Source organism: Stenella coeruleoalba, assembly GCF_951394435.1.
Source record: "Stenella coeruleoalba genome assembly, chromosome: 1".
Taxonomy (NCBI): domain Eukaryota; kingdom Metazoa; phylum Chordata; class Mammalia; order Artiodactyla; family Delphinidae; genus Stenella; species Stenella coeruleoalba.
The window spans coordinates 37,290,588-37,516,488 of NC_137169.1; the positions used below are offsets into that span (position 1 = coordinate 37,290,588).

Genomic DNA, 225,901 nt, shown 5'->3' on the forward strand with positions numbered 1-225,901 from the left:
CCGGAGGACGAAGGGAACCAATAGGAAGGAAGTAGAAGTAAAAACAGAAGAGGCAGTGTGCGGGAAAGGCGGAACCAAGGGCGGAACCAAGGAGGAGAGAATACACCTGGGGAAAACCCGAGCCCAGGAGCCTCTCAGAGGGCGGGAGAGTAAACACAAAATGGGCCAATCAAAATGCCAAACATATAAGCGCTTGGTAATTGATAGAGGCAACAGAAAATGGATTCTACTGGCGCGGCTTTTGGCTTCGTGAAGATATAGCTGAATAAGGACTTGAGTAGGCAAAAGCCGTATGAACGCAGAGTCGGACAGGATCTCACTATAGTGTGGAGGGAAAACTGAAATAAACAATTATTAGCGACTTGAGATAGTAAGAGCAATGGGTATAAATGCTGAGCGAGCAATACCTCTAAACTAAGAGATTCGATTTGGTGAAGCCTTCTTCCAGGAGGCTAACACTTGAGCTGGCTTGAAAACAGGTTAGAGAATAAGAATGCTATTCAGCTGTTCAACAGGCACATATTTCCTCATGCTTTCCATACGCCTGGACCTCATGCCATCAAGGTATGAGCCTGAGCAGATTGAAGCTTCCAGGGCAAGAGCAGGCAAACAGTGGAGTATGGCCTTCCTGCACCCACGTTCCCTGGGGTTAGAGACCTCCTTTGTGCCATCTTTAGACTTGCCTCCTGTTGCAAGGGTCTTGACAGATGAGTGGAATTTGAACAGTTGGAGTATAGGTGGTGTGCATTTTTGGTGGCAATAAAGTTTAAGAAAGATGTGTGGTAAGAGATAGAAGGCAGAGATAAGAGGTTAAATGTGGGTTCAGCTTAAATGCCAAACTTGTCCTTTCTTTTTTATGCTGGGAGAATTATCAGAGGTTCTTTAGCAGGAGAGTAGCCTTTACAGGACACTGTTTTAGGAAGATTGATAGCTCACAGGATCTCTAAAGGGAGAAAAGAGGTCACCATCACCCAGTCCCCTTGGCAAGCCTTTTCTGTATCATTCGCCTGGCAACAAATCATGTGCTGCCACCTGGTGACTGTTCAAATACCATTGTTCCACATTGCTATTTAATGTTTCTGTTGGAGCCCTGGCACCCTTGCAAACCTGTCTTCCACAGACCTTGATGCAAAGTAGTTGATAAATAAGTAGAGCACTGGTAGCAAGTAGATTAAATAGTGCCATTATGCCAGATATATCACCTGCCCAGTAAAAGATGTCAAAGACAGGGGTTCCTTGTATCTGCTTCAGCAGGAAGATGAGCCTTCATGGGAACTTTTGGGTTTTGTTTTTTTGAACAGGTTCTGTTGGACCCAGGTCTCATCTCTACCATTCCATTCTCATCAATCTCCCTAATGCTGAGGGGGAAGAAAACATGAGGATTGCCTTATAGCTATTCAGGTGTCAAAGGCCCACCCTTCATGACCTGTCTGCTGATTAGGCCAGGGCCTTGAATGTACCCCAAAACAGGAAGTAGTTCCTGCTCTACTCACCCCAGCCTTTTATTATGCTTTTATTTCAGATAACTGTCTCCTCTTCCCAGCTAGACTGAGCTAAGAGATGGGAGTCCACTGCACATCTTAGCTTAGGACAAATATATACCAGGACTGTTATGTATTATGCTCAATAAACATCCACTTGGTGGATAAATGACATTATTTTTTGGGCTGTATTTAGCACTGGAAGAGACCTAATGAGACCTCAGTGAGATGCTGCTACTTCTAGGGAAACCCTGGACTGCACTGTCTAGAACACAAAGCCCAGGTAAGGAAAAAGTAAAGCTTCCCTAATCTACCCAGGAAGGTATACTTCCAGAGAGCAACCAAGTGGTAGAAGGATCAGAACCAATAGCCACAAAGCATTTTAAAAAATATAATAGGAAATATCAGAGTGCATAACTCTTAGTAAGAATAGTATTGAATAAGGGCTTCCCTGGTGGCGCAGTGGTTGAGAGTCCACCTGCTGATGCAGGGGACACGGGTTCGCGCCCCGGTCTGGGAAGATCCCACATGCCGCGGAGCGGCTGGGCCCGTGAGCCACGGCCGCTGAGCCTGCACGTCCAGAGCCTGTGCTCCGCAACGGGAGAGGCCACAACAGTGAAAGGCCCGCGTACCGCAAAAATAAATAAATTAATTAATTAAATTAAATACAGCATTGTTTCTCATCATCAAAAAAAAAAATTTAAAGAATAGTATTGAATCATAAAATTTGTTTCAATTAATAAATACATACATTTATATTTACTATGCTACAATGTAAACTGTATTTCTTACTGGAGGTCACAGTCAAAAAGCCCTGAACGCCATTGGACTAGAGGTAGAGACTGAAAGAAGAGACACTAAGGAGGAGACTGCTGCAGAAATGCAGCCTGGACTGCTGAGGATGAAGAAATATGGAGGGGCTAGAGTGAGCCTCAAGAGGCAGAAGCTGAAAAAAAAGGAGAGGAAGCCTTCTATTTGCCAGGTCAAAGGCCCACCAGAGTGTCTTGCCCTCCTCTGCATCCCCATAGCAGTACTGCCCCAGAGCATTGTCCTACCTCATTCTACCCACCAGAATGGGAGCTCTTCCTTCCAACGTCCACTGAGCACAGGGCTTGCACTCAGAAGATACAGTTATAAATGTCTATGAACTTGGATTTCAGAGAGAGAGGTGACAGGAAGCAGTCAAGTCACAGGTACAGCTGAGTCTATCCCATGTGGGTGCTGATTCACAGAAAACACATCAGGCAGGATTAAACCATTTTATTGCTTGTGGGTAAGGCTGGACAGGCAGTGACAAACCTCAGTAGGGAGGGCAAACACCAGCTAGATCAAGAGGGGAGGGGAAGGGGACCCAGAAACAGGACCTTGGAAGGGAAGGTGAGCAAAGAAGACATCATCCTACTGCTCTTACAAGTCCTTACAGTCACTCAGGAGCATCTTGGGGCCCTTAAAGTATAGGGCTCTGGGCCTGGAGCTGAAAGCTGCTGGGCTGCAGGTTAGAAAGGGTATGTCTCTGGAGATCTAAGAGGAAAGAAAGGGAAGAGAGAACAAATCATCAGCAAGCACTGTGATACATACAGACCTAGGCTGTGGGCCCTGATGGGGAAGGACATAAAGGCCTGACTCGGGATAAGGAGCAACGGAGGTTGATGGATTCACAAAGAAAGAGGCAGAGACTCCATTCTACCCAATGTCAAACAATTAGGCAGCTGACATCCAGGCACCATTCAGATTCAGCTTCCCTAAGATCCATGCCTTACCCCCACCTAGCTACCTTAAAAGTTCCCAACTACTGTTACTGTCTGGAAGACTGACTTCAGAGCTAGATGAAGAAAGAGACATGGCGAAGGTGGCAGCCAGGGGCAGCTTAGACTGGAGGACATGAACGGAGGTCCTGCAAAGGGGAAAAGAATCAGAGGCAGAGATGGTGATGGTGGGTCAAGGGGGCCCTCCCAGCACAGAACTGTCCTCCTTCCTGAGGCTAGGACTCCAGTCCCCTCCCCCTTTATCCTCCAAATATATAGAAATACCTCGGTGACTCTGTGTCAAGTAAAGAATGCCCAGTACTGCCCGTATGGGCTGCAACCCCTACCATACCACCCCTACCAGCCCATTTCAAATTTAAGATAGCTAGCTGAACTTTGGTCCCTAGTGCCTGGTCTCTGTGAGACGAATCCCTTCCACTACCGCAAGCACCCACACTCCCTGACCTGAGGGGGTCGTGCTCCCACCGGGCATCCTGGACCTCTGTCCTGGCAGTCTCCAGGGTGTGACTTTTGCCCTCCTGGCCACTTTCCAGCTGATCCAACATCTGCCAGACCATGGGCCCAGGTAGGACCAAACCTCTCCCTCTCCAGAAGCAACTCCCCCTCCCCACAATTAGCCTCTTCAGCACACTTGGAACCCTCATGTGGACAAAGATAGTTTCTCATGGCCTGGAGCAGAGGGCTTGGGAAGAAGAGATTTGGAGGCAGGTGGAGTCAGCACAGGGAAGAGAAGGAAAGAGATAGAGATAGGAGAGGGTATCCTGGCCCGCCAGCAAAACAGGATAGACAGAGAAAGGACGGGGCCTCCAAAGGGAAATGTGAACAGATAGGTCCGATCCTGGTCCTACCTTCCAGCTGTGGGCCTGAGCTTGCCGCCCCTCAGTCATCTGTTTCAGCAGCAGCTCCTGGTGCTGGCCTGTGGATGAGAGAAAATGTAAGGGGGATGTTCTCCAACTTCCTTCCTTCCCCTTCTCTGGCACTGAAAACTAGGACAGAAGCATTCTGGTCCAGCTGCTGAGAAGTTTCCAAGCTGACTGGGGAGACTAGACTCACACCATGAGAGGTAAGACAAAATATTTGGCCAGATTTCTAGGAAGCTCAAGCAGTCAGAGCTATGGTCATTTATTAGGAAAGCAAGAAGGCTTTCCAGAAAAGGGAACAGGTGACTTCATACCCACCCCCAATCTTTTACTCACTCAGCTGGTCCTGCAGCAACTTCAATTCCTCCCAAAGAATCTCTGACTCCTCCCACAGCAGTTGCAGCCTGCAGGAATGACAGCAGTGTCATTCTAAAGCCAATTAACAAGCCCAGAGGAGGCTACCAGAGTACCAGGAGTTCAGAGGCCTGAAGAAGGCGAGGTTTTGCCCATCACTTACTCATTCTGCAGCTCTTGGTGAAGGCCACTGGTAGCACTGCACTTTTGTGGTCCTGTTTGTATTTGGGCTCACGCCTGTTCCTGTACCTAGCTTCGAAGGCCCTGCAGTTCCCTTCTCAGCCCCTCCAGGCGTTGCTCCAGGAGAAGGACCCTTTGCTCTGGGCCCCCCTGCAGCAACCTTAGTGATGCTGTAGTGGGACAAGTTGGGGATCAGCCCCTCTAAGAACTTCACACATGAGCCTAGAGACTCCACTTGCAAATCAAGACACAAGCACACACACAACAGGAGTGCAACAAAATGTGTTCACACATATGAGACTGTGTATATGAAGAAAAGAACTGATCAGATACCTTCTAGGGCAGAGATCTGGTACTTCTGCTGCTCTCGCTCTTCCAGCAGGCCCTGCACAGCCTGCCTTAGCGCCTCAGTCACCTACCCAGGCAGAAAAACCACACGATCTATTATGCAAGGGGTTCCCCCAACCCCTGGTATCCTCCTCTCACGCAAACCCCAAACATACTCACCTAGGATTCCATGCCTCACCTGAGCCTGGGATCGAAGCTGGGATCCAAGAATAGTAAATTCATCCCAGAGAGAAGATGCACTACGGGCCTCAGCCCAACTTAGTCTCTCTGGGACAATGGGAGTCTCTAGAGCCCAAGGCTGTTGAGCTTGGACTCCTGACTGGGGAGGCAAGTAATGAGGGGAAATCCAGGTCCCAGTCAGGTCTCCTGCTGAGGGAATAAGGAAGGGACGAGTGCAAAGCCTATTGGGGGGGTGGGGGGGCGAAATGTTTGTTCAGGAAAATAAAAAGCTGGAATTTGCAAGGACTAGTGGACGGCATAGGCACTGGAAAAAGGCAGATTCTGGAAAGAGAAAAGGCTGAGGGATAGGTAGAAAAAAGGAACAATACCCGTGGTGGAGACTCCAAGGGGATACAGCCTTTGCTACAAAAAAACAAATGCACAGGCCAATGAGTTCTGTCTTGCAGTCCTTTAACCCACAGCCCCTAAACCAGAGGGCGGGGGACTCAGGCGCCCCCTCACCTTAATCCTGGCCACATTTCCGTCAGTAGCATTGAGAAGCGCATCGAGGTGCTCAGACCATCTCAGGCTCCTACTCATAGCCTGCGGCAGAGCTCTGGCTCCCTGGCATCTTGTGCCCTTGCTCTCCCAACTGTGGGCACCCAAGGCACAGCCCAGGAAAGACCACAACGTCAGATCTAAAGAGGTGAGTGGGGGATGCAATAATAAAGGTAAGGATGCAGTATCAGACCAAAACTACGCCTCTGGGACTAGTCACGGGAGCAACGTCCTTGGGGAACTGGTGGAAAAGCGGGATGCCCTGATACGCAGATATCAGGTGGGAGTTAAAAGGTACCGAATCTTGGTCGAGACCTCTCCAGACGCACGACACTTGCGCCATCACACCGAACTACTGCCGCCGCCCGGTTCAAACCTTACGGTAGGCCGGGAAAGCCCGCCTTCGCACTGGTCTCCGCGGTGCCACTTGGGAAACTGAGTTCACCTCTACTGGAGACAGCTGGTGATGCAGGCTACCGAACTACGTTTCCCTAGAAGCAACACGCGCAGTCACAGCCCCACCGTGAAGCTTGCCGGGAAACTGAGTCTTTCGGCTTCTGTAGTGGCTGTCTCTAAGGACCGAATGAACTACGTGTGCCAGGATGCATCGCGCAGAGCCAACGAAGTCCCGCTGCCGATCCCAGTAGTTCTGGGGAAATGGAGTCCAAGCTGCCTCAAAGCTTAACGTCCCGAGTTACCTTGAGACTCCATTCCCCAGCAGGCTCAGCGTGTAGCGTGCGCTATGGAGCCGCAAGTAGCAGAGCTGAAGCAGAAGATTGAGGACACGTTGTGCCCTTTCGGCTTCGAGGTTTACCCCTTCCAGGTTGGTTTATCCCTACTGTGGTGCTAGGGCGAAGTGTATGGTTGGCTTCGGTGCCACCGGCGTGAGGCCCTGGAGTCCTCTGAACTTTCCCGAGCTCTTCTGGCCCCGTGTTCGTTTGACGTATCGGGACAGGGCTTGGGCTAAACGGGTAGAGAACTGTTGCAGGTTTGTCCTTTTACCCTCATACAATGCCGGATTGATGAATAGGAGACACCATATGATCCAGTAACTCTGTGGCTTTGTCACCTATGTAGTTTACAGGAAGAAAGGTACTGTGGGGCCAGAGTCATTTTGGAAGCTTCCCGAAGGAGTTGGGAGGAGGGCAAGGCCTGGAATGTTTGCATGGCTAGAATTTTGGTCATCTGATTAGCGAAGGGCATTCATGGTGTTGAGCAAGCAGACAGTTGGCTGGGTTGTTCCATCTACCAATAAAAGGTTACATTCATGATGTTGCCAGTCACCAGTGCTGGGCTGGGTATATAAACTATACACTTGCCTGACACAGAAGTCTGGCATCACCACCTACCCTTGTTCCCATAGGTCCATTTCTCTATATCCAGTGTCCCCTGCACTGAACCCTGTGCTTGGAAACAAAGCTAAGTCAACTCAGCTTGAGCCTTTTGCCTGATGCTTACGAGGCAGCCCACTTCCACCCCTTCCACTGAGTGGCACACAGCAGTGCTGGGAGAGGATTATAGAGGAAGAAGTAGGTTGGATCTAGCCTCAGAGAGGCTTCCCTGGAAAAAATGGAGTTGAACTATATATGAAAAGATAGATTGGAAGGTTATGTACATCCCAAATATCAGGAAGAGCTTGAATAAAGGTGTTGAGGTAGTAGTGGTGGATGGCAGGTATGAGGGAGAGTGGGGATGCCTAGCTGGTGCAATCAGGTAGGCCTGGATAGGGGGAGCTATGGTATTGAACAGTGCCATATACAGCCCTGCCAATCATCCTAAGCTCCTCCTTCTCTCACCTCCCTAGCTCCACATACAATCAGCCACTGAGACCTTTAGCAATCTGTCTCCTATCCCAGATCCATTTCCTTCCATTCAACCCATCTATGCTCTTGGTCCAGGCCACTATTTATCATTTGAATTTCTGCAGTAACCTACTTGCTGTCACTTTACCTCCATTCCATCCTCCACACTGCAGCCAGACTGATCTAAAACTGATCATGTCAGTTTACTCCTTAAATCTTCAATGGCTAGCCCCTCATTGTCACCAAATTAGACCCATATTCCTCAAATTGGTAGTATTCAAGGCCAGTCAGTCTTACTCCTACTGATCTCTCCAGGCTTCTCTCCTTCTCTCCCTCTGCTCCCCTCTACAGATGCTTCACTTCTGTCAAACTAGACAATTTGCTATTCTCCAACTATGCCTTGCACTTTTTACCTCTTTGTTTATGCTGGGACCTATCTAAAACACATACCAGATTCTCCCTCTCCACGTCAGCCTGTAAGTTTCCTTCCTAGCCTTCAAGACTCAGCTTCCAAGCCTTTTCAAATTTCAGAGGGCCTTCACTGGCTCTGTTATTGCACTAATCACAATATAATCAAGTTTTTTTGTCCTTAGTTTTTTATGAATTCTTTGCCTCTCTATTGTAACTCCATGTCAGATTCAGATGCGTCCCCATAAACACACATCATACATCAGTAGAATTTCATTGATTGAATAAGAGGGAGGCTGGGCAAGATGCATGAAGCCTTGAATGCAAAGCTAAGGTATGGGCCTGGCTAAGGCCTAAGTTGGCCCTCTTGTGTGGCCTGAATTTTCTCTGTTCCAGGTGGCATGGTACAATGCACTCCTGCCTCCAGCCTTCCACCTGCCCCTGCCAGGACCTACCCTGGCCTTCCTGGTACTCAGCACACCTGCCATGTTTGACCGGGCCCTCAAGCCCTTCCTGCAGAGCTGCCACCTCCAACCACTGACTGACCCTGTGGACCAGTGTGTGGCATACCACCTGGGCCGTGTTAGAGAGGTGAGCAACGCTGGCTGTAGCCTTCCCCAGCTTCAAAACCTGCATCTGCTTCCAGCTCCTTGAAGCTTAGTGCAGGATCTAGACCTGCCTAGGGCTAGGAGCCACTTCCCGGGCAGAAGGGTATCCTAAAGCCAGCCTTGACAATGTGATCTCTCCCCATTCTGCCTTCTCACCCCGGGTTTGGCCACCTCCTCTAGCAGCCCCCCAGGTCTGAAACCAGTCTCACTCACCCTTCACTGATGGACAACTATATGATCAGATTTCCCTTGGCCTCCAAGTGAAATGGGAATAAGCCCAACATTCCCCACGCATCTCTCACCTTTCTTTGCCCTAGACCTGGAAGCTTTATGCTGTCTTTGGGGTCTTTTGAGGACAGAATACTCCCACTACACACTTTACATGTATATACACACGTACACATACACTGGGTCTCCCCAAAGCTGGGCCATGTCTTCCTCCACATTGGGCCTCCAGAGGGCAGAGCCAAGTCACCCCTCATAAAGGTTTCTGAACAAGACTGTATTTCCCTTCAAACATGGGCCCTCTTAGACACAATATTGCTTTCTTCACGCTGGAGCCCCCAGCCCCACTCCAAGTTTAAGATCATGTTTCCCCTTTAAACATGACTTCTGAGGACAGGGCCGTGTTAACACAACTTAAGGCTCTGTTGGACATGGTCATGATTCTTCTTGTGCTAAAAGCTTCCATCTTGTTCTCTATCACAGAGCCTCCCAGAGATGCAAGTAGAAATCATCGCTGACTACGAGGTACACCCAAACCGGCGCCCCAAGATTCTGGCCCAGACAGCAGCCCATGTGGCAGGGGCAGCTTATTACTACCAACGACAGGATGTGGAGTCTGACCCCTGGGGAACCCAGGTCAGAGGGTAAATATTAATGAATAGGGGCTGAGAAAGAAAAGGAAAGGAAAATCCCTCAAGATTTCAAGTCCCAGGCGTTCCCTGGAGGCCTAGTGTTTAGGATTCCAGGGTTTCACTGCCATGGCCCGGGTTCATTACCTGGTTGGGGAACTGAGAATCCCGCAAACCGCGAAGCACAGCCAAAAGAAAAAAAAGATTTCAGGTGTCATTCTTCCACCTCCCCTGGGTAAAGGAATTGATGGGTACAATCCAGGACAAAGATGCACCATGGTCAGGGGTCTGGTTCCTAGGGACACAGAGAACTAGTCTGTTCTTAGTCTTTGTGATAGAATGGAGGGGGCAGAGCTGTGATTAGAGTGGTGAGACTGGGAAGCTGAAGTTCAGCTCAAGGAACGTTTCCTTGTGGTCAGTGACTTCATGAAAAAAGTTGTCCAGGAGAGGGAATAGAGGAGTCCAGTCAAGGACTGACAGAGGCTCACATGTAGACTCAGAATGAGAAATGAGAATGAGTAAGTGAACAAACCTAGCTTGCATTGCTGGTAGCTGGATTTGGTGCCAAGACGACCTCCATGACTGTCTTCTTTTTTACCCACTCCCCAGCACATATCAGGTGTGTGCATACATCCCAGATTTGGGGGCTGGTTTGCCATCCGAGGGGTCGTGCTGCTGCGAGGAATAGAGGTGCCAGATCTGCCACCCACAAAGCCCCTCGACTGTGTACCTGCAAGAGCTGACCGGATCACCCTGCTTGAACGCTTCAACTTCCACTGGCGTGACTGGACTTACCGGGATGCTGTACCACCTCAGGAGCGCTACTCAGAAGAGCAGAAGGCCTACTTTTCCACTCCGCCTGCCCAACGCTTGGCCTTACTGGGCTTGGCCCAGACCTCAGAGGAGCCTAGCTCTACATCCCAAGAGCTTCATTTCACCACATTCATCCCCAGGAAGCCTCAGAATCCCAGCAGAGGCTGGCTCAGCCCCAGGGTCTCACCACCTGCATCCTCTGGCCCTTGATACCCTCCCCTCCCCTGTGGGATCCTCATTTATGACAGTTGCACCTGCTGGGACTTATTTGGCTAGACAAGATTTTATTGGGTACAAGATGATCATTTTTGATAAAGAATTATAATAGAGATATTAAATGAAGATAACAAGGCTTAAAGAAGTTTGGTCAAAAGACCAAAGCAGATCCAGACTTGCCACCTGCCTTGGAATGTGGGATTATTACCTGTTACCATTTCTCTGCAGTGCTTCAAGATGCTACTTGTTACAGGGCTTAAGAAGCAACTATCCCCTAAATAACGGTACCTGCCTCAGGGGGTTCTTATGGAGACTGAATAAATACGAAATAGTACCTGGCATATAATAAGCTATTATTAAAGGCCCCAGGAATCCTATACTGCCGCTCATAGTTCTTACTTGTCTGAATACTGGAGGGGTAGGTAGGCTGGGGTAGCCGTGTCTGGAAGGTGTCTAGAAGGGCACCACATGATATACAGAAGGATTCTCAGTCCTGAATCTGCCCTAGCCTCAAGAGCCCAGGAGGAATCCACCTTTGCCCCACTGACAACCCTCCCTCAGGACAATGATATGAGAATAAGAACTACCCTTAAATCAAGGATAGAAACCCAGGGAAGCCAAGAGGTGCTCAGCACTGTGCTTTTGACACAGAAACCTACCCTATGAACACCAGCGCTGTGTTTGTCTCCCCCTCCCCCTTTTAGTTCCAAAGGTACTGAAGCCTCTAACTCTGATCTTTTTACAGAACCAGTACCAGGCATTTATCAGAAGAGGCCAAGCTTCAGGTTTTCATACAGCCCTCCCAGTAGTGTAAAAGTAAATGTCAGTAATCTCATTGGGCTCTTAACCTGCAACCCAGCCTATAGCAAAAATTGCAGTGCCTTGGCCAGTACTGTAGTAGGAGGCCTTGCTCTTCTCCAGATATGGTGAAATGAAACACCTTGCTTCGAGGTCCATCCTCTGTATGTACTTGCATTTCCCCTCAATATAATTTCCTGATTCTGAGACACTCTCACACCTCATTTTCCCCTAAAGAGGGAAAAGCAAAAAGTAAATTCCTCTTACACTCAAAGGCTAATGTCCCCCTAAAATGAAGAATCAACAAGGTCTCAGCTCAAGTTTAATAAAACTACAAAAGACCAAAAGCGATAACCTACTACTATACACATCAGTTTGCCTGCCCCATAATACAGCTCAGGCCATTCCCCCCAGAGGAAGAAAGCCTGGCCTCCCCAGCCCCTGCAGGAAAGGCCTGTCCTGTCCCACACCACATCTGGGCTGAGTGCAAGGTCTTGTGTTTTAAGTATGATAATAGTACAAAAGAGGTTTTGTTCTCATGGCCACCTACTGCAGCCTGGCCCTAAAATGGCCCAGTGCTCACTTCTGCTTAGAGAAATATTCTTTGCTCTTCTGGACATCAGGCTTGATGGTATCACTGCCAGGCTTCCAGCCAGCTGGGCACACTGCAAAAGAAAGGATACTAATTAATAACCTGATCAGTGGTGAGCTCCACCCTCCCAAGGACAAGTGGATGCCTCAAAACCAAATGTGAGCCCTAAAGAGCAACATTCCGGCACCAGGAAACCTACCCTGCAGTCTGAGATCATTCAGCCTTTTAGTTCAAAGCTATAAATATGTAATTTAATCCTCACCAGAGCCCTAATTACTATGATACCTAATTTGTTCACAGAGTAACTGAAATTTAAAGAAATTAAGTAACAGCTTCAACTTTATACTTTGTTCTAAAAATAATCTGTCTAAAGCACGTACAGCAAAATATTACGATTTTGTTAACAGTAGGTAGTAGGTAAGTGGGTATTCATATGTTCTCAGTAATTTTATGTATGCTTCAAAAATGCACCTTTGAAAAATAAGCTTAAATGCTCTTCAACAGATGGTGCTGGAACAGCTGGATTTCCACATGTAGAACAATGAAATTGGACATCTATTCATACCATACACAAAAAGTTTACTCGCAAATGGATCAACAGCCTATATACCATAAACTCTTTGAAGAAAACACAGGGTGGTCAAACTTCATGACCTTAGATTTGGAAATGTATTCTTAGACATGATACTGAAAACACAAACAACAGTAAAAAACATAAGGTAAATTGGACTTGATTGACATTAAGGACTTTTGTAGATTAAAGGACATTATGGAGTGAAGACAACCCACAGAATGGGAAAAAATATTTATAAATCATATCTGATAAGGGATTAATAGCCAAAATTGAAATCCAGAACTCCCACAGCTCAACAGACAACCCAATTCAAAAATGGGCAAAGGACTTGAAAAAAGACATATCTCCGAAGATATACAAATGGTCAAATAAACATGAAAATATGCCGTCACTAGTCAAAACTACAATGAGATACCACTTCACATCCCCTAGGATGGCTATAGTTTAAAAAAAAAAAGGAAAGTAAATGTTGGGAAGGATGTAAAGAGCCCTTGGTATTGCTGGTGGGAATGTAAAATGGTGCATGTGCTGTGGAAAACAGTTCGGCAGTTCCTCAAGAATCTAAACATAGAATTACCATGTGACCCAGCAATTCTACTCCTATATATAGCCCCAAAGTAACTGGAAACAAGGATTCAGACACCAGTTCACCAATATTTTAGCAATATTATTCACAATAGCCAAAAGGTGGAAACAACCTGCTAACGGATGGATACACATAACTCTCTGTGTGTGTGTGTGTGTGTGTGTGTGTCGGAATATTATTCAGCCTTTAAAAATAATAATGTTCTGATACATACTACAGCCTGGATAAACCTTGAAAACATTATGCTAGGTGAAAGAATCCAAACACCAATGGATAATACTATATGATTTCACTCACATGAAACACCTAGAATAGGCAAATTCATAGACACAGAAAGTAGAAGTTTACCAAAGGCTGGAGGGAAAGGGGAATGGTAAGTTATTGCTTCATGGTTACTACTGCCTGTTTGGGATGATGAAAAAGAGAAACAGTGGTGATAGATGTACAACACTGTGAATGTAATTAATGCCACTGAATTATGCACTCAAAAAGGTAAATTAGGGGCTTCCCTGGTGGCGCAGTGGTTGAGAGTCCGCCTGCCAATGCAGGGGACACGGGTTCGTGCCCCCGTCCAGGAAGATCCCACATGCCGCAGAGTGGCTGGGCCCATGAGCCATGGCCGCTGAGCCTGCGCGTCCGGAGCCTGTGCTCCGCAACGGGAGAGGCCACAACAGTGAGAGGCCCGCGTAATGCAAAAAAAAAAAAAAAAAAAAAAGGTAAATTATATATAACCACAATAAAAATTGATTAAGGTAGTGACTTGCCCCCATACCCAAGAAAAATGTAAGCTAAAAAATGACAAAGCTAGGACTGTGTAAACCCTAACACTAAGCTGCTTCTTCCCTCTAGCAGCCCTTCAGAGATCTGAAAGCAGCAAACAGTTTTCCTTCTCAGTGTTCCTTAACTCTGCCAAACAAGAATGCCTGAAATAAGGGGCACAACCTCCACAGAAGGTCCTGCTTGTTTCACTAAGTAACTGCCTGCTATACCTTGGTAAGCAAAAGGTCCAAGTTTGAATCTTTCGCACACTTTATGCAGAAAACCACCTTTCAACCTTTCCAACGATCCTAAGTTACCAATGCTCCTTGGGCAAACCTGAGGAAAGTGAGGCAAGGGAACCAATCTCTGATTTTCTACTCTATTTGCTGTTTAGTCTTCTAGGAAGCATGTAGTCAGCAAAGTTCAGTAATGGAGCAGCAAAAATCTCACTTGCTCAGGTGAGAGAGGGGAAGCCCCTTTCAGTCCAAGGATGTCAAAGCCTCAGATGTCAGACACTGCAAACAGCAGTCTGGGAACAAGGTATGGAGGGAACAAGCACTAAATGGCAAACCCAGCTGCTTTACAAAATCTCCATTTGATTGTGACACAGTCATTAGCTTTAGTGGCACCAAAGGATTAGAACACAGGTCCTAAGCATAAACAAGCTTCCAAGAATAAAAAGCAACATAAAAACAGAGACCAGACCCAGAGCCACCCTGTAGTTTGCCAGCAGGGAAACCAAAGATTCTTCTGTCCAGGAATACAAATGATACAAAGATAGGAGGAATAATGAACCAGAAAGAAGGACCTTGACAATTTAGTCTCCTTGGCACTAAAGCCTCTTGGCACTTAAGACTGTACCATAACTAATGACAGGACAGAAAGATCCACACTTGGATGTTTCACTCATACCCAACAGTGCTGGTTTTTCAGAATCAATATGGAGCCCAGAAGAACTGGCTGAGTCCCACATTTACCAGCTTTCAAGTGCAGCTGAAGTACCACAACTCTCGCCAACACAGAAGGCCCTAAACAATGACTTTTTCAGCATTTGAAATTACCTAAGAAAAAGAGGGCTTTGAATTTGGATCCCAGTTCCACCATTAACTATGAATATATACTGTGTTTAAATATTGGTTTATTTGTCCTTAAAAATAGGAATATAGGATTTTTTCAGTAAAAAATTTCTCTATGGAAATTGTCAGTTCCACCCTTCTCTCTGCTAAAATGTAATGTAGTTCACTTAAAGACCCCTTCCCCGCAAAAAAGTGTAAAATTCAAGATCAAAAAAAATTTTTAGGTAAAAATAGGAACATAGGATATACAAACATAAGGTCATTATGTTGTACACCTGAAAATAATATAATGTTATATGTCAATTATATCTCAATTTAAAAAATAGGAATGCGGGGTTATTTGTCAAATAAACAACACATGACAGCACGTCATATAGACTGCCTGGTTGGTATTTACATGCTCTCAAGTGGGAACTATCATACTATAAGCCATAAAAGGCTGCGCACAGAAAGCTGTGCCTGTTCTAATGGGATGGGAAGCAGCAGAGAACAATAGAGTGTGAAGAAGCAAGCTTCACAGAGTCATGAAAGCTTGGGTTCAAGAGTCTATGCAAGGTCCTAGCAAAGTCCAGTAAAGGGCCGACTTGGCCACTCCACAGTGCCTTCCGTCTTTGTACTGAACTTCATTCTCCACCAGGGGGCAGTCTCAGCAGCTGTCTGCTCCTTTAATCCAGAGTAAAGCCCACACATGCTTCTGCAAATGGTGCCTTCTGATTCCCATTACCTATTAGCCTTCCACTCTAGTCAAGCTAGCACTTTTGGGTCCCCCAAACAAACACCACTAATCCAGACTCTTAACTTCCACCTCCTCTAACTCACAAGATCAGAGCTGAAATGAGCCTTAGAGAGCTAGTCAGAACTACTTATTTTCTAGAGAAAGAAAATGAGATGTAATAAGACAAGAAATTTGTCCAAGTCCACCTGCGCACTTGATATCAGTAGCACTTGATCACAACCATCTTACCCTCAATCATATTAAGCTGGGGTGGGGGTGGGGTTCAAGATCCCCTCCCCCTACATACCCAGCACCTGCAGCAGATGGAGGAGCCGAGTTCTTAAAACTCAACCCAGTTGGGATAAGGCTATCTCATTCCAAGCAACAACTACACTGGGCAGAAGTGGGGAGCTGTCAAAAGCTACAGCCTTATAAACTCAAAGGCTGGGAGCAAGTAGTTCAGGACTTTATCAAAACACTGCAATGAGAGAATATATAAGGAGAGAAGGGCTAGAGCAGTAAGAAAGACCTGCACTCTAGCAAATGCTAGATAAAAACCGTAAATTGAATCTACTCGGTCATGTTCAGACTCACAAGAACATCGTCTTTCATCCTGAAACTTCTAACGAAGAACCTTGGTATTTCATCTCAAACCCTTCAGCCCTAACCCCTCCTTCCTTAGAAAAATTTTTATATTGAGCATATATATAGTTTGGTATTTGTTGATTATAAGTCTTACAAATACAACCACATTGCACCAACAGAATGGATTTTTAAAAGATAGAAATGTATTAACTGTTTCTACCTACTGTCTTTGGATAAGTTATCTTAGTCCTATTTTCGTTTCATTTTCCAAAACTGGTTGGACATTACCCCAATGAAACAAATATGGTCTACAGGGATTAAGCTCTCCCCCCAGTAAACACTTGTCAAGAGCGGCATGGTTCATGTCTAGGTGTGATTCCCAGCCTTTTGTTTCGCCCTTAACACACCCTATGGGATCCTCCTACACTCTTTTAATAAGTTGAATCTGCAGCAGTGAGCGATACTAAGTGATCAGGGCAGAAGCTGGGAATACGCGGTTGGAACAAGAAGCCTTTATATTCTCCTCCCCAGGCTTTTCCATTGCCCCACCCCCACAACCCACTATAATTCAGAGATGGCAACTTCTTGAAGAGACATAATCACCCTTTTATCTGGTAGACTTTGTTCCTCCCATCTTTCCCACTCCACTGTCCTGTCACCAGGCAGACTGACTTACCTTCCCCATGTTTGTCAGTGAACTGGAAGGCCTGAACCAGTCTCAGTGTCTCATCCACAGAACGGCCAACAGGAAGGTCATTTATGGTGATCTGTCGAAGGATACCTTTATCATCAATAATAAAAAGGCCCCTGGAAAAAAGTATTAAAGGTTTGAGAAAGACAGTACAGTTTTAGAAATTGCTTTCTTAGAATAGAGAAGAAATGGAAATAGGCTGGTCTCCCACACTTGCACTGGCCTTCCCCTTAGGCCCAGCATAAAAGAATGAAATGAAATCATGCCATACACCTTAAACTTACAGTGATGTCTATCAATTATTTCTCAATACAACAGGAAAAAAAATGAAATAAGAAAAAAGACTCCACAGATCAGGGCTCTACCTTTCAAATAAAAGGTCCTCAGCCAATCAGATAATTCTCCTGATGACTGTCAGCCCCCCAGCAGGTATATACCTGAATGAGATGCCTTCATCAGCCTTTAAGACCCCATAGTCCTGAGCAATGGTGTGCTTGGGGTCTGATATCAAGGGAATGTTCATGGGTCCCAGTCCTCCTTGCTTCTTGGGTGTGTTGATCCTACAGCAAAAAGCACACATACATTCATTCAAACTCTTGTGTAGCAAAAGCATTAACTATAACTATTCCTTCTCCTGTCCAACATTCCTAATCTTACTCCCCAGAAAACTTCAAACTTTTTCCAGCAGTAAAATAACCGGCTGAGGACAGTTAAGGTCACCAGGGTACACTCAGCTGTAATCCAAGCTGCTTTTTCTCTGCTGCCAGGTAGTAACAACAAGTCAGAGCATTTGTTCTCCTTCTATGAGCCAGAAATCAATACTTGAGAAAGTCTATTGCCAAAGCCTCCCAGTCCCAGTTGCTGCTTAATTTAAAAGTCCATATGCCTGGACTTCCCTGGTGGTACAGTGGTTAAGACTCTGCGCTTCCACTGCAGGGGGCACAGGTTCCATCCCTGGTCGGGGAATTAAGATCCCACATGCCACACAGCGCAGCCAAAAAAAAAAAGTAGTAATTTTAAAAAAAGAAAAACAAAAAATCTCCATGCCAAATGGACCAAGAGGTTTACCATGCCAGGTGACAAAAGTGAGAATCCACAGAAGCACCAATCACTTGGCAGTTGAGTTTCTTAAATTCTTCTGCCTTATCACTGAAAGCAATGATCTCCGTGGGGCACACAAAGGTGAAGTCAAGAGGGTAAAAGAAGAACACAACATATTTTCCTGGGGGGAAATAAAAAAGCCCAAGTTAGCCTTTGAAATAGACTTCCTGGGAATTCCCTGGTGGCGCAGTAGTTAAAAATCCACCTGCCAATGCAGGGGACACGGGTTTGAGCCCTGGTCTGGGAAGATCCCACAGGCCGCAGAGCAACTAAGCCCACGTGCCACAACTACTCAAGCCCGCACGCCTAGAGCCCGTGCTCGGCAACAAGAGAAGCCCCCACTCTCTGCAACTAGAGAAAGCCCGCGTGCAGCAACGAAAACCCAACGCAGCCATAAATAAGTAAATAAATGTATTTAAAAAAAAAAAAGGAAAGAAACAGACTTCCTTGCCTTATAGAGAATGTAAACCTGAAGACATTCTCCTATGGAAAAAAGCAGCCTTTCCAAGATGATGGCAGACACATTTGTTAAAATGCCAAGATGCTCAACAGAGAAGATTCCTTGCACCTACTGTCAGAACCTCTTCCACAAGAAAAAGTTCTTCATTTCCATGCTTTATTTTCCTGCCTCCATGTTAGCTGCCAACTACAGATAAACACTGTTCCATCTATTTTTGATCTCTGGATAGTTAAAATTAGCACAAACACCAAGTTCTCCAGTGAAGAAAAAAAGCAAAGACGCAATTATCTACTGGACAATCTAACGCCAATGCTTATATAATCAGTGCCCAGAAAGAGCCGAATTGCTGCATTCTCTGCTGCAAGGCAGTAAGACCAACAAGAGAAAGTCAGAACCTCTGCAATTCTTCCACAAGGAACCACAGTAATGTGATGGGTAAGATTTGTTTATTTATTTAGGCTGCAGCGGGTCTTCCTTGCGGCACTAGGGATCTTCCCTGCAGTGTGCACGAGCTTCACTCTAGTTGTAGTGTGCAGGCTCTGTAGTTGTGGCGCACGGGCTTAAGTTGCCCCACAGCATGCCCGCAGCATGTGGGATCTTAGTTCCCCGACTGGGGATTGAACCCACGTCCCCTGCACTGGAAGGGGGACTCTTAACCACTGGACCACCAGGGAAGTCTCTGATGGCTAAGGTTTAAGTGATCACCTGAATAACCACAGATATGTTTCAAACAAGCCTGACAGGACAAGCAAAAAAAAAATTTATAAGGCAAAAGTTCCAAAACTTCTCCTGGTAGGTAACAGAATTTCTAGTTGCAATTTTATGAAACTCATTCTGATTACCAATTGAAGTATTCTAGATCTTCAACCTGAGGGCAGCTTCTCACCATACCTAATGGGCTGAGCTATTTGGAACAATTCCAAATATTCACTTATTTCCAGATAGCAACAATGTTTGAAAGTCAAAAACAAGCAGATCCTTTGGACATTCACTTTGAAAGCCAAAATCACTATAAACACACTCACCGAAAACAACCTTCCTCAGAGGCTTTGCCTAACAAGCTACACAGCAGGTCAAGCCCTGGAGGGAACACAATAGCTCTTCCTAAACCTCATGCCTTTGCCCTTGAGCCAGAGTCACCTCCCTATGGTGCTACTTACCTTGTTCGCCAGGAGGAGCTTCTCTCCATAGGGCCCCACTTATCTGCTCTCATTCCAACCAATATGTGTAATTTGTTAAGAAACCTAGTCACAGGTTCTACCCAAAAGCTGACTCTTGGAACCAACTGCTACACCATCAAGAAAGGTATACTTGACACCTGAGTTTCAGGTTTGCATTCTAAGGAATTTCTATTTTCAATTGTCCCAGAAGACCCTGCTGCTCCATGACTGCAAAATAAAAAGAACCTCATTAGAACTTGCTAGCTGTCTACTTGAAACTATTTAACAGAAAGGAGAGTTATTCTAATTGTGACACCAATTTTTCTCTGGGGGCAAAACAGTCAAGGGAATGTGCCTAAGCCCTCTGCCTAATACAGCAATCATGACACACATATTTCTTAAACTGAACTGAATATACAGTCTCACAGCTCCAAAGACTTTAGCTCTGAGACTTTAAATTGTTGAAGGCCTTTTATAACACGATAATGAGAATATCTCCAATAATATAATGAGGAGCAATACTGGGAAAATAATAAAGATATATGTCCAGACATAATGAAGCTTGTGCTTTCTCCAGAAGCAGTTTGGACTTAGGATAGCTACCCTGTGTTCACTGATGATAATCACCACTTCAATTCAATAGAAAGACAAAGCCTCTTACCCTGAAGACACAGGAGATATAAAAATCATTTTACAATCAAAAATATGACAAGAGATACAGAAAATGAACAAGCCATCCCTAGATTGTAACATAATTCCACATTAATGAACCTAACTACTCTTACCTTTGTAGTCAGATAGGCTGATATCTTTGAACTGACCATCTGGCATTACAGCAGTTGCTTTGAACTGGGGGGCATGGTGCCCAATTTTGGCATTTCCTGAAGACATATTGCGATCAGCTGGAAAAGATAAGAGGAAGTCAATTAGAAACAAGCTTTTTTTTTTTTTTTTTTTTGTGGTACGCCAGGCCTCTCACTGTTGTGGCCTCTCCCATTGCAGAGCACAGGCTCCGGACGTGCAGGCTCAGCGGCCATGGCTCTCGGGCCCAGCCGCTCCGCGGCATGTGGGATCCTCCCGGACCGGGTCACAAACCCGCGTCCCCCACATCAGCAGGCGGACTCTCAACCACTGCACCACCAGGGAAGCCCCTGAAGTTTATTTTTGTTTTTATTTTTTTACCTTTTATTGGAGTACAGTTGATTTACAATGTTATGTTTTCATTTTAAAATGGAAATTTCTTTATCAATTGGAGTAAACTCTTACTGTTCCTGAACCATCATTCGTACAATTACATTTTCTTCTGTACTTTCATTACACACATGCAGAGACAGAAAGAGGTGGAAACTCTCAAACCTGGACCCAAATGCACAATGCCATAAACACTGAGCACCTGCTTCCCAGAAGCTGCCATGCTGCCCCTTCCCTGGACTGCACCTCCATCTGCCTTCAGAATGTGGTAAGCACACTTTGACCTTTCTCCAGGTAGATTTGCCCAAGACAGCACACACCCTAAAGCCAATCCAACTTTTTCAAGACGCAAAACCAAGATTTATGGCATCGGCTCTATTTCAAAATTCTAGGTGTTGTGTTTAAGGCCCAGAAGTCCTTTCAAAAATGGGTTTCTTACCTCGGGGCCAAGATTCTGGGGCAATAATAAGTAGAACAAGAGTCAATTTATTGCCAAAGAGTAATGTTACACTGAATTCACCCAGGTCAAGACCAAAATAAGAAGTTAAGATTTAACCCAGTAAGCCATCAGTTTGAAAGCGCCAAGAAACTAACTTTTCAAGTCCCCAAGTTCTTGCTTCATAATACCACAACCAAAAGAAACGTTGTAAGCATCGATTGCCACAAACTTTACCGCTTAACACCTTTAATAGCAAACCAAAAAACCAACCAGCAAGGCACAAAGCAACTTGGCAACCAAACACAGGATGTGACCCTAACATAAATGGCTTTCTTGTCCAAACCTGATTTTCCAGGGGGCCCCCAAGACCACTAAAGCACAACCAGTGGTGGGGGATGGGAAGCTGCCGGACTTCTAGTCTGTGTGTTCCCTTCAGGAAATCTCCCCTTGAACTTCTGTGGAGGAAGCCACTCCCCAAAAACTCACTGCTGGACTTCTAGTCGGTGTGTTCCCTTCAGGAAATCTCCCCTTGAACTTCTGTGGAGGAAACCACTCCCCAAAAACTCACTTCAGGTACCCTCTCTGCCACTCCCATCATCACCCCCACCCTAGCACTTAAGAAAACACCAGCAGAAGAGTGCGCAGTCTTCACAGAGGGCATTTAGCATCACCACAAACCCATTCTGCAGATAGAGAACTAAAGACGGAGAACGGAATCTTAATATCTGAAGCTCCACTGCTAGTCACAGCTCAGGACCAAGAACAGCCTTTCCCCCTAATACACGACGGACGGACGAGTATCCTCAGTTTCTAATCAGTTTGCAGATCCACTCTAGAAGCTTCCCACACACACAAACCCGCAGGAGGCCCCATCACCACCAAGCCACGCCAAGCCAATCAGCGCCCTCTGCCTTGGTTGCCGGGGGAAGAGGATACTCAAGCCGCCTTTAGCCTCCGGTTTCAACCACGTCCCCGCACCCACAAGGGGGTCCAACGTGAGGGCCACCTCGCCCGGCCACCTTCTCCGTCAAAGAACCCCAGTTGAGCTGGGCAGGCCCCGGGGAGGGGGAGGGGAGGAGGAGGAGGAGTAAAAGGCGACGAACGGGGGACATGGGGCGTAGCGGTACGCAGAGGCCGCGCTGCCCATGTACTCACCACTCCTCACAAGCCACAAGGAACAGTCAGGAAGCACACACGCAAAGCATGCGCCGGGCGCTGGCCTTTATAGCCTGTAAGGCTCTCGCGAGAGTCAGGGCGGGCCAGGGGTGCGGACGGGGGAGAGGTAAGGGGGGGGGATCTGGCCCGAGCACCGCCCCGACCCAACGCGGCCAGCCAGTATGACTCAGCGATTTCTCTCGCTGGGGGCGGCCTAGCGGACTACCAACCCCCCACCCCGCGCCGCCGAGGTTTGAGGCGTTCTTTTGATCACTTCCAAACCCGAACGCCTCCGCCTTGCCCTTAAAGCCTGAACCAGAGTAAGGGTTCTAGCTGCTGCCCACGGAAGACCACGTCTAACCAAGCCCTGAGAACTGTCTCTTCAAATATTTATCAAATATTACCCCCCTACACCGATTCCCGCAGCCTCTGCTCTAGTGCTGATCCTCAGTAACCCTCATTGCTTAGAGAGCCTCCCTTTTATTGTTCTGATTAACGGGGTTGCTGCTTTCTGTCTGCTATCCATGAGTTCCCATCCCATCCATTCCACGGTGGCTGGAGGAAATCTTTCTGAAATCTGATCTTGTCACTCACTCACCCCTCTGATTTGTGGCTCATAAAAACTGGGGCTCTGTATTCCTGAGTTAAAACTCTTCATGGTTATTTCATGTGTGGCCTTCATAAAAGAATCTTAATCCATTAACCTTACTTTTCTCGTCTGTAAAATGGGAATACTATTCTTTGTTGAAATCATCTCTGTAGTTTATTTAGCACAGTACCTAGTTCTTATTATACACTAGAAGTGTTAGCCATTGTTACTACTGTAACTCTTCCTTGCTTCTATATTATAACACCCAGAGCAGAGTGTAGCTGTTTTAAGCCTTCAGCCTTTTGTTCAAGCATGAGGAACCCGTTCTCTATTTGACCTACAGAAAACGTGTTTGAAGACTCAGCTGAAGCACTACTTCCTCTGAAATTCTTTCACTCATCCTCAGAATTGACCATTCCCTCCTTTCTGACCAAACAGTAGCCTGTATAGCAAAAAGAAAACTTTAAAGCTATTTTACTTGTTTATATGTCTATCTCTCCGTGTTAGACTGACTTTCTGAAGGGTAGGGTTTGGGTCACAACCATCTCTGTGTCCCCACGTCACAATGTAGCACCTGATATAAAATAGGAGTGTTTAATAAATAGTATTGTGTCCGCCTTTCTGCCCCCAACCCCCACTATCCTCCTAACTCCCTTGGACATTATAGCAGGATAAGAGATAGGGAAGTGCTGTGTCATGCTGCCTGAGCATCTCAAAATTTTTTGGCATTTATCATCCTACCATGCAACAGTAGTGATTTTTTTTTTTCGTTCTCTGCCTGAGACTGAACAATTATTTGGCCATTACTCATCTTCTTCTTGAGGACTCAGGGGAGACAGACATTCAGAGCTTAATAGTGGATGGTTATTGCTGTGAGCAGGTTAAACCAACAACACACAGTCCTACATCAGCCAGAAGAAAATTACCATTTATTGTATTTACCATGTGCCAGGCCCTGGGCTGGGCACTTGAGCTTATTTGTCTCATTTAAGAACCAAAAGAGTTATCCTGGCCCAGGGAAATATTAACATCCAATCCTCGTGGGAATATAAAAAAATAAAATAGCAGAACAATTATTATGAGAAGAAATCTGTTGAACACTTGTCTGATTAAGTGATCATAGAATCTGTTTCCTCACAGAACAGTAAAGATTTTGGAAATGGGGGCAGGGGAACTTTATCCTTCTACAGGACCTTTATCCTCCCTTGTTCACCAGTAGTCTGGGAAGGATTTTATCTGTTTTATTTATATTTGTAGTACCAGAACCTGGCACACTAACTGGCCTAGGAGACGTGCTTCATTAATTTTGGAGTGTATTGCAGATTTTTGAGATGTGGAGTTAAGCTACTTGAACCACATTTTAGGAAGATGATTCTAGCAGCTGTGTGATCGATGTAATGACTAGGAGACAATAGGCAAAGAGACCAACTGGGAGGCTACTGCAATGGTCCAGATTAGAGAAGTCTCAGAACTGTAAAATGACATTGGCAGCAGAAAGGGAAGAAGGAGAGAAAGAATATTTCCACAGGCTTTTGGATTGATTGCATTTAGGGTGAGATGAAAGAGGAAGTTCAATCTGATTTCTTGGTTTCATATCTTGGTGCCATGTGAGTAATGTCACTAACCAGTGATGTAGGAAACACTGGAGAAGGAGAAGTTTTGAGGTTAAAAATAGTGATGAGGGCTTCCCTGGTGTCGCAGTGAAGAGAATTCACCTGCCAATGCAGGGGAGATGGGTTTGAGCCCTGGTCCGGGAAGATCCCACATGCCACGGAGTAACTAAGTCCGTGAGCCACAACTACTGAGCCTGTGCTCTAGAGCCCGCTTGCCTAGAGCCTGGGCTCTGCAACTAGAGAAGCCACCGCAATGAGAAACCCGCCCACCACAACGAAGAGTAGCCCCTGCTCACTGCAACTATAGAAAGCCCCATGCGCAGCAATGAAGGCCCAACGCAGCCAAAAATAAATAAATAAATAATTTTTTTAAAAAAATGATGAACGTTTATCGAGTACTACCTATTTTATAGATGAGATGCCTGATGCCCAAAGAATTTAATTATCTAAAGTAACAACTAATAGTAATACCAAGCAGGGCCCTGTGGGGCTTCTGAACACAAAGCCTCTCTGTGTCCCCCATTCCTTTGATTACAGGAAATAGCCTTCTTTCAGCCTCAAAGACCTTCCCTGCGTTCCAATGGGCAGATTCAAGCAGTTTTTAATTAGGGAAGGGAGGGGATTGGAGACAAGGGAGAAACAAACAATCAAGAGAAACAATAATGCAGCCTTGGGGCAATGTCCTGGTTACCCCTCAAAGGATACACATAACAATGTCTTTGAGTTTTGCAGATGCTGAAACCCCCTCCAGGTGGGAGAAGTTTAACAATGGTATGCTGCCCACAGGCACATAGACCCCAGACCAGGTGGAACTTGAAGGTTGATGATGCTGACTCCTACTTACCTCACCACCAACCAATCAGAAGAATGTCCACAAGCTGATCATGCCCTCAGAGCCATTACTATAAAACTTCTCACTACCCTCTCCAAGTTGGGACACAGGTTTTGAGGGCATTAGCCCACTGTGGCCTTCTTTGCCTGGCAAAGCAATAAAGCTCTTCTTTTCTACTTCAACCAAAATTCTGTCTCCAAGCTTTAATTCGGTGTCGGGGTACAGAGGCCGGATTTGGCTTCAATAGGTTTTGGAGCCAGATGCCATCCCAGGCAGCAGAGCCATCATGTTGCACACTATGCAGGTGTCACATTTACATAGACTGGGACTTCCCTGGTGGTCCATTGGGTAAGACTCTGAGCTCCCAGTGCAGGAGGCCCAGTGTCAATCCCTGGTCCGGGAACTAGGTCCTGCATGCACTATGCAACTAAGAAGTCCGCATGCCACAACTAAAGATCCCGCATGCCACAGCGAAGATCCCACATGCCGCAACTAAGACCTGGCGCAGCCAAAATAAATAAATAAAATAAATAATAAATATTTTTTAAATTTTTTACATAGCCTGTAATGGAGTTGTGCCTTATCCTGGTTTGGCTAGGCTAACTCTGGAGTCTAACTTATTACTGACTCCTCTCTTAAAGGAGAAGATAATCAGTTTGGTTTGAGGAAAACATCATTGAGATGCTCACAAGACATCCAGGTAGATGTATCCAGAGGTCACTGTTGGAGATATAGATTTGAAAATCAGCAGCACAGAGGTTTAGTTATATATTTATTGTTCTTCTATTTACAGGAGGCCTATTCTCTGCTAGGTACCAGACATGCAAAGATGAATAAAACACCATCTATTGAGGTGTTTTGAAGGATCACTAAAAAGTTAGTTAAGGAGAAGAAAAGTGTGGAAAGAGCTCCAGGCAGAGAAAACAGCAAAAGAAGTGGAAAACAATATAATATGTTTGGGGAAGTACAAAAAGTCGAATATTAGTAGAATGTAAATGCCAAAGACTAGAATGCAGAGACACAGAACACAGATTGGTTATGATGTACCCCATAAGCTTGACTGAGGAGTTTGAATTTTATCCCAGGGGGCAAAATTGAATATGGAAGTATAGAAAGAAAGTAAGAGTTTTGAATAGGAAAATGACATCAGGTTGTATTATTTATCATTCTGGCAGCTGCAGTGAAAATAGATTTAGGGGAGCAAGAAGATATAGGATAAGGAGACCAAGAAGGAAGCTATTGCCATGATTGGGGGAAAGAGGTCAAGAGCCTGAGTGAAGGCAGTAGTGCCAAGTGTGGAGAGATGGGATCAGATGGCAGAGTTTGTAAGATCTGGGCATCAGTTATGAGAATTGAAAGAGAGGAAGAAGTCGAGGATGAGTCCCAGGGGAATTGGATGAAGATGGTGCGATTCACAGAAATGTAATGAAACAGATTTTGGAGGAGATCACAAGTCCAGTTTGGGACATGCTGAATTTGAGATTCCAGCAGGAGATAGGAAGAAAGTTGGAAATGTGGAAACTTGAGTGTAAGCTTGTGGGAAGGCAGGGACCCTGCCTATCCTGTTCATCAAGTTATTACCCTAATACTTATCAGCATGGTTCCTGGCACATGACAGGTACAGTAGATACTTGTTTTTTGGTTTTTCTTTTAGTTGCGGTATGAGGGATCTTTAGTTGCAGCATGCAGGATCTTTTAGTTGTGGCATGCAGGCTTCTTAGTTGAAGCATGCAGGCTTCTTAGTTGTGGCATGCATGCGGGATCTAGTTCCCCTACCAGGGTTCAAACCTGGACCCCCTGCTGGAGTGAAGAGTCTCACCAGCTGGACCACCAGGGAAGTCCCTAGGGTTTGTTTTGTTTTGTTTTGTTTTGTAATTTATTTTTGGCTACATTGGGTCTTCGTTGCTGCGCACAGGCTTTCTCTAGTTGCGGCGAGCGGGGGCTACTCTCCATTGCGGTGCACGGGCTTCTCATTGCGGTGGCTTCTCTTTTTGCGGAGCACGGGCTCTAGGCGTACGGGCTTTAGTAGTTGTGGCATGTGGGCTCAGTAGTTGTGGCTCGTTGGGCTCTAGAGTGCAGGCTCAGTAGTTGTGGTGCACGGGCTTAGTTGCTCCATGGCATGTGGGATCTTCCCCGACCAGGGCTCGAACCCGTGTCTCCTGCATTGGCAGGCGGATTCTTAACCACTGTGCCACCAGGGAAGTCCAGTCCCTAGGTGTTTGTCAAATAAATTAATGAATTATATTTTTTGACATCAGTTGTAATATCAAGGATACTTGAAACTGTAGGAATAAATGAAATCCCTGAGAAAGTGGAAAGAGGTGAGCCAAGACCAGAACCTCAAAGATTTTCTATGAGGGTAAGAGGAAGGACAAAAACAATTAAAGGCAACTCAAAAAAACCCCAAAAAACAAAACTAACAAAAACAAACAAAAAAACAAAAACAAAACAGCATTTTGAGGGCAAAGGGTCACTCATGAAGATGGACTGTTTCTACCCAGAATAATTTCCTTTGATCTCCACCATCAGCATTGAAGTTTATTGCACTTGGGAAAGGGTAACAAAAAAGCAAACAAAAAAGGAATGAGTTAAGAAGTGAGTCAACTTGTAGGTATATGTGCTGCCACCTGTGAGATTTACTACCGAGTTTTCTCTAAAATCCTTTAAATTAAAAAAAAAAAAAATCCATTACTAAGTTGCTGGTTGCTGAGGGCTTTAAGTGGGTACTTAATATTTTGATAGGTTACCCCAGGATGCAACATTGAATGTAATTTAAAATACTGTTTCAAAAGAGGAAATAAAATACTGCTTCCTGAAAATGTTTTTCTTGTTAATCACTACTACACTTGTTGCTGATGAATTATTGCCAGTTGTAATATGCAAGATGAGTTTCATTCAAGCAATACCCTTCATGAATATGGTCCTAATACTGTTATAGTTCATCACCCCCTGGGTTCTGCATACTTATTCTTGCCAACACCTTGAGTTGTTGACTCAGTTCTCCCACAACCTTTCTCTATTCAATCTAGCCATGAAACCTTGGTTCATACAGTGTTTTTTGACATCATCTGGCCCTCACTTAGCTTTAAGCGGTAGTTATATCACTCCACTGATTTGCTGCGGTAGACACAGTTAACTGACACACCTTCTTCATAACTAACTAGATGCAACAGGTAAGGCAATTCAACGTGAGTATAAAGCAGATGTCCTAGAGCAATGATCATCTTAACATTAGAACTTGCTAACCTAATAGCAGCCTGTCATAAAATTATAAACCATTAAAGTTAAACCTATAAACCATTAAAGTTAAACCTATAAACTATTAAAGCTAAATGCTTTAATGTAATTGTAACAATAAATGCAATCATGGAAATAAAAATCCCAGGGCAGCATTCAGTTATGAGCGCATTCAGATGATTCAAAATAGGATTATGTTAATTTTTTAAATTATCGCTGAAAGGAAAACATTACATTTAACAGCTCAAAGAACACTTGAATCCTTTAATTTACAAAGAATTCAATTTATAAAATTATATTTGGGGCACACAAAGGCCTACAGATACCAACCGAAACACTGTTATCAAGAATGATGTTTGTTAGAATTGAATACAGCTGTAACTAACAGATTAAACTCAAATAACAAGCTCAACCAAATAGGGGATTAATTTTTCCCATTTAACAAGTAGGAAGTCTAAGGCTGCGATCACGAACCCTGAGTTTTTTTTGTTTTGTTTTTTTCTGTTTATTTTTTTTGTGTGGTACGCGGGCCTCTCACTGTTGTGGCCTCTCCCGTTGCGGAGCCTGTGCTCCGGACGCGCAGGCTCAGCGGCCATGGCTCACGGGCCCAGCCGCTCCGCGGCATGTGGGATCTTCCCGGACTGGGGCACGAACCCGCATCCCCTGCATCGGCAGGCGGACTCTCAACCACTGCGCCACCAGGGAAGCCCAGGAACCCAGAGTTTTAACTTTCTCGTCCCAAATCCCTAGCATGCAGCTTTTATTCTTACAACTACCTTATAGTCACAAAATGTCTGCTCTACTTCCAACTTCATACCTATATTCCAGGCAGGAAGAAGGAAAAAGGCAGCCAGAAGTATGTGGGAACTATAATGGGGAGGCAAAGCATTCCCAGAAACCCTCAGTTTACATAGAATTTGCCTAAGTATGTGACATGGCTGCTCCTAGCTGTAAGGGAGGCTGGAAACTGTGTCTATTAATTGGGCATACTACCAGTCCTAACAAAATTGAGAATCGGAAGGAAGGAAGGAAGGAAGGAAGGATGGATGGATGGAAGGAAGGGGAAGGAAGGATGGATGGAAGGAAGGGGAAGGAAGGAAGGAAGAAAGGAAGGGTATTAGATAGGTAACTGACCTTGATGAATCTGAAAGGAAAAACTTAGGATTCTGACTGTGGCTGTGTAAGGATGTTGAAATGCTAGAAAAAGAGACTAAGTTACGTTGTTTTCCTTCTCTGGCTAGAGGTGGCAATTCGTTTTATTAAACTGCCCAATCCTACATTTTCAATCAGATTCCAAACCTTAAATTCAACTATGATTTGGTATTTGTTATTCTTCCATCACTGTCCTGATTTTTTTTCTTTTAAGCTGCATTTGGTCTTCGTTGCTATGCACGGGCTTTCTCTAGTTGCAGCGAGCGGGGACTGCTCTTCCTTGCAGCGCACGGGCTTCTCATTGCAGTGGCTTCTCTTGTTGCGGAGCACCGGCTCTAGGCGTGCAGGTTTCAGCAGTTGTGGCTCGCAGGCTCTAGAGCGCAGGCTCAGTAGCTGTGGCGCATAGGCTTAGTTGCTCCACGGCATGTGGGATCTTCCCAGACGAGGGCACGAACCTGTGTCCCCTGCATTGGCAGGTGGATCTTAACCACTGCACCATCAGGGAAGCCCCATTGTCCTGTTTTATACTAAGCTGCTGTTCATAATTAAATAAGGCATGTGCTTAGAATATCAAACTCTTGATTTTTGGCTCAAGTTTTCACCCTTCCACACCTAACTAAAGTGTTGATTTTCCTTCTCTTCTTCCATCTTCCTTCCCCTCCAATTTTAGGAGAACTGGAATGAATGCACAGATACATCCAGACCAGAACAGTAAAGGGGAAGGAAGTGCCCAAGCTGGATCAACAATGGTACAGCTGTAAGCTAGACTAGCACTTGCACTTTATGTTTACAGAATTAAACTTGGTTTTTACCTCTAGCCACCTCATGCCTTAGGTACTAATGCTCAAACCCTCATCCTCCCCACAACCAAATCTTTCTAAACATAAGCATTTATCAGTTATTTCTCAACCTCAGTGCCATCAACATTTTGAGTCTGATAATTAGTTGTTGGAGGGAGTGGCTGTCCTGTGCATAATTGGATGTTTAGCAATATCCTACCCTCGAGATGCCAGTGGCACCCCCTCCAACAACACATTGCCAAATGTCCCCTGGGGGATGAAATTGCCTCAGGTTGAGAACCTCTCAGTTAGAGAAAGTCAGATAAATGACTTGAGGTCTCTCCCAGCCTATCTAACCTTCTGAGCCATTTGTCCTGGCTGGTAGGGTATTCTCTGCTTGGAAGCAGGGAAAACAGTCTTTTACTTCTTTCATGCATTCATATTTTACTTCTAGACATCTTGGCCAAATCTCCCAGAAAAGAGTGCCTCACTCATTAGAAGCACTGCAATTAGGAGAGCGATGATGTTGGGACCAGAAAGACTCACACCCATTGTAATGACTCTTTGGCTTGTTCTTCTGAAGCCTACTTTGCCACTGACAGATGGGAGAGAAACGGAGGCAAAGGATAAAAGTCTCTGAGAAAGCACACAAATGGAAAAGGAGAGCTTTACCTCTGGGCAAGTCTTCACTGATACATTCCTAGCCTTAACCACACCTTTAACCACAAGCTGGGATCTCGCCTTTCCTGGAGCCATTAGTCACGTTCCCTTGACCCTCTACAGGCCATAATTCTGCAACTAGAGGCATCTCCACATTCTTTCCTACCACCTTCCCCAGAGGAACAGCAGATCTGACAAGCGCACTGGAATCTGAGAACTCTAATCTAAGACCAGAGCTGGATAGGAGGCAGGGCCATCCCAAATGGTTGAACAGTTTGGGCCACCGACCTAATTGTCTAGCTAAACTGCTCATCATGTATGGCTTACCAAGCCAGGATAAAAGTCGGCCCTTTCTAATTCTGAAGTAACACATTAAAAAACTCTTCAAAACTCTTCTCTCCTGTCTTCTCAGTTCTTCAATTTAAGTAGCCCCACTTCCCTAACTGCTCCTTATGTGATATGATTTCCAACCCCCTTGCTGATATCTCCCCACAGTATTTAGCTTAGCAAGCGTTCAGCGTAACGTTCCATATCTTGACACCCAGGCTCTCCACCTTGTCTCTCCTCCCTCACATACACTGCAAGGTGCTCGAACCATAAAGGACTGTGTGCAATCCTTAAATATATCATGATATTACAGATCTCCCACATCCTGTTTGCTGACTCTTCTTTGCCTGACTCCTGCTTGTCTCTCAAAATTAGGCTAAAGTGTCACCATTCTGGGATACCTTTCCTAACAACCTCTCCATTCTCAAACTGATTTTCAGTATTCCTCCCTGTGAATTTCCACCATACTTTGTGCTTATTTCTATCACAGCTAGCACTTATCGCATCGTTCTGTAATTCTTAATTTTTTTCCCTTCCCCCAATGGACCATGATCTTAGTGAGTCAAGGTTATGGTGGTAGTAAGTACTTCATAGCATTGAAGAGATAACAGATTAAGAAGCACTGCATTGGACTGCCATTCCTTGAGGGCAGGGCCACATCTTCACCTCTGCATCTCCAGCATCCAGCACATGGTCTGTAAGCAGCTGGTGCTCAGTGAATGTGGAGTATGCATGAATGCCTCAGGCAGAGGGGAATTGCTCTCAGGTGGCTAGCCACACATTTGGTGATCTTATCTTTGAGTGTCATGAGGACACTCATGACAAGTTCCTTATTCATGTCGGGAGCAGAGAAACTGCTGAATGGGTACTTGCTGAATTAGTCAATGTCTCAATTTCCCCATTTTTTTTTTTTTTGCTGTACGCGGGCCTCTCACTGTTGTGGCCTCTCCCGTTGCGGAGCACAGGCTCCGGACACGCAGGCTCAGCGGCCATGGCTCACGGGCCCAGCCGCTCCGCGGCATGTGGGATCTTCCCAGACCGGGGCACGAACCCGTATCCCCTGCATCGGCAGGCGGACTCTCAACCACTGCGCCACCAGGGAAGCCCTCAATTTCCCCATTTTTAAGAACTGAGGTTCCTGCTCCCCTCCACCATAGGCTAGCAAGATCAAATATAAAATAAAGAACAGCCTTCCTAAGTATTTAGTATTACTTTCTGAGTTCCCTGGAGGCAGAGAGGATTATGAATCAGCTCCATTAAAACTGAGCCAACCATAGCCACTCAGGTCTGGAGGATGGCCTGGAAAACTGACAGGATAGAGCTTTACTTTTATTTATTTATTTATTTATTTTAATGGAGGGACTTCCCTGGTGGTCCAGTGGCTAAGACTCCATGCTCCCAATGCAGGGTCCCAGGTTCGATCCCTGGTCAGGGTACTAGATCCTGCATGCCGCAACTAACAGCCCACATGCTGTAACTAAAGATCCTGCATGCCGCAATGAAGATCCTGCATGCAGCAACAAAGATACTGCGTGCCGCAACTAAGATCTGGTGCAGCCAAATAAATATTTTTTCAAAAAATTGAAATATCGTTGATATACAGTATTATGTTAGGGGACTTCCCTAGTGGTGCAGTGGTTAAGAATCCGCCTGCCAATGCAGGGGACACGGGTTTGAGCCCTGGTCTGGGAAGATCCCGCATGCTGCAGAGCAACTAAGTTCGTGTACCACAACTACTGAAGCCCGCGTGCCTAGAGCCCGTGCTCTGCAACAAAAGAAGCCACCGCAATGAGAACACTGTGCACGGCAATGAAGAGTAGCCCCCGCTCGCCACAACTAGAGAAAGTCTGCATGCAGCAATGAAGACCCCAATGCAGCCAAAATAATTAAGTAATTAATTAAAAATATTATGTTCGTTTCAGATGCACTACATAGTGATTTGACATTTGCATACATTATGAAATGGTTACCACGATGTCTAGTAACCATCTGTCCCCAAAATTATTACAATATTACTGTAATAATTAAGGAATAAGCATATTCCTTATGCTTCATATTACATCCCTGTGACTTTTTTTTTTTTTTTTTTGCGGTACGCTGGCCTCTCACTGTTGTGGCCTCTCCCGTTGCGGAGCACAGGCTCCGGACACGCAGAGTCAGCAGCCATGGCTCACGTGCGCAGCCGCTCCGCGGCATGTGGGATTTTTCCGCACCGGGGCACGAACCTGCGTCCCTTGCATCAGCAGGCGGACTCTCAACCACTGCGCCACCAGGGAAGCCCAGATTATTCATTTTCTAACTGGAGCTTTGTACCTCTTATTCCTCCTCACCTATTTCATCCCCCACTTCCCTTCTGGAAACCAGTTGTTCTCTGTATCTATGAGTCTGTTTTCATTTTGTTTTGTTTATCTGTTTATTTTATTTTATTTCACTTTATTTTATTTTACTTTTATTTTATTATTTTACTTTATTTTTTGGCCGTGTTGCACAGGCATGTGGGATCTTATTTTCCCGACCAGGGATCGAACCTGCAGTGGAAGTGCAGAGTCCCAACCAGTGGACTGCCAGAGAAGTCCCTGTTTTATTTTTTAGATTTCACATATAAGTAAGATCATACAGTATTTGTCTTTCTCTTTCTGACTTATTTCACTTAGCATAATACCCTCTAGATCCATCCATGTTCCTGCAAATTGCAAGATTTCATTTTTATGGTTCACATGTATCATGATATATTGAATACATACCACATATATCACGATATATATACCACATCTTCTTTATCCATTCAGCTATCAAGAGACACTCAGGTTGCTTCCATATCTTGACTATTGTAAATAACGCTGCGATGAATATCGGTGTGCATATTTCTTTTCGAATTCCTGTTTTGTTTTCTTCAGGCAGGAGGGAGATTTACTTATATGGAATTAACCTGGGCCTGAGAATTGCACTGTGAATTCTGTCCTCCTCCTTTGCAGAAAAAAAACTGCAGGTTTTTTTGTAAGTGTATAAGAATTGGGCCCCTAGTACCTTTGATGGGAAAGGCCAATGTGGGGATTTTCACTGGAGAATGTTTTGATCAGTAAGTGTTATAAGCTGGATTTACTATATCGATTTCAAGAGGGTCTCGGATGGGGCCTGGCCAGGGAGTTCCAGAGTTCTAATTAGCTACTAATTGGCCATTTACATAATAATAGCTTGGTTTGTCCAACGTTCAGATCCTGAAATATTTCATCTAATGAAACTATTTTGCTCCCTAGTATCTTACTGGAAATCCAGGCTTATGTGAAGCTTAATTAGTATTTATTGAGTGCCTACTCTTCTATTTCTGGGGACCCTGAAATCTTATGATCCTCTAATCCTCAGAAATGGACTCGAATACATCTCCTCTAATAGAACACAACCAAGCACCTTGGCTATAGTTGTTCTATGACTAAAAGGACAGCCTTATAGCAAAGGCTTATCTGCTAGATTCCCGAGAAAAAGGAAATCAGATTCCCAAAGTCCAGCACTAGCAGAGTTCAGAGAAGTCACCTTCTTGCCTAATGAAGGGCACCAGAATGTACCCAGAGTTTTAACCCTCATCCACATTCTGTCTGGAGAAGGAAATGCAGGCTCCAATGCAGGTATCTGGCTCCTAGGCTTTGTCATGGCTGTGGCAGAGCTGGAGAAGAAATGCCCATCCCCACCTGGGGCTCATGGCCAGCCTCCTCCCTTACCTTGCACAACCTTGATCCAGAAGCAGGTGGTGGCACCCTGGCCTTTTGAGGCCCTAGGACTTTGATCTTTGAATCTGAATGAACTGAGCACAGCTAGTGCCCAACCTGCCTTCGATGACCTTTTTGTTTGCTGTTTTTTCCTCCATTTAACAACATATCCTGGACACTTTTCTACTACAACAGTTACAGATCTACTTTTTCCTGTGGCTGTATCACTCTTTTTTTTTTTTTTTGGTTGTGTTGGGTCTTTGTTGCTGCGCCCAGGCTTTTCTCTAGTTGTGGCGAGTGGGGGCCACTCTTCGTTGCGGTGCGTGGGCTTCTCATTGAGGTGGCTTCTCTTGTTGCGGAGCACGGGCTCTAGGAGCGCGGGCTTCAGTAGTTGTGGCTTGAGGGCTCTAGAGCGCAGGCTCAGTAGTTGTGGCGCATGGGCTTAGTTGCTCCGTGGTATGTGGGGTCTTCCCAGACCAAGTCTCGAACTCGTGTCCCCTGCATTGGCAGGCGGATTCTTAACTACACCATCAGGGAAGCCCTGTATCACTTTTATTGTGTGAATGCACAATAATTTGTTTTGCCAATTCCCTTCTTATGAATATTCGGGTGAATTTGCTTTCCTCTAAACAACACAATAAACAACGGTGTCATGTTTTTATTATTTCCTTTGACTAAATTCCTTAAAATTCCTGGTTCAGAAGGAAATTCGGAAGGGATGCACATTAAAAATTTTAATACATATTACCAAATTACCCTATAGAAAGATTATACTATTTTGCACTTCCATCAACAGTGTATGGGTAGGTCTCTTTTTTTATACTGTCGCCAACACTGAGGTTTTTTTTTTTCTTTTGCGGTACACGAGCCTCTCACTGTTGTGGCCTCTCCCGTTGCGGAGCATAGAGCTCCGGACGCGCAGGCTCAGCGGCCATGGCTCACGGGCCCAGCCGCTACCGCGGCATGTGGGATCTTCCCGGACCGGGGCATGAACCCGTGTCCCTTGCATCGTCAGGCGGACTCTCAACCACTGCGCCACCAGGGAAGCCCAGGGACTTGATCTTTTTAATTTTATCAATCTGACAGGGAAAGTGATTTGTGTTTCTTTCATTGTTAGTGTGTTTGAATGACCTTTTTTAAAAAAATTTATTTATTTATTATTTATTCTTGGTTGTATTGGGTCTTTGTTGCTGTGCACGAGCTTTCTCTTGTTGCGGCGAGCGGAGGCTACTCTTCCTTGCGGTGCACGGGCTCTAGGTGTGCGGGCTTCAGTAGTTGTGGCTCGCAGGCTCTAGAGTGCAGGCTCAGTAATTGTGGTGCATGGGCTTAGTTGCTCCACGGCATTTGGGATCTTCCCAGACCAGGGATAGAACCCGTGTCCTCTGCATTGGCAGGCGGATTCTTAACCACTGCGCCACCAGGGCAAGCCCCCATAGATTAGTTTCTACTGGTTTCATACTTTATAAAAATGGAATTATACAGTATATGTACTCTTTCATGTCTGTTTTATTTCACTCAACATTAAGTTTGGGAAATTTATTCACGTTGTTGAGTGTAGGAGTAGTTAATTCCTTTCGCCACAATGGAAGCCCTGAATAACCTTTTTATAGCCATTTTTCTTTCTTTTTTTATGAATTTATTTATTTTATTTATTTTTATTTTTGGCTGCACTGGGTCTTCGTTGCTGCGGGTGGGCTTTCTCTAGTTGCGGCGAGTAGGGGCTACTCTTTGTTGCGGTGCGAGGGCTTCTCATTGCAGTGGCCTCTCCCGTTGCGGAGCACGGGCTCCGGACGCGCAGGCTCAGCAGCCATGGCTCACGGGCCCAGCCGCTCCGCAGCATGTGGGACCCTCCTGGACCGGGGCACGAACCCGCGTCCCCTGCATCGGTAGGCAGACTCTCAACCACTGCACCAACAGGGAAGCCCTCTAGCAGTTCTTTACAAAGTAATATTTGAACCCTTCAACCATTAAATATTGCAGACTCTTTTCCTACTATGTCATTTGTCTTTTAATCTTGTTTATGTTGTCTTTTGCTGCACAATTTTCACTTTTGTCTGTAAAAACTGTCAATATTTTCCTTTATACTTTCTAACTTTTGCTTTAAACTTAAGGAAGGCCTTCTTCACCCCAAGATTGTACAAATATTCTCCTATTTCTTCTTTTAGCATTTAAAAAAATTATTTATTTGATATTCAAACCTTTATTTATTTGTTTATTTATTTATTTGGCTGCACTGCACGGCTTGCAGGATCTTAGTTCCCTGACCAGGGATTGAACAAGGGTCCCTGCAGTGAAAGCATGAAAGCGCTGAGTCCTAACCACTGGAACGCCAGGGAATTCCAAATTCAAACCTTTAAACCTCCTGAAATTTACTTTTGTGTCTAGTACAAGGTAGGAGTCTAACCTTTATTTTTTTCCAAATGGTTAGTCAGTTAACCCAGACATTTTAATGTGGTAACTAAGGCTCTTTATGAACTGGACTTATCCTGCCTCTCCAGTTTCATCTACCACTTTTCTCCCTGGAACTCTATGCTCTCTTTTTATCAAACTACATGTAGTTCCTGGAATGTAACATTCTACTTCATTCCTCCACAACTTAACACATGTTCGTTCCTCTGCCCAGACTGTTCTTCCCTAGCTCCGTTTAGCTCCCTGACCAACAACTATTAATCCTTCCAGAAAATTCCTGGCATGTGGTAGGTATCATTAAGCATTTGTCAGTTGAATAAATAAATCAATCACTTCTACCCACTTTTAGCACGGGGCGGGCTCTGCGGGACACATATGCAGTGAAAGGATGTAAAATTGGGAAGTGAAGTTGACAAGGGAAATCCGCACTGCCATATGACAGGCCCTCTGCTTCCTGCCGTGGTTCTGCCCTCGCCTTGCCAGGCCTGCTCACAGCACTCCCTCCTCTTCCCCTCCCTTTTCCAGCCCCAGACCAATGGTTTCAGTTGGCTGCAGCCTCCTTCCCACCACTTTACTGCAGCATTGATCTTTGTGACTGTGAATCCTGCCCTGATACAAATACAGCTAGCACTCTACATAAATGTGTGTGCACACAGGTGTGTGCCAGAGAGACAGAGAGAGAGAAGAGAGTGCAACCCTTCTGCAGGATCCTCTTCCATTCAGGAGTCCTGCTATCTCTCTCAGGTCTGGGGAGCAGTTTCAGCAGCTTCACTGGGTGGGGAGGAGACTGTTGTCACCCCTGCCTAGCTTGCAAACATGTCTACTCTGAATATAAACAATAACCAATCACAACTATTCACTAAATCCCTACTATGTATACTGGGAGGCAATTTACATCCATTGTTTCATTTAATTCCAAAACATATCAGCAAGGTAGATATTCAAATCTCTATTTCACACATGAGGAAATGTGCCCAAGGTCACACAGCTATTAAGGGGTACAGCAAGGATTTAAACACAATTGCATCTAAACAACACCTGTCCTGGTTGATTCACAATCCATCTAGTTGGGCAGCCTCAAGGTTGGAGGTTCAGGTCTGTGAGATTTCCAGTTCCCCAGCCTGACATTCCAGACACAGCTGTACACAGTTGTGTACACAGCTACTATCCAGCTTCTTGAGTGGTACACTTGTGTGCACATTCTCATTCACTGATTCAACAGCTGTTGTTGATCTTGGTGAAACGGACACTCTCTTTGAAATTAGCCACATTTTTTTTTTTTTGGTCACACCAGGCAGCTTGCGGGATGTTAGTTCCCCAACCAGGGATCGAACCCGGGGCCCCAGCACTGAAAGCACGGATTCCTACCAGTGGACTGCCAGGGAATTCCCTAGCCAAAATTCTTAATCCCGTCTTCACTACTCTATCATTTTAAGCAAGTTGCTAAGCCTGACACTCAATTTACCCCACTTTAAAATAAGAATGATAGGACTTGCCTGGTGGTGCAGTGGTTAAGAATACACCTGCAAGTGCAGGGGATACTGGTTCGATCCCGGGTTCGGGAAGGTCCCACATGCCCTCGAGCATAACTAAGCCACTGCACCACAACTACTGAGCCCGCATGCTGCAACTACTGGACCCCGGGCACCTAGAGCCTGGGCTCCACAACAAGAGAAGCCCGAGCATCACAACGAAGAGTAGCCCCTTCTCACCGCAACTACAGAAAGCCCGCTCGCAGCGAAGACCCAATGCAGACAAAATTAATTAATTAATTAATTAAAATTAATTTAATAAGGATGATAATACCAACATGCTGGATTACCGCGAGGATTAAATGAGATACTGGAGATCAGGAGGCATCAATCACTTTAAAAAGTATTTGACAGGGGAATTCCCTGGCTGTCCAGTAGTTAGGACTCCGTGCTTTCACTGCTGAAGGCCCAGGTTAAATCCCTGGTTGGGGAACTAAGATCCCACAAGCCGTGCAGAGTGGCCAAAAAAAAAAGTATCTATCAGTCTGCCCTCCAGTCTGAGGCAGACAGTCTATGCTCTCTCGCCTACTCAAGGATGTTGCCCCTGCAATTATCTTCTCTTTCTCCTAAATTGTCAATTTTCCTCACTCTGCTGGATCAGCACATAATCTACTATACTAATGTATCTGCCAATTCAGGCGGGAAAAAAATCCCACTTTTGACTTCATTACACATCCAACTACCATCCCATTTCACTATAGCAAAATTCCTAAACAGGTTGCTTATATGCCCTTTGTCCACTTCTTCACCTCCAATTCTTTTTACCTTTTATCTTTTTATTTTTTTTGCGGTATGCGGGCCTCTCACTGTTGTGGCCTCTCCCGTTGCAGAGCACAGGCTCCGGACGCGCAGGCTCAGCGGCCATGGCTCACGGGCCCAGCCGCTCCGCAGCATGTGGGATCCTCCCGGACCGCGGCACGAACCCGCGTCCCCTGCATCGTCAGGCGGACTCTCAACCGCTGTGCCACCAGGAAAGCCCTTAAATATTTTTTAAATTAATTTTTAAATTTATTTTTGGCTGTGTTGGGTCTTGTTGCTGCACACGGGCTTTCTCTAGTTGTGGCGAGCAGGGGCTACTCTTCGTTGCGGTGCACAGGCCGCTCATTGCGGTGGCTTCTCTTGTTGCGGAGCACGGGCTCTAGGCGCACAGGCTTCAATAGTTGTAGCGCACGGGCTTAGTTGCTCCGCGACATGTGGGATCTTCCCGGACCAGGGCTCAGAACACGTCGTTGCCTGCATTGGCAGGCGGATTCTTAACCACTGCGCCACCAGGGAAGTCCCCACCTCCAATTACTTTAATTTACTCTAAACAAGCTTTGTCTATACTGCTTAAATGAAGACTCTATTGTCGAGATCTCTAATGGCTGCCATTATGCCAAATCCAATAGGCAAGCCTTGTTTCTCATCTTACATGAGCTCTCGGCAGCATTTGTCCTGATTGATCATTCTCTCCCTGAAAAGCTGTCTCTACTTGGCTTCTGGGATTTTTCCCTCTCCTGATTTTTCTTTTGTTTTATGGTTTTTTTCCTGGGTTCTTTTTCTGACTTCGGAATTTTGCAGGGCCGTCCAGAACAAAGTCTTTGGTCTTCATTTCTCTTATGTCTCATTCATTCCCTAGGTGAGCTCCTCCAGGTTCAGGACCTCAGACATCATTTATACAGTCCATGTAAATGGGACTGCTGAGCTCTGCACTCATATACCTAAAAGCCTACTTGGCTCCCCTCTTTTATGCCTTATAGACATTTTAAATTCAACTTTTCCAAAAAGAACTCTTTTCTCCCTACCACTCACATACCGCTTTCTCAGTTTTCCCCATTTAGGAAAGGACCCAACATTTGCCCAGTTGCTCAGGTCAAAATACCAGGAGTCATCCTTTATTCCTCTCTCCCTCATACTCCTTATCTTATCCATCCTGTCAGCTCTCGCTTCAAAATGGATCCTGAATCTGACTGCTTTTCACCACCTTATTATCTTCACCCTTTTTTAAGTCACTGTCACCTCAAGTGTGGTTTACTCTTAGAGCTTCCTAACTATTCCTCACACAGCAGCCAAGGATGCAGGCCTGATGCCTGCGCAAGACCTTACTTGATCACTGCAGCCCAGGGCCTAAGCCTCAGCTCAACTTTTGTTAGGGAATCCTAACTCAGGGGAGCTTACTATCATTTACAAGCTCAAAAAGGACTGATATAGGGAATTCCTTGGCAGTCCAGTGGTTAAGACTCCGCACTTCCACCACAGCGGGTGTGGGTTTGATCCCTGGTCGGGGGGATGAAGATCCCTCATGCCATGGCCCATGGCATGGCCAAAAAAAAAACCTGATATATAAATTAGAAAATCAATATATTAATTCACCATGGAAAGACTGCTTTTCAAGAATGTGTATGTTCCTGCCTGCCCTCCAGAACACTCTCTTCTTGGCATTAAGAAATATAGAAAGCAAAACATTACTAAGAACTTTGCTTTGATGTATGTGGAATTAGGGAAAAGGCAATAAAATGGTTCTAAGGACTAATTCACTCTGAGTTAAGGAAAGCCTAATGGGCTCTCAAGCCCATCATTCCTCCATCAGAGGTGCCTTACCCAATGACTCCCTCCCTTCCATAGTAATTTATAGCATTTCAATTCCTTTCGTCATTGTCATTAGAATGATGTTAATTAAGTTGACTCCCTAGGTATACTATGACAGATCATAGTTTGTTAGAGTTTTAGCAGGAGTTTGTTATCCTGGTGGACTCAGGAGTTCTTCTTCCCTTTGACTTTGGAGGCAGGCAGGCATCATTCATCCTGTGTTTTTTTTTAACATTTTTTTAAAAAACTAATTTATTTATTTATTTTTGGCTGCGTTGGGTCTTCGTTGCTGCGTACTGGCTTTCTCTAGTTGTGGTGAGCAGGGGCTACTCTTTTTTTTTTTTTTTTTTTTTTGCGGTACGCAGGCCTCTCACTGCTGTGGCCTCTCCCGTCGCGGAGCAACAGGCTCCGGACGCGCAGGCTCAGCGGCCATGGCTCACGGACACAGCCGCTCCGCGGCACGTGGGATCCTCCCGGACCGGGGCACAAACCCGAGTCCCCTGCATCAGCAGGCGGACTCCCAACCACTGCGCCACCAGGGAAGCCCAGGGGCTACTCTTCGTGGCAGTGTGTGGGCTTCTCATTGCGGTGGCTTCTCTTGTTGCGGAGCATGGGCTCTAGGCACGTGGGCTTCAGTAGTTGTGGCTCGTGGGCTCAGTAGTTGTGGCTCACGGGCTCTAGAGCGCAGGTTCAGTAGTTGTGGCGCACGGGCTTAGTTGCTCCGTGGCATGTGGGATCTTCCCGGACCAGGGCTCGAACCCGTGTCCCCTGCATTGGCAGGCGGATTCTTAACCACTGTGCCACCAGGGAAGCCCTACTTGTTTTTATATTTTCAAAAGTTGCAATGAAAATATGTACTAGCTTTATAAAGGAAATACACCAATTTTTTTTTAAAGAAACGCAATACCTAAATGGCAAGTATCTTAGTTGGGGTCCCTCTAAAGTCAGACCCTGAGACTAGGGCTTAGGTACTGGTCATTTATTTGGGAGATGACCCGAGGAATTAGAAGGAAGGGAGAGGGGACATGAGACAGAAAAGGGGAAAAAGCCAATACATTAACTGCTTAATACTATGGGCAACTGGAATAAATCCACCTAGGGAATCTTATGAAAAACTATAAAAACCACACATCAGAATTGTCCCAGTGGAGGCTGGGGAGGCTGGAGGGACAGGGACAGGGACAGGATCCCTTTCCTTTCATTTTTTGAGGGTTTCCCCTGGAAACCTTAACTCCCTCACACTTCCAGATTGCAGGTGCACACAGCCAAGCAGCCTTTCATAGTGTGGAGAAAGCCCTGGGGCAGCAAAGCAAAGAGACATCATAGTACATGATTGATACTGTGAGTTACTGACCTCCACAGCAGTGTTAGAACACACAGGTTGATGCATCACACAAATCTCCTACAACAAGAAAGACAGAATAATTGTTGGGAAATTCTGTGCCCACTTCTATTTCCAGCTGATGGTACCTGTAGAAGCGCCTAGGGGTGTGAACCTACCATAGGTGGTACTCTTGAGAACCACTGACCTACAAAGGCCCGACTCTAGTCACTACTAATCCCTACTAGTTTGTTACTCCTTTGAGCGCATGGACCATATGTGAAAACAATTCTCAGACGTTTATTCATTGAGCCCTTAGTATGAGCCAAATGTCATTCTTGGCTTCAGGGTCACAGAGATCAATAACCCACTAGGAAAGGCAAAGGGGTGTCCTGGAAAAAGCAAGGACTTTGGAGTCACAGATGTAGGTTGTAGTAGTTCCATTACTGTCTGACCCTGCATAAGTCATTTAGGCTCTTCTCAACTGCAAAAGGGGGATAATGGTCTCTACTTATAGGGTTGTTGTGGAGATTAAGTAAGGTAATTTCTATGAAATATTCAATACAGTGCCTGATGCATACAGAAAGAAACCAATAAATACTAGCTATTGTTTTGCTATTAAAAATGGTAGCTAGGAATACCCTGGTGGTCCAGTGGTTAGGACTAGGCTCTTTCACTGCCAGGGTCCGGGTTCCCTGGTCAGGGAACTAAGATCCCGCATGCCGTGCAGTGCGGCCAAATTAAAAAAAAATTTTTTAATTAAAAAAAAAAAAAGAGAGACTTCCCTGGTGGTCCAGTGGGTAAGATTCCAGGCTCCCATTGCAGGGGGAACTAAAGACCCAGCGCAGCCTTAATAAATAAATATTAAAAAAAAAAAAAAGTAGCTAAGGCATGTTTCCTAAACCAGTCTCTGGCCTCGAAGAGATGGTCCCAGTTCTATGGGTAACACAGGATAGAGCACACAATCTTAGTTCACAGTGAAATATGGTACAGCGGAATCATGCACAGATGCAATGACATGCTGGGGAAATGAGGGCATTGGAGCTTGGATCTGGAATGATGAAGAAGCAGACTGCATGGCATAGTTCTCAGGGCCTGGTGCCAGCCTTGCTGGCCCTCAGCAGGCTCTTGATTTGGACCACAGGATCCAAGGGGCTGAGAAAGAGAGCGATGCCTCCATGCACAAACCCATGGACACTCCCAATAGCTCCCCAGGCAGGGATTCTCACTCTTGGGGAAAATTAGTCAGGTCTTGTCAAGTTGGTATCATCCATTTGTTAGAAGATCCCACATTGAAGGCTGGTTCTGAGCTGTCCAGGGTTTAGAAATAATTCTGCCCTTTAGGGACATTCATGGATTGGAAAGAATTCAGATTTTCCTTAAATGTGCTCCTGCCCTCTACTATTATGTCACTAGAGGGTCAGCTCATGAAGGCAAGATCTTGTTTAAGGTATCTCCAGCGCCCTAGCAGAATACCTAGCACACAATAAGAGTTCAGTACGTATTAGTTGAATGAATGACTACTGAATGAAAAGACACTCGGCCGTGAGCACCTGGAGGTGAGTCTAGATTTAAGGTCTCCCTCTCTTTCCGGGAATTTTGACTGACACTGACAAGGGGTTTGGATCCAAGGGTTTGAGAGGCCCTGCTGAGGGGCAGGCTGGAGGGTATGGACCTCTCCTCACTTTCTTGTCTCAGATTCCTTTCATCTAGGTAAAGTACATAGGCCCCTGCTTCTGCTGGCTGTAAGCTTCCAGAGTGGCCCTTTTATTGCCTTGATTTGCACATGGGTCCTCTGAGAACCTGGACTCTGTTCTTGAATTCTCAGAAAGCCCAACCCAAAGTAAGCAGGAAGTGCCAGCAAATAAAACACCAGTACAGACTCAGAAACTTGGGAAGAGGACATTTCCTCATCCCTCTGACCTGACCACATTCCTCTCAGATTCTAGAAACTTCTCTCAAATGCTGAAATGCTCAGTGAAGCAAGGCTGAGAACTTGTCCCTCCCACCTAATAGTCCAGAGGGGGACATTTTCTCCTGCTTCCTAGGAGACACCTATTACTTTCCAGCTTTTCATCTGTTTGAGCCTCTTCCCCTGGCATCCCGTGAAGCTGCCTCTGTGCACCCATCTCTGGGCCTGCATTCCACCTCTTCTACTTTAGCCCCTCTGGACTGTGAATATTATAGCCAGAGGACAAGGCTGATCCATTTTTGTGTCCTTTTTTGCACCTAGAAAAAGGACTAGGTGCTATGGTCTGAATGTCTGCCTCTCTGCACACCGCCCCCCCCACCATTAATATGTTGAAATCCTACTACCCAAGTTGATGGTATTAGTACATGTGCATTTGGAAGGTGTATAAGTCATGAGGGTGGAACCGTCATGAATGGGATTAGTGCCTTATAAAAGAGGCTCTTCCGGAGAGATCCCTTGACCCTTCTGCCCTGTGAGGATACAATAAGTCTGTGACCTAGAAGAGGGCCCTTCGCTGATCATGCTGGCACCCTGACCTCAGACTTCCAGCCTCCAGAATGGTTAGCAATAAATTTCTGTTTATAAACCACCCAGTCTGTGGTATCCAAAGCAGCCCAAACAGACGAAGATACTAGTGCTTAGTAAATGCCCAGTAAATGTTAGCTGAAAGCATGATTCCCTCCATCATTCTCTCCCTTTTCTTAGCTCCAGTTTCTTCCACTGGACCCTTCCCCTTAGCACATGTTCACGTTCAAATTCCCCACATAGTGAAAAACTCTTCCTCCATCTGCTTTTCTCTCAAGCCACTAACCCATCACTTTCCTTCCCTTTACTATATGCTTGAGAAGTCTGCCCTCTGATTCTCCACATGTCTGTCTCCTCTTCACTCCTACATCCAATCAGGCTCAGGATTAACCACTCCACTGAGCCAGCTCTCCACAAAGTCACCAATGACCTTCATGTCAACCGAATCCAAAAGTTTCTGCTGTGGAGATTAGAAAGCATGAATATAAAGAGTATGGCAGATAGCATATGCTCAATAAAATGGTAGTTGTTCTTATTTGTTTTAGTTTCCCTAACATTACTCACTTACTTTTTATAATTTGTTAATTTATTTATTTATTGGCTGCATTGGGTCTTCATTGCTGTGCCCGGGCTTTCTCTAGTTGTGGTGAGTGGGGGCCACTCTTTGCTGTGGTGTATGGGCTTCTCATTGCGGTGGCCTCTCTTGTTATGGAGCACGGACCCTAGGCACGCAGGCTTCAGTAGTTGTGGTACGCGGGCTCTAGAACGCAGGCTCAGTAGCTGTGGAGCACGGGCCTAGTTGCTCCACAGCTTGTGGGATCTTCCTGGACCAGGGATTGAACCCATGTCCCCTGCATTGGCAGGTGGATTCTTAACCACTGTGACACCAGGGAAGTCCCTGGTACCTCTTTTTAATTTTTTTTCTCTCCCTCCCTCCACTCATTATAAAGGTAATATAGTTGTATCCTAGCCTCTTTACCTAGAAAACCAGAGCTCAGAGCAAAATTTACATGCTAAGGCTTCATTGTGAGGTTCTACAAACAATATTCAGGACAAGAATAAGGGAAAAACAGAAAGGAAGGGAAAGAAAACAAAAGGTGAAGTGCTGGGCTTCCCTGGTGGCGCAGTGGTTGAGAGTCCGCCTGCCGATGCAGGGGTCGCAGGTTCGTGCCCCGGTCCGGGAGGATCCCATATGCCGCGGAGCGGCTGGGCCCGGGAGCCATGGCCGCTGAGCCTGCGCGTCCGGAGCCTGTGCTCCGCAACGGGAGAGGCCACAACAGTGAGAGGCCCACGTACCGCAAAAAAAAAAAAAAGGTGAAGTGCCTCAGAGCTAGCCACAGCTTTATAAGAAGATAAAGCTAATTACTCAGTTATATAGGACTGACAAACCATATAAAATGACGTTACGGTGTCTAGGAACTGTTTACTGGAGAGAGGAAGAGAAAACTATCTGTTGGCTCTTTGCTTCTATCTCTCATTTGTCAATTTCCTTATACCGTATGAGATATTAACTCCACTGTACTTCCAGGTTGTTTCCTCGCTCTTCAGTGCAGTCTTGGGAGATTGATCCCAATTACAGCAAGGGCTTCAGCTTACTCTGGAAGTGGTGTTAAGTGGCCAGATTCTCTGTGGGCCTCGTTAAGTTGGACCTGAGTGTCATAGCAGCTGCAGCTCCTGCTATAGCAGGTGCAATAGAGAAAATACAGAAGTCTGGTCCACACACTTGGGGAAGCTGAGGCAGACTACTGCATCAGGAAGTGGGTCGGTCCACAGTAGTGACTAGCTCTCTACAGAGTGGAGAGGCTGGAAGCAGGTAGGTCCAAGTGAATCTGGAGAGGTACTCAACTGGATTCAATAAAAGACCTATGTTTCAAAAACTTTATAAATACAGAAGAAAAACAAAATAACCTATATATCCACTAATCAAATGCAACTATTGCAATTATTTTGGTGTGTTTCCATCCAATCTCTTTCCTTATACATATAGGTTTTTCATTTTTTTTTTTAATTTGAAAATATTTTCTAACTTTTTAATTGGAGTATAACATAATGGAAAAGTGTACATATTAAGTGCATAACTTGATAAATTTTCACAAATTTATCATATCCTTATAAATGAAATCAAGAAATAGATCATTAATATCACCCTACAAGCTTCGCCTCTTGCTCATTTCCAGTCTCTACATCTCCAAGGGTAATCACTATCCTGACTTCTGACAACATAGTTTTTTTAAAAATTTTTAAAAAATTAATTAGTTAACTTATTTTTGGCTGTGTTGGGCCTTCATTGCTGCACACAGGCTTTCTCTAGTTGCGGGGAGTGGGGGCTACTCTTCATTGTGGTGCGCAGGCTTCTCAGTGCAGCGGCTTCTCTTGTTGTGGAACATGGGCCCTAGAACACCCAGGCTTCAGTAGTTGCGGTGCGTGGGCTCAGTAGTTGTGGCTTGCAGGCTCTAGAATGGAGGTTCAGTAATTGTGGTGCACGGGCTTAGTTGCTTCATGGCATGTGGGATCTTCCCAGACCAGGGCTTGAACCTGTGTCCCCTGCATTGGCAGGCAGATTCTTAACCACTGCACCACCAGGGAAGTCCCCATAGATTCGTTTTTACTGGTTTTATACTTCATAAAAATGGAATTATACACTATATGTACTCTTTCTTGTCTGCTTTATTTCACTCAACAGTAAATTTGGGAAATTTATTCATGCTGTTCCTTTTCACTGCTGTATAACATCTCCAGATGTTCCAGAATTTCTATTTAGCACTTTTTTGAAACTGACTCTTTCTTTCATGCCATTGCATTCTTATCTTCTGACTCAGTTTGGGTTTTGGAAGGCTAAAGAGAGTTTCTGATGGTCTTAGGGAAGGAGTGCCCCTCACTCATTTGAGAGAGCTCCCAGAAGTTAGTGCTCTGGAGAATGTGGTAGCTGATATGAAGGCTACAAGTGTCATAATCATTTTGCCACCATAAGGAGGTCAACTTCAGGATGAATATGAGATTGGAAAGCAGAGAGAAGAAACAGAAACAAACTGGGATCCTGATGACATTGTTGAGCTGCTGAATCAAACCAACCTTGAAGCCTGTCTATGTGAGTCCATAAATTTCCTTTACTGTCAAAGCCAGCTTAAATTAGGTTTTCTGTTAAGAGCAACAGAGTCTTTTTTTAAAAAATTTATTTATTTACTTATTTTAATTTTGGCTGCATTGGGTCTTGGTTGCAGCAAGCGGGGGCTACTCTTCATTGCGGTGTGCGGGCTTCTCATTGCAGTGGCTTCTTTCATTGCAGAGCACGGGCTCTAGGCACGTGCGCTTCAGTAGTTGCAGCACTCAGGCTCAGTAGTTGTGACTCACGGGCTCTACAGCACAGGCTCAGTAGTTGTGGCGCACGGGCTTAGTTGCTCTGTGGCATGTGGGATCTTCCTGGAGCAGGGCTCGAACCCGTGTCCCCTGCATTGGCAGGAGGATTTTCAACCACTGCGCCACCAGGGAAGCCCTGTTTTTTTTTTTTTTTTTTTTTTTTTTAATCTCCTACAGCTAGTGGATCACTGAGTGCTGCCAATTCTACTCCTAAATATTTCTAAAATTTGTGTCTGCTCCATGATGAGTGTGAGCTGCTGTCCTAGGACAGACCCTGGGAGAAACACACTCAACAGACAGAATGTGCGGCTTCCCTGGTGGCACAGTGGTTAAGAATCTGCCTGCCAATGCAGGGGACACGGGTTCGAGCCCTGGTCCGGGAAGATCCCACATGCCATGGAGCAACTAAGCCCGTGCACCACAGCTACTGAGCCTGTGCTCTGCAGCCCACGAGCCACAACTAGCCGGCGTTCCACAACTACTGAAGCCCACGTACTTAAAGTCCGTGTTCTACAGCAAGAGAAGCCACCGCAATGAGAAGCCCACACACTGCAACAAAGAGTCGCCCCCACTTGCCACAACTAGAGAAAGCTGCGCACAGCAACGAAGACCCAACACAACCAAAAAATAAATAATAAAATAAAATAAATTTTTTTAATAAACAAAATAAATATTTTAAGGGACCTCTGTGGTGGTCCAGTGGTTAAGACTTCACCTTCCAATGTAGGGGGTATGGGTTCGATCCCTGGTCAGGGAGCTAAGATTCCCATGCCTCATGGCCAAAAAACCAAAACGTAAAACAGAAGCAATATTGTAATAAATCCAATAAAGACTTTAAAAATGGTCCACATCAAAAAAATCTTTAAAAAAATAAATATTTTAAGACAAACTTTTTTTACAATGAAATTTTCAATTGACTGAATGTACTATTTACTTATACTAAATTAAACACCTAATACATAAATGTAAGCAGTTTATACATTGCTGTCAATTCGTTTGCAGAGATATCTGCATCTTCATGTTCATTGCAGCACCATTCACAATAGCCAAGACATGGAAAAACACGTGTCATCAGCAAATAAATGGATAAAGATACACACACACACACACACACACACACACACACACACACACTTATTATCCAGCCATGAAGAAAGAAGAAAATCCTGCAATTTGCAACATGGATGGACCTTGAGGGCATTATGTTAAGTGAAATAACACGGTCTGCCGAGAAAGACAAATACAGTATAGTATGGTATCACTTACATGTGAATTCTTAAAAAGCCAAGTTCAGAGAAAGAGACGGTAAAGGAGTGGTTACCAGGGGCCTGTGGTGTGGGGGGAATGAGAAGACATTGGTCAAAGGGTACAAATATCTAGTTGTAACAGTAACAAGTTCTAGGGATCTAATGTACATCATGGTGGTTACAGCAAATAATACTGTATTATATACTTGAAGGCGGCTAAAAGAATAGATCTGAAATGTTCTCACCACAAAGAAAGAAATGGTAATTATATAACAGGACAGAGGTGTTAGCTAATGCTGTGATGGTAATCATTTTAAAATACAGTTGATCCTCGAACAATACAGGGGTTAGGGCACTGACCCTCGTGCAGTCAAAAATATGCTTATAACTTCACAACTGGCCCTCCCTGTCTGTGATTCCGCATCTACGGATTCAATCAATCTTGGATTGTGACGTACTGCAGTATGCATTTACTGAAGAAAATCCACGTATAAACCTTGTTGTTCAAGGGTCCACTGTATATAAGTGTAACAAACAAACATATTATTCACAATGTTGTATGCCAATTATATTTCAATAAAGCTGAAAAAAAAAATTCTACACACTAAGTTTCTGCATTAAGCTTCTAGAGGAGTTTATCCTTGTTACTTCAACTGAGTCACAAATTATCCCATAACTAAGCCATGTGAAATGACCATTTATCATGCTCAAAAGTTCTGTGCGTCATGAATTTAGATAAGGCACAGCAGTGATAGTTTGTCTTTCATCCATGATATCTGGAGCTTCAACTAGATGACATGAAAGGCAGGTGCTAGACTCATATATGAGTTCTTGTTCCCTCACAGGTCTACTGGTTGATAATGGCTATAAACTAGAATATTAGGTACTCTGCACACAGACTTTGCCATATGGGGTCTCCATGTTGGCTAGTTTGGGATACTTCTTCCCAGCATGATGACTGGATTTCAAAGGTAGATTTCCCAAGAGAGGAATGGATGGCCAAGTGGAAGTTGCATTGCCTTTGTTAGACTAGCCTGAAATCACACAGTTTAACCATATTATCTTCAATGAACAGTCACAAATCCTTCCCAGTTTCAAGGAGAGGGGAAATAGACCCTATCTCTTAAAGGGGATTATCAATTTTCTGTCAGATGAGCCAGAAATACTGCTGTGACCTTTTCCAGAAAATCCAATCTTCCACATTCTACCCTCTAGCCACAACAATGAATTTTTTCCTGTATGCACAGTCCACTCACCTCTCCTTGGAGAACCTCCAAAGTCACATCACATTAGGATATTTCAGGTGTAGACTGGAGGTCAAGAATCCTGTCATCTAGGGACTTCCCTGGTGGCACAGTAGTTAAGAATCCACCTGCCGGAACTTCCCTGGTGGTGCAGTGGTTAAGAATCTGCCTGCCAATGCAGGGGACATGGGTTCGATCCCTGGTCCGGGAAATCCCACACGCTGCAGAGTAACTAAGCCCGTGGGCCACAACTACTGAGCTCTCGCACCTAGAACCCGTGCTCCACAACAAGAGAAGCCACCACAATGAGAAAGCCCACGCACTGCAACGAAGAGTAGCCCCTGCTTGCAGCAACTAGAGAAAGCCCACATGCCGTAACGAAGACCCAATGCAGCCAAAAAATAAATAAATTAATTTAAAAATTTTCTATCATCTAGATCAGGCTAGCCTCATCTAGATAAGGCTCATTAAGTACAGTTTCCCTCTATGTGAAGACCTATGAACTTCTGCAGACTTTTCCTCCATAAACCCTACTGGGTGTTCACAAAAAATTGAGGAATATGCAGAAGCAGCTTTTCTTGTTTTGGTGGAAGCGAACACCAGCTGCTGGGGAAATTTTCAGAGAAGCGTCTTCCCCATCTTCCCTTCAGATAACAGATTTCATTTACTCCAGTACTCCATCTTCCCTTCAGATAACAGATTTCATTTACTCAGTACTCCAGCTCCAAGAGGGCGAGTAGGACATGTGAAATGTCCACTATGGAGATGCAGGGACAGAGCTGAGGCCAAGACTGAGGTTAAATCAGAACATCAAAGAATGCTCCCACCTCACCTCGAGAATATTGTCTTAATATAGCATATTCTTATGCTTGAAAATTTTAAGTTATCATCCTTCTCTGCAGTCAAAATATATAAATTAATTTATATAATTTTAAGTTCTGTGATCATGTTTTTAAAAATTACAACTATTATTATTACACAGTTGCTCAAAGTAACATACAGCACAAGTTTTGATACTTATTAAACATAAAAATGAGATGGACTGGGGCTTTGTTCTTTTTTTCTTTTCTCCATTTAATTCTTGTACCTGTGGATGAATATTACTTATTTTCAGAATGAAAAGAGTTCAACAGCAATTCCATTCTTTTTTTTTTATATAGATTTATTTATTTTTGGCTGCGTTGGGTCTTCATTGCTGTGTGTGGCTTTCTCTAGTTGTGATGAATGGGGGCTACTCTTCGTTGCGGTGCACAGGCTTCTCATTGAGGTGGCTTCTCTTGTTGTGGAGCACAGGCTCTAGGCACGCAGGCTTCAGTAGCTGTGGCACGCGGGCTCAGTAGCTGTGGTGCAAGGGCTTAGTTGCTCCGCAGCATGTGGGATCTTCCAGGACCAAGGCTTGAACCTGTGTCCCCTGCATTGGCTAACTGATTCTTAACCACGGCACCACCAGGGAAGTCCCTCAATTCCATTCTTACTTTTCATTTTTATAGATACAAGCATTGAGATAACTTGTTCACATAAATAAGTGGATGAAAATAGAAATCTTTCTAAAGCAATGTCACTTAGCTGTTTTAACTCTTTCCAAGTTACACTCCAAAAATCACAAAATCTATCACGCAAAATTTTATATATATATATATATATATATATATATATATATATATATATATATATATATATATATATATATGTTTGCGGTACGCAGGCCTCTCACTGTTGTGGCCTCTCCCGTTGCGGAGCACAGGCTCCAGAGGCGCAGGCTCAGTGGCCATGGCTCACGGGTCCAGCCGCTCCGCGGCATGTGGGATCCTCCCGGACTGGGGCACGAACCCATGTCCCCTGCATCAGCAGGCGGACCCTCAACCACTGCGCCACCAGGGAAGCCCACGCAAAATTATTTTTAATGGTCTATCAGCTTTTACCAATAGTTTTCAAAACAAAGAATTGGAAATGACTTGCATAAGGGTTTATGATCCAGTCATTAGAGTCATCAGTATTTCCAAAAGTTCCTTTGTTTAGTAGCCTCAATGCACACGGGGGCAATGCATCCTATGAGCTGGCTGAGAGGTTTGTCTCTTTTAAAACGGAGGAGGAAGATTGTAAAAGGGATGGTGCGTTCTCATGCTGATCTCTTTTAGAAGACAATATACCACCAATTTGATGACTATTGCTCTGAAAACTCTTGGAAGGCTAGTGTTGTGCCTTGCATGGAACAATCCCAGTGGCCAGAACTAAGAGCAAAAGTCTCAGATCTGGGGAAGGAGTGGGCAGGAGGGAGTCCATTAGATGGGGCAGAAGATTGTGGATTGTGGGAGAGTCCTTTATGGCCTAAGCCATTTTGTGATCTAAGCCTGGCCACAGTGCTTGTCCTTGAACAGGTCTCAGTAATTAGTGATCTTAAGGGAACAAAATTATGCAAGAACAAACTGTTATCAGGCCAGAGGAGTAACAACAGCAAAGAGAAGACTTCCAGTTCTGTTTTACAAAAAAAAGATTAGCCTGAAGCACTCAACCACCAGATCAGTTAGAACGTAAGGGATACTGATGTCGAGATTTTCTGACTTTTGTGACTTTAATCAACTAAAGTTTGGACTCTGTTGACCCCCCAAGCCCTTTCATGAATATGCATGTGCCCTTAGCTTAAACGTTCCCATTTTTGCTGTCAGGGAGCAGCAAAACCTTTGCCTTTCTGCTTTGGGAAAGATCCCTGTTGTTCTCTTTACTTGTTGCAATAATGACTGAACAAAAGTTCGTGTGCCCCGTGTACAGTGAGGCCAAATAAACCTAAACATCAAACATTGAAGCACAGAAAGGTCTATTGCAAGACCAAGCAAGGAGAATGGGTGGCTCATGCTCAAAAACCCTGAACTCCCCAATGGTTTTTGGGGAAAGCTTTTTATAGGCAAAATTTGGGATGAGGGCTGCAGGGTGTATGGCTTTCTTCTGATTGGTTGGTGGTGAGATACAAGGCAGTGCTCCAGGAATCTTGTGCTCAGCCTGAGGTTGCTATCCTCTCCCTGGGTGGGGGTCTTAGTTCCTGCAGAAGATCTCAAAAATATTGTTATGTATATTCCTTGAGGAGGAACCAGGACCCTGCCCCAAGGCTGCATTAGTATTTCTTGATTGTTCCTCTGTTGTTTCTGCATTTCCTCCCTTCTCTGATTAGAAACTGTTTTAACCTGCCCTTTGGAACTTAGGGAAGGTCAAGGAGGCTGAATGAAGCCTATTTCCTACAAACAAGAAATGGGGGACAACAGAAAGGCTTTGTACCCAGGAGTCCTACAGGGTCCTGCTAGGTTTCAATAATAAATTCTCCCTTCTCCCGATCTTTGGCTTGGTTGTGTCTTTTGGCTTGACACCCACCAAGGGATGAACCCAGTTTTTCTGGTAACAGTTCTCTTTCTCTGGGGACCCCCTGCCCTACCTGCTTATAATGGTCTTTGCTGGGCTAAGATGAACTTGAGAGATTCTAAATTCTGATCAGGTAACAGGGAAGAGCTAAATCAGACTCCATGTCTGATCTGTTTCATTGCCTTTAACCTTTGCTTTTCGTTGCTTTTGTTATTATAATCATATATAAATGGCCTGCCTCAGGTAACCATGCCCACCTGTGAGTGGCTGCAAGAAAAAAGAAACTAACACATCCCCTCACGGAGGTTGGTCATTCCAGGAGATGTTTTGCAAGACTGATGGCCCTTTTGCTTTACTTCCTCACTGCCCCTCTCTCTCTGATTCTACAAAAGAAATTGGCATCCAGGCCCAGATAGGACAGTTTTTCAGAGACACTAGTCTGACACCTTCTCCGTCTGCTGGCTTTCCAAATAAAGTGGTATTCCTTGCCTCAACACCTCGCCTCTGATTCATTGGCCTGTCGTGCGGTGAGCAGAGCAAGCTTGGACTCGGTAACAATCACATAAGCTGGAATCTGAGTGTCTTTATGAGGACAGATGGTGTGAAATGTCGGACATTTAGTCCATCAGGACACCACTCCTACTTGGGAGACAGTGGGGAGTAATCTGGGTGTAAAAAAAGATGGGGAAGGGCTTCCCTGGTGGCGCAGTGGTTGAGAGTCCGCCTGCCGATGCAGGGGACACGGGTTCGTGCCCCGGTCTGGGAAGATCCCACATGCCACAGAGCGGCTAGGCCCGTGAGCCATGGCCACTGAGCCTGTGCGTCCGGAGCCTGTGCTCCATAACGGGAGAGGCCACAACAGTGAGAGGCCCGCGTACCGCAAGAAAAAAAAAAAAAAAAAGATGGGGAAGAGTGGTACTGGGGGAGTACAGATGGGTGGGGGAGGAGTTGAGGGGAGAAAAAGGCAGAGCTACACCAGGACAAATCTGCTTCTTGCCCACTTCCACCAAGGAAAACATCAATTCAAGACACCTCTCAGCCTAAATGGCAAACGGGATTTCAAATCTCAGAACTGTAACTTGGGACTTCCCTGGTGGCGTGGTGGTTAAGAATCCGCCTGCCAATGCAGGGGACACGGGTTCAATCCATGGTCTATGAAGATCCCACATGCCGCAGAGCAACTAAGCCCGTGCACCACAACTACTGAGCCCACACTCTAGAGCCCACGAGCCACAACTACTGAGCCCGTGTGTCACAACTACTGAAGCCCGTGCGCCTAGAGCCCGTGCTCCACAACGAGAAAAGTCACCGCAATGAGAAGTCAGTGCACCTCAAAGAAGAGTAGCCCCCGCTTGCCGCAACTAGAGAAAGCCCGCACGCAGCAACGAAGACCCAACGCAGCCAAAAACAAAAAACCCACCAAAAAACAAAACTGTAACTTAATAACTGTGTGACTCTGAGCAAGGGAAACCTTGCTGAGTCTGCACAGTCTGTAAAATGGAACTGAATACCTTCCTCACAGGAGGCTTCAAGTGTGCTGGTAATACTGTATATTCATCTGGATGGTGGTTATGTTGAAAAAAAAATCACAGAGTTGTACGTTTAAGATTTGTGCATTGTTCTGTCTGTATTGTCGATTAAAAAAATATTCACAAACTAAAAGTTAGAGTTGTTTTATTTGGTGGCAGTTTTTAGGACTTCAAGCCCAGAAGGCAGCATCTCAAGTAACACTGAGAGAACTGCTCCAAGGAGGCAAGGGGGGAGCTAGGATATATAGGAGCTTTGTAACAAAGGGCAGGTAGTCAGAACGTCATAAGATTACCGTTAATTAAAGAAAACCAGAAATCCCAAGTTAAGGAATTTAGCGCTTTTCCCTGCATGGGAAGATGCAAGAAAGGGTCTGGGCTCACTGAAATCATGCCTTTGCTATGCACCTCAGCTATCTGGGGCCAGTATCCTGTGTTTTCGTATCTTGAAATCAGGGATCACCTTAGGGAGTGGCTGCAGTCTGATGGCTGCTAGATGGCAGGTATTCTTTGTTTCCTTCCTAAATTCCCTTAGGGCTCACTAGCTCACCTTCGGTGGCGGCTGCACAGCTGCAATCGCTGATGATTGCGACATCCTTTGTTTCCTGATATGGCAGGCAATATTCCATTTACCAGTATGCTATACTTCAATAAAAAGGCTTGCAGTAAATAAAATAAAAAAGAACATTCCCCTTCCAGGATTGTTGTGAAGACTCAATAAATTAATGTTTATAAAGCCTAAATATACATAAAACATAAATGCGCTGCCAGGGTCCACAGTCCGGATACTGAGAGCACTAACGTTTACCTCTTGAAGCCTGTAGTCCCAAGGTCTTCCCTGTTACTGTCAACCTCTGTGCTGCGGCTGTTCTCTGGACCTCAGTTTGCCTGACCAAATAATGGGACCAGTTTAGGTGTTTTCAGGGAACTTGGCCAACCCGGCTCTAAGGAAGAGAACAGATCAGAGGGGGGCCTGTAGTCCTTAGGGGGAGTCGACTGCATAAGTCACCACGTGGCAGCCGGGGTCTCCTCCCTCTGGCCGCAGAACGAGCAGAAGTTGCCCAGAGCGGCCTCGAGGGGGCGCGCGCTGCAATATGGGCCAGGCAGAGGCGCCCCCTGGCCCCGCCTCCGAGGCCGCTTACTTGGCCGTCGGCGCAGGCTTCACTCACCCGGGAGTTCTCCAAACTCGCGCTGTGGAGTATGCCCAGACTCCGCCAATCCACCCACCAGCGTCCTGAGGAAGAGATGGTGCAGCCCCCCAGCTGAGGCGTCCACTCCCCAGCTTGTTTCTGGGGACAGGGGCGGGGTTCACCACTGCGCGTGATGTTGAATGCCCGGCCCCAGCCCCTCCTCTGGGAGGAGCTTCTTCCTCACCGCCAGACTTAAGTCCCGGTGTCCAATCTCAGGCCAGTTTTTTGCTGCTCACCAATACCGGAAGCTGAGGCCCATTGGGTCGCTAGCAGGGCACAGGACTGAGCTGAAAAGCCATACTTCCCTGCTAACGTCCTGTGCTCGTGCCGAGGTGAGTTTCTCTTCTGCTGCCCCATCTTTGTCGTAGTGGAGATGGCCTCGAACCTTCACTACAGATGTGTCCGCCCCCGGGTTAGAGCGAAGAGCAAATGCTGAGGAGGCGGCCCGACTTGGTTTCTGATTTGAGCTTCCTCTTATTCGCTGAATGATCTTGGATAAGTTCTCAGTTTCTCTGGACCTCAGTTTTCTCAGCGGTAAAATCTGTTCCTACATCAGAACTGTATGTAACAAGAGTTAAAGTGAGATAAAGCTCTTAAAGCTCCCAGCACATACTGTCAGTAAGTTTTGGTTGCCATCTTCCTTTTGTCTACCCACCAACACGATTTTTTCAGGAACTCCGGCTTTAATGTGGAATTGCAGAGACGCTTCTCATAAGTGGCAGGAGGGGTGTGGGTTCGCTTGCTTAGGCACCTGCCTTGGGTTTGGGAAAGCCAGGGCATGTTTTTCTGTTGACCCAGTGCTCTGTTAAAGTGAGACTGGAATCTGAACCTTCACCGGATGGGGTTAGTATAAATTAACTCTCCCTTCAGCCTGTCCATACTCTGGGCTGCAGGACCTCCCTTAGAAGAGTCTTGATGATTCTAATCAGTCCTGTTACTTTTCCCAAGGTCTCAGTTTTCTTATCTGTAATACAAGAACAATCCGAGTATCATCCTTTCTGGAGTCACTGGGATTTTTTTTTTTTTTCTTTTTACCGAAGATGATGGTAAATGCTTTGTTATTTTCCAGAGATGATTTTTTCCAGGTTATCCAAGAAGTAAAGGAAGAAGGTGATGGAGGCAGTGACTTTATCAAATGCCCCTCCTGCTGACAAGATCTCCCCCATTTGCCGCTGTGTGTGGGGTGGAGGAGGGAGCAGGCACTCTAGCAGCTACAGGTTTAGGTAGATGATAGGCCCTGACCTCAAGGAGTACCGAGATTTGTGAGGGAAAATGAACAAACAAATGCAGTGATGTGCACAACTGTCAGGACATGGGAGGAACCAGAAATTTAAACTGCTAGCTGAAGGGTGACTTGCAGTTAGCCAGGCAAGGGTGGGACTTGGGGAAGGAAAGTGTGCAGAGGCCTGGAGTCAAATATGGTGGCTGGTTCTGCAAAGCCTGGAATATGGAGTCTGAAATGAAGAGGTGGAGAGATGGGGGAGGTGGGAGCCAGGTTATAAAGGGTATTACCAGGAAGTCTGGACCTTATCCTGAGGGTAGGAGAGATCTACTGGAAGAGATCCTGGGAATCACGTGGTCAGATTTGGGGACTGCTTTGTGGGGAGAGGGGACACACCGGAAGCAGAGAGATCCCTGGTTCTGGGAGGGGTGGTCACAGCTAGAGCAGTGGCCCTGGAGTTGGACAGAGGTAGGCTGGATAAAGATTTAGGAAGTATATATTCTTTTCACATACATCAAGAAGTCCAGGAAGTGTTATTGCAATCTTAGGTTTTACATTACAGTTTAGAGCAAACAGTGTCTTTTGTAATATTTACAAGTATTTACAGGATTTTTAATGCAGCCAGATAGACCAAATCTTGGCCACTGCTACATATTTAAGGTGGCTTTCTGTCCTGGCTTCTTCGAAACCAGAAGAAGAAGATAAACTCCCCCCCATCACCTGTCGAAACCCTAATCTGATAATACTCAGAAATGCCTCAAACAAACTGAAATACATTAGAGGGCTTTTTTAAGGCCCCCATGGATTATACTGTAGACCGGTTGTCTGGTTTGCTTTAACACTTGTCACCCAGGGCCTTGAGTCCCTGGTGAGATAGAGTATACAGAAAGAAGAACATGGTCAGGCACTGTGCAGAGTGCTTAAAAATCTCTTTAGAATGGGGGAGCTGAGATTCAAGCCCAGGTCTGTGCCACCCCAGAGCTTGAAATCTGTGCTGTGTTGCTGGACTTGATAAGTATACTTCTGGGCATGTTGAGTCTCACTTATCTGTAGGATATACAGGTGGAGATGTCCAGAGGGAGGTGAATATATAGAACTGGGGTGGGAAGAATTAGTGATTAAGGTGATCACTGAAGACTTGAGCTTGACTAGGGAGTGAGAAGGGATTGAGGACAGAACCCTGAGGGACATCAATATTTATGGGGAGCAGAGAAGAAAGGCCCATCCAGCCAGGGAACACTCACATGAATACTGCTTCCTCTTCTTCCTGTGTTTTCAAGTTTCCTGTATCAAGGCAGCTCTAGAGCCCTCCTCTGAGAAAGGAAGACTGAGCCTCAGAGAGAAGGAACCTAGGCACTGACCTGGGAATAATAAAACCTGAATCCTGGTACTAACCTCACCCGCCTCTCCCCACACACCCAGCTTTTCTCTCTTTTCCATCTAGAACCTCTCCCAAGATAACATGAGGGTTCTGAATTCTGCCAGAGGTCCAGCTAGGCAGATGCTGACAAGCTCAGAGCCTATTAATGCAGGGCTGGCTGAAAGGCTGTGGCACCAGGCAGAAGATGAGGAAGTCAGGAGCTGGTAGAGGATGACTTCCTGTCCTAGAGGAAAACATCTGTCTTCTGCCTTCTGTTCTGTCCTTTGGAGCTCTTGTTCTTTGCAGATCTGTGTTTGCCGTTTCTACCTCTATGATTCCTGCCCCTCCAAGCCTTAGCCTTTTTTTTTTTTTTTCAGAAACTGTTTATTTTCCGTCAACCTATTTCCATTTTAAGAGTTTGTGGAAGAACAGCTTAAGACCACTCAGTGGTTGTTCCTACCCACTCAGTGGCCTGAGCAGTGGGAGCTGCAGACCAGTCTTCAGTGGCAGGCTGAGCACTCCAGTCTTCAGGAGGGAACTGCTGAATAGTCACAGGGCACCTGCACGCCTTGGGACCAGTCCGCCACCTCAAGGCTTAGCCTTTTTGGTTTTCAGTTTCACAAGCAAAAGGGAGAGGCAAGCATGAGGTTTCTTCCTTTTCCCCTGAGGCCAGGTTTTTGTTCATACTCTTCAGCCTGGGTGTAATTTCAGAGCCATCCCTTGTGTTCTGGTAAATCTGGGAGAGGTCAACAGGTCATGGGTTGATCAAGCCCAGGAAACCAGCCACAGACCCTGGTAGCAGCTAGCAGGCTAGTTCCTCCTGTGAAGTCCAGACATGTTTGCCTGATCCCTGGGCAGGTTGGTGTCCCTGGGAAGTTTGGTAATGAAGAGTATTGCCTTCAGTGGTCTGTGGTTTGCTGCCCAGGTTGAACGTTTTTCTTTCTGTTTTTGTTTTAGCAGAAAGGGTAGTCTCCATAAGGTTATGCTAGACTATAAAATTCTTCCTGAGTCAGAAGTATTAGGAAAGACAATTTTGGTGTGTTGGTTATAGTTACAACTTGTCCAGTTACCTGCTCTACCATAATACTCTTTTTTTTTTAATAAGTTTATTTACTTATTTATTTATTTTTGTCTGAGTTGGGTTTTTGTTGCTGCGCACGGGCTTTTCTGTACTGTTGCGGCGAACGGGGGTGGGGGGGGGCTACTCTTCCTTGTGGTGTGCGGGCTTCTCACTGCGGTGGCTTCTCTTGTTGCGGAGTACGGGCTCTAGGCATGCGGGCTTCAGTAGCTGTGGCTCGCGGGCTCTAGAGTGCAGGCTTAGTAGTTGTGGTGCATGGGCTTAGTTGCTCTGTGGCATGTGGGATCTTCCTGGGCCAGGGATTGAAACCTTGTGCCCTGCATTGGCAGGAGGATTCTTAACCACTGCGCCACCAGGGAAGTTCCCCATTTGGAGACTTCTGATTTTCATAGCTCTCCAAACAGGGTTGCTTCAATCACCCACCTGCTTCGTTCAGTTAGAAATTTTCATGTATCTGTAATTTCCTGCTTTCTGCTGCATTGAAGTCCTGTGTCTAGTTCCTCTTCCTGGAAAGACTCTTACCCTTGACTCTTGGGACTGTCCCAACTAATTCTTAAAAGCCAGTGTCATTATTCCCTGGTTCTTGCCCTACAGAAGTCATTTGCTTTTCTGTAGCACAGTGTACATGCACATGTATTTTATAGGTCTGTGTTTACTTGCCTTTTCCCGCCTTTACCATCAGCTTCTCCTTGAATAGTTGGCTCTGCCACTTAGCTGTTGATTTGGGGCAAATAATTTTACCTCTCTGAGCCTGTTTTTTTCATCTAAAAAATAGTATACTTCTCTTGTAAGACCGTACTCAGGCCTAGCAGCATGGCCAATCAGACCTCTGAAAGAGGGACTCAAAGTCTCTGTAGTTCTGACAACCTCCTGGGAACATTCATTTCATCCTTTGAAAAGGGACCCTTTCCTGAGCCAGTTCTGTCACCTGGTCTCACTTTGTCTCATAAAGGCCTTTGTCTGTCTTACAGTGGTTTGAGACCTCATGTAGTTAAGGCTGGGTACTTCTGGGAAGCCACCTCGCCTTTGTTTTTAGGTTTTAGAGCTCTTTAAGCAGAACTTTAGCCTGATGGAAGAAGGGCATCCAGGCTGGTGGTCCCGTTAGTGTTTGTCCAGGAGTTACTGGCTTTGCGTGGTTCCAGGCACCTCGTCTCAGCTCATAGGCATATACACATGACTCTGTGTTTTTTCTCCTATCACCCCTGTGCCCCCTTCCTGTTTTACAGGAGTCTTGATCAGTGGGCCCAAGCAACGGCACTGACCCCATACCATTCTCTTCCCATCTGTGTTTCAGGGGGCAATGGCGGCTTCCTGTATCCTGCACACTGGACAGAAGATGCCCCTGATTGGACTGGGCACCTGGAAGAGTGAGCCTGGCCAGGTGAGGGATGGGAGGTTAGGAGGGGGGCTTCTTGCTCCTCTGCTCGGGAAAAGGCACTATTCAGGAGAGGGTGTCTGTGTTTTTTCTAGCAGCACCCCCACCCGCCGACTATACTTCACCTCAGGTGGGCTGAGCCTGGAGGGCAGTGGGAAGAAACAAGGGAAGAAGGGACCAGCAGTGAGCACTTGGCTTCCACAGCTGATTCAGAGGAGTGGTTGAGGGGCCCAGCACTGCCTAGAGTGTAGGAAGGAGCCCTTTCGCTGACTGGACCTGCACTGCTGTGAAGGCATGGGACCCCTCTGTGCCTGGCCTTATGCTGACCCCTAATATGCCACTTATCACCCTGTGCTGTGATCATGTCTCCTGTTCCACGCTGGGTTCCTTGAGGCCAGAGGTAGGCACACAGCAGGTATTAGGGTTTAAAGAATAACTAGGTCAACTGTTTAGACTGAAGGTCAGCAAACTTTTTCTTAAAGAACGAGGTGGTTAATAATTTAGATTTTGTTAGACAGTTTGCAAAATGGAGGTGATTATGTACTTATGTAACTATTTAAAAATATAAAAATCATTCTTAGCTCAAGGGCCAAAAAAAACCAAAAGAAAACTGCTAGAGTTTAGCAACCCCTGGTGTAGACCCTTCCAGCCCAGGGAGCCTAGGAGGAGAGACCTGTTTTTCTAGATTGACACAGGTAGAGATTCAGCTTGCACCTGGGGTGGAGCATCTCCTCAGGACTTGTTCCTTGTGCTTGGAATCTGAGTCAGAGTTTAGAGAAGTTTGGGAGGGACTCTGGCAAGGAGAATGGCCTCTTCTCTCTGGAATTTAGGCTGGTGTGGCTGGATGAACTCTGCCTTTTTTACCTTTGCTTTCCTTCCTACAGCTGCCTAGGAGGCTGGTTCTGTAGGCAGGCACTGACATGGCCTGGGGCAAGTCCAGGAGCTAGATGAAGGCAGTTGGTGACAACTAGAGCCAGGGCCAAGATTGGGGGCAGGGATGGAGGGGATGGGGAAGGGTATGGAGCGGCAGGAGTAGGGTCAGGTGTGAGGGGCATATGTCTGGATAGTAAGAGCTACACCTAAATGGGGATCTTGAGTGGCAGGGGCCTGGCACCCTTGGTTCTGCTCCTAATGCTGTGTGAGTCTGGTTTTTAACAAATTGACTGACCTGTCCTCCTCCTTGGTATCTGCTTGCTTCTCTTCTGGCGGGGGACTCTGGGCCCAGCTTCCATCTCACTTCTCTGCCTTCCTTCATTTTCTCCCCCCTCACCTCTTCTGCTCGCCTGAGCTCTCTTGGTCTACATGGCTTCCTAAGGGTCTCTCTCCATGTGGCTTTGCCCTGGGAACTATTTACCTGTGTATCATGTTTCCCTAAACAGCTCCCCAGGGCTGGGGACCTGTCTCCATGACTACACTTCTGCCTTCTGTCCCGTGTCAATGTGTCCATCCACCTTCTGAACATCTAGGTGAGAACACATTGTTTGTTTTAGCTGGGCCCTGCTGAGATTGCTTGGAAGGAACCTTGGAGGTTAGTGGGGTGGGGACAAAGGGTTTGGGGTCTCTGAAGAGACTTCTGGTCCCCGAGACTAGAGCCATCTTCTCACTTCCACTGCATGGATGACTGCAGTGGTAAATTCCTGCCCCCTCCCCGCATCAGTGACCCTCGGGAGGGCAGTTTCTGGTCCAGACCAACAGAGCTAAAACTTCTGCTTTTCTCACCTGGCAGGTAAAAGCAGTTATTAAGTATGCCTTGAGTATAGGCTACCGCCACATTGACTGTGCTGCTATCTACGGCAACGAGACTGAGATTGGGGAGGCCCTGAAGGAGAATGTGGGACCTGGCAAGGTGAGGACTGGGGCTACAGAGGGGTGGGGTGAGAAAACTCAGAGGCTGGGGCTGAGGCCTGGCGAGAGGGATCTGGCATCAGCTTCCTTCTAATTCCTCTCCCAGAGATGAGGGTGGGTGAGATTGGGTGCCCGTGGCTCTTCTAACTATGGACCCTGCCCCCTGTACTAGTTGGTGCCTCGGGAGGAGCTGTTTGTGACTTCCAAGCTGTGGAACACGAAGCACCACCCTGAGGATGTGGAGCCTGCCCTCCGGAAGACACTCGCTGACCTCCAGCTGGAGTATTTGGACCTGTACCTGGTGCACTGGCCTTATGCCTTTGAGTGAGCCTTGCCAGAGTCTTCATCCAGGGAATCAGGGGTTGGCAGAGTCATGTTAGTAACCTTTTGTAAGTCACAGTAGCAGAACAGGAGAGGAACACTCAGCCTTTTCTGCTACAGTTTAGCTACAAAAAAGGAGTGCAGCCTCACATGGTGTGTATCCTAGGGGGTACATGGGTGGTCCCTCCTGCTGCCTTTGTACATTTGGGAAACGTACTAGCTTCTGCTGACCTAGGCCCTGGGGTTGCAGTAGAGTAAGCTCCCACAGAGGGTGTGAGAGGAGCCGACCATCAGCTCTGTGCTCTGTGCTTGGAGAAGGCTGCAGGGGCATGCAACTCCCCGAGGTGAAAGGAGTTAAGGAAGACTTTCCAGAGGAGAGGAGGTATAATGTGTCTAGGAAGAAGAAGAGGGGGGATGGGCATTCCATATAGAGTTAACACTTGGGTTATGACCTGGAAAGGTGAAAAACCATGCTTGTTTCTCATTCTTGGCCCTTTACCCTTTCTGGGCTTGGATCATGGGATGTAGCATGGCTAGACGGGCAGGTAGGCAGGAGCCTGGCATTTGTGCCCACAGCGGGGGGGCCGTCTTTCACTCAGGCGGGGTGACAACCCCTTTCCTAAGAATGCTGATGGGACTATACGCTATGACTCCACCCACTACAAGGAGACCTGGAAGGCTCTGGAGGCACTGGTGGCTAAAGGGCTGGTGCGGGCACTGGGCCTGTCCAACTTCAGCAGTCGGCAGATCGATGATGTGCTCAGTGTGGCCTCTGTGCGCCCAGCTGTCCTGCAGGTGAACACAGCAAAGATCAGTTGGTTTGGGGGCTGTGTGTGTGTGTGTGTGTGTGTGTGTGTAAATGAGCATGAGTGAGCAGATGATGGGTCTACTTCAGAGAGATGGCCAGAAAGTTGTCAGAAGTGTGGTGCAGAAATCCTCTGCTTAAGGAAGGGCATTGAAGTGTGGGAAGAGAATGAAATAGTGGAAAACTGTCTAGAGAGTGAGAAAAGCAGGTTGAGGGGAAGCAGGGGGTCAGCGATGCAGGGTTGGTCAGGATGTGCATGTCTGGGTGGGGCCAGCAAGCTGGCTGTGGCCACCTCATGATGATAGGTTGTTTCTTGGCTCAGGTGGAATGCCACCCATACATGGCTCAGAATGAGCTGATTGCCCACTGCCGAGCACGTGGCCTGGAGGTGACTGCTTATAGCCCCCTGGGCTCCTCTGATCGTGCTTGGCGTGATCCTGATGAGCCTGTCCTGCTTGAGGAGCCAGTGGTCCTGGCACTGGCTGAAAAGTATGGCCGGTCTCCAGCTCAGATCTTGCTCAGGTATGAGCAATCTTGGGGAAAGATAGTCAGGTTAGGGAGAAGGCTTCTGGGTTGGGAGGCAAGGGTTGAGGGGTTCCTTATCCAAATGCCTGGATGAGGCTGAGAATCCTGCCGTGTCATCTGGGGAGAGGCCACTCTGAGGCATGTTCCCTATTCCAGTGAGGCTCAGGGGTTCCAGGAGCTCAGAGAAGACTGCATGGAGGACCAAAAAAAAAAAAAGTGCTTATGTGTACTGACTCCACTTCCTCATCTATACCTCAATTCCCCACTCAGGTGGCAGGTCCAGCGGAAAGTGAGCTGCATCCCCAAGAGTGTCACACCTTCCCATATCCTTCAGAACATCCAGGTACTTGGTGATGTGTCTGTCCTGTCTTCTTTAGTCCATTGGGACACAGTCTGGCCCTGACTGTTTGGCTAAGAAGGCATTGTTCTGGAATCCCAACTTCCACTCGCAAAACTGGCTTTCCTGACCACCCGCCCCCGCCTCCCATCCCCAGGTGTTTGACTTCACTTTTAGCCTGGAGGAGATGAAGCAGCTGGATGCCCTGAATAAAAATTTGCGATTCATCGTGCCCATGCTTACGGTGAGTGTGTATCACCCCCCCAGAGGCAGGGAATATGAGATTTGGGGCAGGATTCTGCCCTAAGTCTGGCCTCAACCTTCCTGGTCACAGGATGTTGTTGGTAGGATTGCTGTCCTGGACACAGTGGGCTCTTTTTTCTTTACTGAGCTCCGGGAAGTAGTCTGGGTGAGGGATAAGGCATGTAGCCTGTGAGTTCCAGTCCTGCATCTCGATACCTTGTAACCTAGAACAAGTTATTTAACTTCTCCAACCTTCAGCTTCCTATGTGTAAAAAGATCCCAGTTCCTGACACATAACAATTACCCAGTAAATGATATGAATGGGACATTCTCAACCTTGTTAGAGGTTTCCCTGTTGCACATAGGGAAATAAAGAGTTCATTATCCCAGCTGAGACTGCAAACTCTTAGGGGCAGGGTCAGCCACGTACCAGGCTGTGGGTTTGGTGCTGGAATGCTCTTGGTACTGTGGCATTCTCTGAGGCCCTAGCCTCAGTCTGTGCCATCTGTCATAGTGCTGTACACAGGTGAGGCTGTTGAGTAAGATTCTTGGGAAAAGATGTTCTGGGTCTTTGGAATGTCAGCTCCTACTAATGGAGTCATCTGTTTCTCTTTCCAGGTGGATGGGAAGAGGGTCCCGAGAGATGCAGGTCACCCTCTCTACCCCTTCAGTGACCCATATTGAGACCACAGCTTCCTGGCTTCCTTTTCATCTCTCCAGCTATAACGTCCTGCCATCCCCAGAAAGAAGGAGTTAATAAAGCCATTGGAGTATCCATCCATGATACTTGCTTGTCTTATTTGTCTGGTCAGACCTGATATGGAAACAGTTTCTTTTACGGATGCTGGGTGTGACCTGCGATGAGTCCAAACTCCCTTATCTTTCTTGATTCTGGAGAAACCAGTGTGTAGCTGAATTCCATGTCCGCCTTCATAAATTATAAGGTGTATTAGTGGAGTAGCGCCACCTAGAGGCATCTCTTAGCACTACATGCCATCCCAGTGTAGTCTTAGTGGGAATGCCAAAAATTGGTCACTTACGGACTGAGATCAGGGCAGCGAGAATCCTGTGGTTTCTTCACACTTCTGGGCATGGGTCTTGAGTTCCTGCATCCCGCCACCCATCTAGTCAGTGCCTAGATTTAAGAATATGAAGAGCCAACAAAACTTACATTCTGAAGTTTGGGAGTCCCAGCTTGGAAAATCAGCAAAACTGGGGACAGGGTCTTTTTCTCTCAGACACTATAGTCAGTGTGCATAGGCTACCTGAAGGAGGCAGAGTCAGCACCAAAGTTTGTCACTGTACCTAAGGTCCTATCTTATATATTTTGTGGTCCCACTAGAGACTGAAGTTTTGGGTTTTTAGCAGGGTTTTTGGAAAATCCCTCTAAACTCCGGTCACAAAACTCATTTTAGTTTTCTAGTTGAACCATTGCTCTTCATTCAGAAAATATTTATGGAGTACTTGGTCACGATGCGAGACTCTGGGGATATAGCTATAATCAAGACACATAGGTCCCTATAGTTTACTTGAGACAGACTAAGTAATGGTGTAATTAGTTTAATTACAGTTGGAAGAAGTGCTATGAAAAAGCGCAGAGTGAGAAGCTTACTGATTTAATCGGCTGAGATCTGAAGGATGAGTAGAGAATAATTAGTTAAAAGAGGTGAGAGTGGTAATAGTGTTCCATGCAAATTGGATAGCCTTGAAACTGAAAGAAGTTGTTGGAAAAACCTAAAGAAAAGTCTTTGTGACAAACTGAAAGTGAGCAGGGGTGGAATGGCATGAAACAATGCTGGAATAAGGTAGGGACCTGGTGATGTAAGGCCTAGGAGACTTTAGGTTTTTAATTTTATTTAATACATTTATACATTTATTTATTTATTTATTTTTGGCTGCGTTGGGTCTTTGTTGCTGCGCGGGTTTTCTCTAGTGTCAGCGAGCGGGGTCTATTCTTCGTTGCGGTGCGCGGGCTTCTCATTGTGATGGCTTATCATTGTGGAGCACAGGCTCTAGGCGCGCGGGCTTCAGTAGCTGTGGCTTGTGGGCTCTAGAGCGCACGGGGTTAGTTGCTCCGTGACATGTGGGAACTTCCCGGACCAGGGCTCAAACCCGTATCCCCTGTATTGGCAGGTGGATTCTTAACCACTGTGCTACCAGGGAAGTCCAAGACTTTAGGCTTTTTAATCCTGAATGAAGCAGGAAGCCATGTAAGAGTTTTGAGCAGGAATAACATGGCATGATTTGTGTTTTAGAAGTACAGTGCTACTGCAGTGGGGAAAATGGATTAGTACGATAAAAAGTGGTTGCAGGGGGGCTTCCCTGGTGGCGCAGTTGGTTGAGAGTCTGCCTGCTGATGCAGGGGACACGGCTTCGTGCCCCGGTCCGGGACGATCCCACATGCTGCGGAGCGGCTGGGCCCGTGAGCCATGGCCGCTGAGCCTGTGCGTCCGGAGCCTGTGCTCCGCAACGGGAGAGGCCAAGTGGTTGTAGGGAGGCATGTTGGAAGTTAGTCTTTTTATTTTATTTTATTGAAATATAGTTGATTTACAATGTGCCAGTCTCTGCTGTACAGCAAAGTGACTCAGTTATACACATACACTATTATTTTAAATATTCTTTTCCATTATGGTTTATCACAGGATATTGAATATTGTTCCCTGTGCTATACATTAGGACCTTGTTTATCGATTCTAAATGTAATAGTTTGCATCTACCAACCTGAGAAGTTAATCTTTTGTCTGTGGTCCTTTCTACCTGGAACAATCCACCTGTTAGCCTACTGTTGGATGAACATCTATTACTTAAATATTCAGTTTAGCTGTCACTTCCTCTGGAACATCTTTCCTGATCTCACCCTCCCCAGGTGGCTTGCTATATGATTCCATAGCTCCCTTATACCCTTTCACGATCCAACCCACAGTTATGAGGTAACATGAGTTTGAAATGTATTAGTTTGTTGGGGCTGCCATAGCAGTACCACAGAGTGGGTGATTTAAACAACAGAAATTTGTTTTCTTACAGTTCTGGAAATTAGAAATCTGAGATTAAAGCATCAGCAGGATTGGTTCCTTCTGAGTGGCATAAGGGAAGGGTTTGTTCCAGGCCTCTCTCCTTGGTTTGTAGATGGACATCTTCTCCCTGTGACTTTACATTGTCTTCCCTCTGTGCACATCTGTGTCCAAATTTCTTTTTTTGTTTCTTTGTTTTGTTTTGTTTTTTGGCTGCACCACATGACTTGCAGGATCTTAGTTCCCTGACCAGGGATCGAACCTGGGCCCCAGCAGTGAAAGCGTGGGCCCCAGCAGTGAAAGCGTGGAGTCCTAACCACTGGACTGCTAGGGAATTCCCTGTGCCCAAATTTCTTATAAGGCTGTCATATTGGAGTAGGGCCCATCCTAATGATCTTATTTTAACTGAAGACCCTGTCTCCGTATACAGTTACATTCTGAGGTACTAGGGGTGAGTACTTAAGTATATGATTTTGAGGAGGGAGGACACAATTCAGCTCATATCAGGAAGTGAAAGTTGTCATAACATCAAATTATTCACTAATAAGTTGACTACTTAGAAATTATTCTTAACTCAAACATCTCACCGTGCTTAACATTAGCATTTCTCTGTTGACATCTTTGTCTAAATCACTGGGCAGTACAGTGCACATCCAGTGAAAAGTGAAATTGCAAATCTTGCAAAAGTTAACAGTACTTTATGAAGCAATGGAAGTGATGTTAGAAACTTATCATACCCAAAGCTATCGAAAAGTGAGGATCTGACAGTTAATTGGGAAAGAAAATCAAAGATGAAGACACTAGACTTCAAAAGAGGATATTTGGCTTATCAAAGTATTAAGGAAGGCCTTTGGGAAAACTATGAAGTCCTTAAGTATTTTTGCAAAAAGGATTCTTTATATGATTGTTTTGAGTAAAAGACCACAAACTCAGATTTTAAAATGAGATTTGCCTTTATTAGACTACATTCTAGAGGAAGGGAGTGCTTACCAGCCAGAGGCTAGCACCACCACACTCCCGTTCCTTACATCAAAATTTTTTGTACACAAGTACAATCTAAGACCCCTTTCAGAAACTGCCCTGCAGTCTGCAGGGAGGAGGGGATATCTCACAGTCAAGTAGGAAAACTGAGACCTTGTGACATTATGTAGGAGAGAGAATATGAACCTTGTAGTCAAAGTCTGGCAAACAGATAAACAAGGTCCTACTGTATAGCACAGGGAACTATATTCAATATCCTGTGATAAACCATAATGGAAAAGAATGTAAAAAAAAAGAATGTATATGTGTGTATAACTGAGTCATTTGCTGTACAGCAGAGATTGGCACACCATTGTAAATCAACTATACTAAAAAAATAAAAAAGTCTGGCAAACCAAAAAAGAATACTTGATGAAAGGGGACTGATAACATACATATGAAAGAGGTCACAGTATTTGTCCAGGAAAATGTGATCTATGAAGGAGTCCTGATATTTGTCCAAAGAATTAAAACATTGAAAATCACTTTATTGGTTTGAGATGTTAACTTCTAGAATGTTCATGACAAGTTCCGTTGATTTTCCTCTTTGAGGATCATCTGCACTTTGACATCTGTATATTCATAAGGCTATAAATATGCCTGTCCAGATGTGTCTTTGTTTTGTTTCACTACCTCTTGGGCCTTTGGCCTTTTGAGGTTTTAATAGGTTGTTTTATACAACATGACAAGCAAGCCTCAGCTAGTATAATGAATACATGGAGAGCATATATTTTTGCCAGGATAATTAACACACATTTAATTACATTTAAATCTCATTCTGTTTCATTTCCCTACATCCAGGATCTACCTGAATTAATTAAACAGTTGTTTCTCTCTCAATGGAGTGGAGAACCAAGACTGTTTCTTTAATTTTAGGGATGTTTCTTTCTAATTCACTTTATAGTTTAATGACTTGTGTTGACAACAGTGTAAACATCACCTTGAGCTATCATCATGAGGTCAAGAGCCATTCAATTCTGCCACAACAGAGGTAGATGATACTTCTATTTGTGGAGATCCAGGGTGTCATTTTTTGCATTAAAGCTTTACTCTAGTATTCCAGAGATATTAACATGACTTGTGCTGGCCAATGGAAAAAAAAGTGATTATGTGTTGGTTCCGGGTGAAAGCTTTAAGAACAAGTGTGAGTTCCAACATATTCTCTCTTACCCTCTGAAACAGTGACAAGCAATACTCTATATTATTTATGGTTGCTGTTCCATCAGCTTGAGACCCAGAATGAGGATGACACAGAGCAAAGCCTCCAGCTGACCTGAGATGAAAATATAGTAAGAGTGGAAACTGAATCTTATTGAATGAAGCCGCTGAAGTTTTGGGTTTACTTGCTACCACAGCAAAAATTACCCTGTCTTTTTTTTCTCTTAATTAAAAAAAATTTTATTTATTTATTTTGGCTGCGCCGGGTCTTAGTTGCAGCATTTGGGATTCTTAGCTGCGACGTGCAAACTTCTTAGTTGCGGTGTGCATGTAGGATCTAGTCCCCTGACCAGGGATGAAAACTGGGCTCCCTGCCTTGGAAGTGTGATGTCTTACCCACTGGGCCACCAGGGAAGTCCCTACCCTGTCTTAATTAGTACAGTTAGCTAATATTTTATTTATGATGTATGCAGTGACATTCATAAGTGAAAGGGGCTTACAGTTTTATTTTTTATATTTTCCTATTTCTGGAATCAAGACTACATTACCTTTGGGAATTCCCTGGAGTTCCAGGGGTTAACACTCTGTGCTTCCACTGCAGGGGCATGGGTTCAATCCCTGGTCAGGAAACTAAGATCCCACATGCTGTACTGCACGGCTTAAAAAAATAAAAAAGACTACATTGGGACTTCCCTGGTGGTGCAGTGGTTAAGAATCCGCCTGCCAATGTAGGGGACACGGGTTCGAGCCCTGGTCCAGGAAGATACCACATGCCGTGGAGCAACTAAGCCCGTGCGCCACAACTACTGAGCCTGCGCTCTAGAGCCCGTGTGCCGCAACTACTGAAGCCCGCGTGCCTAGAGCCCGTGCTCCGCAACAAAAGAAGCCACTGCAATGAGAAGCCCGCACACTGCAAGGAAGAGTAGCCCCCGCTCGCCGAAGCTAGAGAAAGCCTGCGTGCAGCAACAAAGACCCAAAGCAGCCAAAAATAAAATAAATAAAATAAATTAAAAAAAAGACTACATTAATTCTTTCTTTTTTTAATTTTTTGCTATACATAAATGTATGTGTTCAACCCACCATCTTTAACTGAAAGTCTTCCCTAAATCTTATTAATAAAAATCAGAGTTCTATTATTATCCTAGAAAAGTTTTTGCTTTTTTTCTACGTATGGAAATGTTTCTTGAAAATGTGTTAACCTCACCTATAAAACCATCTGGGCATTTGGGGGGAATGGTGGGACGTCTGACTACCATTTTCAAATGTTTATTATTTATTGATCTACTTAAGGTCTGTTTTTTCTTGTGCCAATTTTGACACTTTGTTTATTTCTAGGATCACTCCATTAGGTTTTCAAATTTATTAGCACATAATTATTCTTTTTTTTCAATATTTATTTATTTATTTGTTTGCACTGGGTCTTAGTTGCGGCATGCATGTGGAATCTAGTTCACTGACCAGGGATCGAACCCCAGGCCCCCTGCATTGGGAGCACAGAGTCTTATCCACTGCACCACCAGGGAAGTCCCAGCATATAATTATTCTTAATACAATTATCTTTCCATTGTGTCTATGATTTCTGTAGTTATTTCTTCTGCATTTTCTATTTTGCATTTGCTATCTATATTTTTCTGTCTATATATTTTTATTTTTTCAAAGAACCAGTTTCTAGTTAATCTTTTATTTCTCTCTTGATTTCTGCCCTATCTTCCTTATGTACTTCCCCTCTTGTTTGAGATCTCTCTCTTGCTCTTTTTCTAACTTCATGAGTTGAATTCTTTGAGCAATTTTTCTATTTGTTTCCTGATAAAATTTTTTGAAAGCTATAATTCATCAAAATACAGCTTTATCTGTGTCCTATGAATTTTTTTTGTCCTATGAATTTTAACATGTAGTGTATTTATTGTCATTCAGCTCTAAGTATTTAACTTCCTTCATGATTTTTTAACCCAAGGGCTATTTATTTATACAATATATAAATGTTAATTTGCAGTGCAATAAAGCTTTGTGGTTAGAGAAGATGGTCTATATGAAAATGATAATGATTCTTTAGAATGTATTGAGGCTTTCTTTGTGGCCTAATAATGGTCCATTTCTGTAAGTGATCTATGATGTTTGAATGTAATGTGTATTTGCTGATTTTTGAGCATAGATTTCTATATATTTAGTCACTAGAGCATATTAATAATATTAGTCATGTCTTCTCTATCTCTGCTTACTTTTTCGTCTGCTTGTTTCTGAGTGACATGAGTCACAATTTCAGCTACAATTGTTGACTTATCTCTATTTCTTCTGAAATTCTTATAGTTGTTGCTTAATATATGATGGATATATTTAAGAAGTTTATTTCACTCTTATATAACATTTTTGGAGTAAGCAGACCAGAGCTTGTATGGTGGCTCTGTGATGCTAGGAACCTAGGCATCTTACTAATTTGTCATTCCTGGTGCATTGCCCTGATTGACTTGGTCCAAGTTAGTTCACCACCTCACCTTCTGAAAAGAGAAGCCCCTTCCCTTTGATATCACTATATGGAAGATGCACAAATTGCTTTTGTTCACTTTCCATTGACCAGAGTGTCATCATGCGAGCACTTCTAGTTCCAGGGGACATTGACAATTTTGGTTTTTATTCTGGGGGTTATGCACTAAAATAAATGCATAAATAAATAAGAATCAGGGTTCTATTACTACTATAGGAGAGAAAAATCGATATTGGAAGACAACTAGGAGTCTATCACAAGATCTCAGTGTTTTGTATGTAATCATTCATTTAATCCCTGTCTTTTCCATATACTTCTTCTACCCTCAACTTTCTCTCAGTTTAACCTCCTTTTTGTTTTACCCTCTCCAAAAAATAAACTTCCAGTTTTCCATTGCCCTGGGGAAGATGATTTAGAAGGTCTAACTGCTTCTTTTTATTTTTTTTAAATTAACTTATTTATGTATTTATTTATTTTTGGCTGTGTTGCTGCACACGGGCTTTCTCTAGTTGCCGCGAGCGGGTGCTACTCTTCATTGCATTGCACGGGCTTCTCATTGTGGTGGCTTCTCTTGTTGTGGAGCTCGGGCTCTAGGCACGCAGGCTTCAGTAGTTGCGGCACGCGGGCTCTAGAGCGCAGGCTCAGTAGCTGTGGCGTGCAGGGGCTTAACTGCTCCACAGCATGTGGGATCTTCCCGGACCAGGGATTGAACCTGTGTCCCCTGCATTGGCAGGCGGATTCTTAACTGTGCCACCAGGGAAGCCCGCAGGTCCAGGTCTTTATCCCTAAATATTTCAAACTGCCTGAGTCTTGACAGACTGGAATAAGAATCCTCCCCAAGAATCTTTCTCAGTATGTCTGAACCTGGACGGAAATAAAATTCTTGTTCTGACCTTTGTAGGCAAGGCCATGGTGGAAGGCAATGGATTATGCTCCAGATGTGAGGAAGTGCAATTATCTTCCACTCAGCGAGTTGCAGAAAATGAGGCACACTGCTTCCCATAAATGACTTGTCTTGCAACCTTCTGAGCTAGTCATACCTTCTTTGAACCTTGGTTTCTATTTCTACCAAATGGGACGGATAACACCGTTGTCACTAGTAGCGTTGCTGTTAAGATTAAGTAAGACAGCTAGTAGCTTTAGAATGTCTAAGCACAGTGCCCCCGGACATAGTGGACAAACTATAAACCGTAGCTTGGAGTGGACGAAAAGAGCTGGGAGCTTTAAGCTAGTCAGATTTGGGAGTCTGGGTAGGGCCTAAGAGGATGGCTTCACCGGATTGGGCCAGCCGAAGGGGGCGGGCCCAGAGGGAGGAGCCAGCCGCGTCCCGCCGCAGCCCCCAGCTTTGAATCAAGCGCGGTAGTTTCAGGCGGTGGCCAATCCTAGGACAGCATTTCCTTGCGTCAGTTGTTGTTGAGGTTCAGAGCCACGCGTCTCTCACCGATATCTGTTCTAGCCGTTGCTGGTATACACGTGCTCGGCTGTTTCGTGTCCATCCGTTACGACTGAGCGGACCGACAGAAAGTCTTAGTTAACTTCCTGAGTATACGGCCTGGAAAGAGACTGTCGGCTACTCGCTCCGAACATGTAGTGCAGCCCCAGCTTCCCCTTCTCTGGAAGTCGCTGGCCGCCGTTCAGTCAGGAGTAGTAGTACCAAGATTCTAGTTCTTCTTACGCGACTTGCTAGAGAAGCAAAAAGTTGCTTTTTTCGAGGAAGCCAGGGAGGAAAGGTATCACGCAGAACCAGGTGGTGCGGGTGGGGGATGTCCTTGGGCAGGATTGGGGCTGGGTCCTGGCCCTTTAAACTCGAGGGGGAGGATCCGGAAGTGGATGGGCGGGGCGAAGGGCCCTGGTATATAAGAGGGCCCAGCCGCGCGGGGTCTCCAATCTGCCATTTTCTGTCCACGAATAAGTCTCTGGCTTTCCAAATTCTCTGTTTTTCCCTCAGGTAGTATCCCGTCCGCTGGCCCACCACCTCAGGCGAAGGATGGCCGCAGAGTCCACAGCCACTGCCGCCATCACCGCGGAGCTGGTTTCCGCCGATAAGTAAGCTGGACCGTGGAGAGCTTGAGGCACTGGCCAGTCCGCAGGGAGGGGGTAGTGGACGGAGGCTAACCGGGAGGGACAGACCGGAGGGTGGGAGGGCTTTCCTTCCAGTGAACAACCGTCGCTGTTCGGGGAGGGCCGGACACTGGAGAAGCCCACTTGTAGCAGAGAGCCTCGCTCATTGGCAGTAACGCCGGCCGGCTGGGGCCCCCTGCCCCGCTTTTCGCGGTCGCCATCTTGCCGGGGGCAGCGGCGGCTGTCTCCATCGCCTGCCCCTCTCCTTCCTCCCCAGGCCCGGGGCTATCGGCGGGGAGGCGGGGCCCCGGCGCGGCAGTGTACCTTCACGTCCCTGCTGTCCCCGCACTCCTGGCGTGCGCCTCCGGTAGGATCCCCAAACACATCGGGAAAATAACCAACAGAGATTTGGCGCCAAAAAAAAAAAAAACTGCACGAGGGAGGAGGCCGGACCGGTGGGTCGGGATGGGCGGGGTCTCTCGGGGGCGGGGTCGTGCGCTTGTGCGTTCGCTTCCCTCCGCCGGCTTTGGAGCAGGGGGCGGGGCCCTGAGGAGGCGGGAAAACTCCATTGTTTGGGGCTGCGGCTCCCGAGCGCCTCGGACTTCCGCCGTGGGACGCGGTGAAGCTTGTGCCCCGCGGTCTCCTCGCTCACCTGGTACTCTCCTGCCCTCAGCAAGGCCCGTTTCTTTTGTCTGTGGTGGAGAGCATCGTGGTTCTTTTAGACTTTGGGGACGTTGGCGGGGGACTTGGCTGCTTCTGGGGGATTTTATCGTGAGGCGACGCATCTTCTAGCACTGCGTCGAGGTCTTTTCACTTCTAGCAGTGTTTGGTTGCTAGGAGAATGGGCAGTATTAAGCGCGAAGTGTAACAGAAGGACTGGAAGGAATGATAGAAGACATGATTGCTATGAAAACGGCACAGTGTCACTCAGACATAAAGGTATTTTTTGAACAGTGAAGGGAAACAGGCAGTTATTCGAAGAAACAAGAAATAACCCAAATTATTAAGTGGCAGACTCTAGGTTAAACCCTAGTATTTCAAGTTTTTAATTCCCTCATTACTCATCCTTTCCCCCATCCCCAAAGCTTGAGAGGAAATTGCATGAAAATCTAATTAGCTAGTTAGAACAATAAAGGCATCATTCCTTAGTAAGTTCCTGGGGCAATTCAGGGGTAAAGCGTTTCAGTCGTTTAAGGGGGTGGGTAAGGAAAATTTGTGAGTTTAATAAACTACTAAGAATGCACATTATAATTCCAGTATAGCCATTGAAAGAATAAAAAAACATGTTTAACTTCCAAACCAGTAGAGAGAGAAAATTGAATGAGAAATAAACCACAATTCAGAGTTGATTTTGATACCGCTTTCATTGCATAAGTGGTGAATGTTGGGCTACAGTTTTGTCATCTGTTAAAAGCTACAATTTGGCTTCTGTCCCCTCATGCCATTAAACAACGTTGCTAAAGGTTATCAATGGTTGTCTAAATGTTAAATCAGTCTTTGTCCTTATTAGCTTTCTAAATAGTTCTAAGTAGTTGTTAACGTTTTTGTTTATGTTACAAAAGAATATAGCAGTTTGTACTGTAGTGGTAAGGAGGAATGAGAAAGCTTAGAGGAAGTCTTATGTGATGCATTGAATTTTACTTTAACTGTCTTATAATTTCTGAGCTACTTATTCGTACCTTTAGATGAGAGATGTCAAAGTAAAAATAAGTGGTTTAGCTCAGTAATCCTTAAAGTTCTGGGGTTTGTCGTTCCTATTTCCATAAGTGGAAGGTTCATCTGTGTTGGTGTGAGGCTTATTTTGGTGCTTAGTATTTGGCTGTTTAAAATGAGATGGATAACCTCTTGTAAGTTAGCTTTATGATGAATTAATGTCACTGTAATTAGAATATATTTGTGTGAAAGATTTAGCTAACGTACCTGTGTACCTATATTTTGGTTGGGTGGAGGAGTTAGGTTCAGTATATTAGCTCACATGTGTAAATGAGAAGAGTCTCTCTTGGTGGACCTGCAAAAAAAAAAAAATCTATTTTCAGAAGATTTAAAAAAAAAATTTTTTTTTTTCCCGGTTGTGCCACACGGCATTATACAATCTTAGTTCCCCCGCCAGGGATCAAACCCACACCTTCTGCATTGGAAGCATGGAGTCTTAACCACTGGACCACCAGGGAAGTCCCTGACCTTGTACTCTTAAGACAATTTACTCATCACATCCATTAACTTTGGTAATCTTTATATGCGTATCCGAAAGTATTCTCCACTTACCACTTCAAACAACTGAGGTTCAGGGAGGGACTTCCCTGGTGGTCCAGCAGTTAAGACTTTGCTCCTAATGTAGAGGACCCGGGTTCAATTCCTGGTCAGGGAACTAAGATCCCGAAAGCCACACAGCCTGGCCAAAAAAAAAAAATCGGTTAAAAAAAAAAAAACTGAGGGGTGGTGGTGGTGGTGGGATGAATTGGGAGATTGGGATTGACATATATACACTAATATGTATAAAATAGATAACTAATAAGAACCTGCTGCTGTATAAAAAAATAAAACTGAAAAAATATGTAGAGCAATGCAGAAATAAAAAGACAAATTCACAATTGTAAAAAAAATAAAAATGCCCAAAAATAGTAAGATTAATTGCAATTTTACAATTTGGGCTTTAAACATACACTGTTTCTTGGGCTATGACAGTAGGGTAAAATGACCTAGTTTGTATAAATTTTATGAGGCTTGATAAATGCACTTAATAATTGTCAGCTCATGACAAAATTAAATGACTCAATGAATGTTAATGTCTCCTTTCATATATCTAAATGCCTTGGTACAGTTTCAATATGTGGCATATGTATTGTAGTATGATCTATTAATAACGTGGATCAGAGAGAAGCAAAAGTCAAGGACAAATGTAATTTTTTGTGAGATGTACATTATTTTTTAACATCTAGCTGATTATCTTTGGATGCCAATTAAACATTACACCCTCTTGGAAAAAAAAACACTGAGGTTCACCCTAAAGGTTCCACAAAAAAAAGATCATCGATTGGAATGCTTAATATTGTTAAGATGTTCATACTACCCAAAGAGATCTATGGATACAACACAGTCTCTGTTAAAATGCCAATGGCATTTTTTGCAGAAGTAGAAAAATGCATCCTAAAATTCATAAGAAATCTCAAGGGGTCCCAAATAGCCAAAACAGTTTCTTTTGTTTGTTTGTTTTTGACCACGCCTCGAGGCTTGTGGATTTTAGTTCCTTGACCAGGGATTGAACTGGGATCCTAACCACTGGACTGCCAGTAAATTCCCTGCCAAAACAGTTTTGAAAAGAACAAAGTGTAGGTCTCACTTGCTGATATCAAAACATTGTGCTACTGGCATAAAGATAGACAAATAGAACAATGGAATGTAAAAGAAAGTCCAAAAATCCTTGCATATGGTCAAATGATCTTTGATAAGGATGCCAAGACCACTCAATGAAGAAAGGACATTCTTTTTTTTCTTCTTAAATTTATTTTTTTATTTTTGACTGCATTGGGTCTTTGTTGCTGCATGCGGGCTAAGCGGTGAGCGGGGGCTACTCTTCGTCTAGGCGTGCGGGCTTAGTTTTTCCATGGCATGTGGGATCTTGCTGGACCAGGGCTCGAAGCCATGTCCCCTGCATTGGCAGGCGTATTCTTAACCACTGGGCCACCAGGGAAGTCCCCGGATATTCTTTTCAACAAATGGTGTTGGGAGAACAGGATATGCACATGCAGGAGAATGAAGTTAGATCCTTATTTTACACCGTATACAAAAATGAGCTGAAAATGGATTAAAGACCTAAATGTAAGACCTGAAACTATAAATCTCCCAAAAGAAATCATAAGTTAAAAGCTCCATGGGAATTCCCTGACGGTCCAGTGGTTAGCACTTGGCACTTTCATTGCCATGGTCCAGGTTCAGTCCCTGGTTGGGGAACTAAGATCCTGCAAGCCTCTCAGCGTGGCTAAAAAAAAAAAAAAATTTCCCTGCCAGTTTTTCAGTACATTTTATTGAAGTACAGCATACTACAAAATGCACAAATGGTAAATGTACAGTTGAGTGAATTTTCACAAAGGGAAATTAGAAACAAAACATTATATGGAAGCTTCCCCCCCCAACCTTTTTAGTCATACTCCTCCCATCAAGCCTAGCTCTTCTGACTTCTAACATTACAGTGTCATAGGTGGATGTTGAACTTGTATTTATTTGTAAGGGTACCATAAAACTTTATAGGGAGGGTCTTGCCTGGTGGTTCAGTGGTTAAGACTCCACGCTTCCACTTAAGGGGGTGCAGGTTCGATCCTTGGTCGGGGAACTAAGATCCTGCATGCTGTGTGGCACAGCCAAAAAAACCCCAAAAAACTTTATAGGGAGGATGACAGATGATGCTAAATTTCTATGACGACTGGGAGCCAGGAAAACTGAGTTCTGTTTCTAGCTGCTGCGGTGGACCTCAGTTTTCCCATTTGTTAAATGGTGGCAGTAGTGGGGAGATTCTACAAGGAAATTTTTTTCAGGAAAGTTTTGTGAAGCAGTTTTCTTTCCTCCTATTTATTGGCATATTTTCCCTATATTTATTGAGCATTTGTCTTATTTAGTAGAGGCGCTGTGGTTAAGGAGACAGAAAAGATCTCTGCTTTCAAATGGAGCTTCGACTACTGGGATAGAGACCATGAATATATAGATTAGAGAATATCAGTGATAAAGTGCTATGCAAAGAATTACCCTAGTTTTAAGGTGATGTGAGGTAACTGGGTGGTTATTTATTTTTAATTAATTAATTTACTTATTTATTTTTGGCTGCACTGGGTCTTCGTTGCTACCCACGGGTTTTCTCTATTTGCAGCGAGTGGGGGCTACTTTTCGTTGCGGGGCGTGGCTTCTTACTGTGGTGGCTTCTCTTTGCGGAGCATGGGCTCTAGGCACGCGGGCTTCAGTAGTTGTGGCACGTGGGCTTCAGTAGTCGTGGCACACAGGCTTCAGTAGTTGTGGCTTGTGGGCTCTAGAGCGCAGGCTCAGTAGTTGTGGCACATGGGCTTAGTTGCTCCGCGGCATGTGGGATCTTCCCCGACCAAGGCTTGGACCTGTGTCCCCTGCATTTGCAGGCGGATTCTTAACCACTGCACCATCAGTGCAGGGGGAAGCCCTGGGTGGTTATTTTAGATTGGGCGATCAGGGATGGCCACAATGAGATGAATGACAAGGGGCCAGCTATATGAAGTTTCTAACTGGGAAACTTCGTTCATAGAAATAGGGATAGCAGAGAATGTGGATACAGAGGCAAGCAGGTTGGTAGTTTTGGTGGTTGAGGAAGGGAGACTTCCTGTCTAATGGTTTCTATTTGCTCAATGGGGTATGAAGCAAGGTCTGCTTAGAAGTAAGGGGGAATGGAGTAGGGTGTAGGAGATATGAGAAGAGATAGTAATGTTGGAGACTTGGAAGACATATTCTAGGGAATGTGGTAGGATTGCCAATGTTGTCCTTGTTTCAGATATGGGGCCAAGAATTTAAAGAGAGTGCAGTCAGTGCTGTTGTTCCTTAAATGTTCAGCTTCTCTGCTCTAGCAGACACAGAATAGATGGCTAGAGGATTAAGACCTCTTGTGGAACATAAAAGTTTGCCAGAAGAAAAGCCTTCTTCACAGGCTGAGGGTTTATGTTAGAGAAAAAAAATCTTTAAGATAAAACAACTGGAGATTTGTGGGGGGTTTTTTCATGTCTGGTTGTCTGCCAGCAACTACCTATTTGGTCTCTTGGTGCTTCCTTTCCTTCCCCTTAGATAGCACCATCTCTGCATTCAAACGTCCCAAGATGGATGCTTTTAAAAACATTTTCTCTGTGATATATGCGTTCAGTTGCTTTCTTTGCTTCTTCCCTTCGTAGCCAGGCTTCTTTAGATAAGAGTCTGCAGAATTTCTGGTGTCCATTTTCCCCCCCTTCTGTTTGCTTATATATTTAACAAATGTATTCAATATATACTTTAATGTGTCAGGTTTTAGAGATACAAAGATGAATAAGGTATCAGTTGCTGGTCATCAGATCACAATCTAATTGGACAGGTGTGTTCTGAGAATATACACATTTGTTCAACCTGTCTCGATCTGGCTTCTTCATGTCATTTAAACAACATTGCTAAAGATGATCATGGATTGTCTAAATGCTAAAATAGTCCTTATTCTTAGCTTTCTAATGAGTTCTTTTTGCTGCCTTTTTGGCACCTCTTTGCTGCCTCTGATACCAGACACTCCCTCCTTAATTATGTCTTCTTTTGATGCTGCCTCCATTTCTTCCTATCTTTCTGTTCTTTCAGTGTTAATGATTGCTAGAATCTATTGATTCCTTATGTGCCAAGCATTGAACTAAGCACTTTGTGAACTTTCTCATTTAATTTTCAAAACAGATCCTGTGAGGTAGGTACTGTTAATAGTTGAGGAAACTGAGGTACTTCATATGGTAAGTGGCAAAGTCACTTGTCGTTAATCCTACCCTAGTGATTCAGAATTGGTCACTTTAACAAATATTGATTAGATACCAGGCTTTGCTAGGATACAGTTTAGGATAAGATAGACATGGTTTCTTAGATCTTAATCCTGATGGGGAATACAGAAAGTCAGTAGGCAATTGGAGTACAGAATGAGTTATGATGGGGTCGTGTAACTGGGTAAGTTACTTCTCTGGAAAATAGCCACAAGGTTTTTTGTGAGAGGATTAAATGAGAATGTAGTAGGCACTGCTATGTCTGACAGATGTTTGCTCTGAATTGCCTATTGAATGTTATCCATTTATTTATTTATTATTTTAAAAATATTTATTTGGCTGCACTGGGTCTTAGTTGCAGCAGGCGGGATCTTTAGTTGCGGCATGTGGGATCTAGTTCCCTGACCAGGGATCAAACCCGGGACCCCTGCATTGGGAGCCCAGAGTCTTAGCCACTGGACCACCAGGGAAGTCCCTGAAGCTCTCCATTTAGATGTTCCATAAGCACCTCAAAACCAGCTCAGTATGTACACCCCAATTTTCACTAATAATCTTGCTCTTGTACCTTATTTTGGTTGGATAGCACTCAGTTTCCCAATCCCAGAAATAAAAATTCTAGATTCCCCCCCCTCCTTTTTCAATTTCTAAACAGTTACTAATGTTTAGCAGTTTGGTAGTCTGTAACAGGGCTTAGAAATGTAAAGCCTAGAGGGCCAGATAGGAAAAAGTGAAGTGGTGGTGGGGATTGAAGTGAATTGTCCCTTAAAGGGCTAGGTCACTGTTCAACTTCAGCTGATTGGGGAGAATGTATGCCATAGTGGCAGGTATTTCTAATATTTAAAGAATATTGTAATTATTTCTTTGACTAGGAAATACATTCCTGGTTCAAAATCCAGAAGGGGAAGTACACAGTGAAATGTCCCTCCAACCCTTATTCCCTAATCACATAGGTTTTCTCCTCTGAGTCCACCAGTGTTAGTAATTTATTATGTGTCCCTCAATGCTACCTTATGCATATACGAGCAGATTGTAAGTAGTTATTAATTCTATATTATTGTGTAAACGGTAGCACACTTGACACATTTCTGAGCACTTAGCATTATATCTTGGAGATGATTCCTCATTAGGGCATAGTTACTTTCTTTTCTTTTTTTTAATGGCTGCATTGTATTCTATTCTGTGACTGTCTCATAATGAGTTTCCTATTGATGGACATTTGAATTCTTTCCAGAATTTAATTGTTACAAATTGTGCTCTAGGGAATAACCGTGTAACCCTGGACTCATATCTATAGGATAAATTTCTACAAGTGGAACTGCTGGATCAAAGAGTGTTCATTTGTTGTTTTTGATAGATATTGCCAAATAGACCTTCATAGAAGTTTTGTGAATTTAAACTTATATTAGCAATATATGTGAACACCTGTTACTCTTACATTCTTGTCTTTGACTATTTGATGGGTAAAAAATGCTTTCTCACTGTAATTTTGTGTTTCTCTGAAGAATGAGTGTGAGCATGTATTCAAATGTTTGAGGTATTTGTGTTTCATTTTCTGTGAATGTGTTTATATCCTTTAATCTTTTCCTGTTGGACCTTTTTCCCTGTTGATTTAATATTCTGTATATATTCACTAAGTTAACCTTTTGTGAAATGAATGAGATGGAGTAGAATTTATCAGTCTTACATGATTTCTGAATATGAAAGGCCTTCTCCCGATGAGTTACAATGTAACTCGCCTGTGGTTTTCTTTAGTACTTTTCTGGTTTCAGAGTTTACATAATGATTTTTCAGGAGAAGCAGAAATCCAGATTTTTATGTGATATCTTCATAGTTTTAAATGTAGTAACTACCATAATTAACATTAAAAAATAATTGTGGGTAAACATGTCTATGGCTCAGATAGGACATGAACATGAGTTAGTAATTTTTTTTCTAATATGGTGCTTGTTACAGTGTGGTCCCCAAACCAGCAGTAGCAGCATCACCTAGAAAGTTGTTAGAAATGCAAATTCCTGGACCTCATAATAGACCTGCTGAACCAGAACTCTAGGGTTGGGGCTCAACAGCGTGTTCTTTTTTTTTTTAATAAATTAATTTTATTTATTTTTATTTTTGGCTGCGTTGGGTCTTCGTTGTGGTTGCGGTGCATGGGCTTCTCTTATTGTGGAGCACGGTGTGCGGGCTTCAGTAGCTGTGGCTCATGGGCTCTAAAGCGCAGGCTCAGTAGTTGTGGCTCACGGGCTTAGCTGCTCCGCGGCATGTGGGATCTGCCCGGGCCAGGGCTCGAACCCGTGTCACCTGCATTGGCAGGCGGATTCTTAACCACTGCGCCACCAGGGAAGCCCTCAACAACGTGTTCTAACATGAGCTCCAAGTGATTCGTGTAGGTTGAAGTTTGAGAACCACTGCTTTAATCCATCTTTTCTTCTGACTATGCTAGTACATGCCCTTTTTGTCTAGGCTACTAAATAAGAATGGAAGTAAGTTTATCACTGCTGAGTGCTTTACAGTGCTATTTAATAGTGTCTTCAACTGATATGCTTTTTTCCTCATTTTGTCCACTTCAAACTTTTATACCACTGAGTATATAAAAGGTAAATTTGATCATATTACACCTTCAGTGCCTCAACTTAAGGATAAAAATTTAAAACTTTAGGTTGGCATCAATACTGAACGATCTGGGACTTCTCTGGTAGTCCAGTGGTTAAAACTTTGCCTTCCAGTGCAGGGGGCATGGGTTCAGTCCCTCACCGGGGAACTAAGATCCCACATGCTGCACAGTGCGGCCAAAAATTCAAAACAAAACAACAACAAAACCTTAAGAAAAAACCTAAACGACCTGGTTCCAGCCTTGCTTCTAGAAAGTGGGGACATGGAAAGTGGGGTGAAGGAAAGTTACAATGGTAAAGTCCAGGGAATTCCCTGGCATCCCAGTGGTTAAAACTCCGCACTTCCACTACAGCGGGCCATGGGTTCCTTCGTAGGGGAAGATCCCGCATGCTGTGGGGTGCGGCCAAAAAAAAAAAAAAAAAAAAAGAAGTAAATTCCAGTCTTGGAATTTACATTATAGTTTAAAGAGGTATTCTCCAAAGTAGAGAGGAATTAAGGTTTAATAACGATACAGAGATTGACAGTTGCCTTATTTATGACATTATCAGGGAGCTTTTCCAAAACAAACATGAATTCTATCTCAGGTTTAACAAATAAAATCTCTAGGGGTGCAACCCAGGCATCTATCTTTTGGATAAGCTTTCTAGTGAATTAATTATTATGCTCACCTCCGGTTAAGAATCATGGTCACATCAAGATGGGGAAGTTACATGGAAGTACGTGTGAGCTCAATATAAAATTTAAAACTTTCAACTAGAATAACAACAAAATTGAAAATGGCGACCTTACAAAACAGAGATCTAAATCAGTAGAGGTATTCAAAGAAAGACTAGGTTAGCATTTGCCAGGCATGTTGTATACTGAGTAAGGAGCAGAATTAAGTAACTTTCAATTCTAATATTTTAATCAAATACAATGTAATCAAATACATTATCAGGACTCCATGTTTTAAATTACAGACTGGCTGATGGGAGTTATTTATTCTAGACCCTGTGTGATTTCCAAGGATAGTTTTGCCTATTCCTTTCTGGGTCATTCTTTCCTGGGTCTCAGTAGTTTTCTCATGCATAAGTTGATCAGCACTTAAACAGAGACTGGGGGTAAGCGTCTACAGATCTCTGAAGCTTGCTTTCTCTATAGCTCTCTTTCTAGTCTGTCCTGTAAATTCTAGCTACCTAGGCCACCCCAAACCTCAAATTCTGTCTTCTCAATTCTGTGAGATGGACTTTGTTAATGGTCCTTCTCTGTCCTGTGGACAAGTCTCTCCAGATAGTAACCTGGGGATACTCATAGGACTCACCTCATTTGTTTCCCTTCTCTCAGATTACTGTCTTGTGCTACTGGCGTAAAACTGGTGTTTCGTGTATTTTGGCTGTTTTTTTTTAGTAGTTTGAGTTATTTGAATCTGATGCCTGATAACTTCCATTATGGCTAACCGTGAAAGTTTAATAGTGTTGCACTTCATCTGTCACCTATGTGGGGTGCAAAACATTTTGTGTATTATTGTTGCTACTGGTGCTTGAATGTAGCATGTATGTACAGTGTTAACGTGTTTGTTTTTAGTACTCATACTTTGGACGTTTGTGTTATACCACTTTGTGTGTGCCACAGACTGGTATTGGTTTGTGAACTGTTCGTTACTGGTCTACAAAGATACAAGTATAGCGAATTCCCTGGTGGTCCAGTGGTTAGGACTCCACGCTTTCACTGCTGTGGCTCCCGGTTCAGTCCCTGGTTGGGGAACTAAGATCCCACAAACCATGCTGTGTGTATGTATAAAAATTGGGAGTAAGCATTTGGGAACAAAGAAATTTGACATTACTCTGACATTTCTGTTAATACTTTATAAAAACCCATGTCTTACACATTGAAATTAAAAGTCTGGTCCTTCAATCGCAGGTAATTTGAGAAGCTCTGTGCTAGAATTTGGCCAGAATAATCCTTTAGTTAAACTATTTGAACATAATTAGCTATGACAGGAGGTGTTTAGGAGATAAGGATCCAAGGCCATTCCAGCATTCTGGTCAGATCATCTGCTTGCTTATGTTGCAGCTGAAAGCATTTAAATTGTACTTCATTCCTGTCACCCTAACGGTGAAGTCTCTGATTATTTTCAACCCCATTTCCCTGCCTCCCCTCCCCCCAGGGCTTTTCATCAAATTTGTAGACCAATATAACATTCTCAAAAGGATTAGGAGTTAGGAGCAAAGATTTTGGATCCTGCTGAAAGAAACTGACACCTTTTCATCTCTAAAGCATTTTCTAGAACTCAGACTCCAATATAGTTAGTCCCTGCCTGGCATTTAATCTCTTCTGCCTTTCTCAAGTTGTCCCCTCTGCTTTTTTTTTTTGGCGGCGCCCTGCGCCTTGTGGGATTTTAGTTCCCCAACTCAGGCCTTTGGCAGTGAGAGCGAGGAGTCCTAACCACTGGACCGCCAGGGAATTCCCTGTCTCCTCTGCTTTAACTTTTGTTGGAGACTGTGTCTGATGCTTAGCATATAGTGGGTACTAAAATGTCTATTGAATTTAATTTTTTGAATTAGTATATTTATTTATTGAATTGAGCAAGCAATTTTTTTTTTTTTTTTTTTGCGATACACAGGCCTCTCACCGTTGTGGCCTCTCCCGTTGCGGAGCACAGGCTCCGGGTGCGCAGGCTCAGCGGCCATGGCTCACGGGCCCAGCCGCTCTGCGGCATGTGGGATCCTCCCGGACCGGGGCGCGAACCCGTGTCCCCTGCATCGGCAGGTGGACTCTCAACCACTGCGCCACCAGGGAAGCCCAGCAAGCTATTTTTTAACTGTTCATTTGTTTCGTCCACACTGTGTATATTACACTGCTATTTTAATAAATTTGTTATCACTAAACAAGAAAGTCCAGGTGTGAAAAATTAGTTGACTCAGTTCTATTTATATGTATGTTTTAACCTTTGGAGGAGTTTTCAGTAATGTCTATATAGGAAAGCCTTTTTCTCTCCTACAGCTTCTTGTGTTCTCCCATACTTCTACTGTTTCTTGCTGTACATACTTCAATTCTAATTTATTGCTCCTGAGGTGTTAGTACTCACTAGTAAAGTTTCCTGTTTTCCCACTGTTCTTTTTTCCATTTCACCACAGCTAACAGCATTCTCAGCTCTCATGGTGTGCTTTGGGGGCACATTTATAAATGATAATATGTCTTTACTTAGCTGAATGTTGCCTTTGGCATATAGGTGAAAACTGATGATGGGGCAGGTAAAAAGAGACAAGAATTTAAATTAATACCAAGTGAATGGTGTCAATCTATAGGGTTCCTAAGTAATAACTTAAGTCGACCCTGTCTTGAAACCTACCTAAGGTATAACTTTATTGTAAAGAAAGGGTAAATTCTTTCCCATTTATCAATTTTCAAAATAATGCAGTGGTCTCCTATCAGTCTCTAAAAATGACTAACGAGGTCTTTTTGGTTTTTTTGTGTCATTGTGAACTCATGGATTTAAACATATTTGGAGTTTTCCAATCAATTGTAATTATCTTAAAAAATTTTTTAATTTTATATTGGGGTATAGTTGATTAACAATGTTGTGTTGGTTTCAGGTGTACAGCAAAGTGATTCAGTTATACGTATACATGTGTCTATTGTTTTTCAAGTTCTTTTCCCATTTAGGTTATTATAGTATATTGAGCAGAGTTCCCTGTGCTATACAGTAGGTCCTTGTTGGTTATGCAATTATTATCTTTGTTGATGCTCATTGTCCCTTTTGACCAGTGAGATTTTACTGAGGTTGGCTCCTAAGTGTGCTTTTGTAATACTTTTGTAAATATGAAACATCAAATTTATAGAAAAGTGAAAAAATAGTAAAAAGAACTCTTCCCATGCTTTACCCTGGATTTCCACTTTTCCTTTATAATTCCTTTTAGCATGACGATAAGTAGATATGACCCTAAATAATATTAGATATAGTATTGTTGCTTTCTGGCATGAAATTGTCCCAGATTCACCTATGTACTTCCCCTGCCCTGGCTTAGAATCAATTCTTTCTCAGTAGAGTCTTGGTTATTTTTAGTGGGAAATGGATTTTCAGGAGCACAGTCTAGGTGCTAGGGGGGTTACTCGTGCTGCTGAGTTGGTCATTATTTCTAGACTTTTTTAGTAAACACAACTATGAAATATTTTAAAGATATTTATTAGTACTTTTCAAAAAAAATGAATGTTCTGGGAAACTGCTTCTTCCTTTTTTTAAAAAAAACTTATTTTTAGTGAGCAGTTGCAGAATGTGAGATTTTCAGGATTGCACATACTGGGTTATAACAAATACTGCATTCTCTTCTGTCCGATCGTAAACTCAGATCTAGGATGTAACTGTCTTGTTCACTGTAGTATACTGCATGTGTAGCAAATAAGCATACAACGGTTATTTGAATGAGTAAGGATTAAATTTGATAATGTAAATATTATGTAAAACCTTAATATTTTGGGCATTTAATAAATCGCTCTTCTTTTTTTTTTTTTTTTTTTGCGGTACGCGGGCCTCTTACTGTTGTGGCCTTCTCCCGTTGCGGAGCGCAGGCTCAGCGGCCATGGCTCACGGGCCTAGCTGCTCCGCGGCATGTGGGATCTTCCCAGATCAGGGCTCGAACCCGTGTCCCCTGCATTGGCAGGCGGACTCTCAACCACTGCGCCACCAGGGAAGCCCAATAAATCGCTCTTTTTATGGCTTTATATTTTCTTTTTTATAAAGTTTATTTATTTATTTATTTTTGGCTGCATTGGGTCTTGTTGCTGCGTGTGGGGTTTCTCTACGTGCCTCAAGCGGGGGCTACTCTTCATTGTGGTGTGTGGGCTTCTTGTTGTGGAACACGGACTCTAGGCACGCGGACTTCAGTAGTTGTGGCACGAGGGCTCAGTAGTTGTGGCTCACGGGCTCTAGAGCTCAGGCTCAGTAGCTGTGGCGCATGGGCTTAGCTGCTCCGTGGCATGTGGCATCTTCCCAGATCAGGGCTCGAACCCGTGTCCCCTGCGTTGGCAGGCGGATCCTTAACCACTGCACCACCAGGGAAGTCCCCATATTTTCTTAATTTGTTTAATTTCTAGTCTTAAAATAGCCTTCATTTTTACTTTTTTCCTCTTAATTTTTCATTACAGAATTGAAGAAGATGCCCCTGCTCCTTCTACCTCTACAGATAAAGTGGAGAGGTAAGATTATTTACATGGTGCAATTAGATTTATATCTGGAACATAGACTAAGAGGTATATAACTTGAGGGCAGTTTGTTTCATTATTTTCAATAGGTAACGAATAAGACTGAATGTTAAAGTACTTGTCTAAAGTATGGAGTCCTGACAATGATGTCGTCAGTTTTTTTTGTATTTGATTAAAATATTAGAATTGAAAAACTTGTTTAATTCTTCTTACTTAGTACCCAACATGCCTGGCAAATGCTAACTTATTTTTCTGTTGTTGTTGTGGCATGCAGGCTCAGTAGTTGTGGCTTGCGGGCTCTAGAGCACAGGCTCAGTAGCTGTGGCGCACAGGCTCAGTAGCTGTGGCGCACGGGCTCAGTTTCTCTGCAACATGTAGGATCTTCCCAGACCAGGGCTCGAACCTGTGTCCCCTGCGTTGGCAGGCGGATTCTTAACCACTGTGCCACCAAGGAAGTCCCTAACTTATTCTTTTCTTTAAAAATATTTTATTTATTTATTTATTGGCTGTGTCGGATCTTAGTTGCAGTGCAGACCTCTCTCTAGTTGTGGTGCACAGGCTACTCTGTAGTTGTGGTGTGCGGGCTCTCTAGTTGTGGCACATGGGCTTATTTGCCTCACAGCATGTGGGATCTTAGTTTTCCGCCTGTGTCCCCTGCATTGGAAGGCAGATTCTTAACCACTGGACCAGCAGGGAAGTCCCTAACTTACTCTTTCTTTGAATACTTCTACTGATTCAGATCTCTGTTTTGTAAGGTTGCCATTTTCAATTTTGTTGTTATTCTGGTTGAAAGTTTTAAATTTTATATTGAGCTCACATGTACTTCCATGTAACTTCCCCATCTGGATGTGACCGTGGTTTTTAACCAGAGGTAAGCATAATAATTAATTAACTAGAAAGCTTATCCAAAAGGTAAATGCCTGGGTTGCATTCCTAGAAATTTCATTTCTTAAGCTTTTAGTGTATGAGTGTTTTGGAAAAGCTTCCTGTTAAATCTTAAGCTCACTTAGGTTGAAAATTACTGTTCTAAATTCTGTTTAATCCTTTTTGCAAAATATCTGCACTTTTTAAGAGTCTTTAAGTTTTCATTTGTTTTATCATTTCACATTGTGGTCTTAAATTCCATTGTTATCTTGGTTATTTAAACCATGTCTTTTACAAATACTACCTACTGATTTGTGAGTCAGTCTCGTTTTGGGGTGGAAGGAGTACTGCTCAGGATTGGTCCTAAAAACATTCGTGTAACCTTTTTAGAGTCTTGGTATATACCATAGTATTAAATTTCTGGACTGAGAATAAGGTATAAATGTAGCTAGGCTACTTCACTCCTGGAACACTGCTGATATGTGATTATTAATATTCTAAGCATTGATGATCTTTTGAGGAGTATGGTAATCTGATTCTGAGAGAAACTTGGAAGGATGGTTGGAAAAAACATGACTAGTCTCATAAATTTGTAACAGCTGATCTGAAATGGTTATTTAGTACTGCCTGGCAACTATAGCATGTTTCCCTGGCCAAGTTGTTCTCCCATTCTGCTGAGTAACTTCTTAATATTCAGTACCGTCACCTGTCTTCTTGCTCTTACTTGATGATTTTACTTTTTAAGAAAATTTGATTGGGGACTACCTGGTGGTGCAGTGGTTAAGAATCCACCTGCCAACGCAGGGGACACGGGTTCGAGCCCTGGTCCGGGAAAATCCCACATGCTGCGGAGCAACTAAGCCCGTGTGCCACAACTACTGAGCCGGTGCTCTAGAGCCTATGAGCCACAACTGCTGAGCCTATGTGCCACAACTGTGGAAGCCCACGTGGCTGAGCCCACGCTCCGCAGCAAGAGGCCACTGCAATGAGAAGCCCATGCACCGCAACGAAGAAGTTGCCTGCGTGCAACTTCTGAGAAAGCCTGCATGCAGCAATGAAGACCCAATGTAGCCAAAAATAAATATATATAAAACATTTGATTGTTCAGTAATAAGCAGTTAGGAAGAGGAGTTTCTTAATCTATCTTAAATCTGTACCCACACATTCTTTTCTTTCTTTATTTTTTCTTTTCTTTTTTATTTGTTTGCTCTCAGTCTTTGTTGCAGCCAGCGGGCTCCTTAGTTGCGGTACCCGAACTCTTAGTTGTGGTGGGATCTAGTTCCCTGACCAGGGATTGAACCCGGGCCCCCTGCATTGGCTGCACGGAGTCTTATCCACTGTGCCACCAGGGAAGTCCCACATTCTTCTGGATGTGGGTCCATGCTCTTATTCAGAGGTTCTGAAGGTGCAGTCTGTATGCCCCTGGGACCCCCAAGACCCTTTCAGAGATTCCGTAAGGTCAAAATTTTTCGTATTGGTAGACCGTTTGCCGTTTTTGCTGGTTGACATTGGCACTAATGGTGCAAAATCAATGGTGGGTAAACTTGCTGGACCTTTATTTAACAAAGGTCAAGGCAGTACAAGTAGTTCACTCCCAGTTTCACTTCTTTGCTTCCACGATGAAGCAATAGAAACTAATAAATTTATTCTCAGTCCTTCACTACATGGTTTTAGAATAATCTGTGTGACAAAATGGGAAATAGGAATGCTAATTCTGCACCCTGAAGTAGGTAGGTAAGATGGTTGTCTTTAAGAAAAGCATTTGTGTGACTGTTTGAATAAAGAGTTAAATTTTGGGGGCTTCCCAGGTGGCACAGTGGTTGAGAGTCCGCCTGCCGATGCAGGGGACACGGGTTCATGCCCTGGTCTGAGAAGATCCCACATGCCGCGGAGCGGCTAGTCCCGTGAGCCATGGCCGCTGAGCCTGCGCGTCCGGAGCCTGTGCTCTGCAACGGGAGAGGCCACAACAGTGAGAGGCCCGCATACCGCAAAAAAAAAAAAAAAAAAAATTAAATTTTTCATGGAATTCTGGATTTCAAAGGATGAACAACAGACTGATCACTCAGACTTGGGTATTTGGCAGACAGTTTATCAAAAATTAATAAAGTGAGGCTGTCACTTTAAGGGAAGCAACTGAGAATATCTGTTGTCAGTGATAGAATTTGAGCTTTCAAATGAAAATAAATTAAAATCTTCGAAGTTGTATTGACTACCGTGAGCCTGTCTCATGTAGTCCCAATATTTCAAGACTCTTCTGATGAAATTGGTGGTGGTGGTTGTTTTTTATTGTGGTGTAAATGCATATAACATAAAATTTACCATCATAGGGACTTCCCTTATGGTCCAGTGGTTAAGAATCCGCTTTCCTGATGCAGGGGACTCAGGTTCGATCCCTGGTCGGGGAACTAAGATCCCACATGCCACGGGGCAACGAAGTCCACGCGCTCTAGAGCCCACGCTCTGCAGCGAAGATCCTGCCTGCCACAACTAAGATCTGATGCAGCCTAATAAATAAATATTAAAAAAAATTACCATCATAACTGTTTTTAAGTGTACCGATCAGTAATGTTAAGTACATGTACGTTACTGTGGAGCCAGTCCCTTCTTGCAGAAGTGAAACTCTCCATCATCCATCTCCAGAACATTTTCATCTTCCCCAACTGAAACTCTACCCATTAAACAACGTCCCATCTCTTCCCCCAGCCCCTGGCAGCCACCATCCTACTTTCTGTCTCTCTGAATTTGACTACTCTAGGTACCTTTTATAAATGAAATCCTACATCGTTTGTCTTTTTATGACTGGCTTATTTAACTTAGCATAGTGTCTTCAGGGTTAATCCATGTTATAGCATCTGTCAGAGTTCTCTTTTTAAGGCCGAATAATATGCCATTGTATGTATAGACCACATTTCGTTTATCCATTCATCTGTCAGTGGATACTTGAGTTGATTCCTTTTGGCTATTGTGAATAATGCTGCTATGTATATGAGTGTACAAAATCATTCATGAATAGGAGATCTATTCAGAGTACAAGATAGAACAATGATTTTTATTTTATTTAAATAAATAAATTTATTTATTTTTTGTTGCATTGGGTCTTCATTGCTGCAGGGGCTTTCTCTAGTTGCAGTGAGTGGGGGCTTCTCTTCATTGCGGTGTGCAGGCTTCTCATTGCGGTGACTTCTCTTGGTGCAGAGCACAGGCTCTATGCGTGCGGGCTTCAGTAGTTGTGGCTCGCAGGCTCTAGAGTGCAGGCTCAGTAGTTGTGGCGCATGGACTTAGTTGCTCCGCGGCATGTGGGATCTTCCTGGACCAGGGCTCGTACCCGTGTCCCCTGCACTGGCAGGCGGATTCTTAACCACTGCACTATCAGGGAAGTCCCAGAACAATGATTTTTAATGTAGCAGTATGAAAAGTTCGTCAATACATTTTCAGATTCTGCATTGCAAATAACCTTTAAGGAACTACCACTCATTGAGTTTTGGTGTAGTATCAGAGAAGAAAATCCACAGCCATTTACAAGATTATTCAAGGGAATTCCCTGGTGGTGTAGTGGTTAGGACTCCGCGCTTCTGCTGCCAGGGGTCTGGATTCGATCCCTGGTCAGGGAACTAAGATCCCACAAAAAAATTTAAAAAGGTTATTAAAGTACTCCCTTTTCCAAACAGGTATCAGTGTGAGGTCAGATATTTTATACTTCAATGAAAACAACAAATCCCAATGCGTTAAATGCAGAAAAATGAATATGAAAATCCAGCTTTTCTATTAAGCCAGACATTGAAGAGATTTGTAAAAATGTTCAGTAGTGCTTCTCACTAAATTTTTTATGTTTGGGAAATATAGTCATTTTTTCATAGAAGTCATGTTAACATGTAACATTTTAAAATATTTAAAATTTTTTTTAGTTTTAATTTCAATATGGTAAATACAAATAGATATTACTCACATCCAGAAAGGCTCTTCGAGGGCCTTCTGTAATTTGGTAGCGTAAAGAGTCTGGAGACCAAAAAGTTTGCGAGCCGTTGCTCTCCTTTAAAAATAATTAATTAATTAATTAATTTTTGTCTGCGTTGGGTCTTTGTTGCCGTGTGCGGGCTCCTCATTGCGGTGGCTTCTCTTGTTGCAGAGCACAGGATCTGGGTGCGCAGGTTTTAGTAGTTGTGGCTCGTGGGCTCTAGAGCGCAGGCTCAGTAGCTGTGGCACATGGGCTTAGTTGCTCTGCAGCATGTGGGATCTTCCCGGACCAGGGCTCGAACCCGTGTCCCCTGCATTGGCAGGTGGATTCTTAATCACTGCACCACCAGGGAAGTCCCCATTGCTTTTCTATATAAAGACCAACATTTCCACTTGTTCAGTGGATCCCATCCTCAGTCATCTACTCAAAAACAGAGCTCTTGTAGTTCTCTATCCAGCAGTACTACTCCATTCCTCTCCTATGAGCTTATTTGTACTGCATAGTCTTATTATTTGTATCGCATAGTCTTCCCTTGGTATTCATGGGGGATTGGTTCCAGGATGCCCCCCGCCCCCAGTACCAAAATCTGTGTATTCTCAAGTCCCTTATATAAAATGTCATAGTATTTGCATGTAACCGAACACATACTCCTATATACTTTAAATTGTCTCTAGATTACTTATACTACCTAGTACAACATAAATAGTTGTAAATATTATGAAAATGCTATGTAAATAGTTGGCCAATATGCAGCAAATTCAAGTTTTGCTTTTTGGAGCTTTCTGGAATTACCACACACTGTACACCCCCCCCCCCCCGAGTATTTTTAATCTTTGGTTGATGAGAAGGGCAAACTGTATTCCTTTTTTTTTTAAAGAAGATGTTGGGAGTGGGAGTTTATTAATTAATTTATTTTTGGCTGCATTGGGCCTTCATTTCTGTGTGTGGGCTTTCTCTAGTTGTGGCAAGTGGGGGCCTCTCACTATCGCGGCCTCTCTTGTTGCAGAGCACAGGCTCCAGAGGCGCAGGCTCAGTAGTTGTGGTGCGCAGGCTCAGTAGTTGTGGTACACAGGCCTAGTTGCTCCGCGGCATGTGGGATCCTCCTAGACCAGGGCTCGAACCCGTGTCCCCTGCATTAGCAGGCAGATTCTCAACCATTGTGCCACCAGGGAAGCCCTGTATTCCTATTTTTAACCCTTCATTGATCCCCCACATCCCCTTCTACCTATTACTTCATTTCTGTTTCTTGGACAAGAAAACATGAAAGAGTTGTTGTTACTTTCTTTACTTCCCCTTTTTTATTTCCTGAACATTCTTCAAGTTTTTCTTTCACCATTCTAAAATGGTCTTGGGCTTCCCTGGTGGTGCAGTGGTTGAGAGTCCGCCTGCCGATGCAGGGGACACGGGTTCGTGCCCTGGTCTGGGAAGATCCCACATGCGGCGGAGCGGCTGGGCCTGTGAACCATGGCTGCTGAGCCTGCGCGTCCGCAGCCTGTGCTCTGCAGCGGGAGAGGCCACAACAGTGCGAGGCCTGCGTACCGCAAAAAAAACAAAAAAAAAGTGGTTTTGCTTAATGGTCATTAATGCCATCTATATTATTCCTTAATCTAGTGATTAGTTAATCTTGTCAGTAACGTTTGATCCAGTGGATCACTTTCTTTACATGTCTTCATTTGGCTTCAGGGATACTATATTTTTTTCCCTTACTAGCTATTCTTTTTTCAGTAGGGGGAGTGACAAGGGCTTGTTCTTCCCCATTTCCCCTGCCTCTGATGTAGAAATGCTCTCAGGGCTCAGTCCTATGACTTCTTTATTAATAGTCACTCCCTAGGTAAATCTCCCCCAGTTTAGCTCAGGCCTGTGGCTTTAAGCGCATAACACCCCATTTGTATCTTTAGTCCTTACATGTTTCTTGAATCTCTTCCTTTGAATATCTTGGAGGTTCAGTAGGCATCTTACAATTAACATGTCCAAAACTAGATTACCCTGCCCCTCACCTGCTTTTTCCTCAGTTGACTATCTCAGTAAATGGCAGTGTTGTATAAATCTTGATCTAGATGGTCTAGATGATCTAGAGATCTAGATGGTCCCTGCCACTAACTCTGTTTTCACATCTGTAAAATGGAGATAAGTTACAGCCTTATGAAGTGGATACCAAGATTAAATGTAAATATAGGTATAATTATCACATGACACATAGTAAGTGTCCACTGTTATCACGGTTGCCCAGGCCAGAAAGCATTGGTTTTATCACTTTCATTCAAGAAATTATGTATCCAGTACGTTAGCAAATTCCAAAATAAGTATATTGAAAATCTAACCATTTCTACTATTTCCTCGGTCTTAGCCTAGATTCTTTCTAAGTAGTCTTCTCCTTCTATTATTATTATTATTGTTTTGAAGTTTTTTTTTTTTTTTTTTTTTTTTTTTTTGGGTTGTGCTGGGTCTCTGTGCGTAGGTTTTTTTCTAGTTGTGGCGAATGGGGGCTGCTCTTCGTTGTGGTGCGTGGGCTTCTCATTGCAGTGGCTTTTCTTGTTGTGGGACACAGGCTGTAGGTGCACAGGCTTCAGTAGTTGTGGCTCATGGGCTCTAGAGCACAGGCTCGGTATTTGTGACACACGAGCTTAGTTGCTCTGCGGCAAGTGGAATCTTCCCGGACCAGGGCTTGAACCCGTGTCCGCTACATTGGCAGGTGGATTCTTAACTGCTGTGCCATCAGGGAAGTCCCCTAAACTGCACATTTTTGAAGTGAGCAATTTGATGAGCTTTTACATGTGTATATACCTGTAGACCAATATCATAAGATAAGGATATATTTATCATCTCAAAATTTCTTTATGCTCCTTTGTACTTCATTCCCTCTCCAGGCAACCACTAATCCACCTTCTGTTGCTGTAGATGAGTTTGCATTTTGTAGAATATTATCTAAATCGAATCATACTGTATGTACTTTTTTTTTGGCATCTTTGATTCAGCATAATTAAGATTCATCCATGTTATGTGTTTCAACAGTTCATTCCGTTTTATTGATATTCCATATTGTGGATATATCACAGTTTATCCATTTGGGTTTCTAGTTTTTGGCTACTGTAGATAAAGCTGCTATGCATATTTGTGTACGTGTCTTTATGGGCATATACTTTCATTTCTCTTGGGTTAATACCTAGGAATGGAATGGCTAGATATCATATGGTGGGTATATATCTAACTTTAAGAAACTCTCCAGCTGTTTTCTAAAGTGACTCTCCCATTTTACATTCCCGTCAGCAGAATATGAGAGTTCTAGTTGTTCTACATCTTTGCCAACACTTGATGAATGGTCAGTCTTTACATTTTCACCATTCTAGTGGGAGTATAATAGTATCTCATTATGAGTTTAATTTTGCATTTCTCAAATGACTGATGTTGTTGAGCGTCTTTTCATGTGCTTATTTACCATTCATATATCTTAGTAGTGAGTTTTTTTAGTGATAGGTAAGTGTGGGTTAGCTAAGCCTTGCCAGAGTAGTTCAGAGGTTTAAAGAAATTAAAGTATTATGGTTTAAATGTAGCAGGTATTCCAAAAATGTTGGTTCTAAAAGTATTTGACATTTGAAAAAAATCTTTCTCTTGCAGTCTGGATGTGGATAGTGAAGCTAAGAAACTATTGGGTTTAGGACAGAAACATCTGGTGATGGGGGATATTCCAGCAGCTGTCAATGCCTTCCAGGAAGCAGCTAGTCTTTTGTAAGTACTGTGTTTTGCTATGATGGGATATTGTGTTCCTAATAAAGTTGAATCATAAAAAGTTGTTTAATGGGATAAAAAGAATAAAGAGCAAGAGTTTAAGAAGATTTGATTATTTTTCATGTGTAAATTTATAACTATAAAACTTATGTATCACTGACCAGTTTCAGCCTTTGATTTTCCTGAGTTAAGGTAATTTGTTTTCTGTTCATCACTAACTAACTTGTCCTGGTTTTGGTTCAGGGTCATATTTGTCCATTTTTCCCCACAACCCTTACTCCTTCTAGAACAGAGTCTTACTCCTGGATGTCTGCAATAATCTTTTCAGATTATTGGCCTCTGGCCTCTGGTCTCTTCATCATCACCTGAGTCTGAAGAGCTGAGGTTCTGGTATTCGGTGCTGTGCTAAGGGTAGGGCCCAGATTTCATCTGATGCTGAGTATTTAGGTATTTTTATATAAAAGTATGTGGTTATCTTAAAATGAAAATGTTAAAATCTAAGTTTTTAAGATTAAGCACATAGAAACACGCTTCTTAGCTTATTCCTTATTCCTGGAAAGTTCAGTATTCTCACTGTCCTGCCATTAAGGGTATTTAGGAGGAAAATTTGAGATGCATTATCCTAATCTAGTAGACTACCCTTAAACATGACCTTCATCACAATAGTTTCTTTGTTTAGTTGTACTGTTTACTCTCACTAATCTCTCAGACTATTAGTTGGCCTGACTTAGCATGATTTCTGCCAATCCTTTACCCCATGATAGCTGGTCTCCTTACTCCACATAAAGTACCTCCTCACCATTTATCACACTTGTGATTTTTTTCCTCTTCTTCTTCCCTGTCTAGATATTAATAGCTTAAATTTGTGTATATAGTGCTATCTGTATTTCTGAGCATTATTTTAAATGATTTTATATACATTAACTTAATTAGTGCTTGCAATATCTCTGACTGGTTCTTAACATTTCCATTTTACAGATGAGAAAACTGAGGTACTGTGAGATTAAGTAACTTGACTAAGGTTAAAAGTTAGAGGCAGGATTTGAACCTAGGCAGTCAGGCTCCAGAGAACATTCTCTTAACTCTTTATCATCATGCCTTTCCATGGACCTTATTCATGCTTTGGGTCCCAGCCAAAGGCCCTCTAACTCTAACAATATTCTGGCCCGTATTGACCCCTATCTTATACCAGGAGAAACGCCTATTAATGTAATTTGGCTCTTAGATTATATAGTATAACTGTAGCAAATGGATGTCTTTTAGAGTATATATTATATTCTAATTATATAATGTATATTATATATCTAAATTTGTAATTATATACTATATAGATGAAGAACAGGCAACATTAATTCATTCATTCTTAAAGTCCCTTGGACCTTGACTTCAAAGCAAGAGGAGTGGAGCATTGGTTTCCTAGAAGGATGTGTTACAGAAGAAATGTCATTTTATAGCTAAAGAACTAGGGGAAGAAATTTTTAGACTAGATGTTAATTCAGATCTTAGCTGTTACTCTCTTTGTAGAGGTAAGAAGTATGGAGAGACAGCTAATGAATGTGGAGAAGCCTTCTTTTTCTATGGGAAATCGCTTTTGGAGTTGGCAAGGTATGTCTTTCAAGCCAAGTCTTTAAGGAATATGTTTTGTATCATAGTAGTCTTATTTAAAAACTTGCTTCTTTGTTTGCTAAGATTGTTTGCTAGCTTTGTTTGCTAGCTTTGAGATTTCACATGAGCTAAGTGGGACTGGTTTTACTGGGGGGGTTTAGAAGGAGCATGAAATATTGATGGAAGTTTTTTTTTGGCAGGGGGGGCATGCTGTGGGCTTGTGAGATATTAGTTCCCCAACCAGGGATTGAACTTGTGCCCCCAGCAGTGAAAGCACGGAGTCCTAATCACTGGACCACCAGAGAATTCCCTTGATGGGAGTTTTGAAAGTCACCTGATACAAAGAGTAAAGTTATACTTAAATTTTGACTTTTGCAGTAATTAGAAGCAGAGGTCTTTCCATTAGTGAATAGTCAGTCAGTAATTTATCAAAGTCCAATTTAGAGAGAGAACCTTTGAAATCACTCTCAGCTAGCCCAAAACAGTCATCCATAAGAAGGACTGAATGAAGGACAATTTGAAAACACTGGCATGTGAAAATGTCTTAAGAGAAGACTCACAAGTAGTCTTAACTGTTGGAAAGTTGTGTATTTTCCACCAGAATTTATTAATCAGAATAAAATATATTGAGGGTACACAGAGGAGCAAATATTCTGTAATCTATTTAATCTCAGTTCTGCTAAGTTTTCTAATTTTGTAGAGCATTCTAAGGATTTGTCTCGAAAACCTTGCCAGAATGTTTTTGGCCATCTAGAGAAATGTAGGTGGATGAGAAGTTTGGGAAATATGGCCCTTTTGATAAGAGTCATCAGTGTTTTTTCAGGTGGCTGGATAAAAAGGGTATGTTTATTTCTTTCAGTGCTCTTACAGCCTTAATTTATATTAAAAGTTTTGATCATTGCATTTCTTTCATGAGTGCTTATAGTTTATATTCTCTGTACTTGCTTACTCTTCTGTTGCTTTTATAATACAGGACTACAGTTTCTGTCTTACAAAGACTGTTAGGTTCTAGCCATCATACCTTTAGTGCTTTCTCCTTTTGTTCTGCTAGAATGGAGAATGGTGTGTTGGGAAATGCCCTGGAAGGTGTGCATGTGGAAGAGGAGGAAGGAGAAAAAACAGAAGAAGAAACTCTGGTAGAAAATAATGATAACATAGATGGTATGTGGAGTTACATGTGACATTCAAGAGATGCGACGTTGATTTCTTGTGTACAAGTGATGGAAATAGGGCTCTCCTTATCCTGAATGGTCTCTCCTGGGGTGACACCTGCATCTGGTGGAGACTGCAGGGGAGGTGGCTGATTACTGAAACAGATAGCAGGCTTTTGTAAGGGGATAACTTAATTTCCCAAATAAGTCTGGTTATTTAAATGGATGTTTTAAGTATTAAAACAACCTTAAATATTTTTCTGATGTGAATTTTAAAAAGTCTTTACAGCTCAGTTATTTTAATGGCTGTGCTTTTGGAGCCCTTTTACATTTTTTTGTGTCTAATAAAATTAAATGTTAATTTCTAATTTGAGTTTGGCTGCTAGAATTTTACATATCAGATGGAGGTCTATATAGTGTATAGAAGAGAATGTAAAGCTTGGCATCTCTTACCTAACTGATATCAGAATGCTCAAGTAAAATAATATCTAATTTAAGGAGCTCGGGTTTCTTTTGCAGTAAGTTGCTCTGCTAGCTGGGAGTTTCCCTTTGCTTTTCTCAAGGGGGCAGATAATTTGCAGGCCATCTGCTAAAACATAAGCCAGGCTGTTTGAGGGTTTAAAGGGAATGTATTTTTAGTTTCCATTTATGCCTTTATCATTAAACTCGAAGACATGTTTATGCTTCATGTTCTTTAACCATGTAGAGGAAGCAAGGGAAGAGTTGAGAGAACAGGTTTATGACGCCATGGGAGAAAAAGAAGCCAAAAAAACAGAAGACAAGTCTCTGGTAAAGCCTGAAACGGATAAAGAACAGGAAACTGATATGGAGAAGGGTGGAAGAGAAGATATGGATATAAGTGAGCCTGCAGGGGAACTACAGGAAAAAGTTGAATCAACTCCAGATCAGTTAACTGAAACCACTAAAGAGGGAAAAGGAACAGCAGCACCAGAAGGACTGAATGAAGCTGAAGTCACTTCTAAGAAGGCAGAATGGGAAACACCAGATGCTGAGGAAGGAAAATCAGTTTCTGGAACTGACGTCCAAGAAGAGTTCAGAGAAAAAGGAGGTCAGGGAGAAGTGATTGCGAGCATAGAGGAGAAACCAAAAGAAGCTTCAGAAGAGCAACCTGTTGTGACTCTAGAAGAGCAGGGCACTGCAGTGGAGATAGAAGCAGTCAAGCCAGTGGATGTGGGTGGGGATGAGCCAAAGGAGCAGGTAGCTGTCCCTGCAAGTGAGCCAGGAAAGGCTGTTCTTGAGCAGTTGGTAGGGCAAGAATTGCCTCCTGCTGAAGAGTCACCAGAGGTGACAGCACAGGCTGCAGAGGCCTCGGCTGCAGAAGCTGGATCAGAAGTCTCCGAGAAGCCTGGGCAGGAGGAGCCAGTTCTCCCTAAGGATGGTGCAGTCAATGGACTATCAGCTGCAGGGGATCACACTCCCAATGAACCGAAGACTAATGCAGAAGGACGGACAGAAACAAAAGATGGCTCAGGACTAGAGGAGAAGGTCAGGGCAGAATTGGTTCCTAGCCAGGAGGAGACTAAGCTGTCTATAGAAGAGTCTGAGGCAGCTGGAGATGGGGTTGAGACTAAGGTAGCCCAGGGGGCTACTGAGAAATCCCCTGAAGACAAAGTTAAGATAGCTGCTAATGAAGAAACACAAGACAAAGAAGAACAGATGAAAGAGGGTGAAGGTAACCGGGACATGCAAGAGCTGCAGTGGGTGGAGTACATTCTGGATTTGACTCACTAATCATGGGTAAAAGTCAGCCTTCCATTCAGGATTTTCCGTCTGCCTTTAATCCGGATTAGGAAAGGGCTGAGTGAAAATGGGGTTAGTTTAAGAAGGTGGTGATAAGTTGAGCAAGTTAAAGCAAGTCTTCTTTAGCTGGCTTATAAACTAACGCTTTACTAACTGCAAAATAGGCCTTTCTGTAATATCTGAGACTTGGCTAGCTATCAGTAACTTGTACCATACTAGCCAATAAAGGTGGGTGGGAAGTGGGGTAGATAGGGAAATAGTGGGCTAGGCTGGCAGAGAATGCTGAATGGATGTTCACTTGCATGCCTCTTGATTTTTAAATTTACTGTTCACTTGGTTCCTTTTTCTCTGCTTTAGGAATCAGGATTAGAGCAGTAGAATCCACTGAATTGATACACTTAAGCAGGCATGCCATTTATATGAAGGCAGTTAACCCTTGAATGTTCTATCGCCAGAGTGGAAGAACTCTGGTAATCTTTACTTTTAGTCTTCAGTAAGTGTTTAGAGGCTTATTCACATTAGTTAAATTAGCCCCCTCCAAAGATAACAGAAAACCTAACCATTAAGCCCTCTTGCTGCTTTCCCCCCTCATTTCATGCTTGCTTTGGCTGCTAAACTGAATTTTTTGTTACTTAAAACATTATAAAGTGTGAATGCTTTATATAGTATTATTGGTCTAATTGTGATTCAGTTTCATTAAGATGTATAAGCCTCTAATTACCAACTCCATAACTGGCACGTCTGACTTGAGTTATACTATCATTTGAGGATTCTACTGTCCATAAGATTTATCTAATGTTGTTATTAATAACCATAGGTATATTCTAATTAATCATTATTACACATATATATTACTTATATAATTGACAGACTACTTCGAGTTCTCTTAAGTTTTAGATGTTCAAAGACCCATTATCAATATGTGTAGCTGACTCTGGTAAACTTCCTTCTACCTATGTGCAGGTCCCTGTACTCCAGCCAGCACAGGCATGGTAACCAGTAGTGAATTGGCTAAATGGTAGAACCATTGGGCTACTTATTGGGCTTTAGGAGATATCTATGGGAAAAGCACAGAACTGAATTCCTCAATTTAAAAAAACCTCCCATGTCTTAATTTTTAATGATAATTAGCTAGAGTAGTAAAAAGCTCTGCTGGCTCTCTGAAGTTGGACTTTGAATAATAAGCTACAGTAGAGATGTCATTTCTCCACAGTTGAAAAACTATTCATTTGAGTCTCACAAGTAACATTGTTAGAGCTCTCACATACATTACTTTTGATTTCCAAAATACAGTACTGTGTAAGTAGGTAGTATTACTCCAGTTATAGTGATGAGGAAGCTGAGGCTTAGGGGTTACGTGACTTGTTTAGGGTCAAACAGTACATCACAGTACTGGAATCTGACCCTAGATCTGATTTGAATGTATTGTTCTTCCAAAGATACCTCACACTGAGGAAGGCAACTTTCATCCCTTCTGTTAACCCACCTCTTGTCAGAAATTTACATGGTAACACTAGCCTGCAGAAATCTTACAAGAGGTTTTCTCTTAAAACCTCCATTTCCTGCCATCTCTTGGGCTCTTTATATCCCTTAAAAAAAAAAAGATAATAAGCCTATTCTTTTCTCATTGTCACACTAGATATGATTGGTAAGTGAACAAAATTTTAATGTTGTAGGCATAAAGCTTGGCCATGCTCAGACAGACTGTACAGGTCAATTTGTAGTGTTTCCTGACTATCCTTTGGGAATGCTAGAATAACCAGAGAGTCAGCAGATTGCCTTTACTTGGCCTTTGAGAGTCATTCTTCTGGTTTGCACAACTCTCTGCCCGTACTGTTTTGAAGATGCTACAAGATCAGAGAAATGGTATGTTATAAAACATTGTTTCCCTTTCTCTGAAGGATGGCATACCACAAAAAAGACTCCATTTTCAAAGAAGCTTAGAAAATATTTTAACAGATCTCTTTACTGAGGCCTTCACTGCATTCCTAGTAATATGTGGGTACAGGTTACCAGGTTGGAAAGTGTTATTTTAAAGTAATGGCTTTCTCTTTAACCTAGCTCCCTCTCCACCATTCCATGAAGGTAGTACAGATTCCTCAAGAGAAACCAATATTTTTCTCAGACCATTATAAGAATTTTAATTTAAAAATTTGATGTAAAACTCCAAATAACTATTTTATGCAAATTAGATGTCAACTTTTAGCATTTTGGTATGAGTGGAACAGATACCAGGTAAATAAGAAGAACATAGAATAACAACATTTTGTCAAATTTTCCTACAAATTGGGAAGGTAAGGTGTTTGGTTTTTTTAGTATTGTGAGAAATACAAAGATCTGCTTCACCTGTCATATATTCTGGTGGAGGATGGGCTTCATTGTCAGAGTCAATAAAACCACCCATCTAGTCTAACATCAGGGAACTAAGTACACAAACCACTTCGAAATTTGGGCATGGAAATATAATGGTGTATGGTGGTGTGGGTACTTATATTTCAGAAGCACCAAATTACATAGTCAACAGGAGAAAAGGGAGGCACTTGATAAAATGCGGTTTGTTTGCTGTAGAGGTTAACTATAATTAGCTTGTAACTTTAACTGGTTCTTAGAGGGCTTTAGTATGTCCTAATTTATAGGACTTTTCTGTGCCTATTCCCATCCCGAAGCAGTATTGTTAGATAAAAGTCCTTTAACCTGACTTCATGGCTCTAAGGCCTAGTTTTTAGTTAGGAGACAATATTTGAGCTTTTCTGCTGGTGTTAAATGCTTAATGAAAGATGGCAGAGATAGGCACATTATACCCATTTCATGAATTGTGGACCCCCAAAGGTTCATTTATTAATCACTTGACATTTTGAACTTTAAGTGATGTGTAGAGCTATTTATCAGCAGCCTGTCCTTACAGGCAGTTAACTTGTGAGTGTTGTTAATATGGTGAAATATGGTGTTGATATGGCTGGAAATTTTAACATGGTACTGCTCACTCAAATTCTGTACGTGCTAGAGCTGGCTGGAGTGTGTGGCATGCTCATTGGTGAGAGTTGGTAAGGGCTATGCTTTTCCGTTCACAGTTCTGTTGTGGGAAAGCTAGTCTCTTGAGTATTCTTGCTTTGAATGGACTGGAGTAATTTAACTTTTGGTATTTTCTTAGCCTTATTAGTATTAACTGACAATTGGCTTAAAGACCCCAGGAATACTGGCTGAGGCCTCCAACTGATTCTGGTTGAGTAGATGGGAGCTTCTAAAGCCCATGAATAAAAGTCAGCTAATCTGTTTTGATCTGAACGGTCCAGGTTGACTTTTAGAAGAGAAACACAGCCTGTTGATCATTGAAGCTCTGAACCATAGACACTATAAGATTATACAGTCTAAGTCTGGATTAGACTTGAATTAGACTGTTAACCACTGGCTTTATTATTTACATCCAGTTCAGATGTTAACTGATTTGGCTTAGTATCTGGCCTGTCCTACCTCAGAATATAGGTTATTTGACAAATGTTTATTGGAATTTTTGACTTGTCAGATCCTTAATATTCTCAATACTGAAGAATTTTTACTTGCAGAAACCGAGGGCTCAGAAGAGGAGGATAAAGAAAATGACAAGGCTGAAGAAACACCAAATGATTCACTTCTTGAAAACAAGGTGAATTATTTGTTCAGTATCATTGTCTACTTTCTTATTGTGGGACTTTGGTTTACTAGTGTAGGCATGATTATTATAGGTAGCTGTTTCTTGGTTAGGGCTTGGGGACCCTTTATTCATGCTGGGAATAGACAGATCCATTGAACCCAGGGGGTCCTGTCAGTTAGGACATGACCCAACATATCACTGCTAACTATCACTGACATAAGGTGATATGGGGTAGACTTTGTAGGGGTCCATTCTGTAGGTTTAGGGAGAAAAATATGAACTTTGAATCCTGTATCAGTCTCTCCCCGTCCCACGCCCCCAAGCTATACTAAATTATACATTTAGATTTATAATCAAATGATGCCTGTCTTGTACTTCTGCCTAATACTAATGATTTGGATATATTTCAGTCTCTTCAAGAAAATGAAGAAGAGGAGATTGGGAACCTAGAGCTTGCCTGGGATATGCTGGATTTAGCAAAGATCATTTTTAAAAGGTAAAACTCTTGGTGCTTCTAGGTTGGGAGCTTGGTGGTTGAAGACAAAGCAGTTAGGGTTCGACAGATGCTTATTAATAAGGTTTCTGACCATCTTTCCTTCTTTTAGGCAAGACACGAAAGAAGCTCAGCTTTATGCTGCACAGGCACATCTTAAACTTGGAGAAGTTAGTGTTGAATCTGGTAATACATTTTCCATTTTACTCTCTTTTCTAACACATCCCTTGCCCCTGCCTTAATCTTCCTCTAATTCCTTAAAATTTAGCTCAATTGATCATAAATTGTGGGCAATTAGCTTTAAAAGGATAGTAGGCTTTTTTCTTTTTGGCCGTATTGTGCAGCATGTGGGATCTTAGTTCCCCAGCCAGGGATTGAACCCCTGCCCCCTGCATTGGGAGTGCGGAGTCCTAACCACTGGACCGCCAAGGAAGTCCTTCTTAGTAGGGTTTTTTTTTTTTTTTTTTAATTTATGGCTGCGTTGGGTCTTCCTTGCTCTGCGTGGTCTTCTCTAGTTGGGGTGAGCGGGGGCCACTCTTCGTTGCAGTGCACGGGCTGCTCATTGCGGTGGCTTCTCTTGTTGCGGAGATGGGCTGTAGGCACGCAGACTTCAGTAGTTGTGGCTCACAAGCTCTAGAGTGCGGGCTCAGTAGTTGTGGTGCACGGGCTTAGTTGCTCCGTGGCATGTGGGATCTTCCTGGACCGGGGCTCAAACCTGTGTCCCCTGCATTGGCAGGCGGATTCTTAACCACTGCACCACCAGGGAAGCACCTCAGTAGGTTTTTTAAAGTCATTTTGATGGTTTTTAGTCAAGGGTCCTGGAGATGCTACAAAGAAAAATGAAATATAAGATGGGAGCATATTCCTGCAGCATGGTCTGAAATTTTAGAAGTATTGCTTGCTATTTTTCTCTTCGTTAGAGAATTACATCCAAGCTGTGGAGGAGTTCCAGGCTTGCCTAAACCTGCAGGAGCAGTACCTGGAAGCCCATGATCGGCTCCTTGCAGAGACCCACTACCAGCTGGGCTTGGCCTATGGGTACAACTCTCAGTATGATGAAGCAGTGGCACAGTTCAGCAAATCTATTGAAGTCATTGAGAAGAGAATGGGTGAGTAAGCATCAGCTGTTTCCACAATGATTTTGATGGATCCAGTATTGACAGTTAAAAAAAAAAAGGCTTCTTTTGTGTTATCTGTTACTGATCACTTCAGCCTGTTCTTCCTAGCTGTACTTAATGAGCATATGAAGGAGGCCGAAGGGTCACCTACTGAATATGAGAAAGAAATTGAGGAGCTGAAGGAGCTGCTACCTGAAATTAGAGAGAAGATAGAAGATGCAAAGGAGTCCCAGCGTAGTGGGAATGTAGCTGAATTGGCTCTGAAAGCAACTCTGGTTCGTTTGGTTTCCTTTTAAAGTTTTGATAATAGTATATTCGATATTGTTGAAGGCCCTTTATCATGGTATTAGCGTGACATTTGCTTAAGAATCTTAACTTATGACTTGGTTTCCAGGGAGTTGGAGGTCAGAGGGAATGTGAGAACTCATATACTGTTCCTCTCACATAGTAAATATTAATGCTTAAGATAATATGCTCTGGAGCCAGACTGTGTGGGTTTGAATTCTATCTCAGCTACTTACTATGTGTGACCACGGGTATGAGTAGAGGAGGTGAGTGATGTTGCTACTATATGGTGGCCACTAGTATTTGAGGTCTTAAACAGTTGCTTGTAGGTGGGTGACCTGGTCGGCTCTGTCCCGGGACCCACCTGGGTTTGTCATCTCTCACACAGGTGGAGAGCTCTACTTCAGGTTTCACTCCTAGTGGAGGAGGCTCTTCAGTCTCCATGGTGGGTATTCAGGTGGTTTTTGTCACTTAATATTAGACCTCAGTGTTTGTCTAGGAGTACATTGCTAACAAAGGTTTCTTATTGCCAGATCGCCTGTAGAAAGCCAACAGATGGTGCTTCCTCATCAAATTGTGTGACCGATATTTCTCACCTTGTCAGAAAGAAGGTAAATCTATATGTGGTCATTTCTTTTCTGTCTTCTTCTCACTCTGCATTTTTTTTTCCTCCAAATGATACATGAGGAGTATCTTTCCTATGAACACCCCTCATACTAGGTGCAATAAGACATTCGTTTTGCAAAAATAGGCGAGGATTTGAATGAAGATCGGTCTTGACTGAGTATGTCTTCTAGCAAAACTTTCCTGGTTTTTAGCCCAAGGGCTCTCAGGAAAGGTGATGAGGAGGACTGGTCAGATCAGCCCATCTTAGGAAGCTGGCAGGTTTACAGTAGTCATTCAGCAGCAGATCTCTTGATACTTAAACTTGTGTGAGTCTGCCTTCTGCCTGTTGCAGTAATTTTTTTCTCTTGTGGAAGAGCCTGAACTCTTGCTTTGTTTCCTGACTCAAATGTAGGAATTCAAATTTGTGGGTTGGTTACTGTTCAGATCTATTCCTCATCCCCACCCCACTCTTCCATTAGAGAGGCTGAATTGGTATGTTTGGGCAGACCAATCTGTTTCTGCAGAGGACAGGTTGTGGCCAGGGAGACCCTTAGAGCTGTGAATCCTGGTGTTGGGATCTTTGCACCATAGGGAAGAGGGGGGCGTTAAGGAATTGTTTTACAGTTGTCCTTTTGAAAACATTAAGCACACTTGTGAAGCCTTCACCATTAATTATATCTTTAGAGAAAACCGGAGGAAGAGAGCCCCCGGAAAGATGATGCAAAGAAAGCCAAACAAGAGCCGGAGGTGAATGGAGGCAGTGGGGATGCTGTCTCCAGTGGAACTGAAGTTTCGGAAAACATGGAGGAGGAGGTGGGCAGTTAAGCAGGGTTTGGACACTTGCCTCATTTCCCCTTGTTCTCAGGGCCTGGGGAAACCAGTCCTTCTAAGTGCATGTTCCCCAACTTGAGCCTGTTTGGATTACTTGAGTGCAACCCTCAAAAACAATGAGGTCATACAGGAAACAGTTTGGTTACAAAATATAGGACGTCTCATTGACAAATGGAACCTATATACATATCACCGGTCCCACTCTAATGAATGTATGAGAAGACACTTAATTGGCAAGACCATTCAGTCTTTTTTTGCTCCTCTTTCTAATATGAACACTGGCCCTATTACAGAGAATTTAGGAAATGGCCTTATAACTTGTGGTCATTGCTCTTTTAGTGTAGAGAGCAAAGCAGATAAGGGACCTGTGTTTATTTCCTCTGACTGAGGCCTGCTCAGTTGTGTAAGAAAGAATGGCTTAAAGTAGGGTCACTTATGCCCAGGCTCCCTGTTTATCTTCCAGGCTGAGAATCAGGCTGAATGCCGGGCAGCAGTGGAGGGGACAGTGGAGGCTGGAGCTACAGTTGAAAGCACTGCATGTTAAGAGAGGGAGCAGAGCCTTCCTCCCAATGGAAAGTGTTTTTGTATATAATGTATTTTTTCACTTTTGGGGGATTCTTTTTGTATAACTTCAATAAAGATTGTAAGCAAAGGTTGAGGCTTTGATGATTTTTTTTTTTTCCTTAAATATTGGCTAAATGTGTGCCTTGGAGCACTCCGGGTTTTATATGGTGGCCAAAGGTTTTTGTGGGTTTTTTTTCCCTCCTCTACTGATCTCTGTGTTGGAAGTTCTAATCCAGATTCCTGTCTCATGTGGAGGTGATGAAATCAAGTGTGGCTGTAGGCCCTTATCTTCCAATGGTGCTATATTTTTTCCATCTTAAATACTCTGAACCCAGCTGTCTTGTGAACTTTGAATGGTGCTCTCCCTGGACAGGAGCTATAAAAAACAAGACTTGGTGAAGATCTTGCTCTTCGGTGCTGATACTGTTTGATGGACTTTGACTGTGAACTGATAACAGCTTCTAAGCCAGGCCTTAGGTGGCACCTGTCTTATCCACCTCGTCTCCAACTGGGGCCATAATCCTGTCCTGGAAAAAAGAACTGAAGAAAACTTGGGGCTGGGGAGGGGGGAGTGATCCTTGAGGAAACTGGTGTGCTAATTGTAGAAAATTGAGCTTTCTGGTTTGAAAGTGACTAAGGGACTGACTGATGGACACTCTGGATGTGGTTGGAAGAAGGAATCTGGGGGGAGAACTGGCTGGTTGAGTTATATTTGTTATAACAGAAAATATCAACAGTTGGAATTGTTACCTGTCCACAGTTTTGACTTCTTAAATAAAGATGCTAAAAAGCTCTTGGTCTCTGGACTTGTGTTTAAAGATCTTAGAGTGGGATCATGGGCTGCCTGGAGCATTTCAGTGGGATGTGGGGTTGAAAGGTGGATAATGGGTCAGCAGTTCTGGCTGCCCAGTGTAAGGGTGCTGGTGGTTAGGGCACTGTTACTAAAGCCATCCCATTGGGCCCTCGCTGATGTCCAGGGTACAGGGCTAGTGTGAGACCCATGACTCGGCTGCCTCTGACCTGACCTTTAAGAAATTGGTATTCACCAGGCAGTATTTGGATCTGAATTCCAAACAGTGCCTGCCCTCTACTACCTAAGGGGTTTAGTATTTCCAGCATTCATAGGGCTACTTTGCTGCACTGTAGAGACAGCAGGTTAGAACCTGCAGTTTGAATATCTAATGTTGGAGGCGGAGGGAGCTTTTTTTTTTTTTTTTTTTTTTTTTTTGCGCAGTACGCAGGGCTCTCACTTTTGTGATCTCTCCCGTTGCAGAGCACAGGCTCCGGACGCGCAGGCTCAGTGGCCATGGCTCACAGGCCTAGCCGCTCCGCGGCATGTGGGATCTTCCCGGACTGGGGCACGAACCTGGACTCTTTACCACTGCGCCACCAGGGAAGCCCGGAGGGAGTTCTTGACTACCAGGCCTTTGACCTTTGGCTGACACTGGGGTCTGGGGCCACGCCCAATATAACAATTCAGGTTTCACTTGTGACCATCCCCCCTGCCGCCAACTTGGGAGGAACATGACTGGGTTGTCTTTCTGTAAGTATATATGGCTACAGGAGCTCCCTGTTTCATGGTGACCTTGAGAACCTGGAAGGCTTCCTGGGTGATGTCCTGAAGAAGCTTGGATTTGGATGAAGAAGTGGGCGGTAAGACTGGCTTTAGCAAAAAAAAACAGGAATGAGTTCATCAAGTTCCTTTAGCTGAATGAAAGACTGTCTCCAAGTCACCTTTCAGAGAATTTTCTTATATGCCAGGCAATACTGTAAATACCTGACATCTGTTTAATCCTCACATCAATCTTTTTTACAAAAGTATAAGAAAGGCCAAGTACTTGTGGAAGGTGGTAGAGCTGTGATGGGAGCTCATGTTGTGTGTTCACATCTGTATTTGCTTCCAGACCCTCTGTCAGAACATGGAGTAGTAAAGCTGCAGATGGGAGAACAGGCCTCAGTCTAGGCCCCAGTCCTGTGCCTGTGAAGCTACTCATACGCCCATTCTTCTGGACTCAGAAAGCCAGGGGGGGTGGGTCAAAGCTGTGCTGAGGGCGCAAACCCTCCTCTCTGTGCTTGACTCTGCCGCTGGTGGGGGTCTTCAGGAGGAGGGGGGTCAACAAAGCCAGCTGTTGGGGCCAGGGAGCTGGCCTCCAGTGAAGATGAGTTGGGCACCTGTGGAACAAGGAGGAGGTCGATCTTTAGCAAAAGGTTTATGTAGAGGTTAACAGCACAGTTTCTGGCGTCAGACCACCTTAGAGTCAACTGCTTACTGTGAACCAAGTTAACCTTGTGCTCTGATTTTCTTACTTGGTTACACAGTAGTACATACCTAATAGGATATGTGAGGGTCACATGAGTTAATTCACAGAAAACATTTAGTAGTGGGTTGGCACATACATAGTGGTCAACAAATGCTGGTTATTAACCACATCAGCCACACCTGTGGGGGCCCCAGTTATAGTTGGGCCCTCACCAGAGGTGGGTACTGGTACTCGTGGGCACTTGCTGGATTGATCTCTGCCAGTGTCTGTACATCTGCATCTCTTGCATTCACCAGCCGCAGAAAGAGCTCGGCCTGACCTACCTGGGAAGAGGTGAAATGGTACTGCATCTGTACCGTGGAGGACCCAGTCCCCATCCTCCACACTCACCTGGGGAATCCCATTCAGCTGCCCAAAGCTAAGGCTGGGGTCCAGAGGAAGGGTCTGAAGTGGGAGACGCCAGCGACCACTTAGTACCCTCTGATCCCGGTCAAATAGCACCAGCGAGGCCCAGGCTTTTGGCAGTGGTGCTTTAGCCCATGCCAGCCCCTGCCAGGCTTGCAGCTCACAGACCAAGGATACTGATGGTGAAGGTGGTAGTCTAGAGCAACCAAAAACAGGTGTCAGGAGCCAGAAGTGGCTCTGCTCCCTTCCTAGGACTTGGCCCTCAGGGCCAGTGGCCCTGTATACAGATGAGAAAATGTAGCAGAATGAGGGACAAGCCTCAATTGCGGCAAAAAGCACCAACATCATAAATCTCCACCTACTGACCTGGGTATAGGCTGCCTGCTGGCAAGGATGGCACAGTTGCCCATGGGCCCAGGAGCTGGAGGTGGGGGCAAGCAAAGGGCTGGGGGCAACGCTGTGGTCCCTCCTGTATCCTGTCCATCTCGGGCCAAGCCAGTCAATAGTTGCACCCAAATCCAAGAAGCCTCAAGGCCCCGCAGGAAGTCATAGAAAATGACAAGGCCAGCCCTAGGAAACACAGGCCTCAAGCGCACACACACCCAAGTCCTCCTCTCACCCTCCCAACCCCCAGCCAGTCCCCCCACCCTAGCTGGCCCTAGTGGGTCTCCTTAACCAGCAGTGGTGACCAAGTCACAAAGGATGTCAAAGGAGGGAGCAGGCCTCACCCAGGGTCGTAGGGTGCAGGGCCCAGAACGTCAGTTGTGGGCAGGAGGAAGTGTGGATCCAGGCCCATGTTCCTGGTCATGGTTCCAGGAAGCTGCGACTGCAGGGGAAGAGTCAATTCCTCCAGAAAGCCTCCTAGGTGTTCTATGCTCCCCCAACTGCACAGAGCAGAACTGCCCCTGTCCCAACCCCTGGGTCCTCACAGCCTTTTCGGCGCCACCCAAGAATAGGACGCCTGTGGAGTGTGGAAGCAGCGGCAGCGGGGGAGCCACTGGAGGCGGGAGGCTTGGGGGATCTTCCCTTCTTCTCAGGCGTGGGCTGGGATTGGCCACAAGTCTCGGCTCCCTGTGCCCTAGGTGCAGGGGAAGAGTAGGGCGCCCTTGAGCAGGACGCAGCAAGTAACTGGGCTGAGGTACTCCTCCCCCAAGAGCCAAACCCCTACGGACACCTGGAGATTGGCATGGACACAGACTGATTGGGCTCAGACACAGGTCTTATTCCCCGTGCATGGTGCCTCTAACCCCTTCCTCTGAGCCTGGCCTGCTGGGGAGGGCTAGGCGGGGGGGAATTGGGTGCTCACTGACCCCAGGGCACCCGGCCTGCACCCCTCTGCATCTGCAAAGCCAGGATTTCTGCCTCCAGGCGCCGATTTTCAGCCTCCACTGCTAGAAGCTCCTTGAATGCGGCACCTGCCTGTCTTCCTGCGATTGAACAAGTCTGACCTGTCATCTCTGACAGCTGGTGACCAGCTGCTCTGAGCAGCTCTCCAGCCTTAGGATTCTCTGGACAAGGCTGGACTTGTCAGCTAACATTGCAGGCACCCCCGCAAAGACAGGTGTTCTACCTTGGGTTTTTGCTCAAGTGGTTCCCAAGCCAAAGATGTCCTCCCTCATCGCCCTTTTCTCTCCCCAGGGCTAAGGCCCTCCTGGCTGGCCCCCTCATGTTCACCCCTGCGGGTCCGCGACCGCCGAAGCTCCAGAGCTGACGCCTCCACTTGTAACTGCCATATCCAGCCCAGAACGCCGGTGTCCCGGCCCCCGCCTCGAATGTAGGCCTCACGCAGGGCCCTAGGGAGTAGGGGACAAGAAGGCAGAAGCGTTTTTCCAGGACCGATCAGCGCTTTGCCCCGTGCCCGCCTCGGGGCCCGGATCTTACCCGATCTCCGCAGCCAGAGTCCCTGGGTTTGCCTGTAGCACCGGACCACAGAGTTCTGCCTCTCGTAAGGCGTTCAGCCGGGTCCTGGGGTGGAGGACGGCCGGCGCGGGGGCGGAATCAAGGACCCAGACCCCGGGCCTCCGGCAGCGCCGCCCCTTCCCGACCTCACTCGCGCGGCCTTCCAGCCGAGTCCGGGTGCATACCTCGCACGTCCAGCCGGGCCAGGCCCCGCCCCCCGCTCCGGCCCCGCCCCCCCGCCAGCCGGTGACTCGGAGCTCCCGGGATCCGGCTCGTCGGCCTCACCCGGGGTTGGCCTGTAGCTGCTGAACGTGCGCCCCTAACTCCTCTAGAGCACCCCGCGTTCGCCCGGCCTCTGCCCGGAGTTCTCGAAGCTCCCGCTCCAGGCTGAATATGCGTGATTTCCCGTCCCGGGTCCAAGCCAAACCTTGGAGGTGCCGGCTCAGTTCTGAGGGGGTAAGAGATCAAATCAGAACGGGTCGGGCGACCTCAAGCCAAGGGGGAGGGTGGGCCCTAGTCCCCCTCTTTTCCCTTACCCTCGCCGCGTCGCTCCAGGGCACAGCTCTGTGCCTTGGTCTCTGCCAAGAGCCTTGCGTGAGTCCGGTGCAGCGCCCGCAGCCGCTCGCCGGGGCTCCCAGCAGTCTCGTAGTTGGGACCCTGAGTCGGTGCCTCTGACCGCCTCCAGGGCCCCTGTGGCCCTCTGGGGACCTCTGTTATGCTGGGTCGCATTTCCTGCAGATACAGCCGCAGCCGCTGCACCTGGAGGTAACAGTAACCCGCAATCTCCATGTTGGGGTAATCTCACCCACGCGTGATCTATAGGTTTGGTGGGGAGGCTCAGTGGGGAAATCCAGGTATACCTCATCTGTTAGCCTCTTCAGAGCCGATTTGCTGGCCTCCTGGTCTGGGAGGCCCTGGTGTTCTTCTGGCACAACCTGGGTACAGGGTGTGGGGTGAGGAATCCTCTGAGAGTTACAGTCACTTCAGTACCATCTCATGGCCATGGAGGAGGCCCTTACCCTGGGTACCCGTGGTTCAGTGGCTATTGGGGGCTGTTCTCCAATTGTCAGCTCCCGGGGCTGACGGCCAATGCAGAAGCGCTGAGTGTGGGTGGCCAGCAGGGCCCAGGAACGGAAAACCATGTCACAGGACCCACAGGGCAGGAGCCCTAGCTCCCCGGAGTGGGAGTCCATGGGATGGGACTCCTTTCCTGATAGCAGCCAAGACCTGCAGAAGACAGAACAGAGGGGCAGGGGAAAGGGAAAGGAGGATGAAATAGCCAAAGGCAGAGAGGAAAGGCCAGGTTTACCGGTTCAAGTTTATGTTTGGAGAGGAGCTAAAGCTCCCTGGGCAACAACCTCAGGTCTGGGCAGGTCTGGAGAGTGAGCGGGCAGGCTTGGTCACCTTAGGGAGGAGCCCCTGGCTTGAAAAAGATGTCATAAAATCTGTTCCACCTCATTGCATGAGTATGGGCAAGTCTCTAACACCACACCTTGGTTTTCTTGCCTATATTAATAAAAGGGAGCAAAGAGCTGCCTCCTAAACTAGCTGAGCCCATATCACATACTCCGTCTTGGTTATTTAATAGCCTCTGGCAGGGAAGTGTCACCTTGTTCGTTCTAGTTTTGCCCAAGTGGATGTAACCCAAGTTAGTGTCATTCTCCATTCCAAGGAATACCTGAGTAAGAGGAGGCATTCTGCCTGGAAACCATGTCTTTCCCGTAGACTAAAAGCTTTTCCTTGGGCTTCCCTGGTGGCGCAGTGGTTGGAGTCCGCCTGCCGATGCAGGGGACATGGGTTCGTGCCCCGGTCCGGGAAGATCCCACATGCCGTGGAGCAGCTGGGTCCGTAAGCCATGGCCGCTGAGCCTGCGCGTCGGAGCCTGTGCTCCGCAACGGGAGAGGCCACAACAGTGAGAGGCCTGCGTACTGCAAAAAAAAGCTTTTCCTTGCACGGTGCCTCTCTGGAAGTAACATCTTTTGCATAACCAAGTCATACCAAGGCCCCCTAACTCCTAGTTCCTGCCCCTAGGCGCCGCCCTGCCGCCCCCACAAGATAATCAACACAGCTGAAGAATTGAAAGTTCTGGGAGAACACAATGAATCAGAAGAGGGAATCAAATACAGAAAGGTAAACTCTTCACTCAGGACTAGCCAGGGGCCACACAGGCCCCGTTCCTGCTGACCAGATTTCCCTGCCACCCCCACCCAAATATATGAATCCAACAGAGGCGGGAGCTCTGACCTAGCCCCATGTTTCTAAACAAGGCAGGTAGTGGTGCCCCCGCTCCCAGGTATGTAAGGCCAAGCTATGACTAGCAGCAGGTTACAAAGTGTTTCAAAGTATGTAATCTCAATTGTCCAGCTCAATTCCAAGTGGAAAAGAGGTACATTTTTAGAAATTTGTTCTGAGAAAGCTACTAAGTGGCAAAGCCGAAGACCAAACATATAGGATATCTCTATGTCAACCTACTTCTCATTTCCAATTTATAGCTCATTTTATAGTATTTCATTGATCCTACGATGCACACTTTTTCATATTTTAACACTGAAATCAGGATTCACAATTAACGGAGTGTCATAACTGGCAAGTTTTCTTATTAGTACATAAAATGTCTTAAAATAGATATACTCAATGAAATATGATATAGTTCTTTCTGTTCTATCTCAATCACCATTTCCACAGTTCATATGTGCACTGCTTATACTACTAGCAGGAGAAGCCCCTACTAGCAGGAGAGACTACCGTACGTTATGGCACATAAGGTCTCTGCCTTCCTAGCCTTTAGAATCTAGCAATTATGCTGGTTACTCTACCTCTAGTCTCTACCCCTTCTGGAGCCTACACTACAAGTTAGTTTTACCCTTCTAACAAGTGGTCAGGCCTGTTATTCCTTTGCTTGTCTCCCATTAGAGCATGATCTCGGGCCTGTATATCCACTAGGGACCATGTGCTGTAGGGCTGGCTGAAGAGTGCCAGTTTCGGTATCTGTTGTTTAGTTTAACTTCTAATTGTCCATCAGATCTTGGCCTAAGGTTCCATTTTTTATGTAACCCTACTGAGCTGGGTGCTCCTTGCATTCCCAGGGCCTTGCACAATGCCCGGGACACCCTATGTTCTTATTTAGCAGAAAAATTGAGGCACAGACTTCCTTAAAAAATAGGCACACTGGTAAATACATGGGCAGTGAAAAACAGTTTCAGAAAGGAAACTTGGGTTTCTGATTTTATTACTGGTAGTTTATTGCACAGGTTTTTCTGCATCAAAAACATATCTGCTAAAAGGAGAAACAGGTGTGTCTGAATTCAGATTTCCCTCAGACCTCTAAAAGTAGTATTTCCCCTAAAAAAGAATCCACTCATCTAATTTTAAAGAAAATATACTTCTTACACAAGACAATCCAAACTGATGCAAAATATTTATTCCAAGTTAGTTATTTTATGCAGTAGTTTTCCCCCTCAACAGACTTGTGATAACCACATCTTTTAAATCTGTAAATAATGTTATCAAAATAATCTTAATCTTTGAAATCTCACAAAAATGTATATTTTACAATCCACCCTGAATATCAAGGCTGCAAGAATAACACATTTCCTATATCCAAATATTTTACAGCTGTACCCAGAAAGAAAAAAAAAAAGTGAAAAAACCATATATGCTGGGTTAAGGGCTAATGTTACCCGAGCAGCCAGAAATAAAATAAAATATCCAAATTATTAGCATTAATTTAATACAATTATAACTTCAATAGTCACTTTGTCATTGACAATGATTGCTTGAGCACAGGGGTGAGTGCCCCAAGGGCTGGTAGTAGAAGCTGCTGCTGCAGACCAGTGTCTCCTCCTCTCTGCCCTGCCAGCTCCCACCTGTGCATCGCCCCATATATACTGTGTGTATGTGTGTGTGTTTTAAAAATCTTTCCCACCACATGAAGTTCTATTAAGCAGATAACAGGGAAGAACAACAAAAGCTAAACAAGCCAATCGCTCGCTCTCTCTTTGGGATATGATTATTTCCCTTGTGCATGAAGTATTCAACAACAACATAAGAAAAGGAAAAGGAAAAGAATGATTTCTTCTGTATAACCCCTAAATGCACAAGCTGAGTTTACTGGGTCAGATTTAACAGTAAGCATTTATAAGCCTACTTCCAGGCATCGTCATCAGATGTTTCACTGCTACTTGTTTCCGTGTCTGAGTCCTCAAACTCTGCTTTACAAGTGTTTCTCCAAGGGGAGAATAGGCTAGAACTTCGGCTCTGCAAGAAGCCATTCTTCCCAAAGCCATTTCTTCTCAGCTGTGGTTGGCAAGGGAAAGAAAGAAAAAGACAACCGTCAGTAACTACACTGGCCCATGGGACCTGGGAAAGCCCAGGTCTCAATTCAATTCTAGGCAGAATGTAGAGGGGGACCGTTCTAAGAGACTGAAGATTTCTTATAGCAGTGCTTTTCAAACTGTAATGTGCCAATTAATCACCTAAGGATCTCTTTAAAATGCAGACTGATTCAGTATGTCTGGGGTACAGTTTGAGATTTCCTATTTCGACAAGTTCTCAGGTGATGACAATGACAGGGGAACAGAGTTCTGAGTAGCAAAGTCTTTATGTCAACCTATACTTTTCTTTATAGGATTTTAACACTATTGTTATTTATGCTTTAAATATATACCACCTGAACGTAAGTTTCATGAAGTTTGTAGAGACCTGGCAGTGTTTTACTCAGAGAAAGAATGCAGGCATTTGTTGAAGAAATTCAGATAGGCTATTTGGCTTCTTGGCTCTGGCTGGACTACCAGAGGTAAACCACAGAGCTGGAAGCAGAGGGTTAGCCTGCTTAGCCAGACACCAAGGGCTCAGCCCATAACCTCGGGAATACAGCCTTGTGGTTCTGATAAGGAGTTAGAGCTTCCAGGATGAAATAACATACTGCTTTCTGAAATCTGCTAACTACTGACCTGGTTTTTGTGTCCACCACTGGCCTGGGCAGAATGAGATGCTCCTCCATATTTCTACAATGGCAACTTATTAAGTAACTTTTCTTTTTCAAGGTCTTTCTCACACCCTAAACTGGGGCTTCCTAAGGGCAATGATTGTCCTATCTCCTTTCTCTCCTAGTCATTAACTGGTCTCCAGCAAAAGTTTATGACATACCTCCTCTGTCTTCATGTGGAACTCTTTGAGCTCATCCTCTGTGAGGGGAAGGCAATTCTCATCATTTTCAGGATACTCCTGCCATCCCATTGCTTTCAATAACCTGGTAGAGGCAGGTCAGGCAAAAAAAATATACCTTTAAGCATAAGTGAGAAATCCACAACTTTCCAGCCCAGGGGCAATGGTACCCACCTAGATGTTAGAGAAGAAACTTGGGTTTTTCTTTTCTTCCCAGTGGGATAAGCTTTAATTATGACTACTTAGGTGCTTGGAATTAGATGGAGGATCTCCGTAGTTGCTCTTTGGAGAGCATAAGAGCTATAGAGAAGGGACGGTAGAAGTAGCAGTATAGAGTCAAACTATCCCACAGACGAAACAGAAGAAATCTCACTTTGTCTCCTGTGAGCAAATTAGTACATAGCCACATGTACCTAAGTTCTCTTTTAATTTCATGGCACTGTGGACTCCATAACCTTGTGATCTTGTTGACCCCTTTTAAAGTTCCTCTGGACAGGAGCCCCTTTTCAGGAAGGTACTTGGCAGGCCCCATCTGCCATCCAGTTGCCCACACAGCTTGGCTGGCTCTGTGTTCAAGGCCCTCATTTAAAGAACAAGCTCCATTACCTTCGGGCCTCATGAATCCCAAGGCCCCTTAAAGGGGTCTTGTGGTAACTTCTCACTTGGGCCAGGAGGGGCCAAGGGGCCACCACAACAGCACCAGGAAACAGGTCTCATCCCACCCCACCCCTTCCAACTGGAGCCGTAAACTGAGTCTGAAACTAAACTACAAGAATGCCTTGGAGAGGAGGGTGTGAAAACGCTAGCTGAGTCTGTAAAGGAATACCCAGTGGGCAACAGGCCAACCTGCGGCACACAGAGAGAACAAGGTGTGGTGCTGGGGGCACTTCTCTCTGTACGGGACTCTGAAATGTCTTAAGTATGTTGAAACTCCTTGCAGGCCATACACAGCATGCCTTGTGATCTGACCCTCACTTACCTGTGCTCTGCTTCCAAAGAGTGAGAGAGGACCTCCCCTTCGTCTTCTACGGGGAGATCAAGACCATTCTGATGACAGCCTTCCTCTCCATTTTCTTTTGGTTCAGGTGTGCTGTTGTCCTCTGACTGAAATAAGGAAAGGAAGGACATTATTTGGTTTAATACCCCTTTGGGGCAAGATAAGCAATCTAAGAGATTAAGAAGTAAGAACCCAGGAAAATGCTTTCTAGAAGAGGATCTCAGCCAATAGGTTTTTCCCACTTAAAAACGAGAACTTGCTCATCTTGCTAATAAGATTTCCAAAGGATACTAACTGGCTACCATCTTAACTTCAGGTTATGGCAACTGTGGCAGAAGCTACTAGATGCCTATGCAATATCAATTTTCTATTCTTCCTTACTGATTTGGACTAAGGAACCAATGCGCTCAGCTTTTAAAAAGTTCACTTTCCTAGGCTCCCTTGCAGCTAGGAGTGGCTATTTGACAGTTGGCCAATAAAATGTAAGTGGAAATTGCAGGGGTAGCTTTTAAGAAAGCATTTAAAAAAGGGACAGACATCCGTTTTCAGGTTTTTGGCTCTGTCCTTTCCCTAACTAGAATGTGGATGGGAGCACAACTACCCTAGTTCCAAGGCGACCAAAACTTACAAGTTTCCTGATAATACGAATGAGCTGCCATTACCCTCTTGGACAGGGAACTCTAACCTTCCTGTTGCAGGATACCAAAAAGAAACCCTCTTGTTTTACGGTTCTGTTCGTCAGATTTTCTTATATTAGAATTAAATATAATCCTTAAAGGGACTTCCCTGGTGGTCCAGTGGGTAAGACTCTGTGCTCCCAATGCAGGGAGCCCGGGTTCAATCCCTGGTCAGGGAACTAGATCCTGCATGCATGCCACAGCTAAGAAGTCTGCATGCTGCAACTAAGAGTTTGCATGCCATAACTAAGACCTGGAGCAGCAAAAAAAAAAAAAAAAAAAAAAAAAAAAAAAAAAATATATATATATATATATATATATATATATGCTTCTATAATTTACCAACTTCAATTCAAGGCTTAAGCAGTGCTGCCCTGTTTAAGAGCACTAAGTCCCAAGGCAGCTATCACTGAAATGAGCCCTAATTTGAAATATGCTGAACAAAGAACTGAACTCGCTTTATCACAGACTGTTACTCCTCCAGACAAATCTCTGTCATTTTAAAAATGTACCACATCTTTCTCGCTTAAGAACAAAAAGCACATGTATAACATAGAAAAACACTTATGTTGCCCCAGAAAAACCCTTTGCTCTTACATCCTCCAGCTTCTCACAGTCTCTGCTCTCTGAGAAGTCTCCATTCCGGTCATCCTTCAGAGTCTTCAGGAACTCGCTCTTCCTGTCAGTAGTTCGGCGGGTCAACTTGGTCAGACGAGAGGAGCTGATCTCAATTGGAGGAGTGGTGCTGGCGGGGCTCTGGGCAAATACCACAAATAGGTTGCTCTTGACAGCAAAGAGTAAGTACTGGGATTCTCTAGGTCACTTCTACAAGGTACTGCTTTCCAGAATCTGGTAGCCTATTTATCACTCTTTTACCAAAAATAAACTATCCTTTTCATTTAAACAGACTTCAGCTCTGCTGAGTTCTTACAGTTAAAACCAGATGGTTTAAATAGCACCTCTCCGATCTTTCTCCAGATGCCAGCATAACGCCAGTCAAACACAGGCCAACCATGGTTTACCAAAGGGCAATGACCCCACCCAGCTACTGCCCATCTTTGGATGCTGATGGGAATCACCAGTAAAAAAAAATGACTTTGAGCTAAGCATAACTACAAAGGAAATGGAGTTAGAGCTGTACACGTCCCAACACTTACCTCAGTTTAAGTAAACGGGAAAGGGCAACTTTAGAAAAGGCTGCTTAGCTTTATTCTCACTCACCTCTTTGGGAGAGCTTAAAACTATACCACCAGCCAGTACTACTGGTTTGGTAACAGAGATTGGACTGGTAAAAGCAGACTCCCGGCTAGAGGAAAGGGATCCTGATTTGTGTTCCATTCTGTTAGCTTTCCACGCACTGGGCTACATGGGAAGAGAGAACAAATCAGTCAGAACAGCATGCAGACAGAAGCTCAGCCTGTAAGATCATAAGGAGTGAAATGTTATGTGCAAACATGAATTCCAAGAGTTCACCTGTCTCAACACGATTGGGAGGTATATAACCTTGAAGGAAAAAGGCAGACAGGAACCAGAAAAGCCATGGGATATTAACAGGTATTTCTCAAAAACAGAGCCCTAGTCCAATAAGCCTGGGAGATGCTAGGCTGAATATAGTTCGACAACAGGTTTCTTTTACTGTGCTGTTTCTCAAAGCGCTTAACTATATATGTGAATTGAGAGGCAGATATACTACACAGCATTTTCTAAACTTATTTGACCCCCCCCAAATGTTTTCTTTTATAGTGTGCTGTTTGTTAACCTCTGATGTAATCCTGACAACCCCCCACCCCTGCCTCCAAAGAGCACATCAGAAAAATGATGTTTTCTAGGAACACTGATGGCAGGAGGCTAGTTACAGGCCAGGGAGGGCAATATAAATGGCTGGACAATCCTGGTTTAGTCCAGAGGTCCTTCTTTTGCTCGGTCTTGTGGGGTCTGGACCCATTCTGTCACTCTGGCCCTGACCCCAACTATGATGGCAGCATAGTGTAGATGGAATACTCCATTTTTCCTGAGTCAATCACTCTTGTCTGAGGCACATCAATGGAGTGAGGCTAAAGAAAGTAAAAAAGTCTGTTTTTCCAAAATGAAACAATTAGAACCAAGAGATCTCTAGGACAAAGGAAGGGTCTGAGTGAAAAGGATTTCTTTCTTGTTATTAAAGAAGAAAATATAGGCTAAAGAAAGGAATAAACTTCACAGAGTTATCTACTATGTACCAGATGCTTGATCTATTTTATTTAATTCTTAACCCAATCAGGTATAATTATGTCAAATTTTTACGGAGAATTACACTGACATTAAGAAAGTTATGTAATTTGTCTGAGGTTACTCAACTAGGATACAATATTGTTTTCCACAATGCCTCCAAAAAGAGCATGCCAGCAGATAAAAGAGACAACGACCTAACTGGAATGGAAATTAATTTTTTTCTTGCACTGATGAAAATCTAAAGATGGCTGCTTATTCAGGCTAAATATCAAAGACAATAGTTTCCCAGAGTTGCACAGGGTCACCAGATGCCTTGTCTTTTAATATTGCCACCTCAGGGCACAGAAACAGGTGAGTGTCTGCCACAGTAGTATGATAGTTTTACCAGACAGTGTTACGTGCAACAGGATACTGACATCTCTTTCCAACTTTATTCCAACTTAATTTTCAGTAATTCAAACACTATATTATATAGTGTTTTGTTGCTCACTAGAGAAAACCATTATGCCCTGTACCCCCTTTATTAGAGGAATTATATATGTAGAAATCCACTGAGGTGAGGCACAAACTATTATGTATAAAATAAGCTACAAGGATATATTGTACAACATGAGGAATAATGGAGTATAACCTTTGAAAATTATGAATCACTATATTGTACACCTGTAACTTATATATTGTACATCAGCCACACTTCAGTCAATCAATAAAGGAAGGAAAAAAAAGGAATCCACTAAAGTGAATCACGTATCAGCTGCTGTTTTCTTTTTAAAATATCCTCTCCTTTTCTCCTAACTCCAAATCAACCTCAACTCTCCACCTCAAATGATCTTGTCTTCTCCTACTGGACTGACGTCAGAAGATCCGGGGATTCCCTGGTGGCGCAGTGGTTAAGAATCCGCCTGCCAATGCGGGGTACGTGGGTTCGATCCCTGGCCTGGGAAGATCCCACATGCCATGGAGCAACTAAGCCCGTGTGCCACAACTACTGAGCCTGTGCTCTAGAGCCTGTGAGCCACAACTACTGAAGCCAGCGCGCCTAGAGCCTGTGCTCTGCGACAAGAGAAGCCACTGCAATGAGAAGCCCGCGCACCACAAAGAAGAGTAGCCCCTGCCTGTCCCAACTAGAGAAAGCCTACGTGCAGCAATGAAGACCCAATGCAGCCAAAAATAAATTAAAAAATAAAATAGTTATTAAAAAAAAAATTTCGTCACTGGATCCAAACTCTCCCCAATTCTCTCCTTTGCATCTCAAGTTCCTTTGATAGGTCCCCCTCCCTTTCTACCATTCTACATCCATTTGTTCTCATTCCTTTAGGAATTTATCAATTATTTCTCCTTTGTATCTTTAATCTCTTTCTCTCTAGTAAGTTCTTCCATTTTATCTACAAACATGCTAAGCCACCTTACTGAAGCGAAGGGGGAAAAAACAAAGATATATTTTCCCTTTTACTACAATCCTTTTATTTCCAAACTTTTCTGCATAATTCAGTATCTGCTGCCTTTCACTTGTTCATTCTTACTATTTAATTCCCTGCAACACTCAACTCTATCCCCATTTTAATGAAACAGCTCTTTCAATAAATAAGCAAAAATCTTGTCTTCATATTACATTCAATGGTCAGCTTTAAAATATCTTTTTGTAGAAGGAGAGATTACTTGTTACCTATCTTTTCTGAACCTGTCCCTCTTTCCCTTCTCAATTCCCTGATGCTTCATTCTCTTCTCGCCTCCTGAATTCCTTTCAGTGGATGTAGGCATACTCAGTGCTCTTCTACAGCAATCTGTTCCTAGGTGAACTTCATTAGAAAAACTAGTTATTTGTAATTGTTTAATCATTCAAATTGTTAAAATCATGGAGCTAATGTGACCCCTAAACTCTCACCTGAGCTTTTATAAAGACCTCCATCATTTGGCTTTAGTCTTACTTCTCCCCACCACTTCCCAACTACCAGCCATCCACTTGTCTTTTCCCAGACATGGCATGTTTTGCCTCCTTTTTTTATTTTATTTTATTTTATTTATTTTTGGCTGTGCTGCGTCTTCATTGCTGCGTGTGGTCTTTCTCTAGTTGCAGTGAGCGGCGGCTACTCTTCCGTGCAGTGTGTGGGCTTCTCACTGCGGTGGCTTCTCCTGTTGCAGAGCATGGGCTCTAGGCATGCGAGTTTCAGTAGCTGTGGCACATGCAGGCTCAGTAGTTGTGGCTCACAGGCTCTAGAGTGCAGGCTCAGTAGTTCTGGCGCACAGGCTTTGTTGCTCTGTGGCATGTGGGATCTTCCTGGACCAGGGCTTGAACCCGTGTCCCCTGCATTGGCAGGCGGATTCTTAACCACTGTGCACCAAGGAAGCCGCCCTCCCCCCGCTTTTTTGGTAACAAAGCGCTCCTCTGCCTGGAATGCCCCACCTACTTCCTCCCTAACAAACTCCAACTGTTGTTTTTTTCTTCTGGCTGCTCTGGGTCTTCGTTGCGGCGTGCAGGCTTCTCTCTAGTTGCTGCGCGTGGGCTTAGTTGCCCTGTGGCATGTGGGATCTTAGTTCCCCGACCATGGATCAAACCCACATCCCCTGCATTGGAAGGCAGATTCCCAACCACTGGACCACCAGGGAAGTCCGTCTCCTACTGTTTTAAAACTACCATTTGTTGACTAGTTTAGGATATGTCAGTACTATATTCCAAGTACTTCGAGTGGCATGAAGTCTGACTCTAAAACCAGAATTCTCATCCTCCTCTCTCCTTTTTATGCTTCAAGATGGGAAGCATTCTGGGGCAGTGGAAAGAGCCCTAGTTGAAGTTAGACAAACCTTGTTTTAGAGTCCCAAACTCCATAATTTTATTAGCAATGTAACCTCATATATTACATAATTTTCTACATCCTAGGATTAAGGTAACTGTTATATGTAAAAGGCCTAGTGAATGTCCTGGAACATAGTAAGATGGCAACGAATGGTAGTTCTCTTTCCTTTGCCACTTCAAAACCCAGTGCAGGGCTTCCCTGGTGGCGCAGTGGTTGAGAGTCCGCCTGCCGATGCAGGGGACACGGGTTCGTGCCCCGGTCTGGGAGGATCCCACATGCTGCGGAGCGGCTGGGCCCGTGGGCCATGGCCGCTGAGCCTGCGCGTCCGGTGCCTGTGCTCCGCAACGGGAGAGGCCCGCGTACCGCAAAAAAAAAAAAAAAAAAAACCAGTTCAAATATGACCTCATCTGTAAAGGCTCTGAGGACCCTCTCCAGGCAGGGCAGTACAATTATTTTTTATATGTGTCTCTTCACTAGACAGCAACTCTTTGAGATTATTTTTCTGACTCTAGTGGCATATAGCTTTTAAATACACAAATATTCGATGTTTAATAACTGTTGAACGCGTAGAGAAAATGAATGAATGGATAAATCCACACCTGCCTACTAGTTATCTCATCTCTGCCTTCCTCTAACATCTCACATTCAAGGGTCCCAGAACCACTCTCATCAACTTTTCCTGAAAACTCTTTCTCTCTTCTCTAACTTCAGTGAAATGGTTCCACAGTTATCCCAGTTTCCTGGGGATGAATGCTCAGTGTCCTGTTTTCCTCCTCTGATTTGCTTCGCACTGTGTGCCATCACCACCTCCCTTCTCTGCTCACTTGCATCATCCCTGTTCAGGCTTCACTACCTTTTGCAAGGATAGTTAACAGCAGACTTTAGTTTTCTTATTTTCATTCTATCCTCAACTCAGTTCTACACAACAGGGCTAAACTGATCTTAAGCTCTGTGTTATGACTTTTATCCTTGTCACTTCTTCTTCCCCAAAAGACTTCTAAGATCCGTGAGGATATGAGTTTGTCTCACTCATTATTTTTTATTTTTATTTTTTTGCGGTACATGGGCCTCTCACTGTTGTGGCTTCTCCCGTTGCGGAGGACAGGCTCCGGACACACAGGCTCAGCGGCCATGGCTCACGGGCCCAGCCGCTCCGCGGCATGTGGGATCTTCCTGGACCGGGGCTCAAACCCGTGTCCCCTGCATCGGTAGGCGGACTCTCAACCACTGAGCCACCAGGGAAGCCCTGTCTCACTCATTATTATACTCTTCTGCTGTTGCCTAACAGAATGCTTGCAGACATTTCACATGAAGTTAACACTTACGAAAACTTTATAAACTCTAAAGGAATGGAACAAACAAAAGGTATGCTGCCATGCTGATAATAATAGCTACCATTTATTACCACTTACAAGTACCTCATTTACTCCTCAAAAAACCCTTAAAAGACAGGCACTACTACCTCCACTTTACGTGATGAAATTGAGATTCATAATGTTAGAAACTTGTCCAAGGTTGTATCACAAAGAAGGAGCAAAGTGTCATCTGTCTACTTCAAAGCCCTGCAGTTAATTTCCATGCCACAGTTTCTTTCTTTTTTTTTTTTGCGGCACGCGGGCCTCTCACTGTTGTGGCCTCTCCTGTTGCGGAGCACAGGCTCCGGACGCGCAGGCTCAGTGGCCATGGCTCATGGGCCCAGCCGCTCTGCGGCCTGTGGGATCTTCCTGGACTGGGGCACGAACTCGTGTCCCCTGCATTGGCAGACTCTCAACCACTGAGCCACCAGGGAAGCCCCAGTTTCTTTCTTTATAGGAGTTGCTCTCTTGACTGAATTCATATTCTTTTCCTTCTACATCAGAGGAACAAGTATCCTAAACCCCTTTCAAAAATAATTCCATTTGTCAATCAGTTTATTCCCATTCATTTCTTCTTGGGCCATGATCCTTTAATGACCTTTCAAGTATATTTCAAGTTGTCCCCAGTCACTTCTTCCTACAGATTTTCTTCACCCTTTCACTTAACTTTACCACCACCTATATTCTGTTTCCTTTTACTGTCAAGTCTCAAAGGTGCCACTACTTCCACTTCCACTCACATAATTCCAGAATCCTCTGAAATCTTGTTTTTCAGCCTTACACTACTCTCCTAAAACCTCAACTCAAAGGTCACCAAAAACTTTCCAACTGCTAAGGTCCAAATCCCCTCTGTTATTTCCCTCAACCTATTGGCAGCAATTGACAAGTGCTGACAACGCCAGCTGCCATCTTAAATTCACCCACCCAGAAGTGTGATAGCATACGATTTTTTCTATGTCTGAATTACAATTTCTTAATCCTGTTGACTATGTTGTTATTTTCCTAATATTTATGAAATATTAAGTATTTCCCCAAGTCTTATTGTCCCATTCTTTACTCTTCTTCTATCCTCTTTCCCTCAGAGATCTTATCTACACTGAAAGCTTCATTAACACTAGGATAATGACCCTCAGTCCTGGTATTTTTCCAGTGCTACCAGGTAATCAGAATGGTTCATTCCGTATCCCTCATATATGCCCAGTGTTTTCTATTTTCAGAACATTTTATTTAACCACCTCTTCTAACCTGTAATACTCTCCAGACTTTCCCTGACTATCCAAATCTGGACCATCCTCCAAAGATCTGTTCAAATTAGTTTTTCAGTAAAATTTCCCTTGATGGTCATAGTCTAAGCTGATCCTTGCTCCTCTGAACTGTGTAAATAAAGTGTTTAATTAATTTAGTTATTCCAAATCTGTTTAAGATTTGTTTTTAGAATTTGTTATTTTATTTCATACACAATCACATGACCTTATATTGTTATATCTTGTCATCCCTATTAGACTTTTAGCCCATGGAGGGTGAGGACCAATGTTGTACTTTGTGTTGCTCTTAAGTACCAAACAAGTGCTTGCACACACAGAAAAGTGAATTAATGCTCACTGTTTTTTCTCTCAATAACACAGTAAATTTAATTGTTTCCTTACAGTGACTGGAATTCATTCAAGCAATTATTGTGTGCTTTTGTGAGGGTGCTAGGGATACAAATATGAAAAAGACCTGAAGCCTTTAAGGAGATTACAACCAAATGAAGAAATAGATGCAATAAATATTGTGATTAGAGACAGAGTGCTATTCAATCAGATACAAGGCTTAATTAGATCTTTAGATGTATGTGATAGAAAAGGATTCAGAGAGTATGACATAAACACGCAGGAAAATCTCCCAGGTAAGAAAACAAAGGGCAGTAAAAGACAGATTAGGCTTAGGCTATATAGAATTATACACACCAGTGCTCATGAGTCTGGACACTGTATTATAACATCAGGGGTTGCTAAGTCATGACCCTTGGGCCAAAACTGGCCTGAGGCCTATTTTTGTATGGCCCATGAGCTAATAATGTTTTTTACATTTTTAAATGGTTGGAAAAAAAAAGAAAAGAAAAAGAATATATTACAAAAAGACCATATGTCATATGTGACCAACAAAGCCTAAAATATCTATCATCTGACCCTTTACAGATAAAGTTTACCAACCCCTGCTATACAGATGGTTTGGAATCACTTAAGGGACTTAATGCAAGGGGATGTGATATATTCAAACTGTTTTAGGATAATCATTCTGGCAGTTCTGTGTAAGATAAAATACAGAGAAATGAGGAAATAGAAGGGTACACTACAACAGTAAATGTGAGATGACAAGGGCATATCATAGAGGAAAAAACTGATGGGGATTTTATATAACTGCTTGGGAGAGGGGAATGAGTAAGAAAGAGGAAGAAAGCAGCAGCCATGATACTCAGCTACGTGACCAGATGAATGTTGGTGTTATTAATGAAAACAGCAAATCAAGAGAAGCAGGTTTACGAGATGAAGCTAATGAGTATGAGAGGCCTACTAAAAATGTAGTTGGCAGCAGAAGAGAGTTTGGAGACAGTAAAATACTATACATAGAACTTAATGGCACCAAATGAATATCTGGTGAGTGACTCAACAGGAAAAAATAAATTTACTAAATTTTTTTCTTATTTATTCTCCCACCTCTGCTGTATAAGGTTCTTACACTGATTCCAAATCATACCTTGGATGGAGGTGGTACAGGCTTAGGAACCAGGTGCTTATAGACACTTGGAACCATGGTTGACAATTTGTTTCCATTTGCATGGTGAGATCCTGGTGAGGTGAATGCAGCAGAGAAGGCAGCAGCAGGATCTTCTTTGGAAACTTTTTTGATGACTAGCATTTTGGAGGGCTGCTTGGCACTAGGTGGGTTTTCTGTGAAATACAATAGTGGAGAGACAAAAGAATGTCAAACCTATTGGTTAACACGAAGCATAGTTCAAACAAAGGCCTCACTTTGTACAAAGAGCTGACAGTTGAGACTAAGTGACAAACATTTCCTGGTATGCACTTAACAGATACTCTCAAAAGTGACACTTACCCAGGAACTGTAGGAAAAAAGGCAACATAAGAAAACACTTGATTCTAAATTCATAATCAACCAAAAAGCCCAAAGATGTTAGGAGTCTTTCAGGGGTACAGCATGTCTCATGCACGGTGTGATCACTCAGGCATAGACCAAACAAGAATATATATCCAAGGATAGCTACTCCTGTCAGCATGAGAACACAGAGAGATGAGGAAACTGAAGAAAGGAGTCTGCTATGGGACCTTCTGATGAGGCAAACTGGAGCAAAGCTATACATTAACAAAGGGGAAATGGAACAGCAATTGCCCTTAATCCTGTAACTCAAGATCCAAACCCAGTATTTAGATACACTAAAGCCTTCCTAATAAGATGCCTGGCTACTGAACATATCTAATGTAGGAACTAGGAGAGTACAATTTGTAAATACCAAAGATCCCAATGCCACAGGATCAGGTTTGGTTTGAAATACACTGATTTTTCTACTAACTTTTTTTTTTTTTTTGGTGGTACGCGGGCCTCTCGCTGTTGTGGTCTCTCCCGTTGCGGAGCACAGGCTCCGGACGCGCAGGCTCAGCGGCCATGGCTCACGGGCCCAGCCGCTCCGCGGCATGTGGGATCTTCCCAGTCCGGGGCACGAACCCATGTCCCCTGCATCGGCAGGCGGACTCTCAACCACTGTGCCACCAGGGAAGCCCTCTACTAACTTTTTATAAGGCTAGTTATTAGGAACATATATATATAAATGTGTGCATTTATAGGTTTCCCCCTGCCCTATACAACAGACATCATTGATAATTGCCAAAAACAAAAACAACACCCCACTCAGCTAACGGAACCTGGTTGAACAAAATGTTCTCTGGGACGTGGTATTATTTAGCCTTTCAAAGAACACTTTAGAAGAGTATTTAGTAATATGAAAGAATGGTTAGAATATAGTTGTCTACCAAATATTAAGGAGACAACTATAATACATTAAAATTCAATTTAATTGTTATAAGCAAATTAGCAACATTAAAAATTACTTCTAAAAAAATTACTTCTTAGGAGCATATTATATTATTCTCCCTTTGCTTAAAATCTGCTTTCAAATTCAGGGCTCTACAAGCTCTCAATTGTCTGTATTCTGACTCTACTACCATTACATCTCAATGGTATTTTGGGGGGCAGAGTAAGAGCTAGGCAGAGTTAGTTACCATGTGCAAATGGATGAGAAGAGAAACCAGAGATAAAGAAACAAACGAATAAAAAAACAGATAAAGAATGTTTTCTCCTCTCCCTGCTAATAAGAAAAATTTAAAGTTGTGCCTTTAAAAATGGCAAAATCTACCTACCCCACACTCCAGAAGGGGTCCCAATAGGTCTGCATGGCTGATTCTGTTTGCCAGCTTCTGGATTCAAAGAAGGCTAGGAAAAAAGGGGTATTAATGGTTGACATAGAAAACTAATCATTTCAGCACTTTTTGCAAAGTAGCATTCACCATGGAACCTATCAAATACTGATAACTATATATCAGCAGCACTCTAACACTGTATTCAGAATTAACAAATAAACAGACGACGTTGAAATGCAAAATCAATCTCAGGCTCTCTTGGCTTTCATTTCCTTTAATATGAGAGGATAAAAAAATTTTTTTTAAATAAACAGAGTAAGTGTGCAAGTTCTCATCTTCCTGTAGGATATGTATGCCAACTAAGGAGGCACAGAAAGCTGAATGAACAAGAAAGTGAATCACTTTTCTCAGATTTAAGGAGCATAATCTGGTCAGTGAAATGTGAGTATTCATAGCATTTCTAATGAGACTGCTTTAGGGCAGAGGCACACCATGTGCTAGGAATACAAAGGCAATTAAGAAGAATCCTTATCCCCACAAGGGTCAGTCTTACTACAAAGATAAACTTGTAGACCAGTAAGTATAATAAAAGGTTATGGGGGGACTTCCCTGGCAGTCCAGTGGTTAAGACCTCACCTTCCAATGCAGGGGGCGCAGGTCTGATCCCTGGTCAGGGAGCTAAGATCCCACATGCCTCACGGCCAAAAAGCCAAAACATAAAACAGAAGCAATATTGTAACAAATTCAATAAAGACTTCAAAAATGGTCCACATCAAAAAAAAAAAAAAGATTATAGGGACTATGATAAAAATTCACATTAGGGAAGAAGGAGTACTAAGGAAGGAATAGTCAATTCCACTAGAAAGAGAAGTGCTATCAGAAAAGGTTTCATTAGAGGAGACTAAGAAGAATCCTTAATGATGAATTCCAAAGCTGGAAAACGGGTGATTCCAGGAACAGAATGCTGAATGAACACCAAGACAGGAAAAACATGAAAAAGAGATCTGCAAATAGTTCAGCATTAGTGCTAGGGAATGAGAGGGCCTTTCTTTGGGGAAAGAGATGTCTGGCAAAGTAGGTAAGAGCCAGACTGTGGAGTATTTTTAAGGGAGATTGAATTTTATTCTTTAGGGATGGGAATCCATCTCTCATGCAGAGTTAACATGATCCAACCATTAGTTTACAAGTCTGGTAGCAGCTTGAAGGATGTATTTCAGGGCTATAAACAACTAGGAGACTATTAGGAGACCAGTTTCCTAGTACAGGAAAGTATGAAGGCGACAGGAGTAGAGGAAGAGATGATGAGAAGGATCGAGAAGTGTTAAGAGTCACAGACTCAACTTAATAACGAATTGTATGGGGGTGTGAAGATGACACTGGTGCCCAAACCCAAACTTTACAATCTGGTACAGAGTAGGAAAATGGCTTTTCAGCACAAATGACCACGGGACATTAAACAAGAAATAGAAAGAGGCACAGAATCGACTGCAGAGCTTCTGAATCAAAACCTCCAGAAGTGGGGCCCCAGCAGGTGTATATTTTCAACCTGTCAAGAGGAGACCCACTAGCATAGAGCAAGCACAGATACAATCTGAACTATTAATTCAGTATACAAATGGACAAATCAGACAGAATATGGACAGGTAAATACACTCTTCTGGATGGAATAGTAAAGGCAAAAGGAGTCTAGATGAATAAAGTATGACAGAGTAAAAAATCCTTGGCTCACATTTTCTTTGCTTGAGTATTCTAATTGTTACACCATTGACTTGTATTATAAAGCTTTGTTGTCAAATTGTGTCTGATTTTCTTTCTTTTATAAGTGACTTGTTCTTTATGTCTGGATGTCCGAAGGATATTCTTCTTCTAAGTGTTGGCTGTTCTGGCTGTCCTTTCAATTTGTAGTTTCAAGTCTTACTGTATTTCATGAAATTATTCTTGAATTATACTTTTTAGCACCTAAGCTATTCATGTTTGTTATTTTATATTATTATTATATTATTTTTTGCAGGGAAGATCTTTTGGATTTTTTTTTTGCCAAATTTCTGTATCTTTTTTTTTTCAATTCTTAATTTTAATCTATTTGTTTTTTCTTCATTTAAAAAGCTTCCTTTGTCTAATTCTTGAAAAACACTAGTGTTTATTGTCTTGTGCTCCTTCTTATTTAGTCTTCATTTTTCTGAAATCTTTTATTACTTCTTTCCCAAGTTCTAGCACTGTGAAATTTTCTGGTTATGTCATTCTTGTACCATTTGCTTATGGTTCTTATCCGTTTTGTGCACGTCTTACAGGTGTAATTTGCATTGCCTGTAGAAACGTTACTCTGTTCCTTATTCTCTTGATCCTATTATGTTGCTTATTTTTATGTGATCAATTTTTGTGAATGTGGATCAAGATAGCTTTCTAACATCACACTTTATAACTCTCTTCTGTTGTCTTCATGAAGTGCTCAAAAAGATGGCACACTTTCTTTGATGTCCCGGCTCACCTCCTCCTCCCCATGCCTTGCACCTGAACCTTCTCTTCCCTTTGTCTCTACTGTCTCTGTCCCTGCAGCTCAGTCTGGATTCTATTTCCAACAGTTTTGTCCTCAGTGAGGGGCTTTGTTCTGGATGGGAATATTGGCTAGTTAGTATTAAATGTGATAGAACTCTGTGTTGAACTTTATTGCCTCTTGGTTCCAAAGTCATCCTTTCTGCTTGCTCTGTGTAAATGAATCTGGGCACTTTAAAAACTTTCCCTTTGTTAATTTGCTGGCATGTTAATTTTGTCAGTAGAGCTCAAGGAGAGACTTTTGCTTCTTGTTCCTGTGTGCTTACTCAGCAGGTTCCTGCAGCACTCTGCTCCTGCTAAGCCAGGTTCTAAAGTACAAGTGAGCGCTGACTTGAGTGGTTTTGTAGCAGTGACATATCCCATGAACAGCTTTACGAGGTACTCTAGAGGGCAGATTTTCAGCATGTTCCCTGGAGAAGCACCTTAGCAACTGCTCTGCCATTCAGTGAGCCACAGCTAAGCCCTTTCCGATAAGGTTTGGATCTCAATCCTGGGGTGGTGATGGGGCAACAGGGGACTCTTCCTTGGGCACTCTGTCTTAGCCCAAGGGTTAGTGGCTGCTCCTTGTATCTGCCAATTCTTTATAGTTTTTTAGAACTCTATATTCTTTATAAGTTCTTTATATTCTTTAGGGTTCTCTTTACTATTTACTAGCCAATCACTCATTACCCCATCCTGTTACAGTTAATAATTCTTTATATTAACCTTCCTTGTTCGAATTATTGTGTGATTTCTCTCTGCTGATTGGTCCAGTCAGACCCTTTACACCTTATCCCAGAACATCTCTGTATTTACTAGTTTTGGGAATATGGAAAACCACTCCTAATTTCTAGCTGCTCTTCTCAAATGTTCTCTAAGCTTTCTAGAACAATTACTGGCTCTTCTAGAAACCCTAGGGTTGTAAGATGCCCTGTTGCTTCCTTCAATTTCTCCTGCACAACTGCTAACACAATACTAGTCAGGTTTTATAGCTTTTAGTGGTTTGTCTCTATGTTGTGATACTTCACTTTATTTTGGTGTAGATGACATCCATGGATTTTTTGAGTATAATTAAAAAAAAAATCTATCTTCTATCTACCTACCTACCTACTTACCTAATCTATCTTTTATTTGGCTGTGTTGGGTCTTAATTGTGGCACGTGGGATCTTTTGTTGTGGCTCAGAGGCTCTTCGATGCAGTGTGCGGGCTTCTTTCTAGTTGTGGTGTGCGGGCTCCAGAGCACGCGGTCTCTCTAGGTGTGGCGCTCGGGCTTAGTTGCCCTGCAGCATGCGGCATCTTAGTTCCCTGACCAGGGATCGAACTGGCGTCCCCTGCATTGCAAGACTGATTCTTAACCACTGGACCACCAGGGAAGTCCCTGTCCATGGATTTTTTTGGTTCTTCAATCCTAGTTGCTTTGTGTTCTTTCTTAACTTATTCCTTAATTTCAGACTTACAAAATAATTGCAAATATAATACAAAGAATTCCTGTATATTGTGCATCTACAGTCTCATGTCAACATTTTACCACATTTTTTCCACAATTCTCTGTAAATATATATTTTTCCTGAACTATCTGCAGGTTGAAGAACTTGAAGGATATTCTCTTACATAATCATAGTACAATTATAAAAATCAGGAAATTAACATTAATAAATACTATTATCTAATCTACAACTCTTATTCAAACTGTAACACTGATACTTTTACAGGAAAACAAAGTTTAAAATCACTGTTTTTCCCTCATCCAGTATCCAGTCTAGGTTTACATGTTGTCTTTAATTGTCCTATCTCTTTAGTCTTCTTTAATCTGGAACTTTTCCCACCATGACCATAACTTTTTTTTTTTTTGCGGTACATGGGCCTCTCACTGTTGTGCTCTCACTCTCCCGTCGCGGAGCACAGGCTCCGGATGCGCAGGCTCCGGATGCGCAGGCTCAGTGGCCATGGCTCATGGGCCCAGCCGCTCCACGGAATGTGGGATCTTCCCGGACCGGGGCATGAACCCGTGTACCCCGCATCAGCAGGCGGACTCTCAACCACTGTGCCACCACGGAAGCCCCGACCATAACTTTTTAAAAGAGTACTCAGCCTAGTTCTTTTGTAGAATCTTTTAAAATTCTTTTATAGAAACCTCAATTTGAGTTTGTGTGATTTTTCCTCATGGTTAGATTCAGGTTATGAATTTTTGGAGGGCACTCCTCAGTGAATCACATCAGGAGGCTTGTGTTATGTTCGTTCCATGACCGGTGACATAAATCTATTTTTTAATCAAACAACATTTACACACAATGAAATGCACCAAGTATACCATTCCATGAGTTTTGAAAAATACTTATACCCCCCCCAAATCTATAAAGATAAAGCTACTTTCTACAACTGGAAAGTTTCCTAATGCCCTTCCCCAATCTCCACTCCACACAGGCAACCACTGTTTTTCTTACCATAGATTATTTGCCTATTCTAGAATGTCATATAAATGGAATCATACAGTATGTACCTTATTGTGTAAAGCTTCACTGAGATTCATCATGTTGTTTTATCAGTCATTCTTTTTTATTACTGCGTAAGTAGCCCATTACATGATTATACCACAATTTTTCTATTCCTGTTTTGATAGACATTTAAATTATTTCCTGGGAATTCCGTGGAGGTCCAGTGGTTAGGACTCTGTGCTTTCACCGCTGAGGGCTTGGGTTCAATCTCTGGTCAGGGAACTAAGATCCCACAAGCCACACAGCACAGCAGCAAAAAAAAAAAAAAAAAATCCCAGTTTTGTGTTACTATGAATAAAATTACAATAAATGTACACAGATTTTCATTTCTCTTTAGCAAATACCTAGAAATGGAAGTACTGGGTCACAGGGTAAAGTTTATGCTTAGTTTTATAAGAAACTGTCAGACCTTCCTTTTCATAAAATGGTTGTACTACTACACACTCCTGCTAACAATGTATGAGACTTCCACGTGCTCAAAAATGTCACCAAATTTAGTATTTTCAGACTTTTAAATATTAGCTATCCTGGTGGGTGTGCAGCAGTATCTCATAGTGGTCTTAATTTGAATTTCCACATTTCCCTTATGATTAATGACACTGACCATTTTTTTCATGTGCCTACTGGCCATTCATCTATCTTCCTTTGTGAAGCATCTGTTCAAATCTTGTTTATGTTTTTAAAAAAACTGAGTTGTAGGAGTTATTCACATTATGGGAACAGGCCCCTTTTCAAATCTATGTTCTGCAAATATTTTCTCTGAGTCTGTGAAATAAGCAGAAGTTTTAAATTTTGATGAAGCCTGATTTATCAATGTTTTCCCCTTTATGGTTATTGCTCCCTGGGTCCAAAGAAATCTTTTTATTTTTTTTTAACCCCCTATGTGAGAAAGATATTCTCCTAAGTTTTCTTAGTTTCAGGCCTTACATTTAGGTCTGTAATTCATCTCAAATTCATTTTTTTGTATGCTAGGTGGTAGGGGTAGAGAAGATACACACACACACACACACACACACACACACACACCCCTATATCTATAGATATAGTTCCAGCACAGTTTGTTAAAAACACATTTCTGGGCTTCCCTGGTGGCGCAGTGGTTGAGAGTCTGCCTGCCGATGCAGGGGACATGGGTTTGTGCCCCGGTCAGGGAAGATTCCACATGCCGCGGAGCGGGCCCGCTGAGCCTATGCTCTGCAATGGGAGAGGCCACAACAGTGAGAGGCCCACGTACTGCAAAAACAACAAAAAAAACACATTTCTTTCTGCATGCCTCCCAGAGTGGCCATTTTTAAAAAATAAATAAAAAAAATAAAAAATATTAAAAACCCTGGACTTCCCTGGTTGGTACAGTGGCTAAGACACCACGCTCCCAATGCAGGGGGCCCAGGTTCGATCCCTGGTCAGGGAACTAGATCCCACATGCCACAACTAAGAGTTCACATACCGCAACTAAAAAGATCGTGCGTGCAGCAACTAAAGATCCCACGCGCCGCAACTAAGACCCGGCAAAGCCAAATAAAAAACAAAAAACAACTCTGTCATGCTAAATGTTTTGCATACATCATTTAACATATATGATCTTTTTTTAAAAAAATTAATTTATTTATTTATCTTTGGCTGTGTTGGGTCTTTGTTGCTGCGCATGGGCTTTCTCTAGTTGTGGCGAGCAGGGGCTACTCTTCATTGTGCTTGTGGGCTTCTCATTTCAGTGGCTTCTCTTGTTGCGGAGCATGGGTTCTAGGCTCACGGGCTTCAGTAGTTGTGGCACACAGGCTTAATAGTTGTGACACATGGGCCTAGTTGCTCCGCGGCATGTGGGATCTTCCCAGACCAGGGATCGAACCTGTGTCCCCCACACTGGCAGGTGGATTCCCAACCACTGCGCCACCAGGAAGTCCCAACATATGTGATCTTTATTCCTTACTAAAATGTTGCAAGGTAGACATTACCATCCAACAACTCAGGGGAAATTAGGGTTATTACTTGTCCAAGGTACAAATATAGGACTGTTAATTACATTAAACTAATACTATTTTAAAACAAAAAATAACTTTCTAATTATACAATGTAGAGTATGGGGAAAAAACAAGAAACATAGAAAACCTACTGTAAACAATTAGGTCCTCAAATACCTTTTGTTATTTTTGACTAACTACTCTTTCTTGATAAACCCCATTCTTTTTCAACCAATCACTTCTTAATCTCCCTTACTGCTATTCCACAGGTTCTGCTCTAAGCTTCCTCTCTGAATATATTACTTTCCTTGGGTGATTCTGTCCAACCATAAACCTCAACTACTATCTCTATTTCCATGTGCACACCTCCGGTTGATCTCACCCATCTCTTTGGTACCAAGACGTCTTTATCTTCTATCCTCCAATTCTGCTCCTCCTGTTTTTCCTTTTCAAATTACTTACTTATTATTCATCAATTCCCTTTGGATAAAAATCTTATTTTTGACCCTTACTTCTCTAGTTACAATGCCATGGTTCCTATCCTTTAGATTTATCTCCAAAACAAGATCTTTAACAACCTAAATGTCTGTCAACAGGAAAATGGATAAATAAACCTAGTATATTCACACCACAGAATATTTACTATACAGCAGTGAGAAAGATATAGAGCAGGGTTTCCCAACCATGGCACTACTGACATTTTGGGCTGGTTCTTTGTTATGGGGCTGTCCTGTGCATTGCAGGAAGTTTAGCAACATCTCTGATATCTACATACTAGATGCTAATAGCACTATCCCCAGGTGTGACAACCAAAATTTCTCTAGATATTGCCAAATGTGCTCTGAAGGAGGCAAACTTGCTCCTGGATTGAGAACCACTGATCTAGAGCCCTATGTATCAATACAGACAAATCTCAAACAATTTTAAGCAAATAAAAGAGAACTACAATAGACAGTATTCATATAAAGATCAAAATCAGGCAAAATGATATTACAGATTGTCTACAGATACATTCATATAGTAAAAATTTATCAAAACATACATGAGGATGATAAAACATTAAAATCAAAATGGTGATTACCTCTAGGGGAACGTTAGGAGAATATGATTAGGGAAGCTTTAACTGTATCTATGATATCTTGCCTCTTTTGTAAAAGAATGGTATAGAGCATATTGGGCAAAATGTCAATATTTCACAAAGCTAGGTTGTGTGCGTACTTGACGGTTTTCTCCAGACTTTTATGTACACTCAGAATATTTCATAAAAGCATAAACACAAGGCTTCCCCAGTGGTGCAGTGATTGGGAGTCCACCTGCCAATGCAGGGGACATGGGTTCGAGCCCTGTTCTGGGAAGATCCCACATGCCGCGGAGCAGCTAAGCCGGTGCACCACAACCAGTGAGTCTGCGCTCTCGAGCCTGCGAGCCACAACTACTGAAGCCCGTGCGCCTAGAGCCTGTGTTCTGCAACAAGAGAAGCCACCGCAACAAGAAGCCTGTGCACTGCAACAAAGAGTAGGCCCCGCTCTCTGCAACTAGAGAAAGCCCGTGCGCAGCAACAAGCACCCAACTTAGCCATAAATAAATAAAATTTTTTTTTAAAGCATAAACACAAAATAAACTTGCCCTTAATGACCTTGTTCAGGTTTGACGTGACAGCAAACTTCCCTTTAGATCACTTAGCAGGTGGATAATGCTGCCTTAACATTTTTCTTTCCATTGTCAATTAATTTCCCACTGGGAATGACAAAGAACTGATAACTTATAAGTTTACTGAATAAATAATCCACGTTATAATTTAGTGTTGTAGTCATTTTTCGACTACTGAGTACTTAGGACATTCTGGACAAATATTTAATATATTGGTGTATTACAGACTTTTCCATAATAAAGTTTTAAAGGATAGGCACCTGGGGATAGGAATTTACTTTGATAAATGACATTTAAATTAAGAGCCCCCAGGTCATTTGCTAGACTTGGGAGAAGAGGGGATGATGCCTAATTTTACTCTTTAGTTGGTTTTGATAACATAAAATAGCTGTCATAAAAGTGACTGGCTTATCTAATGTGCTACTTAAAAATAACAAGTTGCACTACCTAATAGGATTGCCACTAGCCACGTGTGGTTGCTGGGCACTTGGAACGTGTGCCGTCTGTATTAAGATGTGCTACAATTATAAAATGCACAAAGGATTTTGAAGATGTAGTACAACAAATAATGTTAATTATCTCATTAATTTAAAGATAATGACTACAGGTTAGAATAATAATTTGGACATATTTGGTTAAGTAAAATGTATTATTAAACTTTTTTAAGGTGCACAAAAACTCTACTTTTGGTTTACAGGTCAAAAGGCATATAATTCAAAAAAAAAAAAAGGCATATAATTAATTCAACACACAATAGCATCAAGTTTTACTGAATGTACAGGCAACAGCTAAAATACTCCTAACTGCATGTTTCTGAACTTACCACAATTGTTTTATATGAGAGGGCAAAATCAAGACAAAAAACCCCCTCTTATGATAGTTGGAGAAAGCAATTTAACATTCAAGAATGTAGTTTTACATAAACATATCTGAATACTGAACCTTATAAAGCTTAAAGAAAAATAAGAATTCCAAAGGCAAAAAGATGAAAAAATATGAAGATTTGCTAAAAGTTACACAGGAATTTTGGTCATCATCATCATACTAACCAGCTCCTTCCTTGTCCTTCCTAAAAACACTAAAAGTCTAAACTTAGGGACTCCCTTTTTAGTACTTTCTGAAATGTTCTCATTACTAACACGGTTTTATATATAAGAATCATTTGTCAGGTTTTAGGTATACAACTAAATCTTTATACTTACAAAGTCGTCTTCTTCAAACTGCAACTTTTCTACCTTATCATCTTTCTTCTCTTCCCTAATCTCTGTAGGTGGCTTTTCCTGAAAGGCACAGCCTTTCCGGGAGTGGAAGCTGCCATTCCAGTGGCGATGGTTCCCTGTGCCACCCCCACTACGCTGGCTCATGCCATCGTGACCTCGGGAAGAGCCGTGCCAACCAGATAGGTTCCCTGTGATTCCAGCATATGCCCCCTTAGAGACACCAGAGTCCACGGAATCGTGCCGGAACAGGGAGGGCTGGTGCCAGGAATCTGAAATAGTAAGGAAAAGTAACACATTAGAGTGTTTGCTTCCTGAAAATTCAGAAACAACTGGGCCAGATGCTTCCTGATATAACTTAAGGTATTGCCAAAGCCCTTCGGGGGACCTTTTTAATAAAAGAGTAAGTCCACATACAAAAAAGGCACAAGATACAACTTTCTGTTTTAATGTAATTTCTATATGAGTTCTTCAACTGAATAAATGACTTAAGAGAACCTGAGAATGTTAGAAAGCCAATATAGTTGAGTAATGACTACTGGAGGATCTAACTGAGTATTATGTTTACAAAAGATCATTATTCCAAGATTATGGACATGCACCCTCAGCTTGGGCTTGCTGAGTAGCTTATATAGTCATGGAAGTTGGGTATGTCTTACCTCCTGTCGTTCGTAGAGGTCCATTGTTAAAAAAGCCATCAGAGGAATTATGTCGACGACGGCTTACTCCAAATCTACCATCTCCTCGGGGTAGGTGCTCTCCGTGTTTTTCGAAGGTGGCTGTAGGTGACTAAGATGATAAAGTACAGAGAAGCAAACAGGTAAGTACATATCAGTCTCTTTCAGTATCTTAAGTTTTGCATCGGGTTTTTAGAATACAGGTAATACTGATGGCAGAAACCCCTATTTTGAGCATATGGAACACAGTTAAGGGTACCGCAGTCCTCTGAGTTAGAGAAGCCCTATGTTACATATTCAATCATTAACTGAATTAATAGGGAGAAAAAGCAGCTACTTCAATTATTTGCATGAGAGGGGAAAAAAACCCTGTCAATATCCAAAAGAATAAGCTCCAAAACTTTACACTTAAAAATGTTGTTAATCTTGAAAGGAAAAGCAAGATGCTTGCTCTAAATAGATTTATTATTTGTGTAAATTACTCTCGAACTGAAGACAAAGGAACAGTTAAATCCCACCTTGGCAGGCCATTAACAACCCCACAGGAGTTTTTATAGTTTTATAAAACACTTACTTCCAAACATTAATACTCATAACAAGACTATAATTTGGCATCATCCCCATTTTACTATTTCCATATAAGGAAAGAGGTCAGGGAGAATAAGTCTCTGAGGTTACACAACTAAAAAGGAGCACTTTGAGAAACACTTATTATAGATGAATTCTGATGTCCCTTCCTATTCCAAATAGTTGCATTCTATAACAGTCTTTAGTCTCATATGATAGAAACCAAAGTCTAAAAAAACCATGAAAAGCATGGATACATTTGACAAGGGCTTACAGGAGAACTATAGGTTGGGGTAGAGACACCTTCACATCTATTTCCTTATTATTAATATCCTCACCAACACGCCGTCTGTCAGTCTTTTTTATTTCAGCCATTCTAGTGGGTTACAAAGATTTTCTTCTTTCTTCTGAAAGTTTTATGGATTTCAGCTCTTTAATTTAGGTTATAATCCATTTCAAGTTAATTTTTTTTTTTTTTTTTTGCAGTACGCGGGCCTCTCACTGTTGTGGCCTTTCCTGTTGCGGAGCACAGGCTCCAGACGCACAGGGTCAGCGGCCATGGCTCACGGGCCTAGCTGCTCCGCGGCATGCGGGATCTTCCCGGACCGGGGCACGAACCCGTGTCCCCTGCATCGGCAGGCGGACTCTCAACCACTGCGCCACCAGGGAAGCCCTCAAGTTAATTTTTATGTATGATATGATGTAAAGGTTGAGGCTCTCCCTCCCACTCCCACATAGATATCCAGTTCTAGAACCACTTGTTAAAAAGACTATCACTTCTGCATTGAATTACCTTGGCACTTTAGTCAAAAATCAACTGTATAGGACTATTTTTGAATTGTCTATCCTATTCCATTACTTTATCTGTCTATCCTTATGCTAATACCACACAAATTTGCTTATTATAAAATGGAAATATTTAAATCATATTTCCTAATTCTTTTTACTGAGTTCACTGTGCTAAATCAATTGTTCATTGTGCTAAATCAATTATCCTTTGCAGGTATAAGATGTGCATACATTTAAACGCTTTCCTAGGATCCCACACCGAATCCCTCAGGCCCACCACGCCCAACGCTTGGGTCAGATTATGTCAATTATGAGACTTGGGGAATTTCACAAGGGCAATTCAAAATGAAGATTAGAGCAAAGGGTTGTGGGTCTAGACAGACCAGGAACATCTTCCCAAAATTCACATCTAAAAATAGGGAAGGTATGCTTTTTTCTGAGACTACCTATCAACTTTCTCCCTCCTCTATTAGTTGGCAAAATGGGAAGAATTTTTAAGTTTACTAGCTTCCTAAAGGTTTCCTTTAACAATAATATATTCCATTTGTCTTTACCCTTAACGCAACATACATTTTCCCTGAAATCATTAAGTAGATTATTGTCTCTAAAAAAGAATTTCTAAGATTTAATCTGAGAGCCATGTAGTAGTCAATCACTGTCTATCCTTTTTCCTCCTCATCTACTACTTTAGACAAATGTGCATTCATCCTGAAGATCCATTTCCCCCCCAAACTGAAGTGTTCCTGCAGCTAATATAGGCAGTCTTAAGTGTGCCACACAATGAGAAAAGCTTAACATGAAATAAACAGAACACCTGGCAGTAGCAGGGTACACACTGACTTGCACTGCCTAATTATTTATACCCTATTAAAAGAAAGATAGTTAAGTTTATTGAAAACGTATGTAAAATCCCCAGGCAAGGCTGAATACACAAAAAAACAACTAGATTGTAAAACAGAGGCCACAGACAAGATGGGGATGAAAAGAACTGGTATTTGGATAGTTACTAGAATGGAGAACAGTACCTTAGCTGACTGTGGTGTTGAGAAATTTAGCCAAGCAGGAACAAAGTCATGCTGCGCCATTTAGGTCCAGTGTCTCTTTTCAACAAGGTGAGGCATCCAACCTCATGGCCAGGATCTGAAAATGAGAAAACTGAAATCACTTATTCTTGCAAGAACCTGATATCAAGTAAAGAGTCTGTGATTACTTTAAGGTCCCCCTTTTATAGAAAGACTTGCTCTCTGAGCCTTTCTAGAGTACTCATCAGGCCCCATACATCAGAGAAGTTATAAACAAAACAACAGTCTGTGAATATATAACCATGAAAAACACAAACAGAAGAGTGGGTCACAGACCTGGAAGTTATATGACAGAAGCTAATGAATTCTTGTGTTATAGCAGAAGAACCTTAAGAATAAACAACTACTTAAAACTACAGATACTTATGAAAAAAGATTAATCTGCTTCAGGTAACTTCAGGTAAAAGCAGTAGAAAAGATCTTCCTAGAGATGGAGGATACAACCTCTCAAGAGTTTTTCTATTTAGTTCACATTAATTTCTTCAAAACATCAGTTAGAATCAGTTTTCCTGAGAGATCCATCTGTTGGTGTCTCCAAATCACCCCACTGATAGTCTCCAAAGTATAATATGTAAGAAAGCAGTAGATATTTTCCATGATACATATACATACACAGTCTTCTTCCAAGTTAGACACAGGAGAATACTCACCCCAGAGCGTAACCTCTGTGGTCCTGTTTCCTGAACTCCTTGAGTCTGCCGGCTGGATTTCCACGAGGTTCTCTTGTTAAAAGGGTACTTAAAATTAGGCTGGCCGGCAGCACACCTTATGATGAAGCACAAAGAAGCCAGGCTCTGTGTGGATCAATTTCTCAGTCCCCTCAATTGCTCATCTTAAACTATCTAGATCCTGACACGTTTCCAAAAGGGGAAAGGGGAAAGGGGAAGGGGGAGGGGAACATAAAAAGTATTTGTTACATTTAAAAAATAGGGGGAAGGGGAAAGAGCTATATCAATGTTCACCTCATTCAACTTCCTTGAGTGATGGCCCTATGATGTTGCTTAAATAGATAATACATGGACATTTGCACATTGAATGCAAACACTGTTCACAAAAAGGTCATAGCTTAGAAAGACAGATGGACTTTTGTTTGGGCAAATAATATCATTGAAGTGATAGATCAAAAATAAAACACTGAAGAGCTATAAAAGATCTTCTGAGTAATCAACTCTAGTAGCAAAACATCCACATTACAAAGCCCTTAATTTACAAATCTCATTACTCTTACACAGCTGCTAAAAATAGTGTGTAGGTATGTATTTATATTTGACTTATCCTTCAAAATCTAAGGACATAAGAAACCTGTTTAAAACAAACAAAAAATCAGACAGGAACTTGATATGCTTTTCCCTCCTAAGAATAGCAGCTCTCAAGGCAAATTTCTTAGTATAAAGCTCTCAAATGTTTCTTCTATTTCTTTGGTCTTCACTATTTATAAATTCACAGCAAAATTAAAACAAGTAGAAAGACAGGGCTTAAGGAACAGTCATGGAGAAAGTTCCAAACTGAGGTTTTCTTCTCTTCAGTTTTCTGTATTTCACTCGTTCTGCCCCTTCTTGAAGACTAAACTGAGTTAATGGAAGGTAATAAGAATCTTCTGCTTCAGTAGAGAAGTCACTTTGCATTCATGTCCATCGTTATTCAATCATTTTAAAGGCCACAGGAATCTATCACTATAAATGAAAAAACAAAACAACATATATCACAAGAGGCAAAATTACTATATATAAATGCTAAAGTGAGACATGGTCAAATGATCGATCTCGGAGACAAAGGTCTAGGAGACAAAACTCTTAAGTCCAATTTAGACATTAATCTATAGCAACAACATAACTGGCTAAAATTATTTTAAAGATTTTTAAAGGATTTTAGAAAAGTCATCTGAAGGAATATACTTTTTAAATAACAGTTTCTCCAGTTAGCTATCAAAGGTAATTCAGACATGCAAATTAGTCTGTTAGATTTAGATTTTCTCTCATATATGGAATAGCTTGCCATAAGTGGTCAAAGAGTTATAACTTACTGGTTATTACCACAGTCAACTATCTAATTGTTTAGTACTAACCACAGACAGATGCGTAAAAACAAGACATCCGTCATAGCATTCCTCATGTATTTACATATTCTTAGATACCTACTTATCAATTAAAAGACTTAAGTGCTTATGCTCTGACTTAAAATATGCAGTAAGAGATAACACAAATACTTCTTTGGCAAATTCCCAACATTCTTCCAAAGACTAGGAAGTTTTCTTTCTTTCTTTTTTGTAATAGATTAAAAAATATTTATTTATTTATTTATTTGGCTGTGTCAGGTCTTAGTTGCGGCACGCAGGATCTTCACTGCGGTATGTGGGATCTTTCGTTGCAGTGTGCGGGCTCTTCGCTGTGGCACACCGGCTCCAGAGCGGGCTCAGTAGTTGCAGCACACAGGATTAGTTGCCCCATGGCACGTGGGATCTTAGTTCCCTGACCAGGGATCAAACCCGTGTCCCCTGCATTGGAAGGCGGATTCTTAACCACTGGACCACCAGGGAAGTCCCTAGAAAGTTTTCTGATATGAGAGAATGCTTGCATCTGTGGGCAATTCTGGTCTACACTGGTATTCTAGTTTACAGAGTATTTCTCATATAATTAATTCATGTTTAAGAAATACTAAATTCAGAATAGTAAATACCTCTTTGGGGAAACAATGGGAAAGGAATCAAAAAAAGGTTCCGGAGGGCTTCAATTGTATCTGTAATACATTATTAAGCTGAATGATGGGTATATGACTGTTCACTTGTTCTCTACATTTTTTTAATATACATATAATACATACATACATACATACATACATACATACATATATATACACACACACACACACACACACACACACACACACATATCAACCATGCAGAGTATATATATTCCTTCAGCGCACATGGAATAGTTTTAAAAACTGACCTTATACTAGTTAAAAGAAATCTCAATTAGTTCCAAAGAAGAAAACAGTCTGTGTTCTCTAACTATGCTATGTTAAATCAGGAAACGACTTTCTCTTGCAGTGCCCGCTCTCCTTCCCCTTCTTGAAGAAATCCTGTCCAAAGCCATAAGGTGGGGTCAGGCAAGGTAAAGTCCTCAAAGGGGGAGCTCAAGGCCAGAGCAGGGTGCTGGGGCATAATCAGGGTGTCTACACGGGGTGGAAGGATAGCGAAATGTGTGTACGGCAGCAGTCCTGTGCGGGATGTCAGGACTGTTGGGCAACGTAAGGTCAATGTCCCAGTACGAGGGCAGCCTAATGCAGAGTGTGAGAGCCTCAGGTGGAATGAGGTGGACACCCTGGCAGAGGGACACAGCCAAATAGGTTGAGGGCTTCCACGCAGCAAGGTGCCTTGCACAGTTGTTACAATTTATATGTGGTTAGGAAGGAACACATGCACGGGAAGAGGTGATAAATGGAGGCTGGTTACATACTGGGATTTGATCAAAAATTAAGAAATATTAAGGAAAAATGGGAGATTTCTTACTGTGAGAGAAATGATACACTGATAAAGAAAAATTCAAAATTCTTAAATAGAACGACAAAAACCACTACGAATAAATTTGCACTGTAACAGCTACAGCAATACTTAATATAAGCTTTAAAAATGTAAAAAAAAAAAAAAAAAGACTAAAACCAAACTGATCTTTATCGTTCTTTTCCCAACATTTTTATCATGATAGGAAGAGAGCAACAAAGCAAATCTAAAGAAACAGAAAGGAGAGAAGCAAAAAAAGGTCAAAAAAAATAGAGATGATGTTTAAAAATGATAATTCTTTTGAAAAAGATTAATAAGAAACAAACTCATGTGACTTCCCTGGTGGCGCAGTGGTTAAGAATCCGCCTGCCAGTGCAGGGGACATGGGTTCGAGCCCTGGTCCGGGAAGATCCCACATGCCGCGGAACAACTAAGCCCATGTACCACAACTACTGAGCCTGTGCTCGAGAGCCCACGAGCCACAACTACGGAAGCCCGCGTACCTAGAGCCCGTGCTCTGCAACAAGAGAAGCCACCGCAGTGAGAAGCCTGCGCACCACAACAAAGAGTAGCCCCCGCTCACTGCAACTAGACAAAGCCCGCACGCAGCAACAAAGACCCAACAGAGCCAACAATAAATAAATAAATTTATAAATGAAAAAAAAGGGAAGAAAACAAACTCAGGTAAAACTGCTTGGGGAAAAATATTTGAAGAAGATAGCATGAAAAAGAGGAAATAAACACAACAGATAAAGAAACATCATGAGTAAAATAATATTATGAGCAATTATATGCTAATAAATACGAGAATCTTAGATACATTTCTATGAAATGGCAAAACTGGCACAGTAATAAAAAACTTGAATAGACCTGTATATATTATTACATACACCATGTACACTTAAATGTGAATCAGAAAGCCCCCCCCTCCAAAAGGGTGCCAGGTGAAGAAGAAAAACTCAATCCCTGCCTGTAATTTGGTCTCTTGGGTAGCAAAGAGGTGCCTAGTTAGTGAGCTGGGACAGGATGGGTTGGTTAGCACTTTGGCCCAGGCCTTGAGTTAGAGGCCAGCCTGCACAAAGAATAGCTAGTTCAAGGATAATCCCTTGATATTGGTTCTGTGGTCCAGCCTAGAGATTTTGAAAATCAGGAGTGACTGCAAGACACACACTGGGGAAAACCAGCTTTTAATATAAACAAATTAAAAGAAGCCAATTCACAAAATATTTAGAAAGAAGTAAAATACACAGAACTTCATAACTGATGGGATATGGGGGTAAAGGAGAAATAATGGCTCATACTCTGATTTCTAGCTTATATAACTAGGTAAATGACCATCACATAATTGACTGATATAGGGATAAATGCCGACTGGCTGTTGTTCCTTCAGTATAATTCAGGGTTGTTTTTATATAGGTCTATACCTGTAATACCTAGTACATGATGACAATGTTCCTGTAATAGATTCTTATAGAAAAATATCAATTAAATAAAGCTTCCTTCTGAAAAAGACATAATTAACTGTTTGTTGCATTCTTTTTTTGTTATAAGAATTGTGGTTTAAACCACAGAGAACCTGAAAATCTCTGTGAGATGAATCATCCATCAGGTTATAAAACTGATAGACACAAAGGAAAATGCCTGAATTTTAAACATAAGCAGTTCCCCTTTACAACCCCCACTAGATGCATTCCAATCTTCTAATTGACACACACCAACTTTTCAGTCAACACTCAGTCCCAAATTTCTCTAGCAGTCTCAGTTGAGGCAGTGACTGTAGAGGGAATATTAACTGACAATGCTTTGCTACTGGTGTGAAAGTTCTAAAGTTGTTATATATCCTGTAACTACTTACCGACCATCTCTAACATACCAGGATGTCAAACTATATAAGAGTATGGTCTGTGCATGTACGTGTAGAGTATGTGGTGGGGAGGAGATGAATGACAAATGGGAAATGAAGAAAGAGGACAGATAAAGGAAAAAGAAATTCCTGTTTTAGAAGCAAAAGACTATAATGCCAATAATGGTTTCACTAGGAGGGTGGAACTATGGGCATTTTGTTTTATCTTCTTAGTCAAATGTTTTTGTAATGAATTACTTTGCTCTGCAAATTTTTATAAAATTTTATAAAGTTATTTGGTGATGCCTTTTGGGGCTGTAGCTATTTTTACAGAGCAACTAATTGGAGGAAATTTTGTTTAACTACCGAGAAATTTTGAGAAAGAAAAATACATCACTCAAAACTCTTCTGGTGGGGGGGTGGGGAAATCAAGATTAAAAAAATTTAAATATGAGATGTCAAGTATGTGGTCTGGAGCACAGAGAAGTCTGCTCTGGAGAAAGAATTTTGGGAATTGTTAGTGTTTGGTAGATGATGTTTAAAATCAGAAGAGATGAGAGCTAAGGAGAATATAAAGATTTATATAAGAGTTTCAAGTCCTATTTATTCCATCCCTTAGTTTCCATTTCTATTTGTCACTCCAGGTTCAAGTTTCTCTTCAATTAAAAAACTGGTTTCGGGGGCTTCCCTGGTGGCGCAGTGGTTGGGAGTCCGCCTGCTGATGCAGGGGACACAGGTTCATGCCCCGGTGCGGGAGGATCCCACATGCAGCGGAGCGGCTGGGCCCGTGAGCCATAGCCGCTGAGCCTGCACGAACGGAGCCTGTGCTCCGCAATGGGAGAGGCCACAGCAGTGAGAGGCCCACGTACCGCAAAAGAAAAAAATTAAAAAATAAAAAAAATAAAAAACTGGTTTTGGGGACTTCCCTAGTGGCGCAGTGGTTAAGAATCCACCTGCCAATGAAGGGGACGCGGGTTCGAGCTCTGGTCTGGGAAGATCTCACATGCCGCGGAGCAACTAAGCCCGTGCGCCACAACTACTGAGCCTGCGCTCTAGAGCCCACGAGCCACAACTACTGAAGCCCGCACGCTTAGAGCCAGTGCTCCGCAACAAGAGAAGCTATCTCAATGAGAAGGCCCAGCACCGCAACAAAGAGTAGCCCCTGCTTGCCACAACTAGAGAAAGCCCGTGCACAGCAACGAAGACCCAACGCAGCCATAAATAAATAAACACACACACACACACACACACACACACACACAACACTGCTTTCACAGGCACTACTAGTCTCTTCCACCCTCGACCTCAGCCTCTACTCTTGGCTGCTAGATTTCTCTTCCAGAGTCCAGGTTCAAATTATATCACTATCCTGCTCAGAAGTTTTCCGGCTTCCCGCAGAATAGGATTTAAGTTTCTTGTTCTGATAGTCAAGAAATAAGCCTTTGGGGCTTCCCTGGTGGCGCGGTGGTTGAGAGTCCGCCTGCCGATGCAGGGGACACGGGTTCGTGCCCCGGTCCGGGAAGATCCCACATGCTGCGGAGTGGCTGGGCCCGTGAGCCATGGCCACTAAGCCTGCACGTCCGGAGCCTGTGCTCCGCAACGGGAGAGGCCACAACAGTGAGAGGCCCGTGTACCGCAAAAAAAAAAAAAAAAGAAAGAAGCCTTTCCCCACAAGTAAACTCCCTCTCTGAAATCCTCAAGGTACCTTAATTGTGCCTTCAAATTAAGTGTTAAGGAGTACTTAACACTTGCTCCTTCCAGGACAGTTATAAATGTTGATTCTAACTCCCAGCAGGCCCAGAACCTGTTGCTTCTAGAAAATCTTGCCTTGCCCTTCTTTGAAATTCACATAGCATCTAGCATGGTGCCTTGCACTCAGTAAGGATTCAAAGGTTTAATGAACTAATTTTTACAAATTATGATAAAGCAAGAATGCAAAGAAACTGTAACCCTCATACACTGCTGGTAGAAATATAAAATGGTGCAGATGCTGTGGAAAACAGTTGGTGGTTCCTCAAAAAGTTAAACACAGAGTTAGCATACGATCTAACATTTCTATTCCTAGGTATATAGCCAAGAGAAATGAAAACACATGTAAGTTAATGTTCACAGCAGCTTTATTTACAATATCCACAAGAAGCAACTCAAATGCCCATCAACAGATGAACAGATAAGCAAAATATGGTATATCCATACAATAGCATATTATTCAGCTATAAAAAGGAATGAAGTACTGATACATACTACAACAAGGATGACCCTTGGAATCATTAAGCTAAGTGAAAGATGCCAAATATACAAAACAACACATATTACATGATTCCATTTATATGAAATATCCAACCCATAGAGAACAGATTAGGGGCTGGAGGGAAGTGTGGCTGCTTAATGCATTCAAGGTTTATGTTTGGGATGATGAAAAAGTTCTGGACAGTGATGATGGTTGCAAAACACTGTGAGTGTACTTAATGCCACCAAACTGTATACTTAAAAATGGTTACAATGGTAAATCTTATGTGTATTTTGCCACAATTAAAAACAGTATTATAAAGCAGTTGTTAAGTCAATATAAATAGTCAATATTAAATATAAACAATGCTCTACATCATCCATTCTTTTTCAGGTTTTATCTAAGTGCTTTTGCTCTCTCCCTGCACATGTGTATCAGAACTGCCTATTTGAATACTTGATCCAACCATTCATTCATAAACATCTGTGAAATATCTTAGCTTTACAAATCCTATGACTTCTTGGCTACTCCACATATACCCAGCAATCTACAAGATACTTCACAACATGATCTAGTTTTATACCTTGTAATTAAGCTGCTAGAGAGGATGTCCCTGCCAGGGACCTTACCTCAATCTCCTCTACTTCAGGCTCTCATTACCACTCCACATGTGTTCATGATCTCATTAACTTTCATTTTCTCCACAGTCCAATGGTGTCACCATCTACTACTCCTGGTAACTCCAACCTCTATCTACACTGGTTTCACTCAATTAACCAAAAAAACCACACCCACTTCTCTGACTTAAAACAAAACCCCTTCCTCAAGTCTGAATATCCCTCGAGGTATTTAGGTTCATTTCCTTTCAGCCATTTTTTTTTTACAATTAGTTTTTATTTATTTATTTATTTTCAATTTTTGGCTGCCTTGGGTCTTCGTTTTTGTGCGCAGGCTTTCTCTAGTTGTGGCGAGCGGGGGCTACTCTTCATTGCGGTGCGCTGGCTTCTCATTGCAGTGGCTTCTTTTGTTGTGGAGCACAGGCTCTAGGTGTGTGGGCTCAGTAGTTGTGGCTCGTGGGCTCTAGAGCACAGGCTTAGCTGCTTCATGGCATGTGGGATCTTCCCATACCAGGGCTCGAACCTGTGTGCCCTGCACTGGCAGGCGGATTCTTAACCACTGTATCACCAGGGAAGTCCCCCTCCCTTCAGTCTTAACAAAACTTCCACAGAGAGCAGTGTACTCCTAGTATCTTCATTTTCTCACTCCCCCATTAATTTCTCAATCCACAGCAAAATTAATTTCCACTCAGAACTCCAAAGAACACTGATCTGTCCTTTTAATTCCAAAATTTGATGGGTAACTGCCAGTTTCTTTACCTCTAAAATCAAAGTTGTGCTACTTCACATGTTGAAGATTAATAAACCAACAAATATAAAAACGAGCACGTTACTATTTTACTGATTCTTAATCAAAGAGTGGGTGAAACAATACAAAGCCAGATGGGTTATTTAGTCCTATTCTGGGAGAATTCTTAATTAAAACACTGATCTGTGCAACTCCTAACATACATTTTATCCATCCTTCCTTCCTTCCTCCCACTGACACTGGGTTAGCCCTCCATTTCAGAGATTAACAACAAAAAAAAGCTGAGGCAGGCTATAATATGTTAAGGGACTTATCCAAGGTAACACATCTAATAAGCAGTTGGGTGAGGCCTGGAACACAAGTTTTCTTCACTGCTTTCTGAATTACACTGTGGTTGTTACTCTCTAGTCATGAAATGATTCCAATAGTTAGAAAAGTAGAACAAATTTCTTAAAATTTTATGGAGCAAGAAACTAAAGAGGGATGTTAATTTACATACACACACTTTTTTTTTTCTTTCTTTTTGTATTTCTCTCATTATTTGTTTATCTGTATTAGCCAAGACTGGCTGGCTTCCAGGCAAAACTGAAAGACTTGAAAAATTAAACCCTTCTGTGGTAAGAAAAAAAAACACAATAAAATGTGGCTAGTATGTACATGGTTCCTGATCTTAATAAAACTGCAATCTCATGTCCTTAGCCATGACAACCTTAAAGAACATGAACATAAATCCAACTCCATCATAGGGAAAACTAATTCAGAACATGTACTGCTGAGCCATGAAGTTCCAAGGAGCTGTCATATCCACAGCTAGCCAAGGGAAAGAATGCAAAGAAGCCACAAGAGGTTTTTTCTGCAAAACGTTATCAGGCTTATACCAACTGATCTTGGCTAAAAGGGATAAGTGGACATAGAGTTTGAAAGGAATTTCCCTACCTTCTACTTCCATATGCTCACTTCTCTGAAACTGACCTGCATAAGAAGGCACCTGTGGTCAAGACATCGTGTTAATTCTTCTTTCCCATGGATGGGTTCATAAGTGTCCTTCTCCTTCTCACCCATCTTACTATGGTGTGCTACCCCAAGTGGATTAAGAAGAAAAATTACAAGTCTTTTGATTCATGTCGGAGTGTTCTCATTATAGAATGTGGTGACAGGAGTGATGACAATTTTTGTTTAACAATCTCACTTTTTCGTCCCCTTACTAACATCAAAGAATGCTTCTGTAAGCAAGTATGATGAGAGCACAGAGGATGTGGGTAAGGTATAGAGCATTATTTCACCTAGGTGACAGAATCATAGCAATGTTCCTGGTAAAGCATTTTGGGAGATACCAATCCATTGTGAAGCTCAGCGAGGACTCATTCACTTGTGCCTAAGATCATGTCCTAGCTGCATTAAGAATGTGTGTCCCAGCTACATGCTTTGCACAATTCCAAGTTGTTGAGGGTGAAAAGGTCCTAAAAATTTACTTCCAAGAGATCAACACTAAATCTTTGAATACACATATGTTGGGGACTTACGTTCTGTTGAATAGTTATTCAACATGAAGAAACATTTTAATTAACTTTTGCTGAGAGATTTGATACTAAAATCCATATTCATTTGTGCACTGTCATACAACAGTATTTCACTGCACATTTACTCATTCCTACCATCTACTTATATTTGATTAATTTACGAAGACTCTTTAAGAGTTCTACTGCTTAAAACAAAGTTCCTAGCAAAATAAATCGCACTCTTAAAAACAGAACAACGGGCTTCCCTGGTGGCACAGTGGTTGAGAGTCCGCCTGCCGATGCAGGGGACACGGGTTTGTGCCCCGGTCCGGGAGGATCCCACATGCCGCGGAGCGGCTGGGCCCGTGAGCCATGGTCGCTGAGCCTGCGCGTCCGGAGCCTGTGCTCCGCAACGGGAGAGGCCACAACAGTGAGAGGCCCGCGTACTGCAAAAAAACAAAACAAAAAAACCCCAACAGAACACCTACATCTACATATTATGTAATACAAATGTTCTTGAAATGCAATCTAGGATATAATGGCCTAAACTTATAAACAGCAAAACAAAAACTAAACAAACAAAAAATCTTCTTTCAATTCAAATAATTTCTCCCTTTCAGATGTTGACATGCCATTTTACTTCTGTCAAAAGCATAACCTTCAACCATGAAATGAAATTTCTATTCCATCTATACTACACACAACAATTCAAAAGTTACCTCTAATAATGCCACTGAGGTTTGGCTCTAATATTTTTTTAAATAACCTGTGGGAAAACCCCAACATATGCAGTGTCTAATTTTTAGCCAATCTTGTTTAATTTTGGCTCCATAAAAAAAGTGCCTTTAAATACAAAAGTAATAGATATAATTTAGGCATTTGACAAGCCTTCTTTGATAAAGGCTTTTGGCATATCACCTATAAAGTGAGAAATCCAATGACTAGGTAACATCATCTCATAAATTAGGTAGTTTACAATCTGTGTATACCACAGAATTGAAAAAGGATGTAACCTAGTTCTCAGCTAATAGATCATAAAAATAAGTTTTGATTAATGATTTTTGGTAAGTAACTCTAAAAGGATTAAAAGAACTGAGTGGCACTGATGTAAAAAACCATATGTAGCATTTTGGGAACTTATATCCATAAAAGTGAAAAACAGGAAGTGACATGATATTGAACTATTTTCATTCTGTTAAGTAACATTTTCCTATAGCAACGATCATCTAAATAATTTATTTTTAACTGTCTCCCATTGAACCAAGGCACAAAGAACACTGTCTTGTATAGCTGGTACTCAATAAATATTTGCTGAATGAATGCATAAATAAATGAAGGAATTGCTAATAGGTACTACATCTTCAAATTCACAAGGTAATGCCAAATTGCTTTCCAATCAGGTCACCAGTTTACACCACCGGCAGTGGTTATTTTTAGATTTCCATATGCTCCACACCCTCACAAAGTTAGGTATGGCCAGTTATTCTCTGCTCTGCTGGTGGGTATAAAATGATGACTTACCGCAGTCTTTGTTTACATCATTTAATCTATTTATCATCTCTTTGTGTTTTGTTTTTTGGTAAAACATCTATTCTTATCATTTTACCATTCTTTTGGTAGCTGATCTTTTTCTTATCTGAAATAAGAGAATACAATAGACCCCAATCCTCTGATTATAGTGTTGCATATATCTTTTCCAACTTCATGGTTTTTTTAAAAATACATTTTTTAATATTAATTAATTAGTTTGTTGATTTTATTTAGGCTGCGCCTGGTCTTAGTTGCGGCATGCGGGATCTAGTTCCCCGGCCAGGGAATCAAACCTGGGTCCCGCCCCCTGCATTGGGAGCATGGTGTTTTACCCACTGGACCACTAGGGAAGTCCCCGTGGTTTTTTATTTTTTTGATGAACACAAGTTCTTACTTTAAATGTAGTTGATACACCTGAAACTAACACAACATTGTAAATCAACTACACTACAATAAAATTTTTTTAAAAATGTAGTCAAAGCTGTTGATCATTTCCTTTATGATTTTTTTTCCAGCCATGTCACATAGTATGTGGGATTTTAGTTCCCCAACCAAGGATCAAACCCGTGCCCCCTGCAGTAGAAGCGCGGAGTCTTAACCACTGGACTGCCAGGGAAGTACCTATGATGTGTATTTTTGCATCTAATGTATAAAAGCCTTTCTTCTCTAAGATTCAAAGAAGTTACCTATATTATCTTCTTAGTTTTATAGTTTTGCCTTTCACATTTAAGACATCAATCAGTTGGAACTGATTTGTATCCGGTATGAGGTCCAGGTCCAATTTCATTTTTTACCACGTGAGTAACTAATTGTCCCAAATCATTCTTTCTCCACTGATTTATAAAGCCAGCTCAGGGAGTCCCCTGGTGGCCTAGTGGTTAGGATTCCGGGCTTTCACTGCCCTGGCCTGGGTGCAATCCCTGGTCGAGGAACTGAGATCCTATAAGCCACACACCCCTGCCCAAAGGCCAGCTCAATTATAAATTGTTTCTATATATGTATGGGTCTGTTTCCAGACTTCTGTTCCATTGGTCTATTTGTCTATTCCTATACTACAACCATGTGTGTCTTAACTAAATTATGGCTTTATAATAATATCTTGGTATATAGTACGGCAAAGCCTCCCCACAAACATACATATTAAAGGCCTTGGTTATTTTGGCACTCTGCCCGTTCATATAAAATTTAAAACAAGCACGTCAAACTGGGGATATGAGGCCGTTATGACACTGCTTGGAATACCAATGAACCAATCTAGATCAATACAGGAGAATTTTTTTTTTTTTTTTTTTTTTGGTACACGGGCCTCTCACTGTTGTGGCCTCTCCCGTTGCAGAGCACAGGCTCCGGACGTGCAGGCTCAGCGGCCATGGCTCACAGGCCCAGCCACTCCGCGGCATGTGGGATCTTCCCGGACCGGGGCACGAACCCGTGTCCCCTGCATCGGCAGGCGGACTCTCAACCACTGCGCCACCAGGGAAGCCCCAGGAGAATGTTTTTATGATAAATTTTCTAAATCATGAGCATGCTCAATATCCGACTTAAGTATTCTTTAACATCTTTGAATAAAATTTAAAATATTTCTCCCTAAAGACCTTACATACTTTTTTTCGTAGGCTTACTCCTAAATACTTTATTTTTTTATGCGATTGTGTCATTTCCTTTAAATGATAATACTGTTTACTATTGGTATAAATCACATCAAGCCATTTTGCTAAACTCTTCAGAATTCTACTAATTTGTAGATTCCACAAATAATGACAAAGAAACTCTTTTCGAACATGTTAACTTTTCAGTGCCTATCAGATATCTAAGTGGAGATGTTAAGTAGGCAGCCAGATATGAATTTACAGTTCATGGTAGAGGTATACACTAGAAACAGAAATTTCATTTAAATCCATGGACCTAGATGAGATCACCAAAGAAATGAATGTAGACAGAGAGGAACTTTGGTGTATTATAACTTTAGAAAGTGTGGGGACTCAAGCTAAGCAGCAGAAATGTATTTCAAGAAAGTAGGAATGACCAGCTATATCAAAGGCCATTAAATGAGATGGAAGACTGAGAACTGACCACTGGATTTAGCAACGTGGAAGTTCTCAGTGACCATGTTGGATAAGGGCAGTAGTGAGAGCCTGGTTTGGGGTGTTTAAAAGGAAGGAATTGTAGACTGCAAGTACAGAAAATTCTTTTGAAGAGTGTTGCTACAGAACCAAGAAATGGGGTAGTGGCTAGAAAGAGATGTGTGGTCAAAAGAAAGAACTGTTTTTGGTACACTGATGGGAATGACCCAGTAAAGAAGAAAAAACTGAAGCAGCTGATGATGCAGAAAACTGTTGAAACAATATTCTTAAGGAGGTGAAGAGGAGAGGGATCTGATGCATCAGCAGAGATCAGCTTTCAGTAGGTTTGCACATACTTTGTTTACGGTGACAGTTGGGAAGGTAGAGTACCTGAGTACTGCTGCAATGAGAGCTTAGAATGTCTATTCTGATTGCTTTTATCTTCTCAAAGTAAAAAGTCTTCAGCTAAGAGTGACAATGGGTAGGTGAGGCAGAGGAGGGAGTTACAGGTTTGAGGAGAGTTAGGGTATGAAATGGGAGCTGCAGAGTCAATGAAAAAGGAGATATCGTAGTTTCCCAGCACAATAAGGGTTCACACTTGTAAGTTATCATGAATTTAAAGTGAGACTAGTCTGCAGAGTTCTGTAGTTTAAATTACTCAGTCCATCACTGTAACTCCCTCAACTCTGGCTCTTCTCTCCATGACCTGTACCCAACTCCCAAAAGTCCCACCTCAGTTAAATCCAACTGTTGCTTATGCCGTTCATCACCCATGAAGCTGATTGCGGTAGAAGAACACACAAAACCATGCTTCTAAACATTTCAGTTTTCTACAACAAAGAACCCTGACCAATATACTCTTAAAGGTCAGTAACTTATGAATCACCACCCACAATGGCTTACACTGTTTACATGTTCCTGGGCCAATCCTATCTTAAAATCCTTCTCCTGGTTTCCATGACATTACATCATTAGAGCAGTAGTTTGCAGACTTGGACTGCATCAACTATAAAATTTCAAAATATGTTTCAAGGGCTGATACAGGTTGGCAATTTTATTTGGATAAGTAGAACATTAAAAAATATATCCTAATACTATCATTTCATAAGAGAAAAGGCAATAATGCCGTAAAAGAAAATCTTGAGAAAAAGGACAACTCATGTTTGGAAGGAAGGAAGTAAGGGAAAGAGGAAAGTTGGCATCCTTATATTGATAATATTCACAAAGCGCCGGTATAATCTTTGTCAGGGAGCAGCAAGAGTGGCAACCATGGCATCAAGATATCCTGGTGGTCTTCTTACCCTTAATTACTTCTTTTCTCTTTTCTTTTGCTCTGTAAATATAACGGCTACCTAAAAGCTTTGATGCAGCACTTTTGTTTCTTTGGAATCTCTTCACCATCTCATTCATTTTCAGGTCTTCAGTTCTCACATGGAATTTCTACTTCATGAAGCATTAAATCATGCACATAACTATACTCAAGCATCCATCACAATGCATTATATTTACCTGTTTACATATTTATTTCCCCTATGCTTGGCAGGGATTAAATTAATAGCAAGTGGGGTAATCTCTTACTACAGACAGGATGACCAAAAGTAATAATTTCTTTTTTTTCCCTAAATTTTATTTATTTTTGGCTGCTTTGGGTCTTTGTTGCTGCGTGTGGACTTTTAGTTGTGGTGAGTGGGGGCTACTTTTCGTTGCGGTGCGCAGGCTTCTCATTGAGGTGGCTTCTCTTGCTGCACAGCACGGGCCCTAGAGCACGCGGGCTCAGTAGTTGGGGGCGCATGGGCTCTAGAGCGCAGGCTGAGTAGTTGTGGCGCTTGGGCATAGTTGCTCCGTGGCATGTGGGCTCTTCCTGGACCAGGGATCGAACCCATGTCCCCTGCGCTGGCAGGCGGATGCTTAACCACTGCGCCACCAGGGAAGTCCCAAGTAATAATTTCTTTAAGAGATGTTGACAACTCTATGAATTAGTATCTCCTTTAACTGTTCCTAAGAGCTCTCTTTGAACATTCTTTATTCCTTTAACTGCAGAGTCCAAGATTACTAACTCTGGATAAATTCAGATATTCACTGGCCCTAAAATTTCCTTTCCAAATCTCATGATTTGAAAAGAATATTACTTAGTTTTGTTTGTTTGTTTGTTTCTGCAGTACGCGGGCCTCTCACTGTTGTGGCCTCTCTCATTGCGGAGCACAGGCTCCGGACGCGCAGGCTCCGCGGCATGTGGGATCCTCCCGGACTGGGGCACAAACCCGCGTCCAAGCCCTATTACTTAGTTTTAAATGTCTATCACTCTCACTGCCTCTAAAGGACTGAGGAACCCTACAGTAATCTATACTCATTTCCTAACTGTGCATCAGTTTCCCTCCCAAGTCCTCAATAAGAACTCCAGGGTTACTGGTGCCTTGCTTAAGTTTATTTTTAACCTTCACACTGATACTTCATCACAGAAAAGAGCCCAAAGCCATATTCTACCTTGTTATTTATTTTAATTTCAGGAGATTAATGTGTACCTAAGAACTTCTAAAGGCTATGAAATTTGGTCACCTCTTTCAATGAACCAAAAGAGGATATAATATACCTTTAAGATTTCTTCCACTACAGTTCTTTCTGTTAAGAAAACAACATTACTCTGAATCACTCACAGACTCATACATACTTTTAAAACCTGAGTAAAATTATGGGATACTATTCCACACCTACCAAACTGGCAAAAACAAATCCTGAAACTATCAAGTGCTGATAAAAATATAAAGCAACAGGGAATTCTCATATATTGCTGGTGTGAGCGTAAACTTGTACAACCATTTTGGAAAACAGTTTGACAAATACAAAGTTCAAGCTGTGAAACCCCTATGACCCACCAATCTTTCTTTTTTGTTTTCTGAATTTCTTTTTAACATCTTTATTGTAGTATAATTGCTTTACAATGTTGTGTTAGTTTCTGCTGTATAACAAAGTGAATCAGCTATACGTATACATATATCCCCATATCCCCTCCCTCTTGCATCTCCCTCCCACCTTTCTTATCCCAGCCCTCTAGGTGGTCACAAAGCACTGAACTGATCTCCTGAGCTGATGTCCCTGTGCTATGTGGCTGCTTCCCACCAGCTAGCTATTTTATATTTGGTAGTATATATATGTCAATGCCACCCTCTCACTTTGTCACAACTTACCCTTCCCCATCCCCGTGTCCTCAAGTCCATTCTCTATGTCTGCATCTTTACTCCTGCCCTGCTCCTAGGTTCTTCAGAACCATTTTTTTTTTTTAGATTCCATATATATGTGTTAGCATATGGTATTTGTTTTTCTCTGACTTACTTCACTCTGTATGACAGACTCTAGGTCCATCCACCTCACTACAAATGACTCAATTTCATTTCTTTTTATGGCTGAGTAATATTCCATTGTATATATGTGCCATATCTTCTTTATCCATTCATCTGTTGATGGACACTTAGGTTGCTTCCATGTCCTGGCTATTGTAACTAGTGCTGCAATGAACATTGTGGTACATAACTCTTTTTGAATTATGGTTTTCTCAGGGTATATGTCCAGTAGTGGGACTGCTGTGACCCACCAATCTTAAAAATACATGAAGGTAAGACAAAATATATAAGAATGTTTGCTACAGAATTGTATACAGTAGACAAAAAACTAAATTACCTAAATGTCCACCAATAGACTGATTAAATTGTGGTATATGTGTACAATGCTGTACAGCAGGAAATAATTACATTAGATATATGTATAAGCAAAATGGGTGACTCTCACAAAGCAGAATAAAAAAGTTGTAAAAATTGAAAACTATATGATACCATATAAGGTTTCAAAAAATGAATAACAATATTAGTTTTGGGATATAGTCATATAAAGCAAAATTATTTAAAAATGCAAGTGTATTATCAATACCAAATTCTGGATGAAAGACACAAAGACATGCAATTAAAAAGGAATATATAAAGGGCTTCAATTCTGCACACTGGCATAAGGATAGACATAGAGATTAATGGAGCAGAACCAAGAATCCAGAAATAAAACTAGTAAGTATGGCCAACTGATTTTCAACAAAGAAGCCGAGATATATCAATGGGAAAAAAATGGTCTTTCTTTTCAAAAGATGGTGCCACGATCACTGGATGTCCACTCGCAACAACAAAGAATGTGGACCATATCTTACACCACACACAAAAATTAACTCCAAGTGGATCAAAGGCCTTAGTGTAACAGCTAAAGTAAACACAGGAGTGATTTTAGCTTAGGCAACAGTAAATTAGACTTCATCGTCAAAATAAAACGTTTGTGATCCGAAGGACACCATGAAGGAAGTGAAAGGACAACCCAGACTAAGAGAAAAGATCTGCACATCGTATATCTGATAAGGGAACTGTATTCAAAATAAAATCACAATGAGATATCACCTCACACCTGTTAGAATAGCTATTATCAAAAAGACAAGAAATAAGTACTGGCGAGGATGTAGAGAAAAGGGAATCCCTGTGCACTGTTGGTGTGAATGTAAACTGGTGCAGCCACTAGGCGAAACAGTATGGAGATTTCTCAAAAATTTAAAAATAGAATTAACATATGATCCAGCAATTCTACTTCAGGGTGTTTATCCAAAGGAAAGGAAAACACTAACTTGAAAAGATATATGCACTCCCACGTTCACTGAAACATTATTAGAATAGCCAAGATACAGGAAGTGTCCACTGATGGATAAATGGATAAAGAAAATGTGGTGTGTATGTACACATACACACACAGACACACACACACTGGAATATTATTCAGCCATAAGAAAGAATGAATTCTTGCCATTTGCAATAATATGGATGAACACTGAGGGTACTATACTAAGTGAAATAAGACAGAGAAAGACAAAACACCATATGATCTCATTTATATGTGCAATCTAAAAAAATACCAAGCTCATTAACAGAGAAGAGACTGGTGGTTGCCAGAGGTGGGGTGGGGTGGGCTTAATAGGTGAAGGGGGGGTCAAAAGGTACAAACTTCCGGTTATAAAATAAATAAGCTATGAGGATGTAAGGTGTAGCATGGTGACTATAGTTAATTATACTGTAGTGGATATTTCAAAGTTGCTAAGAGAGAAGTTCTTAAAAGTTCTTATCACAAGAAAAAAAATTTCTGTAACTATATGGCGACACATGTTAACAAGACTTACTGTGTTAATTATTTTACAATATATGCTATAATTATCAAATTATTATCATATACACCTGAAACTAATAAGATGTATGTTGATTACAACTCAATTAAAAAAAATAACCTGTACAATTCAAGAATAAAAAGATAACCCAATTAAAAAGTGGGCAAAGGGACTTCCCCAGTGGCGCAGTGGTTAAGAATCCACCTGCCAATGCAGGGGACACGGGTTCAAGTCCTGGTTCAGGAAGATTCCACATGCCGCAGAGCAACAAGGCCTGTGAGTCACAGCTACTGAGCCTGCGCTCTAGAGGCTGCGAGCCACAACTACTGAGGCCCACGTGCCTAGAGCCCGCGCTCCATAACAAGAGAAGCCACCGCAATGAGACGCCCGCGTACCGCAATGAAGAGTAGCCCCCGCTTGCGGCAACTAGAGAAAGCCCACGTGCAGGAACGAAGACCCAACACAGCAACAATAAATAAATAAATAAATAAATAAATAAATAAATAAAGTGGGCAAAGGAACAGACATTTCTCTCAAGATACACAACAGACCAATAAGTACAGGAAAAGATGCTTAACATCATTAGCCATGAGGGAAATGCAAATCAAACCCACAATAAGATACCATTTCACACCCACTAGGATGGTTATAATCAAAAGGCAGACAATAACAGGTGCTGCTGAGGATGTGGAGAAAATGACACCATCATACACTGACTACTGGTGGGAATGTATAATGATAAGATCACTTCAGAAAATAGTTTCTTAAAAAGTTAACCCTATGACCCAGCAATTCTACTCCTAGAAAGATCCGAGAAAGATGTAAACATACATCCACACAAAAACTTAGACATGAATGTTCACAGCAGCATTATTTTTTATTTATTCATTTATTTGGCTGCACTGTGTCTTAGTTGCGGCGTGCGGGATCTTCCTTGTGGCACAAGGGATCTAGTTCCCTGACTGGGGATCGAACCTGGGCCCCCTGCATTGGGAGCATGGAGTCTTAACCCCTGTGTCCACCAGGGAAGTCCCAGCAGCATTATTAATAACAGCTGCAAAGAGGTAACAATCCAAATGCCCATCAACTGATGAAGGGAAAAACAAAATGTGGTATAACCATACAACAAAATATTATGTGGCAAAAAAAAAGTACCGAAACATACTAAAACAGGTATGAACATTAAAAGCATTATGCTAAGTGAAGGAAGCCAGACACAAAAGACCACATACCGTATAATTCTATTTATAGGTAATGTCCAGAATAGGCAAATCCACAGAGACAGAAAGGAGATTAATGGCTGCCTAGGGTTGAGGAGGTGAGTGCTAACGGTTATGGAATTTCTTTTTGGGGTGATGAAAATGTTCTAAAACTAGATAGTAGCAATGGTTGTACAACTCTGTGAATAAACTAAAAAAAAAAAAAAACATTAAATTGTACATGTAAAGTGGGTGAATTTTATGTTATGTAAATTCTATCTCAATAAAGCTGTCTTTAAAAAAATTAGGCCAATGACTGGTAAGAAACTGGGAACGCAGTACAAAGTAGCACCACCCAAATTAATTTCTTGCTGCAAGGGGGGAAATCTTACTGTTTAATGTATGGACCCAGCTATTACTACCTTAATCCAAGGATCAACCTTAGCATTACTAAAGTAGGTCAACCAGGTATTATGTGCTTTATGACATGATGCAAAATGAGATAGAATTATGATGTATTCTCGCCAAAGTATTTACATATAAATCCATCAAGCTTTTAGCTGTAAACTTTAGAGAAAAATAAATACATGAACGAAAGGAACGAACTAAGAGATACCACAAGAATGCAACTGTACAGAAGCATTCTCAGGATAACCAGTCCAGTCTCAAAGTCAGTGTCACTGAAAAATAAGGACTAAGCTAGATTAAAGAGACAAAAAGAGGGCTCCCCTGGTGGCGCAGTGGTTAAGAATCCACCTGCCAATACAGGGGACACGGGTTTGAGCCCTGGTCCGGGAAGATCCCACATGCTGTGGAGCAACTAAGCCCATGCGCCACAACAACTGAGCCTGCGCTCTAGAACCTGTGAGCCACAACTACTGAAGCCTGTGCACCTAGAGGCAATGCTCCACAATGAGAGAAGCCACCGCAAAGAGAAGCCCGCGCACAACAACGAAGAGTAGCCCCTGATCACTGCAAATAGAGAAAGCCTGCGCACAGCAACGACTGACCCAAAGCAGCCAAAAAAAAAAAAAAAAAAAAAGAGACAAAAAGAAATTAAACAAGTGGGATTGATTGATTGATTGATTGATTGCTGCGAGGCTTGCGGGATCTTAGTTCCCGAACCAGGGATTGAGTCCGGGCCATGCAGTGAAAGCACTGAGTTCTAACCACTGGACTGCCAGGGAATTCCCCAAACAAAGTGTTATATGTGAAAAGGTCCTAGTTTAGATACTATCAACAGTTTGGATAGCCAGCCAGTGGTAACAAACATTTTTCTGGATCAGCTGGGGAAATTTGAATAATAGAACCTGCATACTAGAGGAAATGAACATGGACTGTAGGCATCACTGGACAAAAAAAGCCAAGTTGTAAACTGATCTCATTTTCGTAAAATAAAAATAAAAGCCTACACATATGTGCTTAGAGAAAGATCTGGGGAAAAAATGCACCAAAAGTTGTTAACAGTGGTGACTTCTGAATGATAGGAATGTCAAGTTTTTATTTTCGCATATCTGTATACTCTAATTATCTACACATCACAACACTGTTTTTGTAATAATAAAAGAATTACTTAAAGACAGAATTACATGGGGAGCTTTAATAAACTAATGGTGCCCAGGCCTTACCTCAGATATATTTTAAAAAGTTGAGAACTACTGCTTTTAAGAATTGGGAGTGGATAAAAGGAAAAATTCTTCTCTAAGTTTGTCTTTAAAAAAGACATTCATGGAAGTGTTTTTACTTCATGAGTTAGGAGATCACCCTAAACAGAGGCAGTAACTAAATCTTTTAGAAGGAGCAAATTATATTAGCCAACTTTACAAATCAGGGCCCTTGGTTGAAAAAAATAAACTGTATTTAGGCAGATTAAGCAGAAAAGGAAATTTATCAGTAGGATATTGGGAGTTCAAAAAATGAATGATTTGTCAAACCTGTAAAAATTCAAGTAAAGCTAAGCAGTCAAAACCACCAACCAAGGTCACATCACAGGAAGTCTCTCAGGAAACTGCCCACTAGCTAGCTCTGCCACTGCCACCAGACAATAGAATTAATTCTAAACTGTCCTTGCTCCTTTGTATCTCTCTCACTCCAGATTCAAGTCCCCAGTCAAGTGTATTTGATAGGCACAGCTTGGGGCACAGCTACCAGGGGCAGAAAGCATATGTGTGCATGCATACAAGTTACGAGTTACGTGTCCTTTCCAGCTTCCTCTCCCACTAAGATTCACAAAAAGGCAATACTGGAACAGGCTTAAAATGGTAAACAGACAAAAGAAACAATAAAGGATAACCTTAAAGCCCAATTAGTAGAATGTCCAACACAGGGATCTTGCCAGTCTTCCCATTAGTAATAAACTTTAATCATTGTGCTTTCTTCCAAGTCATTTTCAGAAAACATTTTGAAAATGAATTCAGTTTCAAAAAACATTTCCTGAAACTAATTTCATAAAGTATAAAATTTTTGAAGACTAAAATTTATAAACTTTCTCAGGTAGTTATCGCCTTTCCAATATTTTGTCATTTAAAGGGGACAAGCACCTGCTGCAACCATACCTATCCCACTAACAGAAATGAAATTTACTTTCTGTTAAATCACAACAGTTCCAAATAAGCATAGTATGTTACAAAAGTACATTTATCACCTGATGCAAACTGACACATTAAATTCTGGCTGTGAGATTCAGATAACTAAGTGGATTAGATTTATGAAAAGTATCTGAAACTATACGATTTTAAAAACAGCAAAAATGTTTTTTATAGTATTTGCTCCAAAAGTCACTACTATCTGGGACTTCCCTGGCGGTCCAGTGGTTAGGACTCCATGCTCTCAATGCGGAGGGCCCGGGTTCAATCCCTGGTTAGGAAACTAAAATCCCACAAACCGAGTGGCATGTCCGCATCCCCCCCCCCAGCACAAAAATCAAAAGTCACTGTATCAACTACACTACAGACAAGTCATTCAAGTAGTGATAACTTTTATCAAATATCTGCAGCTGTGCTGACTGTGAAAGGCTTCAATTTCCTATGAATATAAGTAAATAGGCTATTTGTCACTTTTAAAAAACTATACTGTCTTTTATAATTGAAACATTTAATAGTAATGACTACTATATTACGAAACCTATGTTTTACTTCAAGCACATTTTACTTACAAGCATATCTAAAAATCTCTTCTCAAGAATAAACTGTGCTTCTAATCCAAACATTACTTTTAAGTTAGAAGAGCAGACTCTGGATCTAGTTGGCTCTGCCATGTACTAGCTGTGTGACTTTGGAGAAGTCACTTCACCTCTTTTTTTCTTGGCGGGGGGGATCAATTCCCATACTTTATGTAGCTGCCAACAGAAAAGTAAATCCTCTCTCCAGGAAATCAATGTCATTCAGAGCCTCTAAAATTTTCCATACACAACGTTGGGCACCTCTTTTTGCTTCAAATCATTACCTGTAATTTGGAGATTGTTGGAAAGTTGATGATTAAATGAGTGAATATATGCAAAGTGTTAAGAATAGTGCCTGGATATTTTTCCCAGGGAAAACAAAAGAATCCAAGTGTCTGGTCTATAGTGAGTACTCCATAAGTGTTAAGAATAAAATGCATAAGTGTTAAGAATAAAATGGGATAAACAACAGGTTAAAAAAAATGCAGTTTTGAGAAATTTTCTGACCAAATACGCTGAGGAAACTATTCACTAGTAACCAAAACAAGAAAACAAAACCACTACAAACCCAGCATACTTAACTCAATTTTATAATACAACAAATATATACTATGTAGAAAAAAAAAGGACAGGAAACAAACTACCTAGAAAAGTTAACACTGAATTGGGCACAGGACCAAACTGAACACTCCATTTTACAAGCAGACTGAAGGAGGATAAATAACTCATACAATTATTCTATGCTGCTCAATAGAGAAATTGTGAGAAAATGATATAGATGAGAATCACTGAACAAACCAGGAAAAAAAAACTACCAATTTACTGGAAATCAGGAAAATCTAGAATGTGGGAAACTGCAGGACAAATGACCTGGTTTCTTCAACAAAGTGCAAGGAAAAAAAAACAGAAGAAACATACAAACTAAGAGGCTTGAAAGAATATCAGTCAACTACCATGTGTGGGACCTGGATCCTGATTCAAATAAACAAGAGACGTCAACAGAAAATATCTAGAAAAGGAAAAACAAAAACCTAAAAGTCCACGTCCAACAATCTGTTCAGATTTCACAGAATTTCACTCAACTGGTAAAAGGATGTTCATTAAAGACAATTTCAAACAATTTACTTGACAATTATGAAGTGCTTACAATGGACAGGCATTGTATTAAAAACTCTACAAATATTATTTCATTTGTTTACCACAGAAACCCTATGAGAAGGTACTATTATCCCCATTTAACAGAGAAAGAAACAGGCAGAAATCTTACTAAAACTCCACCAAGGTCTCAAAGCTGTAAGTGGCAACGCAGAGGTTCAAACCCAGGCTATAATGCTGCTGCCCTTAATTATCGTACCATGCTATCTCTCTACCATGATGTGGTGAAAACCCAGCTTTGGAATCGGAGAAAGTTGAGTCCCCACATCTCACTATGTTATATAAACCACTTAACTTCTTGGATCCTCTGTACACCCACTTATAGAAGGGTTAATATCAAGTATGTTAAACAAGTGTTTTAAGGAATAATGTTTGGACTCTGTTACAAGTCTCTAGCTTATGAAGCCCACAATAAATGGTTCCCACTATCCTTCCACCATACCTGGTAAGATTAATTAAAAAGCACAGTTAATAATTCATAAACACATAGCTGGAACACTGGAATAGCTCTACCTTTTAATTAACTAACCAAAGAACCCCCAAACCAACTTTTCAACATACTTGTAAACTTCAAGGATAGCAGTAATTCAGAAGAGAACTTTTTTATATAATGAAATTTAAACATATAATCAAGCAGAAACAGGAGTCTGCAATATAAAGAATAGCCAAACTTAAATTAATTCAATTTTTTCTTTAAAAAAAAAAACAAACAACAAACTTGTTCAACATAAACAGAACCGCTGCTCAGAAAAGTGCACTAAAACTTTGTTCATGCTGGTGATTCTCTAGTCTGACATCTGACTGATATATGGCAAAGTAGTTTTATTACAGAAAAGGAAGGTAAGCTTAATGAGTATGTTAAAAAATCAACTCCCTTAAGAATGATAGCTTTCTGTGTTGTTATCCTGTGAATATTTTTGTGCTTATCTGTTAAACTACTAAGTTCTGGGGGTGGGGCAGGAATGTTTTATAGTCATCTAGGTATTCCTACTCCTTAACAGGCAGGAACAACAGTACAATAGTACAGCCTCTAGCATTTCTTATAAGAAACTTTCTTAAAAGAAGTTTGAACCATTTTGTCTGAAAAATAATTTTTCCAACCGATCAATTAAAGGCTGATTATCATTATTTACTTTAAAAATGATTTATTTATTTATTTATTTTTGGCCGCCCTATGTGGGATGCAGAATCTTAGTTCCCCAACCAGAGATCGAAGCCACGCCCCCTGCAATGGAAGTGTAGTCTTAACCACTGGACCGCCAGGAAGTCCCAAAGGCTCCTTATTTGCTTTAGTAAAGAAAAACAACTATTAGACTCCTTTAAATATTTGCCTCGTATATTTTAAACCACCTACAAAAATTCAATTTACATAACATTAGCAATATTTTACCTCATTAGTTAAGATATATACCTGTGGACAAAAGTTGTTCAGCTCATCTCACTGAACTATTTTTCAAGTTTGATTATAGCCAGTTTTGTTTTGAGCAGACTTCAGTGGGAAATAAAAATCAGAGCCTGATTTTGAAGTGACTTGGTCAGCTAGCTCTCAGCATAACCACATATCAAATTGCAGACAATGGCAACTATAGTCAGTTATGAAGTAGCATGTTTTCTATGTATCAACTAGATATCCCATCCCACCCATTATTTGAAAAACCATAAATACATACACCAAAATTTGCCTTTTCCATGAACTACTTTTTCAGTTGGGATATTTATAAAACTGTTGTGTCTCACCTTTCCAATAGTCTTATTTTTATTTTCATGGTTAAAGGTAGCAACCATAATGGTTAAGCACAGTGACTTGGAAACAGATTGCTTAGGTTTAAATACAGGGTCTGTGACCTACTAGCTGGATGAATCTCTGAACTTATTTTCCTTAACTAAAAAATGGGGATAAAACAATATCTATCTGACGGAAATAAACAAGTTAATAAATATAAAGCACTTCGAGCAACTGTCAGCCTCTGGTACATTAGAGTTATTACTAAGTGCATATACACTGAATCATAAAACAAAGATATGCAATCTGCTGAAGTATGATTCAGAATTGTAGGTTTTATCTTTAAGCATTTAAAAATGAATTATAAGCAGAAATGTGTCCCAGATTTCTTGTCATTCCAAACTTATTAAAATGGTTGCATGTGCTCTCCTCAGCCAAGCTACTAAACAGCCACTGACGAGAAAACTGGTAAGATGGAATTCATTCAAAAGAAAAATGGCTTCCTAACACCCTACCACCACCACCAAATTTCAAGAGCTCTGATAAGATACTATTCAGAATCAACTGAAAGAACACTTATATCAATATGTACAAACTGTTTTGAGTATCCTGAAAAAAAATCAGCGTAAGGTCTCACCCAAGTTTACAGGTCCAGTAGTCAACAACAGCAAAACACAAAGCAACTGACTTGTAATTTCTATAAAGCACTTTTGTCCTGTAAAACCACCAAAATAATTTAAGAACAACAAATCCTAGGGGAGTTGACAAAAGTACACTTTTGTATTGAAAGAATGTAGAAAGGTAAATTGAAACTGACTCCCTAGGGAAGGAAGATGACACTTTATTTTACTATTAATTCCAAACTTCTCATTCACAATTAGCATTTTATTATTTTATCTTTTAGACAGATTGAAACTCAAGCATCTTCCCAAATACTGAAGTTAACTGTTTTTGGTTTCCATTCTATGCCTTTTTGTTTTCCGTTAAACTTCTGGATCTAAAGGTTTAAAAAAAAAAAAAAGTCAGCAAACAAAAAGACAGTCTTTTGTTTGAAAGGGTACAACAATCAGACACTCCAAATCTAAAATGTTTTCACTTGTTGTCTTACACTTTTCTAATAAATGTCCCAAACTTAACAGCACTCTGATTCTCTTTCAAGCATTACACATAAAAGACCTTAGAAAAGGCCAGCAATGACCAAACTATAAATCTAAGTGTACTGAAGACTACCAATCACTTTACTTTTGGAAGGGATTTACAAAGAATGTGACTTCTATTACTAAACTAAAACATGAGCCACCATAAACTTTGTTTATTCCAGATAAGCTATAAATATCAAAGTTAAGAGCAAGTATTTCAACAAATATGGCAAACCAATCTCAAAGCACGAACTTGGCTGATAAAATTAACACCACAGCACAATTTCAAAACTATAAGCAACTACCAAAAAAAAACCACCCAAACCGCACCCACTCTTACGTAAACTTTCGGAGTAAGCAAACTACTTTAGCCTCACCTTTGTTTTCACCTAGCGAAGACTCTTCAACATAAGACACAAACCGCAAAAAGATGAAAGATCCAGCTGTTGTCCCCGTAGGAAAAACAACTAAGAATTTAAGACATGTTAACGTATTTAAGTTACCAAGCTCAGGGCACTTCCCCAAGCTACAGCCATTTTAGATTCAGCCTTTCTTTTGAATTTCACGGGGGTGGGGAGAGGTAGATGTAAAACAGAAAAAAATCCTCACTAAAACACTTCAAGATCGACCAGCCTTTTTTGTTTCCAGGGAGGGAGGGGTCAGTAGGTGCTGGATAGACAATCTAAATCAACGAAAACACCTCGCTACCAGGGGGAACCGGAACGCTGGGAACAGGCGTGGGGGGTTAAAGCTCTTCTTTTCCCCTCAGATACCCCACATTTGACTTACACGCTTTTTTCCCTTAGACTTTCCATCATTGGAAAACAAAAGCCCTTGGCTCTAATTCAAGAAGGAGAAAAAACCCGTAAACCAAGCTATTCAACCACCAACAAGCCGGAACGCCTGGAGAGGAGCCAGAGAGCCGCAGGTGAGCGTTCCGACCCGAAGACCAAAGTTGAACTAGGAGCGCTCCGGCAGAGTCGCGGCGACGCTCATGTGCAAAGCTCCACGCGCGGAGGAAGGTGCCCCGTCCGAACCACACGACCCGTGAGCTCTGCTCCCGGTCCCCGGCCCAACCTACACCCAACCACCTGTGTGAGAGCCTTCTTCAACTTGTTTCAACAGCCGGCCCGTCAGGCACCGGGCGGAGCCCTGCGCCGGACAACTCAAGATCCCCTACCGCCCCGTCGTCCGGAACTCCCACTCACCGGGCAGCGGCGGGGCTACAGCTAGGGACCAGTCGCGGCGTCTGAGGGTGCGTCCCCAGCTTCCTGATCCGGCGGAGGTGTAGAGCCCACAACCATAACAAAGCTCTTCCCAAAATGGCTGCCCGGCCCACACGGCCCAGGAGGGGCAGAGCGGGTGGAGGGGGAGGAGCGACGACCAGTCCGGCCCTCCCCTAATCTGACCCCGCCTCACTCACGCCCACCCTCTCGCACCGCCCACAAGGGCGCACGCGCACGCGCGTGAGCCCTATTCTGGTGACCCGCCCGACGCCCCAAGCTGCCAACGTTTAGCCGCGAGAACGGCGGTTATTCCCTGCCCTGCCCCCAGCTCCCTCCACTGCGGCTCGAGGCGGCGCATGGTCAACCCCCGCCCCTCTGCAGAGTTGAACACTCTGCCTTTCCTCGCACCGCCTCAGAGGCGGAGACCAGCTGGGTTTGGTACTCCCCTTCACATCCCCTCTCCCGACACTAGGGCCAGGGCGCGTGTGAATGAGTGGGTGGGTGGGTATGTGTGTACCCGTTTTTCCCCGCCCCTTCATTCTGCACCCTCCCACACCCCACCTCTCGGCAAGCACGCATCTCCAAACTACCTCTACAAGTACTAACAAACCGGTTTCGTAGACTCGTGTGTTTTCCGACCCCTTCCCACCTTCGGCTCCTTCCTTCACGTGCACGCGCCGTTAAGACTCCAGCCCCCAACGGGCCGCACGGCCGGGATCTGGAGGCCTGCGCGGCTGTTCCCGACGCGCTACCCGCTGGGAGTGGTAGTTCCGCCCGACCGCTGGCGACACGCCCCTGCCCCAGCGCTGGGCGGATTTCTGGCCGGAGCCTTCTCCTGTGCCAGGGCGGATAAGCTGTTTCTCCGGCCCAAAGTCTCATTGGGTATCGCACAACGGGAAGGGGTGGCGCTGCCATGGCAGAGAAGGAAACAAAAGTGAAAGCCTGTCACGACTAGAAGGTGTTACTACTAGGAAGAATTCTCTGAGCCCATTCTGCACGGGAGGCTAAACCATGTGACGGTCGGCAACCAGGAAGCTAGACTACATAGAATCCTGAGGAATGGAGGAACTGGCTAGCGTTTCTGTTGTTTTCAGATAAACGCGCAAATTGCCTGATGGTGTTTCCTTTGATAGACTGTGAAATGGAGTCCCAGAGAAGGGAAGGGACTTGCTCAAGGTCACAAAGCCCACAAACAAAAGTTAAAGCGGAGGGTGACAGAAGGAATCTAACTTCCGGGTCACCCTAAAGGCTCTTACCCTCACACCCTTCATGGAAATGAAAGTCCTGCCCCTTGTGCTGTTTATTTCTTAACGAAGTTTCTAGTTACCAGCAGAGAAAATGAAGTGAAAACAGTTTTTTGTTTTTTCTTAAATAGTATTAGTTCAGGACCTTAATGAGGCGTGAGATACGCCCCGTCGCTCCTAGAAACCCTGTTGTTATGCAAAGTAAAAAATGAGTTCCTGAGACGGCAAGCAATTTGGCCAAGTCATACTTGGCCTAGACTCCAAATCTCTCCTACCTTCCTCCACCACCATCACTCTGAGATGGTTTCAGTAGTTGCACTCTACCTTCCCGAACTCTGCGAGGCAGATTCTGCTGGCTGGGAAACCTGGAATACAAAGGCAAGGACCGTTCAGGTACCCTACAGACTTCAAAAGCTGGCTTCCACTAGAACTAAGATTTTCCCCTGTAGGAACCAGTTAGCACTGGTCAAGTCTGCACCCGGACTCATTTTTTTCGGCTCTCAGGAAGTGGGGAGGGCTATCTAACCCCACTTGCCGGAAGTGCTTTTCCGCAGTACCAAGCTGTTCTTGCAATTCAGCTTTCAACCTCCCCGCGCGACGCTGGCAGGTGAGTAGTAGGGCTGTTGTCACAGGTGCAGGTTGGGAAAGGGGGGCACCAAGGCTTCGGAGTAAACTGAGGCCGCGGATACTATTGGGCAAAGTTTCCCGGGGATCTTTGTGTCCCCTTTTCTCTGATGTCTGCTCTAAGGCTTGCAGTTTGCAACTCTTTTATTTGGCGCAGTGGAAATATTGAGCGTTCTCACCCAAATTGAGCGGATTAACCCTTGGGTCTTTGTCCTTAACCCCCTCACCAGTTGCCGTCCCCGGCCTTTAGGCTGTCACTTTTCTCTTTAATACTCTTGAGCTGGAAAGCACATGTCACAGTGCCTAGGGAGTTTGGAAGGTTGAGGGAGCGTTGAGCTTTTTGAAATCCCTTACGAAGGTGATTTTGAACAAAGGTGAGTGTGTGGGCCCTGCAGGTATGTGTGTCTGGGAGTCAGTAGGTGGATGTGGGTGTCATCTAACATCTATTCAGAGACCCGGGATAACTTAACTCCCTACTTGCTTCCTTATACATATATACAGAATGAAGACATTGACGGGCTGGTGTACAGGATTTCTTGAACCAGCCCTAAGATCTGTAATCAAGAAATTAGTTCACTACGTTTTTAAATTAAGCAGCAACTGTGGGTTTTAGATTTTTAGACACCTTATTCTTTTGGTTAAGAATGGGACTTATGTAAATATGACAGATCTGGATTAATAATATTCTCTCTCACTCAGCCACTTACTGGTTGCTTACATTGTGTAAGGTGGGAATAATAGCTAGTATTTTTTGAGTGCCTACTTTGTGTTAGGGACAGTTCTCAGCTTTTTACATGTATTAACTTACTTAATTTTTACAACGACCCTATGTAGTTATCATAAGCCTTATAGGTGAGTGAACTGCACCATAGCCAGGTTAAATAATTTGTCCAAAGTCACATAGCTAATACGTGGTGGAGCCAGGATTCCAACCCAGATTGTTTGACTCCAAAGTCTGCACTCTAACTTAACAGGCTATTACTGCCTTTCAACACCAAGTTGATGAGGTTATTCAATAGTACAGTAATTACATAGTTACAATGCCTGATTCACAGCTAATTGTATTGATTGCTACTATCATTACTTTAAGCTAAGTCCCAAAATAGATAACTAATAGACCAGACAAGCTATGATTTTCAGTGTTAAAGATAAGAAAGCTGGCACTTCAAGGAAGCAATTTACCCAAGGTCACACAGCTGGGAAATGATGGAGGCATTTGTAAAAATCCAGATCTGTTGTCTCTGTGCATTACTCTTTCTGTTACACCAAACAGCAAAAGCTAAAAGAATGGTTCAGAGAAGAAAAGGATCTATTTACTTAATGTTACTGATATTTTGAAAACATTAATTATTGTTTTCAAAGGAACTGTTATATGGAAGAAATTATCCCGAATTACTACTTTTTAAAACTTATGTATAAAGTGAAGAAAATTAAATGACATCTTGTTTTGTACACAGCAACATGCTTCTGATTCAGATGTTCCACTGAGCTATAAAAATACATTAATCAGAACTGTGTGGCATCTTCCTAAGCAAGACTTTCAATGGGGCCCACTATGGTTCACTTCATCCAGAAGTTTTCTCGAGCATCTTCAAAGGTTGGTTTATTCAGCAAATATTTGAGCATTACTTTCCAGGCATTGCTTGGCTAGGCAATAGTGAAAAAGAAGACAAAAATCCTTACCCTCTTATATTCTGGTTGATCGGGGGAAGAGTAAAATATAAATAAGTGACATCTAATATGTCAAGTGGTAAGTGCTGTGGAGAACTATAGAGCAGGGAAGGGGAATAGGGACAGTAGACTTAAGGATTGCATTTATAAATAGGGTGGTCAGAAGTGAGGCAATGAGCCATGCAGGTACCTCAGGGAAGAACATTCTAGACAAAAAGGAAAAAAAAAGCCTCAAGATGGAATCATTCCTAGCATTTTGAGTAACCACCAAGATTCTTAAATAACTTTCATTTTTTTCTTTAATCCAACATTTTTTGAGTTAATGTTGATCTGCTTAACTGTTGAAGTATGGAATCTACTCACTAAAGCACAGAATCAGCAAGAGAGGTTATTGCTTTGGCCATGTACCATGAAAGGCACTGGGGATTTTTTTTTTTTTTTAAGGCAAAGAAAAATATATGGTCCTGGCTCTCAAGTCTACTGAGACAGACAAGTAAACACATGATTTTAATTCACCGTGAGAATTATGATGGAAGTGTGTATATGGTACTTATAGGAGGATTACATCAGATTGGAGAAAGCTTCAAGCCGAATTTTTAAAGATAAGTTCCCTAGATAGAAAAATGGTAATCTAGAATTCTAGGCAGACATATGTAGAAAGGCATGAAGCTATGACAATTATGCAGTGTCTAAAGCTTAACTTTCTCTACATAAAATAGCATTTCCACAGTAATTAGTGCTGCTTCTTTTGCAATTTATAAATAGAAGAGGCAGTTTAGAATGCCAAAAACTGAAGACCTAGTCTTTAGCTGTTCCTCCTTCAGATATTTCTTTCATGGGATAAGTTTAGTGGTAGGCCAAAATATATCACTGGTTTCTATTCAGTAGTTTCTTTTGCATGTTGTATAGCTGTTTAATAGTCTTTGCCAGCAATAATAACATCATCCTGTAGTCCAACCTTTCTTTAAGTTCGATGTGCTAACAGAAAGCAGGCGGTTTGTTTTTATATTGTCTCAGATTGGGACTAAAACATTTGATGATTTCCTTTTTTTAAATCTGTTTTTTGTCTTCTCATTCTGTTTTCCCTATAGATGCTGAAGTACCCTTCCACAATCAGACTAGGAGTCAGAAGGAGAATAGAAACATTTTCTCTCAAAACAGGCCTCCAGCAGAACTTTTCCCCTTTGTTTCCAAGGCCTTGGCTTGTCTCATCATTTCCAGTGTGTATGAGCAAGACACAATATTATCACACTTCCCCATGCAGCTTTAAGAAGAAGCAAGAGCAAGCAGTACTTCCAGCCAGGCCACCACAAACCATCAGTTACCTGCCTGACAGCCCAAAGCCAGCATTATACATAACTCTGGCAGGACTAATCCCCTTCATTGCTCCACCACTGGTCATGGTGATGACAAAGACTTATATTCCCATATTAGCTTTTACTCAGATGGCTTATGGAGCCAGTTTCCTATCTTTCTTGGGAGGGATCAGATGGGGTTTTACTCTGCCACAAGGTAGTCCAGCCAAACCAGACTTCCTCAATTTAGCTAATAGTACAGCTCCTGTTGTGTTTTCATGGCTTGCGTTCTTTATTTCTGAAAGACTCAGTGAAGCTATAGTCACAGTAATAATAGGTTTGGGGATAGCATTACACACTGAACTTTTTCTCTTGCCACATTATCCCAATTGGTTCAAAGCCCTGAGGATAGTAGTCACTTTAGTGGCCTTTATTTCATTTGCAATCACTTTACTAGTTAAAGGTTTTTATCCAGAGAAGGGACCCAAGAGACTTAGGCAAGTAGAATAAATATAAAACTACTCTGTAGATGACGTTAGCATGTTGGCTAGGAGCCTTGTAAGGTTGTGTTTTGGCATCACCTTTTTCTACCTCTCCAGTTTAGCTCTTTTTTCCCACCAGTGGTGATTTATTCTTCCCCAATTATTCTTCATTTCTAGAAATCTTTATTTTATAAGGAATCACTGAGAAACAGCTTGAAAACCCTTAACAAGTCCTTTTCATGTTATATTAGGTTATAGTTCTCATTCAGTCTTTTTATGAACTTTATAGTCATCCACTTAAAAATTTCAATGTTTTGATTGTTTTGAAAAATGTAAATTAAAAGATGAAAAACCTTTGTGCTAGAGCTTTAGGATCATTGAAAACACACACACACACACACACACACACACTCACTCACTCACTCACTCACTCACTCACTCACAGGAAAACTTGGTATCCATGAGTGTCTGAAAACAATAGGTGGCTCCAGTGTGGAGTTTTCATTGCAGTTGCCCCTGGGAATTGCATTTCCAAGCTCTTTTTACCTGGCACAACCTAGTTATTTGAACTGAAAGGATCTGTGGCTCTGAAGTCAGTAGGGAGCAGTGTCACGAGGGAAAAACTATGTTCAAAGAAAAGCTAGACACATTTTCCAGGTTTTACCAGGATATTTGGCAGAGTATAGATGCAACATCTCCAAACATAACACCAGCTGGTCAAAAATAGTTAAATAGTTAAAAGAATAAAGGCTCTAGGATATACAAACTAGGAAAAGTCAAGCTGGAGACATCTTAATGTTCTATCTAGTTTTGCATGTCAACTCACACAAAAGCTTTTTTAAAACAGTAAAAGCAACACCTTGAATTCTAACTTTAAAACTTAGTCTTTTGAGATGCTTAGTCTCATAAAAAAGAAGAAACATTTTCAATGTTATAAGCATTTAAATCAGGAAATGGTATCATCTGGTATACGTTACCTTTGTATAAGTATTCGAATATTAGGTAACTTAAATTTCGTAAGTAAATTATATACATATAATTTTCACTTTAATGATTCTTGCTGTGGAAAGATCATAATCTAGAGTGGTAACTTGTTTACTTTGTTACACAGCTGTTACAAGATTTTTTTATGAATTGTGTGTTCAAGTCCTAATCCACAGCATCTCAGAATGTGACCTTACTTGCAGACAGGGTCTTTACAGAGTTATTAATAAGGTTAAAGTGAGGTTATAAGGGTAGGTTGTAATGTAATATTACTGGTGTTCTTATAATGGAAAATGTAGAGATAAACACATATACAGAGAGAATACCATGTGAACATGAAGATCTACATGCCAAGGAGAGAAGCCTTGAACAGATCCCTCCTTCTTAGCCCTCAGAAGGAACCAACTCCACCAGCACCTTGACTTCAGGCCTCCAAAACCGTGAGACGATAAATTCTGTTGTTTCAATTATGTTGTTTCAATTATATATTAACAAATATAACACTATAGAGCTAGAGCTTGTTCTGATCATTAAGAAGCTTACCAGTTAAAAGCCTGTGGCTGAAATCACCACACGATCCTTCTTTATTAATGTAGAGAAAAGTTTACTACAGCTTGATACTGAAGGAAAGAAAGCTCATACTCTTCAGAAGATCCTTCTCAGATCCTACTCAGATTGTTTCAGTGAGGAAAATTACTTCTTTGCTTCTCTTAAATTGCATGAGGACTGCACAAACTTAAAACTTTTCTCTGATCTCAATCTTTCAGAATACGGCCAAGTCATATTTTTAGGCTAACTGCCCACTTTTTTTTTTTTTTGCCCGTGCCACAAAGCATGCAGGATCTTAGTTCCCCAACCAGGGATTGAACCCGTTCCCCCTGCAGTGGAAGCTCTGAGTCCTAACCACTGGACCACCAGGGAATTCTCTACAGTGTGCAATTTTTAAGTACATTGGACAGGATATTTAGAAGTATATTGAATTGTTAAATATTTTGGAGGAAGATCACGTTAACAGTTGCTCAGAAAACAGAATTAAATGTAAAACTAAATGTGCAAGTCCTTAAAGTTGAAACACTAAAAATCATGGGCAGTCCTACTACACTTTGATAATCCAGGAATGCTGCTAATAAGCTAAATTAATTAGTAATACAAGAAAAAGCAAAGAAATCAAGATACTTTATTAGTACATTCTTTTTAAAACAATCTGTCATTACCTAGGAAATAATCATATTTATAATTACTTATTTTCAGGCATTGTCTGGACCTATTAGGCCCAAACACTGATTGTGTTGACTACATTTCTGCCACAGCAGTACAAAATGCCTCCCTTCATAGTGCCATTTTAGGTTGGCATCAGGCAATAATGAAAATTAAATGATAGGAAAATTTGTAAATCTCTTGAACCAGAATGCAGATTCTCTTTAACTAGAAATATTAAAGGCACATGAGTTACAACTCAAATAGTTTACAAATTATCTTGATACTTCATTCCTTGACATTTTACAGATCCCAGCCAGGCATCTGTGACCCTTCAGACTTTCAGGGTACCCCAAAGAATGGGATACAGAGCTTTCTGTCTGCACTACGTAAGCTTTTCTTAATATATGCATATGGTTAAGTTATGAAGGAAAGTATCTTTGTGAGTCTATCCAAATATTTTGGATATGAGTGCTGCCTGAGTCTTTAATGCTTACCAAAGGTTTTCTATCTAAATAAGCCACTGATGCCTATAATATACTGGAGGATTGTACAGAAAAGGGGAAATCAGGGATATACAAATCAAATCCTGGAACAGCCAGGTGAACCTAAATGTATAAGACCTTTAATATATATGGCTCCAACTGACTAGTAGAAATAATTTAAAAGTGATGATCATGTACACAAAGAATCTTCGTCTCAGAAATGGACAGAAAACAATTCTTTAGACTGCTTCTCAGGGAAAATGAGAAGTTTTGAGAAGCAGTTTTGGGTCAGAGGCCTTTCAGCGTACACTTATGAGTTAGTATCTGTAAAAAGTTTTACAGGTACCTACAATTCCATCTTCTCCAAGCCAGGCAGCAGCTTTGTACTAAACTCATATTTAGGCTTGCCCAAGTGTGAGTATGCTTTACCAAGCTTGATAATCTAATAAATTCCCTCTTCCCAAAGCTAAACGTATTTTTGGTAACTATTTAGAAAAAGGTGCATTCAACCTGCTGGGCTCTATCACCCATTACATCATCCTATTGCAATAAAGGACTGTCACTAAGAACCTCCTATTAATTCCTCATCTGCATTCCAGCATCAAGACAAAACCATAAGTGAGCAAAAGCTTTTTTATGCTGTTATCAACAGGTGAAAACTTACATATATAAATAGCTAGATATTTCCCACATGTCCCTCCCAGTTTTCCTGCTGTTAATAAAAAGTTTTGGACTAGTGAAAACTCCTGGAATAAAATAAAAGTAGGAAGTTGCTTCATTGGCTTTTCTTTGTAGGGTAAACTATGACCATGGAAAATTGCACTCTGGATTGAATCATGAATGTATAGATATCTTTAAACTGTCTCATTGATATTCTTAAATGACACAATGGTCATGTTACAGCTTAACTGCACTGGAGAAGCAGCTAAAGGGACTATTTGCCAAGAAGCTTCTAGCAAATCATTTTTACAAATAGGACTCTACTCCTAATTGGACAATTCTAGAGCATAAACAGCATATCTACTGGTAAGCTTGGCAAATTTGTGTGAACTCTTTATTGATTTAGGATATATTCCATATCGCTTCTCACTCAAATTCTTTAAAAAAATCATTTTTTACTCATTTATCTACCAAATTCACAGAAAACTCAACAGATGAAAGGGTCCTATCACCAAACACAAGTGTGATTTGCAAAAGGTGAGATCCTGTATTTTCAAAATGTTGCCTGTGCTCTCTTACGCTTACTATTTCATAGTACAGCAACACCTCCTTCACAACGACTGGTGATCATGTTACCAATTTCTGTCCATGTATCTGAATGAGGGTTATAAACTTCAACTGAGTCCAAGGTACCTGGGGCCAAGAAATCGTGACTGGAAGATCGACCTCCAGAAACATACAGAAGCCCGTTGACTGCCACAGCACACATGCCTGCTCTAGGCACTTTCATTGAAGCAACTTCAACCCACTTTTCCTGGATAAGGGAAAAAAAGAAGTTAGCAGTGCCATAACATGGTAACAGGGAAAAGTGCTGAGAAATTAGGTACTCTGGTTCTTTTTTAAAATTTTTATTTATTCTTTTAATATTTATTTTTATTTATTTATTTATTTAGGCTGTGCTGGGTCTTAATTTCGGCATGCGGGGATCTTTGTTGCAGCACTTGAGATCTTTTAGTTGCGGCATGCGAACTCTTAGTTGCGGCATGCATGTGGGATCTAGTTCCCTGACCAGGGATGGAACCTGGGCCCCCTGCATTGGGAGTACTGAGTCTTACCCACTGGACCACCACGGAAGTCCCTCTGGTTCTTTTTACATGTTTAAATTTCAAACTCACAATCCAGTCATATAAGTATATAGAACATTTTAAATTGAAGTTTAAAATAGTGAATTTAGAGGAAAGTAATGAAAAATATATCTGTGATTAATTATAAGTTATGGTCACCAAGAGATAATCTAGAAATTTACCAGGGAAGTCTGGAAGGACTTTTTAAAATCTTTAATATAATAGGTCTTATAAATCTCCAAGAGAACAATACAGTAAACAACACTGGCCAAATTTATTCGAACATGGATTCCTTTTTTCAAGGACCATCTGGTGCAGTTAGTAATTTGCAAAACATATTTTCAGAAAGGTAGTACAGATCAGGGATTGGAAACTAGGGCCTATTTTTGTAAGCCTACAAACTAAGAATGATCTTTCCATATTAAAAGGTTATTTAAGGGACTTCCCTGGTGGTCTAGTGGCTAAGACTCCATGCTCCCAATGCAGGGGGCCCGGGTTTGATCCCTGGTCAGGGAACTAGATCCTGCATGCCGCAACTAAGAGTTCACATGCTGCAAGTAAAATCCCGTGTGCCACAACTAAAGAACCTGCATGCCGCAACTAAAGATCCCGCATGCTGCAACTAAAGATCTTGCATGTAGCAACAAAGATCCCACATGCCGCAACTAAGACCCAACGCAGCCAAATAAATAAATAAATATTTTAAAAAACGTTTATTTAAAAAAATATATATGGAAAAAGAAGAGATTGTATGTGGCCCCCAAGGCCTAAAATGTTTACTATCCGGCCTTTTAATAGAAAGTTTGCTAACTCCTGGTATACATTATTCACTGAAGAAATTTCAATAAGCTGCTATATCCAAAATGACTGTAAAGTCTTACTCCAGGGAATATGTCTATACCCAGAAAACAGGAAAGCTAATAAAGTTCCTGAGAAATAATCAAGAGAGAAAAGAAAAAGTTTCCAGATTAAAAAAAAAGAATCTGAAAATAAAGCATATGATGCACAAAGTTTATAAAGTCATAAAAGATGAAAAAAGATTATTCATCAGTGCTAGAGAGTGAACTTTTTGAGGAGAGCAACTTAATGAGCTTCACATCCTGGTACCCAGTATAGAACCAGCACATTATAGATGCTGATCTGAACTTAAATGAAATTCTGAAATACTAACACCAGGGACAATCCTTTGAAATTGAAGGACCATATTAAACTTGAAGGCTATTTGATTATATGAAGTTACAGAATACATCACAAAGTTTTCACAGCTGAAAAAATACTCATTTTAAAAGATAGATATATTCACAAAAATACCTATAGCTGGTTAAGGTAAATCAGGATGTTGGGTTTATGTTTATCATTAGGGAGAGCTAACCTTTGCTCCCCTACAAAAATGGCTCTGGACAAGAAGAGTAAGGGAATCATGGGGCTCATTCAGTAATGTTTATCTTTCATTTCTATCAGTGTATTAACTACAATTTACTTTTTATTTTGAGTCCCCTCAAAATAAACTCTGTAAAACCAGAAACATGTTTTACATTATCTTTAGGGTTTGAATCTATAATGTAGGACTTTAGTAGACAGTAAATAACAATAACATTTCAGATTTATGCATGAAAAACCAAGGTAACATTACTGATAAGCACTTAACTTTGAAATGAAAATCTATTCATTTTTAGCCATAGAGAAACATTAGCAAGAGAAAGCGCCCTCAGAAAGTTCACTTTCTCTATTCCCCACATATAATAGAGACCACTTAGAAAGTGAAAGGAACCTGAAATATCACCAAAGTTTGAAACTTGTCACACATGAGAATCAAAATTATGCTTTACAACAAAACAAAAATTCTACTTTTGCCATCTCTATTCAAGATTATACTGGAGGCTCTAGCGAGGGCAATTAGTAAAGAAAATGAAATAAAAGCCATCCAGATTGGAAAGGAAAAAATAAAATGATCTCTAATTGTAGATGACATGATCTTGTACATAGAAAATCCTAAGGAATCCACAAAAACAGAGTACAAGTGCTGCAAGGTTTCAGGATATAAGATGAATATACAAAAATTGATCAAATTATTATACACTAGGAATGAAAAAAGCTGAACATGAAATTAAGAAAATTCAATTTACAATAGCATCAAACATAATAAAATATTTAGGAATAAGTTTAACCAACAAAATGCAAGATACTGAAAACTATAAAACACTGTTGAAACAAACTGAAGAAGACCTAAATAAATGGAAAGACATCCCATGTTCAAGATGAAAAGACCTAATATTGTTAAGATGGCAATACTGCCCAGATTGATCTCAGATTCAGTGTAATCCCTATCAATACCCTGCTGGCTTCTTGGTAGAAACTGACAAGCTGATCCTAAAATTCATATGGAATTCAAGGGACCCAGAACAGCCAAACCAACTTTTAAAAAGAAATTCCAAGTTGGAGGACTCACAATTTCTGATTTCAAACCACAGAGCTACAGTAACTAAGACAGTGTGGTAATGGCATAAGGATAAATATAGAGATAAATGAATAGAATTAAGAGTCCAGAAATAAACCCTCACATTTATGGTCAACTGATTTTCAACAAAGATACCAAGACAATCAAATGGAAAAGAGTCTTTTCAACAAATGGTGCTGGGACAACTGGTTACCACATGCAAAAGAATGAAGGTAGACCTCTTCCTCACACCATATACAAAAATTAACTCAAAAATTAATGAAAGACCTAAATATAACTGTAAAACTTTAAAAAAAGAGTAGGCATAAATCTTCATGATCTTGAATTAAGCAATGGTTTCTTAGTTATAACACCAAAGGCACAAGCAACAAGCGAAAAAAATAAATTGGACATTAAAATTAAAAACTTTTGTGCTTCTAAGAATACCATCAAGAAAATGAAGAAAACCATAGGATGGGAAAACAATTTTGCAAGTCATATATCTGACAAAGGACTTGCATCTAGAATATATAAAGAACTCATATCCAGTAATAAAAAGACAAATAATCCATTTTACAATGGACAAAATTAGAACAGATTTTTCTTCAAAGAAGGATAAATGACCAATAAGCACATAAAAGGTGCTCAACCTGGGCTTCCCTGGTAGCGCAGTGGTTGAGAGTCCGCCTGCCGATGCAGGGGACACGGGTTCGTGCCCCGGTCCGGGAAGATCCCACATGCCGTGGAGCGGCTGGGCCCGTGAGCCATGGCCGCTGAGCCTGCGCGTCCGGAGCCTGTGCTCCTCAGTGGGACAGGCCACAACAGTGAGAGGCCCGTGTACCGCAAAAAAAAAAAAAAGATGCTCAACCTAATTGACCATCAGGAAAGTACCAGTCAAAACCACAATGAGATACCAGTCCACACCTACTAGGTCAGCTATAATAAAAAAAGATAAATAATAAGCATTCAATGTAGAGAAATGAGAACCCTCATATACTGCTTGTGGTTATGTAAAATGGTATAGCCCCTTTAGAAAACAACCTGGCAGTGCCCCAAAAGGTTAAACATAGAGTTACCATATGACCTAGCAATTCCACTCCTAGGTATATTCCCAAGAGAAATGAAAACATTCAGTCCACAAAAAAAACATGTACACAAATGTCCATAGCAGCACTGTTCATAATAGCCAAAACACTGAAACAACTCAAGTGTTTGGTTTGTGAATTATATTTCAATAAAAAAAATAAAAATAAAAATCCTTTCTACTTATAAAGAGAAAAAAGTAAATTTAAAAATCTTTAGGTTTTGAACGTTTTAATAACCAAAACTAGTTTAAGAACCATAAAATTCAAATAACACTAATCCATATTTCATAAAATATGTTCCCTGAAACACTTTTCTCCCGCAAGATGTTTCACAAACAAAAGTAAGGGTTGTGTGGTCAATTAAATTTGAGAGACTTAGCATAAAGATTCATGAAGTATATTATTTAATAAATTGTGTAAAGAAGTCCTGTAAGAAACGTATTCAACTTTGTTTAATCCAACTTTCCCTAAGTATAATTGACCAGGGCAACTCATGTTACCAAATTCCTATTAACAATGCAAAAAAATAGTATTCCATGGCAATTAATTTGGAAAAAATTTGTCTAACCTATAAGTCTATGGCATAACACACCTTGTACTTCCATTATCCCAGCACTTAATAAACTGTAATGCAATTGTTTGTCTATTTATTTCTCTATATTCCCCACTAGAATGTAGGCTTCTTGAGAGCTGGGGCCTTATATATTTAGTTTGCCTTTGTTTCCCCAGGTCTGTAAGTATTTGTGAATGAATAAATGGACTAATAAACAAATGCATGGCAGAACAGTGACTCAATGAAGATACAACCTACTTTCTCTTCTTTTCCTAGCATAATTGCATCAACCTAGTAACTGAGGGCATGAGAGAATAATGGGGCGCTCGCATGGGCAATGATAAGATGGGTAATATGCAGAGGTGGCAGGTGGAGAAGACAGCTAGTATGGTAGGTAGATTTGTTTCATTGAACAAATAAGTAAATAGAGAATACCAGGAGCCAAGTTTTTAACTGATAGAGAAGGTATTTACAAACATGGGAATGGCGAAGGCCTGAAAGAATCTGAGGTATACTGGAATTGGTGCTATCATTGTGAACTCATGGTTTTATAACATATATGCACAGATATAGAAATACTTATAAATGAATATGTGTGTGAATACATATATACACATATATACATTTGCTGTTTACTGTTTATGTTTAGCTGTTTACTGAAAATACCTAGAAGCAGCAATACCCCAGTAGCAATGAGTACTCTGAGTGACTAATCTTGGTTTCTAAATACTGTCCTTCACTAAGAGGAACTAATGCTTCTTGGAGAAATGACTGATTCCAGGGCCAGATCAGAGAAGTATAAGCTTTCTTGTACTTGAAATATTTTATTATGCCAGATAGTAAAGAAATGCTCAGTGAATGATGGAATCATGTTAAAAGGACGGAAACAGAATGGATTTCTACTTTCAGTCATGATAGAGTAATTGTTACCAAACTTGCCCTCCTACCATAAAGACCTAGAAAACTCAACAAACTATATGAAATAAAGTCCTCAGACAATGGACAACAGGCAATGAAAAACTGTGATTCAGAAAAAGAAACAAACAATGTGAGCTCCATGGTTGTCCAGGCTTTCTGCCTGGAGGGCTTTGTGAATAGCAGTACAGGGAAGGGAATCCCAAGCAGAGTATGACAGTCAGCTGATCCAGGAGACAGAAATCAGAGTTTAGAGAGGATTATGCAGTTGAGACATGCAAGGAAGAGTGCTAGAGGACAGAGGTTCCCCTGAGTCTGGCTGAATACCCCTAAACTATGCATGCATAAAATGAGACTCTATGAAAGAAAATAAAAATAATAAAAAATAAAAACAACAAAGAGAAAGTTAAAAAAAATTTTTTAAGTGGAAAAAAAAGAAAAAAAAATGAGCCCCTATGAGAACAGTCAAAAAACAACTAATAGGAGGATGTGACATAGTTAGACATATATTTGGTCTCTGACCCCAGTTCTTGACACAGAGCTCCTAAATCCCTTGGAATTTCCTGGGTGATAGGAATGTCTCCTCCTTAATAAGGCAACTCTTGGCAGGATCCTGTATAACCTCAGGATGGGAGCCTTTTACCAGAAAAATCAAGCCCAGATTAGAAGCTTGGAATGTTCAGTCCATACCCTATCATCCAGGGAGGAGAGAGGGGCTGGAGGTTGAAATAATAATTGATCATGCCTATGTGATGAAACCTCCATAAAAATCCTAAACTATGGGGTTTGGAGAACTTCTGGTTTGATGACCACATCCACATGCCAGGAAAGTGATACCCCAAACTTCACTGGGGCAGAAACCTGTAATCAAGACACTTCTGGATCTTGCTGTATGTACCTCTTCATCTGGCTATTCATTTGTATCCTTTATAATAATATAGAATATAAAAATGATATATTCTATTCTATTCTATATTATATTCTATTATTCTATATTTATAATAATATATAATATCCTTTATACTAAACTGGTAATAGTTAAGTAAAGTGTTTCCCTGAGTTCTGTGAGCCATTATGGTGAATTATTGAACCTGAGGAAGGGATCACGGGAACCCTTAATTTGTAAACAAGTCAGTGGTTAACCTGAGGACTGGCGTCTAAAGTGAGGGGCAGTCTTGTGGGACTGAGCCCTTAACCTGTGGGATAGCTAGTGTCAGAACTGAACTGACTTGTAGGACACCCGGTTGGTGGTGTCCACAGAGAATTGGAGAAGAGCTTGGTGTGGAAAACCCACACATTTGGTGTCAAAATATTGTGAGCAAAGAAACAGTTTTCCTTTAGAGGAGCTTAACAATTCTCAGAGCTCACACAAGACTGGATGATATTCTAGTTGTTGTTTTTTTATATCTTTATTGGAGTATAATTGCTTTACAATGTTGTGTTATTTTCTGCTGTACAACAAAGTGAATCAGCCATATATATACATATATCCCCATATCCCCTCCCTCTTGCGCCTCCCTCCCACCCTCTCTATCCCAACCCTCTAGGTCATCACAAAGCATAGAGCTGATCTCCCTGTGCTATGCCGCAGCTTCCTACCAGCCATCCATTTTACATTTGGTAGTGTATATGTGTCAATGCTACTCTCTCACTTTGTCCCTGCTTCCCCTTCGCCCCCAGGGTCCTCAAGTCCATTCTCTACGTCTGCGTCTTTATGATATTCTAGTTTTGACAAGCCAAAATGAAGAGACCTTGTTGAACAGCTAGGGCATACAGTAGAGAGTCAAGAAGGGCCATACTTCAGTGGTAGGGCTAAACTATACCTAAAAGACCTAGATCTTCTAGACCTTCCCTACAAAGCTTAAAAACAAGTCTCAAATAAATCAATCTTATTTGCAAATAATTTAACTGTCTATCAAAACTAAACTCAACACTTCTTATAGGAAGAAGACAAAATCCAAATACTCAACAACATAACATTCACAATGTCCAACATCCAATCAGTTACTAGAAATGTGGAAAAGCAAAAACACTCTGACTTAAACCAGGAAGAAAAATTTCAACAGATACAGATCCAAAAATGACAAGATAATAGAATTAGCAGACAAGAACTTTAAAACAGACATCATAAATATATTCAAGGATCTAAAAGAAAACATGAAAATGATGAGGAGAGAAATGGAAGACATTTAAAAAGCAACAACCAAAAAGATCTTCTAGAGCTAGAAAATATAATACCTGAAATGAAAATTTTCCTAAATGGAATTAGACACTGCAAATTAAAAGTTCAGACATTGATTAATGAACTTGAAGACACAGCAAGAGAAACTATCCAAACTGAAGCACAGGGAACAAAGTTTCAGTTATGCAGGATGAGTAAGTTCTAGCAATCTAACGTACAGCATGGTGACTATAGTTAAGAATACTATATTGTTTTCTTGTGTTTTTTTTTGCGGTACGCGGGCCTCTCACTGTTGTGGTCTCTCCTGTTGTGGAGTACGGGCTCCGGACACGCAGGCTCAGCGGCCATGGCTCATGGGCCTAGCCGCTCCGTGGCATGTGGGATCTTCCCGGACCAGGGCACGAACCCGTGTCCCCTGCATCGGCAGGCGGACACTCAACCACTGCGCCACCAGGGAAGCCCCTATACTGTATACTTGAAATTTACTAAGAAGGCTGACCTTAAGTGCTCTCACCACTCACATAAAAAAAAGGAAAAGGGAGCTATGTGAGTTGATGGGTATGTTAATTAGCTTGATTGTGATAATCATTTCACAATGTATACATAGAGCAAAACATCACACTGTACACCTTAAAATTATACAATTTTTTTTGGTCAATTATACCTCAGTAAAGCTGTAAAACAAAACCAACAAAAACAAACTGAAGTACAGAGAGCAAAAGGATGGGAAGAAATTAACAGAGCCTCAGTGACCTATGGGGCAATATCAAGTGGCCTTACATGCATGTTACTTAAGTCCCAGAAAAACAGCAGGAGAATATTTGAAGGAATAAGGCTGAAAATATTCCAATCTGATGGAAGCTATAATTCCACAGATTCAAGAAGTTCAATGAATTCCAAGCAGGTTAAACACCAAAATCCAACAAGACATACCATATTCAAATTACTGGAAGCCCATGATAAAGAGAAAAATCTTAAAAACTGTCAAAGAGGGACTTCCCTGACGGCCCAGTGGTTAAGAATCCATCTTGCAATGCAGGGGACGCCAGTTCGATCCCTGTGGAACTAAGAGCCCACATGCCACAGGGCAACAAAGCCCGCACGTAGCAACTACTGAGCCAGGGCACCACAACTAGACAGAAGCCTGCGCACTACAATGAAAAGCCCACATGCCACAACTAAGACCCGATGCAGCCAAAAAATAAATAAATATTTAAAAAAAAAAACTGTCAGGGCTTCCCTGGTGGCGCAGTGGTTGAGAGTCCGCCTGCCGATGGAGGGGACACAGGTTCGTGCCCCGGTCCGGGAAGATCCCACATGCCGCGGAGCGGCCGGGCCCATGATCCATGGCCGCTGAGCCTGCACGTCCAGAGCCTGTGCTCCACAACGAGAGAGGCCACAACAGTGAGAGGCCCGCGTACCGCAAAAAAAAAAAAAAAAAAAAAAAAAAAAAAACTGTCAAAGGAAAAAAAAAGACATTACATACATGGGGAAACAAGGATAAGAATGACTACTGACTTCTCATCAGAAACAATGCAAGAACTAACACAACATTGTAAATCAACTATATTCCCTTAAAAATTATAAAGAAAAAGAAACAATGCAAGAAGATAAGTAAACAACAATGTTAAGTGATGGGGGAAAAAAAGAACAACCTAAAATTCTATACTCAGCAAAATATCTCTCAAAAATGATGGTAGAAAAATAGTTTCAGAAAATGAAAGCTTAGAGAATCATTGCCAGCAGACCAGCACAAAAAGAAATATTAAAGGAAGTTCTTCAGGCTAAAAGAAAATGATATGAGATAGAAACTTAGTTGTACACAATGATTAGAACTAGAAATGGTAAATATATGCATAATTATGAAATATTTTCTCAGTAAAATTTACTTATATATAATTGACTGCTTAAGCAAATATAACAACAACATATTGTGGGGTCTACTACATATATAGTAGTAAAATGTACAACAATAGCACAAAGGATGGAAGGGAGAAATGTAAGTATGTTTTTGTAAGTTTCTTACATTAAAAGTGAAGTGCAGGACTTCCCTGGTGGTGCAGTGGTTAAGAATCCACCTGCCAATTCAGGGGACACGGGTTCAAGCCCTGGTCTGGGAAGATCCCACATGCCGCAAAGCAACTAAGCCTGTGTGCCACAACTACTGAGCCTGAGCTCTAGAGCCCACGAGCCACAACTACTGAGCCCGCGTGCCACAACTACCGAAGCCTGCGCACCTCGAGCCCGTGCTCCGCAACAAGAGAAGCCACCACAATGAGAAGCCCGTGCACCGCAACAAAGAGTAGCCCCTGCTCGCTGCAACTAGAGAAAGCCCATGCACAGTAATGAAGACCCAATGCAGCCAAAAAAATAATAATAATAAATAAATAAATACATACATAAATAAAAATTCTTTAAAAAAAAAGTGAAGTGGTAAATCATTAGAGAAATGCAAATCAAAACCACAATGAGGTATCACTCACACCAGTCAGAATGGCCATCATCAAAAAATCTACAAACAATAAATGCTGGAGAGGGTGTGGGGAAAAGGGAACCCTCTTGCACTGTTGGTGTGAATGTAAATTGATACAGCCACTATGGAGAACAGTATGGACGTTCATTAAAAAACTAAAAATAGAACTACCATACGACCCAGCAATCCCACTACTGGGCATATACCCTGAGAAAACCATAATTCAAAAAGATACATGTACCACAGTGTTCACTGCAGCACTATTTACAATGGCCATGACATGAAAGCAACCTAAATATCCATTGACAGATGAATGGATAAAGAAGATGTGGTACATATATACAATGGAATATTACTCAGCCATAAAAAGGAACAAAACGGAGTCATTTGTAGTGAGGTGGATGGACCTAGAGTCTGTCATACAGAGTGAAGTAACTCAGAAAGAGAAAAATACCGTATGCTAACACATATATATGGAACCTAGAAAAATGGTACTGATGAACCTAGTGGCAGGGCAGGAATAGAGATGCAGATGTAGAGAACGGACTTGTGGACACAGGGTGGGAAGGGGAAGCTGGGCCGAATTGAGAGAGTAGCACTGACACATATACACTACCAACTGTAAAATAGATAGTGGGAAGCTGCTGTATAGCACAAGGAGATCAGCTTGGTGCTATGTGATGACCTAGAGGGGTGGGATGGGGAGGGTGGGAGGAAGGCTCAAGAGGGAGGGGATATATGTATACACATAGCTGATTCACTTTGTTGTACAGCAGAAGCTAACACAACACTGTAAAGCAATTATAATCCAATAAAGATGTAAAAAAAAAGTGAACTGGTATGATATTATTTGAATGTAGATGTAATGCATTAAAATACCTATTATATATAATGCAAACCCAAAAGCAACCACTAAGAAAAAGAGTGAAGAGATATAGTTAATTGGACAAAAGAAATAAAATGGAATACTAAAACAATAACAATATAAAGACAGAAAAGGAGACTTCTCTGGTTGTCCAGTGGTTAAGACTCTGTGCTTCCACTGCAGGGGGTGTGGTTTCGATCCCTGTTTGGGGAACTAAGATCCCAACATGCCGTGTGGTGTAGCCAAAAAATAAAGACAGAAAAGAGGAAAAAACAAGGATGGATTGTGTAAATAGAAAAACAGCAAAATAAGAGTCTAAAACCCAACTGTATCTATAATTACATTATATATAAATAGTAAAAATTCTAAGAAGCCCATTTGAAAGTCAGAGATTGTCAAATTGTAGGAAAAAACAGACCACAACTATGTATTATCTTACAAGAGATGTAGTTTTTAAAGACATAGATTTAAAGTAGAAGGAAAGAAAAAGGTATACAATGCAAATACTAATCAAAAGATAGCTTGGCTACCTTAATATCAGATAAAATAGACTTCAGAGCAAAGAATACTGCCAGAGATAAAGAAAAACATTTCATGGCTATAAAAAGATCAATTCATCAAGAAGATATAATAATCAATGTATACACATTTAATAACAGAGATTCAAAATATGTGAAGCAAAACCTGACGGGGATGAAAGGAGAAACAGGCAAATCCATAATTACAGATAGAGATTTCAACACTTCTTCCTTAGTAATTGACAAAACAATTGAACAAATTAGAAAAACTAGGGAAGAGAATTCCCTGGCAGTCCAGTGGTTAGGACTCTGCACTTCCATTGCAGGGTGCATGGTTTCAATCCCTGGTCAGGGAACTAAGATCCCACAAGCCTCACCGTGTGGCCAAAAAAAAAGAGAAAGACTAGAAAAGACCTGAATGCTAACCAACTTGACCTAACTGACATTTATAGAACACTATTCTCAACAACAGCAGAATACAAATTCTTTTCAGGTGCACGTGAAACATTTACCAAGACAGAAATCACATAAGATATGCTCTGTGATCACAGTAGAATTATATTAAACCAATAACATAAAGATATCTAGAGAATCCCCAAATATTTGGAAATTAAATAAAATACTTGTAACGACTCATTGGTCAAAGAAGAAATTACCAGGGAAATTAAAAGCTATTTTGAAGTAAATGCTAACTAAAATACAATATATCAGAATGTGTGGGATGCAGTTAAAGCAGTGCTTGAAAACAATTTAGAGCTTTAAAGATTTATATTCTAGAAAAAGAAAGGTCTAAAAATCAATCATCTGAGTTTCTACTTTAAGAATCTAGAAAAAGAAGAGCAAATTGACCCCAAAACAAATAGAAGAAAGGAAAGAAACAGTAATAGTAACAGAAATCAATGAAATAGAAGATGGACAATCAATAGAAAAAAAATCAATGACACCAAAAGTTGATTCTTTGAAAAGAAAAAAAAAAAGAGGGAAAAAACCTATAAATAATATCATGAATGAAAGAATACACGGCACTACAGATCATTACAGACATTAAAAGAATAACAGGACACTAAACAATTGAAATCATCCAACCTACCTCTTCAAAGGAATATTTTTCTACAGTGTGAAGAGCATCTTGTGTCTCATTCCACCCTCCAATAGAATAGATGCAGTCATTGAGTGCAGCCACCCCAAGATATGCTCTTCTGGTTCCCATTGGAGGAAGTGGAGACCAACGCTTGGAAAGTGGATCATAAACTTCAAAAGAACGAAGCTCTATTCCTTCATTGCTGATGCCCCCAATCACATAAATTAAACCTGGAAATGGAATATTTTTGCTCAGATGCTATAGAAAATAGGATACAAATAATTATAAAAAGTAATAATTGTGATTTAAGTTTGCTATCTGATATTATACTTAATGCAGGGCTTACAATATTCTTTTAAGAGAGAAAATTGACTTCTGTCTAGTTTATCACAGCTCTCATTTAAGCATGTTACAAAGAATTAGGGGTATGAATTTAAAGTGGCATTGAAGGGCTTCCCTGGTGGCGCAGTGGTTGAGAGTCCCCCTGCCGATGCAGGGGACACGAGTTCGTGCCCCGGTCCGGGAAGATCCCACATGCCACGGAGCGGCTGGGCTCGTGAGCCATGGCCACTGAGCCTGCGTGTCCGGAGCCTGTGCTCCGCAATGGGAGAGGCCACAACATTGAGAGGCCCACGTACAATAAAGTGGCATTGAATTTTCAAAAAACTTAATGATGCTATAACAAAACAATTTGTCAGACAAGGATTTCTGATCTTATTCTTTGCTTAATGATCTCAAGTTCCAGATCCACTGCTACCACATATAGGTAAAAAAGGATGGGGAGAAGGATTTTGTTCCCCCTTAAAAACTGTCATACACTTAAACTGGGAATGACATGACCCTGTTGGTGACAACCTAATGGTTGCTCAGATGGACAAAATGAATTTAAATTAGAATAGTTTATGGCTAGATTAAGGTATCAGATACTGTACAGTAGACTGTAATTCACAGAGTTCCTTATTAAATTTAACTGAAAATAATGGTTCTGACAATCAACAATTATTTTTTTTGAGTATCTACTGTTGTTCCTAGAGGTCTAAAGTGAGAAGTTATAAGGAATGGCATTTTAAAAAAATTTATTTATTTGGCTGCACAGGGTCTTAGTTGCGGCACACAGGATCTTTGTTGCCGCGTGTGGGATCTTTGTTGCGGCATGCGGGATCTTTAGTTTCAGCATGCGGAATCTAGTTCCCTGACCAGGGATCGATCCCATGCCCCCTGCATTGGGAGTGCAGAGTCTTAACACTGGACCACAAGGGAAGTACCAAGGAATGGCATTTTAAGAAACATGAGCTAAATGTTAGTAAACCTGGGTTCTAGCTCCAGCTTTGCTAGTAACCAACTATGAGAAAAGACAACTCACAGCCTCCTGATCTTCAGCCTCCTCATCTAAAAATAAAGGGGTTGAAATAGAGAATCTCCAAGATGCCTCTCTAGCTCTATGATTTTAGATGGGAAGATAAAAATAATAAATAAAAAACAATTAGAGAACACTATAATATTAAACAATAGAACATAGTCTGCACCATGTAATTTGAGTATTTAGCTGCTAGCAGAAATCTGAGAAGGTACTCAGAAGGCAGAAAGAATTTCAGCTGGGAACAGAGCAGGCTGAATTGTCACATAACAATGGGCAGACTGCTTCCTACTCTACAGGTACATGTAAATCTGTTCTCCATTTCTGGACAGAGAATAAGGTTCTATTTGAGAGTGCTTATTAATTACCTCTCAGTGTATAATAGACAATTACAATTAAAATAACATCTGTATACCACTTTAATATGTAGTACAACATTTTTCAAATCTGTGATAGCATTGTGTGTGTACTGAATCACAATGTATTCTATAAAAAAACACTGAAGAAGCCTATGACACTATGAAGATTGTTTTTGATAATCTCTCCCTACTTAGAAATATATACTAAGGCCTACAAGGGAGAGAAGATAACAATAATGGATGACAGTTCAAATGCTTATTTTGCTAATTAGGTATTTTTGCCCATCTGGAATTCTTAATTCTAGCTTTGTTTATTTTGGGGAAAAAAATGATTATTTTGGCAATACAGAAATAAAGATATAAGAGGTTTAAAAATATAGGAGATTAGAAGCAGAATTTCCACACTGTTAGTGTCAATTATTCAAAACTAACAGACATAAAATATACTTTTGTGAAAATAAAGCCTCAAGCTCAAACAGCTTTTTTAAGAAATATATATTCAGGAAAAATATTTTATAAAGCAATTACCTTGCATTTCACAACACCCAAAGTAGTAGCGTGACATAGCCATGTTGCCAACTACTTCCCATTTATTTTCATCGGGATCAAATCGTTCAATGGTGTTCCCTATCTCAGCTCCAACCCAACCACCTGAAACCAAACAGAAAAATATTATTTTTGGAATAAAGGAATTTTATTTATGAAAAACACCTTGGAGGGACCTCCCTGGCAGTCCAGTGGTTAAGAATCCGCCTTCTAATGCAGGGGATGCTGGTTTGATCCCTGGTTGGGGAACTAAGATCCCACATACTGCAGGACAACTAAGCTTGCGTGTTCTAGAGCCCACGCGCTATAGCTAGAGAGAAGCCCGCCGGAGTAACGGAAGAGCCCACGCACCGCGATGAAAAGATCCCGCATGCCACAGTGAAGGTCCCGCGTGCCGCAACTAAGACCCGATGTAGCCAAATAAATAAATAAATATTTAAAAAGAAAAACACCTTAGAAAACATCTAATCTGACAACTTTATATTATGGATGATTATCCTATGGACCAGAGAGGTTATCTGTCCAAGATCACATGAAAAGTTAGAATTTGATTGTAAGTAGAACTTGGGTCTTTTAAATCTCTGCCTAGGTTTCACAAGAGATCTTTTTTTTTTTTTTTTTTTAAATATTTGGCTGTGTTGGGTCTTTGTTGCTGTGCGCTGGCTTTCTCTAGTTGCAGTGAGCAGGGTCTACTCTTCATTGCAGTGCACGGGCTTCTCATTGCAGTGGTTTCTCTTGTTGTGGAGCATGGCCTCTAGGTGCACAGGCTTCAGTAGTTGTGGCACGTGGACTCAGTAGTTATGGAGCACAGGCTTAGTTGCTCTGCAGCATGTGGGATCTTCCCGGACCAGGGCTTGAACCCGTGTCCCCTGCATTGGCAGGAGGGTTCTTAACCACTGCGCCACCAGGAAAGCCCTCACAAGAGATTTTTTAAAAATAAAACAAAACAAAACCAAAAACTTCAATCTATTGCATAGGAAATATGGTACTTTGCAAAACAACTTTTTGAAACAACGTCTGTGTATTCAGAATGGTTATCCTAACCATGAAATTTAACTAGTCAGCTAAAATGCTCCCCTAGACATCTCATCTATATTTTATGTCCATCTCCTTCTAAGAATTCCATACTTGACAATATCTCCCAAGTAATATAATTTTGAGAATAAGAACTTTTAAAGCTAAAAAGACACAAGTTTGTTATGGGAAGGAAGGAAAATTTCTAAAGTAAGCAGAATTTGACTAAGAATTTAAATAATATTAGATATCCTTAAATTGGAGAGTGTAATTACCCAAAGCATAGATAGCCCCATAACACACACACACTCCCAAGCCACAGCGGGGGTGATTCATTGAAGCTACAGTTGTCCACTGTTTAGTAACTGGATCATAGCATTCAGTACAGTCAAAAATCATTGAATCCTTTTCACCTGAGTTAAATAAAAGAGACACATATGAGAAGATTTAGTAATACTAATAGCCTAGAACCACAATACAATATTCAGCAGCATTCTGTGTTGTCAGAAATTCAATTATTATGTCTGATTTTATACTATTCTTTAAAATTTATTTGCCCACCAAGTGTTATTTTGAATCCATAGCACTGCCATTTATTAAAGCCCACTTAATGAAGCAAAGTGGGCTATTATCTATTTCTACCACCCAAACAATCCATGTAATTTTTGAGGATACAATTTGCATTTTAACACTTCTATATTTTCATAGTTTAGATAGCTGGCTCTGCTACAATTTGAGTTTTAATGCAATGCTTATCTAGCAACAAATAGAAAATGAAAAAAACATTTTTAAATACCACTTAAAATAGAATTTTAAAATATACTATACCTAGGAGTAAATCTAATCAAAGATTTATAAGAACTTTATAGATATAATTTATAAATTTTATTTAGATAAAGTTTTAAATTAAGGAATATCTAAATAAATGAAGAGATGTATCATGTTGATGAGTTACAAGTGTCAATGTAAAGATGATTATTCCCAAAATGATTTATAGATTTAATGAAATCCCAGTTTTTAAAAAACCCTTTCTTTCTTTTTTATTGTATTTAAATACACATAACATAAAATGTACCATGTAAACCATTTTTAAGAATGCAGTTCAGAAAAAAAAAATACAGTTCAGTGATGTTAAACACATTCATATTGTTGTACAGCCATCACAACCATCCATTCCCATAATCCTTTTCATCTTGTAAAACTGAAACTCTATACCCATTAAACAATAATTCCCCATTCTCTCCTTTGCCAGCCCCTGGCAACGACCATTATACTTTCTGTCTTTTTGGTTTTGACTATTCCAAGTATCTCATATAAGTGGAATCATACATTATTATTTTTAAAAACAGAGTTGATAAACTAATTCTAACTTTCATATGGAAGTATGAAAGACCTAGAATAGCCAAGCACTCCCAAAAAGAATAATAAGGAAAGAGAAAATGCCCTATTAAATAAGCCTATCAGACTTAAAATAGAGCTTTAATAATTAAGATAGGAATAAACAGAGAGACCAGTAGGAAAGAAAGGAAATTCTAGAAACAGATCCACACATATATGATTACTTGGTATATGACATAGTTTGCATGACAGAGCAGTGGGGAAACAAAAACGCTGGGAATTGGTTATATATATGTGGAGAAAAATGAAACTGGTTCCTTACTAATACTATCTGTAAAAATTCAATTACAGGTGAATTACAGACATAAATGTGAATGGCAAAACTATAAAATTTTAGAAAACAATAAAGGTATATATCCTCATGACTTTCCAGTAGACAAAGGATTTCTTTAAAACGATATAAGAAATACTAACCATAAAGGGAAAAAAATAATAGAGTTGGCTACATTAAAATGAAAAACATTCATTTATCAAAAGATACCACAAAAAGAGTAAAAGATGAAGCAGAGGAGTAGGAAAATATATTTGCAGCACATATAATCTTATGAGGGCCTAGAATCCTGATGTATACGAAACTCTTACTGTGCAGAAAAGAGTCACCATAAGGCCTAAAACTGCCTATGGTTAGAAAGGCTTGCTCACAAGGTTGACCCTTACCTGGAGTCTGGGAACATGGCTAGTAAAAAGTTCCCTACACTCACATAAACTTTTCCCTAAATGATAACAGTGGCTTTCTGCAGTGGTGAAAATGTTCTGGAATTAGTGGTGATGGTTGCACAATTTTGTGAATATACTAAAAACCACTGAACTGTACACTTCAATGGTGAATTTTATGATATGTGAATTATATCTTAATTTTTAAATATAATACTTAGAATATTAACCCAGATATGAATGTATCTAAAAGGAAATAAACTATTGACCGTGATTATCTCTGGGTGGTATGATTATAGTATGGGTGATTTTTATTTTCTTTTTCATATGCTTCAGGTTTACCAAATTTTCTACAGCAAATCTGAATTACTTTGGTAAAAAACATTTATTTAAAAATTATAAATTAAATAATATGTTAAGATAGTAATGTTTATAGTATTAATAATGGCTAGTAAAGTCATAGCAGTTTTTTTTTGTTTGTTTTTTGCTGTACGCGGGCCTCTCCCGTTGCGGAGCACAGGCTCCGGACGCGCAGGCTCAGCGGCCATGGCTCATGCGCCCAGCCGCTCCGCGGCATGTGGGATCTTCCCGGACCAGGGCACAAACCCGTGTCTCCTGCATCGGCAGGCGGACTCTCAACCACTGCGACACCAGGGAAGCCCAGTCATAGCAGTTTTGACGGGCTCCCATTTGTACTTCTGTGGTATCAGGAAAGGGGATACATATATATGGAAGTGTCGCAAAGGACACTGTGACCCTAGGTTAAACTGGAGAGAGTTCACGCAATGCAACTGCCGAAATGTACATAAAAAGAACTATTAGAGTTCTAGCCAAAGATTATATAGAGTTATAGTCTTTATACTGACAGATGGTTATTGCTCAAAACTCTAATTTCTTTGTTAGGATTTTCAGATGCACCATGACATTTATTGATTTAATAAACAGTTTTTGAGTGATGATTATGTTCCCTCCAAAAGATAAAAATCAAATATTCCCTACATCTCTCTCATTTTAAACTGACGGTATCATAGTTGGAAAACAATAATATGATTTTTGATTTACAGCTTTCAGTATTTTAGTATGACCCATAGAAATAAAGCAAAAAAATTGGCTGTAAAGGTTAGAGATGATCTACCTAGGCTGGTTGCTATAAAGACAAATTATTCGAAGTAAATATTTATATCAAAGGTGTTAGTATTTATTTCTCTTTAGATCCCTCTCTAATAATTATTTCTCTCCCAAATTCAAATCCCCTTTTAATTTTATTCATTAATCATTTTAGAATTTATAGTAATAGTTTCAGAAAACACAGTGATTTTAATCAAGAAATATATCCCAATGTCTAGCTGACATAGTTTTTATACATCCCACTGCCCAGATACTTGGTTAATTTAAAATGATTCATAATGCAGGTCTCAGAATTAAAAAAATTTTTATCACAAATGTTGATCTAAATTTTGGCACCACATTTTCATAAACAACTTTTCATTAAAACCAAACTTAAGTATTTGCCTTGTAATAAATTACCGTGTCCCTCTGGTATAAAATATTCAGTATCTTATGTTTCCTTTTTCTTTCATTCATTTATTCAATAAATATTTATTAAGCACAACTGTATCTGCATACACCCCATAGTATCTAGCAATATATATAAGGCATATAAGAATGCAGTCAACTTAGAGCTAGAGACTAATAAGGGAAATAAGACATTTTCATTATTACCTCCAATTGCGTAGACCATCCCTCCCAGAACTGCTACTCCCAGTCCACATCGAGCCTGATGAAGTGAAGACACAGTGGTCCAGTACTGGCTAAAGGTGTCAAAACGTTCTACACAACTGAGGGCTCTACTATCACTCCAACGACCCCCCTGCAACCGAGTATATCCACCTGAATAAAGGAAGGAAAGGAGGTACACAGCAAATCCCTTACTGCTAAATATGGAAATGGTAGTAACAAGAAAAATCTAGCCCTCTATGTCTAGACATTCAATATAACTACTGCATAGTAAGTAATAAGTGCTTTAGAGTCTGCCATATATACATCTATTATTCTTAAATGTGCCAGGTCCTGAAAGATTATGACTTAAAATGCAATGAGGTCAACCACAATGTTCTACCACCTGGTCTTGGTTATAATCAAATGTTAGATGAAACATAAATCTAGGAACTGGTTATCTGTCTAGTTAGGAAGTTTCATTGTGACTTCTATTAATGTCTTTTTCAGTTAAATATAGTGAGTTGGGGCTTCCCTGGTGGTGCAGTGGTTCAGAATCCACCTGCCAATGCAGGGGACACGGGTTTGAGCCCTGTCCCGGGAAGATCCCACGTGCCACAGAGCAACTAAGCCCGTGCACCACAACTACTGAGCCTGAGCTCTAGAGCCCACAAGCCACAACTATTGAGCCTACATGCCACAACTACTGAAGCGCACGCGCCTAGAGACCGGGCTCTGCAATAGGAGAAGCCATGACAATGAGAAGCCTGCGCACTGCAACGAAGAGTAGCTCCCACTCACCGCAACTAAAGAAAGCCCACTCACAGCAACGAAGACCCAACACAGCCAAAAAGTAAATTAATTAATTAATAATAAAAAAAATAGTGAGTTGAAATCCTTCTTTGACTGCACATCCCATCATTAAAAAAGTTTAGCCAGCACTCAAAAATTACACATTTATATATTATAGTATATATAAAATCATACAATGACATACATACTAAAAATTATACTATACATAAAGTTTTTATATATAATAAATTATATTACGTATATAAATCTGAACAATCTGTTGACATATATATCAAATATTGATAAGGTTTAATGCTATTTTTAAAAAAAAATGGAGGGAATTCTCTGGCGGCCAGTGGTTCCGACTCGGCACTTTCACTGCTGTGGCCTGGGTTCAATCCCTGGTTGGGGAACTAAGATCCCGCAAGCTGCGCGGGGTGGCCAATAAACTACACAACACTATACTACACTACACTACACTACAATAAAATAAAAATGGAAAGGTTCATACGATATTCCTATGGGTTATCCTGCATATCCACACTTTGGAGACCACTAGTTCCTATCATCCCTAATGACCATCTAAGACGCTGTGAATAGTTAAAATGTGTGAGATTTATTTTCCTATTTCTCACAAGAATTCAAATATTTAATTTTTAAAGCAGTATGTCTAGGCAGTTATTTGATAATAATTGGGTTTATAAGAACCCAAAGATTTAAATCACAGAATAACAGATGTCAAATAAATAGCTATTTATTCTTAGATGTGTCCACTGTACTATATAAATACAATTGCTAAATCTGTAGCCTGTATGTGAAATTAAGTATGCCTATCTGACATACCTGCACACTCTGACATGTATGATAACAACAAAAACTTAAAAGGTTTTTATCCTAAAAATAATTTCTATTACTTTTTAAAAGGTTCTCACCTACTGCATACAGGTACTTTCTTGCTTTCTTCCGAGGTCGAACCTTAGATGTCTGCAGAAAACTAGAAAATTTGTTCTCTTTGGGAGATTTGCACACCTCACAGTACTCTTTCAAAAGTGTTTGCAATGCAACACGAAGATTAAAATCGGATATTCCTAAAGCAATGTTGAAAAAGATAATGTTTTAATCAATTTTTAAATAATATTGAAAAGACATGTTTCCATGAAAATAAAATACATTTAACAATCAAAAAATGAAAACTCATCATCAAACAATGGAGTACGTTTCCAACAATACCAAGTATTATTTTGGTACTAAAGAATATATACTTTCCTTAAATCAAAGATTGTTTTAAAAAACATGCTTCATTAGATCCAATTTGAAAACACATGTATGAGGATCTCTAAACAAAGATGCCAAGTAAAACAGGAGCACAATTATCTAACAAAATGAAAAAATAAAACTGCCCAAAATTCTATACTTACAACCTGCTAACAAAAGGATATAAAATTATGTCATACACTTTGAAAATGATAGTCAAAGCAAGAAACAGAAGATTCTGGTCGGATGAGGTCCATTTCCTAAAAAGACTTTGAGCATGATTGGGTAGGTTATTCTGCTCAAGGGTGCTTAGCTGAAAAGATGAATTGGGAATGAAAGCCAACCTGTGTCCCACTTGGCAAGCTATAAGAACTGGCCTCCGTGAAAGGGCACTATCTTCTAATTTGCACAAAAGCACCACATATGCCAGTAAGGAACTGTCTCTAAGCCTTGTCTGTATGTCCAAAAAACAATATTGAGGAGAAAAGGTCAACTAACAAAATATTGAGAAGTCTCACTAGTAACGTAAGAATTTGGAGAAAGGGCAAATAGCAGATAAAAAGCAGAACTGAGAAGTCAAAGAACAAAACCATTAAAAGAAGAATCCTTTACAGGCCCATCGGTAAAGATAGGGAGGATCACCAGGGTTTGCCATTTAACAGAGCTCAGTGGTAGCCAAAATCCACAGTAGTGAGACACATCCTTGGCTGGGATAAGTAGGTCTTGAAAACAGAACAATACAGTAGTAGGATCTTACAAGAGAGACCTCCGAGCCCAGGCCCCCAAGCAAGGACCTCAGCCTTAGCAGATCTCTATTCTTTCACTACCTTATGCCTCAGGCTAGAAAGAAGTGGTGAGAACACTACACAGAGCCCTCAAATTTTACATGGGAGAAACAAAGTAGTTACACTAAGGTAGAAAGGGTGTCAAAGAGAATTATCAGAGCAAGCAGGTTTGAACAGAGTTGCCCAAGTTAAGAATGAGCAATGTATCATGAAAAAGCAATACAGCTATGTAAATATACCCCAGGAAAAAGAAGAGAAAGAGACTGAAGAATTCAGTCTGGAAGAAAACATTAGCCACACACAGAAACAGACTCCCCATACACAGGATAGAATTATTTAAGAATACAGATCCTATATAAAAAAAAGAACTCAAAGGCAAAATGAGACGCATCGTGAGCTTCCCTGGTGGCGCAGTGGTTAAGAATCGCTTGCCAATGTAGGGGACACGGGTTCGAGGCCTGGTTCGGGAATATCCCACATGCCGCAGAGCAACAAAGCCCGTGCACCACAACTACTGAGCCTGCACTCTAGAGCCTGCAAGCTACAACTACTGAGTCCCCGTGCCACAACTACTGAAGCCCGAGTGCCTAGAGCCCGTGCTCCACAACAAGAGAAGCCACCGCAATGAGAAGCCCATGCACCACAACAAAGAGCAGCCCCCGCTCGCCGCAACTAGAGAAAGCCCATGTGCAGCAACAAAGACCCAATGCAGCCAAAAATTTAAAAATAATAAAATAAAATGAGATGCATTGCTGAGGAAACAAAGTGAGAACTGAAATGACAGTAGTGCAGAGTTAATAAATTGGAAACAAGAAACTCATCAGAAAAAAATCAAATTAGTGATTTGGAGTAAAGACTTGAGAAAACTGTGAATATAGAGCAAAAGACAAAATATTTTAACATTAGAAGATGATAAATATGAAAGACAAAAAAGTTCCAGTGAAAGGATGAAGACTACCAAATGAAACATTAAAAGTGTTCAGGAATTTCATACAGGAAAAATTTCCCAAAATGAAATTAAAATTGAACCTTTAAAAGGAAAGGGCGGGGACATCCCTGCCAGTCCAGTGGTTGGGACTCCACTGTGTGGGGGCGTGGCTTTGATCCCTGGTTGGGGAGCTAGGATCCCGCAAGCCGCAAGGCTCGGCCAAAAAAAAAAAGGAAAGGGTATTTGATATAGTCTAAGGAAAAATGTCAAACTTTAACACAAATCAAGAATAATGGGGCTTCCATGGTGGCGCAGTAGTTGAGAGTCCGCCTGTCGATGTAGGGAACACGGGTTCGTGCCCCGGTCTGGGAAGATCCCACATGCCGCGGAGCGGCTGGGCCCGTTAGCCATGGCCGCTGAGCCTGCGCGTCCGGAGCCTGTGTTCCGCAACGGGAAAGGCCACATCAGTGAGAGGCCCGCGTAACGCAAAAAAAGATAATTCTTTAGGCATCCAAGCAGAAACAGCAAGTCATTAAAAAAAAAAAAGAAAACCATGCCTTACAAACTTGGGGTGGGCTGGGGGAATCATCATAAATTAAGAATATTATGCCCACCCAAATTTCTGTTAAATTAAAAAGCAACAGGCAGAACTTCTCAGATGTGAGAAAAAAAAAATCAGTAAATAACAGTTATCATGAGCCTTCCTTGAAAAAAATACTTAGTGATGAAATCCAACCGACCAAATGATGAATCGAAAAAGAAAGCTCAGGGCTTCCCTGGTGGCGCAGTGGTTGGCAGTCCACCTGCCGATGCAGGGGACACGGATTCTTGCCCTGGTCCGGGAAGATCCCACATGCCGCGGAGCGGCTGGGCCCGTGAGCCATGGCCGCTGAGCCTGCGCGTCCGGAGCCTATTGGGAGAGGCCACAACAGTGAGAGGCCCGCGTACTGCAAAAAAAAAAAAAAAAAAAAAAAAAAAAAGAAAGCTCAGGGAATTCCTCGGCGGTCCAGTGGTTAGGACTCGGTGCTTTCACTGCTGTGGCCTGGGTTCAATCCCTGGTCGAGGAACTAAGATCCCACAAACCCTGCTGCGCTGCCAAAAAAAAAAAAAAAAAAAAAGGTCAGGACTAAAAAGACTATCGTTAAAAAACTGGTAGAAAGCATTAAATCCACTTAAGTACAGGGCAAAAGCACAGAGCTAGGGGAATCATGATTGAAAAAATTCTATGTAAAGGCTGTGTAAACCTTGAGGTGGGTAGGGAGAAAAATAACAATGCTAATTACCTCATTTTTCTTAGCAGAGAGTCTAAACTTTGAAATTGAAACACAAAATGAAACTATGGTTTCACCTTTTAATGATTTTCATCTTTTGTTTTTAACTCTACAAAAACTTTTTAGAATGAATATTTCTTGGGATAAAGAAACATTTATCTGAAATTAGTTATTACTTTAGTTTCTTCTTTGTTGATTTTTAGTGAGATTTAAATACATTTTTGTAGTATAAATAGTATGATAGAATGATTCTTATTCTTATAAATTTTTTTTTCCATCCATCCATGCAACCATACACCCACCTATCATCCATCCTCCTATACAGAGACATCTAGAATGATGTTTAATGAATGTTAATTATAACTGGCTATTTCTGGGTGATGGACTTGGGTGATTTGTTGTTTTTTTTATACCTTATTACCTAAACTTTTTATAAGAGTATGTACCATTTTTGAAAAGTAAAATCATTCTCTAAAATGCAAGAAAAATATATGTTATCATATACTAATAATATTAAATTGCCTGAATTATTCCTGTGGTAAATACAAAAAATATACACCAGGGGGAAAATCTACACATTTCACATAACATAATTTAACCATTTCAATTAAGTCTCTTGCTCCTTCACTGAATTTTGTGGTAGACTCTCATTATTTTTCTGTATAAATTGTCCATCTTTTCTCCAATATGATCAAAGAGATAAAGCTTCAAAAATAGTGAAACATATTAAGGTTAACTTTAAAAAAAATCCTCCATTTATTTCTCCCTTGCCTCCCTGCAGTTTTACTCCAGTAATATATCTTTAGGTGATAACTATTGGGCAGTGCAAGTCTTAAACACTGTATTACAACACTAAAAAGCTGTAGGAAGACATGTCCCAATTCTAGGGAACTTTCCATTGCTCCTAGCAGAGGAACTTTCCTTTAGCACTCTGTATCTGCAGCACTTGGGAAAAGCCAACTCAACCATGAAAGCCTTTGTTCCACTCCTAAATTCTCACATGATACATGCAAAAATGTGTCTGGATAATTTCTCTCTTCTTGTTTTACCATTTAAATACAGTCTTCATTTTTTGTGGATTCCTTACTTGTGACTACATCTACTCACTAAAATGGATTTGTAATCCAAATCAACATTCACAGCACTTTCCTCGTAGTTCACAGACATGCCACAGAGTGGCAAAAAATTTGAATCACCTAACATGCATGTTCCCAGGTGAGACTGAAAGAGGTGACATTCTGCCTTCTTGCTTCAGCTCTTACTATAAACAAGTGTCCTCTTCACACTCTAGTTAGTGTCATGGTTTTCACATTTGTGTGTTTTTTGCTGGTTTTTTCACTGTTTAAAATAGCCCCCAAGCATACTGCTAAAGTGCTGTCTAGTGTTTGTAAGTGCAAGAAGGCTGTGATGTGCCTTACAGAGATAATGGATCAACAACATATAATATTAAATGAGGTAGTTCTGACAGACACACACATAAAACAAAGTTATGTATTGATCAGCTGACAAAAATGTTGTAACCAAAGGCTTGTAAGAACTTACCCTGTATTTCCCTAGGAACAATGGCTCTATATTTGCCAATTCAGTGTTCTTGGCAAATTTATAGAGGATAACTACCGTGAATAATGAGAACTGAATATATATGAATAATGAGAATTAACTGCATATACATTAATACAAGATATCACTCAGAAAAACCTACAAAATTCTGTTAACACTGTTAAGAATGGGAAAAAACTAAAAATCCACATTAAATATAATTCCTTCACAGAATTACAACTTTAATGCTAATATTGTATTTAATTCATAATAAAATATTTGTAATTCAATCACATCCTAAATCTTCAGTGCATGACAAGAGTAAAACCTTCAAATCTTGAAACCAGGTCCAAAGTAGTTTTTAAAAGTAAATTTAGTTATAATTTTTCCAATATAAAGATAAAATTTATTTTATACTATGGTGAAAAGTATTTTCAAAATTTAGAACCTAAATATATTCAAAGGCTACACAGAAGCTATATTATATCAATATACAATTCATTTTATAATGAGAGGAGTTACAATATTTATTGAGTTTTGGTTTTGTGTTTAGCATATATGTTTTCCTCAAATGCTGGGTTTTGGTGAATTTTTCAGTGGCAAGAAGAAATCTTACACTAAAATAATTAGTACTGCCAAAAATAGCACTAGTATTTTAACTCTGTCAGTAATTTTATCTCCCTTGGTACTTAATCTCAAGAAAGTATTTAAAGATTTGATTAAAATAATGGGTAGAAATACTGAAGTACTGGGACTTCCCTGAAGGTGCAATGGTTAAGAGTCCACGCTCAATGCAGGGAGGGCAGGTTTGATCCCTGGTTGGGGAACTAAGATCCCACATGATGCGTGGCGTGGCCAAAAACTTAAAAAAAAAAAAAGAAAGAAAGAAAAAAAAGAAATACTGAAATACTACTATCTACCCACAAAACACAGAAGTTGTATCTTGCATATAATAATCATTCAATAAATGTCTGCTTATTGAACTGAAAAATTAAAACACTATCACGTTTCAAACAGAGGAAAGGTCACTGGATAATTAACTGACTAACTTAACATGAAACAAAAAAATTACCTTCTATATACTTTAAAAGCCTCTGAGGAGGTAATAAAGGGAATCGAATTGGGTCTAGCACTTCCACCACATGTTTTCTTCTCTTTCCGAGATCTTTCAGAATCCACTGCATTGCAGCTAAGAAGACCTGGTATTCATCCTCGATGCTAAGCTCTTCACTTCGCAAAATTTTGATCAGCTGATCTTTTGTAAGTGCCAGGAACTCTTCCCCACTATGAACCTCCAAGAAATGGACATGAATGTAGTTTTCTGTAAATTCCAAAAGATCATGGCAGGCAATCTGCTCAGAGAACTGAAAGATCCCAATGCAGTTCAGTGGATCAATTTGTCCTTTCAGAAATTCACAGCAAAGATTAACAACTTCAGTCAACTGTAGCATGTCTGCTGCAACAATCAGCTCTTGGACATTATTCACTCCTATGTTCACTATACCTAGGGAAGTAAGGAGACAAAATAACCAATAAAATAAAATAAACATTTGACTTATATTCAAAGACCATTATATTCAATACTTGATTCCACTGATAGCTTAGGCTTTGCCGGGTAGATACTAAGTATAAAGGCAACAAAGAACTTGTAGAAAGGTGCAGAACTTAAATGATAATGGTACCCCACATTCATGTAACACTAAACAATGAACCAGGCACAGCATTAATTGCTTTATACATTCACTTAACCCTCGCTACAACCCCATATAATAGGGTTTTTCCCCCTTATTATTATTTTTTAAAAATTAATTAATTATTTATTTTTGGCTGCACTGGGTCTTCGATGCTGTGCGCGGGTTTTCTAGTTGTACTGAGCAGGGGCTACTCTCTGTTGCAGTGCGCAGGCTTCTCATTGTGGTGGCTTCTCTTGCTGTGGAGCATGGGATCTAGGCGCGCAAGCTTTAGTAGTTGCAGCACGTGGGCTCAGTAGTTGTGGCTCGCAGGCTCTAGAGCACAGGCTCAGTAGTTGTGGTGCACTGGCTTAGTTGCTCCGCGGCATGTGGAATCTTCCCGGACCAGGGCTCGAACCTGTGTCCCCTGCATTGGCAGGCAGATTCTTAACCACTATGCTACCAGGGAAGTCCCCACTTTCATATATGTTTATAATGACTTTGGGAAGATATCAAATACTCAATTATATTTAGAAGGGAAAAAAACCACTGTAATTCTACCTAATAAGGATAAACTCTCCATTCAATCTTATACTTTCCCTTTATCCCTTTAAAACATTCAACTAAACTATGTGTCTAAAGTTTGTATTCCCAAATAGATTTATAAACTCTGTTGGGGCAAGGCTTGTTCTTTCTGTATTCCCAATGCCTAGCACACACTAGGTGCTCAAAAAAATTATTATATATGAATGAATGGCCAAAGACATTATGGTGAGAGGAAGACTATGGCTTGATGAATGCAAACAGGGGTTTTTTGAAAAGTATAGGAAATGGAATCCACCATGGGAATAAATGGTAGTGGCTGCAGAGAAAACTGCGATAAGACTTAATTGAATGAAATGAGAATTCACTACAAATTTGGAGAAGATAAGATCATGGGTTGTGATGGAAGGTAACTGAATGACTGCTACTGGATGAAACCAAGAGTTACTTGAAAGTACTAAAAGAATGCCCTACAGCTTAATAAGGCTTTACAGATTATTAAAAGCACTTTTACAGCAACAAAAAAACTAATAACCCAATTGAAAAATTGGCAGAAGACCTAAATAGACATTTCTCCAAAGAAGACATACAGCTAGCCATCAGGCACATAAAAAGATGCTCAACATTGCTAATTATTAGAGAAATGCAAATCAAAACTACAATGAGGTACCACCTCATACCAGTCTGAATGGCCATCATAAAAAATTCTACAAATAACAAAGGTTGGAGAGAGTGTGGAGGAAAAGGAACCTTCCTACGCTGTTGATGGGAACATAAGTTGGTGCAGCCACTATGGAAAACAGTATGCAGGTTCCTCAAAAAACTAAAAATAGAGCTGCCATATGATCCAGCAATTCCACTCCTGGGCATATATTGGGACAAACCTATAATTCAAAAAGATACAAGTACCCCTTTGTTCATGGCAGCACTATTCACAATAGCCAAGACCTGAAAACAACCTAAATGTCCACTGACAGATGAATGGATAGATATACAATGGAATACTATTCATCATAAAAAAAAAAAAAAGAAACAGGGACTTCCCTGGCAGTCCAGTGGTTAAGACTCTCTGCTTCCACTGCAAGGAGCACGGGTTTGATCCCTGGTCGTGGAACTAATATCCTTCATGCCTCGAGGCCAAAAATAAATAGATAAATAAATAAAAATAAAAAAGAATTTAAAAATTTCATTTGCAGCAACATGGATGGACCTACAGATTATCATACTCAGTCAGAAAGAGAAAGACATACCATATGATATCACTTATGTGTGAAATCTAAAATATGACACAAATGAACTTACCTACAAAACAGAAACAGATTCACAGACATAGAGAACAGATTTGTGGTTGCCAAGGGGGTGGGGGGTAGGGGAGGGATGGGTTGGGAGTTCGGGATTAGCAGATGCAAACTATTATATACAGAATGGAAAAACAAGGTCCTACTGTATAGCACAGGGAACTATCAATATCTGCTGTATGGCAGAAATTAATACAACATTGTAAATCAACTATACTTCAATAAAATTAAAAAATAAAAATAAAACAGTAAGCTACATGTAAAAGAATGAAATTAGAACATTTCCTAACACCATACACAAAAATAAACTCAAAATGGATTAAAGACTTAAATGTAAGGCCAGACACTATATAACTCTTAGAGGAAAACATAGGCAGAACACTCTATGACATAAATCACAGCAAGATCCTTTTTGATCCACCTCCTAGAGAAATGGAAATAAAAACAAAAATAAACAAATGGGACCTAATGAATCTTAAAAGCTTTTGCACAGCAAAGGAAACCTGACACAAGACAGAAAGGCAACCCTCAGAATGGGAGAAAATATTTGCAAGCGAAGCAATTGACAAAGGATTAATCTCCAAAATATACAAGCAGCTCATGGAGCTCAATATCAAAAAAAAACCAACCCAATCCAAAAATGGGCGGAAGACCTAAATAGACATTTCTCCAGAGAAGTTATACAGATTGCCAACAAACACATGAAAGGATGCTCAACATCACTAATCATTAGAGAAATGCAAATCAAAACCACAGTGAGGTATCACCTCACACTGGTCAGAATGGCCATCATCAAAAATCTACAAACAATAAATGCTGGAGAGGGTGTGGAGAAAAGGGAACCCTCTTGCACTGTTGGTGGGAATGTAAATTGATACAGCCACTATGGAGAACAGTATGGAGGTTCTTTATAAAACTAAAAACAGAACTACCATATGACCCAGCAATCCCACTACTGGGCATATACCCTGAGAAAACCATAATTCAAAAAGAGATATGTACCACAATATTCATTGCAGCACTAGTTACAATAGCCAGGACATGGAAGCAACCTAAGTGTCCATTGACAGATGAATGGATAAAGAAGATGTGGCACATATATACAATGGAATATTACTCAGCCATAAAAAGAAACGAAATTGAGTTATTTGTAGTGAGGTGGATGGACCTAGAGTCTGTCATACAGTGAAGTAAGTCAGAAAGAGAAAAACAAATACCATATGCTAATACATATATATGGACCCTAAAAAAAGGAAAAAAAAGGTTCTCATGAACCTAGGGGCAGGACAGGAATAAAGATGCAGATGTAGAGAATGGACTCTTGAGGACACGGGGCGGGGGAAGGGTAAACTGGGACAAAGTGAGAGAGTAGCATTGACATATATACACTACCAAATGTAAAATAGATAGCTGGTGGGAAGCAACTGCATCTGACGGGGAGATAAGCTCAGGGCTTTATGACCACCTAGAGGGGTGGGATAGGGAGGGTGGGAGGGAGATGCAAGACGGAGGGGATATGGGGATATAAGTATACATATAGCTGATTCACTTTGTTATACAGCAGAAACTAACACAACACTGTAAAGCAATTATACTCCAAAAAAGATGTTAAAAATAAATAAATAAAATAAAATTCTAGCTCTACCCCAGCAGTATGACCTTCACCTTATGAAATCTAAATATACTTTCTGAGGGTTTAAAAACAAAAGTATTTTTACATTTATTAAAATTTATCTCATCTAACCTTCACATGAATTAAAACGTGCTACTATCCCCAGTTTATGAATAAGGAGAATGAGGCTCTCACAAGCTCATTTCTATTTTTTAAGTACCTACTTTACATTACCTATAAAACTCTGTAAAGGCACAGGCCACACCTGTCTTGTTTACTATCATATCCCCAGTGCCTAGCTCAAAAAATATATTCACATATATATTGAAAGAATGAATGAATAATTGACTAAAGTTAAATGAAATGCTTTGTATCACACAGCTAGTTAGTGGCAGAGCTAGATCACAAACCCAGGTCATCTGATTTTAAGTGAAGTGCGTAAAAATCTATGGTGAGAAGAATCTGTTAAGACCTATTAGAATTGTGATCGGTTAATAAAGAATGTCCAGAGGAGGACTTCCCTGGTGGCGCAGTGGTTGGGAATCTGCCTGCCAATGCAGGGGACACAGGCTCGAGCCCTGGTCTGGGAAGATCCCACATGCCACGGAGCAACTAAACCCATGCGCCACAACTACTGAGCCTGTGGTCTAGAGCCCACAAGCCACAACTACTGAGCCCACGTGCCACAGCTACTGAAGCCCGCACGCCTAGAGCCCGTGCTCCGCAACAAGAGAAGCCACCGCCGTGAGAAGCCTGCGTACCGTGGTGAAGAGTGGCCCCCGCTCACCGCAACTAGAGAATAGCCTGTGCCAGCAAAGAAGACCCAACACAGCCATAATTAATTAATTAATTTAAAGAAATGTCCAGAGGAGAGATTAATAGAGTAACAGGTTTTGCTGCCCCATCCCAAAAAAGGAAATGCTATTACAATGAAAATCAAAGATCATGTTTTTAAAGAACTAATTGTATCAAAGATTACAAAGTTCCCTGTCCAATAAATACCCAATATTCATTTTCATTTAATCCATACTAACAGAACCTTGATTTTGTTGTGAATGGCAGTTGTGTCCTGCTGAAAATTAAATTTCTCATCCTCCCTTGCAGATGGGGGTGAATTTTTTTTTTTTGCGGTACGCGGGCCTCTCACTGTTGTGGCCTCTCCCGTTGCAGAGCACAGGCTCCGTACGCGCAGGCTCAGCGGCCATGGCTCACGGGCCCAGCCGCTCTGTGGCATGTGGGATCTTCCCGGACTGGGGCACGAACCTGTGTCCCCTGCATCAGCAGGCGGACTCCCAACCACTGCGCCACCAGGGAAGCCCTGGGGGTGAATTTTTGACTGAGTTTGGCCAACTTGATACAGGTAGCAGTTATTGGGGAGGGCTACCAGAAAAGCTTAAAAAGGGATAGACTCAGCCGGCAGGTCCTTTTACCTTTTCCTCTTCTGCCTTCCACTGGCTAAAGTTCACTGATCATGAGATTAGAAGCTACAAGCTATAGATGGTGGAGCAAAATGTTGGAAGAATAACAGGCTACTAATGACATAAAGAAGCCACCATACCAGCCTTGGGATGGCTTCTATGGATTCATTTTTGTTGGAAAAATAAACTCCTGTCTTGTTATTTTATATCTTTTACTAGGGGCCAAATGCTGTTCTTTACAGTTAACCAATTTTACCTTAAATGTCAATATTCTACAAAGTTATTATCCCCCAGATATGCTCAGTAGCTTTTATTTCTCTAGGTTTTGCTACTTTTTATTCCTTTGATGGAAGTGCTAATCATCAGCTATATGGAGATGATGCCATGAACATTCTCTTTCACTAGATATCTCTTGTTGCTACCGTCAGACAGCAGAGGCAGAATAAGCAACTTGTGGAACTTCTTCTGTTTTTATGTTGTTTGACACTAATTGCATTGGATTAATCTGTATTAATTTATACTTTGCAAATAAGAGAAGCAGGGGCATTTATGAAATAGTTTAATCAGCTCACATAAGTCACTTAGAAAAGTGAGGTCAAGAACCCCTCAATGTTAATCTGTACACTAGTCAATAGGCAGAGCTGCACTGCTTTCAGCAGATAAAAGATAATCATTTTTATTTTTTTAATTTATTTTTTTAACGTGATAATCATTTTTACAATCGCAAATTAAAAGCTATTTTCTGAAAATTTCCAAAAAGGAATATGAAACTACACAAAGAAAAGAAATCACCTTGGGACTTCAGTGGTGGTGTAGTGGTTGAGAATCCGCTTGCCAATACAGGGGACACGGGTTAGAGCCCTGGTTTCGTCATTTTCCAGGTTTAAATAACATGCTTTAAGTAAACAATACTTTATCAGGCCATATCCCACCAAGTAGTCCTTTAAGAAGAGCAAGGTATATTCTCAAAACTAGAGTGTAAACAAACATAGTCTTTGTTTTCAAACATTTTTTCCTGATTATAAGAGTAATATATATTCACTACAGAAAAAAACTTTAGGGACTTCCCTGGTGGCGCAGTGATTAAGAATCCGCCTGTCAACAATGCAGGGGACATGGGTTCGATCCCTGGTCCGGGAAGATCCCACATGACACGGAGCAACTAAGCCTGTGCGCCACAGCTACTGAGCCTGCTCTCTAGAGCCCGCGAGCCACGACTACTGAAGTCCACGCGCCTAGAGCCCGTGCTCCGCAACAAGAGAAGCCACCACAATGAGAAGCCCGCGCACCACAACGAAGAGTAGCTCCTGCTCCCCACAACTAGAGAAAGCCAGCGCACAGCAACGAAGACCGAATGCAGCTAAAAATAAAATAAAAAATTAAATCTTTTAAAAAAACTAAAACAAAATAACTTTAAGGCAGAAAAGCACAAAAATGAAAATCACATTTTCCCATACACATACACTTTTTTTTTTTTTGGCCGCACTGCACGACTTGTGGGAAGTGTGGAGTCCTAAAGACAGGACCACCAGGAAATCCCTATATTAACATTAATACTTTAGTGTATCTCTTTCAAATCTTTTTTCCATGTATATTTATGTTACATATAAGACATATTTTACACTATGGTTTTTGTGTACATTTTATAATGTCATTAAAACTCTTCAAAAACATTTTAAAAATAAAAGTTTGTTTAAATTAATACATGCTGATTATAGACATATTGAGGAAAAAAACAAAAAAAAGGGAAAAATAAGAATCTTCCGTATTCCATCATTTAGAGATAAACGCTTATAAATATTCTAGTCTCTTTCTGTGCACAAATACACAAATGAATTTTTTTTTTTACAAAATTGTGGTGATACTTATATCCAGATTTTTTTTCACTTAATATATTGCAAACATTCTTCCATGAGAATGTATATGTGTGTGTACATATATACAAATATAATTTGTGAGAACTAAAAATTATTCCATTATATATACATGTACCATAATTTATTTAACCATATAACCTACTGAGGGACAATCAAACTGTATTCCATTATATAGTATTATAAATAATGTTACAATAAATGTAAATATTTGCCTGTATCACTAATTAATTCCTTAGGATTCCCAGAAAAGGAATACTGGGTCAAAAGATATGAACTTTTTGTTTTGTTTTGATTTTTTTGGCCATGCCATGCAGCATTCAGGGATCTTAGTTCCCCGACCAGGGACTGAACCCGAGCCCCCTACAGTGGAAGGCGAAGTCTTAACAACAACTGGACCACCAGGCAAGTCCCGATATGAAGTTTTTGAAGGCTCATAATAACATATTGTTAAATCACTTTCTATATGTTAGATCAAGTTATATTCCCATAGCAGAACGTGAGTGATTGCATCATTCTTCACTCAAAGCTACAAGTTCACTTAACATACCTGTGTAAATGAAATCTAGAAGTATTTGAAAGATTCCAGCTTCAATTCCTAGAATCTGTACAACATCTTTTGAGGACTCTTTCATTCCTCCAGCGAACAAAGCTGCAAAATAAGGACTACTGGCAGCCAAAACCAGTCGATGAACTTTGAAAGTTTCCTTTCCAACTTGCAGCTGCACATCACAGAAATGCTGTCCATTTCTCATTTTATTGATCTGGGCCAAGATGAGTTGAGCATGTTTATCTGATGAAAAAGGACTATCACCAGCCTTGGCACAGCCCTCATTAGCCATGATGATGACAGATTAATTAAAAGGACTGTTGCCCATAATCCCTGAAAAAAAAAAACCAAAGAGACTAAACAATGTATTTTTGTGTTTAACATGTCTTCTATTCATACACGTATGAAACATTCCCTATCCTCAAGGAGCTTACAATCTATTTAGGGACATAAAAACACATATGAAACAAATAAGGGCTAAATTGTGTGGTACTATTTCTAACAGGGTTTCAAAGAAGGGAATAAATAATGGGGCCTAAAATAATTAGATGGCGCTTCACAGCAGAAATGGAACCTGAACTGGACACTGAGTGACAGTGTATTAAGATATGAGGAGAGGGCATAAACCCTTTTGGGTGGAGTAAAGAAAATGAGGAAAGGCACAAAGATATAAAGATATTTTTGTACACTGCAGTAAGGAAGCACACATGGCAGCCAAAATGAACTTTCAAAAAACAACTGTGATCAGGCCAACTGTCTGCTTAAGATCCTCCAATTTGTACACTTCCCTTAGCACACAAAGCCCTTCAAATTTCACCTCTACCTATCCAGTCCTACCTCCTATAATCCTTTGAACTTAATACTCCAACAAAACCTAACAATTTGCAGTTCTCTAAACACATCTCTTTCATGGCACTCTTCCCCCTCCTTTTCTTTCTGGATCTTTGTTATAAATCAAGACTGTTCAAACTTACTTTCCTCCAGGAAATCTTCCCTGTTCCTCTTTCCTCTGGGTTTGGTGCTCACCCTAACCTTACCTATTTTACAGTATATTATCACATTCTACCTTGTCAGACATTTTACCACCCTACTCCCTACACAGACACACAGACACAACAAACACACACACACTCTGAAAGTTCTCTGAAAGATAACTCCTTAGGGACTATCTTTCATAGCTGTAGCAACAGTATCTAACATATCTTGTTTTCAAATGTTTGTGAAATAAATGAGCACAAAGAAATAACAATAATAGCTTAGGCTGTTTTTGTTTAATTCTGATAACTTTTCCACACATTATGCCAATTGTAATTCTCACAATAATTAAGAGGCTGGAAGAAAAAGATATTGTTATTTGAAATAAGAGAAGGAAACTGAAGCTCAGTTTCCCAAGGTCACAGAGTTAGTATAATGACAGTCCTGGTATTTAAACCCAGGTCTTCTCACTCTAAATCCTGGGTTTTTCCCATCATATCATGTGCATATAGAGAAGGAGCTTTGAAACCCAAGCATAGCAATTTAACATGAACCTTTACAGGGTTATGGAGAATAAACATGACAATAGTCATGTTTCAGAACTGTTATTTGAGCTTTCAGAGGATGAGCTAAGAGGTAGCAAAGTCTTAGAAAACAGCCTTCCAGCTTTAACAATGAGAATCAAAGGGATAAATCCAAGTTACTTTTTGAATAAAGAAACCATGAGATCCAGTAATATAAGAGATATGGAGATGAAGCACAGGGGAAATCTAAGATGACTAAGGTATTTAGGCATCAAGGAAAATTAGTAATAAGACTGACAGAAATGGTGTGACCTGATGTTAAAGAAAAGGGGGGGCTAAATTTATAGCATTCAGTCAAACTTATTAAAGTAAAAATAACTAAGCTGATTATCACGATTATCTAGGAATTAACTTATTGAGAAATTTTATTGAAAAGTTCCGAGGTAGCTGCTAAAACTTCACATCAGCATCAACATAAATGTCAACATATTACATTTAACTGGCATATAAAAGCAAACAGTGTATTTGTCTCTACATAGAAATTTGACCTGCAGATATTATTAAACATGGCATGGCTGTCAGGCTTTCTTCTGTTTTAGATTTCTTCCTATCAGCAGATTTTGGACCCAACTGGTTTGTTTAATTACAAGGTACCTCCTCTGCCCCCAACTTCAGGGCATCAAGCACAGCTACTGAACTAAAATGCTGCCTCCTGCTACAAAAAAGTTACTGAATTATCCATCCACTCTGGCAGCCGACAGCAGAAATCCTACTCTATTACTACTACGCTTCTTAGTAACTGCTGATACTATCCCACTGCCACTGGAGTACTTCATTCCAAAAGGCGGCACGTGGTATGACCCTATTTCCAAAAGGAAAGAGCATAATTCAGGGACATCGCATACGGATGTAAGGGACGTGCCCCAAGAGACACAAACTTGAAAGGCAGATTATTTAGGAAACGGTGGAGACGCCCAGAGGAAGTAAAGAGGACCTATGTTTAGTGGCCTTGAAGTCACTGCTGCGAGGATCTGGAAGCTGCTTCATTCAGCAAAGCGTGTCAGAAAGAATCCCAGGACTAGCAAGCGTCAAAAAAAATGAGGCTCTTTGTGCTTGACTTGGGGGCTGGACCTGGAGAGCTACCCCTAAGCTGCTGCGACACTAAAGGCAGATAAACATTCCGGTGCTACCTAAACGGCAGGGAAGACATCTCAAACACTTCTGGTGACAACAGACGGGCCGGAACTCGGCCTCGGATTCCCCAGTGGGGGCGGGGAGAAGAGAGGCAGGAAGGGACCGGACTAGACGACGTTCTGGGCGAAAACACTTCGATTATTAGAGGCACGCCTGAACGGCAGGAGGAAGCCGGTTCCTGAGGCTCCTCGCACTCTCCTCAAGGATCCCGAGAGCCGGAGAGAGCCGAGGAGAAAATTCCCAATCCCGTCATAGGCGCCCCCGGGACGCAGGCCCTTCTTACCCGCCGCTTCCCCTTCCCGCTGGCGCCCGCTCAGGCTCTGCGTGCGCAGCCGCGATAAGCTAGCGCACAGACGGGGCGGGGAAAGCCAGGCGGGGTGACAAGGCGCGGGTGACTGGGCAGTGCGGATCGTTGAGGGCTTGAGGCGAGGCCCGGCCGGCTGAGGGGGCCTCTCCGCTCCGCTGGCAGGGCGGGTTTGCGCGTGCGCTCTGCTCTTTCGTTCACGGAGAGCGGCGGCTCTCGGTGCCGGGCTGCTGCGGCGCTGGGCTCGTGCTTGATTCCCGGCGGGCAATGGCCTTTGGCCAGCTTAAGCTCCCGCCTTCTGGGGCTGGCCGGCTTGCCGTTTCCACGCCGCCTACCCTCTCTCGATTCTTGTGGCGTCTCAGGCAGCCAGCGAGCCTCAGTGCTAATGAAAGAGTCGGGATCTCCTCTCCTCACGCAGCCTATGACGCTGCTCCCCAGGAAGTCAACAACTGGCTGGCTAAACGGCTTGCAGTTTGCACCTCCAGGCCCATCCATCCTTCCAAGCTCCTGACTGCCCCACGGAGGGAACACACAGAGTAGAATTTAATGTTACCCACACCCAAAATCTGGACAAAGTCATTTCTGCAGTGAAAGGAATTGCAGGTGTATATGTCACTTCTTTTTCTGCTAGGTACAATATATTTTCCTCTTTTTCGTGTGTATTAATTTGTAAGAATCTTTCTTACAAATTCTATAACACTGTTATTTAAGTTTACAACAAATCATTTTCCTAGGTCGGTTTACAAAGCAGCATACTTCTCATTTGCATGTGGGTCACTGAGGAGGAGAACTATGGGATTTTTTCAAAACAATAAAGATGGTGAGTAGCGCACACACAGACACACACAAAAAAACACCCCCACATCACCGCACCCCTCACGCAGGGCTGGGCGCTTCTCTGTTTCCTTACCATTCACTCAGATCACTTTGAGTCTCTGCCTGACTGAGCCCCGCGCTATGAGTGGATGTCTACTTTGAGTGAAGGGACAACTCAAAACGTCCAGTTATTTAAACTGTTGAACCTCATAATATGGCACATTTAAAAATGGCTTTCAAACTTTCGGACCCCAGCTCACAGTGAGCAAAAACATTCTACATCAAACCGGATACCACATACCTACCACACAGATAGATATACACATCTGAAACAAAAATTTCACAAAACTCTTGTTGGGGAGGGAGAAATTTCCCCCTCTACTCATCTTGATTTCTTGTGTCTGGACTAATAATAAAATTGACACAAGACAGTTTAAAAGGAAAAAAAAGAAAATTTAGTTGTTCACAAGGAGGACTCATAGAAAGGGGCTTAAGAAGTGGCCAAAGCAGACAGGTTTTATATATTTAAACAGAGAAACAATCAATTTATGAAGAATTGACAGGACAAAGAAACTAGGTTTTGGGAGTTCAATTAGCGAAGAATCTAAACAGTTTGGGCTTGGGGTAGTAAATGGGAGGAAGTAACAAGGTTTGTTTATACAGGCTTGTTGACCTGAATTCCCTATCTCTGGAGATAAGAGTGTCCTTCTACCTCCAAATGCAGGGAGTGCACCTTTCACGTGAGAGATTGATTTCCTGCTTTCAGGGAGATAGAAAGGAGGGTTAGAGTGTCTCTCTTGCATTGGCCATCTCTTAAGTTACTTTAATTCAAAAAAAATTGGGACTTCCCTGGTGGTGCAGTGGTTAAGAATCCGCCTGCCAATGCAGGGGACACGGGTTTGAGCCCTGGTCCGGGAAGATCCCACATGCCACAGAGCAGCTAAGCCCATGCACCACAACTACTGAGCCTGTGCTCTAGAGCACGTGAGCCACAACTACTGAGCCTGCATGCCAAAACTACTGAAGCCTGTGCGCCTAGAGCCGGTGCTCTACAGCAAGAGAAGCCACCGCGATGAGAAGCCCACGCACTGCAGCGAAGAGTAGCCCCAGCTCACCTCAACTAGAGAAAGCCCACCTACAGCAACGAAGACCCAACGTGGCCAAAAATAAATAAATAAAATAAATTTTAAAAAAAAGATCAATATGCCATTGAGGTACATTTTGGGGCAACCTACCCTGGGCCCCAACACTTATTTATATTTACTACCAACAATGCAGTAAATTTCTATTGCTTCTTTTTGATTTCATTACCAAAAAAATGCTGAAAGGGAACTGTTGTAAGGAAAAATTGTCAAAGACTTGGAAATGAGCAAAAGAAATTACTTTTCAGTGTAAGCCTGGGCATTGTCTAGCAGACACTGGAAGGATTTGAATGCATAGGGATGTCTTTCTGTTGACTAAGATCTTTTACAAGAAAACTGGTAGTATTTAGAATAATTCTTGTCCACGTCGAAGAAAAGATACCCCCAAACATTACATTTTATTGACCTATAGGGTATTAAACCACTTTGCCTCTGTTAGCGGATTCATTTCAATATTCTTGTTTCTTAGCAAATTCGTACAACTTTCCTGTAACATTTTACTGGCTCACTCATTAATTAACGAGATAAATAACATTTTGACGTGTTTATTTTATATTCCTATGAATATAGGTTTATATTCATTTTATATTCGGTTTACCTTTCAGAAAATTATACCTCAGCACCACTAAAATTAATTTCACAATTTACTATTGTATTGCACCTAGCAATATGAAAACTGGTGCTTAGAGCATATACCTAGGAGCAGAACTGCTGGAACATAGGATATGTGCATCTTCAATTTCATTAGAAAATACTTCTTTTCCAAACTCATTTTTCCAGTTTACATTTCCACCAGCAGCAAATGAGAGTTGCCTGGCTTCACATCCTTGCCAACACCTAGTATCATCAGATGTTTCAATTTTGTATAATCTGATGAGTGTAAAATGGTATTTTATTTTTATTATAATTTACATTCCCTGATTATTAATGAAATCAGGCAGTAAAAAGATGTTTATAAGCTGCTATGGACTGAATTTTGTCCCCCCACAACTTGTATGTTGAAGCCCTAATTCCCAATGTGATGATATTTGGAGGTGGGGCTTGAGGGAGTTAATTAGGATTAGATGAGATCATGAGGATGGGGCCCTCATGATGGGATTAGTGCCCTTATAAGAAGAGACACCAGAGCATGCTTGCTCTCCCTCACTCCACCCACACATGCATGATAGAAGGCCATGTAAGTGTCTAGTGAAAAGGTGGCCAACTAGCCCCCATTTGCATAAAGAAGCAGTCATAAGAGCTCATAGGGAGATGATGGCTGCCTATCACCAAGCTGAGAGAGAGAAGCCACAGAATGAAACCTACCTGGCTGGCAACTTGATCTTGGATTTTCCAGTCTCCAGAACTGTGAGAAATAAACTTCTGTTGTTTAAGCCAAGGGTCTGC

The 225,901-nt window shown here is 41.9% G+C and overlaps 9 protein-coding genes across 19 annotated transcripts; 4 read left to right on the forward strand and 5 right to left on the reverse strand.

Annotated features, from left to right (window-relative positions):
• Positions 1 to 4,095: 4,095 nt before the first annotated feature.
• On the reverse strand, positions 4,096 to 6,028 carry CCDC163 (CCDC163 homolog). The gene is made up of 7 exons (XM_079923737.1): positions 5,671 to 6,028; positions 5,538 to 5,571; positions 5,168 to 5,358; positions 4,975 to 5,056; positions 4,625 to 4,811; positions 4,444 to 4,511; positions 4,096 to 4,163 (listed from the first exon to the last, which is right to left on the reverse strand). The coding sequence occupies exons 1-5, from the start codon at positions 5,746 to 5,748 to the stop codon at positions 4,711 to 4,713; spliced, it is 486 nt and encodes a 161-aa protein (XP_079779863.1). The 5' UTR covers positions 5,749 to 6,028; the 3' UTR covers positions 4,096 to 4,163; positions 4,444 to 4,511; positions 4,625 to 4,710.
• A 309-nt stretch (positions 6,029 to 6,337) lies between these two features.
• On the forward strand, positions 6,338 to 11,366 carry MMACHC (metabolism of cobalamin associated C). The gene is made up of 4 exons (XM_079903896.1): positions 6,338 to 6,529; positions 8,313 to 8,507; positions 9,233 to 9,385; positions 9,988 to 11,366. Exons 1-4 carry the CDS (start codon positions 6,449 to 6,451, stop codon positions 10,399 to 10,401), a joined length of 843 nt encoding a protein of 280 aa, XP_079760022.1. The 5' UTR covers positions 6,338 to 6,448; the 3' UTR covers positions 10,402 to 11,366.
• A 148-nt stretch (positions 11,367 to 11,514) lies between these two features.
• PRDX1 (peroxiredoxin 1) lies at positions 11,515 to 57,519 on the reverse strand. 2 transcript variants are annotated; one of them, XM_079903905.1, is made up of 6 exons: positions 57,404 to 57,519; positions 20,290 to 20,406; positions 17,852 to 18,005; positions 17,221 to 17,343; positions 16,769 to 16,899; positions 11,515 to 11,870 (listed from the first exon to the last, which is right to left on the reverse strand). In XM_079903905.1, the coding sequence occupies exons 2-6, from the start codon at positions 20,393 to 20,395 to the stop codon at positions 11,785 to 11,787; spliced, it is 600 nt and encodes a 199-aa protein (XP_079760031.1). In that variant the 5' UTR covers positions 20,396 to 20,406; positions 57,404 to 57,519; the 3' UTR covers positions 11,515 to 11,784. The 2 variants fall into 2 exon arrangements, with proteins under 2 accessions (XP_079760031.1, XP_079760030.1); XM_079903904.1 differs by lacking the exon at positions 57,404 to 57,519 and adding an exon at positions 22,290 to 22,402.
• On the forward strand, positions 57,413 to 67,312 carry AKR1A1 (aldo-keto reductase family 1 member A1). Its single transcript, XM_079903885.1, has 9 exons — positions 57,413 to 57,756; positions 62,379 to 62,465; positions 64,186 to 64,305; positions 64,477 to 64,628; positions 65,225 to 65,420; positions 65,753 to 65,952; positions 66,226 to 66,298; positions 66,450 to 66,536; positions 67,154 to 67,312. The coding sequence occupies exons 1-9, from the start codon at positions 57,565 to 57,567 to the stop codon at positions 67,217 to 67,219; spliced, it is 1,173 nt and encodes a 390-aa protein (XP_079760011.1). The 5' UTR covers positions 57,413 to 57,564; the 3' UTR covers positions 67,220 to 67,312.
• Positions 67,313 to 75,850: 8,538 nt separating this feature from the next.
• NASP (nuclear autoantigenic sperm protein) lies at positions 75,851 to 111,717 on the forward strand. Of its 2 annotated transcripts, XM_079941459.1 has the most exons (16): positions 75,851 to 75,936; positions 76,155 to 76,252; positions 90,493 to 90,543; positions 98,984 to 99,094; positions 100,619 to 100,699; positions 101,751 to 101,860; positions 102,557 to 103,543; positions 107,175 to 107,254; positions 107,653 to 107,738; positions 107,848 to 107,921; positions 108,656 to 108,844; positions 108,962 to 109,128; positions 109,527 to 109,583; positions 109,672 to 109,749; positions 110,429 to 110,557; positions 111,039 to 111,717. In XM_079941459.1, the coding sequence occupies exons 2-16, from the start codon at positions 76,194 to 76,196 to the stop codon at positions 111,117 to 111,119; spliced, it is 2,340 nt and encodes a 779-aa protein (XP_079797585.1). In that variant the 5' UTR covers positions 75,851 to 75,936; positions 76,155 to 76,193; the 3' UTR covers positions 111,120 to 111,717. The 2 variants fall into 2 exon arrangements, with proteins under 2 accessions (XP_079797585.1, XP_079797586.1); XM_079941460.1 differs by lacking the exons at positions 75,851 to 75,936; positions 102,557 to 103,543 and having other exon boundaries at positions 76,040 to 76,252; positions 111,039 to 111,666.
• A 775-nt stretch (positions 111,718 to 112,492) lies between these two features.
• On the reverse strand, positions 112,493 to 117,489 carry CCDC17 (coiled-coil domain containing 17). Its single transcript, XM_079941662.1, is given in 13 exon segments — positions 112,493 to 113,311; positions 113,613 to 113,723; positions 113,791 to 114,001; positions 114,172 to 114,375; positions 114,534 to 114,631; positions 114,735 to 114,883; positions 115,116 to 115,232; positions 115,480 to 115,598; positions 115,687 to 115,770; positions 115,990 to 116,152; positions 116,241 to 116,463; positions 116,565 to 116,687; positions 116,691 to 117,489. Coding segments are annotated over 13 exon segments (1,947 nt in total). The 5' UTR covers positions 116,898 to 117,489; the 3' UTR covers positions 112,493 to 113,173.
• A 1,619-nt stretch (positions 117,490 to 119,108) lies between these two features.
• On the reverse strand, positions 119,109 to 176,798 carry GPBP1L1 (GC-rich promoter binding protein 1 like 1). Of its 5 annotated transcripts, none has more exons than XM_079899224.1 (12): positions 176,627 to 176,798; positions 146,942 to 147,964; positions 146,235 to 146,349; positions 143,836 to 143,965; positions 143,162 to 143,448; positions 133,324 to 133,396; positions 131,645 to 131,838; positions 123,766 to 123,906; positions 123,142 to 123,300; positions 121,850 to 121,974; positions 120,853 to 120,955; positions 119,109 to 120,000 (listed from the first exon to the last, which is right to left on the reverse strand). In XM_079899224.1, the coding sequence occupies exons 3-12, from the start codon at positions 146,292 to 146,294 to the stop codon at positions 119,848 to 119,850; spliced, it is 1,425 nt and encodes a 474-aa protein (XP_079755350.1). In that variant the 5' UTR covers positions 146,295 to 146,349; positions 146,942 to 147,964; positions 176,627 to 176,798; the 3' UTR covers positions 119,109 to 119,847. The 5 variants fall into 5 exon arrangements, with proteins under 5 accessions (XP_079755350.1, XP_079755352.1, XP_079755351.1 ...); XM_079899226.1 differs by lacking the exon at positions 176,627 to 176,798 and adding an exon at positions 175,757 to 175,847; XM_079899225.1 differs by lacking the exon at positions 176,627 to 176,798 and adding an exon at positions 175,718 to 175,773.
• Positions 176,799 to 176,889: 91 nt separating this feature from the next.
• Positions 176,890 to 181,873, forward strand: TMEM69 (transmembrane protein 69). 2 transcript variants are annotated; one of them, XM_079936350.1, is made up of 3 exons: positions 176,890 to 176,958; positions 178,433 to 178,572; positions 179,738 to 181,873. In XM_079936350.1, the coding sequence occupies exons 2-3, from the start codon at positions 178,519 to 178,521 to the stop codon at positions 180,449 to 180,451; spliced, it is 768 nt and encodes a 255-aa protein (XP_079792476.1). In that variant the 5' UTR covers positions 176,890 to 176,958; positions 178,433 to 178,518; the 3' UTR covers positions 180,452 to 181,873. The 2 variants fall into 2 exon arrangements, with proteins under 2 accessions (XP_079792476.1, XP_079792477.1); XM_079936351.1 differs by lacking the exon at positions 176,890 to 176,958 and having other exon boundaries at positions 178,262 to 178,572.
• A 506-nt stretch (positions 181,874 to 182,379) lies between these two features.
• On the reverse strand, positions 182,380 to 222,690 carry IPP (intracisternal A particle-promoted polypeptide). 4 transcript variants are annotated; one of them, XM_079900461.1, is made up of 9 exons: positions 222,537 to 222,690; positions 219,561 to 219,893; positions 211,668 to 212,099; positions 205,751 to 205,906; positions 204,033 to 204,200; positions 200,534 to 200,671; positions 199,227 to 199,349; positions 196,992 to 197,212; positions 182,380 to 184,563 (listed from the first exon to the last, which is right to left on the reverse strand). In XM_079900461.1, exons 2-9 carry the CDS (start codon positions 219,850 to 219,852, stop codon positions 184,339 to 184,341), a joined length of 1,755 nt encoding a protein of 584 aa, XP_079756587.1. In that variant the 5' UTR covers positions 219,853 to 219,893; positions 222,537 to 222,690; the 3' UTR covers positions 182,380 to 184,338. The 4 variants fall into 4 exon arrangements, with proteins under 4 accessions (XP_079756587.1, XP_079756586.1, XP_079756588.1 ...); XM_079900460.1 differs by having other exon boundaries at positions 222,250 to 222,690; XM_079900462.1 differs by lacking the exon at positions 204,033 to 204,200 and having other exon boundaries at positions 222,250 to 222,690.
• Between the last annotated feature and the right edge of the window lie 3,211 nt (positions 222,691 to 225,901).

Bases quoted from the DNA above. Each gene is read 5' to 3' on its own strand.
- NASP (XM_079941459.1), top strand. From the start codon at position 76,194: ATGGCCGCAGAGTCCACAGCCACTGCCGCCATCACCGCGGAGCTGGTT. The intron at 90,544-98,983 runs GTAAGATTATTT...TTTCTCTTGCAG, and splicing joins TCTACAGATAAAGTGGAGAG to TCTGGATGTGGATAGTGAAG. The intron at 110,558-111,038 runs GTGGGCAGTTAA...TTTATCTTCCAG, and splicing joins CGGAAAACATGGAGGAGGAG to GCTGAGAATCAGGCTGAATG.
- MMACHC (XM_079903896.1), top strand. From the start codon at position 6,449: ATGGAGCCGCAAGTAGCAGAGCTGAAGCAGAAGATTGAGGACACGTTG. The intron at 6,530-8,312 runs GTTGGTTTATCC...TCTCTGTTCCAG, and splicing joins TCGAGGTTTACCCCTTCCAG to GTGGCATGGTACAATGCACT. The intron at 8,508-9,232 runs GTGAGCAACGCT...TCTCTATCACAG, and splicing joins ACCTGGGCCGTGTTAGAGAG to AGCCTCCCAGAGATGCAAGT.
- CCDC163 (XM_079923737.1), bottom strand. From the start codon at position 5,748: ATGAGTAGGAGCCTGAGATGGTCTGAGCACCTCGATGCGCTTCTCAAT. The intron at 5,057-5,167 runs GTGAGGCATGGA...CTGCCTGGGTAG, and splicing joins AGCTTCGATCCCAGGCTCAG to GTGACTGAGGCGCTAAGGCA. The intron at 4,812-4,974 runs GTATCTGATCAG...GTCCCACTACAG, and splicing joins CCAGATCTCTGCCCTAGAAG to CATCACTAAGGTTGCTGCAG.
- IPP (XM_079900461.1), bottom strand. From the start codon at position 219,852: ATGGCTAATGAGGGCTGTGCCAAGGCTGGTGATAGTCCTTTTTCATCA. The intron at 197,213-199,226 runs GTAATTGCTTTA...TTCCATTTCCAG, and splicing joins TGGGTGTTGTGAAATGCAAG to GTTTAATTTATGTGATTGGG. The intron at 184,564-196,991 runs GTAGGTTGGATG...TCCCTTATCCAG, and splicing joins AAAAATATTCCTTTGAAGAG to GAAAAGTGGGTTGAAGTTGC.
- PRDX1 (XM_079903905.1), bottom strand. From the start codon at position 20,395: ATGTCTTCAGGAAATGCCAAAATTGGGCACCATGCCCCCCAGTTCAAA. The intron at 16,900-17,220 runs GTATATACCTGC...ACTTTTTTCCAG, and splicing joins GATGAAGGCATCTCATTCAG to GGGCCTTTTTATTATTGATG. The intron at 11,871-16,768 runs GTAAGTCAGTCT...TTTCTTTTGCAG, and splicing joins CACTGACAAACATGGGGAAG to TGTGCCCAGCTGGCTGGAAG.
- AKR1A1 (XM_079903885.1), top strand. From the start codon at position 57,565: ATGCCCGGCCCCAGCCCCTCCTCTGGGAGGAGCTTCTTCCTCACCGCC. The intron at 57,757-62,378 runs GTGAGTTTCTCT...TCTGTGTTTCAG, and splicing joins CGTCCTGTGCTCGTGCCGAG to GGGGCAATGGCGGCTTCCTG. The intron at 65,953-66,225 runs GTATGAGCAATC...TTCCCCACTCAG, and splicing joins CCAGCTCAGATCTTGCTCAG to GTGGCAGGTCCAGCGGAAAG.
- TMEM69 (XM_079936350.1), top strand. From the start codon at position 178,519: ATGGGGCCCACTATGGTTCACTTCATCCAGAAGTTTTCTCGAGCATCT. The intron at 178,573-179,737 runs GTTGGTTTATTC...TTTTCCCTATAG, and splicing joins TTTCTCGAGCATCTTCAAAG to ATGCTGAAGTACCCTTCCAC.
- GPBP1L1 (XM_079899224.1), bottom strand. From the start codon at position 146,294: ATGGCGCAGCATGACTTTGTTCCTGCTTGGCTAAATTTCTCAACACCA. The intron at 143,966-146,234 runs GTACTGTTCTCC...TTATCATCTTAG, and splicing joins CAACACCACAGTCAGCTAAG to TCACCTACAGCCACCTTCGA. The intron at 143,449-143,835 runs GTAAGACATACC...TTACTATTTCAG, and splicing joins ACCTCTACGAACGACAGGAG to ATTCCTGGCACCAGCCCTCC.